Below are 288358 nucleotides of genomic sequence, written 5' to 3'. Positions count from 1 at the left end.
GTGGTTAAGCTTTTCTGTTTGAACCATGGCTGATACAATGTAAAGAGCCAGTTCATTGGCCCAAACTTGCAAAGATAATGTGAATAAACAACAGCTAATAATGTCCAACCCTGATTTCCGCCTTTAGTTTTTGTCCCCTTTCTCAATGGGGACTTTATCATTAAGAGTGTTGTTGACCAGTTGACCAAACCGGCTGCTTTTAGTATTCTGTCCTTTTATTCCCTCTCTTCCCTTCCTCCACAGTAAGCTGTTCCCATGGTTTCCACTGGCCTGATCCCACTCGCAGGAGATGACCTGCTCCCTGGAAAAGATCAGGGCCTGCTGATACAAACTCCCACACCTCAACATGTCCCTACATTTTTGCCCATGCTCGCATCTTCACATCCCTGAGCAATAACTACTTTCCCTTAACCGTGCTGTCCCCTCTTCCTGGCCCTCCCTCATTTCTGTGTGCTTCATCTTTCTTTCTCTCAGTCTTTTACATCATTCTCTCCCTTTCCAGGGAATTCTTCCCTCTACCTCCAGACATATGCAGGTCACCTATTCCATTGCTAATAGCACCTTTCTTTGACGCGGCTGCCTCCTCAGACTAAACTCTGTATGTCTTTGCCTTCCATCAAACTCCCCGGAGGGAAAACTTGTCTCCCCCTCCTAACACCCCTTTTCTTATATGGCCCTTTAAAGTGGACTTGGATCCTCATGTTCTATACCAGTGGTTCTCAGCCTGGGCTGCACGAAGCAATCAGCTGGGGCCTGGGATGCTCTTGAAGTGGAGAGGGAGCAACTCCTAAGCTGATGCAATTTAAGAAAGAAAGAAAGAAAGAGGGACATATTTGCCTTCCTAAAAATTTTAAAGCTTCCAGGTAAATTATTTTGTTATGAAATTAATGAGCAAATTTTACATATTAATACCCACTGCTGGTGAGAACAAGCTTTTCACTCAGTGCTAAATGACTGGGTAGCACGGTATATCTCTTGGATAAACAATCCAGCAAACTGTATCCAGAGGCGTAAAGATGGGCATACTATTTAACTCATTATTCCTACATCTAGAAATCAATCCTAAGGAAGTAATTGAAATGCTGAAATAAGCTAAAGTCCTCAAAATGTTCATTGCAGCGTTATCTATAATAGTGAGGAACTGGAAACGATCTAAGCAAAAAAAGAAAAATTGTTTTCATAGTGCATTCAGTGGTTGGAATATTAATGTATAAAGAATAACTTATGAAGACTATAGCATAGAAGATGCTTATTATGTAATAAGTGGGGGCAAAAAACCCAATATGACGTAGTTAGAATGTAAGGAGAAAGTCAGTAAAGACATTGTACAGTAATGAGGTGGATAGACCTAGAGTCTGTCATACAGAGGGAAGTAAGTCAGAAAGAGAAAGACAAATACCGTATGCTAACACATATATATGGAATTTAAGAAAAAAAAATGTCATGAAGAACCTAGGGGGAAGACAGGAATAAAGACACAGACCTACTAGAGAATGAACTTGAGGATATGGGGAGGGGGAAGGGTGAGCTGTGACAAAGTGAGAGAGAGGCATGGACATATATACACTACCAAACGTAAGGTAGGTAGCTAGTGGGAAGCAGCCGCATAGCACAGGGATATCAGCTCTGTGCTTTGTGACCACCTGGAGGGGTGGGACAGGGAGGGTGGGAGGGAGGGAGACGCAAGAGGGAAGAGATATGGGAACATATGTGTATGTATAACTGATTCACTTTGTTATAAAGCAGAAACTAACACACCATTGTAAAGCAATTATACTCCAATAAAGATGTTTTTAAAAAAAAAGACGTTGTACAAGTCAAGTCTGGTTTAAGCTAATGGCGTGGCTTTTCAAGTGTCAACTTCACATTTTAATAATGAATTCTAATAACTTGGAAATTTGGGCAAATAGGCTTTAAAACCCCCTCTTGTTTTTTAAAAAAATCACTCTTCCACCTTCTGTAAATTTTTAGTTTGCTTTAATTGACTTTTTCAAATACATTTGGACAAGCTGGTTTTGTCCTGTTTTCATTGTGCTCACCCTACACTTGAGTCTTGTAAACATGGCTCAGGATGATAACACAATTCCCTTCAGTCTCATCCCTTTTTAGGGAAGCTGCTCTCATTTCCCCAGCTTGGAGATTTATGGGGGACATTTGACTTTATGCTCTCATCTCAGTTTCATCAGCAACACGATTTCTCCAGTGAATTATTTTTTCTCTTGTGGCAAAAGGAAGAAATATTCAGGCTTGCAGTTAAATGCTGATTCTAGAAAGTGATCCTAAGGGACGTTATTCTCAGCTTTTCCTGAATTCCCTGGGATAATAATTGATGGCAGTTATATTTTGAGGTCCCCATTTGGCCTAGGAAAGCAGGCTTGAGGTAAAAGAGAAAAATTAAAACGAAGCTATGAAACTATCATTTAATGACAGAAATACATCCCAGAGTAAAACAAATGACTGATTGTAAATAAAAGATGGCCTCTGAGATTTTAAAAAATCAAGAGAGAGAGGCTTATAGTACAATAGGGACTGGACACCTCAGATTTCCGGAAGACACACGTAGACAGGTTTCTCCCACCTGGATTTTTGCCAGCTGTGGTCACCCTTCGCCAGCCCCTCCCATCGGGGACTGAGCTGAACGTGAGTCCCCTTGTAAGCACAGTCTTGCTCCAGGTTAGTGTTTCATTTAGAGAAAATGAGGAAGTTGAGTTCTGAGAATAGGGGCCAGATGGTGTCACAGTGAAATACGGCACCGGCTGTACTGCTCCAGGCTTCATTCAGATCAAGGGGGATATTGTATCCTGTTGGGACAACCCTTAGTTCTTGGAGGGAAAATAAAGTGCCTGCCACCTTCCCCCACTCCCACTTCTGCTTTCTGGCCAGGACGTTTTGATGACACTGTCTCCACAAACGGGTTTATACACGCTTTTACGAACCTAACTGAAAATATCTTACTAGTTGATGCTCAAAAGGTACAAACAGATTTCTGTTTTCTATTTTTTTTTTTTTGGAAAAGTCCTAACTTGCCTGAAGCTTGATTCCTTTCAAGCCTGCTGTACTTTTCTTTGGAAGCCTGAGGTTGTGGTAAAAACCATCATTCAGCCCAAAGTCCAGTATGAGTTCAACAACATCTGGTTTCAAAAGCTCAATTTTGTTTACTTCTGTGACTTAGGGGCTGTCACCTGTTTTTTTTTGTTGTTGTTTTTTGGGGTTTTTTGGGTTTTGCTTTCATCAGAAGACTCAAGGGTAGGTGCGTGATATATGGACTAGAAGCAAAGTACTACATAATATTATGGAAAGAGCAAACTATGCAGAAACACACCTCTTTGGCATTGTAGTTTGGAAGCCTTTTGCATAAAGGAGAGTCATGCATATATGTTGCCTTTGGGAATAGCATAAAGTTTGAGATCAATTAGTTAAAGTGATGTACGGTACACAATTTTCTACTCCAAATTACGGAAGCATTTATGTGAAATCCACAGCATATTATAAATGCAGCCTCCTGAACTTCCTTTACACTCGGGTCTTTCCTGTCAGGTGTGCTCTGGAGACAGAGGGCAGTGGGGTGGACCACGAGGCAGCTCTTGCAACTCTGAGCCAATTAGGACAAACTGCTGATATGCTCTCCCAGCTGAGGCCAATGTTCATGGTAAAGGAAGAGGTACACTGGAGACAGTAGAAGAGAAGGCGGTCAACATCCACTTCTCTATTCAGTGTTTGTTTACCCCTCGCATTTCCTAAGGAGGGTTTCTTTTGGGCCTCAGAGCCACACTGGGCTAACAGTCAACTTTGGTACTGTGTTTGCATTTACAATACAGTGAAGGAACTCACTGAGAAACAGTAGCAACGAGAGAATGGGGAAGCAGAAGGAGACTGAGGCAGTGATCTGCAAATGCCTAACTTGGGACTAGGATTCAGAGCCGAGTTTCCAAAGGTTGGGTGTGTTCTTTCTAAAGTGACTTTTTAGAAGGTAAGTGTGAGTGTGGGCGTGTGGGGGCCGCAGGGGGATCTCGTTCGGGCACAATGCTGAGACTCCAGACTGCGTGAAGTCCTCCTGGTTGTGTCAAAACCCACTGCGTGAGTCGGGAAAATAGCCTTGTTTCTCTGAGCCCCGCTTCACATGGTGGGGAGAGGACAAATTAGGGCATTATCAAAGGCTTAAGATAATAAAAGTGTTCCTTAACCTTTTAAAGAGAGCAAATCAAAAATGCATACTTCAAGAAAAACAAAGTCAGTGATTTAGGCTTCCCTTGGAAAATACAATACATTTAAGAAAAAACATTAGCCGATGTTCCCTTCATCTTCTCAAGGAACATATCCTTTACACAGCCATGAAAGGAGTTTCAAAAACACCCGACAAATCATTCTGCTTCTTTGCCTGTAGTTCATCACTGGCTGCCTGTTGCCTACAGATCACAGGTCAGGTTCCTGGGCTCCACAGCCAGGATCCTCTGCGATCCTGCACTGCCCATCTAACCTCTCTGGAGTCAGCTCCCATCCCCCCTTCCATGCACTCCCTCTCCAGGGGCTCTTGAAGGCTGTACCCAAAGACGTCATAGGGGCCCCAGTGCGGTGGTCACGGTGGAGATGCTTCAGAAGACCAAGGTGATAAAAGGCCTCATCAGACCATCCACCCAAGGTCAGCTGCATAGAAACCCAGAAGACGTTGTCCTCGCCCACTCTGTACCATACCTCCACTGATCTTCAGCAGACGTTTGCCTCTTCTCTCTCTTCGCCCTTGTCCTTGACCCCGGTTTGCTGGAAGCACTCTGATAGTGCACATTTTCTGTTGGGTTTGGTGAGAGCTTGAGTCCCAGCAGTAGCAAAGGGCACGGATTTGTCTATATGGAGCCTGAAATGCACAGAAACAGGTAGTGAGCTACCGCAACAGGGCAGAGACCAGGCTGCTGGCAGATAGCCAAGGGCAGAGATGCACAGGGGTTTTGACCCAGCATCCATCGGGCCCTAACTCCCCTCCCCTGGGGCCTTGAAGATGCCACATTGTCTGGTGTTTGCTTTCTGGGATAGGGGTAATTTTGCTCATCTTTCCTCAGGCCTCCCACCAGCTGGGTCTTGCTAGTTGTGCCCTAGAAGTAGCAGGTTCTCTCTGGACAGCCCTGCTGCCTAGTTACCCACAACCTTCAATTGCTTCACAATTCTACCCTGGTTGCACTGAGGGCACACTACTAGGTCGACCAGACTGCAGCCACATCTCCCTCACCCTCAGATCGTTTGGACAAGTGAATTAAGAAACCAGATGATTACAGCCGTCTTACTCTGAGCAGGCACTGCACCGTCCCTTTACATACGTTACTGCTTTTAACCCTCTCCCTATTCTTCAGATGTGGAAGCTGAAACTCAGGCTCAGTACTTTGCTTGAGGTTATAGCTAGAAGGGGAATGGAGGTGAGATTTCAACCCAGGTCTGACTCCAAAGACTGCTTTCTTCCATTATGCTAATTATATTGTGTTTACTATGGGCTCAATACTCTTCTCAGCACTTTGCTTGTAACCACTCATTTACACCTCACAACATCTCTAGGAGAAAGGGACTACTATTTCCATCTTACAGAGGAAAAAAACCAAGGCTCAGAGAGGTTACGTAACTTGCCTAACATCACACAGCTAGTAAGCGGCAGAGACAGGATTCAGCCCGGCAGCCTGGCTCCAGAGTCTGCGCCCCTCACCCCTATGAGCCACAGTCTCTCCGAGCTCCAGCCTCCTAGGTTGTCAACAACCAGCACTCCTTGAGTGCCTGTCAAGGGCCAGCATGGCTTGAAGGCACTGAGAGAGAAACATAAAGAGATAAGTGTCCTTGGGCTCAAGGAGCTTGCAAGGTCCAACTAAGGTCAAGGGGGTACGAGGCCTTTACAAAGACATGTTGAGGGTCATGCTTACCCTGCACCTCCAGGTTTACTTCTAAAAAACTATAACAGTTCCTTTTTGGAAATCTTTACAATGCACAGGCCTCTCTGCTGTCAGGGGAGGCTGAGAAATAGCAAAAGCCTGCCTTTGGCTTTATCTCTTTAGATAGAGGAGAAATCCACAGTTATGTGAGATCTAAGCAGAGCCAGCCTTTGATACTCTCCAGCTCTGCCTGGAGAGAAAGGCGGCGGCCAGAGCCGAGGATGACCATGGAAGCTTGAACAAGCACAGCTCAGCAGCAAATGAGAAAACCAGGTGCCCCCCACCTGTGCCCTAGTCTTCTGCAGGCAGCTAGAAGGCTCGGTCTAGACATCTGTTCAGTGTCTTCAGTCCCTCTGGGCAGAGCAGGGGCTGGGGCACGGGCCGGGAGCTGCTTGGTCCGGGGACTGGTCTCTGCATCTGTTCTCCCTGGGCTTCTTTTGGCCAGCCCCTGGCTCACAGTGCATGGTCAGTTAAGGATGCAAACTTTGAAGCCAGACAGAATGGGAATTGAGCTATGAGTCCTGGGGCAAGTTCCTGCATCCCCTACGCCTATGGTTACTTTATCCATAAAATGGGGCTAATAGCAGTCCCTCCTCATAGGGCTCTTGTGAGGGTTAAACACAACGGTCTTACGAAATACAGGGTCTGGCACATAGCCAGGGCTCCGAAAATGTTAGCTATTAATAATAAAATTCTAAATCCCAAGTCAACTGTTAACTCTTTTCTGAATCCTCCTGCCCTTCTCTCTATCCTCCACCCCAATTAGTCTCTCCTGTCCCTGGGCTCATACAGTACTATATATATATATATATATATATATATATGCTATGACACTTAGCATACTGAACGGCAATTGTGTCTATCTCCTCACCTAGACCATGAACTTTCATCTGAGGGCTGAGCCTCACCTGTGTGCCCACACAGAGGCACTGTCAGTGTTGGCTGGAGTAATTGATTAAACAGACTCCCATCCTGCCTGCCTTACTGACCCAGCAGGCCTCCTCCCTACACTCTGGCCCCACTGGCAGTGACTGAGGGCCTGAACAGATGTGTCTGCTGGCTCAGGAATGGTTTCCTCTGAAGACCCTCTTTGCTACCACATGGGCCTTCATCCAGCAGTGGGACCCAGGCAAGCAAACAGATAGGAACTCAAACCCTGAGCCAGGTTTCCAGATCGGCTCAGCAGGAGATGTGTAGATAGTTATTTCCTTAGCCTTCTCTCTGCTTAGCTTCCCTGAGTCCTCTGTATTACAACAGTTTCCTAAATTAGCCCCTGCATTTGTTTTTCTCTTACAATTTTTCTGTTATATCAGTGCTTCTGGACATTTAACAGGCACACAAACCACCTGGAGACCTTGTTGGGCTGAGGCCAAGGTGCTGCCTTTCTAATAAGCTCCCGGGAGAACAGGTGCTGCTGGTTCTCATTCAACACTTGAGTAAACAGACTGTGCTCTGTTGCCAGGATAATCTTCCTAATGCATAACTCCGATCATGTCACTTGAATGGGTTTGAACAGATCTTTCACCCAAAGACACAGGAGAATGGCAAACGACCACATGGAAAGTGCTCAACAGCGTTAGTCATTAGGGAAATGCAGGTTGAAACCGCAATGAGATTCCACTACACACCTATTACAATGGCTAAAAATAAAAATTACGATACCAAGTGGTGGTGAGGGTGCAGAGAAACTGGAACTTCCATACACTGCTGGGGAGAATGTAAAATCTTACAGCTGCTTTGCAAGAGAGTTTGGCAGTGGTTTTTAAAAATAAAGTTATACATACACTTATAAACATTTATTTGAACTAGCAATCTTACTCTTATATGCTTAGAAATTTGCCCAAGTGAATTGAAAACGTATGTTAATACAAAAAGCTGTACATAAATGTTGTTAGTGGGTTTATTCCTAATCACCCGAAACTGGAAATAACCCAAATGTCCTTCAACTGATGAAAGAATGAACAAACCATGATGTAGTCACACAATGGAATACTACTGAGTGAAAGAAAGAAGAAATTGTTGACATAAAAAAACATGGGACATTCTGGAAAAGGCAAAACTGTAGAGACAGACAGCAGACCAGTGGTTATGAGGGACTAGGGTAGGGGAAGGATTGACTGCAAAGAGACATAACGAATTCTGTGGACGATGGGAATGTTCTACAGCTTGTTTGTGGCTGTGTTTACATCACGACATACATCTGCAAAACTCTAAAAAGGATGAATTTCACTGCATGTAAATTGTATTGATACTTCAAAAACAATGATGACAGCAGCAAAAAACATTTAGTGGCTCCCATTTGTCCAAGGAACTAAAATAAAGTCCAAACACCAGACCCCCTACCCTTTCTAGCCATTTCTACTATTCATTTTGTTTAAATGCAGCTAAACTTTGCTATCACCCAAACTTCCCTTGGGTTTTCTTCTTGTCTCAGTCTGTCTCATCTCCCGGAATATCGTCTTCCTTTATAAAATAGGTAGGTAATAAACACTGAATGGATGAATGAATGAATGAATTTTCCCAGTAATATTCCTTGATTCCCCACTGACCAAAAGTGGTACCATGGAAAGATAAACCTGCAACCCTGCCCCTTTCCGTCAGTGAGGAGCTCAGTCATTTGTAAGCATTTTGTTCTACTCTGGTGGACTCTTTGGACACAGGCGAACCAACTTAAAAGGCCCCAAGAGTGCTCGAGGCAGTTTGCAGCCTTGGAAAGGCCTTGCCCTGGCAAGCATCCCACCCGCTCAGGATGCCGCCAGCCTCCCCACTGCCCGGCATAAGCGAGGAGACAGGCCAGTCCCGCTGCCAGAAAAGAGCTGCGGTGGTGTCACCGGCTGGCGGCGATTGATTCCCCTGTCCTCAGGTGCGGCTTCCCAGGGCCGCCCCTCCCAGGACCTCTCGCCAGTTCATCAGTCTCATCGATCTTCGTCCACAGCCCCGGAGCACCGACAGACAGGAGGAAAAGGCATAGGGATGGATTCTAGGAGCTGATCCCATGGTTGTTAACACTGAGATGATAGTTTGGGGCTCCCAACCAAGAATCCCAGCTCTGACCAAGTCCCTACAATGAAGATAAGTCTTGAAGGAGGTACATATACACATATACATTTACATACGGGCCGGGGCGTGCGGTGGGGCGGCGGTTATGTTCCTGATTGGATTTTTGGCCACAAACCTCCAAATCATCTCCTGGTGAGCTAGCAGAAGCCAAGTGTTTACAGGCTATAGGCAGGTCTGCGGCCTTAGTGAGAATCTGAGCGTGGCCAACACCTTCGCCAGAGCCCTCTAGACTTGAGCATTCTTGAGAAGAGGAAAGATACGTCAAAGAAACAAAGGGTGAGGCTGTATGTCCCATTCAGGCTCCCTCTGACAACACGGCCTCGCTGCATCTTTGCTTGATCCATGGTCCAGGCATCTCTTTCTCAGGAGGGGGAGGTGAGGAGTCTTAAGGCTCCCCTGGGGTCCAGTGACGATGATATGGAAAAAAATTTTAAACCTGTAACGTGTACGTAAACTTCCTGCCAGGGCCAGTTACATAATTGGTGGAGCCCCATGCAAAATAAAAATATGACGTCCCTTGTTAAAAAAGCAGGAAAAAAAGTATCTTAAAGGTACTAAAATATAAAGTTTTTCATTTCATCCATTGTCTCTATTTGCCATGGTTATATATATTTATATATATATATATATATATATTTTTTTTTTTTTGCAGTACGCGGGCCTCTCACTGTTGTGGCCTCTCCCGTTGCAGAGCACAGGCTTCGGACGCACAGGCTCAGTGGCCATGGCTCACGGGCCCAGCCGCTCCACGGCATGTGGGATTTTCCCGGACCGGGGCACGAGCCCGTGTTCCCTGCATCGGCAGGTGGACTCTCAACCACTGCGCCACCAGGGAAGCCCCGGTTTTATATATTTTATATTTTATATAATGTTCTAAGTAAAGAAAAATTAACATTTTAAATTACTATCATGACTTTTACCATTCCTCTCTATATTGTGTAATACCTGTTTTAAGTGCAAATATAAGAGCAATTAATTCATATGTAGAATCACGGAAATTATACAGCTTTATTTCATAGTTTGTATGTGTCTATGTTATTTCATTCTTACCAGAACAGTGGAGACACTGCACAAAACGAATGCAATTTTTATTTCACATCTTTCTATGCACATGTTCTACCAACACACTCTACCTTCAGCTTACTGATGAATAGGAAGAACTGAAAAGAAAAGGAACTATAGTTTGGCCCTTCTTTCTTTTTCCTTCTATGTCTTCCTCTCTGCCTCTTCCCAGCTTGTGGTAAGGTCACCGTCCCAACCCTGCTGCCCTCCTGGCTCCTTAGTATGGCTCTCCTGTGAGAAAGCTGATGTCTGCACAGAGGGCACAGGCCTTGGATCTCCCCCAACCCGTCCAGAGCTCCAGGCCTTCCAGATGCCCTGGAGCCTCAGCACCAAGCCATGTTTGAAAATGAAATGTCCCTCTTCCTAATGGGGTCTCAGATTTTATCATTAAAATAGTGGTAATAATAGTTAGCACGATTGAGCATTTCATATACTGGACACAAACCCACATAACCATACACAATCAGAACTGCTTATGGTTCTCTGCATCTCAGAGTCCTTGGTGACAGAAGTTTCTCTAGCTTTAGTCTGCAGGTCCTCCCTCCAGAAAGCTCAAACAGGAGTTCATCAGGCTGGGGTGGTGGGTGCATAGGAGATAGCAAGCCAGATCCCTACTGTCTTCTCCATCTACATAGGACACTGGTGCTCTTTTGAACTCCTTCCGGTCTCTGAAAGACTCACATGGGCTTCCCTGGTGGCGCAGTGGTTGAGAGTCCGCCTGCCGATGCGGGTGACACGGGTTCGTGCCCCGGTCCGGGAAGATCCCACATGCCGCGGAGCAGCTGGGCCCGTGAGCCATGGCCGCTGAGCCTGCGCGTCCGGAGCCTGTGCTCCGCAACGGGAAAAGCCGCAGCAGTGAGAGGCCCGTGTACCGCAAAAAAAAAAAAAAAAAAAAAAAAAAGACTCACATGAAATCACCCCATGGGTCCTCCTTACCAGTCAGTGAGACAAATCTCAGGAGGAGAAACAATTCAGGCTATAGTGGAGAGCCCAAGTATAAGATCACTCACACACACACACACACACACACACACACACACACACACCGTGGCCTAATTTGAATTTTAACACCCTTGGCAGCGGGGCATCTCCTACTTTACTGAAAATCATGTCCCTCTGTCCTCTCGTGGCCCCTGATGGACATTGGTGGCAATATGCAGGAACCAGCACCCCTGCCCTCAGGTATTCTCTATTACATCATGATGTTATAGCTTCAGTATAATGTTTAGTATAATTTATTATTTGCCTACATATCATCTCTCTCCCATCACCCTGGAATGTCAGCTCCATGAAAGCAGTGTCCTTGTCTGTTGTGTTCCCTGCTATAACCCCAGAGCTCATGGTACTCCCTCAATATGCATTAGGTGAACATATGAATGAATGAATGAATAAGTGGTAGCTTATGTTGCTTTTGTTACCTTTGCTTAGCACCTGCACTGCCCATGTGCCCTCTAGACTCTCAAAAGCCAAATGCTCTACATCACCCTACGGGTAAAATCCCCTCAGAAATGAAGACATCCAAAGGGGATTAGGCCTCATGCTTTGTCTCTTTGGGAGGGCATAGAAAGGGGCTTTTATTATGTTCAGCATCTGGGCAACGATCAGTGGGGCTTTTGGCTGACGTGAGAGATGTCTGGGACCCCGTGAGCGTGGCTGGCAGGAATCCCACGCAGTACCCTCCACCCCATCACCACCAGCCTTTTCAATATCTTTCGGGCTGAGTGCTGCCATCTTGTGACTCCTTTCACCCTTCCAGCTCACCCTTGGGGTTCATTTGTTAAGGTGAGGGTAAACAGGACCCTTTGCCTCTAAGGGTATTAATGTGGGTCAGCAGACCTTGGCCACCAGCAGGTGTTGGAGCTCCCCCGCATGTGCTGCCTGCTGGTCCCTGAATGTGGACCGGCTCCAGGCTAGAGGAGCAGCAAAGCAGAGGCCTGGATAACCCGTGGAGCGGTTAAGAATGTGAGTTATGCTGCCCTGATAACAAAGGGTATTGTTTTACTTTGTTGGCTGATTGAGGGCTAATCAGCTCAGGGCTATGAAGGGAAGATTGCGGCCTTGACCCTGGTGATCCTTGGCCTGTGGTCCCTGGGCCCAAACTATGTCATCAGCACTTAATTTCAGTACACAGTTTGCAGGTGCTGGTGGAAGGTCCAGGGTCTCACCCCAGGAGGTTTCAAAATATACAATTTGTAAGTGTCCTTTTAAAAACACAATAACATTTTAAAAATTATAAAATTAATACATAACCAATGTAGGAAAACATAAGATAATTGCCTAAATATTGGTATATATGACTGAAGCCTTTTTCAATGTAAACACACATACATCTATATAAAACATTGCTTTTTATTGGGTTTGTTGGGGGAGGGGTTCAAAATTCAGTTCATATAGAATTTTTAGTCTGCTTTTTTTTTTTTAAACTCTGTTTTTTTTTGGCCACACAGCACAGCTTGCAGGATCTTAGTTTCCCAACCAAAGATTGAACTCGGGCCCTCGCTGTGAAAGTGGCAAATCCTAACCACTAGACCAGGGAATTCCCATAGAATTTTAGTCTGCTTTCCTTACTTAGCAAAATGTCATAAGCACTTCCCCATGTCATTATTCTGATTTTAATGGCTACAGATTGTCTCATTGCACGGATGCACCATAGCTCACCTTATCATTTCCCTGTAGATGGACATTTACATGAACTCATGAGCTATTAATATAATAAAAATACAGCAATAAACAAATATTGTGAGTAAAAAGTAGGCGCATATATATGAACGATGAGAAGCTACTTAAAAGCTGTGTGCTTGGTTCCAAAACTTGTGCTCTGCAGTATCTGCCTCAGAACGTGCAGAATTTATATGTAAATCATCTATAAATTTATATATAAATGTATAAATAACGATAGCTTTGGAGATCATGGGAAGGCTGGGATCCTGTCGGCACTCAGCACTCTCTCTCCTCTTGAGAAGTTCCTGCGGGGAATGTCTGTGAACATCAGTGTGTGCTCTGAACAGACGGTCTACACTCTTGTTCTCAGTTATACTCAGCCAGGTCTCAGCTGAATCTAAAAGCACATCTTCCAAGATATCCATGGATGAGGCTTGGGGCAGACTTTTGACTCAGGGCTTCAGAAGATACCTTGGTGCTAAATCACCCCCCGAGGGGAGGCTGTGTCACCTGTGGGCTGGAACAGAATTTGCTGTTCAGCTTAAAGATCCAGAGCTCAACTGTATCCGAGCACAAGGTACTGAGATCAGGAAAGATCCCTGGACTTAGGATCAGCCGAGTGCACCCACCTGCAGTGTGTGACTGAGAACCGTGTCCACAGGCTCCCACAGGTAGGCCTCTGGGCTATGTAGATATCCCCCTTTACCCCTAATCCCATGTACACCACCCACGCTTCTTCTCTCTTCTTGGTTAATAAATAAAAAATTGGCTGAGAGGAGAGGGTGGTCAAGGACACCATGACTCCCCACGAAGGAATCTTCACAAATGTGGCAATGTCACTATATTCTGGTTGCAAATAGTAGCAGGATGCCAGTTCCTATTGCAAACCCCAGGTGAAAGCTTGGGTGGAAAGGTCTAGAACATATTTCCAGCTCACAGGTAACACAGCCCTTCATGTGAAACACCCTTTCCTCGGGAGGCGTCAGGGATGAGTTAGCACTGACACTCTTAGTCACTCGGCTCTGGGAATTATGGGTGTGGACCAGACTGGGAACTTGCTGGATACTTTTCAGTGTTACTTGGACTCACCCTAAGCATCTGAGGGACCTGAAGAGGCCCATGTCATCTGGACTAGGCCCCAGTTGCAGGCACACGGTAGACAAGCTTTAGACTTTCTGGATTGCTCCACTTCTGAGCACACAAGGAAACCCCAGAGGCTCAAGAAATGCCAGCACCATCTCGGACTTGCCTCACTTTCTGGCCCTGCCAGATGGCCAAAAAATCAGAATGAATGAAGAGCGCAAGAACAAATATATTGTTGCCTCCCTTCCTCTGCAAAAGCAGAATTGGCAGTGTCCCTCTGCCAGGGCAAGGGGTGGCCTGAGGGACTTAGGGGGAAGGTCAAGATGTCCAGGGAGTCCTGAGGACACCTAGAACAGGGAGACAACGGCCTGCCCTCAGCATCCTGAACCAGCATTCAGGACAGCCCCCAAGCTCTGCCCACGGGAGCCTGGACAGCCACACCTGTGTTCCTCAGTTTCCCTAGCTCAGCAATGGGAAGAAAAGCCACAGCTCCTACACTTCATCTGTGAGACAGTAAAGACCTAAAACATTTTCACTGAAAAACTGTCATGTGTAACCCACAACCTGGGTTCTCCCTACTGACTCTGGGGTTGGTGAGTAGCCTTTCCCAATGTAACTGTGGTTCCAGAACTTGATTTGATCCATGTGATAAGCGAAACCATATAAAAAAAACTAAGTTGAAATCCCATTTTTGTATTTTCGTGCAGGAGCTCAGAAAGAATTCAAGGTGGGAAGTGTGAGAAGTATGTTGATGAGAGGAAAGGAGAGAGCTGAAGTCTTAATGAGTCACTGACCTTGGGTTATTGTAGTAAGAAGGGCAAGTATTTTAGATCAAACATCAAAGGGGTTCTTAACAGAAAAAGTTTGCCTCTGCTGGTAAGTCTTTCATTAATTCACTGGCTCATTCATAAGTGTATTTCATATGCAGACCCTGCTACTCTTGCTTGAGTGGTGGAGAAGAGAAATAGAAAGCTGGATTTTGGAAGACTTGACCATGGCCTTGAAGGCCTTATGTTTAGAGAGGCAGTGTAGCTGGTAAAGGAGACAGGGCACTGAGGCGCCGGACTGCCTGGGTTCAAATCTGCCATTTACCAGCTCTGTGACACTGGGCAGGTTACTTAATCTCCCTGACCTTCAGCTTTCTCCTTTATCAAACGGGAATGATGATAGGAATTCTTTCATTAGGCTGTTGTGGGGCATAAACGATCTAATGCATGAAATGTACTTAGAACAGACTCTGACACATAGTGCTCAAAAGCATTAGCAGTTATTATTTCCTAGAAAGGGAGTATAAGGATGGGTGATGTCATCATCCAATATCAGATTATTCCATGCATCACAAAGTCATATTTAACATTTTCTTATTCTTAATATACCTTATGACATTGTTTGCTCCATTTCTAACATTTGTCATTTTCAGCCTCCATTGTTACCTGCAAACTTGAACCCTGGCTTTCAAGTCTCTGGCCTTAAGATCTTTGCCAACAAACTTTTTAAAAACTTAAAAGAAGATAAAAAGGCAAGACCCTAAAATCTGGTGCTATAGCAACTTCCTCCCAGGCTGTGAATTTAAACGGATTAGGGCAGGAGGTTTTGCATTCCTGTCATGTTTGGGGAAGGTATATGGTGGGAAGTGGCAGCACCTGTTGTGGGATTCCAGCGCCTCAGAAGTCACTGTGCTCTGACTCCCTGGGGCTTTGCAAGTAAGCTGGAGTGGTCCCCTACCTCATGGTCACAGCACATCACAAGGCACCCCCCACCAACCCCACCCAGGGAACCCACAGTCTCTTCCAAACACCATCTTGTTGCCAGATGGTTGGTTGCCTGTCTTGGATCTAAAGAAACAAAGCAGATGGGCTTGGTACAGGGTCCCCCTGCTTCTCCTCAGTGTGCTGTTTTTAGTGACTACATATATGGGGTCACTGGGGGCTGCCTAGATTGGCTCATATACACAGCAGCCCAGGAGCTCATCAGGTGAAGCTGCTCGGAAAGGCATCCTCCCTTATGGACGGGGGCCAGGAGGGAAGAGGGCAATGGGGCCCACAGAACTCCTTCCTTTGGAGATAAATAAGGACTGGCTGTGCCAAGCTTCCTTCCTGCCCTCTTGGCCATGCATCCCCTCCTCAACTCTAACCTCTGTCCTCCCACAATGCAGAAATGAAGACGAAGAAAACAGAGGGAAAGTGAGACATCAGACTCCCTCTGGAGCCCTGAGTAGCTGTTCCACAATGTACACAAAAGGGGCCAAGTTGGGGTTCTTCTGGCTTGATGGGGCTGGTCAGTAGCAACTAAGATATCCCAGCCTTGTGGTCCATGGTCAACGAAGCAGATCATAGGGACAGCCAGGTTGACTTTTCACGGAGCCTAACCCTGTCTGGTGATGGCATCCCAGACCCAGCCTGAAAATGAAGGACCTGGCTGAGTAAGGAGGGGGCTGAGTATTTAACAGAAGCCTAGCATTGTCAGCCAGCCTCAAACCCTCACAAGTAGGGCTCACCTCTGACATGCATGACCACCTGGGGTGTGAGCCCTCTCCAGCAACCTGGCCTGGAGTGACGTCACCAAGATCATCAAGTAAAGCATCCCTCATTTGAAACACTCATATACAAATATCAAGGCCTAGTCTGCTCACTCTCTCATTTTAGAATAATAATAGCTATTGTTTATGGAAGGCTTACTATGCATTAGATAATATCTAGCCATTTTGCATGTATTAGCTCATTTAATCTTCATGAAAACCTCAGTTGATGTTTTTATTCCATTTTTATCCCCCCTTCAGATGACAAAATTGAGGATTCAAGAAATCAATAGGGAGTTCCCTGGCATCCCAGTGGTTAGGATTCTGGGCCTTCACTGCCATGGCCTGGGTTCAATCCCTGGTCAGGGAACTGAGATCCCACAAGCCACACGGTGTGGCCAAAAAAAAAAAAAAAAGAAAAGAAATCAAGTAATTTGTCCAAGTTTATTTATCTAGTAAGCGGCAGAGATAGGATTTTAAACCAGATCCGCTTGGTTCCAAAACTCATGTTCTCTCTCCCCCAGAGCCCCTCACGTGTTGCACAGTGGCCATGTTATTATAGTTCTGATAAGCAGTGAATTCTAGGGACAGAAAGGAGACAATGGAAGGACCTGGATTCCTAAGGTCTTAACTCAAGTGACTCTGGTTCCCTTGTGGAAAGTTAAGGTAGGGATGCCCAGTTACCAAAACCTGGGTCTAAGATCTGTGCTTCCAAATACCACAAAGCCTTCAGCCTGGTGCAGATGAAACCATGGGCCCACCTGAGACATAACTACAGCATAAACTCTAATCCTCTCACACAGTCTGGAGCCACCTGCTGCTCTGTGCCCCCAGGACCAGCCTTCTGAGGTGGGCAGCCACTGTTTAGAATGCGCCCTCTGCCTGGGTGTAGCTCTTTCCCCTAAATCACAGCACAGACAATGGCCACTGAAAGAAAACTTGCCAATTACATCCACAGGGGTTTCAACTCTTACTCTCAGATGTTGGTTTCTCTGCCTTGGAGGATTTGACTAAGCTGAGTGGAAAGAATAACAAATATTTTTAGAGTACTTGATTCGGTTTACAAAAATTGCTGTGTTTCGTAGGTCAAAAGCAGTCAAATATCAACAACTTCATATGGTTCAACTTTATGCAAATCTTGCTGATTGAATCAATCCATTAATCAGCAATTAATCCAAACAGCCAGTTTTTTTTTTTAATTGGAGTATAATTGCTTTACAATGGTGTGTTAGTTTCTGCTGTACAACGAAGTGAATCAGCTATACATATCCCCTCCCTCTTGGACCTCCCTCCCACCCCACCCCCATCCCACCCCTCTAGGTCATCACAGAGCACCGAGCTGAGCTCCCTGTGACATACAGCAGCTTCCCACTAGCTAGCTATTTTACACATAGTAGTGTGTATATGTCAATGCTACTCTCTCAGTTTGTCCCACCCTCCCCTTCCCCGCCCCGTGTCCACATGTCCATTCTCCATGTCTGCGTCTCTATTCCTGCCCTGGAAATAGGTTCATCTGTGTCATTTTTCTAGATTTCCACTGGGGAACAAAACTAACTAGTGAGCAATTATAGGACTAAAGTATGTAGTGAAGGCATTGTACAAAGCAAAAGTTACAGATGTTACTGAGGTCACCGAGCTCCTAAGTGGCCAAACCAGGTGGGTGGCAATGTCCTTCTAAATGCCTCAACTCCTCCAAGGTGGCCCAGTTGGCTCCTGACGGTGCCGGGAGAATGGGTGGGACTTAGATGGGCAGAGGGGAAGGGAAGGGGATTCTGGATGAGGGGAGCAACATGGTGCAGACGCTGGGTCCAGCTACACTCAGCGTACGTGGGGCAATGAGAGAAAACAACCTGATGGAGTAGAGGAAGCATCCAGGACAGTGTGTGGGTTAGACAGGAAGTGGGGTCAAATTTTGGTTAAAACTTAGGCAGGGAGTTTGCATTTTTAACATCTTCAATCCTAGTGCTGGAAGGAACCAAAAGAGATCATCTATCCTAGCCCACAGACAGGAAAGATGCTACCTTCTTAATTTTAAAAAACAAACAACTGAGGCTCTGAGATTTGGGTAGAGATGGAGGGTGAGCTAGAGTTATGATTTCTTGCTTCCTCATCTGTTGCTTGTTATATCTCATCACACTGAACTTGACTTGCCCTTCAGATTAAAAAATAACTATTTTGCCTAACAAGCTGTCTTATTTATAGGCTGTTACTATTTAAAACTCTTACACATTTCTAAAGTGGCAACAAGGAATCATAGGTTCTTAAGGAGAATTTCTTGGCAGTGATATAATAAAAGTGTTTTAGAAAGATTAGCCTGTCAAAAGCATTCTAAATAGATCAGAAGAGAGGGAGAGACTGGAGTTAGGAAAAGGGACAAATCAGTGAGGCCTCAGAGAGGCACTGGCTATGGGGCCTGGGGGAAAGGCAAGAATTATAGATGATGCCAGAAGAATGGTGATCCATTGACAGAACTGGGGAGGACCAGAACGAGAGCCGGCTCTGGATGGGGAAAGATGTTAAGTTTAGGGGAGGGAGGCTGATGTTTAGGAGAAGGTTGGAGATACAAGACTAGATATATATGTGAGGTTGATGGTGGAAACAGAGATCTAGAAGTCACTAATACTGGGATAAAGATGGAAACTATGAAAATGGATGAGTTCACCAAGGGTGAGAGTCTTGTGAGAAAACTCAAGGGTCATGGCAGAGACGGCAATTGTCTTCCAAAATCCATTTCCCCTACCATAGCATAGAGCTGTTGCTGGGGAAGGGGCTTCCCATCCATGAACTGTATTTTCCAACTCCCCTTGCATCTGGAAGTGGCCATATGACTAGTTCTCTCCTACAGAGAATGAGCAGAGGTCACTTCCAGGCCAAAGTCTTAAAGCAGATGTGCGTTCTCCATTCTCTTTTCCCTCTTAGGCTAGCAGGATGCAGGTAATATTGAGGGGGATGGTAGGATCAGAGAATGGAAGGATCCTGGGTCCCTGGGTAGAGGAAACCCACCTGCCAATAGGAAAAGCCACTGTGGACTAAAAAAACGAGTGAGAAATAGACTTCTTTTGTGATTGGGCCATTATAATTTTTGGAACTATTTGTTATCGAAGGTTGGCCTACAAGGGCTCTTAGGGAATGTCAGGTTGAAGGTGAATGGCAGGGCAAAGGAGATAGAGAATCAGAATATTTAGCTAAAGAAAGGAGATGGATGATTAGAGAAACAGGAGAACTCCCAAAGTACAGCCTTACAGAAATCAAGGGAGGCACATCCTTGAGCAGAAAAGAAGTTCTCAGCAGTCTTAAATGTCCAACAACAGGAGAGGAGGATTGATAATGAGGGCAAAAAACACTAGACCTAGCATTAAGAAGACCATTCACAACCTTCCAGAAACAAAATACAGACACGGGCAGGCATATCGGAGAAGACCCAAGACCACATGGCCAGTATTCTCTTTCTTTCCACTTGTTTTGCTGTTGGGCTTTTCTCTCCTGGCTCTGAAAGAGCTTGAACTTCAGAACACCCCCAAAGGACTAGGCAGCACAGTCCAAAACCAATGGAAAAGTGACGTGAACCCTGCCATTATGTAATGCAGTGGAAGAGCCCCTTGGTTGGGCTGCTTTACGAGAACCAACTCCTGACACATCTGGGACAGAAAGCCCAATAGGACAAACAGGGGAGGAATTTTTGTTTGTAAGAGGAAAGGAAAAAAAGGATTCCAGCCTTGACCCAGACTGACTGTAGCATCCCGCCTGGGAAGCAGCAGGTGGGGGTCCTCCCGTGGGCGTTGCAAGCAGGGGCAGCACCTGCAGGTCAGAGGCAGGGGCCAGCATGGAGCTGGAGCCAGAGCGGTGCAGGAGTGAAGACGGGCCAGCCTCCAGCCAGCTTTCTGTATTTGGGGAGTCTTCAGGAAAACAGGCCAAATCATGCAGTCTGCTTTCTCCTGCCTTATTTAGTTATATTAGTTTAAATGAAGTACAAAAACAAAACAAATCCCTAGTAACATTTAAAGAGGTTTTTCTGCTCACCATGAGGTCAGCCTGAGCTTTGGAATCAGACCAGTATTTAAATCTTGACTCGCCCCACATGATGCCAAGGAGTGCGTGAGGGTGGGACGGAGGGACTCTATCCTCATCTCCATCTGCCCCCACAAGCCACCCCAGAGACAAAATAAAAATCGCACCACATATATCAACTCTTTAAAATGTCACTAAACGCATCATTAGAAAATGCAAAAGCAGCTTCATGATAAGTCTCCAGGTGCTCATTCCAACCCAGTTGTCGCCCCTGATCCCCTCTTATATCAAAACTCTGTAGCCTCCACTGGCTCCGTGAATGAATATCTTCTTGCTCTTGGCAAGTTGTCTTGGGTCCTTTGTCCGGGAAGCGACTTCCCTGGGCTGTGGTGAGGACTGCACGAGATGACAGAGAAACCACCTGTTTGCTTCCACTCCCCACTGTTGCTGACAGAAGCTTGGTCCCAGGCTGCTTCTGAAGTAGCCTTTGCTACTGTGTGCGCTGGGAACTGTAGCGCACAGGAGAAAGTGGAACTTGCCTCTCCTGGGTCCTCGTTTGTCTGGATGGAGCCCAGTATTCAGAGCAGCTGAGTTCTCACAGTTCAGTGCTTTCAGTGCTTCAGGAGAAGCAGTCACTCATCCAGCTGAAAAGGCAGAAACCTCAAGGGCAAAACTTCAAAACCAAGATCATTAAAATATGGATCACAGGTTCACCCGACTTCCCACCCAATATCAGAATTGCTTCCACAGCTTCCTCCATTGGGTAATCAGCCAGGATCTTCTAGAAACAGCCAGGTGTTTCACAGCCTTCCTCGTGAGGTGTCCACTCCACCGCCAATCAACCTTATGTTGAACCAAATCCACTTTTTTTGTAACTTCTTCCAACTGACCCTTGTCCTGCATTTTGGAGCAAACCAGAATAAGTAGAATCCCTTTTCCACACGACCACCATTGAAATATTTTACTGCAGTTATCAGGTCTCCCCCATTCCCTATCCACGTCACCTCTTTTTCAAAGTTAAATACCTCCACTCCCTCAACATGATACACAGACTTTTAGCATCCTATTTACTTACTTTTTTTTTTTTTTTGCGGTACACGGGCCTCTACCGTTGTGGCCTCTCCTGTTGCGGAGCACAGGCTCCGCATGTGCAGGCTCAGCGGCCATGGCTCACGGGCCCAGCTGCTCCGCGGCATGTGGGATCCTCCCAGACCGGGACACGAACCCGTGTCCCCTGCATTGGCAGGTGGACTCTCAACCATTGTGCCACCAGGGAAGCCCTATTTATTTACTTTTGAACTTGCTCTTATTCATCAAAGTGTAATAGGGAAGAACATTTTGTATTCTACTAGAAGTTTTTCACTAAAGGGATGCTGCCTATAAGCTTAAATTATACATAATGGCCCATCTCTGGGAACCCTGCCTCCCAGGTAATGAGCATTAAGCTAAAATACCTTTGTTTAGCTCACAGGAAACATCCTGACCAGGCCCACCTATGGATGACCAGGCCCACCTATGGATGACCAGAACCAGGAAATGTTTGACTTTTAGTATAAAAGAAGCCTGAATTCTAACTCGGGCAAGATGGTTCTTTGGGGCACGAGTCCACCATCTTCTCGGTCTGCTGGCTTTCTGAATAAAGTCCCTATTCCTTGCCCCAGCAACTCCTCTCTTGATTTATTGTCTGTCGTGCAGTGAACAATATGCGATCGGACTCAGTGGCAAGAGAACCTTTGGAGATTTTATCAACAATAGGGGCCATAAGTGAACCCAAAGCTCCCAGATGCAACTCAAACAAGGCAGAGTGTAATGAGAGTACTGCCCGTGTTGATCTGTATATTAACATAGCCTTTGTTTTTTTAGCAACCAAGTACATTATTGGCTCACATGTAGTTTGGGTCAACTAAAACTATTGGTTTTTACTTCTGATATTAAACACCTCTAGACTGACTGCCCTGGTAGAAACTTACCTCATTTTCTTCTAAAGTACCTATGAAGCTACAGAAAGATAAAAACCCCATTTACCACCAAAGGCTAAGACCAACAGAAAATCAGTTACCATAGAAGGAATTTACACTTAAAATTTTCAAATGAGCAGGGAAAACAATTGGCTGTCATTCTGGCTTTCCCGCCAAGAAACAGAGGATCTCTGACCGTTTAAAAGAAGGCAGGATGAGGTTTTGTTCCTCCTGCCTGCTCCATTTCCCAATTAGAGACCTGGGGTCTACACCACAAGAAACCTGGCAGCTATCCTTTTACCATGTGGGTGTGACATTTCTAGTTGATATAAACATTTTTTGCCATCCCCATCTCTCAACATTCATTTAGAGACTAATTCTAGGAAATGTACGCGATGGGGAGTGTTGGATTCATTATATTCTTAAAGAAACAATCATGAGAAATAAAATGCTGTATCTGATGTGTAAAGAAGTGTCCCAGTAGCAACACACAGTGAGGAAGGTATCAAAGACCAGACACGGAGGTAGAAACCTAGCTCAACAGAACCATATGATGGGAATGCTAGCTAAATTATCAGAATTGGGCAGACACCCAGTTCTCATCAACTCACAGAGCTGAGAAGATTCCATCATTACCCCAGTGTCCAATAAATAGAATAAACTAAAGCCTACGCACCATGTCTGTGGGTGAATCTGAAACTAGCTCTTTCTCTTTTCATTCAAAAATGAGTAATCAGAAAAAGAAAAACTGTCATTGGAAACATGAAAAACCATTACACAGAAGAAGACCAGATGAAGAACATTCCTCTGAAAATGGCCTCCTGCAGGGGAACCAGAAAACATTTTTAGGAAACTCTGTAATATCCTTAGAAAGATGCAGGAAGACGTGGCTTCCAGGAAAGAGGGGCAGATAGTCACAAAGAGACAAAAGGATGGGATACAAAGACATGAATGAGGTGAACAGCAATGAGAGATAGGAAGCGTAAATAAGAATATTAACAACACCAAAAATATATTGTTTCATGTTAAATACTATAGCATGGAAGTATACATTGGAATGAGTAAAAAGCAGCACTAGCCCTATGGAAAAGTAAGTTAGTATTCTGGAGATCACACTTGAGATATTCTTCTATAATATAGAGGAAAATGAGGAAATAAAAATGGTGGGTGAGAAGATGGTAGACATGGAGGATAGAAAACATGATTCAACCTAATAAGCATGATAAGAACAAGAGCAAGAGAAACTGAGATAAATCAAAGACATAATTGAAAATTGCTTTCTTGTTATGAGAAATATTTGAGTATGCAGACTAACAAGACTCATGATATTCTAGGTAAAACTAAAGAAAATGACCTATATCTAGATGGATCCTGAGCACATTTTTGAATTAAGAGATAAAAGAATCTTTCAGGTACTCAGGTTAAAAAAATAATAATAATTTACTTACAAAGAAGCAGAAACTAGTCTAATCTCTGACTTCTTTGCAATGCTGTCAGAAAACAGTGCAACTGGATGTACAAAGTTTTGATGGAAAAGGATTGTGATGTATGAATTTTGTATCTAACCATGTTGTTATTGATTAATATAGGCAACAGAAAGACGTGCTCAGATAGTCAAGGACTCAGAAAATAGATCAGCCCAGGGTCTTGTCTTTTTTTTTTTTTTTGTGGTACGCGGGCCTCTCACTGCCGCGGCCTCTCCTGCCGCGGAGCACAGGCTCCGGACGCGCAGGCCCAGCGGCCACGGCCCACGGGCCCAGCCGCTCCGCGGCACGCGGGATCCTCCCGGACCGGGGCACGAACCCGCGCTCCCTGCATCGTCAGGCTGACTCTCAACCACTGCGCCACCAGGGAAGCCCCCAGGGTGTTTTCTTGGACGTTATTGGAAGACATACACTGACTGATGAAATAATCAAAATTAACAACACATGCACAAAGGAGCAGGGCTTCCCTTACACAGCTTGGAACCATACTCGGGAATTCAGTAGATTGTATGTGTTGTCTGGCACATTGTATAGCACAGAGACTACTTAGCCTTTGGGAGAGATATTGTTGGTTGCTACCCAACATCTTCCTTCCTTCCTCCTTTCCAACACTACCCCAGTTTTGTTCATATCCACCTCCTTATATAGCCATGAGCTTCAAAGAAAGCTAGCCTCTCCCAGACACAGGGTGTGGACTGTGGTTGGGCCACCTCCAGCCTGTAATTAGTTTAGGTATGGACATACAACATAATCCTGACCAATAAGATATAACGGAAGTCCATAGGTGGAGACTTCTAGGAAAGTCTTCCCACTCTTAAAAAGAGACATCTCATAGAATACAGGCTCATCTTCCCTGGTCATTGCCATTTCTGGACCTGCCATGTCTGGGAACTGCTGCTGTCATCACACAGCCTTGAGAGGAGCTAGCCTGAGGACCATGCCAATATATGTAGGATGGCAAAGTTGGAAGAGGAGAAGAGCCTAGGTCCTTGCTGACATTATTGATTAGGTGAATTAACCAAACCTGGGCCTGCAGTGTAATACTAGGTGCATTTATTATTTAGTCCAAATGAGCCAGATTTTTCTGTCACTTAGAGTCAAAAAAGCATCCCAAGTGACACAGCCCTGAAGTGTTAACTTAGCTATTCCTCTACCGCTCCCACTCCTCTCTTAGTACCAAGAAGCATTTTTCTTGAGCCATATCCTTTAACCTACAGTTCATATGGAATCTCTTGCCTTATTTGATGATCACTTATAACAATAACTGGTGCTGTTCTTGTCCAGATTTTTCTAACAATGGCTCAGCTTATTATATAACGAAGACCCTGTGCCAAGAAAATTACTAAACAAAAGGTCTTTTCTCTCCCTCTTCACAAAAGCAGCATTGCATAGAATGACATAATGAACTTTTTCATTGCTAAAGAACTTGAGAAATGATTTTAATCATTTAATCATTTTTAAGCCTCATGTTAAATGATTTAACTCATTGGAATTTTTTTTTAATGAAGAAAGACAATAAATCATCCATTGATAGACATTATATATTATTAAATGCCTCTTCTTAGATTATATGATTTGTGAATATTCCTGTATTAAATGACACTCAAAATCAGCTTATATTATTATCTCCACCCAGTAAATGCATAAAAACTAAGAAAATAAATTATATTGTTTAGGATGATTCTTTCTGCATGGTGGAGCATGACTGATTATTATTTTCTTCTTTAAACTTACAGGTACTTGTATTCACTTTTGTCATATCTCTTCCTTTTTTTGTGAGTACGTGGCCTTGCTTCACCCAGGAAGTACAAGGCAGCCCCTCACTTTCCTGAGAGGAGCCAAGTGGGCCATTCCCCCTCCTCTCAGCTCTGAAGAACAAATATATTTTCTTTCCCAATTCAGATTTCCCTGAGTTAGATTTACATCTTCTAGCTCTAGCAAGATCCCCCTACACCAAAGCTGCAGAGTTGGCCCCTCTCCCTCTGGTGCCCTTGATGCATTCACGCACACCTCTGAGGACTGTCCTACCATGAACACCAAGTTCTGCATTTCACCTCTGCTCTAACTTCCTCCGATAACTAGTTTCTTGACATTCCCCTTTGGAATTCTTTTTTCTGGCTTCTTTCCTGGATTACCTCCTAGAAAACTAGATGACTAGAAACCTTTTATTGTTTGTGGTAAATTGAAGGGCAAAGAGAGGGGGGTGTTCTCTAAGCCTTTCATCTTTATCCAAATGGGAGATTACCTTGCACTGGTAGCACTCAGAATGTAAAACACCTCAGGCAAGAACACTGGTCTAGCGCACAGCCTGTAGGTCAGCCTGACTGTCCAGTGACCGTATTTACTTCTTTTTTTTTTTTTGCGGTACGTGGGCCTCTCACTGTTGTGGCCTCTCCCGTTGCAGAGCACAGGCTCCGGACACTCAGGCTCAGTAGCCATGGCTCAAGGGCCTAGCCGCTCCATGGCATGTGGGATCTTCCAAGACCGGGGCACGAACCTGTGTCCCCTGCATCAGCAGGCGGACTCTCAACCACTGCGCCACCAGGTAAGCCCCGTATTTACTTCTTAGATCAACGTGGTCCCCAGGAAACTGCCATGGCAAATTACCTATTAGTTCTCTCTGTTCACTGTCTAGACCTCCTAAGAAAATGCTTTTAATTCTCTCCTGGTACATTTGTACCTGGAGGGAAGACGGATTGGCTTTGATCACCTGATATTCTGGTTCCTACAAGGGCATCTCCTAACCCTCCTTCATGAGATGCTGAACACCATTTGACACCAAGATTGGCAGGGCCACTCCACTTGGGCAGATTCTGACTGTAATAGGTACAAATAATCATTTGTTTTGAGGATGCCTATTTTGATGTGGAGGAACAGAGGCTTGACTCAAGCCAGTTCAAAAAAAGGGGAATCAACTTTTAAAGATATACACAAAGCAAAAAGGGATCAGTAATGGCATAGGCATTCAAAGACAGCAGCTATAGTATAGCTGGGCCCCATGGGAAAAGGAACCAGGAACTGGAAATCTACAAGGAGCAGGGGCCACTTTCCTCGGGCAGGGCATCTGTCTCTTTCTGAATGACCACTCCGTTCTCCTCCCTAAGCTGACCAGCTTCCTCTTCTTACCCATACTTTCAAATCCCTCATAACTTTGGAATGCCTATGGCTTATCATGGCCTCCTACGACCCTACCTAATGGCAACTCTTGATATAGATATTTGGCTTTTGTCTTCACTATTCATTAGCTTAGTTTTATAATAGCTATAATTTAAATAGATAAGAATAGAGAGAGGATAGATAATGAAACCCCCAAAACCCATCATCCAGCTTGCAATTATCAACATTTTGTTAAACTTCTGACTTTCTCTTATTAGAATGTTTTAAAGCAAATCCCAGAAATAATTTCATTTCACTTCTAAATACCTTTGTTCAATTTCCATATTTTAATATAATTAGATCTTTTCCATCAAAAAAAGAATCTGATTGGCCTTATCTCATCATTTCAAGCCTAACCATACAACTGGACTGCCCATAGATTGGATGTCTTTGGGTTAGGTGACCAACCCAGTCCAATCAAGACTGACTGACTCTAATGACACTGCTTCTCCACAGTTCAAGAGTGGAACAGTTTTCTGTATAAGGGGATCAGGCATAGTACACACTGTAAAATGTGATTAAGTCAGCTGTGATCACAGGGGCATCCACCAGGGCCAAGATTACGGTGGGGCAGGCACAAAATTTAGAGAGAGCCCAAACACTTAGTAATCAAGATAAATAATATCTTAATGCAATGTTTTAGAGGAGCAAAATAACTTTTAGAAAATCTACAATGAACAAAATATCAAAATGTTAAATAAGGACAGTCTTTGCCTGTAACAAGAGTAATGAACGTCCTACATTGAACGATTGTCTTGTGTCCTTGAGGTACTCTAATTCATTAGAGCATTTACTCCTCATAATGACCTGGGGAGGAAGGTATCATTAAATATCTTATTAAAATTCTTGGTATCAAATTATATTTTCAATCTATTTTTAATAAAAAGCATTTATTGGTAAAACTAAATGTAAGGCAACAGAAATTCAGTCAAGGCAAAAAAGTGACCATAGTTTCTGTTTTTAAACTGTCTTCTTTAATCTTCCCTTTTCCCGGTTTGCCCAGTTAAATGACCTAACTTGCTTAGAAAAATAACAAACCCTTTCCAAAAGAAACAACATTTAAATCAAAGAAAATCCTTACAACAACAGTGTTTTAAAATGTGATTGTTTTAAGGCTCTGATATTTCCGACAGGCTGAGTTTTTGGAACCTTAAATTGGGGTGCTTCATCACTCAGGGGACTAATCCTTCAGGGGATTTGCATAGCTGCATTTGGGAAGTTGCTGGGAGAGGTTATTTTGCCTTTGAACTATGATAACTCTTCAACAAAAAGGAGGTTTCCATTATTATTATTTAAACTAGAACCGTAATGACAGGCAGCTACTATTAATCATTTACTTATTTTACAACTATTCATTGGGTGCCGTCATGGTCCAAAGCACTATGCTTGGGACACAACTATGAAATGAAACAACCAAAATTCCTGCTGTTCTGAGACAAACATTTGATTTTTAGTATTATGGCAGAGCTCAGAGTGGTGTCTGATAAATATGGTAAATATTTTTACCATATTTAAAAGAAATAGATAATTTTCATTTGTATAATTATATGAAAAATAGGAAATGCCTCAACTCGTTATAATTTGAATGTACTGGAATAACCTCCAATCAGTAAAAATCCCTAGACGTATATTATCATTCTCCTAAATATTCTAGCTCATTCCCAAATAATGGCTTATTAATTCTACAGCTAAACATTCAATGATTAGCAGATTTGCTTGTGCTACATGGTTTGTGTGAATTGGGAAGCATGATTTTCCCTTTCTTCTTCTAAACTGCTTTTCTGAAAACAATTCAAAAAAGCAATAAAGAGTTAGTGAATTCTGTCCTTCATGATTTTATCATGTAAATGAATAAGGGTGGTTAATTTTATGACAATTTTAATCTCCTTTTCAAATTATTTCTGCCATAAAATATTCCCATACATTATCAGATAACTCTCAGCTGCTCTATGGGCTGAGACATGACTTTTTGGTAACGCCATGGGGCTCCAATGGTAGCAATCCCAATACAGAGATGTTCCCTCTAATTATCCAGGTCTGTAAGACAATTCTTAAGAATTGTGTTCCAGCACTGCTGGAACAAACCTTCATTAAGATAGATGATCTTATTGGTTCTATAGTTTACATTATTCCTTTTGAAATCTTACAAAGACACTTGTTTTCTTGAATAAAAATGTCTCCAGTTTCCATAGTTATACCCTATCTTTGCATTGAAATGCAATTGCAGCTACAATCAGGAATGAAAGAGATGACATCACTACTGATCTTAGAAAAACAAAAGGATTATAAGGGAATGCTATGAACAACTGTATGTCAACAAATTAGACAACTTAGATGAAATGGACAAAGTCCTAGAAAGACAAAGACTATAGAAACTGACTCAAGAATAAGTACAAAATCTCAGACTTCCCTGGTGGCACAGTGGTTAAGAATCCTCCTGCCAATGCAGAGGACACAGGTTTGAGCCCTGGTCCAGGAAGATCCCACATGCTGCGGAGCAACTAAGCCTGTGAGCCACAACTACTGAGCCTGTGCTCTAGGGCCCGCAAGCCACAACTACTGAGCCTGAATGCACAACTACTGAAGCCTGTGTGCCTAGAGCCTGTGTTCCACAACAAGACAAGCCACTGCACTGAGAAGCCTGTGCACCACAACGAAGAGTAGCCCCCGCTCTCCGCAACTAGAGAAAGGCCTGCACATAGCAACGAAGACCCAATGCAGCCAAAAATAAATAAATTTATTAAAAAGAAAAAGAATAACTACAAAATCTGGATAGACCTATAACAAGTAAAGAGATTAAATTAGTAATTTTAAAACTTCTCTTAAAGAAATGGTCAGGCTTAGAAAAAGAGGGAGAAAGGAATCGAAGCATATCACTACAAAACTTCATCAAATCACAAAGGAAGACAGCAAGAGAGAAAGAAAAGAACACAGGAAAACTTTAAAACAGCCAGAAAATAATGAACAAAATGACAATAGTAAATACTTACCTGTCAATAATTACTTTAAATGTAAATGGATTAAATTCTCCAGTCAAAAGAGATAGAATGGCTGGATGGATTTAAAAAAAAAACAAGATTCAATAATATGCTGCCTACAAAAGATTCACTTTACCTTTAAGGACATACATAGACTGAAAGTGTAGAGCTGATAAAAGATATTCCATGCAAAGGTAACTGAAAGAGAGCAGGCATGGCTATACTTACATCAGACAAATAGACTTTAAGTCAGAAACTGTCATGAGACAAAGTCACTGTATAATGATAAAGGGGTCAATTTATCAAGAGGATACAATTATAAATATATATATGCACCCAACATCAGAATACCTAAATATATAAAGCAAATATTAACAGAACTGAAGGGAGAAATAGATAGCAACACAGTAATAGTAGGGGACTTTAATACCCTATGTTCAACAATGGATAGATCATCCAGACAGAAAATCAACAAGTTGGACTTGAACTATACTTAGACCAAATGAGCTTAATAGACATAAAAGCATATTTCATCAAACACGTTCTTTTTTTTTTTTTTTTTTTTTTTGCGGTATGCAGGCCTCTCGCTGTTGTGGCTTCTCCCGTTGCGGAGCACAGGCTCCATACACGCAGGTTCAGTGGCCATGGCTCATGGGCCCAGCCGCTCCGTGGCATGTGGGATCTTCCCGGACTGGGGCACGAACCCGTGTCCCCTGCATCGGCAGGCAGACTCTCAACCACTGTGCCACCAGGGAAGCCCCAAACACATTCTTTTTAAGCACATATGAAACATTCTCCAGGATAAATCATATGTTAGGTCACAAAACAAGTCTCAGCCAATTTAAGAAGATTGAAATCATACCAAGTATCTTTTCTGACCACAATGGAATGAAATTAGAAATCAATAATAAGAGGAAATGGAAAAGTCATAAGCATGTGCAAATTAAACAATACATCTCTGAACAACCAGTGGTCAAAGAAGAAACCAAAAGAGAAATTTAAAAAATATCTTGAGGGCTTCCCTGGTGGCGCAGTGGTTGAGAGTCTGCCTGCTGATGCAGGGGACATGGGTTCGTGCCCCGGTCCGGGAAGATCCCACATGCCGCGGAGCGGTTAGGCCCGTGAGCGATGGCCGCTGAGCCTGTGGGTTCGGAGCCTGTGCTCCGCAAACGGGAGAGGCCACAACAGTGAGAGGCCTGCGTATGGCAAAAAAAAAAAAAAAAAAAAAAAAAATCTTGAGACAAATGAAAATGAAAACACAACATACCAAAACTTATGGGATGCAGCACAGTTCTAAGTGGGAAGTTTACAGCAATAAATGCCTACATTAAGGGGGAAAAAAGATCTCAAACAGCCTAATTCCACACTTCAAGGAACTAGAAAAAGAAGAGCAAACTAAACCTAAAGTTAGCATATGGAAGGAAATAATAAAGATCAGACCAGAAATAAATGAAATAGGAAAAAACAATAGAAAAGATCAATGAAAATAAGTGTTGGTTTAAAAAAAAATAAAATAGATAAACCTTTAGTTATACTAAGAAAAAAAAAGAAGGCTCAAATGAATAAAATTATAAATGAAAAAAGAGACATTATAACCAACACTACAGAAAAACAAAGGATCATAAGAGACTACTATGAACGTTTATACACCAACAAATTAGACAAATTAAAAGAAATGGATATGTTCCTAGAAACATGCAACCTACCAGTGAGGTTAAGAAGAAACTGAATAACAAAGAAATAGGAAATCTGAACAAGCCTATAATGAGTAAAAAGATTGAATCAGTAATAAAAACCTCCCAGCAAAGGAAAGCCCAGGACCTGATGGCTTCACTGGTGATTTCTGCCAAACTGTTGAACAAGAATTAATACCAATCCTTCTCAAACTTTTCCAAAACATTGAAGAGGAAGAAATACTTCCAAACTAGTTTTTAGTTGGATTGTATCCAACTAAAAAGCTTCTACACAGCAAAGGAAACAATCAACAGTGTGAAGATACAACCTAGAGAATGGGAGAAAATATTTGCAAACCATACATCTGATAAGAAGTTAATATCCAAAACATATAAGGGACTCAAAAAACTCACAGTAAGAAAATAAATAGGGCTTCCCTGGTGGTGCAGTGGTTGAGAATCTGCCTGACAATGCAGGGGACATGGGTTCGATCCCTGGTCCGAGAAGATCCCACATACCGCAGAGCAACTAAGCCCATGAGCTGCAACTACTGAGCCCGCGTGCGACAACTACTGAAGCCCGCACACATAGAGCCTGTGCTCTGCAACAAAGAGAAGCCATCACAATGAGAAGCCTGCACACTGCAACGAAGAGTAGCCCCCGCTAACCACTACTAGAGAAAGCCCACACGCAGAAACGAAGACCCAACACAGCCAAAAGTAAATAAATTTATTTTTAAAAAGAGAAAACAAATAACGCAGTTTTAAAATGGTCAAAGACCCGAATAGATATTTTTCCAAAGAAGACGTACAAGTGGACAACAGGTATATGAAAAAGTGCTCAATATCACTATTTATCAGGCAAATGAAAATCAAAACCGCAATGAGGTGTCACCTCACACCTGTTAGAATGGCTGTTATCAAACAGACAACAAATAACAAGTGTTGGTGAGGATGTGGAGAAAAAGAAACCCTTATACAGTATTGGTAAGGATGTAAATTTGTATGACCATTATGGAAGACAGTTTGCAGGTTTATTTAAAAAATTAAAAATAGAACTACCATGTAATCCAGCAATCCCACTTTTGGGTATATATCCAAAGGAAATGAAACCAGGATCTTGAAGAGGTATCTGCACTCCCATGTTCATTGCAGCCTATTCACAAAGGCAAGATTTGGCAACAACCCAAGCATCCATTGACAAATGAATGGATAAACAAGATGTTATATATGTATATTTTTATATATTATATAAATGAAATTTAACTCTGAGAAAGGAGGAAATGCTGCCATTTGCAGCAACATGGATGAACCTGGAGGACATTATGCTAAGTGACATAAGTCAGACAGATAAAGACAAATGCTGTATGATCTCACTTATATGTGGAATCTAAAAAAAAAAAAAAATGTGGAATTTATAGAAGTAGAGACTAAAAAGGTGGCTACCAGGGACTGAGAGAGTGGGAGGTGGGGTGGGAATTGGGAGATGCTGGTTAAATGGTACAAAGTTGCAATCATGTAGGACGAATAAGTCTAGGGCTCTAATGTATAGGCATAAGGTCTATACTTAATAATATTGTATTGGTCACTGTAAATAAGCTGAGAGAGTAGATTTCAGGTGCACTCATCATACCCACAAAAAATGGCAGCTGTGAGATGATATGTTAATTGCTTGCATGTAGTAATTATTTCACTAGGTATACGAATATCAAATCACCATGTTTTATACACTAAATGTATACAATTTTCATTTTAAACTATATAAATTTTAAAAAGAAAGAAAGCCAGTTTAGCAAAGTTGAGTGATAGAGATGTAGGATAAAACATGAGAGGTCAGAGGGTAAGGTGTTTTAGGGGAGTACAAAGGAAGAGTGGGGCATGTAGAGGCATGTAGAATCTTATAGATTGTTATAAGCCTTTTCTTCTGAGCAGGAAGGGGAACCATAATAAGGTTTTGAGCAGATTAGTAAAATTATCTGACTTACATTTTAACAGGCTGCAGGCGGGCAGCAGCAAGAAGACCAGCTGGGAAGCTGTTGCCGTGGCCCAGACTCAAGAGAGTAATGTGGCTTAGAGTGGCAGTGGAGAAGGTGGTGAGGAACGATTAGCCTCTGTATATGTTGCGAAGGAGGAACTGACAGAATTCGCTGACAGATCCACTGGGATGTGGAGAAAGAGGGAAGTCAGTAAAGGAGAAATAAAAATGGGTTAATATATGTAAACTGTTTACTTACCATAGAGCCTGGTTAATAGAAATCAGTGAATCAATTTCAGGTATTATTACTATTATTACTACTTCCTGTTGTGAGAGTCATGGAAGGTAATGTATGGAACCTGTAAGTATTATCTAGAGTGAGGTGTTTATAAAATGATTAAACTCTGAGAGATAGGTCCCAACAGGAGATTGTGCCTCTCCCCAAAGCTGGCTGATGGGCAGGTGAGAAAGCTTCCAGCCTCAGAGATGAATTAAATGACTTATCCAGGTCCTAGCTAAGACTGTTGAATAAGATCAATAAGTGGCCACAGTCTTTGTTTCCCAGTACTTAGAATCTTCGTTACTTTCTTTTTCTTTTTTTTGGCCACACGGCACATCTTGTGGGATCTTAGTTCCCTAACTAGGGATTTAACCCAGGCTCTCAGTAATGGAAGCACCAAGTCCTAACCACTGGACCACCAGGGAATTCCCCTTAGTTACTTTCTTGAGTACTGTTTTTGCAATATTCATTATGTGTATATTTTTACTAAAAACAAATGCATATTCAATGCAGAGAATTTAGAAAACATAAAGGAAAAAAATTTTAACTACCCAGAAATAATATCACTCAGTTTTCTGAGACACATACATATTTTTTAAATTAAAGCTGGTGTCATACTATACATACTGTCTTGAAGCCTGCCTATTCATTTAAAAATACGTTGTTTCTTTGACAATGTTCTTCCACAACATCATTTTCAATGGCACATAATGAATACATTACAATCATGTATTCTCTATTTGCTCAATATTCAGGCTATTTCTAATTTTTTTGATATTATAAGCAACCCTGTGATGAACATCACGACTATTTCTTTGCACAGCTCTAATTTCATAGAAGAGCCTCCTGGAGGTGGAGCTGCTGGGTCCAAGTACATTCTTAAAGCTTCTGTTACATGTTGCCACCAACTTAATATTGACGGTCTGGGACACACATTTTTACAACTGAAGACTCCTTGAGGAACACAGTAGAAAAGAATTATGAACTTAAAAGAATTTCAAGTCCAGTCTTTATATCCTATTCGAAGATGTGAAATGACTTTACCTCTATTTTTCAATGCCTCTATTTCCCAAATGAAGCTAAGGCGCTTTCTTCAATGCAGTGAAAAAGCCCCTTGAAAACATTGTGACTTCCCAAAGTACGTATTACCTAAAGCAAAAAATCCTCAGAGACCAGGCTCTGTCCTTACAATCATCCTTTATCTGGAGAAGGGGGAACAAATCTCCTTTGTCTTCCAAACCATTATCTCCTGTTTTATTTTTAATCATGTTTGGAACTTTACTGAATTGAGAACTGGGAACAAGGAACCAAAGAGCTCAAGAGCTAATTGTTGGGAAAAGCAACCTTCATCCACTGTCTGGTGTGAGTGGGCATTTCAGCCAGAAGGCCATGGGAGGAGGCCGAGGGCTCTGTTCTCTCAGCCACAAGACCTTGGCCCGGTGTTGAATAAAGTATGTGTTGCACTTGCAAAGGGTAGGCTGGGCTGAGCCAGCTGACCCAGGGAGGATGTCCCTACCCTCACCCCAGGCAGGGGAAGGTGGTGTTGGGCTGCCTCCGAGGGGGTGCTAGGAGACAACGGTGGTAAGGGCAAAGGGGGAAAGCAGGGGCAGTTGTGCCCCCGATAACTGTGGGAACAGCCCTTCCTCAGCTCTCACTCCCCACCCTCCACCTTGGACCTTAGACCTGCGTGAGTCCATATCATTGGGCATCCAAAGTTTCTGCATTGGACTGATGGAGCAGTCCCCACAGAGAAAGCCGAATTTCCTCATCGTGGTTGAATTGAAGCCATTCACTTGGATGACGCAGCACTGGAGTCCGGCACTGGACTTCTTCCTTGTCCAGGTCACAAGACCGCCAAGGATTTGCTGGATAGCAGTGCTTTCCCAATATACAAAGAGTCACCATGAACTTGTACAAAGGCCATGAACGTCAACTTGGGAAGAAGGATCCCCGACCAAAACTCAGAACTCTCTCCAGGAAATCTCAGGGCCCTTGCTCAATAAACTTGGATTCCCCTAGAAAACCTCCAAGCTCCCCCAAGGCTCATGGCTTTCACAGCACCCCAAAAGGACCCACAGTTGCTTTTTTCTATGGAGGCCATGAAGGCACCCACTTGCATGAGGTCACCTAGCCTAAAGGGGTGCAGCAGGATGGCTCCTCTGATGGCAAAGCACCATTCTTCCCTGGAAAGTGCCCACTTTCCTCCCTCCTACGTTCTCACATGGACCACATTCCAGGATGGTGCTCCTCTAAGTGCACCAGTGGCCCTGCATGTGACCCAAAGTCCCGTGGAAACCACAGCAACTGCAGAGACCCGAGGAGCCACAGGCATATGTGTCATCATGATCTCAGAGATCCACCCCTCAGGCAGCTGTCTGAATGTCACAAAAATCAACTAACTACATTAAATTGACTTCTGGGGTGTTAACCCAGAGCAGCCACTGACATCCATCCCTCAGGCTTCGCAGGGCAGTGAGCGCTGATCTGAGTCATTGTACAATGGGCCCCAATGGAATCCAAGCATAAACAGGGAGGTGCAGGTCTGGCCCATCCCCTCTGAGTCAGAGCAGGCCTCCCGCTTGCAGTCCCCCAGACCTGGCTGCCCCTCCTCCCTTGTGTGGGGCACACTCCCCGAAGCAGCTCACCCTCCTGCAGGAGAAGACACAGGGACACCTGCTCAGGAATCCTGGGGCTGACGGGAGGGGACAGCAGGTTGTCCTTGGTTGGTTTTAATCCCACACCTCCATTTCTGAGCAGATGCACTTTTCTTCCTCCTTCTCCTTCTCTCCTTTCTTTTCCTTTGCTTTGCTTTCTATTTTCCCACATCCAACTTGGGAAGTAGGAATTGGCAATACTCAAATGACCCTATACGCAGATAAAGATAGAAAGTCTAGAAAGATAGAACATCCCAAGAATTGTTTGGAAAGCATCTGCTATTATATCATATACGTTATCACATACACAGATATACAGAAAAATCATACCTTTGTTTAACTTGTTGACACTTTCTTTGTGGTTTAGTTTAGTTTAGGTTTTGAATTACAGGTGGGTCTATGGGAACAAACACCATCATCTTTTCTTCTTTTCTGAGCTTAGAGACGCTAAAGTCCTGTGGGCGAGGTGAGTTTTGAGAAGCTGTGGCTGGGGTTAGTATGAATCAGGGGAGACAAGCTTTCAGACCTAAAGTCACGTCCAATAGTGCAATAATATTCGCGATTGTCGGTAGATGTGAGCAGTCTCAGCTACTTTGGGAGGCAGCAGTAGAGCGTAGGGTTAAAAGCACCAAAGTTGTGGTCATGCAGGCTGAGTTCAAAACTCAGTTTACACCCTGAGGGATCTCAGTGAGTTATTCAGCCTCTCTCAAGATCAGTTTTGTCACTCATAAAACAGGTGGTCCTGAGGACTGAACGAGCTAACATGAGTCAACCACTTGAGGCATATTGTAAGTATGCAGTAAGTGATAGCTATTATTCTGTAACATAAATTTTTTAAGTGAATCTGTTGTTTGTATTATTAAGACTTGCAATATGATAAATTATGTTTCCTTTTAAATGTTTTCTAGTAAGTAAACTATTGGGTTTAAAAAAACACTTGTTTTTTTAATATAAAAAACTCTCTATTGAGTACTGTTAAATAAGCTCTTAGATTAAGAATGTAAACCTCAATACAGGTATAATTTATTAATTTTCTCAGTTGATGATATTATTATCATGGAAGACAATTAAATTAATACGTCAAGTTCACCTATAATTTAAAAAAGTAAAAGAGATCTAGAAAGAGTGGAAACACTTTCCTTACCTAGACTCTGGTCATTACCATCTTAAGTTGACTTAGACCCAAATGATGAGAAGTGAAAGGCAGCTGACCCAAAGTGACAGAGGGTAGGAAGCTGGGGGAAGGGCTTCCATCTTGGAAAAGACCAAAACAAGAGCTTCCGCGGAAGTAAAGATTCACACAGGAAAGGCCTGGAAAACCCACAGCTAAGTGGAGGGCTCCTACCGTGGTTCTGATCCCCTGATGGTGACTGATAACTCCCATTGTGTCCAGGCCTGGTGCTTCCGGGCAGGAAATCCCAGCCCCCGAACCAGGATAAGGCCAGCCTGGGAGCAGGTCCTGTGAGGAGCATCTCACTGCCATTCCCACTTTCCTGACAGGGTCAGGTTCAGGCTCCCTTTCCCAGGACCTCAGAAGTCCGAGAGGTCAGGGCTGTTGCAGGCTGGTGTGGAATTCAGCCTCTTCTGCGTGGGGGTCAGTTGTTAAAGCCAGGTCTGGGAGTGGGAGTGGGGTGCTTGCCAAGGGATGGGGTGTGAGGAGGGTGAACGATGAGGAGTGAGAGAGAAGAAGACACGAATTTGAAGGTTCACAAGGTGGCTTATATTTGGGGGACATAGGGAGGTCAAGGGTCATGGTAGAAGGTGATTTGAGGGTTGAGATAGGAAGAATTATCTCTGCCCTGTATTTGAATATTTTTCCCAGTTTTAACTATATTTTGGTTAATCTCGCTAATAAGTGAGGACATAATAAATCTGTGTTTTTGCAAAATCTGCTTATTTTCATGGTGATACTGAGCCCTGGGAGGCCCAGCTGGGCATCTTCCTGGTGTCCTTTTGGCATATCCTAGTCACACATTTGTACCAGAGTCCCAAATAAGTAGGCTTTAAAATGCCTGACCTAGGGCTTCCCTGGTGGCGCAGTGGTTGAGAGTCTGCCTGCCGATGCAGGGGACACGGGTTTGTGCCCTGGTCCGGGAAGATCCCACATGCGGCGGAGCGGCTGGGCCCGTGAGCCATGGCCGCTGAGCCTGCGTGTCCGGAGCCTGTGCTCCACAACGGGAGAGGCCCCAACAGTGAGAGGCCCACGTACCGCAAAAAAAAAAAAACAACAAAAAAACAAAACGAACAAACAAAAAAATGCCTGACCTAGGTGTGCCTCTGCCTGTGCATTTTTAAAGATGGGATAAGAGAATCTGGGAGAATTTCTAATGATAAACTAATAATAAACTCATACAGACTGTTCCAAATGGTTTAGCTATAGTAATTCATTCAATCCTCATAACAACTCTTTGAAGTAGGAAGTAATATCTTCTCCATTTTACACATATAGAAACTGAATCACAGATAAGTAATTTCACCAAGGTCACACAGTTTATAAATGGTACAGCTGGGATTGAACACTGGCAGTCTGGCTCCACTCACCATGTTCTTACCAGCTACACTATGATGTCTTTCATTAAATTATAACTTCGTATCTTAACTTTAAAACAAGAATCAAAATGTGATAATAGCTGTTTTTTAAAAAATCATGTTACTGCTTTTTTTCTGAATATAAAATTTATAGTTATTGTAGAAAATTTGAAAAAAATTTTAAACTTCACAAAGAAGAAAATTAAAACCACCATACTCTCGCCACACAGAAATAACTACAATTTACACTTTATTATATTTTCCTTCAGACTTTTTTCTATGCATAAATATGTGTACATTATTGAGCTAATGCTCTTCATAGTATTTTGTGATCCGTTTTTTTCCCCTGAACGATGTATCGCGAATGTGTTTTATGCCATGCAGTATTCTACAACTTGATTTTTAACAGCTGTTAAATATTCCACCATTGCATTCCATGATTTATTTAACCAACTCCCTGCCATTGGACATTCAGTAATTACCTTTTTTTTCCCACTTTAAAAAATAACTCTGTGATAATCATAATAATTACCACTTTTAAATATGTATTTTCATTCTGCTGAAACAAAGAGGGTTTGTTACTGTGACAATTATCCGAGAAGGTCTCAGTTTGAAAAGAAAGTTCTGAGAAGTTTGAAAGGCCATCTAAATGCAGCATTCAGGTCTCCCTGGCTTGCAGAGCACACCGATCCTCACCCAGGCCAAGGCAGCATGGAGTATTCATACATTCAGCTGGTTAATACTTTGGGGGCACCTACTATTTGCCAAGCACTATTTCAGGAGCAGGGAATATAACCTCCAGGGCAATCATGGAGCTTTTAAAGAGAGAGACTAAGAGCCCAGGGTCCTAGAGTCAGACGGCTTGCTCTGGCCCCGAGAAGTCTAGCTGTGTGACTTTGGGCAAGTAACTTTACTACTCTGAACCTCAGCCTATTCATCTGTGAATAAAAATAACAGTACCCACCTCATGGATTGTTATGAACATTAAATGAGATAATACCTGTGAAGGTTTCCTACAATGTCTGATACATACTAAGTGCTCTACCTATTATTATCATTAACTCTAACTGTGCCCTCCTGCTTTTATCATTGAAGATTTGTCCATCTGAAGCTCTAGTCCCATCTCTCCATAATTCTAAATCTCTCTGTTATCTACTGAAGAAAAGTCATCTATTCTCCCACCAGCAGCCTAACTGAGGCAACTGTCTAACCTATTATCACTTGAGTGGCGCACACTGTCAAGGAAAAAGGAAACACGAAGTTAACAGATAAAAATAGAGTTCAACAGTTAGCCTTCCAAACTGCAGTAGATACTTGATTAGTCTTGAAACTTAGAGTCAACAAAACACAATTGCTTAAAGTTTACTCTGGACAAAGAGATTTCCTCAGTGAGAGAAAATTCTGCCCAATGCCTCATGTTCCTTAGAGTTCAGTTTCCATTTTGAAACACTAAACCCTCCAGTTACTCTTCTACAAATTACATCTGCTGTGGCCCACACAGCAACCGTATCACTAACGCTAAGTGTGGAGCACCGAATGCTTCATTCCAGCCAGCATATTTTCCATCTTTTCTGTGGTCAAGAGCTTCATGAGAATCCAGTACTGCAAAGCAAAAAGGCACTGGGGACAACACTGCGATGGTTGTTCTACCCTTTTTACTCCCTCCCCCTGCAAAAAATCAGCATTTCATTCTCATTCTTTAATAAGTTTACAAGACTAATCTTCTTTTTTTCTCCCTGTAACTTGTATTATTTAAATGGCAAAACACAGTCCAATACAGCGCTAGCAGGAGTGGAGATTTGCGAGGTGAAATGGGAAGGGATGCCCTCATGCATGAAGTCACAAGAAGCCCCAAGTTAGCTTAAAAATCTTCTCAGCTATTTATTCCGTCTTTTTAAAATGCTGCAAACTGTGGGAAAATAAAGGTGGCTCTCTGTCATCCGTGAAAATTGATTGGGCGGGAAATGTGACATTGAGGGGAACCAAATTTAGGAGTAATTGAAGGGGCTGCGTAATCTAACAGGTGGAGGATCAAACTGGGTTTTCTCTTCCTTCAGCCGTTACCAACAGGGTTCTAGAGCTGGCTTCACACTTCGCTTCTCAATCCTTTAGTTTTCTTTTTTGTAAATTGAGAGTCACACTACTAGGTAATCTCTAAAGTCTTGTACAAGTTTCTATGAGATATTTTTTAAAACATGTTTTTGCACATTTATTAGAATTGGGAAGTCCGATAAATGTGTTTATTAATACTGTGGATGGGCAAAGAGCATGAACAGACAATTCATAAGAAAAGAAACAAATAACTAATGAACATTTCCAAAGAAGGTTAAAGGTAATAATAATCACAATTTTCCTCTTACCCGAATAATAACTCTTAAAAAAAATTTTGTATTAAAGAGGTTTAAAAGAGTTCGGTGGAGAGTTGAGATAAACTTGCTTGCTGGAAAGATCATGGAGATAACAGTAAGCTCTAAATCAGCCGGGGTCTAAGCAGAGTGGGGCCTGCTGTCTCACAGCCTGGTCCTCCCACTGTTCCCTCTGTGGACTCGGCTGGTTTTCTTTGCCTGGAATCTGGGCCCCTTCTGCTGTCAGCACTTCTTTGGCAGGCACTCACCCCTGACTCTCAGGCCATTTGTTTGGGGGTTGCTGGCCAATCCCTGGTCACTCCAGTGGAACAGTCCTGGGACTTTTGTCAGAATTGTCAGGAAAGTGAGGTTTCTTTCTGCTGCCACTAATAGCTATAAGAAAATAGCAGAAAGTAGAAGTGTGGTTGCCAGGAGCTGGGGGGAGGGGGAAAGGAAGAGCTGTGTGTAATGGATATAAACTTTCCATTTTTCAAGATGTACAAGTTCTGGAGATCTGTAGCACAACAATGCGAATATACCTAACACTACTAAGGTGTACACTTAAAAATGGTTAAGATGGAACTATGTGCTTTGTAACCACAATTAAATTTTTTTTAATAAGAGAGAAAGAAGGAAGGAAGGAAGGAAGGAAGGAAGAGGGAGGAGGGAAGTAAAACATAGGCGAGGAGGTCCTATGCCCCATGAAAAGGGCCTAACTAAAAATGAAGTCAAAACAGAGAGCAAAGCTGAGAAATCAAGCCCTGATAAATTTGGATGAGTTCCTGGATCCAGTCATGCCTGAAGCTTGTCCTATGCATGGACTTTTTATGTCATTATTATTTTTTTAATTGAAGCGTAGTTGATTTACACATATCGTTATTATTTTTGAGGTAATATATATACAAGGTTTCAAAAGTCAAAGAATATTATAAGGTTTATAAACAACAACCACAGAAGCCCAACTAACTCCTCCCTGTCTCCCTTATCTTCCTCTTAAGTGTTTTCTTCTACTTTGTCTGGTGTTTATGTCTGTATTTTTAACCAATAGGGTTATACAGCTACTTTTCAGGTCAATAGTTTTATGTATTATCTATCGACTCTGTATATACAGAAGATGAGAATTCAGCACTATTGCTTCTCATTATCCCTCACCCTACATCACTCTTCCAAAACAGATACGTTACAATTTTTGGTTAAATCACTACTTAGTGATTACCTTTCTTTCCTTCACTGTTTGTTTTTTCTATAGGGGATAATTTCCTCCCTTTTAGCATCTGTTCATTTTTTACTACCATAATTTCTTCTACACTCACAAGAACATTGTAAAAACCCCTGAATTCAACTTTCATTTTCAGTTGAATGTCTCGTGCTCTTTTAGTTCCAGCTTTTCCTAGAGACACTCCCTCCGGGAGCTTTCCATTGCCTGCTTTAATCTGGACTAGTTAACTTCCAGGCCTGCTATGAGAATCCCCTGACTTGACTTCCAACACTTCTTGTGGCAGACACTACAGTGTGTTCACCCAAACAGATCCTTCTCCCTGAGCACAGAGCTAGGCTGTGTCCCTTTTAGCTGATGGAATGTGAGCAGAAGTGATGCTCTCCACTTGCAGACCTGATCCATAAAATCCCCTAAGAGTGCCTCTTCCTCTCCCCCAGGGTGACAGTAGGAGCTCCGTGGTAAAGATGGCACAGACTTTGTCAGCTGAGGCTTGAATAACTTTGTGGAGTTGGAGTCTCACCTCATTCTGCCATCTTTTTACCACTGATCGGACTCATGAATGAGAAATAATTTTCTTATGCTGTAGTCGTTCCTTTGTATAGCATTCAGTTCTTATTTCAAGAATGCAACATCACGTGTATCACTTTGAGGACATTGAAGGGTTTTCGTTGTTTTGTTTTACTTTTCTTTCGCCTCCTGCATTGTCTGTTTCCTCTGAGTTTCTTTTGCCATCTCTCTGTTTTGCAACTGTCTTTCATGTTGAGTTTTTCCCTAAATATATGAGTATGATCATTGACTCTCTGACCATATTTGAAATTGAAGCATTAAAAAACAGATTAAAAGCTATGCGACCGTGGATCCAAATGAATGAGACAATTTACCAGCTTCATTGCCTGCTGGGGGACATCCCTCCTGGGACTGTACACACACACACACGCACGCACATACACACACACAACACGCACATACATATACGCACTATATCTGGAAGGATAGAGGAGAAAATGATGTTTATCTTTGGGCAAAAGGACCGGGAGACGGTATGGGAGTGAGAATATTTTACTGACTGTACCACTGTTTGAAGATTTCCTATATGTGTATCTATGACCTAGCCCCCTCCCACACACAAAAATATTTAAAAGAATAGCATTAGATCCCCATCTACCGGCTTGTGACAGCAAGTTAAAGAGAAAGGTGAATATATGATCCAATTTTTTTTAAAAAATTTAAGAACATCAGTAAAAAAAAAAGCTATGTGACCATGGGTGAGGTTTAGTGCCTGGTAATCTTCATTAGGGTGATAAGGTGACTGGCTGGCTTTTTATTCAAGAAGCCCCAAATCTCAGTATGGTAGGTCTTTTCTCCTGGGCTGGCCAATCTCTCTAGAGATGAATTTCCTGTCTAGACTCCCCCCTAGTCTCTACAAGCCTGACTGCTCAAGTTCTGTGAGCTAAGTGGGGGAAGCAGCTGGAGGTCTCACATTCAGAATGTGGAATTCCCTGTTTTCCAAAGACTGTCTCCAACTCTTACATTTTCAGGTACCTCCCCTGCACAACCTTGCCATATCTAGTGTCTCGGGGTCTGGAACTTCTCTGGTTAAAGCCTCCCCCCAACAGTAAATCTTCAGTCTCTGCCAGGGTTGGGGAGAGGAGGGGGCCTCCTCATATACCCTTTCAGACACTGTCTCTGTTTTCAGCCTCACACCGCCCCCTCGCCTTCAGAGGCTCCTTCATCATTAGTTCCTCAGCCTTTCCAGGGCTCTGTGGCATGAACGGGCTTGCCTCTCCTTTGAATCTCTTTGTAGAGAGTGTTAGGGTACGCCACCCAGGTGCTCCCTTTTTGATGGAGACTCTCATTTCCCAGCGGCTGGAAGTATTTTCTGATGAAGGCTTACAGCTGAGTTTCCTCCCAGGACTTGGCCCCGGATGAAGGAACCTGCCTCACCCAAGAGTATCTCCCTTCGAGGGGCAGCCACATCCAATGACTAGCCCGTGGAGGGGTACAAAGGCCTGAGTCCCTTGCTTCAATTTGGGACCACTCTGAAGAGCTTCCTGTGAGGTCAGTTAAGACTGCCGTGACTGCATCCCAGTTCCACTTCTCTCTCTGCCCAGCCCTGCATCTTCCACTCCCCCTCAGGTGTGGTTCTCAAGAGCTCTGTCCAATAAACCTCCGGCATCAGATCTCCATCTCAGGGTCTGTTTCACAAGGAGCTCCGTCTAAGACCCCTTGTAGCTCTCTTTCATCTGATTTTCATATTCCAGACATTTATTGACATTTCTCATCTGCTGTTGTCTCCTCTCTTTGGCTTTGTGAGTTTATACCTATTTTTGTGTCCTCTACTCTCATTTCAATGATATTTTTACAAGGTATCTGAGATAAACACATATGTTCAATCCGTTGTGTTTAACCAGAAGCGTGAAAACATATACATAACACATAATGAATCTCCCAGCTTCACATAGGTCAAGCGACAATTATTAAATTTGACGCCATTTTTTGAGCACCATTTGAGATGGAATATTAAGAAATAAGAAAGCATAGGGTAAATACAACAGATTCCGATCGATCATCGGTGGAAAAGCTAGAGAGAAGCCCCCAAGCAATCCTGGCACACCCCTCCCAGTGAATCCACACCAGCTCAGAGCCTGCTCTCTTTTCTCTCTAGGCATTTGCACCAGCTGCTTTCTTGGCCAGAATGCCCTCCCCTTCATTTCACTTGGCCAAATCCTCCTAGGGTCCCAGAACCCAGCACAGAACACCATCAACCCCCCATACCCAGCATAAAGTCACCTCACACTTACCTTTATAATAGCACTTAATACACCAGGATTATAATTGCCTGTGACTTTGAGCTCCTTGAGCACAGAAACTGATTATTTTTCAACTTCTTAGACCTAGTATCTCTCACACTACCTAACAGATAGTAGATACCCAATAGTGTGTGTGGAATAAGCGAGTCATTTGGATTAAATGGATTCATGGATGGATGATTCAAATAGGTTCTCCCTGGGGGTCAGCCGTGGAGGAGGGGAGCCCTCATGCCTGGGGAGAAAAGAATTGTTCACTCATGAATGGATTTCCCCTATCCAGCCCTCACCCAAACCTTGGTGAAGCAGAGCCCAGAGATACTGGAGCAAATAGTCCAACCAAGTGCTATTGATCTGGGTTGACAGAGAATGGAAGAAAACGTGCCAGATTAGCTATTTTGGAGTACTAATCTAGAAAAGGCAGAAAGGGGGAAGCCATACCTAAAAATCATTATTACCAGCCTGAAGTTGTAAAAAATCTATAAAAAGGAACCTCCATAATTGCCTACAATTTCAATAAGAGCACTACTACTCACATATATTTTAGGGATTTTTTAAAGATCTGTACATGTTTTAACTCCTTTTATCTTCACAATAGTCTTACGAGTTGGGTGCTTATTTACATTTTATAGATGAGGAAACTGAGCACAGAAGACTTGCCCAAAGCCATTCAGCTAGGAAGCGACAGTGCCAGGATTTGAATCCTAGCAGTCTCAACCACAAAACAAAAGCTCCGTCTCCTTGCATTTCCCAATTTCACCAACTCGCCTCCTCCTCCAAGTTGCTGAAAAGGAAATTAGCCCTTTTGGATGGAACACCAATATTCCTGCTTTGGCAGCTTTCCCAGCTGCGTTCAGTCTCATAGCCCAGGTGTAAAAAAGTTATAACAAAAGTTAAGTGAAGAAGGGAGCTGGGAGGGAGAGAGACCCAGTGGATGCTTCTTTTAATCCCATCCCTTGAGAAATGAAATCTGAGAAAGAATCAGTGTAGAGGAAAAAAGGGAAAAAAAGAATCCTTGGAGGGCAGAGCCAACTGGCTGTGCCTCATGGCAGAGCTGTCCCCTCCAGGCCTTGTCACAGGGACCTGGGGGTCTGCTTTCAGATGACGAGCTTTGGTTTATGGACCCAGGAAGAAGGGAACCACATGCAGCAGGAATCAAGTCAGAGCCAGTGACTCAACCCACACAGGGGCCCGGAGGTCCAGGAACACATCACAAGATGCTGAGACACGTCTCAAACGCTTGCCAGTTGAGTCCATCTGGAACATGAGTTCTGAGCATGAAAGTGCAAGAGCAGAGAGACGAGGGGAGGAGGCCTGAATGTGCAGGTCAGTGAGAGCTGACTCAGATGACTTTGAAGGTCAGCCGGGACCATCCCGCCATGTCTCGGACCAGTGCCAAAGTGCTGAGGGTGGTCATAAGAGTCATGAGGCTGAACCTGGAGACTAGTTTCCCAAGTAGGGAGGGAAAGCAGCTTCAGTGTCTCCCAGCTTCTGCCCGTGCTCTCCCCTTAGGTCTCCTTATTCATGTCAGGGTCATCTGTTTTCTCAGGACAGCCCAGCCCTAAATATGGGAGGCAGAATAAAGGGACTGCCATCAAAAGTCCCAGGGGCAGTCTCCTTACTGTTCCCCTGAATCCTTTCAAAGGATTCAGAAAGGAGCTTGTAAGCTTGCCCATGAAATTGTTCCCACTTGACTAAGCAGAATGTTCACACTTGTATTTATTGAATTTGTGATGTGGAATTATTTATTCCATGTCTGTCTTTCCCCCTGAGCTGTAAATTTCACCAATATCCATTTAGTCTTGTTCACCAGCACCTACAGGAGTGCCTGGTACACAGTACAGCTGAATATATATTTGATGATTGATATAATCATAATAATAAATAATAATGATGATGATGACAATGAGTGGAATAAGTGCATGGACTTACTCCAGCCCTTAGGGATTAGTACGAACAAAACCCTCCCCTCGCCTCTTTGCAGGGACCAGCCTTCAGAGTCTTCAGATGCTCTTGTGCCCCATCCGCCACCCACCAGGGCCTCCTTTCCCATTTGCAGAGCTGGCAGCTAAAGCTCCCCCCAAGGAACGACCGGCGCTGGAGCCCAGGTCACGTGGTTCGGGCCCCAGTAACATCTCAGGTGTCAGGGCTGGGCAGGGGTAGGGGCTGGACTGGGAAGGCTGGATCTCTGGGAAGCAGATGAACGACTCAGATGAAGAATTTGAGAAGTAGCGGAATCAGCTTTTGAAAGGGAATGTCAGTAACTCTGGGGAAAAACAAAGAAAAACAGGGAGAAGGGCGAGCTCCTTGGCTACCAAGAGCTATACTGGCTCCCTTCCAGGTTTCTATTTCTGGTGTTTGGTGGTTAAATTAAAAAAGCTTATAAACTTAACTCCAGTTAGAAAAGAATACAACTATTTCAAATATTGATCCCGGATAATTGCCTCAAACCTGAGCGGGAGACCACCCGGCGTGAAGGGGCAGTAGGAGTGGGGAGGCCCAGAGTGTGGGAACCAGGGAAGGGGGTGGCAACCGAGGCTGGCGGCTGCTGAATCAGAGCGGCACTTTCCTGACTGCACCCGCCGTTTATGGGTCACCTCCCTCCCTATCGTTGGAGTTTAAGGACCAAGGAAACAAAAAGTCAATTTGCAGGCCTGTAGCCTTTCCAGACTGCTCACATCTTAGTGTTGAAATGTGACATTTGGTTACTCTTCCTCTCTTGGCAGAAGTAATGTAAAAATATTTATTTTTGAAGTGGAAATGGACTTAAAATACTTTTAACAGATCAATAAAAATATGACAAATCCCAAATAGAAAAATTGTCAGGGGATATGAACTGGCAGTTCAGAAAAGGAAAACAAACACCCAATAAACACCTGAAAAGCTGTTCACCCCCGATATTGTCAAAGAAATGCAATCAAAACAATGAGGGACCACGTTGTGTCCCTAAGATTGGAAAGGATTGAAAGAAATAATGTCATTCGCAAATTTTAACTATTGGAAAACTAGAGTCAACTGGAAGATGTGGAACTGAGACCTCAGTCAACTGACTGGTCACAACATTCTCATTAAAAAGTATAAATATACAAGCTTACCTTGGAGATGTTGTGGGTTCAGTTCCAGACCACTGCAATAAAGCAAATATCACAATAATGCGAATCACAGGAATTTTTTGGTTTCCCAGTGCATATTAAAGTTATGTTTACACTATACTGTAGTCTATTAAGTGTGCAATAGCATTATGTCTAAAAAAATAATGTATACATTTTAATGAAAAAATACTTTATTGCTAAAAATGCTAACCGTCATCTGACCCTTCAGTGAGTCATGATCTTTTTGCTGGTGGAGGGTCGTGCCTCGATGTTGATGGCAGCTGACTGATCAAGGCGGTGGTTGCTGAAGGTTGGGGTGTCTGAGGCAATTTCTTCCAATAAGACAACAACGAAGTTTGCCACACAGATTGACTCTTCCTTTCATGAACGATTTCTCTGTAGCATGCAATCCTGTTTGACAGCATTTTACCCACAGAACTTTTTTCAAAATTGGAGTCAAGCCTCTCAAACCCTGCCGCTGCTTTCTCCATTCAGTTTATGTAATATTCTAAATCTTTTGTTGTTATTTCAACAATCTTCACAGCATCTTCACCAGGAGTAGTTTCCATCTCAAGAAACCACTGTCTTTGCTCCTCCATAAGAAGCAACTCCTCATCTGTTAAAGTTTTGCCATGAGATTGCAGCAATTCAGTCCCATCTTCAGGCTCCACTTCTAATTCTGGTTCTCTTGATGTTTTCACCACATCTGCAGTTACTTCCTCCACTGAAGTCTTGAACCCCTCCAAGTCATCCATGAGGGCTGGAATCAACTTCTTTCAAACTCCTATGAATGTTGATATTTTGACCTCTTTCCATGAATTATAAGTGTTCTTAATGGCGTCTAAAATGGTGAATCCTTTCCAGAAGGTTTTCAATTTCCTTGGCCCAACTCCATCACAGGAATCACTATCTATGGCAGCTATAGCTTTACGAAATGTATTTCTTAAAGAATAAGACTTGAAAGTCGAAATTACTCCTTGATTCATGGGCTGCAGAATGGACGTTGTGTTAGCAGCCATGAAAACAACATTAATCTCATTGTACATCTCCATCGGAGCTCTTGGGTGACCAGGTGTGTTGTCAAAGAGCAGTAATATATATATATATATTTTTTTTTTTTTTTCGGTACGCGGGCCTCTCACTGCTGTGGCCTCTCCTGTTGCAGAGCACAGGCTCCGGACGCGCAGGCTCAGCAGCCATGGCTCACAGGCCCAGCCGCTCCGTGGCATGTGGGATCTTCCCGGACTGGGGCACGAACCCGCATCCCCTGCATCGGCAGGCAAACTCTCAACCACTGCGCCACCAGGGAAGGCCAAAGAGCAGTAACATTTTGAAAGGAATCTTTTTTTTTTTCTGAGCAGTAGGTCTCAACAGTGGGATTTGAATATTCAGTAAACCATGTTGTCAACAGATGTGCTTTCATTCAGGCTTTGTTGTCCCATTTACAGAGCATAGGCAGAGTAGATTTAGCCTAATTCTTAAAGACCCTAAGATTTTCAGAATGCTAAAAGAGCATGGGCTTCAATTTCAATTCACCAGCTACATTAGCCCCTAACAAGAGATTCAGGCTGACCTTTGAAGATTTGAAGCCAGGCATTGACTTCTCTTCTTTAGCTATGAAAGTCCTGGATTGCATCTTCTCCTAATAGAAGGCTGTTTCATTTATATTGAAAATCTCGGAATTCTCTGGCAGTCCAGTGGTTATGACTCCATGCTCTCACTCCCAAGGGCCCAGGTTCAATCCTTGGTCAGGGAACTAAGATCCCACAAGCTGCTCAGCATGGCCAAGAAAAAAAAAAAAAGAAAGGCAAGAAAAGAAAATCTGTTGTTTAATGTAGCCACATTCATTAACTATCTTAGCTAAATCTTCTGGATAACTGGCTGCAGCTTCTACTTGCACTTTTATGTTATGGAGATGGCTTCTTTTCTTAAACCTCATGAACCAACCTCTGCTGGCTTCCAACTTTTCTTCTGCAGATTCCTTAACTTTCTTAGCCTTCATGGAATTGAAGAGAGTTGGGGCCTTGCTCTGGATTAGGCTTTGGTTGAAGGAAATGTTGTGACTGGTTTGATCTTCTATCCAGACCACTAAAACTTTTCCCCATTATCAGTAAAAAGGCTGTTTCACCTAATTATCATTCCTGTGTTCACTGAAGTAGCACTTTTAATGTCCTTCAAGAACCTTTTCTTTGTATTCACAACTTGGCTGACTGTTTGACGCAAGAGCTCTAGCTTTCAGCCTGTCTCAGCTTTCCACGTGCCTTCCTCACTGAACTTAATTATTTCTAGCTTTAGATTTAAAGTGAATGATGTGCAACTCTTCCTTTCACTTAAATACTTAGAGGCCATTGTAGGGTTATTTATTAGCCTAATTTCAACATTGTTGTATCTCGAGGAATAGGGAGGCCCAAGGGGGCAGAAAAATGGGGGAAAAGGCCAGTCGGTGGAGCACTTAGAACACACACAACTTTTATCAATTAAGTTCGCCATCTTAAAAGGACATGATTTGTTGCACTTAAAAACAATTACAATAGGAACACCAAAGGTCACTGATCCCAGATCACCAAAACAAATATTATAATAATGAAAAAGTATGAAATATTGCTAGAATTACCAAAATATGACACAGAGACACAAAGTGAGCAAACGCTATTGGAAAAATGACTCCAATAGACTTGCTGGATGCAAGGTTGTCACAAACCCTTCAATTTGTGAAAAATGTAGTATCTGCAAAGCACAATAAAGCGCAATGCAATAAAAAGAGGTATGTCTGTCCTTTCAGTCCTTATGTCCTTCACATTTGCTGTTGTCTCTGCTTAGAAAATAAATATTCCTTCTCTCACCACCATGGGCGGCCATGTCTCCTTCTTCAGGCTTGAGCTGAGAGGCCTACTTTAACCAGTCTAATTCAAGACCTTCCTTACTCTTTATCCCACCAACATGTGCATTTCTTTTATAGCATTTAACAAAACCACATCTTATCATTATAAATGTATTTATTCATTTGTGTTTCCAATAGAGAGTTAGATCATAAGGGCAACACGGGAACATGCCTACCTCGTACACCAGCATAAATCAGTACTTGGCACAGAGGCTGGCATAAGCCAGGAGGCAACGTACAATTGCAGGATGAATAAGCACTCCTCCAGGTGTTGGAGATATGAGAGAAAATGAGATAGAGTCCCTGCCCCCTGGAGCTGACATTATAGGGATTGGTTGGTTGGTTGGTTGGTTGATTGACTGACTGATTGGATGATGTATGGATTGATGAATGAATGAATAGGCTTGGGTAAGTTTTTCATGAGAGTATTCTATAAGAATTGCCTACCAGGTTTTTGCCTCTTCCAGGGACCAGAACCTTGGCTTGAGGTGGGGTCCAAGTATCTTTATTTATCTTAAACCCTACCCTAGCCAGTACCCATAAGCTCAGCCCCAAAGCACTGCTGCATTCAGGGAAGTAGAGTTCCATGAAGAAATTATTGAAAAGGACTTTCATTTGTTTCTCATATCTTGACCTTCAAGGGAGTCCAATTCATAACCCCTGCAGGACTTCTCATACTCTCCTTTTTCTACCCCAATTCTGTCCAGCTCCACAAGAATATAGATCAATCTAGACATTTCTTTACCACCTTCCTCATTTCCCTTCTTTCCTAATCCCACCTGGAGCACATTCCCATGTTCTCTCCCACCCCAGCTATTTATTAGGACTTACCCCCTTTCAAAATCCTTTCCTGGGCTTCCCTGGTGGCGCAGTGGTTGAGAGTCCGCCTGCCAATGCAGGGGACGTGGGTTCGTGCCCCGGTCTGGGAAGATCCCACATGCCGCGGAGCGGCTGGGCCCGTGAGCCATGGCCGCTGAGCCTGCACGTCCGGAGCCTGTGCTCCGCGACGGGAGAGGCCACAACAGTGAGAGGCCCGCATACAGCAAAAAAAAAAAAAAAAAAAAAAAAATTCCTTTCCTTCCTTCAGCCTCCTGGTCTAGTCTCTCGTATCTTCAGAACTTCTGAGCACAACTGCCTCCACCAAAGTCTGACTGAGGCATTCTCTTGGGAAGATGGGGGCAGGGGTAGGAGAACAATGATCTGGAAATTACTGGAAGCTCTTTGGTGGCCTGGGGAGGGGCAGGAGCAGAGAGGAGGAATCTCTCCATCATCAATAAAATCCCTACATCCCCAAACTCTTCTCTGATCTCTCCCTTCATGACTCACAATGTCTGAACCCTGGGGGCACCCTGAGCACTCATCCTCTCCTGGGCTGTCAGTCCTGCCACAGCCCCTTCCACAGAGCATAGGCTCTCACTCTTCTCTAAAAGCTTCAGCGCTGAAGCTCATGACATCAGATGATACTCCCACCTAGCGTTCCTTCTTACATCCTGGTCCCTCCCCTCATTTCTTGCAAATCTCTCTCTCCCTCTCCCTCTCTCTCTCTCCCTTCTCTCCTTCTCTCTCTCCCTCTACCTCTCTCTCTCCCCCTCTCTCCCTCTCTCTCTCCTCTCTCTCTCCCTTCTCTCCCTCTCTCTCTCCCTTCTCTCCCTCTCTCTCTCCCTTCTCTCCCTCTCTCTCTCCCTTCTCTCCCTCTCTCTCCCTCCCCTCTCTCCCTCTCTCTCTCCCCTCTCTCCCTCTCTCTCTCCCCTCTCTCCCTCTCTCTCTCCCTCCCTCCCTCCCTCATTAGTCCTGTGATGAACCCTGGCTTGACCTTCCCAGCCTCCAGAAGTATAAGAAATCACTTTCTGTTATTTATTTAAAAAAAAAAACCAAAAAACCCTGGCTTTCTCATCTTCTTAGTCTCCAAATGTTGGAATGCTCTGGGGCTTAATTTCTCTGACCCCTTCTTTATCTATACTTCCTCCCTAGGTGATGTCATCCAATCCCATGGATGGTCTGTACATCCATAAGCTAATAACTCCCAAATTTATATCTCTTTAGACCTCTCCTGAACTCCAGACTCATATATCCAACGGCTTACTCACATCTCTATCTGAATGTCTAACAGACATCTCACTCTTAACAGAACCCTTGATTTCCCCATGTTAAAAAACAAGACAACAGACTCAAACTGGGGTTACTTATGCTAAGCCCCACATCACCAAACTGAGACTTAATTACAATTTCAGCTCTCCCAGGAGTAGAATTTTAAACCAGTCAATCAGGAATCATCTGATCAGCACTAGTTAGGTAACCTGCCTGCTACCCTGCCATCCCCTAAAGGAAAGTAACCCTACAATGACCAATCTGCTCCCTTTTGCCTGTAATAGTCTTTCATTTCATACAGCTCCTCAGAGTTATTCTATCTGCTGGATTGGATGCTTCTTTGTTCATGAATCACTGAAAAAAGCCAATAAGATCCTTAAAACTTACTCAGTTAAATTTGGTTTTTTGACATCCACAGAGCAATTATCCTTACAGTTTTCTTTAGCTCAGTAAATGTACTTTGCTCGGTCCCAAAACCTTAGAGTCACCCCTTACTCCTTTCCTTTTTTCACACGCCTCATTCGACCTGTCAACAAATCTTGTCCAGCATCCTTCACTCCTCACCACTTCTGCCACTAGTCAAGTCAGGCTCTGTAGCAGACACTCGGCATCCCTGGCCTTCGTGCATTACTTACCAGTTTGGTAAACACAGTGTCCTCTAGGCCCTCCTGATGAACAGAGCTGTTGGGTCTTCCAGTGTCATATGAAGTAGCCCCTCCTGCATGCCCACTGCTCTGAGCGTCCTGGTCCTTTCTTCCACCATCTGCCACAGCAGTGTGGCATTTCTACTTCACTTCATGTGGGACGTTGCTTTTTCTGAGCAGCATCTTAGCACTATTTCCCAGGGTCCATGCCAGGGTGTTCAGTCCTGTATCACAGGAGAATTCTCCCATATCAATAAACTCTCTGTGGCAAGAGACTCACGGTGAACCCCACAATCCTGCTTTCTAGTGTTCACACACTTGTGTAATCCCTCCCCTGGAGTGTGGTCCGGCCATGTGCTGAGATATGTGTGATTACTTTACACAAGATTGTGACATCTGTCTTGCTAGGAGGCTCTCTCCCTTGCTGGCTTTGAATAAGCAAGCTGTCATGTCATGAGCTGTCCCAAGGAGGGGGCCGGAGCAAAGAGCTGAGGCAGACAGCCAGGAAGAAACTGAGGCCCTCAGTCAGACCGTCAGAAAGGACCTGAATCCTGCCAACAACGTGTGAGCTTGGAAGTGGATCGTTCTCCAGTCGAGCTTTTAGATCAAATCTCAGCCCCGGCTGACACATTGATTGCAGCCTTGCAGAGAACCCAGCTCACCTGTGCTAGAACTCCTGACCTATAGAAACTGAGAAAAATAAATGTGTATTGCTTTAAGTCACTAAGCTTGTGGGAGTCTTATCACGCAACAGTAGATAACTAATATACTTTTATCCAGCCTTATGTCCTACCCAGCCCCCTGCTCCCCACCCCACCTTGACCTATAGGAGGCTCAGGACCCAGTCCCATCCACACTCTCCCAGTTTCTACCAGTACATACTGGCCAGGTCCTGAAGCGCCTTTCTTCTCTTAGCAGGCCCAGCACTCCCCCAGCTGGGATTTATTACTTTGACTCTTGTTATTGGTTTTAACAATTGACTGTCAGCTATTGCCAGAGGTTATGAGTACTTCACCTACCACCAGTGATGGGGTCTTCATGGCCAATGTGCCAATGAATGAGTAAGTTCAATATCCCAATTTAGAGCCTGCTTCCTAAGACTACTTTCTGTTCCAACTGTTATAGCTCAGGTACACTGAGAAACAGAGGACAAGACTCTGAGATTTGCAGGCAGGAGGTTAATTAAGGAGCTCTCTCAGGCCAAACTTCTGTGAGGAGTGAGGGAGGCTGGATTGAGCAGGGGGAGAAGTGGAACTGCCATGTAGTTGTAACAGAGCTTTCAGCTGTTCCTCTAGGGAGCCATACCCAGCTGGCCCTCGAGAGTTGTTCTGTCTGGAGACCAGAGGCCGGGACCTTATATGCCACGTCATCCAATCTTTGAGTCCAGGCTGCTCCCAGTGAAGGAGCACGACCTTGGGCTGGCAACTCTTCCCCGAGGGAAACTCTCTCGGAGGAAGTCAGCTGAGAGCACTGTTGCTGACAGGCCCAGCGGCTGGGGGATGGGTGCCTAGATCCGGAGGCACATTCCTGCACCCCTACATTCTCCCTAGTGGTCCTCCTTAACCTATTTCTACCCTACCTCACACTTCTTCTGCCATCCCACACAGATAACAGCCTCTCATACCTTTAGGACAATTCTGTTGCCAGCCCTGTGAATCAGGCTTTGGGTGTCCCTCTGAGCTGGCAACACAACCAGCTCCCAGGGCCACAGACTAATACTCACCATCCCAGAGCAGCTTGAGAAATGATTCCCTCTGGATCCGTGATGTTCAGGGGAGAGAACACAGGGGGAGAAGCCACTGGGAAAAGAAAGAAGCCCTCTTCTCTCCCTCAGCGGGCTGCACACAGCCGGCCCAGTACTTCAGCTCATTTAACCATCACAGCTGAGAGTTATTATCTCTGCTTTACAGAGGAAGAGCCTGGGGATGGGGAAACTCAATAACACAACTGTTAGTCTCTTTGGAGTGACTGCTCTATCTCGGGCTACTTGCTTCATCCTCCTTATCCTGACCCTAAATACTGGAATAACTCAACTTACTAGGGAGTCTCAACCCATTCTATGGCTTTACATACCACCTTTCTGCTGATGATTCTAAATTTGTATCTCCAGCTCAAAATGCTGCCTAGAACTCCATGCCTGGTTGTTTATTTGCCTTCTCAGCATCTCCACTTGGATATGCAGAAATGAACTTGATAGTTCAAAAAGAATGCTTGACCTTCTCTTCCAACTCTCACCACCCCCCATTCCATCCATTCCTACCAAGAAATGGCACTGCCATTCTTGCAATTGCTCGGGTGTCATTCTTGATTTTGCATTTTCTCTCATATCCCACATCCAATCCATTGCACTTATTGTCAGATTTCCCTTTGAGGTGTATGCAGAATCTGACCCCTTCTTGCCAACTTTGCTGCTACCATCCTGGCCTAAACCACTGGCAGCTCTCATCAGTACTACTGCAAGAGCAACTTCACTGGTCTTCTCACCTGTTTCTTCTCTACAGCCAGAGTGATCCTTTAAAAATGTAAGGTCACCTCCTTCTGCAGTTCACTTTCCTGTCTCATCCAGAATAAAACCCAAAGTCCTTGCCATGGCCTACAAGACTACCCGCTCTGGTGCTCTCCAACCTCTATCCTCATCTCTTACCTTCCTCTCCTTAAATCTCACCCTTTCTTTATTTCACTCTAGACGTTATGGCCTCCTTACCTGTTCTCTACACCCCAGTGATGTTGCTCCCACCTCAGGCCTTTGCATTCCTTGTTTCCTCAGATATGTTTAATAGGCTCACTCTCCCCCTTCTTTCCTTTGGTCTCTGCTCAAGTACGCTCCTTTTAGGTGCCACCTCCCAATATCAAAAAGGCATTTCTTACCAGTCTAGCCTATTCCATAACACTCTTACCTTGCTCTGTCTTCTCTGTACATCATCTGTTTATTTGATAGCCTCCTCGCTAAAACTTAAGTTCTCTGAAAGCAGGTCTGTTGTTCACTGATGTGTTGTCAGCACATAGACTAGCACCTGACACACAGTGAGAGCTCAATACATATTAGCTGCATGAATAAATGCATGGATGAGTGAACTGCCATGGATGAGACTTGACCTGGCAAGCTTCTTTCCAGGTTCTTGGAAAATGTTCTGTGAAAACCCAAGGAGCAGCAGGTAGCAACAGAAACTGGTACATCAGCTGCCTCTTTTGTGCAGTCTAGGGATTTCCCACCCGTATTTGTTATTGTCTAATCATCTCATTCAAAATACAGTTCTAAAACCTCATGGCTTCTACCCAAACCAGCAGGGTTTGTGACACAGCACAACAAAACCCCTTCTTTCTTACCCATTTCCCAAACACACATCCACATCCACACCCACGCTTAGCCTTAGCAAGCAAATTCTTCACAGAACACGTTAAGCCAACCAAATATACAAAAATCTGTATTTACAAAAAGATTAGGAGGAGTTTATGCATTTCAGAAAAGGATCCTTTGCTTTGGAAAAGGATTCACCACAGGAATACTTTAAATAACTAGTTCACCAAATGATTTTAAAATAGGACTTGACTTCAAGCATCTCCTGTAGAAAAAAGAAAGAAGACTATATTTATCAAATACCTACCTATGTTCCAGTCACTGGGCTTGTCCCATTGGTCATTATTTTATTTAATCCTGATACTCCATGACTTAGTGATTTACACCAGGTGTATATCTAGTTATTACATCAGTTTGTTTATATCTTCTGAGTTTCTTTGTACTTTATAAACCATCATATTCATTCCCAAGAAAAAAATATAAAAATATATAGCACACTGGGGTCATTTTGTATGGTGGCAAAGAGATCTTACCCACCTTGAATGCGCTGAAGGAGGCAACTTCCATTTCTAGCTGTTGTGATACCAGACCAGCCTCCCATTGTAAACAACTCTTCAACTGGCAAAAATGTAGGAAATAATTGTTCTCAGACACTAGACAGGACTGTGATCCTCAAGAGAAGAAAACAAATGAGGTAAATCCCTCAATTGCCCTACCTTTCTGCCTGGAGGCCCCTTACCCAGTGGGGTACAGGGAGGGGACATTCAAACAGAGTACAGTCCCCTTGCTGAGCTGAGAAGACAGTAATCAGAGGTCAGGGCTACTTAAGTGAACGGAATTCGTGGGGCAAAGCACTGAAGAGGAGGGACTCTGCAGAGAAAGAACTCTAGACATCTGCTTAGGGGTCCCCATGAATCTATGGTTGAATACTAAGCTGTTTTTGTCTGGGGTAGGACTCCACAAGGCTAGGCAAAGAGCTATCAGGGAAAGAACAACCACTGGGGTGCTGTAAACTAAACGACTACTGAAACTCAAACAGGACTGGGAGACATTAAAGTTCTGACCAGCCAGATGGAGAGATCTCACTGAACACTCCAGGCAGTCAATAGAGACCCAGGAAGGCCACATCTTAGGAGAAGGGTTAGTCTAACCTTGAGTAAAGGCTACTTTAGCTCCACCCTAACAAGGCTTAAAAACAACTGTTGAAGAGACCAAGTTGATCCACAAGTAGATTAACTGCCTGCTAGAACAAAACTCAACCCTCTATTAAAGAAGACAACAAAATCCAGAATTCAGCAACATAGCATTCATAATTTACAACAGCCAATCAAAGATTATTAGACATCTGAAGAAGCAGGAAAACGTGAACCATAATGAGAAGAAAAATCAGTCAATAGAAACTGACATTCCCAATATTTTCCTTGCAATATGGTACAATACTTGCTTTTAGGAATGAGAATTTTAGTTAAATAAGAAGGTAAATGATGTTCTGTTTATTTGTTTAAAAACTGAAAAGTATGATAACCTTTAGGATTTATGCCCATCCCAAATGGAAAAAAAATAGGAAAAGAGTTTGTACTGAGAGGGGTAAACTTCATCTCTTTGAGAATCACTCTTGAATCATATGAATAATTTACAGCTTCATAGAATTATCATACTGTAAGTGGCCACAGAGTGTATCTATTTCCTTACTTGAAAGATGAGAAATCCAAAGCCCAGTGATTAGCTGTGATGTAGCAGCTGGGTAATCACTGAGCCAGAATAGTTTCCTAGGCCTATGCTTTTTCCATGCTGCTTCTAGAGCCATCTTGTTAATTTTTAAATTTCACAGTATTTATTATAGTTCTGTTATTCTGGACACTGGACATACAGCCATGAACAAATTGGATAAGGCCCCTTTCTCATGGATCTCACATTCTAGTGTGAAAGGCATACAACAAGCAAGAAAACAAATAACTAAGAGTTCCAGATTGGGAGAAGTACTCAGAAGAATATAAAAGCAGAAAAACACGATAGAGAGTGATTGGGGTGAGAGAGGCGCCTAATTTGGTTTGTGTGGTCAGAAAAGTCTTCTCTAAGGAGCTCATGTGCCCTGAGGCCTGAATGATGACAAAAGAGTTAGCCATGTGAAAATCTAGAAGGAAATAATTCCAGACAGAAGGAATAGCAAGTGCAAAGTCCTTGTGGTGGGAATGAGCTTGGCATAACCATTATAACAGGGAGTAGGGAGGAGGTTAGTGATTCAGGGGTTACAGATTTGCATCCTGGACCTACTGCTGATTTACTGTACCACTTAGTTAAATCTAGGTGACCATTAAGACTCTATCAGGCTCTGACATATTATGATTCTGTGATTTATTGAGAAAGTATGGCATGCCAGTAAAAAGTAGATGCCATGCCGAAATTTAAGGAGTAAGATAATGTCCTAGGTATGGTGTAATTAGAAGAGAACGGACTTTGAAACCAGCTCACCTCACGTGGACGCGCATGTATATAAACCACATGTTCTTGGGCAACTTCTTTGGGGGCTTATTAGAGTCTCAGCTTTATTGATAAAAGTGAACATAATGCTAACTAGCTCAGAGTGACCAGAAGGATGAAATGACATGTATAATAAAACCTAGCCCAGTGTTTGGCACATATTGGTATCAAAACAAACAAACAAACAAACAAGAAAAAAACATGTTATTTTCAATCTTCTTTCTAGGGAATATGTCAGGCGATGCACATTGTAAAGGCATGTGAAGATGCCTGGAGAGAGGATGAAAGGATTCATTCATCACACAATCTGTCTGACGTGCCTACTACGTGCCAGGTCCTATTTTAAGCTCTGGGGATAGTGTGATGGGCAAGACAGACCTGTTTCTCTTGGAGCTTCCATTCTGGATGGGGAGAGACTGACGATAAACAAACCAAAACAAACAAAAATTACTGGTGAAAAATAAGAGCTTCGCAAAGGATTAAGCCTGAATGATGTGATAGAGCAGAACTGGGTGTCTACAGTAGACTGTGGTCCAGGAAAGACTTTCCCATCAATACTTCAGCAGAGCTCTGAGTAATAAGGAGGAGACAACTGTGCAATGACCTGGGGAACAGCATTCCAGGCAGAGGGACAGCAAATTTAAAGGCCTTCAGGCAAGAAAGAGCACAGAACATCGAGGCTGGAGCGTAACAGGTGGGAAGGAGATTTATATTAGCTGAGGTCAGAGGTGAGGTCAGATCCCTAGGGCTTTAAATACCAAGATAATCACAGATAAAGATCTAATCTCCCTAATGTATAAAGAATTCTTAGAAATTGAGAAGGTAAAGGACAACAACCCAATAGAAAAACAGGTAAAGAACAGACAGTTCACAGAAAGAGAAAAATAACTGATCTATATACATATAAAAAAGTTCACAATTTCGTTCATCACAAGAAAAATCCAAATTAAAATTACATTGAAATACCATTTTTTATCCACCAGATTGGCAAAAATACCAAAGTTGGATAATGCGCGCAACTTGTGCAGCTGTAAGAAAATAGGTATTGTTGATAGAAGTGTAAAATGGTGCAACTTCAATAGAATTCAATTTGGTAATATTTATTAGAAATATAAATGCATTTACTCTTTGGCCTGGTAATCCTACTTCTGGGACTTTATCCTTGAGATCTGCCTGCACACAAACCAAAAAACCTGCATATGAAGCTACTCAGTGCAGCTTGTTTGTAACAGCAAGAGATAGAAACAAACCAAGTGTGCACTGAAAGGGGCAGGTTAAATAGATCATGGTATATTCCCATTGTAGAACCCAATATGGCTATTTAAAAAAAAAAAAAAAGAATGAGGAACTCCCTTATGTTCTGATATGGAAACAAAATATATTAGGTGAGAAAAGCAAAATTCAGAGCATGTGTAGTGTGCTACCATTGTGTAATAAAGAAGAAAATAAGAAGCAATTCCTACTTGCTTGCATTTCCTTTAAGAAACAGGACAAACTTGTAAAGGTTTGGTTACCTATGGGGAGAATAGAATATCATTTAGATTTTCAAATCATATAAATTGTATTTTTATTCAAAAATGTAAAAATAAAAAGTTAAAGACAAAAATGAGTAAGTAAGAAAACGTACCGATTGAGCTAAGAAAAAAAATAAAGGAATTTGGAACTTTTTCTAAGTGTGATAGGAAAAATTTGGAATTTAAGTGTGATGGGAAGTCGTAGAGCTTTAAACAGGGGCATATTTTGAAGAGAGTACTCCAGCAGTCAAGTGGGGAACAAACTGTAGTGAGACAAGAAGGATGCAGAAGTCTAAGAGATGTGTTAGTTTATGTTCCAGGACAGGATGACTTAGACCAGGATGAGGTGGTGCAGTTGGGGAGAAGCAGAATATGTTTTGGAAGTAAAGTCAACAAGACTTGCTGCTGATAGATAGGCTGTGAGGGGTGGGAGAAAATAAGAGTTTTGTGCCTTGAGCACGGGTAGCATGGTGATGCTACTAGAGCTCAGAAAGTGATAAAATAACTCACAGATGGGGCAGCTCATAAGGTTCCACGGAGAAGGTTGAGTAACAGCAGAACTATGAAGGACATTAGGATCGGAGGAGATGGTGAGAAGGCCATGCAGATGGATAGGAGGGAATGGAGCAGGCCAGGGGCACAGGACAGGGGGCAAGGGGCACAGGGCAGGGGGATGGATCACTCTCCTAACAGTTGCTTCTGGTTTTTCTCCATTGCAGCTCAGCTCAGACTCAAGGGCATTAAATGACTTGAAACCAAATCCTCCATTTCCATTACATGCTTCTTTTAACTGCTTCCTACTCTTCCTGTGACTGTTTCCTTGCAGTAACTGAAGAGTTCCTATCACACACATTGGCATTCTGAGAAATATACTAAAAGGGGAAAATCAGCCAGTCCAAATGGGGACTCTATGGTTGGGCTTAAGATTTGTCGATTTTTCCTTTGCTGGCACAATAACTGAATTAACTTCTCTTGGAATGTAATTGTAAACTGTTAACTGTAATGAAACAGTGAAGAATGGTGGATTTCCCTGGAGTCCAGGTTAGACACTCCAACAGATGCTTCTACTTTGAAACCTAATTGATAGACTAAGAAGCTTTTTGTTTTCACCTCTCCATTCCATTTAAGAAAAAGATTTAATAACTAGATTCCTCAATGGAGAGACTCCCCTGCAGATTCTGTACTTATCTTGAAAGACTAGTGACCCCAGAAGTTTGTGTTTCTGAAGAATATACTTGAAGCTCTGGTTTCCAGTTTTGGGGGTTGATTGTTATTATCTGGGGTGGGTTTTAACACCAACAATCCAGTTTTCTCTCTTCCTACCCTTCCCCTCCACCAAACAGAATCCATGTGTTTTTCCCCTTTTAAAGTTCAGTATTATTTCAACACTCTCATCAAGTGCACTGTGTTCTTTGCAGGAACTATGTCATACGCAGTTTATGAACCAGGATGAGCAACAGATCGGCAAAAACTGCTCCACCCAAGTTACTTATGAAGACTTTCAACTCTGGATCTTGGGTTGGTCAAGTGGAAGGAACCCAGTTCGTTTTTAAAGCTGAGAAATTCTTGTTCTCCTTGCCCATCCTTCTTGTACAGATGGTGTGCTACGGTCTGTAAAAGAATGATCAGTTCTGGGGCTTCTGAGCAGAAAAAAATATTGAGAATATGTTAATTTTTTTTAAAATGAGGAAAATGTTTGAGATACAAGCGTGTGTGTGTCTGTGTACACACGTGCGTGCTCACGACCCTTATCTCTCTTGAAGTCAAGGTAGAGTTAACTTCAGTCATGTAGTTCTACTTTTGAAAGCTTTTTGTTTCTTTTTAAATGAAATCTCAGAGGCAATAAATGGAGAAGGTCATTAAAAATCAATTCAAGCTGTGATCTTCTGCAGAAGGGGAGGTGATGTCATATGACCTTTAAGGGTGAAATAAAATCTACATAAAGTGCAGTGTTCAGTTCCTCCAAAAGAGCTGAGATTGAAATTTAGACACGAAGGCAGAAAATAGGCAAAAACTCAAACTGTAGATTATTGATGACATCTATAAAGCTTCAAGCAGCCACTTGCCCATTTTCAAACATACTGTGTTAGGGAAGAGCAATGCTATATAGGTTTGGCTTGCTTTGACACAAAAAAAGAGTGTGCATTTTCCTTGAAATTGGCATTTGGTAATATTTCTTCACTTTACAGAATTATTGTAACATTCACAGTGGCTGGAAGAAAGCAACACTTTATAAATGACATTTGATTAGCTAATATTAATTTTTCTATAAACATTTATGTGGAAGGACAAAGAGGAGGAGTAGTAGTAAATCATCATGCAAATCATTGATTTCTATCTTAGCTCAGGCTGCTACAACAACTACCATAGAATAAATGGCTTAAACAGCAGACATTTATTTCTCACAGTTCTGGAAGCTGGAAGCCCAAGATCAAGGCACTGGCAGATCTGGTGTCTGGTGAGAGCCTGCTTCCTGGTTGGTAGATGGCTGTCTTCACATTGTATCCTCACATGACAGAGAGAGGAAGCAAGCTGTCTCCTGTCTCTTCTTATATAGGCACTAATTCCAACATGAGGGCTCCACCCTCATGACCTAATTATCTTCAAAGGCCCCTTTTCCAAATAGCATCACACTGGGGATTAGGGCTTCAACTTATGAATTGTGGGAAGACACAACTGCTCAGTCCCTGGCATTTCACTCAGCACCCCTGCACCCCATCATGTCCTTCTCACATGCCAAATACATTCTACCCATTCCAACAGCCCACAAAGTCTCAACCTCATTCCAGCATTGCCTTTAACATCCAAAGTCTCATCTAAATATCACCTGATAACAGTGAGAATCGAGGTAGGTAAAATTCATCCTCAGGCAACTTCCTCTCCAGCTGTGAACGTGTAAAGCCAAACAAGTTGTGTGCTTCCAAAATACAATAGTGGGACAGGCATAGGATAGACATTTTGAAGGGCTGCAGAACATGCCACCCCAAGATATGACTGTAGGAGTTTAGGAGTCATACTACCCCAAAATATGCAGCTTTGGTATATTGACTATTTTGAGCTGTAGGCACTTGAAAAACAGCAAATATGGGGAAAAGCTTACTCTGCACTCCCCCTTATCTGCCTGAAGACAGATCCTCCAAAAGGACCTCAATTATCATAAATCTTCTCCCCAGGAGTTTTATCAACCAGGGGAGATTGATTGACTCATCACAGTAGAGGAGAATAGAACATCAATCTTAACCATTGTCACAAACTCATCTGTTCATCTATTTATCTTTCCTAAAAATTATTTAATTATTTTGCTCCCCTAAAAGGCCTACTTCCCCCTCTTCTTTCCCTAAGATGCTACCTAATTCTGAATTCTAAGGCCGCCTGCTTGCACTACTCATTTTTCCCTGGTGTCTCCCATGTATATATAAGGCATACATGTTAATAAACTTCTGTTTATTTTTCTTTTGTTAATACATCTTTTATTAGAGGTCTCAGCTAAGAACTTAGAAGGGTAGAGGGAACATTTTTTTTTCCTCCCCCACAATTCTCATTCCAAAGAGGAAAAATAAGAAAAAAGGAAGGCATGACAGGACCCAAGCAAGTCCAAAACCTAACAAAACAAGTTCCATGTGATCTTAAGGACCAACACAATTCTCTTTGGCTTGATTTTCTGTTCCAGACCCAGCGGGGCAGCGACATCATGCCCACAGAAAGTTTAGGGTAGACCTAACATTAATCGACTTTTTCTTTTTCAGACAACTTTTCCTCTAAATGTTTTAAAGGATGGGAGAAAAAATCAGATCTGTTTTTTTACAATGAAAATGGGACAACCTATAGCTCTTATTTTTGGTCTTGAATTTATAACCATTTTGGGGTCATGGAATCCTTTAAGAATCAAGTGAAAACTGTGACTAGTTATCATATGTTAAGGTCCCAATGAATTAGATCTCTTTGTGAATGCTCTATCTGTTTGAGAAATCTATTGAACTATTCCTGTGCTAATATCATACTACTTTTATTTTAAGATTTTGTGCTAAATTCTAGTATCTGCTAAGGCCAAATCACACTGACCATTCTTTTTCAAAATCTTAATTCAGTGAGAAATAGATGAACTTTTAAATAAATGGTTCTGGTAGAATTGAATAATCATCTGGAAGAAAACAAAAATAGACCCCTAACCTCATGCCATCACAAAAATATGGAATAAAGATCTAAATTTGAAAAACAAATTAATAAAACTATTAGTATATGCCTAGAATTAGAGAGACACTAAGCAAGACAGGAAACCCGGAACCCAAGAGGGAAAGGTAGACATATTCAACTACATAAAAATTAAACATTTTATCTTGGCAATATCTGTTATAAACAGAATGAAAGAAAAAAACCATCGTGGATTAGAAAAATATATTTGTCATACATGACATGTGACATATAATGCCACTAATATGAAAAGTATTAAGAAAAATGCAACTCAGTAGAAAAGCAGGCAAAGGAAATAGAAATGTACAGAAGAACCTGGAAAAAGCCAATAATTTATAACAACTTAAAACTCACTGGTTATGAGGATAATATGAAGTCAACTAAGGAGATACAATTTTTCATCCATCAGCCTGGCAAAATTTAAAACGTAATGCTGGTAACAATAATAGTAGATGATATTTATTAAGTGATTAGTATATGCTAAACACTTTATGTGGATTATCTCATTTAATGTTCATGGCAATGCTAAGAAGTAAATTTTTTTAAATTAAGGAAATAGTTCAGCTAGCAAATCGCAGAGCCAAGATTCAAACCTAGACAGTCTGGGAGCCCAAGCTCTGTTTCGACATGCCCCGTTCTGATGGGGAGGCCTGTGGCATTGTGATTTGTTACAACCTTTAGAAAAAGTAATGTGGTAATAGATATTAATATTAAAAAACTCATTCCTTTTGACCTGCCGCCCTCCCCAAAATAAAAGAGCCACTGTGATCCTGGCACTATCCGTTATCAATTCTTTGACTACTTGGTAGAAGTTAGCTGTAAAACCATGTGGGCTTAGCAGCTTTTTTTTTTTTTTTTAATTTTATGTTCTGTTTCGTTGTAAGTAGATTTTAATCCCTGATTTTCTTAATGGTTGAAGATGTATTTTCAATTTCTGTTGCTTCTTGAATTGGTTTTGGAAAATTGTAGTTTTCCAGGAAATCATCTGTGCCATTTACTAAGCTTTTGTCTCCCAGATCCCAATCTTCCCTTCTCTACCTGCCTGATGATGCTGGTGCTGGGACTCTGCAAACCACCCCCAATTATACCTGCTGACAATCACCAGTTCTAGGGATGCAATTCTTCCTACATTTATTAACTCTGTGTTACCTCAGTGTCCTCTCTTCACCTTTTCAGCCATCCAACACCTGCTTAACCAATTCCTGATATTGATTTCTCTCTGCTGAAATACCCAGTGTGACTTCTGTTCATCCAATAGGACCCTAACTGATATATTATCCATGTTGTCTAAGTTTTCAAATTTATTAGAAGAAAATTATTTATGGTGATCCCTTATTTATTAAAATCTCTGTAGTATCTGTTGATTTGTCCTTTTTCATTCCTAATGCATGCATTTATTTTTACTTAATTTTTGTCTATTTCTGGTAGTCTTTTAAAATAATAATTAGTTTTTGGCATTTTTCCTAATTTGCTCTATTGAATACTCTTTCAACCTTTCATTGCTTCCCAATATAAGCATTTTACAGCTATAAATTTCTCATAAATTACTACTTTAACTGCATGTACGAATTTAGTATTTTAATTCTTCAAGTCTATATATTTTCTGATTTCTATTATAAGTACTCCTTTGAACCAGGAATACGTGTTTTAAAATTTCCAAATATATTGAGTGTTTAAAAATTATTTTCTTATTGATCTCTAAATTACTTGCATTATGGATAAAGAACTTGATGAGTATGATTAAGTTCTATGATATTTGTTGAGAATTCCACTATGGTCTATTAATGGTCAATTTTTATAAATATTCTATATGTACAAAATTCTCAAATTTGGGGTCACAGATTCTATGTGTATGCCCAGTAGATCAAGCTTAACTTCATTGTTCAAATCTTCCATATCCAAATTTTTTTTATTTATTCGCTTCTGAGAATGATATATTAGTCTTCTACCGTGACGATGAATCTGTCAGTTTCTCTTTGTGATTCTGTCACTTTTTTTTCTTTAAAGTACTAGAATGCCAGGACATTCAAGGATGTTACAAGGATGTTAACTGCAGTAGAGTATCTTGGCAAAACCCTTCTAAATGTTCATCAGTAGTAAATTGGCTGAATTCATTACATGAAATACTATATAGCCACTAAAAAGCATGAATTTGTTCTATATGTACTAACTAAAGGCAGGTCCATGTTAAGTGAAAAAGGCACATTTTAGAGTATGTATACAGTGTAAACCAAAAGAATTTCCTCTATTTGTGAACATGTATCAATATGTTTGCCTTAGAAAAAAGGCAGTTCCTCCAGGGAAGTGACTAGAGGGGGTGGGAAGAGCATTAACAAATAACTTTGTTTCATTTCACCTCCTTTAATGGCCACCTTTTACTTTGGCAATTTATGGAAAGTCTAGTGCAAAAGTGATGATCAGCGCTCGTGAAGCTTGATAGGAAGATATGCCACAAGAAAGAAGCAAGTCACAAATGTTATAATGTGATCTTATTTATTGTAGTGACATTTACATGTTGATATGAACATTAAGGAAATGTCTGGGAACACATTCACTAAATCAGTATTATTATCTCTATATTTGAGGACTATGGAGGCTTTTTCATTGTTACATGTCTATTGTTTGCATTCATTTTATACATATACATTAACTGTTTGCAAAAAAAAAATAATTTTTTATTCAGTGTAACTACAAAAGGGCTATGGACACTTTCAACAAAGAAACTCAAAACTAGAAAAAAAGTCCAGACACATCAATGCAAAAATTTACATGCAATTTCAGGTAGTTAATAGACACTCTGAAGCTCATTTATGGATCAGCTAGGTTTCTGCTTCAGTAGATACAAAGAGAGCTTAACAGCAGAAAAATTGGTTGACCTGCCAATTTCTCCCTTTTTCCTCTGAGCGAGGAGCTGGCTCCAGGGCACAATTTGGGTACTGGACATTGGCTGGACTCTTATCTGTAACAAGGACTCCACCTTCGCTGGAGTGAGATGCTGCTTAAGCCCCTCACACTGCTCTTGCTGTGTGGACACCTGCCTGTGTGAGGTGTGAGCATGGGCCACTGGCCTTGATACATTTTTGGGTCTGTTTCTAACCATCTAGATCACTAATTCTCAAAAGGGGTGGAGAGGCAGGCATATGAGAGAGCAGTTTGTAAACACATATTCAATGTTATAATTTCATCTCTGATAGTAAAAGCTATTCTTTTCATAACATAAATGTGTCTGGTGGGAGATATGCCACATAGAACTTTAGTTCCAGCGAGGTGAGAGAAGTAGCTGGGAAAGTAAGCAGATTATTCTCTTTGAACCATGCTTAGGAGGCTGAACTTTATTCTGAAGGCAAATAGAGGAATTACTTAAAGGCTTTAAGCTGGAAGGTGACATGACTTGAGGCTGTTCAGGACTCCTTTGGCTGCACGGTGGAGAGAGAGTTGGAGGGGAGCAGGCTGGGAAGTGGGCTTGTGCAGTGATTCAGTTTAAGAGATAACAGGCCTTGGATTCCGGGTAACAGCAGGAGGAGAAGAAATAAGTGCATGGTTTGGAGAAAGAGATACTCGAAAGATAGAATAAACTTGGATTTATTCATTTGGGGGTGTGAGAACCAAAAAGGAGTCCAGAGAGATTCCCAGGTTTCTGGCTTGAGCAGCTGGTAGATGGTGATGGCGTATTGATAGAGAATGCTAGAAGTAGCACTGAGGTGTTTGGAGGGATTGGAAATAGTAGGTCCAAAATACGTATTATTTCTCACTCGGTGCCTCTAGGAGATTGACAGAAAGCCCCTGAGCGGATTCCAGGGCTGATCCCCACTTCCAGGTCTCCTGCCATGTTTTTCTGAGAAGAGTAGCAGCTCCTACACGTCCACTCGGGTCTGTCTACCCCCCCACCTCTGCTCTGTGAGCCTTCGCCCTTCCCCTCCCTCCTCCTCGTCAGCACAGTCGTAGCGGAGGATAAATTTAGGAGAAAGGCACAATGAACAAGGGTTGTATCAGCCTGAGGGTAGAATTTAATGATGACCAAACAAGACGCGTATTAATAATTGATATATATCTTTTTATTATGCACAGATAAAGGACTTAAAACTGTGGTTATCAAAACTATACATCTAAGCATGTTCATAAGATTGACGACATACTGAACAGAGAAAAGAGTACAACAGGGGTGCTCAAACTGGCCACAGGGATTTTCAGGGTACTCTTTTTACCCTCATAGATGATGAAAAACAGCAACAAAATCAGGCTCATTCAGGAAAAACCAGAAGAGAGAAGTATTGTATTTGGAAACTGATAATAGTCCTTTTCAGAAAAACATCTGTCAGTTTCATGAACAACCCCCAGTGAAAACAAACAGGAAAAAAAAAATCACACTCACGAGTCACCCAACAAAATGTGCTCTGTTAACACAATCAGCAGTACAACCATCACTCAAATCATGAGGTAGTTACAGTACAAAAAAACCGGCACGCAGGTGCACACACACTCACAAGCACGCCCACAACAGAACACACACAGGAAACGGGTTTACAATCTCATTACAGACAAGGAAAAGACCTTTTGTTTTGTTTAGAAAATGCTATAGAAACAGCTTACTCAGAAGGAACCTGACTTTCCAAATACAGAGCAACGGGCTGGTACACACCACACGGTGAAAAGCTATAGGGTATTACACAATCTGCCTTCGAGTTTAGGGCATTTCAACAATAGCTTTAGCATCAAATAAATAAAACAAAATGGCCTCTGCAAATGAAGGGTGTAACCTCCAGAAGTAACAGAAGACTTTGCAGATAGAGGAATTTAACTGGAATATAAAAACAGTTTTAAAGAAACCTGTAGGATGTATTATAAAGTAGAGCTTATACTTTGTATTAAAACTGTGAAATATGAAGCAACTGGAAATGCTGTAACAGGAAGCTAGGGAGAAAACACAATTTTTAAAAAATGTTCACTTTTTAGAAACATTTCAGAAATACTTAATGATGTTCACTCTGCAATTAACACAGGATTGGGTTTCATCAACATGAATTTCTTGATCTGAATAATACTTCTGGATAGTAAGACCCAAACAAATAAAAGTTGATTTCTTCTTCTCTTTCTTTTAAAATCTTTTGGTTTGCACCCATAAATTTGTAAATTAATTTTAAATTATTTATAAAATCATCGGCAATGTAGCATCTCTCTCAAAAATATACATTTAAATATATTACAAAAGGTTTTAACCCTGTCCATCTAAGAATTGGACCTTTTAATACCTCTTAATAGTTAATCATCTTTTTAACAGGATGGATAGGGATTTTTAAAAAGCAAAGAACTGATCAAAAGAATTCACAGTAACTGAAATTAAACATTTCATATGGAGTAACTTAAATTTATCTAAAACACTTAAATATATCTTTATACACAGATTTTTGTAGTAAAATATAGCTATAAGTGACTTAAAGACTCTAGTCTTCTTTGAAGACATCTTTAAACTTTTTTATACATAGAATATGCTAAAACAATACATTCTGCTGAAGGTTAGGCAAAGCGCATTATTTTCAAACACAGGTAGCATAATCTAGGTCCTCCACTCATACCTTTATGTTAAAAAAAGTTAACTGAAGGCAAAAGTTTTTCTAATCTCCTATCTTCATTTGTCTGTGAAAATCTGCAAAATTATCAATATAGATAGCCTGGAAATCTTAGCCCACAATCTGTTTTGATTAAAATCATCCTGATTGAATGTCTATAACTATCAAATCAATCAGAGCATGACTCCATGATGGGTTAATGATTGTCAATCTCTACCTATTTGCCTTGTAGACACTGCCCTCAGGTCTCCGGTGACATCAACATTTCCTACTTAAGATTCCATTCACAGAGAACCAGGCACAACTTCCTTATTTTAAGAGCAGTTAGATTTGCTTCTGAATAGTTTGGGGTTAGAATCTAGCCTGTTCTATTTGTAGACTTCTGAGTTGTTTGGGAGAATTCTGGAAAGAGAATAATATTTATTTGCAATGAAGTTACCTTCAGGAGTAAATGATTTGGCATGGACATTTTCCTCCGGCATCTTTTTTTAACATAGAGGTATCAGTTGAGCTTATTTTAGCTGCAAAGTGGTATCATATTATTCCATTTTAATAAAATTCACCTCAAATTCTTTTTGAGTTTTGGGGGTATACTGAAGGCAAGAGAACTAAAGCAATCCAAATGAGTGTCTTTTTCCGTATCTCATCAGTTTCTTGGCAGAACCGGTGACACTGTTCAGATAACCAACAGTCTGCCATACATTTGCATCTTACAAGAGCTTGGCGTTTACAAAAGGGTCTAATGAAAAGGCTGACATGTTTTGCATGGAAACACCAATTCTCTCAAATATATTTAAGAATAAGTTCCAACTCTGAAGGTGTAGGACATTTTTAAAATGGGAATGAATTTTCTCTTCTTAAACTGAAAAAAACGAACGTGCCAAATGACGTATTATATACTTGTACTGGTACATATATCACTGTGCAAATTCCTCCTCAACTTTACCACCGAATTTTGCCCCCATTTACACATTAATGTAATAGAACACATTGTCATAAATGGGCACAAATCTTCCGTCTCGGATTTTGGCCATTTTCAATTTCCATACGCCTATAAAGAAATGCAAAATTTACATTAAGACGTTTTTGCAGTTGGTGTGTGAATGTGGGGAGAAGGAGGAAGCTGATAAGGAAATCAGCACTGGTTTTGGCCCAGGGCACAAGAAAGGAATGTTGCCTTGAGGTGTGTCAGGATGCAGTCCGTGAGGGCAGCACCGATCAAGCCGACACTGCAGTCCCCACGAGTGTGGCAGCAAGGTGAGAAGTGCGCGTCCAGAAGGTGCAAATTAGAAACGGAGGAACACACTGAGAAAGTCTCGAAGCATTTCTGTTGTTTTACATCTTGGTTCAGTTATCAAAGAATCTTTGGCCACATCTACTCACTGGTTCTACCATCTGGCTATCATCCCTTTACCAACCCTTTGCGTCTGGGTAAAACGCAGGGCTCCAAATTACGGATGTTCTTACCTGGACAAAGCAGCATTTTAAAAACTGGCATGTGTTTCACATTGAAAACCCCCAAGCCTGTGAGGGGCTGGTGGAGAAGGCCACCACCTTAGCTTTCTCACATGAATCTAGTGTGTTACAGAAGCCCAGGGGTCACATTTATATTAGCCCTGGGTGGGGGGTGAACACAACAGGTGATCGCTATATTGAAATTCACTCTCTTTACCAGGGACCCACGATCTAGCCTCCCGAGTCTGGAATCTGGGCCCAGGCGTGGGCTCCCAGTCCTGCCCTTGGCAGTGGGTGGGGCAGGCTAGGCTGTGCTGCTGCTGGAGCAGGGCGTGCTCTGCGTGCTACCGATGCTGTGCGCAGCGCTGCTGTTTTCCGAGGCTGGTGGGGAGGTGGGGACCTGCTGCCTTCCTGCAGTCTCTCCTGCAGTTAATGAAAAAAAGGGGTGAGGAGAGATGCATGTTACACATGGGCACTTCTGAAAAGACCTTTTTCTCAGTTTTTGTTTTATCTTAGTTATTTTTTTAACATCTTTTTTGGAGTATAATTGCTTTACAATGGTGTCCTAGTTTCTGCTGTATAACAATGAAAAGCCCATTTTCTCTGATGTTCTTCTCATCCATGGGCAGAAGCAACTAGACCAAAAGGCCTTGTACCATAGGCTGTTCTGCTTGTGGGTATGTTATTTTCCTTTAAAGCCTCTTGCATGGGGAAAAGAGAACTGATTTCAAGCGGACTGACAGTTAATAGGGGCAAAGACCCCTGATAGTTGAGGACGAATGCCCAGGATTTCAGTGCCTGCAACCTTTGAAGACCACCATCATCTGTACTGTGTGATCCAACTGACTAGCACCTGTATTCAGGAAACACCTCCTCTCATAAAGGTATCGTAGGGTTCAGAGAGTGAGACCTTTAAACCGTAATAAGAGAATCTTGGCAATTTGGAGGCCTTTTTCTGAATACCCCTGGTCGAAATAGGGGTAGGGACGGCTAGGTTTCGCCCTAGCTACAGCGGAGAGAGCACCGTGCACGGAGCACATGACCCGCCTGAGAAATGGAGGTATAGGAGGAGCCTGCTCCCAGAAACGCCTTTTGAAGAAGGGGCTTAGCTGTTGCACAAGGGGACTGTGGTTGCCAGGCAACAGCCCCTCCATTGGGAGGTTTACTGCAGGGTGCAGCTGAGCACATCAAGCACCCCACTTTTCATCACACACCCCACTGCATTTCAGCAAAGCCCATACCTCACGCCAAGTGCGCAGGGCTGTGGGGAGGCGGGGGAACCTTGGGTCACACAGATGGTCTGCATTTAGCACTGCAAAAGGCTCTAGAGCTGTCTTTTCTTCAACAAAACTGGCCTCAGGGCAGCCCTCAAACAATGGCTCTAGGTAGGGAAAAGTGATCAAGGCTCTCTGACGACAAACACTGCATTTTCTTCGAAAAGTCAAAGCATCAACTCCGTACGCTTCTGGTCAGCGATCTCCCCACTCCACTGTGGGAAGCCCCAGAGGGCCAGGTCTGTTTATGAACGAGCCTCCTCTTTCCTGTCAGGCAGAAATACACAGCACTCCGCAGTTGATAAGCAACCCTCTGGCCTCTTCCTTAAAACAAAACACACCAGCGAAGGCTCTGCCCTCCAAGCACAAGAACTTAGTCCGTTACTTCCATTCCCCTTTTGGGGCCCCTCAAAAGCCTCTGCCAAAACAGCAGTTCTACAAAATGTAGAAGCAGCTCATGCCTGTGGGTCTGGTTACAGCTTTCCCTGTCACCCACTTATGAACCACACGGCTACAACACACATTCTGGCCTCAACTTCAGGGCTTTGCATATGCCATATGCTTGTTGCATATTTGGCCCTTGCTGTATTTCCTCTGATTATCTATTCTTCTGGGATTGGTGGGATGGAGAGGGGAGAGCAGGTCAATATTCCTCAGAGGCAGAGAAACAATGTATTTTTCACTCTTCTTTTTTTTTGGCAATCTATATTTTGGACCCTTTCCAGCATTACCCTCTACCCTTCATGTGTGCATTTAGTTAAAGGTGGGGAAGTTTGCCTCAATGACAGTGACTTTCTGCCAGAAATCCACTTTCCCCAGAGTGGGAACTTTATTTCTAAAAGGAAATTAAATCTGTTAGCTATTCTGAATTATGTCTACCCCCTCCCACCCCCAAAAAACCCCAAATCCTCCAGAGACTAGAACAACTCGTGATATACTTTAAAAATTCAGCCCCCTTACAACCCACATGTTGAAACATACCCAGCTGGATTCTCAGGTTATCAATTAGCAGGACTAAAGTGGCTGTATGTGAAGCACATTTTAAAAATATCTTTTCCCCATTTCAATAAAGGATCCGTCAGAAAAGCAGGCGGTAAGTCAATATACCCCACCTCCCTGTTTTGGCTCACCTGGGTTTCGTTCGTTCAGCCTGATAGCAGCTAAAGCAAGATGGCTTTGGCTGTTCTATCGACAGTGAACAGGTTTGTCTCATCCCAAATGTGACATGTGCTTGATTATTCACATTCAGGAAAAGTGCCAGTACTACTCCCTGCCCAGGAAGTCTGAATATTTGCTTTCCGATGTTTATTTGCCAAATATAATTTGTTGTCATGTCAGTTTATTTTAATCATTGCCCATTAAAAAGGTCTTTCAACTTCCAGAGTTTTGGAAACTCTTGCGCTGCTAATACAAAACACCGTCCAAAATGAAACCCCAAGCAAAACAAAACAAAGAAGTCCCCTATACTCAAGACTACAGGCTACATTTCACCAGGGTGGACAAGTCAACTTAACCTAATAATCTGCTGGCTTTGAGAAAACAATGTGCCAAGGAGTACCGTTTGGAAATGTTGAAAACAGCTTCTTTAGACTATCCCTTCTAGCTCTGTGTCTATTTTCACATGTGAGATGTGAGATTTCTCAGTATAACCAAGTTGTTAAAAACTTCTACCTTTGGAGAAATCAAGAAAAGTTTTCTCATTGTCAGATGCAAGTGGCACTACAGAAAAATTCACCATGAGAAAGGAAGTTTAACGTGCAGATGTTTCTGCTTAAAAAGCCAGCAGAGTCCCTTAGGTTTTCTAAGATGGGTTCTTTGGTTTTCTGCTCTCTATCACAGTGACCTCTGATTTCTTGGAGCACTGAGTTTCTCTAAAATATCCCTTGGGTGACAAATACAACTGGCCTACTTCTGGAGAAGATGGATGGTCAGGGAGGACTGCAGGGCTATGCAGAGCAGGCGCGCTTAGAGAATGCAAGTTCAAGGAAGGCTCCCTGCTCATAAATATCAAACTTGGCCATCAGAAGAAATGTGTTCAGTCTTCATGCTTTGCTCCTAAAATCTGAAACCACCGAGGAAGAGATATTTGAGAAGGAGAGTGAGTCGGGGAAAGAGGCGTCTGGCACACAGGATACTCAGGAGGAAGGTGTGTTAGGACAAGGATTCATTCCACCCGGCGCAGTGTGAGTTGGTGGTATAATGGTGAGCATGGCTGCCTTCCATTCCACCCGGCTCACATATTAGCCTGTGGCTGAGCTTAGATATTGCCAGAGATGCTTTTAAGAAAAAAAAAAAAAACCCCACATAGGGCTTCCCTGGTGGCGCAGTGGTTGAAAGTCCGCCTGCCCATGCAGGGGACGCGGGTTCGTGCCCCGGTCCGGGAAGATCCCACATGCCACAGAGCGGCTGGGCCCGTGAGCCATGGCCGCTGGGCCTGCGTGTCCGGAGCCTGTGCTCCGCAACGGGAGAGGTCACGACAGTGAGAGGCCCGCGTACCGCAAAAAAAAAACAACCCACATATTTTAAGGGATAACCTATTTCCTTTCTTTAGCTTGGCATGGAGCTGTCCAGATCCGATTTCCTGCCACCTCTTTGGCAGTCTACTTTACAACTGGATTCTTATCTCTTAAATCTTTCACCATGGCAGGTCCTGGGGAAGAAACTTAATCTAAAGATGTGAATAACATGGAGAAGCTCTACGGGGAAACAACAACAGAAGAATTTTAAAGAAAGGTGAGAGGAATCTCAATTATTTAGCCCAAAGCAGACAGTTTGCAAATATTGCCCACAGAGGATTATTACAAAGAGGAGCAGACAGGTGTACTGCTCCCTGGAGAGCAGTACATGAGGAAATGAGTTCAAATGGCAGCGACAGAGATTTAGGTCACATAGCAGGGAACTTGCTGATTATGAGGATTGGTTAGTTATAGCGGGAATTTATGGAATTTCTTTCTTGAGAGATATTTAAGCATTGGATTGAAAACCATATGCCTGGGGGTGACTTAGACCTAATATTACTTGATCCTGCAGAGAAAACAAAGATATTTTCCTCAAGGCCTATGTGTTGGTTGCAATTTTGTACCAATTATTGTCTCTTGATATCCTAATTATAATTATTTCACAAGCTCACTCCAATAAGGAGAGTGAACTAGACCACCTTTAGTTTAGAGATAGTTCAGTCACTATTCATCATTTTCAAAAATTGTCCCTCCTCACTTTTCAAGCTACAGGACTTTCCTGTTGCAGGCAAAACTCTGCAGGAGGGGTGAATTAGATGCTGTTATAAGTTATGGAGAAAGGTTCCAAGGCAGGAAGTAAAATCTTTCAAAATGTTCTGCCTCCCACTTTCTTTCTATATTCCCGCAATATGGCCAACCTGTTCGCACATGCACTTCGGTTTTCTGTAGGCATCTTACTTTAACTTAACCTGAGCACTTGGGTGAAAAGAGTGGATCCTGCCCTCTCTCCAGGCACACCAGGGTTCCCATCTGTCCCACCTGCATCTTTCTGATCCCTGGGAGTTAGTCTCTTGTCTCCTACTCAGTCCCACTTTAGCTGATCTTCTTGCTGTTTCTTTCTTCACCTGGACTAACCTGGGGAGCTTGGAGAAACTTCAGATGTCTGAAAGCATTTGAAGCCTCTAGAGATGCTCCTAATTAAAAGGAGCATCCTAATTACCTGACTCAGGTGGACCTGGGTTTGTGCTTGACTTCTGCTTTAAGAACATACAGTGTGTTCAACTCAGGATCGTTGAACAGAAGCCCGAGGGATTGGGACAGGCACATCTAATTCAACACCTCAGCATTTTACTTTGTTCTGTGAAACACAGTGTTCCTTCCACACTTAGATTTTTTTCTGCCTGCACATATGAGCAACCTTACAGTTTTTGGAGGACTTTGGAGTTCAGAAAACTTTTCACTTGCATTTGTTTAAATACTCTCACCTTCATAACCCTGTGAAGTACAGATCATCTCTATGATTACTAAAGAGAAACATGGTTCATATTCTTGGCTCAGGTAACAAGATTAGCAGTTGAACAAACTAGTGCTTCAAGTCCAATTTCTGACAATAGCCCACACTTAAGGTGGTACAGATACACATAGAAGGTGGCCTCCCTCCCACTTTTCCCCTCTTCTTTCTCTTCTTCCTCTTCTTCTTATCATCAAACTTTGAGTGCATCCGGTTCAGGGACCACAAAGGCAAGTTAAAGTAAAGATAAATTATAACAACATCTAAACCACCCCCTCCTACAGTTTTGCCCGCAAAAGGTAGGTCTCTTTTTTTTGGAGAATGGGGAGTGGTAATTTTTGAAACTGATGAAAAGGGATTGAAAACTTCCCTAAACTAAAGGTAGTCTAGTTTACTCTTCTCACAGGAGGGAGCTTATGAAATTCAAATATGAAGAATCAAGATATTAATTGGTACAAAACTGCAAGTCATAGGCTTAGAGGAAAAACCTTACCAAAATGACAATTTACAGATTTTTAAAAGGCATAAACCTATAAGAAGAAAGAAAACCTACAAGAAGAAGCAAGAAAACAGGAGTGGAGACAATAGCAATAAAATACTGGAAGCTAATGAGGAAATGGGTGAGTAGTAACTGACTTAGCAGATTCAAGTCAAGACTTAGGTGGAACCTAAGCCACCAGTAGGAAGAGCTGAGAAACAGCCAAGTAGGAACACAGAACTCCTCAAAAACTCAGGAAATGGTGGCATCAGGTACCCCTAGACAAGAGGGTGAACATGGGGCTGTAAGAAGTTGGGTTGGCTAAACTTCTGTTTGAGAAGCAATAACATTTCTCTAAATCCCCTTCTTTACTCCATGGTGCTGGGACCCTGCCCTTCCTCATCTGGGAGGAAGACAACAAGTTTACTCTCTAAAGGGGATGAAACTAGGGTTCCGGGAATGACCAACACCAGCAACATTGAGGGTAGAGAACCACAATTACACAGGAGAATTAAATTAATGTCTACATGTTGAATGTTGTGACCCCCAGAATGCTGACAGCCAGAACTACAACCTCCAGGAAGGAAACAGGAAAACCTGTTTCATTGAAAACCTGATAAGCTCAAGAGGAAAGATCCAAAGATGAGATACCAGGAGTTCCTCAGTAAAAGGCTTAGCCAGATCACCCTAAGGGAAGTTCAAAATCAATATGTTCTATCCACAAGCTCAGAAATTCCCTATTCTTAAATAACTCTATATTAATATTCTCAGAGAGATAAGACATTGCACCCATAAGATAAGAGTAGGATATATTTTTTTAATTCATAGGAAATACTTCTTGGAATTAACAAATGTGCAGGCAGTATTAAAAAAGCAATAAGAAACCGAAAGATAAAGATGAAGAAATCTCCTAGAAAATAAAGAAAGGAAAAAGATGGAAAACAGAAAAGGAAAATTAGAGCATGATTCAAGAAGTTCAACTTTCAAATAAAATTATTTCTAGAATGAGAGAACAAAAAAAACAGGGGCAAGAAAAAATAAATAATTCTAAAAAATCTCAACAATGAAGGACATAGTTTCTAGACTGAAAGGGCTCAATTAATGCCCAGCATAATGAATGAAAATATACCTAAATCAAGCACGATTATTGTAAAATTTCTTCCAGAGAGAAAAAACAGCTCAGGAATCTGAATGGCTTTGCATTTCCCCAAAGCAATCTTCAGAGGTAAAACTCAATGAGGAGTGCTTTCAAAATTCTGAAGAAAGTTGTAACCTAAAATTCTATACCTTGCCAAACTATCTACCAAGTGTTTGTATAAAATGAGGATATCTGCAGACATGCATGGTGCAAAAAACATTTACCTCTTATGTTCCCTTTAAACCAAGAACGGGGAAGACAAGATCCATGACACAGGACATCCACAGCTCAAAAGTACTGAGGAAAATGAATCAGTAGAATATCTGATGTCTGAATGTGTAAGTGTAAGAGGAGATTGAGACAACTGGCAGAGTCAACTGATGAATTAGTGATAATTATATACAAAACCAAGGTAATGTGGGGGTGGAGAGAGAGACAATTATTAATTCTAGGGAAAATTAGAAGTCATGCAGGAGAAGCAACACTATTATACTACATGGCTAATGTGTGGTTAGTATTTAGGCTGTCATAATAACGCAAACATTAATTCTGACCTCACCAAAATGTCAGTATAATTCTATTTGTAGGATGGTGGGGACAAGGGGGACAAAAAAGGCATGAATATACAATTGGGACACAGGGCTGAAAGAGAACTAAATTTTCATTTTCCATAGTAAGAGGTCGACAGAAAAGACCTAAAATTTTTGTCAAGAAGTGGCAACATATTCATGTTATTTAGAGATATGGATTGATGTCCAAGAGAATCAGCTAAGAGTCAAAAATGGTGCTCTGAGGAGACAGAAAAGGGAGTGGGGCAGTAGGGGACTCATGTTTTTCATAACAAGAACTATTTACAGAACTTACAGAACTATTTCAGCCTTTAAACTATGTGCATGTTGTGATAAAGCTTAAAAGTTTTATTAAAAATTTAAAGTAAAAGCTTTTGCTCCTCTCCTCAAAAAATTAATAGATATAATATTGCACATGACTTTTGGGATCTTCATGAGTCAGGTTAGGGACCATGACCTAGCTAGGCTCCCAGGAGTATGAAGATTCTATGGTTCCATTCCAGCACCATTTCCACCCTGACTGCCCCTCCTCTCTGCACCATCTTAGTGGAGAATGTAAATATTAGAAATGGAGTTTTCCAAACAGAGTGAATATAGCCCTAAGGAAGTATCCCTTACTGTGCCCAAAGTTGTCATATGATAAAGCAGGGACCCAGCTTTTTTGGACTACCACACATTCCAGGTGTGTAAGTAGATCTCCACAATTGAAACCTGTGACTTGGTTCTGCACTCTGTGCTGCAGATGGAATGGACAGAACAGGAAGTTGTCTAAATTAAGGATCATTTTAGCCATAGAGGCAGATGCTGCCTGAACCCCCCAAATATACCATATAAGGTCTGAGTTCCACAGCTTAGATTATTGTGGAAACTGAATGGACTGAGTCAGTGTTTGTATAGACACCTCTTCCCATTGGCCACTGCATTATGACCTCTTTTTATCTAAATTTGCTGCTAGCTGACCCAGGTAAGAAACTGAGGGGGTTCTGGATAGGAAACTACCATTTGGTCCTAAAGTGAGCCTTTTTCTTCCTTGCATCACACTGGTATTCCTTATGAGCAATCTTTAATATGAACCATAGGCTATAGCTTTTAATAAAAAGTCATTTGGGGACTCCCCTGGTGGTCCAGTGGGTAAGACTCCACACTCCCAATGCAGGGGATCCGGGTTCGATCCCTAGTCAGGGAGCTGGATCCCGCATGCGTGGCACAGCTGGGAGTCCACATGCCGCAACTAAAAAGATCCCGCATGCTGCAACGAAGACCTGGCACAGCCTAAATTAATTAATTATTTTTTAAAAGTCATTTGAAGCTGTATCACATGTGATGCTAACAGGTTTAGAGCCCAAATGACAGTGTCTATAAACCTTTCAGCTTCCAAATCAGCATAATTTATTTTGCTGGAAATCATCACAGGAAGGCCTTTGTGTTTTGTTTTTGTTTTTTAATCTACTTACAAATCTATGACCAAGGCCAGTCATGGCTCAGCAGGTACGTGGTAAGCGTCTGTGGGTGACTACCCCGTAGAAATTCTCAGGGCTACAGAGTCTTCTAGGCGTACTTTCAAGTTCATTCCTAATATATACAGCATAAGCTGCCCAACAGCCCTAAACCTTACAGCCATGCAGGATTGGGGAAAGTTGCAAAGAACTGTGAGTCTGAGATGTGAATGTGTCAGTACTCCTGTGACAAAATTATTAACTCTAAGATGCTCCTCTGCTAAATGCTGTGCCTTCCAGTGCTTGTATACGCTGTTCATGAAGAAGAACATTCCTAAACTGATTCACAGATGTTCATGTATCCTCAGAGCCTTAAACTTAAGAGACTTACTTCCTTTCTCTCACGTGAAATATACACTTGACCCTGAACAACGCAGAGGTTAATCTGCATGTAACTTATAGTCAGCCCTCCGCATCCGCAGGTCCTCTGCATCCGTGGATTCAACCAACCGCAGACCGCGTAGTGCTGTAGTATTTACTATTGAAAACTATCCGCGTATAAGTGAACCCTCACAGTTCAAACCTGTCTAAGGCTAACTGGCTTCACTCAAAGGATGCTGACGAGGAATCTGTGGACTCAAAGCCTACTGTTAAACTCCTAAACTTTTGTTTTGGACTGTGTGACTTTCCCATGCTAGGCACATAGGGTTCATTCTTCTCCTTCTGCCATAATTTAAAGTCAGTCAGTCCGAGAATGCAGTATTTGAAGGGAAGATTCTGATGAAGATTAAGATGTGATTTCTCAAAACGCCCTTCTGTGCTTCTCTTCCCTATAAAGCAGTCATCGTTTCAGCCTGGCTAGTTGGATGGCCCAAGGTAAGGCCAAAGATCGTGGCATGTATTGGTTCAATGGAGAATTAATGAAATTCTAAACAGAAAGTCTGTGCCTGTCTCACCTGAATGATCAATCCAGCAGCTTACCTAGCTTCACAGCGTAAACAAGCATCCAAGAACAGACAATACCAACTAGCTTCCTAGACACGCCTCAAAATGCACGTCTTTCCTTTCCATATTTGCAAGGAATCTAAGAAAGAAGCAATAGAAGGGCAGTCCATTTGTTCCTTCCCCTTGCCCGACAGACTCTCTGAGCCTGGCCTGCATTCTGTCTTGGAGTCAGAACAGGTTCTCTGTTCAGGCCAGAATGTTTCAACCTTGGGACTGGGGGTAAGGGGCAGGAAGAAAGGCACATGAGAATTTTTAGGGGTGGAAGAGCATAACTTGAAAACAAACTGCTTTGTTTCAACCATTTTTATCTGTTTACAATTCATGAAAATATATTTTGAAAATTTAAATAATTTTCAAGCAAGACATGAGAATTCTATGTTTATCAAAAAAGACATGGTATGGATTTAAAAAAGGTTGAGAAATTCTGGTTTATGCCATTGATTAGGGCCTCTGGTGGACAGTGCTCAGCACCTTGGCTTCCTTTTTTACTTCCTGCCCATTTATATGTTTATTCTGAAGTTTTTAGCTTTGGGGGAATGTTTTATGTTTCCAGTTTGTCTGCATTATCTTTCTTTAATTAAACGCTAACCACAAAATAGCTTTATTAGCAGCTAGACTTCAGCAACATCTCAAATGTAATTAACATAAATAGTTTAAACATTCCTTTTCTAAAAGGAATTTAGAGATTTGCTTAAAGCAAATTATATTTTTGCAAAACCCAATTCATGCCAATATGTAAATGTGAAAATGGTGGGAATGAACTTTCTCTCTCTTTCATTCATTATTTCATCCATTCATCCATGCAATGAAACACTGAGTGTCTATAGTGTGCCCGGCACATGGAATGTGCACCAACTGATATGCAACAGTCACACTAACCTGTGTGAGAATAGATGTACCATAAGGCCCCTGTCAGCAGTGCTCCAATCACAAATGCTGCGAACGCAATGCCCATCACGGTTAGGGTGTCCAGACCATGGAATATCGCTATAATGAAGAGAAACCAATGCATACGTTGAGTGACTCTGCATCACATGCTGCAATTTTATATTGTTTCACAAGTATTGTCAGAAAGGCTGAGCACCAGCTAATAAAATCTGAGGATAAAAAGCAGATTCCAACAAAATACACTGTATGTGTAACTTGCAAATATTTTCTCAAGAGAAAAATGAAATTTTCAGATTTCCAAGATAACCCCAGTTTGCAATTTATTTTGAGCAACAAACTTACTAAAAACAATCAGATTTGTCAACTCTGTAAAACCTTAGGTCTATGGTTCATTGTCTCAATCTAAGGACCTACTATTTGAATGGTAAAGTGGCTTGAAAAGTCAAAGGTTAAGATGCTTGGGAAAATAAGGTGAACTTCTATCAAAATCTGACTCATGGCTTCTTATTCACTGAACACTGAGACACTACACAGAAAACAACAAGACACTACATAAAAAACACACTCCAAACACTTTACAAACATACCTTCATGAACATTTAAAAGTATGAAAGATAACAGGAAGAAAGGTGGTGAGAAGGAGAAAACATACAATAAGGATAAACTATTCCTATGGATTATAAAATCTCACTGACCTCCTCACATTAAACCCTCCATCTCAACAATTACCTACTGTGTCATTGAACACAACTTACTTTTTAACACTTTTCCAACCATGATCTTTCTATAAGGTGAACGGAAATACTCCTCAGTGGGGAGTGATGTCAATTTTATGGTCAGCAAAACATATAAATAGAACCAATTGTGCCTCAATTTGGCAAAGATTTTTATATTTGAAATTAACTCTAGGCCACAGAAATAGAACACTTCCTTTCATTTAAGAGAACTACCTCCTTTGAATCACTTATAAAAAGTAAAAATCAGTTTCCAAGGGAGAGAGGTTTTTGGTGGAATAAAATTTCTAGTCTCTCTTTTTTTTTTTTTACTATAAATTGAAGGTACAGGATCTCCCCATTATTTCAATACTGTTTCTATGCTCCTCTCCAGTCAGAAGTGACTCCAGCTGATCTCTATGTAAATTCAATAACTTCAGGGTAGAAGATACAGGTGTAGACAAAGGTGACCCTTGAGCAGCCCCAGCACTTGAAAGGGCTCAGGAAAAGTATAATGTGGTAGAGAAGATTCTGAAGGATCCAAATTCCCAAGTCCTGGTCCCTACTCTTCTAGCCATGTGCCCTATGGTGTTCATTTAACTTCTAAAAAATGGGACAGCACTACCTCACCTGCTGAAGGCAGGGGGTAAACAAAAGGAGTTTGCAAAGGGGCTGGGGATCCCCTAGGAGGAGTAAGAAGTGGGAAGAACGCTATGGAGGTTAAGACGAACCAAGCCGCCATCAACCTAATTTAGTCTGTAGGACAGATATTAAAAGATGACTTGGCTTGGGCTTCCCTGGTGGCGCAGTGGTTGAGAGTCCGCCTGCCGATGCAGGGGACACGGGTTCGTGCCCGGGTCCGGGAAGATCCCACATGCCGCGGAGCGGCTGGGCCCGTGAGCCATGGCCGCCGAGCCTGCGCGTCCGGAGCCTGTGCTCCTCAACAGGAGAGGCCACAACAGTGAGAGGCCCACGTACCGCAAAAAAAAAAGATGACTTGTCTTTTCATGCCCACAGATGCAAAAGTGGGGCATGAGTAAAAGTTTTTAATGAAAATATTCTAAAATTCTAAAGATGAAGGTGTCATTTATGAGAATCAGACTAGGTGAGTACCAGAGAATGTGTCCATATGCATCTCTTTCTGGGTTCATGATACTATTTCATGATATTGTTAAAATAATACACTTAATAGAATGGTTTATAAAGTACTTAGCATAAAGGAACTCTCCAGACTGATTTTTACATGTATGTGATGGGGTCAGCCATGGAGACTAACCTGGAAAGTCTTAAAGAGGAAAAAAGTATAGACTTTCCTCACAAGGCAACATTATCTAGAAGAGCTCTGGGTGCACACCCAGAAAGCCCAGGCTCTTGTCCTGCCTCAGTGACAATTATAACCATGGGGAAGTCACTTAAATACTTCTGGGTCAGAGTTTTCTTCTGTATAAAGCAATGAAATTGGCCCAGATAATTTCCAACGCATCATTTTGCAGCAGTTGGTCTCTCTCCCTTTTTGTCTTACAAGCCTTCTCAACACCCCTTGGACTAGTGATTGTCTTAATGGTATAGCAGCTAGTTCCTTTATCACTACTTCTCTGAGCAGGTAGATACTGCTGATGATACATAAAGCAAACCCCTCCCATAGCTGTATGTTAATGCTTTCAGATCACAATCGATATAAGTATGCAGACGATGAACTTCTCTAAAACTAAGAAAGTTACTACATTCGCATTAAGGTGATACACACCAATGGGTTAACAAATTCATATTTTAAAATGGCAAAGGTAGAGAGGAAAAAAGAAAGGAGAATGAAGGAATGACAGGGGAAGGGAAAAAAGAAAGTTCGAGAAAAATGGGGTGAGGGAGAATGAGAGCAGAAGTCTTCTTATCAAAACTCAAAGTTTGGCAAATGTTCCATAACCAACTCATTCTTATAAAAGCCCAGGAGGCTTTATTTCGCAACAGTTGCATAAAGACTTACGTGGAGAAACTGGAATCGGTTTCTTAATGCTTGGACCTGTTTCTGAAACAAAAACATAAATCACAATGCGTTCTACAGAGAAACCAAGTTCTAAGCGAAAGGTCATCGAAATCTCAGCAGAGGCTGACATTTTTCTATTTGTTAATAAATACTTCCTCTGTAAAAGCTCTGTCAATTATCCTCTTTAGATATCAAGACTATAACATGGATTACTCAGAAATTTTAAACACTGTACTGTGTTAATGATCAATTGTACAGTTTCTCCAATTTGAAGAAAAATTGAAGGCAAACACCTTTAAGGAATCTGAGTCTGATAATTCGTGTGTGTGTGTGTGTGTGTGTGTGTGTGTGTGTGTATACCTTTCTGTTTATTTAAAAAAGGATCCAATATCTTTAAATCCTGTGTTTCTCCAGTGTATTCAATATTTGTTTTTTGGTGGTTCTTTTTGGCCGTACGCGGGCCTCTCACTGCTGTGGCCTCTCCCGTTGCGGAGTACAGGCTCCGGACGTGCAGGCTCAGCAGCCATGGCTCACGGGCCCAGCCACTCCGTGGCATGTGGGATCTTTCCGGACCGGGGCACGAATCCGTGTCCCTTGCATCAGCAGGCGGACTCTCAAACACTGTGCCACCAGGGAAGCCCAGTGTATTCAATATTATTCGACTTTCAAAAAAGTCTCTTAATGTACACAAGTGTTGTAAAGGCATCTTCATTCTTCCATCCTAATACTATCGATCATCCTATAGTTCAGCTCCTCATCACGCATCTGCATTATTACAGAGCTTTTCTAACTGGTCTCCTTGTCACCACTACTGCTCCCACCCCAAATGTTTCTCCCCCCATATGTGCCCCCGGAGTGACTTTTCCAGAGCTCAGAGCTGATTATGCTATTGCCCTGATTAAAACACTCAATGACTTCCCTTCGTTTATGGGAAAAAAAATCCAAACTCTCTAGCACGGCACAGAGAGGTCTGCCTCCCTCTATCCACCTCTCTCCAGCCTCCTTTCCTCATGAGCTCCTCACCCGTGCTGGGCTCCTTGTAGTGAAGTTCCCCCAATTCTCCATGTGGCTCCATGTCATCACAAGTTGCAAGCCATCCCCTCAAGTACCCCCCACTCTCCCAGACCTGCTTTGCTGGCATTTTCACAGGGAGGTCTTCTCTGATTCTCTCATAGTCCATGCCCACCCCAGCAGGACAAGTCTCTCCCACCTCTGCTCGTTCCCTCCCTCTTCTGTTATAAATGTGCCACATCACATCGGAATTCTCTCAATTTTTTTTACCCCCAGAGTCTAGATCTTATTCATCTGTATATCCTCAGGGCTCAGCCTGGCATAGAACGGCCTTAGCAGAAATGCTTGGTGGAGGATGGTTAGAATGTTGACGTACTTTTTGAGAATAAAGGCAATAAAGGAAATTTGGAGTAAGACTATAAGAAAATGCTTATACGCTTTGACATTTCTATACAATGCCTTTGTGTTCAGAAAGTGCTAGAAAGCCTAATCTCATTTGAGGTTCCAACCAACCCCGTAAGGGAGGCAGAAAAAGAATTCTTATCACTATTTTACCAATGAGAAGCCTGAGACTGTTATCATGTGACCAGCCCAAGGCCAGAGCTGGAAAGCATCAGGGTAGGGGCTGACCAAGGATTCCAGATTCTGCCCCGTAAGCAGACTGGTGAGTGTTGCTCTGTCCTTAGCTGGGGAAGCACTGATTAAGAAAGTACTTGTGCATAGTGACATGCTATTCTCAACAGTGAGAATATCATAGACCAGGGGGTAGCATATAACAGCCAACCACTCTAGTTTTGTTTAAGTGAACTGAAGATGAATTTTATATTTTTAAGTCATTGAAAAAAATGAAAATAAGATTTTATGATGTGAAAATTATATGAAAGTCAAATCTCTTCCATAAATAAAGTTTTATTGGAACATAACAAGATTCATTCATTTATATATTGTCCACCGCTGCTTTCACGCTGCAACAGCAGTTAAATAGTCGAGGCAGGGACTCCATAAGCCACACCTGAAAATATTCACCATTTGGCCCTTTATAGAAAAAATGTGTTAAGTCCTCACACAGACTCTGCCCCTGTTCTTGAGAGTTTAAAAGTGATGTGTTTAGGACCTCTCTTCATCTCCATTTTCATTCAATAAAGGAACACACACCTTGTGTTGGAATCCATAGGGAAGCAAAAAAATCAACGTGAAAAACTGACCAAAACAAGCAGCATTTGAGTGGATGTTTATAAAAATAAAAAAAGCTAGATAGGATTGTAAATTCTCGGGATTAACCATCTTAGCTGGTTGATCACATTCTTGCAGCATGGGGTATCATGGTCCAGCTCTAAGGGAAGGAATGCTATGGGATGAATCAAAGCCACTACAACTGAACGATGCCCCCTGGAGTTGTGCAGCATAGTGGCCCTGAGATCAGGATATATGTGAACGTTATACTTAAATAGAATTACTAAGAAAATTAAAATAATTGTGTGTTTTAAAGAAAATCTATCTCAGTGTGCAGAACACACACCAACTACACAATGCACATAAGAGACTGTCTCCTGGGAGTTTCGCTCCACCAGCCTTATTGGCAGCAATAAAGTACAACAGTGATGCCTTACATTTGTACATTTGTATAGTGTTCTACAATTGACAAAAAACCTTCACTTACATTTTCTCATTTTAAACTCTCAAGAGTCCTATGAAGTAGGGGTATCTAACCACAAAATTCTTCAAGAAGTAGTGGTTTGATACGCTGAACTAAGTCCAAAGGCATTTAAAGGTCTCTATAGCGTTCATCATGCGAGAAATATACACACTTCTGGGAAGAGTTCCATTCAACCAACCACCCATGGTTAAACTCTGTCACTCAAAATCCCCAAGAGGTTTCAAATCATCATTCTCCCCTAAGGAGACATCAGATGTGAGAATGTAGGTTTTATAGTAAGGCCTGTGTGATAGATGACATTGTTTTAAAATTCTTAATGGATTTACGTTATGACCTAATCCTCTTACCCCACCCCGAATAGGGGCCTCCTCATAGAGCTAAGCAGAAACAGTTGTTGCTCATTTCCCCAGAGGCGAAGTTCCTCCATGCTTTCTGTGCATAAACAATAATAAGCACAAGCTGCAGATACAAGGTTAGAGGATTTTATCCTCTAACACTTGGGTTCCAAAATTCCCAATAACCCCTGAGTATAACTAAAATAGTTTGATCTCCACCGGAACCCTATGATCGATTTGGCATGCTGAAAGGAAAAGAGTGGACAGAACAATATTTACTTTTGGCTTCAGGGTACGATTGCAAGAAAGGAATCCTAGCTATTACTGTAAAGAGAATTTTAACAGTAAAGATTTCTTTACACACAGAACAAACTATAATCAACATTCTGAATTAAATCTCTTCATATACTCTGAGCAAACTTTGGTCTGCCCCAGAACCAAAATTTCCCTCCTCAGACTGTTAGGCATGGTTTTCATAAAAGGGATATTTCTGGGCTTATGCATGAGTAACTGACCACAGCTTCTGGCCTCAGGCTTTCAATTCAGTTCTCCTAAACATGGCAGGACCAGGCAGGCCCACAGGGAAATGAGGTGTCTATCAGGCACCCACATCTATTAGTATTTGGCACAGAAGGAAGGATGGGGAGACAAAGAAGCTTGTGCAGGTCACTGAAGATATACTTTTTACTAACTTTATTGCACTCTTAACAAATTAATTAATCTCTTCTCTGGGTTCTTTCAATATCAATAGGCACTGCAATTGCCTATTCACTTATCTGCATCCTTCTACTAGATCAGTGGTTCTCAACTGGGGGTGATTTTTGCCTACTTGGCTCCTCAGGGGACATTTGGAAATGTCTAGACACATTTTGGGTTGTCACAACTGCTGGTGGAAGGGTTTGCTAAGGACATCTAGTAGGTAGAGGCCAGGGGTGCTCCTCAACATCCTACAATTCACAGGATAACGCCCACAGCAAAGAGTTATCCAGCCCAAAACATCAGTAGTGCATTAGATTATAAAGCCTTCATTCAAAGATAGGAAAATGTGTTTACCATATGCCAAGCATGTAGTAGGTCCTCAATAAACATTTCCATTATAAATAACCATAAATATCATATATATCTTATTATTGCATACATACCCTAGCAACTCAACTTCCATGCTGCTTTCAGAGTAGCCTTCCTAAATGATCTGACCATCGGTTCTCTACTTGAGATCTTTGATGGGTCTCAACTTTTAAAGGTGCATACTGGATTATTTGTGAATAAAATGAAATGTCTGGGTTTCCTTCAAAACAATCCAGGGACAGGAAGTGATAAAACAAAACTGGCTATGAATTGGTAATTGTTGAAACCAATTGAAGGGTTTATGGGAGTTCATTCTACTATTACCTCTGTTTCTGTTTAGATTTGAACTTTTCTAAAGTAAAAAGTTTTCAAAATGTGAAGCACATTGAATGAAAAAGAAACCCTATGATATCTCTTCCTTACTGGATAGAGACTGAATGTCTTGGTCTGTTAATTAAACATTCATACCATCTTTCTACTCAGCTTCCCCTCATCTCTACCTCAGCCTGAGGACAAAACCTGGCTGGTGCTTTAGACTATTTTTGTTCTGGAAAAATCAAATGTGTTCCAAAAAGTAACGCCTCTCTTGGATTAATTTCCAACTGACGTTCACAACTTTCCCTTCCACTCCCCTCTAATCCCCCGCAAAAACCCTAGTTTGGCTGAGATGTTAAGAGGAAGGAAAGGAAATTAACATTTACTGAGTGCCCATGATATGCCAGGTACTGTCCTGAGCACATTTTAATCTTTAAAAAGTTATGTGTAAAATACATAGCTAGTGGGAAGCAGCCGCACAGCACAGGGAGATCAGCTCGGTGCTTTGTGACCACCTAGAGGGGTGGGATAGGGAGGGTGGGAGGGAGGGAGACACAAGAGGGAAGAGATATGGGGACATATGTATATGTATAACTGATTCACTTTGTTATAAAGCAGAAACTAACACACCATTGTAAAGCAATTATACTCCAACAAAGATGTTTTTTTAAAAAAAAGTTATGTGGTAGAAATATGGAGAAAATTCAGTATTTTAAACAATTAACTTGCTAAGAATTATATATTATATATAAATCATGGCAAATTTGGGGATGTTCTTTTGTGCCCCCCCCAATTTTTTTTTTATATATATGCCCTAAATTGCAGATGATTACTTTTCCCTTTCACGATTAAAAAATAAAATCATCACTGACGTGGTGTAATCATTTTTATTATGTAAGCCCAAGTGTTCTCAGATGCTGTAAAAAGTGGTCACAGCATCCAAAGCAAACAGCACTAACCTGCCTATACTTCAAAATATTTCAGAAAATATGGTAGGAAGGCACCATCTCAACTATTTTAATTGTTTTGCCATAAACCATAATCTGCATAAACTATTCACGTTTCCTGGGCTTTTTTGTGAGTTACAATTCAAAGTCACAGAACTTGTCCTAAACTTTAATACTCTCTTAAACAGTTTACATGTTTCCCAACATCTTAACCCTTTGGGGGAACAGACTTTTTTCCTTAAATTCTTTTTTTTTTTTTTTTTTGAAAATGAAAAGATTCTATTTATTTGTATACGGTTATATGAGCATAGAGAAAGGGATGGAAAGATATACACAGGATACAAAAATTGTTAACTTTCATTAACCAGGTGTGGGTTAAGGACTAGTTATTACCTATTTTATTATACATTTAATATTGCATCAACTGTTAGAATGAATAGGTATTAATTTTATAATTAAAAATCAATAAAAAATTTAAAATGAAAACAAAATAAGTAATAAAATATATTGCTGGAAAACAGAAATTTTCTCAAATTATTGCATTTCTCCTCTTCCTTTAAACCCATTTCTTTTTTTTTTTTTAATTTTTATTGAAGTATAGTTGCTTTACAATATTGTGCTAGTTTATACTGTACAGCAAAGTGAATCAGCTATACGTATACATATATCCCCTCTTTTTTGGATTTCCTTCTCATTTAGGTCACCACAGAGCACTGAGTAGAGTTCTCTGTGCTATACAGTAGGTTCTCATTAGTTATCCATTTTACACATAGTATCAATAGTGGAAATTCTTCAACTTCTTTTCATTTCATAATTATTAGAGTACTTGGGTGCTAACTTGCATACCAGTGTGATGCGGCATGAACAGGGGAAGGGGCCAGGAAGAGGGGGGTATGAAGAGACAGATGCCTATGTTGCTTGCAGTTTTTATTAAAAACTAGAATCAACCTCCCCCTAGGACAAGGCATAGGGTTTAAGAGCACAGGCTCTGGAATCAAAGTTCCTTGATTTGAATCCCAGACCCACCATTTATTTATATGCCTTGGCCATCCTTGCTCTATACTATACTTGCCTCACAGAGGGGCTATGTGGATCATATACTATTATCCACATAAAGCATTTAGCACAGAGCCTTGTACTAAGTAAATGCTCAATAAATGTTAGATCATCATTATCATCATCTCCATCTCCATCATTGCCACTACCATCATCATCTATTATTGAAAATTTAAGAAGCAAAAGAATTCTAATCCAATGTTGGTTCCCAAGGGACTGAGATATCAAAGGTAGCAAAGATGTGCTGCAAGGTTCAGGAAAGTTCCATTAAAAACAGTGGCCCAGAGGAGGGACCCAGAATTATTTACTTAGTCTAGATGGCCTATTCTCCCTGTCCACAGAAGGAAGAAACACCACCTGAAATGTGTCCATGCTACTGGCAGTGGTAGCCACAGAGCAGCCCTGTGGCTGGCTGTGAAGCTGAAAACTTCTATCTGCTGCCCCAGAAAACCCAAGTGTTGAGAAATAAGATGGACCAAATGGCCAGGGAGAGCTAGAACTTTGGCCCAGTCTCCAAAGAGCACCCATATAGTAAAAAGACAGTAAACCATCCCATTGGTTGGGAAATTTTTACCCCCAAAGTTATTCCCAACAAGACATCTGCCCACTTCCAGAGATACTATAGTATGTTATCTTACTACAGTAACACATTAGACTGTCTGGCAGGAAGAACATTCATGATCCTGTTATTTTTCAAAGAGACCAATGTTATCAGGCAAATGGCCACACTCCCCTTATAAATGATTATTCCAAATCACTGAGAGGTAGAAGGAAAGCACAGACCCCAGTGGCCTGCATTGAGGAGAAATGCTTCTAGAGTCAAAGGAAAATAAACATAAAAGGTGAGAGGAGTCACTCATAAAGCTAAAAACTGCCAGAAAACCTACCCCATTCAGTGTAAAGTTAGAAGGAGCATTTGCATACAGCCTCTGCTCTGGGAAGCCAGCCTACAATCTAACCTTCTCAATTTGTTTAACAAACCGAAGCAATAAACTTTCTTCACTGCATGCTTCTCCACTAAAATCTACTCTCAATTAGCAAATCTCATGACATTGCTTTGATATTTGGTAAAACTTTACTCTTGAACTTTTATGTAAAGAAAACACTGACCTTTCAGGATAATTACAAAGTTTAAATAAAAGAGGAATTACTTAGAAAAATACCACCAGAATTAAAAGAATGGATGAATGAATTACTGGAAGTTATACGGATGCCTAATTATTGTCTGGCACAGGAAAAAGCAAGTTGCTGCCTTCAGTCACCAGCAGAATGACCTCTCTCAAAATAGGTAAGAGTAACAGATGGAGTAGAGGTAGCTGTTGCTGTTGTTAAACCACTTTCATAGCACAAAACAGAGCCAGCTGTCGCCCAATTGTCACATATACTTTGCAACACAGTTAATTTATTCTTATTTCTTTCCCTTGGACCCAAAAAACAAGGAACTATTTGGGCAATCCACTTAGAAAGACTGAGGCTGTTATATCTGTTTCAAACTATTGAAAACCAACTAATAACCTAATAACGTAAAACAGACAACAACAACAAAAACATTGATGAGGAACCAATAAACATCTCACATGTACATTTCACACCAACTTTAGGAGGGCTGGGAAGTGAATGAAAAATGGTTTTGCTTCTTCAAACAGTACAGCTGAGTGTTACAGCTGAAAAGGCCTCTGGGGGTCATCTGGTCGAAGCCCCTCTTTTTCCAGATCAAGAAAATGAAACCCCAGGACCTAAGGGGAGAGCTCCAAAGTGCCACAGCCAGCTAGCAGGGAAAGCCAAGAGCTGTGCATAAGATTCTAAAAACTAAATTATAAAAATGCACTTGAACAGTTCTCAGCCTTCTTTCGGCTGTGACACCTAAGATGGATGGTGTTCACATAGATAGTGCCCTCCCCAAAGGCATCTGCAGTCCTGAAAAAGTACTCTAATAGCTTGCAGCCAGTACAACCTTTACCACTAGGTCATGGAAAAATGGGCTATGGACTCCAAGCAATTCCAGCAGGAACTCTAACCCTCTCCTATGCTTCCTCAAGGAAGCATATTGCACGCAAGGGAGAGTGACATCGTGATGTGATGGAGGCAACCTAGACTTTGATCTAATATTTAAAGAGGAAATCATTGGGACTTCCCTGGCAGTACAGTGGTTAAGACCACACTTCCACTGCAGGGGGCACGGGTTCGATCCCTGGTTGGGTAACTAAGATCCCATATGCCGTGCAGCACGGCCAAAAAGGGGAAAATAAATAAGGAAATCATTTGCAAATGTATCACTAACCGCATGCCAGCAGGAGAACCAACAAAATAAAATACTCCTTGGGCAAAGAATTCTATTCTAAAGTTACTAATTGGCTATTAATTTATCTTTTGAATACAAGTGGACTTTGATTTACAGTATTGAAGCTTCTTAATGAGCAGCCCTCAGGCTTCTCTGACCGAGCCTCCTTGAAACGCACCTTTAAATTGTACTTCATGGTGGATCACAGCGAGGGGCTTGGTGAACGTCTTCTTATTCTGCATCATGGCCCAGATCATCGATGCATCCAGCGAGGTGCAGGCTTCATCAGGAAGCACACACTGCAGAGAGGCAGAGCAAAGCAGAGTCGGGAGGTCACTCAAAAGGGCCTGCACAGCTGACCTGTGGCCCCTTATCAGACAGCTCACAGCTGTTTACCCCAGAAAAACAGGACATTGGGATGGTTTCAAAGAGCCACAAATAATCTGGGAGATGTGAGAGCAGGCCCAGTGTATTCTCAGCTGCACTTGAAGATGCAAACATGGCTGGACGGCTTCCCACAAAACAACTGGAGCTTTTAGTGTTATTTAGTCTGAAAAATAAAAAAACTACATGACGAATGTTGGCCCTTCACCAAGCTGGCTTCACATAAATGGTTCATGTTTGTGATTTGTGATTGTGGGAAACTTCATGTATTGCATTATGAGGGTGACAGATTTTACATTTGTTGTCCAAAAAGATAATCATGTTGTCGAGTACGTTTGATTTTTTAACTCTGGTATAGGCTCATGCAAAATGAAGCTTTCCAGGGTCATCTGCTTTTAATGTTCCAAAATGAAGTCCTGGGGAGTTGTGCCCAGGTGTGGAGGCCATGAGATCAGCTGTTTCTAGCTATTTTAAGGCTCCAAACTTAGAACCAGAATGCCCAAGCCTAGTGTATCTGTTTCCATTACCTTTTTCTTTAAAATAACTTTGGTTCCTTATCTATGCCCATCAGTGGGTAAAACGCTAATGTCAATGGCATCCATTCCCTTTTGTTGGAAGAAGAAACGTATCAATTATTTTAGAAGTCTATATACAGCAAGGTACCCAGAAAAGTTAATTAGCTTCCAGTTCTTCCAATCACAAAAGAGCAAAGACTTGTAGCTTTACTGTCATTGCTGCTCTAGGCAACATGAAAGTCAGATACACGTTGTAAGAAGACAACTCTCCCCCTCTCCCCACCCCCCGAAACAAACAAACAAACAAACAAGAAAAGCCTTTACAATAGCCCTCCTGTAAAGGGAAACAATGGATTTTCTGTGGAGAGGAATCATTACTGAAAAGATCTGCATTTTAGGAAAAGTCTTCTTACTTTCCTACTAGTTCTTTGGTTAAGCAAGAGTCTATGATTCTACAACAAACTCACTGCAAGACCCTGGGCAAGACACTGAACTCTCTGGCCTCAATTTCATCAGGAATGGGCAGGGTTGGACTCACCGATCTTTGAGAACTCTTCCTAGAAGATTCTTTGACTCTGTTTATTGTCATAGAAAGCACTCACAGGAATGTGGAAATATTAACCACAGACAGCAAACAGAGGGACAGTGGTAACAGCTCTATAAATGGTCCTCTGTCATCATATCTACCGTCTCATTTGCTCCTCTACCCAGGAGGGAAGCCGGTACTATTACTTCAATGATACAGATGAGGACACGCAGGTTCTGAGAGGTCAGGGACTTGCTAACGTCCTGTTGGTAAGCAGCAGGCCTTCCTTCTCGGTCCTCCATGCCCTTTCCATTCTATCTTGCCTTGGATATAAATAGCAACTTTAGGCTTAGGGTCACAGCCCATGTCATCCCCTGTGACTTAGAACTCTCCTTTGAATGTTCTGGAAGGAAATATTAGGACTAATTTTCACAGATTAACACACTATGAAGCTGGGCTGCCACAGGCCAGGCTCACTGAAAGGTAACAGCCACACAGCCATCAGTATAGACCCCTGGTAACTGCCAGGCCTCTCCTCCTAGATCCTAATCCCTAAAAGTTATCCTCTGGGTCCCAGCCATGCACGAAGCTCCACATGGTTTTCTACCATGGTCCACTACACCCCAACCTTGATGGCCACTGGAAAGTGAAGGCCCACACAGCTAAGGCACCAATGTTTCCAAAGGCAACCTAAAGAACACAGCCTAAATTACCTTATATATATATATACGTCCTCCCGGAGGACTATGAAATCAGATTTGCTATATTTTCAAATGTATTATAAAATTTCCTATGGTCTTATGGAGAAATGGATGCCCAGGGGAATATAACAGTGCAAAGGATTCATGTCAATGGTAATCCATCCAATAATAATAATTTTTCCTTCTCCCTCTACACCCATCTCTTACAACCTGTGTATCAGGTGAGAAAATTCCATCCATACGATACATTATTAATGATAGGACTCGATTATTAGACTTTTAGACATTAATTGATACGTGATTATAAAAGGAATAGAAGTCAGCTTACACTGTGTGAGATATCTAAAAAATAAATGCACATATGAAATGATACATAATTACGGCAGATCACAGAAACAAAACTAAGCAGAAGATACCCTTTGTGCACAAGGCCAAAATGATGAGGTAATTACCCTTGCTGATCCTCCCTACCTTGGCCACGCCAGCAAGGTCAAAGGGTTCTGATTTCTGTTGTGGCAATAGAATGTACTGGTTCAATGTGGGGAGTGACATGAGGCGAACATGACGAACCGATGAGAAACCAAGAAAAATTAAAATATTTGTTAGTTTCCCTTAGAAGTCCTCATGAGACAAGTCAACCTTATAACTCACACAGAGAAGGTCAAAAAACAACTGCAATACAAATCTCAGCGGGACCTGGAAAAATTAATCCTCACACTGAACTTGTCCTTCGGCTCTCTGTACTCTTGGCACTGGATACTATCTGAATAGCAAAGATAAAGCCAGACCTCTCCTTCAGTGGAAAACAGTCTTGATTTATCATTTGTAAGATACTACTGAGTAGCACGCATGGAAAAAAAAAAATCATACTGTCAGGATTTATTCTCTAAGACTCCATAAAACTCAGTTCCCTGCTAACATGAACTTTATGGCTTCAACTGGGCAGTTCCCTAACGCAAACCTCAACCTGCTGTAACTTGTGATTAAACTTCTCTGGTAGGTCACTGCCTCACCTAAAAATGTCAACATAACAGTACAAATGGATGAAGGACCACTAACCTTAGGTAACTTCTGGGGGTCCTTTTCCTTTTTGGTACACAATGTGAGCTCACACTGTAGAAAGAGCAGGGAGGTGTTGAAGATGGGCTTAAAAACAAAGCTGAATCGTTTCTTATCTATCTCGGCTTGCGGGATAGGAAAGTGCACTCTCTTGGGATTGTAGAATTTCACAGATTCATCTTTAGGACAAATGTTCTCAATGATAGTATAATCAGACATCCTATCAGGGTTCGAATATGGAGAGATAAAGCAAGTCTGGATGGCAAATCCCAGTTCTTGGTCAGCCTTGGTGACGGACACCTACAACAGAACAGAAAGATCAATTCAGAAACAAGTTAGCATGCCACTTTCACTCTAGGCACAAGGGTAACATATCAAAGCGGCCCTTCTGATGAGAGACATTGCTTTAATTTCATAACATATCCATATAGTCTTCCTTCTAATTACAAAAGTAACACACACTAATTGAAGAAACATACGTTTTCCTTTAAACTTGGTATAGATGATACAGTGAATTATTTAGTTCAAGTCCCAGCCTGGAAGAGTCTATAATACAAGATATATAAGTCTCTTCAACCTCCCATAAGTCCTCTGGGAAATAAAAACAAAAGTACATCATGCACCTAAGTGGATTTTCCCAAATAAACAAATCACCAGTAGGCAAAGCCCCTAATGTCATTAATAGTGTATCACCTGTAAAGCAACCTCTTTTAAAAAATTACTCAGGGGCTTCCCTGGTGGTGCAGTGGTTGAGAGTCCACCTGCTGATGCAGGGGACGTGGGTTCGTGCCCCGGTCCGGGAAGATCCCACATGCCGTGGAGCGGCTGGGCCCGTGAGCCATGGCCGCTGAGCCTGTGTGTCCGGAGCCTGTGCTCCGCAATGGGAGAGGCCACAACAGTGAGAGGCCCGTGTGCCGCAAAAAAAAAAAAAAAAAAAAAATATTACTCAAAAAATAGAGGACAGAGGTAGAATCTACTTAAACTAGGCACGGAAGACCAAACTTCTAAACTGCAGCAAGTCAGACTGAGCCTAAAACATCGCAGTAAAGCTATAGATTGACCTGAAGTCCTGGTTCATGGTGAGCAGGCAGAGCTGGCCTCTGGGGCTGGATGTCGGGGAGGGTGCAATCTGGTGGCGATCACAGGCCTGGTGAAGTGTCCCAGCTTCTCAGAAGTCCAAACCAGACCTTGCCAAGTACTCTCCCTTCACTCTTTAAGCCCAAGGGTGTTTTAAGGGAAATCTAATCTGGAAACGTTTCCGACTCATTTACACTTCCCTCTTACAAAACATTTGTATGGGCTATGTCCAAACCTTGTTAAGGTTCTTTTCTTTAGAAACAGGAAGTAGTATTTGGCCAAGAGTAAACAGAATTCAATTCTCATCTCAACTACCAATTCAAATCTCAACTATCCTGAACTCAGCTAAAATCCTCAAACCAGACTGGATCCTCCATTTGGTGACACATGCATCACTGCGTGAACTGCCTCTCCCCTCTATTGCCTCATTCCTTGACTAAACACAGGATCAAAATAAACTTAAACACTTTAGAAATAAAGTTGGTCCTCAACCATAGGCCAATAGCCCCAGAGTCCTTTCAAAGGCATGAAGATATAAACACACTTTCCATTCTGAAATACCCAGGGGAAATCCCTGACATTGCATGGGGCTTTTAGGCCACGGCACTATTTTGAAAGATCCCTATGTGGTTAACTGCAAGATGCTAAACAATGAAGATGACTGTGATAATGACATTTTGTTGTGCCTTAAAGCTTAATCCCTGAGAACTAGTCTTATGAGATAAATATTTTCAACTTCATTTTATAAATGGAGGAAAAACTGAACACACAGGATAGCTGACTTGTTCAAAATCATATCTAACAAACACTGGGTGAAACCAAGCCTTGAGCCCAGGTCTTCTGAGCCCGTCTATTTTCTCTTCACTATTTCACTACAGCTACAGGGTCAATTCAAGCCACCCATGACGTGGCCAGGGAGGGTGCTTGGTAAGAAGTCTTTGCAGGAAGTAGTATTTGGTAGTCTGCAAATATTCACACTTCATTATTTTTACAGTATTTCCAAAAATGAGATATTTAATCTTGGGAAAATGGCAAATTACATATACTCTATTTTAAAAAGTGGCCTTTAACATGAACTCAGAACCCACAATGCAAAAACGTGTGACAGAAGAAATGCAAACCTCTTCTCTAATCTCAAAGAAAGTATGCAATGGCAGAATGTCTAAGGTATTCCAAAAAGTTGTTTCGATGAGAGGAAAAAAATCATCAACAAGTCTTTTCCTCTGAAATGGACCGGAAATGAGTAGTGGCAGGACTCTGCTGCTCACGCGCTGTGAGCACTAAACCTTGGTTTCTCCCCCACAGAACGAGGGCACTAACACTGACTAGATACAGTGATTGTGACGATCCGTAAAGTCAAAATTACATGCACACAACACAGTTCCCTTCTAGTTAAGAAATGCCAGCTGTTATTAATAGTATTCGTCTAGATTTAAATTTGGGGGGTTATATATAGAAATATATTCTTTTAATTTCCCAAGACAAATGAACTAAAAGGAAAGCTGCCAACTATGTGACCAACTATCACCCAAGGATGACCAAAGACCAGGTGGCAATGCTGATCATGTCTTGGATTAAAGGAAGAGACTAGGATCTAGAGGAAATAGAAGATTCTGGGAGGGGATGTGATAGGGATGACCACGAGAAGAAACATGGAAATAGTTCTTTAGACCAAGCCAATGATTGGGTAAGTTTTATTTACTTTCCCCAAATAAAAATTTTATTAATAGCAGTGGAGTCCAAACTGGGAAACAAGGACTAGGCATGGCTGCCATCCTATTTAGCAAAATATTTACAGATTCTCTCTCGTATTTCAGGTGGTTTGAAACAACTTTAAAATAAAGCAGTTTATACCATTTTCCCCCTCCCCAGATTCTCTTCAATGTATTATTATGATGTATAATGATATTTAAAATGGTATAGCAAAAGGATTTGGTTCACTTTTTTCCATCACTTGACCATGTCTTTGATTAAATTTAATTATGAAAAATACAGATGATATATAAATGGGAAAATAAGAATGAAAAAGAAAATGAATTTCAAGTAAGCCAACACTGGGGGTGGCAGGGTGGGGGAAAAAACCCAAAACACCCAGGGTAGGATACATGAGGAAGATTTAAGGCAGCAACGCCACAGCCTGGCAAAAGCAGGCACACATCTGGAAAAGAACAAACTGCAATGAAGCAGCACCCCTAAAACCCACAGCATAACAGCGAACCACTGACCAACCACACATGTGGATTGTGCAGCCGGAAAAGCAAGAAGAAAACAACGCATCTTGGATTAGGAGAGAGCTCTGATTAGGGACAGCATGTAGAAAGCAGTATATTTTCCCCAGCTGAGAAAGAAGGTATACCCAAAGAAAGACAAGGTCTCTCAGAACAGGGAATCAAAAAGGAGGAGACGATCCAGGAAAATGTCTAGAGCCAGGGGGCTCCATCCCAGAATCAGTACAAATGTGAGTTATTTGTCTTTCTTAACTAGAAATATGCGCACTGAAGTCACTTTTAATATATGGAAGTATCCCATTTTGGCCCCTTAAGCCTCTCCCTCCTCCCACAGTGAAGGAGAACACCAGCTTGCAGCTCAGCACCCAAATCAGCTCAACAGAGGATGACTTCCACGTAAGACCAGCAGACATTCTGGGGCCATGAGGATATTGATCTTCTCTGGAATCCAATCTGTGAACTTGGATATTTGCACTGCTAAGAGGTTACATTTTCTCCCCCTTTCAAATGGTACTTTGAGGATAAACGATAGCATCCAGTGGATAACAGTGTGGGCTCTGGAGCCAGATGGTCTGAGCATGAACTCTGACTCTGAACTCTAGTAGGTACTAACTGTGTGACCTTAGACAAGTTTGTGCCTCAATTGCCTCATCTACGAAATGGGGATATTAATAGTCCTGTCTCACAGAATTGCTCTGAAGAGTAAAATACTACAATACTTATAACTGAGTTTGGCACAAAATAAATCTGCAATAAATGTTAGCTGTTGTTATTTCATTATTACCATCACTACCTAATATGTTGGAGTCATTCCAAAGATTTATGTTATGTGTGGTTATTACTGTTATATATAGGAAACAGTTTTAATGAATTTATAGATACATTTAGGTGATGATCTAGAAAAAGCAATTTTCATGAGATACAGTAACACACAGTATTTCACTCAAAAGTATCCACAGTTTAAAAGATAGTCTCTGAGGTGGTTTGAAATATTCTTTGGTTAATTCTGATACTGCAGCTACTGAACAACTGTCCTTAGCAAAAATGCTAAAGACAAAGTAAGGACAGGGCTTTATTAGAATTCACAGTGCTGATTTTTTTAAAACATTTATCCATTCATCTACAAATTACTCTCTCCATTTAGGATGAACATAGTGAATCCTGAAATTTCCTGCTTTGGTCAGAAATCGACGTGGGAGCGTTTTTTTCTAAGCCACGCCCTCACGCAGAGCTGGTCAAAGTGGTGAGGAAGAGCAGGAAGACGTCTGCCCCAGCTGCTTTCACTCATGCGCAGAAGCTACTACGAATCTGTGCTAACCTAACAGCCCAAGGCTAACATTTGGGTCTCACCTCAACAAAAACATGTCCGTTCTCTGCCACAGAGAAGACGCCTTGGGAGGGCACCAGAAAGAGGTCAGTGTTGTACAGCTCCATGTTGAAGGTGACATTTCTGTTGGGTGGGTCCTGGAAGCTACTGGGATTCCCCACCTGCCGCAGGCTACAATTAAACTGGAAAAAAAAAAAAAAAAAAAAAAAACAGATGGAGATAAATCACAGTCAAATGAAGCTTGTAGCTTTATGAGCTTTAGCCTTTAACATCTGATTTTATTTTCCAATAGTCCCTGACTAAAGCTGACCAAAAAGACACTGGTCTCTACAAACTACCTACTACAAATAAACACATACCACCACAATTTCAGGTCGGCTGAAGAAGGAAGTATCTCCTTCATCCGTATCTCCCGGAAATCCATTATCACCTGACTCCAAATCTTCATAACCATCTGGCCAGCCGCTACTATCCCCAGGGGGTGGAACCTGTATTACAATCTAAAAGGCAAGGAAAGCACAATGTTATAAAAACACCAAATCACGTGCCTTTGGTTCTACCTCACACAAACACCCATGTAATAATTCAGAGGCAAACTGAAAATCTGACTTAAAAAAAAAAAAAAAACAACTTCAAGTATTTTTAGGACTTCATCCTCAAAGAGATGAAAAAACGAAGAAGCCCAATGCATGTTCAAATTAAGATTTACAGTAAAATATGTATTTTCCCCTGTGACAAAATATAAATTATTTCAAACAGTGGGAAAACACCAGACACTGAAATGGGATTGGATGGGGTTGTCAATAGGCCCCCCTATTCCGTGGGGGTGGGAAGGGGGTCTCCTTAGGAACCTTTATATTGAAAACTCTAAGAAATACTGATTTGGTTAATCCAAGGAGTCCTGTAATTTGTATCTGTCAAGATTTGATCAAGTTTGGTTTGAGTTAGAAGCAAAGGACCTGATGTTTACTACTGAGCCATTCTCTCCTTACTTTTACTCCTGCACTCCTCCATCTCCCCAATATATCTTTTTTTAAAAAATAAATTTATTTATTTATTTTTGGCTGCATTGGGTCTTCATTGCTGCATGTGGGCTTTCTCTAGCTGTGGCAAGCAAGGGCTCTATAGGCATGCAGGCTTCAGCAGTTGTGGCGCGTAGGCTCAGTAGTTGTGGCTCACGGGCTCTAGAGCGCAGGATCAGTAGTTGTGGCGCACGGGCTTAGTTGTTCCGCGGCATGTGGTCTCTTCCCCGACCAGGGCTCGAACCCGTGTCCCCTGCATTGGCAGGTGGATTCTTAACCACTGTGCCACAGGGAAGTCCCCCAATATATCTTTTGTATGGTGTATAGATGCAGGAAAGAACATCATGTTTTATGCCATGACAACCTCTCTTAACACTGGTTGAAATGATTATTCCTAGGTTAGCTCCAGATAAGATGAAAAAATTCACCCAAGGACCAGGACTCCATAAATTAACTCCTAATTTCTTTGCATATATAGGATAGTTATACTTTTTGTTTGATTTTTCACTCCACGTCCTTAGATTTTTAATATATTGCAAAACAAAAATACATATTAAGTCTGAAAATTACTACAAACAATTACAACTGGAAGAAATAGTCAAAGTAGCCACTGAAGAGGTGAATGGGAAGAAAATGAAGGAAAACTGCCTCTCTATCCTTTACCAGGCCCTCAAAAGAAAGTACTGATACAACTGAAGTAAGTTAGGTTATGACTTACCCCATCATAATTTAAAAAAAAAAAAGAAAGGATGAATATACCTTTCTCTCCTGAGGCAGATGGCACGTTTTTTTTACTTAACAGACTGATTACCATGGCCTCTTATTGGCATTAATTTAGATAAAAGTTTAAAATTCCAAAATCAAGTATACCAGTAATATATGACATTCATTACATCTGGAAAAATTGGATAACTGCAAGAAAATTAGTGTTGGAATTGGCAGAAGAGGGTTCATCATAGAAGTCAAAGGTTAATAAATGATTTCAGTAACAAAGGGAGAGTAACTGCCACTACCTAGAGTTGGGGGAAGATTAGTGGACGAGAGGTCCGGAAGCTGGATTCGGTCCTGGCTCTACTGTTAACTAGTCTCTCAAATCCAAGCAAGTCTCTTAACTCCCTGGAGTTCCATTTCCTCACCTGTGAAATGAGGACGTTGAATGAGATCAGCTTAGGGCTCTTTCCAGCTCAAACATTCTAAGATTGTCTGAGGAACGATAACCTTGGCTCACAGGACAGTCAGTCACCACATGAGCCACCCTGACCAGAGAGCCAGTCTCTTCTCTGGCTAGGTTGAGCCTCTCTGTTGACTGGCAGTGGAATAAACAGAGGAGTCGGGGTCTCCCCATGCCAAGCCAAAGCTGGGGTAGGCGCTGAGTGCAGACACACACACCATGTCCAAGCTATTTCTACCATCCAAAGTACAACTCAAATTGCAAAATTATCACTTTAAAGTCCTTTTGAAATTTCATGTTCAAATTCTTTCAACATTCACTGTTAAGTGTCCATCTCTATAAGAACAGATTTAGATGAATCTGTTCTGACAAGATTCTGACAAGAATCATGTCTGGAAAGTGAAGGGTAGCTATTGCAATGGATTATCATTGGGGGAATCTGTGGAATCTCTCTCAGGGTAACTTCAAAAATGGAAGATTTTCTTCAATTTAGGGTCTTTCTTAGAGATGGAGAGAGATTTAACACTTTCTTGAATGACCTTTTCAGACTTCTCTCTTCTGGTTCTTTTGTTCATGAGGGAGGGAGAAGTTCTCCTACTTCTAGACAAGACTCAGATGAGGCCAGAGAGACCACGGCTCTGGTTAGCTCAGTTGTATGGAGGTGCTCACTCATAGCCCAAGGGCTTGGATTTTATCTTTCTGTGGACCAGGCCATCCGAGCCTGCAGCTTAGCCAGAAAAAAGTCATAATCACCTTGCCAGTGAAACTCTGCCAAGAGGAGATGGAAGGAAGGGTGGGAAAGATCACCACAAATGCTCCAGCCGAGAAAACAGGGCCTCCCAACGCCCACAGACTCACCAACAAAACAAATAAAAGAGTTCGGGGTCATACTACATCCCATTTTGTTGAGAACTGACACTTGGCTTTGTTCAGACCCTCCTCATTTTCCTAGAAGTCTTAAGACTAATTTTAAGGTAACACCCAGCAAGTCTCTGACAAAGGGAAAGCTTTGTACTGGAGAACACTCACGGAGTTGTAGTAAACCACACCGTAAGGGACTGATCGCCGGTGCCGAGTCCCACAGCCATTCAGGGGAGACTCCAAAATGAAGTGGGTGCCATTCATCTTGGCCTTGCATGTGGGATCCAACAGGGTGAGCTCCATCCCGGAGTAGCCTCTGGCCTGAAACAACAACGACCGAAGACATAAAGGGGGGCCCACAGGCCATTCTACAGCGTGCAGTTAACACATTTTGCCTGGTCTTCCAAGTTGCAAGTCCAGGCCTTCCAAGTGGCTGGAGGCCTGCACTTCCCCTCCCCCCTTACCTCCTTTCAGCCTACCATCTCTCAACAGCCCCAGAATTGTGTTTGTTGGCCTTGGAAATTCAATAGCAAAATATTGACACACAAGGATCTGGAACCCCCCTCACTGAGAACAACAGGAACCGGGTGAGAATCACAGCCAAGGGGAAGTGAGCCCATCCAACTGAGAAAACAGTGTCAAATCTCTGGAGTTCAAAAGTGAAAGAGCTGGAAATAACCAACACAGGCTGAGGCAAGATGGGGAGGGAGGTAGCCTTCCCTTCTCTCCTTTAAGAAACTGCACCCACCTGAAACGAATCCTTTTCTATAGCCACAGTCATCTTTTCATTGTCACATTTGACTGACAGGGCAACATCCATGCTCCCCTGCACCTCCTCGGCCTCTCTGGGACCAGGAAACAGTCGTATGCTGGGGATGACAGGGTCCTTTGGCCGAGGGATCCCATCTTCTCCCCCTTCCTTCCAGCCTCTCCTGGAGATATCGGGGAAGGGAAAGGGGAAACCTCCGTTTTGGCCTCCCCTTCCCCGGATGCGGGGGTTGTCCAGGGCAGGCAGGTTGCCAGGGTCCAGCAGGATCCGTAGCTCAGGAGGGATGGTATGGACTTCCTCATCTCTCATCTCCTCTGCTGGTAAGAGAAGAAGGCAAAACATCATCAGTGTTTGCTGCCAGGCCACAATCATATCATTAGAGGCAAGAACAGGAGAAATTAGCAAAGAATGGGCATGTGTAAAATTACTCTTAACAAGCAATGTATAAAAGCGATGAGGAGCCTGGAAGCCTGAATTCTAGTGCTGATGTTCTTTCTAACTGGTTGAATGGCTTTGGGTAAGTGGCCTACCTCTCTGTGCCTCAGTTTCCCAATTTTTAAAATTAAGAGGTTGGATTAGATCAGTGGTTCTCAACTTTGGCTGCACATTAAAATCACTGTGGGAGCTTAAAAAAGAAAATCCCTAAGCTCAGGCTGCATCCCAGGCCACTTAAAAACTGAACTCTCTTCAAATCATTATGTTTTAAAGCTCCCCATGTGATTCCAATGTGGAGCCAAGATTAAGAACCACTGGATTAGATGATTTCTAAGGCCCTTCAAGCTATACAAATCTACTATTTGAATAAGTTATGTGGGACAATATTATTCCATCAAATGCCAATGAAATAGTTTCCTTGAATCTAGAGATTCTTTAGAACAGTTTCTCTAAAGATTTCTTGAAACAGTATTGGTATTTTGAAATGATTTTGCTACCTCCTTTTTTTTTTTTTTTTTTTTTGCGGTACGCGGGCCTCTCACTGTTGTGGCCTCTCCCGTTGCGGAGCACAGGCTCCGAATGCGCAGGCTCCGCATGCGCAGGCTCAGCGGCCATGGCTCACGGGCCCAGCCGCTCCGCGGCACGTGGGATCCTCCTGGACCGGGGCACGAACCCGCGTCCCCTGCATCGGCAGGCGGACTCCCAACCACTGCGCCACCAGGGAAGCCCTGCTACCTCCTTTTTGAGCGCTAAATTCTAACACGTATCTGGGTACCCTGGCCTTTTAGAACCTAGTCCCAGAGGAAGAAAGAAAAAGCTGCTTAGGCACAGTTATTCCTTCAAAGGGAGAGACATATTTCCATACAATCCATACTCATTATTCCGTCATATTTTCAACAATTTAAAGAAAAAAATTTTTTCCCAGTATTCTCTACATCTACTATCCAAAGCCAACCGACGTATGCTTGAGGTCAATCCATCTCTGTGGGAGTTGGGAATAAGGATGACAGTGGATGTTGGCTCTCCTTAGATACTATTTTTTTGAAAAGGATGGCACAGTTGTATGGGTCCAAAAGAAGCCAGAGGTTTGGAGGTTTTTAATTTGTACTTTGATTTAAAAAAACCCCTTCACAACCACCCTTCGAGGTGGGCCTATTGTTTCCCTCATATGACTGAGAAGGAATCTGAGGTTCAGAGGTTAAGCAACTTCCAAACAGTGAACAAATGGCAGGGCTGGGACTTGAACCTGTACTCCTAACCTTCATTCTACCGGCACTGCACTCAGTAGTGGTACTGTGTGGTAAGCAAGAGGTCTGGGGATCAGAAAACCTGGGTTTCAAGTCTTATTACCCATCAGATTCTGGAGAACCTTAAGAACTTGTTAAGCCTCTGCTTTCTCCTCCATCAAAGTGGGATAATAACTCCTGCATTCCCTCTGGATGAGTATGAGAAAGCACGAGTACTCATGACTATTTTCCTATAAGATCCAGCCTGAACTAAGACTTCTCTCCTGCAGGCCCAGCCCCTCCGTGTATCAGCCAAAAGTGATCATTAGGTACCTCTGAGAAAAGAACCCAGGATAATTTATCCTTAATATAAGCACAGCGAAAGTGATCTATAACTAAGTTTTCCAACACGCAATCAACTCTGTTACAAAAAAATCTATATTAAAGATAATTTCCCCAAAATAATCTAGCACAATTCTATATAACTTTAAGCTTTATAGTGAAAAGTAGTGAATGAATCATTAAAATTTGCAACAGAAAAACAGCACCATATAAGCTGAAATGAGAGTTCCTCATTGGAAAACTCATTTGGGGGATATTTTTTATACAAAAAAAGAAATCATACTTACCATTGTTTTCAAGCCGAAGATGAAATCTATTAGCCACAGGAGCCACTGTGTATGATGTTACTGGACTACAGCCATTGTCCAAAGCCCACTTGACCAGACTCTCTTGGGTTGAAGGAATGTCATCTCTTATTGATTTGGTCATTATCATGGATCTTTCGCTTTCCTTCCCAAAGCCAATACTGTTAGGAGCCTGAAGACAATAGTAAAATTTCACTCATGAGTGTATGAAATTAAACAGTGCCTTAATATCTGAAACAAATAGATTCTCTATTGTGTATGAAAGAACTATTTACTCTTTTGATCCCTACTCTCCTTGGGCTGAGAATACTGATGTGAAAATCCGTTAACAGCAGATTAAGAAACTCATGCTGACTGGTTATACCATTTGGGTTGCTTATGTTGATACAAATGGCATAATCATTTTTGTCATTGGTTGATAAACTAATTATCATAAGCATACCTAGTATGTCACTACAGAGCTAATGTTTAAATTTTATTAACACACACACCAAATATGATACCAAACTTTTCCTTATTTTTATTTAAAATTATATATAAAGTATACAGGTGTACATGTTATATTTTCCCCAAATCCTATACCCTAGAGTTAAATGAAAGCAGGCACAACTTAGTTACTTCACTGTGGAGACTATCCCACCTTTGTAAACTACTGAATTCCACACGGTCAAACAGTCAATGTTCATACTTCATTTATAATTTATGATCAATTTAGGAAGCCTGTAACTGTATACATCTGCCAATTCTATCAACAGAATATGCTCAGATTTTATGGTTTAAAATATTAATTAATTAAGTTACCATCCCTCTAAGTACATATATATATACATATATATATATACACATATATATTTTAAACATCTTTATTGGAGTATAATTGCTTCACAATGTTGTGTTAGTTTCTGCTTTATAACAAAGTGAATCAGCTATACTTATACATGTATCCCCATATCTCCATCCTCTTGCGTCTCCCTCCCACCCTCCCTATCCCACCCCTCTAGGTGGTCACAAAACACCGAGCTGATCTCCCTGTGCTATGTGGCTGCTTCTCACTAGCTATCTATCTTACATTTGGTAGTGTATATATGTCCATGCCACTCTCTCACTTCATCCCAGCTTACCCATCCCCCCATCCCGTGTCCTCAAGTCAATTCTCTACATCTGTGTCTTTATTCCTGTCCTGTCCCTAGGTTCTTCATAACCTTTTTTAGATTCCATATATATGTGTTAGCATATGATATTTGTTTTTCTCTTTCTGACTTACTTCACTCTGTATGACAGACTCTAGGTCCATCCACCTCACTACAAATAACTCAATTTCATTTCTTTTTATGGCTGAGTAATATTCCATTGTGTATAGTACCAATATTTTTATCCGGCAGTACAAGTAACTGTTAAAATTAACTTTCACTTGGTAATCAGTTACAAACTTAAAACTGAATGACAGAAATCTTTCCAGGAAAGGATATAAAAGGACTCTGAGTAACAAGGACATGGAAGGTAAATTTCACATCACCTTCTGATCCTACAGCAGTGATCTTCTCAGACGGTGAGGGAGCTGAATGCTGCAGGGGGCACCCCAAAGGGAAGTCACCACATTTTCAACAACTGCTCCAACAGGGCTGGAAGGCCCTTCCAGCAGGCAGATTATGCCATCTCATGCCATATAAAAATCACTTTAATTTCCATGCCCAATTATTTTCTTCTGCATACATGCAGCATTTTTCCTAAATTCCCCATTTGTTTCCCATTCTGTTTGCCCCTAACATGACTAAATATTAATCCTTTCCCACTGTAAAACCATAGAAGATTCACAGCCTCTAAGTTCTCTTGGCCTCTCTGGTTGTGAGATATTGGCTGAGGACACACATTTTCAATTCAAAGCTTAAAGGATCTCACCCAGTATATTCTTCTACTACCCAAAGTGCTTATCTGAGGAAAAACTGCCAGACTGGCCAGTCACAGTGATGCATGCAAGGGACCACAGAGAGCTTTAACCAAGTTCTGTAGCCATTTGCAAAAAAACCCCTCAGTTTCACAGGTTTGGATTATTCTATTCTTACTGGGATTCAGAGAAAACTCCTTCAGAGAAAATTCCTTAGGGAAAGGGAAAGAAGAAACGAAGGGAGAGAGGGAGAGAGGGAGGAAGGAAGGAAAGAAGGAAACTAAAATGAAGTAAAGAAGGATCCAATTTGTTCTTAGAACTTCTTATTCACTGAGTCAATAGCATTTTCTTCAGCACAGCTTCTTCCAGCCTTTCAAGGTAGCCTGTTGTTTTGACTGGCTGGAGTTGCAACATTGGCCTAAACAATACCGCTTGGCCTCATCTGCACTAGTCTTTCATGTTGTTGGACAGCTGAGAAAATACTGTATTTCCAGAATACTATCATCATAACTGCCACCTATCCTTTTTGTAACAATATGGAATGACTTGTTTACACCTTTCCACATTAACTCTAGGAGCTGTCAGTACAACTCATACTCATGACACCTCGTGACTTACAAGGCTAGAAATCTACCTACGCATTTGTAAAGCAGCAAGGTTTGGGACAATGGCAGGCAAGTTGGTTCCTGGCAATGAGTGAATTCCTCATCCTGTATTTCTGGGAGTCCCCAGGCTTTTCCAAGGCCTCAGTATAGCTACTTCCTATGGGAGTGTTCAAGGAGGTCTCAAATACCACCGCCATTTCCCACTCGTATCTTCACAAAGGACGATGAGCCAAGTAGAGTCTGAGTGGCTTCCCCTCTCTCCCACCACCCAACACACCTGCATCAAAACTGCTGATGTCTGGGAGGGGGCATCTGGGGGACAGGTTAGGCAGAGAGTTGTGCATATTCCCACTGGGATTAAAAAATGTCTTTTCTAAGAATAAACTCACTATTTCCAAACTTGAAGCCCTGAGGCCATATGAAATAATACAACAGGAAATTTCTAACAAGTTATCTCCATCTATTCTTTTATGTGTTGGAGGTTCTTCCAAAATGTGATTATGCATGGTCCATAAGGGCCCTGAATTAAAAGCCAGAGCTGGGCATGGCGATGTAATGTGGACACTTGTAGTAGTCCCATCTGGCTCCAGCACACAACCCTTTGTGTCTCTTAGGACCATCCTGTCTTTTGGAGGGTGCATTCTACCCAGGTCCCATTCCTGACACACATATACACACACGCGCGCGCCTATGTTTTGTTTTGGTTTGGTTTTTTAATTGGGGTATAGTTGCTTTACGATGTTGTGTTAGTTTCTGCTGTACAACGAAGTGAATCAGCTACATGTATACATATATCCTCTCCCTCTTGGATCTCCCTCCCACCCCCCCATCCCACCCATATAGGTCATCACAGAGCACCGAGCTGAGCACCCTGTGCTGTACAGCAGGTTCCCACTAGCATCTGTTTCACACATGGCAGCGCACATACGTCAGTCCCAATCTCGCAATTCACCCCACCCCACCCCCGCCCGGTGTCCACACATCCGTTCTCTATGTCTGCGCGCTCTTCTTTAAATTTACCCCATCAAGTTCCACACAATTCTTTTAGTGGACATTTGTCCTCGTCTTCACTTTGTTAATTGCTCCTACAGACAAACTTTTAAAGAGTTGTTAATAGAAGGAAGATGAACCCCCCTTTTTATGGCAGGCACTGTGCTAAGAGCTTTACATGTGTTATTTAATTCTCCTCCAAAATATAAGGACTGGGCATTACTATTCCTTTCTAGAGAAGGGGAACCTGAGGCTCACAGACGCTAAGTAGTACATGTAGCTGTGAACTCACCATGTGCAGGCAGTATGCTGAGTGCTTTAGATGAAATACCCAGGACACACTTAACAAATATTTGTTGAATGAATGAATGGACTCTGCTAAACCTCACAAGAACTCTCTAGGTGAGTATTATCATCGTACCCATTTCACAGGAAAGGAAACAGACCCAGAATTTAATGAGACTGCCCAGTATCAACTGGGAGTAATGGCAATTGGAAATGGGATTTGAATCCAGCCCTTTCTGGCCCCAAAGCCAGGATTCTTTCCACTCCACCCTTTTATTAGCAGCCTTTTATTAGCAGGTAACTATTCCTCCCAGCACAGTCAGAATTCACATCTGAGACAGCAGTTAAGAAATCACAAAGCATGAAACTGGTTGGGAGAATAAAAAAGAACACCATGAAACATTACCTAATTGTTTAGCAATGTTGTCATGCATTGTCCAAAATTGGCCTGGAACAGGAGTACGGCCAAGGAGAGCAATATAAACAGATCTTGCACTGGGATGAGCAATCTCATTTCTAGCCTTTCTGATTCATATGAGAAGTGGGGATGTTCAAAGTGAACTCCAGGACGGCCATGGACCAGGCACACATACTCAGGGAGAGAAAGAGCCATTGAAGGGTCAGGGCCAAAAGAACATTTACACAAGAACTCCAGCAGGGAATTAAAATGTACCGTATGTTTTTGCCTTTCAAAGCATGATTCCCTTTCCTGTTTTTGTTATTCTGAAATTAAAAACATTTGGTTGGTGTGCCAGGCAGCAAAGGCCGCAGACACCCCTGGTCACCAACACCCCTCAGGCCATGCCAGGGAAGACAATCAAAACAGCTCTGACTTCAGAAAATCACTGCTGGGCTCTGTGCTCAATACCAAATTAATGTATCACCATTACACATGACGGCTCACTGGGATCCTCTCAAAGTTAAAAAAAAAAACAACAACAACAACAACCCCACAGGAACCAGAAATGATTACTTTAAAATTACGATGTGTGTGCTCATGGCTTTGCCCGATGCCCCTGGCAAATGCTTGTACATGCCGCTGCCCAGGGGACCGTTGGCTCTGTCACTGCATTATCACACGGAAGGTGCCATGAGTGAATAATACCAACGCCAAAGGTATCCCTCTCCCCAAATAGTGAAAACGTAAAACCCACTCCAGTTGATTCAATGCAGGTACTGAAAGAGGAATTGGCCACGGTTTTTATAAAAGAAAATGCACAAAAATTTGAGCCCACGAAAGAGATGCTAAAGAGGTGATTATCTTCTTAAAAATGAGGAGGGGCAATTCTTCTTTAACTTTCAATATAATTTGCTCCAATATTCTGTCAAATAGTTATCTCCCTAAAGACTTGAAAAAGATTTATTTTACCAAATTTCAACATTCATCTTTTCAGGAAACTAGCTACTGTTTGCCTGTCATGCCACCCAGCTAAACTTCTTAAGTATATTTCCTTCATGAAATATAATGCTTAGGGAACAGGCTGGGGGATGCTTTTCCAGCATCATCTCACTAACCTCTCCATGGCTATAATGCTTTTATCAGTGTTTCACCCTTAGAAGCAAGCAAAAAAGACATGCCAATACCAAGTATTTATCTCAAAAAGAAAAATGGGCTGGAGTCAGCTGATTTCCCACAGCTTCCTTCAGTACCCAACCCCAAAGTGAGAGCTGAAATTTAGGACCATGACACTGAGGCCCCTACAGGGCTCTCAGCCATGAAAGGCTTGTGTTCATTATTTTATACTTACTAAGTCTGGGAAGCACACTAATACATTGCAGGAATTTCACAAATGAGGCAAGTGGGGTCCAGAGAGGTTAAGGAGCTTGCCCAAGGTCAGAGTTTGTAAATGGCAGAGTCTGAACTTAAATCTGGGTCTGTACTGACCCCAAAGACCATGTTTTTAACTCCCACCCCGCCCGCCCTTGTCAGGAGAAGCCAAGGAGCAGCCTCTTTTATAAAGTGAAAAATAACAGAGAGAAACTTCACAAAAATACAAACACAGCTTAAATTACCACCATTCATCAAAACAAAGAAACGCTTAACTAACTTACTATAACTTTCAGGTTTCCCTTAATATCAAAAGATTTGATCACCCAGTTGACAGACTTTTTGCACTTCAAGATCAGGATGAGATCTTTGACCACCTCAGGATCCTTCCGAGAAGGTCTTATGTCAATTATGATATCCACCTGGAAAGCACTGTGAATGGAAAACAAAGGCAGAGTTAGGACCCAAATGCCAGAAAGTTGCAACTATCTTCCCCTCTTCCAAGTCTTCATGTTTCCAGCGTCTGGCCAGTTGATTAAAAAGCTGGAGTTGATCCCAGGCAAATGACATGTGCAAAACAGATTGTTAGTGCACACATAACAAAATGGTTTTACATAACAATAGAAAAATATGCCTGTGGACAATTAGCCACTAAACTTTTTCTCTTTGTTGAAAATAGAAAAAAAAGGTGGTTACTTAATGCAGCCACTTTTTTTGTTTTTGTTTTTAACATCTTCATTGGAGTATAATTGCTTTACAGTGGTGTGTTAGTTTCTGCTGTATAACAAAGTGAATCAGCTATACGTATACATAGATCCCCATATCCCCTCCCTCTTGTGTCTCCCTCCCACCCTCCCTATCCACCCCTCCAGGTGGACGCAAAGCAGAGCTGATCTCTCTGTGATCTCCCTGTATGATGCGGCAGCCACTGTTTGAAATGGACGTGAACAAACCCGGAGAGTTTACTTCTGAAGCAGAACTGCTGCTTTTTCAGCCTCCAGCACCTTTGATGTGTAGCATTCTAAACTGCTATATGCTCAAAATCCTTCAGAGCAGTAGTGGGCGGCAGTTTGGTGAGTGGGATGACAGGGTGGATGGAAGAGGGAGGCAGTAAAGCAGTGAGGAAGCTTCAGAATAAAATAAGAGGCAGAAGGCTAGAGAATTTCTTGACTTATATAAGGTGTGCTTAAGCCATTAACATTTGTCACAAAATCATATCTGCATTTACTTTCCCAAACTTCTGGATATACAGTTATTAAAATAAAAAAACAGATGGTCAACCAAGTGATTACTGGAAAATTAATGAATACAATCCAAACTTCTAAGAATCCAGTATAAAAGAGAATTTTTACCAAACAATAACATCTCTGTCATTCTGGATTTAGGGGAAAGTCTTTATTTCCATCTTGGTTTTACACACTTGTAAACCGTAAAATGAATGATATACAGTACTCAAATGAAGCCTCAGGCTTATATCTAAGCACATATGCCAGATCGCTTCTATTCCCATTCCCTTTTAATTTTCCACAAATTCTTTACATGGAACAGAATTCCATTTCCAACCCTACCAAAACCGATTGGTAGTTTAATCACTTTTGAAATCAAAGTTTCATTAGAATTTTAACTGTGAAATCCTTCTATAATATAAATTTACATTTTAACTCACTAGTCCCCATGAAATGCAGGTGAAAGTGGGAGAAAGGCCTACACTCTCCCTTTTCTTTCTTTCTTTCTTAAATTCCACAATCATTCTTGATAGAGTTAAATTTCCAGTCCTGGGGCAGGACGGTGGGGGTGAGAGAGAGAGAGGTAAGTGGTATCTAATGGCTCTTTGGTGTGTCACCATGAAGGGCCACTCCTCTGATACACACACACACACACACACACACACACATTCACACACAGATTTAAACAGTTATGAGTGCAAAAGTGCTCTGAGGACACTATAAACAGGAATCTGTTAAAAAACATAATATTAAAAAAAACCACATAATATTGTCAAAATAATAATTATGTCAACAAGGCACATTTTGTAATTTTCTTAACAGGGATAACCTCAGTCAAAGGAGATAATAATGGAGTAAGAGTGACTATTCTATAACTAGTACAGTCCACCCTCTGTATCTGCAGGTTCCACATCTGAGGATTCAACCAACCACGGATGGAAAATATTGGGAAAAAAAAAAAATTCCAGGAAGTTCCAGAAAGTAAAACTTGAATTTGCCACATGCAGGCAACTATTTACATTGTATTTACAACTATTTACATATTGTATTAGGTATGATAAGTAATCTAGAGACGATTTAAAGTATACAGGAGAATGTGCGCAGGTTATATGCAAATACTATGCCATTTTATATAAAGGACTTGAGCATCTATGGGTTTTGGTATCCGAGGGAGATCTGAAACCAACCTCCCGCAGACACCAATGGACAACTATACCAAGAAGTTCAAATTGGGCTTCAGAACTCATCTGGGATATATGGGATCTAGAGACAGATGCAGAAAATAAAATATGACACTGGTACCTTTACTCCCTTCTTCAAAGCTTCTGTGAATCTCACCCAAAGCATCAGTGGCTTCCTCCCCCTCATACGAGGGAGGGCTAAGCCTCTCCCTGTCTCAAGTCAGAATCATATCAAGTCATATCAGATCTTTGTTTTCATCTCTTAGTTCAGAAAACACACACAACACACACACACTCACACTCACCTGTAGGGGTTAGAGTTGGGGGTGATTAACTCAATGATGTGTACTTCCTTATCTCGGGGCTGGCTGGATATCACACACCCTTCTGCAGCTTTGGGCTGAAGGTACCCGGCAAGGTAATTGAGGGAGAGAAAATTCTTCCCTATGTTGCATGTGGGAGGGAACACTTGATCTGAAAGTAAAAAAACACATTGAACTACATGGTAACCAGACTCAAAGGAGAGAAGATAACAGTGACACTGGGCAAGTGCAGGACACAGGAAATCACAAGCTTGTGTCCTGAAATGCTTCCTCTATGGTCACCAGTGGCCTCCTACTGACCAACTTTAGTGGCTTCTTTTGGTCTAAATTCTCTCCTTTCCTGTTCTCTTTGATTCTGCTTTGTCCTCACCCATTTCCTCTGACCTATCTTTCAGCCTCTCACTAGTTCCTCGTCTGCTCATCCTTTAAACACCAGTGGTCCTCAATCTTTGGTGCATATCAGAATCCACCTGTTTGGACCCCACCCCAGAGAGTCTGATTCAGAAGATCTAGGTGGGACCTAGGAAGCTTTCTTTTTGAAAAGCTCCATAGTTAATCCTGATATAAACCAAGACTAAGAATCTCAGTTCCTTCCTCAACTCTCTTTTTATTTTGTTTTCTTCCTAGATGATCTCAATCACTCCCACGGCTTCAATTTATACCTAGATCATGACTCCTGAGCTGCAGACCTGCATTGTCATCTGCCTACCAAACAGCTTCCACCCAAAAATCCAATAGATATTTTAGTCAGCGTACTCAACACTGAATCCAATGACCTATCCTATCCCCAAACATGCTCCTCTTTGGATATTTGCTACTTCAATTAATAGAAGAACCAGCAACCTAACTAATTCTCTGGCGCACGGTGTAGAATTAATCATTCCTTCATATTTATCCCTCAAAGCAATTTATACTCTAAAAGCTGAAGGTAACAGTTTGAGGGAAACAGTGAGGGCAGACCTCTACTCTTTCCCATAATCCTGACACAGACAGCGAATGTTTACATGGCACTTTACAGTTTATAAGGTGCTTTCATAAACATTATCTGATTGTGCTGAGGGCTGTTCATCACCTCCACCAGGGAAAGTGATGCAATTACTAACAGTCTGAAGATACTCCCCCAACGGCACATGATGCTTACACAGCACCATGGCTGATGGGATTTCCATTTAGTGGTTTAAATGTTTAAACAGCACTTGAAACTGCTGGCAGTGTGACAGCTGGGACCAGTGTCAAGGAAGTTCTAGGTGTAGCAAGCTTTATTCAGAAGGGGTAATTAATCAGAGCCCTGGCACTCTAATGAAACAGACTTCTGCCTTTTTCATTTAATGGACAGCATGCCAGGGTTCAGATTCATATGCAAGTCTCACTTAGGAGTGAGGAATCAGCCCGGGAGTTCCCAAGATTGGGTTGACAGTGCCCTCCCCTGCCTGCCCAACTGTGCAACCTCCCCTCCACTGAAGCTCACAACATACATTGTGGCATCCTGGCTCCGTGCACCATGGCACCCCCAGTGCCACCCCTAGAACAGAGGGGACCAGAGGAGTTCACGAGGCCCCTGCTTGGAGGCTCGCGTCAAGAAAGTGTTGGCTCTGCATTCTGTATTCTTCCCTAAAGACCCCCTCAGAGAGAAGAGGCCAGGGCTCTGCCGACTCGGGCCGCCGGAGCAGCCTCCCCTCCACATCTGCTGAGGGTTTTGCCAGACGAGCAGATGAGGAACGCACACCCTGCAGCTGCAGCCCTGCGGATGCCTCCCCCAGATCACAGGACAGAAGATGATATTGGGGTGGCAAGGCTGAAACTTAATCAAGAATCAGAGGGTGGATGTATGGGCCCGGGACAGGTCAGTCTGGAACTCAAGAGACTAGGACCCTCCTGGGACTCTGGCCCGTATACCCAGTTCATAGGTGTGCCTGGGGTGCATCTGGCACATAATAGAGTAGGCACATGGCATAGGTTTCCTGAATTAACAATGGTGTGAGATTTGAGACAAATAACAAAACACTCACCCACACTGTGACCCTCCAAAGCCACCAGGAAAGCTTTAATTGTTTAAAAGTTGATGTTGTTAAGGGCTTAAGTCCCAGTTGCCATTGTCACTAAGGTGAATAAGCTGATCACTTTTTGTTGTGCGTGCATGCATGTGTGTGGTTTTTTTCTCCCCCCAAATGACCTTCCGCATGCCTGGCATCAAAACTTACACCAACTGCCAAGCAGAAAGGAAACCACAAAGGGGAATCCCCGGGTAGAAACCTGGCAAGTTTGGGGGAGGGGGGAAGTCACATGCTTATTTGTATTTTAGGAAAGGATTGACAAACCACTTTGAGAGCTAGAATAATATACTCTAAGAACCTGGGAGGTAATGTAAACACCTCATGCTGCCGTTATAGAAACTGAGGCTCCGGTGGTAGGTAAATCAGAGCGTTGCTTGAAGCCTCACAGGTAATGAGACCAGCTGGGATAAGAACCGGAAGCCCTCAGTTCTTCCACTCTAAGCATATAGGTTAGAGCAGTAGTTCTCAAACGTTAGCAAGCAACAGAATCACCTAGAGTGCTTGCTAAAACACAGATGGCTGGACCCCAGGGTTTTCAATTCACTTGGTCTGGGGTGGGCCCAAGAACCAGCATTTCTATAAGTTCCCAGGTGATAAGGATGCTGCTGGGGTGGGGACCACACTTTGAGAACCACTGGGGAAAGAACAAGAGGAGGCTCATGGCCTAGGATTCCCGACTCAGTTGAGACAGGTCAGGTTCTGGGAAACCAGTGGATGAGGTTTGTTCAGCAGAGTCCAATCCATGGTGATAGACAACATCGCCTGTGGTCCACCAACCTAACCAAGGACCCTCACTCTCCCAGCTGCTCCTCTCCATGGTATGGGCCAGTGACTTATACCCAACTGGTGGCTGCAGTCAAGTTTCAGGGGCTCCAAAGGTGTCGCCAAGGAGTTAAACAGTTTTTACTGGGTGGGACACCAGGTCCTTAAAGTTCTTCCCTGATCCAGTGTGCAGCCTTGGGGAAGTCATGGAACCCCTCACTCCTGTACACAGAAGCACATGCACCAGAAAGAGAAAGGAGCCCAACATTCCACATGTTACCATAACACGTATTCTTATGCTAACATATTCCAGGGGGGTAATCAATATTCAATCAATATGCACCAGAATTCTGCTTCAGAAATAGAGACTGTTGGTCAGGGCTTAGAACCTTTATTACAAGAGACTTTTTGTTTTGTCCCAATAGGACTTGACCTCTATGCTTAGCTGCCTGAATACCATGAGAGTTTAGTAACAAACTTCAACTTTTTGAACCCAGTTCTCATCTAAAACTCTTCCTCCCTCTACTCAACTAAACAAGTCTGCCCATCCAGGTAACCTACTTTCACGTTTAGGTTACGCTTATTTGGCTAAGACTTAAAATGCAGCATCAGGAAATAAGCATTAGACTCAAAGGTCAGGAAACCTGAGTTTGAGTTCTAGTTTTGTCACTTGCTAGTAATGTGGATATGAGCAAGTTAGGTTGACCCTCTACCAACCCCTCTGCAAAATGGTGGAAATAACGGTTTTCTCCTAGGATTACTGGCAGGGTTAAGTGGGGTGCATGTGAAGGCACCTGATATGGCCTCTGCACAGAGCACACACTCAACTTCAGTGTCCACCTCTTCCTGCATCTATATTAAACATCCCAGATCCAAAAAAGGGCTGGGAACTAGCATTCAATAATTCACTTGTGCTGCCACGCTGCCTGTGGAAGAGGTGACAACTGCTGTAGGTTTCAAAAGAAAGCAGATGGACCCTGAGGACCTGAAATGCCATTTTCACACAATCACCTGACTGTAACAAGGACCCATTCACAAGAGTTGTTATTTCCAGTAACTTATTCGGGAGCTCCTCAACTAAAAATAATGATAAAAAAGTTATTTAAGAAATAATATGCTTTCAAAGCTGAGTCACCAGATATTTATATCCCTCTGCAAGCCAAGGAAATTAAAATGGGCAATTTCTTATCAAGGCTAAACAGTTCCTTTCTCCAATAATTTGTCCTTGTAACAGGCATTAGTATTAAAAAATATTTTCAAACACTTTTCCTCTGCTATTGTCCAAAACTTAACTGATGTCTCGAGGCCATAAAGCTGACATTGGCTTCAAATGTCTACAGAATTATAAGTGGGAGGAAGCTCTAACTGTTGACCCATCCTGCTAACTCTTCGTGCATTCCATCAGGTATTCCCTCCTTTCCCACACCTCAGCTTCTAGGCCTCCACTCACTTCTTCTGACTTCTGTGCATGGGTGTCTTCTAAATTCTGCACAACCACCTTCTCCTCTCTCAACCAGGCTACTCCCCACTTCTCCCCCATTACCGGGTCTGTTTCCTCAGAAGGAAAAAGGGAAGGAGGGGATGTGGTGGTGAGTAGGCCCCAGTGATCCCTCAGGTCCCTGCCAGCTCCAACAATCTGTAATTCTATAATTCCCTGCCCTAACCACCTGGTCTCAGAAAAGAAAAAAACTGACTGTCATAAATCAGTCAGTAATGGATGCCACATAAAATTTACCTTCCCCCACTTTAATATAAATGTTTCTTGCTATCTTGAGTTCAGTGAATGAAGTAACTGCTCCGTATTCCTTTCGGGCCCAATTTAACAGATGCTCATTTCCATGCGGAAAGCTTCTCTCCTCTGTTTCTGCTGACAAGGAGAAGTTTCCTGATGAAAAATGGACCACAGAACCCTCAGACACCTAGAAGAAACAGAATTGCATATTTAATGTGGTGCAGTCACCCAGAGCTGAATCATAATTAGTGAAAGAACTAATCAGACAATTAATGGCTATTTGTCAATCCAACCTCTTCCCTTTGTTAGAGAGGCACATCATCTTTTTTCAGCAGCTGATTCAAGAAACAATCACAGGCCTACCTTCTTCCAGGTAAAGACAAAACTACAAACAAGGCAGGATGTCCTTTTGAATTTTTAAAGAACTTTGTGATGAGAGAGTGCATTGTGAGGAATCATGAGACTTAGCGCTATTTTCCAGATACCTAAATTGAAGGCCAACCTTTCAAGGAATGAGTTTCAAGTTAAATAGGAAGCCTTGGTGAGTGTTTTCATAGGCTTGTAATGGGCTTCTGGATCAGTGCACCCAAAGGCCTGCTAGCACCTGAACTTGACGTCCGAGTCTTCCACAGTTGCAGCCTCTGCCATCAGAGTCACCACCACAGCAAGAGTCCCTTTGGTTTAATGTCTCCTGAGCACTGAGATAAAAAATGGGCAGAGCTGGCCTGTCTTCTACCACTTTGTATACTACTTCCTCGTAGTGAGATGAATGTGTATTACAGTTTATTTTGTAAGACCCCCAAATTCCCATAGATAATGAAGTCAAGGGGCTGTTAGACTGATCCTCATAAAACTTTTGGGATGATTGATGCAAGTCCCACATTTTTTGCTGGATGTATTTAGACCAATGCTGACCTAGCATATCATGGTATATATAATTAACACACACAAAGGGGGAAAATTATCATCTTGTTGCTGTACTATAATTAAATTTAGCTGCTGGTGAAAATATGCATGTCATCTTTATTGGCTAGCATTTATAACTGATTTTATCAGTGTCAGGGTGGAACCTCAAAATGTGAGCAAAAAGGCTCAAAAATTCCCAAGCCACAGAACTCTAAATGTTTTGTATTAAATTTCACATTAACAACAGAACTACCATACGATCCAGCAATTCCACTTCTGAGTATTTATCTGAAGAAAATGAAAACACTAACTTGAAAAGATATATGCACCCTGCAGCATTATTTACAACAGCCAAGATATGGAAACAACCTAAGTGCCCATGGATGAATGAATAAAGATGTGGTATATATACACAATGGAATATTTTCAGCCATAAAAAAGAATAAAATCTTGCCATTTGCAACAACATGGATGGACCTCAAGAGCATTATGCTAAGTGAAGTAAGTCAGACAAAGCCAAATGCCATATGATCTCATTTATACGTGGAGTCTAAAATCAAAACAAAAAACCAAATTCACAGATGCTGCGAAGAGATTGGTGGTTGCCAGAGGTGGGAGGTAGGGGGTGAGTGAAATGGGCGAAGGGGTCAAAAGGTACAAACTTCAACTTATAAACTAAATAAGTCATGGGGATGTAATGTACAGCTTAGTGACTATAGTTAGTAACACGGTATCACATATTTGAAAGTTGCTAAAGACAATAGATCTTAAAAGTTCTCACCACAAGAAAAAAAATTCTGGACATATGGTGACAGATGTTAACTAGACTTATTGTGGTGATCGTTTTACAATATATACAAATATTGAAGACTATGTTGAACACCTGAAACTAATATCATGCTATATGTCAACTATACCTCAATAAAAAATGTTTTCACATTAACTATCATTAACAAAAAGCAAGCAGTTTCTGAAGTGGCTATAGCCAGACTAACAGCAGGTTGAGGGCAGGGATTCTGCTTAGGGCTCTACCCTTGCCAGCAATGTTTTCAGCCTCCACACACGTACAAAACAGTACTTACCCTAACTATTATGCTAGGCATTAATATTTTCTCTCCAACTATATATACATATACTTTTTAAATGCTAGCAAAGAAGCACTTCACCAAATTGATTCCATCACCTACTCATGTTGTAGTTGCCCTCTTGGCTGAAACCTAGAAGCATCTGAAGAGTTTCTAAAAATCCTGAGGCCCAGGCCATAGCCCAGATTAGAACTTGGGGGTGGGACCCAGGCATTAGGATTTTTTAAAGCTCCCTGGGGGGCTTCCCTGGTGGCGCAGTGGTTGAGAGTCCGCCTGCCGATGCAGGGGATGCGGGTTCGTGCCCCGGTCTGGGAGGATCCCACATGCCGCGGAGCGGCTGGGCCCGTGAGCCATGGCCGCTGAGCCTGTGCGTCCGGAGCCTGTGCTCTGCAATGGGAGAGGCCACAGCAGTGAGAGGCCCGCGTACCGCAGAAAAAAAAAGCTCCCTGGGTGATTCCAATGTTCAGCCACAGTTGAGAAGCCTAGCCTTAATGGGTACTGCGTGATCCACAGTTTGAAAAGCCCAACGTGCATCTCACAGTTTCCTCTACACCAGTGGTTCTTAACCAGGGGTGATTCTGCCCCCCAGGGAACATTTGGTAATGCCTGGAAACGTTTTTGATTGTCACAACTGGGAGGGAGGAGCTACTGGCATCTAGTGAATAGAGGCCAGGGGTGCTGCTAAACATCCTACAGTGCACAGGACAGCCCCCATAACAAAGAATTATCTGAAATGTCAATAGCGCCATGACTGAGAAATCCTGGTTTACGCTTTGGACTGACCGAACGTTACTGCCACTCGAACATCTACTGGATCCCCAAATTGGATCCCCAAATTGACAGCTCTTTCTATCCTAGAAATTGGGCTGTTTAGTACTTAATAAAGAATAATAGAAACTTTCTGGTTTGTATTGGCTTGGGAAACCCGGAACTAATCATTAATAAGCTGAGCGTAAACTATGACCACTGACAACAGTCACCATTTACTGTACACTTACTATGTATCAGGCACCATGAAGTGCTACCAAGTGTAGTAATGACACTTGCTACATGTCCCAATGCCAATTATAAGCAAAACCAGTGGGGACCATTTAGATTTGACCTTGTGTTTTTTTTTTTTTTTTTTTTTTTGCGGTACGCAGGCCTCTCACTGTTGTGGCCTCTCCCGTTGCGGAGCACAGGCTCCGGATGTACAGGCTCAGTGGCCATGGCTCATGGGTGCAGCCGCTCCGCGGCATGTGGGATTTTCCCGGACCGGGACACGAACCCGTGTCTCCTGCATCGGCAGGCGGACTCTCAACCACTGAGCCACCAGGGAAGCCCTGACCTTGTTTTGACATCACCTGCATAAGAAAAAGCTCCTGAACCAACTACCTGCCAACGATAACCATGCCAATCTATGCATAAATCCTCTGAAGCTTAGCTACTCATCAACAGTGAACTTCAAACAATGTTTATCTGATTTTCTGACTTAAGCACTGTAGTAAAATCTTCTTTTCACTGAAAAGCACTTGTGCTAAAAAGTCGTTTTTATTAAGCCTGTCACTGAAAAAACCCACAACAGTCCAAAGGCCTTTGTCCCACTGCCAGCACAGTTCTGAATGTTTAGGCAAGCATCCCTGGATGTTCTGCTCTTTTTTTCTCATTCATGTTACAGCCATCAAATAAAACACTTGGGCTATAAATACGTTATGCAGAGAGTACATTTCTTCAGAGTGGAAGGTGGGATAGATCACCCTGGTGCATTCCAGAGGCAAGAATGTGAACAGTGTAAATAAGAGTAGAAATGGGGAGCAACTCGGGAACGTATCCTGAAGTAATTAAAAGGGACGCCACCGTGTAGCTGACTCCTCGAAAGGGGAAGCTCCCTCCATGCGCCATGCACTTCGCGCGTCCGTCTCCCCCAGGGCCAGCAGCAGCACAGATCATACACTCAGGGCTGAGGAATGTGGAAAAGGAGTCAACGGCCACTCCTCAGGCACATTCCAGTGAGAAGAAAGCAAAGCTGTCAGGGGCAGGGAAGCGTCCCTGACTGCGGGTCAGTGGAAATTTTCTGCCGCGACAAGGGGTGCGTCGGTGCCCCTTCTGACCACCAGTTCTCTCACTCTGACCCCAACCCCCAACGAGTTTTACAAGGTGTTGTTATTTCCACCTGATCCTCAGGATGACCTGTGAGGTAGGCTAGTCTGATTTCCACGGTAGAGAGGAGGAAACATCGAGAACCTAAAGGCCTACCCAAGGTCAGAGAAGCAGCACCCAGGGCAGACCAGCACAGGACACTTTGGACTCCCGCTTACAGCTGGCCACTGCCTGAACCCTTCCAGAAAGAAGACCTGGGTAGCTCCCAAGGCAGAAGAGTTCTCTTCCTACTTTCTACCTGTAAGATTTGCCCTCCGTCCACTTGTCTGAGGTAGGCCTTCCAGACCAAAGAATCCCTTCCTCTTTCTTCCACGAGATAAGCCTTCAAATGTTTGAAGTCATCACTCAACCCCAGTCACGACTTCACTTCTTCAGGGCAACAGTCCCAACTCCCCCCATCTCCTCCCCAGACACCAATGTTGTCAGGGCTTCATCAGCATAGTCTCTGGGATGTGGTGCCCAGAACAAAACCTAGGGTTTTGGGTGTGGTCTGATGAGAGTACTGTGAAGGTTAGTTTTAGGTGTCAATGTGACTGGGCTACAGGGTACCAGATACTTGGTCAAACATTATTGTGAGTATTTCTGTGAGGGTGTTTTTGGGTGAGATTAACATTTAGATCAGTAGACTAACTAAAACAGATTGCCCTTCCTAAGGGGTATGGGCCTCACCCAATCAGTCAAAGGCCTAAATAGAACAAAAAGCTGACCCTTCCCCTGAGTAAGAGAGGATTCTCCTGCTGACGGCCTTTGAACTGGGCATCAGCTCTTTCTGGTTCTATAGCAGCCTGCTGCCCTTTGGACTCAAACTGGGACATGGGCTCTGCAGAATTTGAACTTGCTAGCCTCCATAATCACGTGAGCCAATTCTTTACAATAAATATCTTTCTATATCTATGTGAACACTGCATGAGGCCCAAGATCACATCAGCTTTTATATCAGCTGAACCCTACTATTATCTCATAACCATTAATTTATGCTTTAACCATACATCCAACAAATATTTATTGAGTGTCAGGCACCTTTCTAGGTGCTGGGGATATACTGGAGAGGGCAACAGACAAAATTTCCTGTTTTGTGAAGCTTACAGTCTAGTAAGGAAGTCAGAGGAACAAAATATATGTTAATAAGTGTGAAGGAATGATATAAATTGAGAGAAGAGGAGGGGGCACTATAAAGTGTTGTGATGGGACAAGTCTAACTGGGAAAGTCACTGAGCAGGTGAAGACCTGAAAGAGATGAAAGAGCCGGGCACGTGGACCTCAGGGAAAGAGTTCTCGGGTGGAGGCAGCAGTGAGGGTACAGGTCTGGTGTGGGGAAGGGACAGCAAGGAGGCCGGTGTGCCTGGAGCACAGGGGTGAGGGGCAGATGAGTAGGAGGAGAGGTCAGAGATCACAGAGGAGACCAGGAGGTCCAATAGGACCTTACAGACTGTTGCTAAGGACTGTGGTGTTTAGTCTAGGTGAGATGGGCCTAACAGATGTTTTAACAGGATCACTCTGGCTAATAGGGCCAGGCTAGACTGAAGGGAGACAAGGAGCAGGAGACCAGTAGTAGACTTCTGGAATAATCCAGGGGAGAAAGAACAGCAGCTCACACCAGGGAGGTGGAGGTGGAGGTGGGCACGACGATACCTAAAGCCCCAGGTCTTTATTTTATCAGCTTGAGACTCCTTCCCTTACCTTCCCTCACACATTCCCTTACATCCTTCCCTTACACCTTCCCTTACATCCTTCCCTTACACCTTCCCTTACACCTTCCCTTACACCTTGCCTTACACCTTCCCTTACACCTTCCCTTACATCCTTCCCTTACACCTTCCCTTACATCCTTCCCTTACACCTTCCCTTACATCCTTCCCTTACACATTCCCTTACATCCTTCCCTTACACCTTCCCTTACACCTTCCCTTACACCTTCCCTTACATCCTTCCCTTACACCTTCCCTTATACCTTCCCTTACATCCTTCCCTTACACCTTCCCTTACATCCTTCCCTTACACCTTCCCTTACATCCTTCCCTTACACCTTCCCTTACATCCTTCCCTTACACCTTCCCTCACACCCTCCCCTTACACCTTCCCTTACACCTTCCCTTACATCCTTCCCTTACACTTTCCCTTACATCCTTCCCTTACGCCAGCACTTCTGTAATATAAATCAAACTCTTTAGACCCGTATTTCAACTCTGTAGAGACCACATAAAAATCCTCATTCTGTTAGCTGTCAAAAATCTCTAAATTTCGTGTGTGCACCATCTACACATTCATCTAAATCCCTGAGAAGCTGAACCAGACAAGGCTGAGGTCTGTGACTTACAGGCACGCTCCCACGCTGACCCAAGCACATTAAACAGCACTTGCCCTGGTTGTTCGCCAACTACAAAGTAACCCAACGGAATTATCCTCATCTTGTCTGTAAGGACGTCATGCTAGAACCTGTTAAGAGCCCTCTGGAAATAAAGACATGACACGTCAGTATCACCACTCCTATACCAGTCAGCACTCCAGTCCCTGCCTTATCTTCCTGGTGTGGTGTCTGTTCTTACTGGAGTCCGGCTTGGGTTAAAGTTTGTGGAAGAACAGAGATATAAAGAGAATAACAGAAAACAAGAAATAGAAGGAAAAATAGTATTTTTCTAATAGGAGAAGTGGTTACAATCACTATTGCAAGGATAATAACTACATGACTGAATATGGAATTGCTTTAGAAAAGTGTTAAAGAGCAAGGGGTTTTTTTTGTTTTTTTTTTAAAACATCTTTATTGGACTATAATTGCTTTACAATGGTGTGTTAGCTTCTGCTGTATAACAAAGTGGATCAGCTATACGTATACATTTATTCCCATATCCCCGCCCTCTTGCGTCTCCCCCCCACCCTCCCTATCCCACCCCTCTAGGTGGTCACAAAGCACTGAGCTGATCTCCCTGAAGAGCAAGGGTTTTATATTTGGATAAAGTGGCAGAAACTTTCCAAGGCAATTCATTCCCTCCCCCATCTTCCACCTTATTTGTAGGTCCTTGTGCTGCTACCACCACACTTCCAGCCCTTATGTCTCAACCAACCTAGTATCTCAACCATTACAGTAACCTCCTGCTGTCCAAGCTGCCAATCCTGTCTCTCTCCATCCCTCACCCATACTGTCACCAAGGCGATCTTTCTACAAAGTAAACACATGATGAGGCAGGATAGCATCTAAGCATCTGAACTGGCACGGGACCAGAGAGGGCCTCTGCCTGCCGCACTTCCCACCACTCCCCCAAGTACTTGCCATATGGAACCACTCACAACGGCAGAACACATCATGCTGCTTCACATCTCCTGGGTCTTTTTACAGCCTGTTCCCCACCTGGCTTGCTCACCTGGTAACTGCTCCTGTCCTCCACAGGTTTTCACTTTCTCTGTAAAACCTCCCGACTCCCTTTCTTTCCTCAGGATGGAGCTACCCTCCGTGCCCTGTGCACACCACTAGCCCAGCCCTTCTCTCGCATGAACTGCTACTATCTACCAGCAAACCTGCCACCCCACTTGACAAGGCCAAGAGAGTGCCTAGTTCGTTCTGAATCTCCTGGCCTGGAGAGGTGCTGGGCACAAAGCAGGGACTCAGCAATTGCTTGTTGAATGAAAGCTCAATGGTGTTACTTACAGGAAAGGCTATGCCGTAATTTCTTCAGTCTCACAACACTTACTTCCCTCACTGCCCAGAAATGATCTTTCGGCCAGGCCTTAAAGCTAGTATTTGGATAGCTCCACCTAAGAACTAATAGCTCCACCTAAGAACCAATTATCAAATCATTTAGTAGTTCCATGTCTCCCCGCAGAATCCACTAAACTTTCCTCCTGTTTGCTAATTAAAACCCAGTCCTCTGACATTCCCTGACATGACAAACATCTTCCTGTGGGAACACACAGAGCCCTGAGCCCTGAGAACTCTGAGTCTTACTTAGCAAGCGTCCATTGAAGGGGCAAACGTGAAGCACCTGACTGTCCAACAAGCCCCAGGCTTCAAAATGCACTGAGCCACCCCTTCTCCCGACTGCTCTTCCCTACTGAAACCACGCACAGCATTTGTATTTTACATTCTGGTTATGCTACCAGACTTTTTAAAAAAGCAGAACATTACTCTCTCTGCCAGTGCTGGGAGTTTTATTACAAGAACTTACGGCTAGGCAACAAGAGCCAAGTTTATTATTTTTTCTGGATCAGATTCAACAACCTTGTCCAAAAGAGCAAGAAACAAGCAAAAGAGGCAACCAGCCCCTTTGTTTCCACACCTGCGTTTAAGCTTTAACTCTTAAAGTCCTAAGCAGACCCACTGAAGCCTCAAGATTGATCTCCCAAGCCTCAGGGAAGGGAACCAAATGCCGGCTAATGGGTGCAGACACCATTTTCCTGGAACTGAGGCTCTTCGTCTTAGCACTTATCTCAGCACATCAGCTGACTCGGAGGCCTGGCGGTTGCCTCACAGTCACTCTGCGGCCTCCCCCAAGCTGGTGTGGTCTTCAGTGAGGAGGGAGAGGGAATCTTTGCTGAGGATAATGCCATATTGCAAGGCCTCACCTAGTCCTACCCACCTCCTCCCGCCTCGTCCACGCTCCCAGATGAAAATGCAGGCCGCACGTAATTGCACGGGTGGCAACTGAGTTTCCTCTGAAGTTTCCCCTCATCTCCTTCATGTGCACTCGCATGTTACCTTCTCGATAGAGCCTATTTAAAATTACAATCCAACCACCCGGCAGCCCCCACTCTAGCACTCTGACTCCCTCACACCTGCTTTACATGTTCTTATTTCTAGATTAGAGTATAATATAGCCAGCTTCTAAACTACCGTGTAATTTACTTATATATTATGCTTATAGCCCATCTCCTCCCACTAGAATGTAAGCTCCTGCAGAGGCTGGGATTTTAGCCTGCTTTGTTTATGGGCATATCCCAAGCGCAGTGTTGGGTATAGAAAAGACACTCAATAAGTGTTCAATGAATGAATGAATCCTGAGGTCCCATTAACTGGCAGTGGCTACCTAAAGTTCTGTGCTGGGAAGAATTCTGAGGCCATACTCAGGAGCAGTGGAGAAAGGGGAATGAGTGCCATGGTCACTCATGTGCCTGCCAGGGGCTCAGGGCAGGCTCTCCTGGCTCTATGGCTACCCAGTAAAGTAGCCACTGGCCATTGAGAGCTTCACATGTTGCTAGTTAAATTGACCTGTGTCATAACTGTAAAATACACACCAGAGTTTGAAGGCGTAGTAAAACCAGTGTTAAGAAGAAATCTCACTGCTTCCTGAAGTGTGATCCTCAGATCAGTGTATCACAGACAAAAGTATGTTAAAATGCAGGTTCCAGGGTGGGGTGGGAATGTAGCGTCAGGCAACTGCATTATAATCCTCCGCCCACTATCCCATGATTCCCAGGCATACTTGAGGATCACTGCTCTGTGCCATAGATAAAAATATTATGTAAACTCCAATCTTTGTAAAGCGTGAAGAGGATTACTTGGAGAACAAGCAAGAATTTTCTCCCCTGCACTGGTTAAAAAAAAAGCTAAGAGGGTGAGAGTAAAGCCAAGTCATTTTTGGAGTCATCTTCTTCTGTATCTAAAAAGATAGAAACGGGCCCTGTGAAATGAGGAGCCATAGCTCCCCAATGATAAAGAAATGCTTGCTGAAATCTCAGAGGAAAATCTGTTCCAGGAATCAAGCTCTCTCTCTCTCTCCCCCCGCCCCCCCCCCACACACACGCATGCACGCGTGCACACCAAATAGCTGGGCTGTGGTCCATTTAGAGCCTGAGTTATCGCTTGGGTGAGCGCCTGCTATTCAGGTTACAGCTCCGTGAGGCTGCTTTAACTCGCACACGCAACTTCGCACATTTACATGACTTTGGCATTGCTGAAAGTTCAACACTTGCACAGTCAGGATCAGCTCCTCTCCCTCTTCTGTCCTGTCCTACCCCCAACCTTTACTATTCCTATTCCTTTTTCTTGACTCTTTCACTGACACATCTCCTTCTGGAGATGCCTGCTCAGGAGAACAGGAAGAGCAAAACAAGGAAAACAAATAAAGCAAAGAAAAACACATGGGCATTTCAGAAACACCTGCCATGCCAAGAATTTGCTAGTTCAACTCTAGGGGGAAAAAAGACTTATGGTGAAGTAGAATAGGCATTTCTCTAGAGCTTAGGTTTATGTATAAGTAGGATCTATGCAGATTGGCCTGAGAACTCGTAACAGTGCCCACACAGAAAGGCATTGAGGAGATTATGCTTTGATGTATTTTGTGCACCAAGTCCAGCAAAAACAAACTTACATAAAGTGCTGGAACAGTCTTGAAATATTTACCTCCCAAATGAGGATGGGACCCTACATTCTGAAAGAGGAAAATCACACGTTCTCCCTACCCCAATTCCTGGGAGGACTGTGCTTGCCCAGTTCCTCCAAAGTCTCGTGATATGAAATGTGATCTGAAACATGTTTTTCTACTAACCATATATCATGACTCAATGTTTTCTTCAAAGTTTGTTTTAAAGAAATAATAACTTCCATGCCCATGAACCTACAGTCATAATTTGCAAAGCTACATATTCATGAGCCATGTGATTGTGGTCTCTGCCAGTAGTGCACTCAAGAAACACAAATCCATTTAAAAATTCTTGGATGAAAAAAAAAATTCTTTGATGTTTTAATTTTGTATCCACAACCATATTACTCTGTCCAATAAAATGAATTAAAATATATTCAACAATTTTTCTCAAAACATTCATGATGATCAGCCTCTGTTTTTAATTTTTATTCCTGTTGAAATATAAAGAATAAAGGATTGAAAGTACCTTCTGTTCTTAATGCCCTACATGTTTACGCATGTCCAAGAGGAAAGCTCTGAGATGCTACCCTCCAAATAGAAACACGCACAAACTTGAACGTGAGCCAGTACAAAAGCAATACTCTAATCTCCCATGGAGGTGTTACAAGAACGATAGTATATGTGAATACATATATACACAAAGACAAGCAAAATAACTCACTGCATCTGAAAGATGAACTCAGTCCCCACAGGTTACCAAATTAATGAAGCGTACGCTGCTTTATAATATAGAGTTTTCCAAAGTAGAGCCCCAGGCCACACAGGGATCCTCAATGACCTTACAGAATCATCTCTTGAGACTCTTAAATTTATTCTTTCCCATCTTCCAATGCAGCATGATGTTAGAAGGAGTTGACCCAAACTTTAAAGTGTATTTATCATCTAAAGGGTGTTTTTCAGGAAAAAACAATAAAATGTTGGCATCCTTACCAGTACTTGCCATGATCCTCAACCTATTGTGGCCCTCCAAGTGTGCTTCTGGGAAATCCCTCACCAAGAAGGATTCTTTCTTCTATTTTTCTTTTAAGTTACATCCCATCTGCCGACCCAGGTTCAAGGGCACAAACTGGATTTTACAAACAGTTGGCTCCAAATAGGCACCTAGAATTCTCTTTAAGAGTTCCTCTTCATCAAGACTGACAATCTAAGTTCAGTTTTGCAGACAAGGAAATTGAGGCTCAAAGAAGCTAAAGAATCTGCCTGAGGCACAGAGTTGGTAAAAAGCAGGATTGACAACAGAACCAAACACCTCGTTTCTCACTCCAGAGCTCTTTCTACTCCACCTCCATGAAGTAGCTGCTACTAAGCGCAAGAAATCAGTAGAGTAGGGTAGACAGGAGCCCCCTGGACCCTGGATTAATAGAACACTGGGAGAGAAAGTCCCACAGGCGCTACTGATCATTTAGTGCATGTTTCATAGATACTGAATCCTCACATCTGACAACTGAAGAAACTGTTGTCAGAGTTTCTTCTGAGAAGTTAGGTAAAGCCCCAGATTACATAATTTTAGCAAGGTGCACGTTCAAACTGCATCTGCAGGACTCCAAAAGCTATGCAATACAAACCCAGGCTTTTACGAGAGTGACAGGGGAAAGCAGTAAGGCAGAGCAGGGGGTTGTGCCTTCTCTACCTCTTGCACAGTCTCCCCGTCAGGTTGTTTCCTTCTCTCTCTCCCCGCCACCTTCCCCAGAAGCTGGAAGAGCTATGCTGGTGAGAGTGGAGGAGAAAGGGAATGGAAGGTGCAGAAAGAAAATCGTAGTGACTGTTATGGAAGCAAAAAATTGCTTGGCTGGAAGAAGAGAGATCTGCTAAACAACAACAGCAAGAAAAACTGCCAAAGAATCTGAAAATGATCGAATAGAGACTATAGTAGATACAGCATGACGAGAACCTGAGGCTGTAAAAATGTTAAATATAAGTGCTTCTGTGACGTTCAGTTTTATATGTCAATTTGGCTTGGCTATAGTCTCCAATCATCCAATCAAACACTAATCTAGTTGTTGCTGTGAAAGTATTTTGTAGATATAATTAAACTCCACAATCAGGTGGCTCTAGGTAAGGGAGATTATCTTAGATAATCTGTGTGGGTCTGATCCATCGGTTGAAAGGCCTTACGAGCAGAGCTGAGGCTTCCCTGAGGAAGAAGAAATCCCACCTGTAGACAGCAGCTTTGGCTCCTGCCAGAGAGTCCTGGCTGCCCTTCCTGACTACTGGCCCTACAGGTTTCTGACTTACCTTGCCTGTCCCAACAGTGTCATAAGCTGATTTCCTGCAATAAATCTCTCCCCGTATATACCCACAGCTGGTCCCCTTTTTCTGGATAACCCCTGACTGACAGCTTCTGTGAATGGCTGATATAGGCCCCAAGAGAAATGGAGCTGCATATTCTAGCCCAGAAACCACAGATCTAAGAACACTTTGGGGGAAAAGGGTTCTAAAGGACATTTCCTTGTGGGGCAAGATGAAGGTGGGGTCTCCAACCCAAAACGACTGTTTGGAGCCCTCTTGAACTTCCTAAGCGTAGCTTTCAACCAAAGGCAGGCCGTGTATTTGTGCCCACCCCCATTTTCCAGTCTACATTCCACAGTCTCTGAAGACGACTACTGTGATCTATGCCAAAGCCAGAAGGTTGAACTGAACACGTTTAACAGCAATGAAGAAATGATCCCCAGAGGGCTAAGAACAGATGCAGATATTAAAGCAGGGCATCCTGGTAGAGCTGATCCAGAGACAGGACAACCAGAGGAGCCCAGGGACACAATATTGCTGGGAAAGCAGCCAAGAAGCAGTTTTTAAATCCTTACCTGAATGACGTCCCTCAGAAGGGTCACCCAACTACCTTCCTTGCACTATCTGTGACTGAGGGATAGTGGCAAGGGCTCCAAGCAAAGGAGGAAAAGAAACAGGGAAAGAGGGGCTCAAAACACTTGGGGGGTTTAATCACTTTTAGAATGCTTTGCTACTTTTAAGGCAGCAGCCACTATAGCTCACTTCCAGCTATTGGTAGAGCAACTGTAGCACTATTTCAGAAGCTTCACATGGTATCTAGGAATACTGTTGTTATGTACAGTCAGATGTGGTCAGGACCACCTCCCACATCTAGGTCTTGGGGAAAATCATTTATCCTAGGTATCTTCCTCTGCAAAGGAGAGCCCTGGACCAGATGACAGTGGGTAATTAAAATCTAATATCCTGGACTTCCCTGGTGGCACAGTGGTTAAGAATCCACCTGCCAATGCAGGGAACACGGGTTAGATCCCTGGCCTGGGAAGATCCCACATGACCCAGAGCAACTAAGCCTGTGTGCCACAAGTACTGAGCCTGCGCCCTAGAGCCCGTGAGCCACAACTACTGAGCCCGCATGCTGCAACTGCTGAAGCCCGCACGCCTAGAGCCTGTGCTCCGCAAGAAGAGAAGCCACTGCAATGAGAAGCCCGTGCACCACAACGGAGAGTAGCCCCCACCTGCCGCAACTAGAGAAAGCCTGCACGCAGCAACGAAGACCCAATGTAGCCAAAAATAAATAATAAATAAATTTATTTTAAAAATATCTAATATCCCTGCCTCACCTATTACTCCCATTCAAAGTATAACTTCATTCAATCCCAGTGTCAAAATCTGGGATATGTGATGTAAAGGGAGAAAGTAGGGGGAGTCTAGCCCAAACTACTAATCCCCATCATTAAAAAAAGAAAAAGATTTTTTATTATTATTTTTGCTAATTTTTATTGAGCACTTACTTTGTGCCAGGCACTATTCTAAGCACTTTACACAGGTTATAGCCACCACTCACTGTGTGACCGTGCACAAGTTAACTCAACCTCTCACTGTGTCAGTTTCCTCATCTTAAAATGAGGATAATAAGAGTACTTACTTCATAGGCTTGTTATGAAAATTAGAGATCAAATGGGCAGTGGCCACTGTGGGCTTTTGCCAGAGATGGCAGATGGATAAGCCCCTGACTTCCAGGTACAACCTGCTTCCTAGTATCGCAGCTATGTCATTCACCACCCAAAAAGGACAAGGCAGAAGGAAGCAAACCGGTGATGACTCCTTGGTCCAGGGGCATTAAAAGGTTGCAACAGGGCTTCCCTGGTGGCGCAGTGGTTGAGAGTCCGCCTGCCAATGCAGGGGACACGGGTTCGTGCCCCGGTCCGAGAAGATCCCACATGTCACGGAGCGGCTGGGCCCGTGAGCCATGGCTGCTGAGCCTGCGCGTCTGGAGCCTGTGCTCTGCAACAGGAGAGGCCACAACAGTGAGAGGCCCGCGTACCGCAAAAAAAAAAAAAAAAGTTTGCAACACAGACCCTAGGCCATCTGGGGACAGGGTATAAGGATCAAGGGCAAAGGCAGATCCTGAGATATAAATTCCACTCTGGACAAAGAAATAGGAAGACTAAAGGGGCTTCTTCCTCCCCTGAAGAAATCTGCTTCCAAGCCAGAGAGCTGGATGATGGAGACCTGAAATGCCAGAACTGGGTTGCCTCAAATAAACTCAACGACTCTCCCTAGGAAGGAGTCAGGCCATCCTGCAGTCCTTTTCAGAGACAAGGAATGTCAGCTACCTGTGGGGAGCGCTTACCAAGGGCCCCACTGTCTGCAATTTATGAGAAGACCAAGGCAACGCCAATGAGCTTTCAAGTCAGCCTCACTAGAATTTCCCAGGAGACAGATTTCCCCCATCCCATGACCTGAAAAAAATATTCTGCCATCTCCCTTAACAAAACATTTGCTTTTTCTACCAAACAGCTCTCTGGAGGCTGTCCACCATATTAACCAAGGGCACTAGAGACGTTACATTTGATACAATTGCCCAACGCTTGGGAAGGGCAGATTCATCAGATTACCAGATCAGCCTTTAACAGTAAAGCCTTAAAGGGCAGCATGGGACTCTACACAAAAAAACATCAACCTTCCGCCACAGAGCCATGACAAAGCAAGTCCAGCAGAGGCAGGAAAAGTCCATGCTCCCATGAACCCTTCAGGACAGGATGTCTTGATCAGGAAGAATACACCCAGGCAAACCTCCTAAGGCCACTCACTGACAACATTCATCAGCTTTAATATAACGAGTTAGGATAAATCCTAGGAAGTCTTTCAAAAACTCTTTCTGGACCAGGATTACCAGCCCAAACTGGACTCTTTCCAATGCTCTAATTACCTCAGTGACATTTAGGAAGAGCTCTCTCACCACAAAAGGGCCAGAAACTCACTCCTAGGAAATATGGTAGTTGACCGACCCTAGTTCATGAGAGGATCAAGCCCCTTATAATTAAGGCTCTTATGGACAAGCCACAAAACCAAGAGATAAGCAGCCTCTGGGACAAAAATGCCTGGTACACAACCACTTGGAATATCCCACAGGACACAGTGAGTCATTCCACAAGAGATATTTTTAAAAAAGAAAAGGGAAGAACCAATCTTGAAACATTTAGTTATTTAATCTGCCTTTAAGAGAGAATTTGTTTGGGGAAAGACCTCACTGGAAAATCCAAAATGGTATATTCAGACTCCTATATATAGGGGTGACACTTCTGGTTGAGCAAAAGGCCGTGCTTGGGTCTGCAACCCCGAGCCCTCAACCACATGCTGCTCCCCGGTCAGCCTCACAGAAGGAGCGGCCTTAATTGCACTTGGAATAAGAAGATTCTTGTTTGCTCCAGTTTTCAGGATCCACTGGTGGTACTTCCCAGTCTCGTAATCATCCCTCCCACACCACAGGAAGCTCCTTGAGGGCAGGGCAATCCACCCCCTTTCTCTCTGGAGCCTCCACACTTAGGACAGTTCCCAGCAGGCACTGAAAACTAGGTGTTGGATGAATGAACAAGTAGATCCAGAAACCGTCATACCAGGTATGCTAATGTCATGTTTTTCTAAACATGGGGAGAACTGCCAAACAAGAGTAAGGAGGAAGTTCAAAAAGAAAATAAAAAATCATTTCCAGGTTTTTAAATGCAACACGGTAGAGAATACAGAAATTTTTCAAAAGTTCCCTCCTCCACAAGCAAACTTGAATGTCTGAGTTATTCAGAGGGCATTTTTGGACGCTCAGTGTCCAGTTACACATCACTTGGATTCAGAAAAGGAATTTCTGGACATGCGCTGTGGTACAGGCTGTGCATGTCCCTTCCTAGAGCAGCGCTAAGCACACATCTGGGGCTATTTAACAACTGATTGGAAATTTCGCCTTCTGATTTCCAGTTAAATACTGGGCACAGGAAAACAAATAGCACTTGTTTTTCACTGAGCCTTGTTAGTCATCCAAACTGCAATGCAGACCAGAGAACTGCCTGTGGTTTGGTGGCAGAGCCCCAACATATTTGGACCTTCCCCCCCCAAGTTTAAGTGAAAGGAATAAACCGATTTTGGCAACCTCAGCTTCTTCACCCACCCACCCCACTCAAAAACACAAAACAAGGTTTTAAATATTAAGCATGTTCCTGGTATTAATTTACATTTTTCATTAGGGTTAAATTTTTATTTGTTTTTAATCCAAAGCCAAGAGTATAGAGTTTGGTTTCTCTCATTTATTTCAATTGCTCTGCTCTAATATTTACTTGGATTTGCTGAAGAGGCAATGTTCAGATTACCATTTTCTGTTTCCAGTTAAACTGGGATGTAATATGTAGCAGTTGTACTATCAAAGAATGAGAGTTTGAAAGCTGGGAGGAACTTCAGAGATTGACTAGTACCACCTCCTCACTTTAGAGATGAGGAAACTGAGGCTTGAGTAGTTAAGTGATTTTGTCCGGTGATAGATGTATATAACTGGTTAGTGGCAGAACCAAAGACTAATAATTGGGCCTCCTGACACCCAGGCCAGAGCGTTAACTAGAAACAAAAATCTGAGTTACTTTTAGGTAGAACTGCCAGATAAAATCAGGACACCCAGTTAAATCTGAATTTCAGATAAACAATGAATAACTTTTTAGTATAAATATGCCCCAAATATTGGAAACTCTACCTCGAAGACCAATATTCCCTTCAACTCCCCACCTTCATTCAAACACACACACATTTACATGCATTTCTTTCCTGATTTTACTGATAAATGGCTGGGAAAAATAAATCATAGTACTGCAATCCCAACAGTGAATGAGGTTGGAAGAAGTTGCTGCTTATTTCTTGAGACTTTCCTAATCTTAAAATACATTTTTCCCCTCACGAGCAGGCAAAGCAACAAGCCCGATGTCAAAGGGCTGCAAAGGCCCCTGGATTAGACATTTCATGTTATTAGAAGCCAGGCATTAGGGTCTCATCTAGAGAATTTCTGCTTGTCCCAGGGTTCTAAGTCTGTAGACCTTTTAGGAGAGAGTGCTTAGGTTTGTAATACAAATAAAGCAAGATTTTTTCAATAAAAACCATGGAATAAAGTAAAATGATTTTAAAGTTTGGTTCACTGATTTTACAACATCACTTTTGAACAGAATGCTGCCTCAAGTTTTTTTTCTAACAGCTTTATTGAGATATAATTCAACCTTATTATAATTCTATTAAACTACATAAACATGATTATATATTAGAATTCATCCTTATAATTCACTTTATTGAGACATCATAATATTCCTCCTTTTAAACTGTACAATTCAGTGTTTTTAGTGTATTCACAATTGTGGCAAGAATCACCACTACCTAATTTCACAAAATTTTTATCACCCCCCCGCCCCCACCCAAAGAAACTTCATCCCGTTCACAGTCATTCCCCATCTTCCCCTCCCACTATCCTCTGCCAACTACTGATCTACTTTCCATCTCTATGGATTTGCCTGGTTGGGATATTTCATACAAATGGAATCACACACTATGTGGCCTTTTGCACCTGGCTTCTTTCACTTATGTTTCCAAGGTCCGTCCATGTTCAGTATGTATCAGTACTTCATTCCTTTTAACGGCCAAATAATATTCTATTGTATGGATGTACCACTTTTTTTATCCATTCATCAGTTGATGGACATTTAGGTTGTTTGCATTTTTTTATTATTATGAATAATGCTGTTATGAACATTTGTGGACGAGTTTTTCTACGGACATATGTTTTCCAAAGCCCCATTTTACCTTCCCACCAGCAATGTATGAGAGTTCCAATTCCCCTATATCCCCAACACCACTTGTTCTTATCTGCCTTTTTTATTATAGCCATCTAGTGGGTGTGAAGTGGATTCTCATTGTGGTTTTAAATTTGCATTTTCCTAATGACTAATGATTTTGAGCATATTTTCATGTGTTTATTGGCCATTTGTGTTATTTCTTTGGAGAAACGTCTGTTCAAATTGTAGCATGTTTTTAAAGACAATCTGGTACTGTGGCTCTTCCCAATCTTTTTTTAGCAACCTCAAGTTAAAAGTTCAGACATCTATTACACAGTTGAGCTACCATACTTCTTCTTTGATGCAGAAATAACTGCATAAATAAAAATAAGCTTAGATGATCCTTCTAAGAGAGTTTTACTTGTAGTTTCAACATGACAGACTGAGAGAGTAGGATTATTTTTATTTCTGATTGCTCTGAAGCATAACTCTAACCTACCCAATTTTCTCTGGGCTATCCCTACACCCTGCAAAAGAAAACCTATGAGGCTGTGAGAACTCCACTGCGCGCGCACGCGCCTGTGTATGTGTATGTGTGTGACATACTCAAAGATCTACTACTTCACACTCAGCCTGAGATAACCACTCTCATCCATTCCCATTTCCTGGGTAACCAGAACAACCAGATAAAGGAACTGCACTTGCAGAGGAAACTCAGTCCCACTTTCTCCCTACATGACACACTCCCTCTTGCCTGCACTGTGGAATCAAGAGAAGGACTAAAAAGATTGACAGTAGAAAACAGATATTTTTTTAGACGGTATTAAAATATGTTTTCAGTCACCCTTGTGGGTGGCTGAGACATTTTGAGTAACACAAGGTCCTGCTAACTAATTATGAAAGGTTTCCTTTTTCAAATTGGGCAGTTATAATAATGCAGACATGACAACTTAAAAGGTTCACCATGATAGATGAGTAGATGCCATTACTTGAACTTTTCTCACAACCCTACTTAAAAATAATTATAATAACTGTTGGGAATTCCCTGGTGGTCCAGTGGTTAAGACTCCATGCTTTCACTGCTGAAGGTGCGGGTTCAATCCCTGGTTGGGGAACTAAGATCCCACAAGTTGTGCGGCACAGCCAAAAATTTTTTTTTAATTTTTTAAATAACTGTTAAAGTATTGTAACTCTACACAGAAAGTAAAGACAGCTTTACGACAGTAATGCAAATCCTTCAGCAATATATAAAGGAGGGAGCAAGGACATACACATCTTCGACTGAGAGTCAAGGGACCCACCCTCTCTCCTCAGCTCCCTTAAGCTCTCCAGGTAACTTTGGAAAAGACACTGATAGAAATGGCTAAGCCTCAGTTTCCAAAGATTCCATGGGCCTTCCGAAGTGTTTGGATGAAACACTTTATGTAAAATAATTTAGTTATCTTATCCCTAACCTTCAACTCTTAACTACAATAAATGGATAAATGAAACACACCACTGATTTTCTATCCAGATCCCTCTGCTGCAATGGCTGTCAAGTCATTCATTTCAGGTTACAGAGAGCAAGGGAAGAGCTTGCCTTGCCTTCTTTCTTTCAGCACAGTCTGTTAGGGAGAGCTGCCCAGCTTGTGAGAGAACTTGTATCACTCGTCGTCTAACTATCTGTGAAACTGAATGAACAACAGACGCTCCACTATCTCTTCCAGGCCATGAGGAAATGTGCAGATAGAGAAAACCATGTTCCCTAAAGAAGGCCTGCTGGACAGCAAGGCAGAGTTCATGTGTCCCACAATTTAAATCCTCGACTTCTCCCAGTGCTGCCTCCCTTGTGTTGGTAATTTGAGATTTATCACTTGATCTACAATCTCCTTACATGGGATAAACTCCAAATAGGGTTGATGTTCAATTATTTACTAAAACCGTCTCCTGTGGTTCTTTGTTAGTGCATCTTAAGCTGATGGCCAAGAAGCAGTTCTTACAGATATTAAACAAAATTAAAGCAAATAAATAATAACTAGGAGTAAGATACTTTCCCTTAAAAGTCACAGAGAGGCAGTTTGAAGAAAGAATCTAGAAAGTGATCAGTACAACTATGATAGATGTGGTCCACACTTTTCATCTGGACCTACAGCCCAGAGAAATGGGAACTCCTTTCAATCTGGGGCCGGCCAAGCTAGACATTTCATAATTAGAAATGTAAATTCAACGTCCTTCCCAAGTGTTCTTTACTATGACTAATAATAAATAGCAACAAAAATGGTAGGTAATGTTTATGAAATTATCAGTGCCAGGTCCCATACTAAACGTTTTACATGTAATCTCACTTAATGAAGAAAACAACCTCATGATGTAGGGACTATTATCATTCCCATATTACAATTGAGGAAAGTCAGGCTTAGAGAAATTAAATACTTTTCCCAGGTTCCGCCCGGATTCAAACCAGGGTAGGCAAAGCCTTTGCTCATAACCTCTCTATAACCTGCCCAATGTGGTAGCCACTAGCCTCTCATAGCTATCGAGCTCCTGAAATGGCTAGTGTGCTTAAGGAATTGTATTTCTGATTTTAGTTAATTAAAAAATTTTTAAATATTTATTTATTTAGGCTGTGCTGGGTCTTAGTTGTGGCACACGGGATCTTCGTTGCAGCATGTTTAGTGGCAGCATGCAGGATCTTTAGTTGCGGCATGGGGACTCTTAGTTGTGGCATGCATGTGGGATCTAGTACCCCGACCAGGAATGTAACCCGGGCCCCCTGTATTGGGCGTGTGGAGTCTTACCCACTGGACCACCAGGGAAGTCCTCTGATTTTAGTTAATTTAAATTTAAATAGCTACACATAGCTAGTACCTACAGTATTGGACGGTGCAGCTCTGCACGATAAGGGCTAAATGAGCATATGACTTTATAATCACGGCCCTTAGTCTTACTATCACAAATGTCTTTAATTACAGGAGATTGCCAATGCTTATAAGTATGAAGGGAGCCAGTTTAGCATAAGAGCTTGTAGAGTTAAGTCCTATATGGGTTTGAGTCTCAACTCTGCCAGTAATTAGCCAAGTGATTTGGGTCACTACTTAACCTCTCTAAATCTCAGTTCCTCATCTGTGAATGCATCTGTAAAATGGAGTAAATCGTCACAGGGTTATTATGAGAATTAAATAAGATAAAGTACTAGAGCACTTATGCAATACCTGGAATGTACTAAGTGCTAAATAAATGTGCTGATAATAGTAATAACAACTAATTCTGACTTTTGGACTTTTAAATTTAGAAGTAATGAGAGTTTCAATTCTCAGAAAAGGCTATAATTTAAGTTATTAGTAACTCTTATCTTGTAAATGTACTTTTGAGTTTAAAAAAGTTTTATTTTGAAAATAATTCACATTTACAAAGTTGCAAATATAGTACAAAGACTCATGGACACTCTTTAACTAGATTCCCCAGTTTTCAACACCTTGCCATATTTGCTTTATTATTCTATCTACACATTAATTTTTTTTCTGAATTATTTGGCCCTTTAACCCTTAATGCTTAAGTGTATTATGTTTCCTAAGAAGGATATTCTCTTATATAAGAAAAGTACAATTATTAAATCTATGAAATATAACATTGATACAATACTTTAATCTATAGGCTCAATTCCAATTTCTCCTATTGTCCCTCTGACGTCCTTTATAGCAAGGGTGCCACTCCCTACCCAGGGATCACATGTGTCTTTTTAGCCTCCTTCAATCTGGAATGGCTCCCCAGTCTTTCTTTGTTTTTCATGACTAACATTTTTGCAGAGTACGGGCCAAGTTATTTTATTGAATGTCACCCAATTTAGTTTTCTCCAGTGTTTCCTTATGATTAGACTCAGATTATATGCATTTTGGGCTAGAATAATAACTAATTTAAGACCATGTAAATATACTGTTCCTCAAACTCCCTCCACCACCACTAGATCTAGTATCTGTTGATGACTCTTGCCTAATCAACTTTTACTGTGATGGTTACCAACTGATGATTTTCTAACTCCATCATTCCTTCTATATCAGTTGATTGGTATTCTTCTATAAAGAGGAGCTTTCCCTTCTCTCCTTTTTACTCATTTATTTATCTACTTTTAAACTGTATTGACTATGGATTCTTACCTTATTCAATGGGGACCTTTGAGTTAAAAGTACTCTTCAAATACAAGTGACAAGAAACTACAGAACTGAATTAAGAATCATTAATTAGGCAAAATGTATTCACTGTGCAAGACGAAGACTATTAACTGAGGCCTATCCTTGTTTTGATCGCTTGTAGGCAAGAGAGGTTTAAGAGTCCAAGGCTCTGTAGTTTAGGACATCAGCACATAGCTCTAGCAATAGACAATGTGAGTTATCACTGTGAAGTGCAGTGTTGCTCATCATCAGACATGATATCATACCCCAAATATTCTATCCAAACAACCCATCAATTCCTCCACAACTAGCAAACTTGAATGTTCTGGCAAACTCAAAAGGACATGATTTACAAATAGTAGGTAATATTTGGATCCTTCCACAAGAGCTGGGTTCCAGCTTTTTTATAAAATACAAATGTTTTCATTTTGGAGCTCACTGTGTTACTTTCTCAACAAACAGATCCTCATATCAGAAATTAGGCCTGTGTTATACACAAATAAAATGGGTTTGTGCATATTTATTTTGCGGTCAGAGACCACACACCTAATGGCTACTTACGATATTTACATTGCTCCTGGTACTATGGGGAGCGTGGGGAGGCGGTCTCAGAGCTGAGACCAAAGCTCAGTCCACACAAAGAAGGACTGCAGATCCTGCTCTATCGTGCAAGAGAGACCAGACTCTCCATCCACAGAAGAGGGCATGTGAACGGTATCTGTTTTCTGTGAATGCTTATCGATGCCATCCAAATATCACTAACGGCAAAATCCAAATTTAATACACTGTGGACTCTGGTATTATTTCGATGAAATAAGCCTTTTAAAAAGCCTTGCAAAATTTTAGGGTCATTATATCCTTATGCTAAGGATCACTTTGGGAGGGTTTCAAACACTTACCAAGAAAAGTCTGGAGATGCCAATTGCAAGTCTCTCTGTCTTCAGATGCCAAACCAGGGGCTGTGGGGAGTTGAGCAGGAACACGACAGGCTTGTGGTGAATGTAGACTGAGGAGATGGGATTCAGGTGCAGAGTGACCTAGGAAGAAACAAAGAGAAGTCTTAGCACTGGCTTTCCATTAAAATCACTTAGCACAGAATCTGGAATTCTTTTTCACAGCTCACCATTAACAGAAACAAGCTATAAGCTAGTTCAGATTCTGTGGATTCGATATATTAGGTTGAACTAGATGATACTGCCAATATTTGATCATTTTTTAACTACAAAACATAGCTATATCGTGTGGTTCAACCCACATTAATCTCAACCAAAACATGAATCAGCTCCTAGTAATGGCAGAATACAAATAAACAGAACACTTCTTTTTTTCAAAGTTGGCAAAGGCAAAATAAAGGTTACCTTCCCTCAGGACTACCTTATCCTTCAAGTCAAATGACCAAGTTCAACATTGGAGTACAGAATCAATCACCTGGGGGCATGTCATCCCTCTGGATCACCAAAGAAATGACTTTGTTCTCTTCCAGGTAAACTCCAACCTCCCTCTATAAAGTTAAGTGAGTTCTGCCAAAGAAAAGTGCCGAAAGCTAAGGGAAAGGGGCTGCCAAGGGGAGCTGCCAGTGCTTTCATCATCCCAGCTATTAGCTCGAAGGGATTTTCCAAAGAAATGAAGCATAGAGAACACACAGAATAAAAACTGATTGTACACAGTCCCAATCCAAAAAAAGAAAAAAACAGGGAAGAAAACCAGGAGTCTGCATAGGAAAACTGTGGCCAGTTTTGATAGCAGATCAAGGACTACTGTAGGTTACACTGTCATCATTAGCATCATCCAAAAGCACCTGTGAGGATATCTGGAAACAGTGGGTTCAGCAACACCCTCCCAGAGCACATCACCCAAGATCAGTCAACACAAACACAGAAAAGCGATAGGATGAATAAAGAAATACTGAACAGATGCTTTCATATAAGTATGTCTCACACTGGCTTTCTGTACAGAGGGCTGAGGCAAGACCCTAGAATCACGTATTTAAACAAACTGAACTCACCGAAGAGCACCATAGAGTGATAAGAGAGGGAAAGAACAAAAAAGGACTTTAGCTAAAAAGACACAGACTGAGTGATACACTGGGAATAATCGTGCATCTCAGCCATAATCCTTATGAGGATTAAATGGTCTAGATCTATGATCTGAACCTATACAATCATCAGGGGTAGAGCACTCAAAGCTGGAATACCTTACTTGATATCTTCCCAGTGGCTGCCGGCTCACTCTGATCTCAATGTATCTCTGCCTTTCATTGTAGAGACTGCTTATGACACCAGTGTCACTTACTACAGTGTACTCTCAAGTCACTGATGATAAGGCACTAAACTTAACTTTCTATATCCATGCCTTAGTGCACTATAGGCACTCAGTAAATGCCAACCGGATGTTTGTCTCTACTTTTCAAGGCCACAAAAGTACTTTACTCTATGAATAATTAGCACTGTGGTATATAATGGCATCTCATTCATTTGCTACTGAGTGTATGTGTCTTAATTTTCAAAATACACTGCAAATACTCAGTAGGCAAAGATATGTCTTACGTTTAATACTCTGCTTGATATAGAGTAGATAATTTTTTAATGATGGATTTATCATCATTCATAAATTTATGTTACCTAAATTCATAAATTTATGTTACCTAAAAAGCTTTTTTAAAATCTGATTAATAGGCTCAAAGGAATTTAGTCAGCTAATTTACCAAAAAGTGAAAAAACACATGAGTGAGACTCCAACTGTCGTGAGCTAGGAGTCATTTTAATATTGGCATAAGCATAGGATCATTTTAATACTGGCATAAGCATAGCACTAAAGGCAGAGTACTAATGAACAATGATGTCAATTTGATGTCAGCTACAGCAAATTAACATGTTCTTTTATTGTACAGAATCTACCTCACAGCATTTTGGAGATGCTGTCCACATCTAGAAATAATCAGACTGATCGTCACTATAAACAGGAGAGGCTGTAGAAACAGAGCAGGGGCAGAGATTCATACTGCAGCATTAACTAGACAGAGAGAGGCACACTACAGAAAGCACACACTACGGAGAGTGAAGAAAGGAGAGATGAAATCATTACTGGTACAAGAGTACTTGAAAATTGCAAAGAAACACTCTGTCACTTATAGTATGTGAAAAGTTTCCAGATTTATTCATTCCAAAACAGTTTATTGAGCACAAGAAGAGCAATGTATACCCACAGAGGGCACATCAACTCTTTTTTGGATGATTTTCTTTGCAGCCCTCAGGCATATGATTCTTCTTGGAGCTCACAGATAAAATAGTAATAAATATATATCTCAAATGAACAAGAATCTTTTAAAAAAAACCTTAGGAAATGAAAAGAAAAATATGTATGAGACACATATTGGTGCTCAAGTCCAAAATTTTCCAGATGGTCAAAAGTGTTGAGGCCTGGCTCATACCATCAAGGAAAGATTTCTAGGAGCCATGGCTCTCTGAGCTTTCCTGGAATCGGTTCCCTCTTCAATATGTGGCAGTGTCTGGCCAAGATGAATCCCCGACTCTGGCACATGGGGCCCAGGCAAAGCCCCAAAAACCATTTGGCAAAGAAGAATTGACACGACGATTGGGAAATTAAAAGAAAAATACTCAATACTTTTTTAAAAAGATCATTTGGCAGGAACAGAGAGTCCTCCAAGCACCTGCTCACCTAATCCCTCAGCAACCTTCCTCCACTTGAATAAATCTTACTGAAGGGAAACTAGAGGACAACCAAAAACAACCAACAAAAGAACGAAGGTAGAAAAGCTCTCGGAAATGTGGGGAGAACATACGCGTGATAGCTCTTAAAGAATTCCTGGCTAAGGTGCCTAATTTCTCTCAGGCTGAAAAAAAGAAGAAGGGGTGGGGGGGAAGACGAGAAGAAGAAGAAAAAAAAGAAGTAAAAAATAAAGAAAATCCTCTTTAGAACCAATTACAGATCAGGATAGACTATAGTTACAAAGGTAAGAGCGTTCTGCTAAAGTTTTTTTCCCCTGGGTAAACTGTCCAGTCATCATGGTCTGAAGACCAGAGGTGAGACAGACTGTAGCAAAGAAATAGCCCATGGAGAAGTGATACAAATAGTATTCAGTAATTTCCAACTTGGAAATCCAAACAATAGTTTAAAGAGTTGACTCTCAACCCTATGTCAAATTTACACATAAAAATAAGGGTCATCACTTAGTCCATGGACAAAACTGAACCCACATAGCTGATGGCTTCTTTCTTAACCTTTGGGAGTCATAGAGCACTTGAGAACTTAAGGCAAGTTATGAACGCCACACCCCAAACACACCAAAAAACCCCATATGCACATAAAACTTTCTGACCACATCAGGGAAATACATCCATTGCAGGGCCCATAAACCCCAGGTTAAGTAACCATTAACCCAGGTTAAAGAATCCATTATAGAAGAGTAGGAAAATTCTAATGACAGAATCAGAAACAAAACTACTCCCTGTAATTAAACTAGAAATTACACCTCTGGTCTTAAGATAACATCCCCTCAGGGAAAGAACATAATAGATGACAACTCAGAACTAAAAAATTTTCACATGCAGTTTCTGGGGTTCCAGTGACTTCTTGAAACCATACTTTGACCATATAGTGGTCCATAAAGTCCTGTCCAAGAATTCCAGCTTTAATCACATTTGTCTCAAACAGTGCTGAATGTTCAGTCTTCCTAATGTCGTGAGAAAATACAAGTAAATGTGATCTGTCACATCCCAGATGTAGACACTGTTCCTCATGCACTGCTGACCCCTCCCCCAAATAAAGAAAAGCTAATTGGTCTAATCTGTTCCATGACATCTATTTATATTAGGTCTTCTGAGGCTATCTGTGCACTTCAATAAACTACTAGATGCAATTAATGTAGTTCTCCTATTTTACAAAGAAATCCAAAGTAAATCTTTTTTGAGTACTCTTCTGGGGAATCTAAACACAGTTGTAACGAAAGTCAAGGCCAACTCTCAGGTGCATAAAGCCTCTGAGTGGAAAGACAACCTTCCTATCTCCCATTTAGGAAGCATGTCCCTGTCCACGTTATCACCAGAAAACAACAGGGAGAGTTTTCTCTGGACCCTTGTTTGGGTGAAGACTCGCAGCTCTCCAAAGATTATCTTTGATAAGCAAAAACTATACATTGTAGTAAACTCGGTAAATCACTTTATCTAAATGAATTATGTACCTTCTTACAGAAAAGAAAAGAAAAAAACCCCACCCTACTTTCTTGATGGAAAGATGCCATATGAAAATTGTTTTGAATTTCCCAGGATTCGTGGTAGAGATGCAAGATATTTCTACCACAGTGACTTCAAAATTTTCTTATTAGTTAGATCCCCTACTCCTGGGGTTTGTTAAAACAAGCAAAAGAAAAGCGAGTGGAACAACTGATACGAGAGTCTAACCGTTGTCTAATTTTGCTAACGTGTCAGTGAAGTTCCAGCTCAACATTTCTGATTCTTGTAAGAGCCCCTATGGACCCATGAAACGGTGAAGTCATCCAAAACACTACCAGAGGGACTCCTGTTCTCTAAAACCAGACCAAATATTGCTCTGAGATGGATGATCCAATAATCAGTTTACATGAAGACAGATAAGAGAAGCACTCCAGCACTGTGTCTATAAACAAGACCCATAAACTCCCACCCTGGTGTGTGTGTAGTCATATCTATGCCCTCTTCAGAGGTAAGCAGACATCCATGTAGCAACAGTGTTCGCAGTAACTGAAAACATCCTAAATCTGGGTCCCATAGCATAATTTACACAGCCGAACAGTGAGACATGAACCTACTTCAGGACACTAGGGTAACCACAGCAGAACCCAAATTTCACTTACATGTAGGCAAAAGGACTCTTAGGAACTCAAATCTGGCCCAGATGCATCTGAAATACACAACCAATTGCTGGGAGTGGGGAACAGTAGTTAGTTGCTTTGCAGTGTTTTAAAGTATATTCCAGTCTGAGGAACCCCTACAGCTGACATTTTATTTACCACTGCTTGTCTTTTGCCATCTGGGAATTGGTATAAAAAGATTCCCTTAAAATATTCTTAGAGGGGTGGATTCGGAACTTTAAAAAATTTCCTTATGATTTTATTTTTACATTTCTCTGAATTTCTAGAACATCAGTTAGCATCAAATTCAAGGAATCTCAGCCCCCCTAAGTGTCTCTACGCTACCCGGGAAGTCAGCTGACCATTCACCCTGGTCTCAGCAGCATTAAGGTCAAAGACTTCACTGCTATGACAAATGATATCAAGTTCCTGCCCAATGGTTTTTTCTTGAAACACTTAACATGATGAGAGCAACAAAGCCGGTCAATTCCAAAACTAATTCCTCCTCCCCTCAACAAGGACAGGATTCAGGATTCCCTGGGAACCTCTGAAAATAATCTAATAAAACCATAAAATAGGGGGAAAAAGCCCTAAAATGAAAGACTGAAATATAATGCAGAAATAAGTCTGCCCTCTCTGCTCTGTATTTTGAATGTCCTGGAAAAATACTCGGAACTAAATTTGGGTTGGGGGTTGAGGGACAAGAGCTCATATAAACAGAAGAGTATTTCTGAAACTACAGGTCATGACCCTCTAAAGGAGTCCTGGGAGAGTTGCAAGGGGATTCCAGGGACCCTGGCCCTGCCTTCCCAGAGTAGCCCACTGCTCAGTCACTATGGGGAAGGGAGGCTGGGAAAGGGGAGACCCCAGGTGTGGGTATGTTCTGAGGTACAGGTGCTGCTAATGGCAAGTCTGGGAACACCGACAAGCACTTTCCCATCGTCCTGGAGCATTAAGCATCTGCCGTCTGAAAACGGGACTGTGTGTGTCAGTAACACACCACGGCCCTTCAGGACGGTAGCCTGCAGCACCCTCCCGCCAGCCGCAGGACTGACATGTGTGTCCAGCTCAAAATGCAGCCTCCAGGGAAATCTTCCCTGTCCTGCAGGCAGACTTGGGTCCAGCGCCGCTCCCACAGACCACACTCCTGTTTCTACCTTCACACGGCACGGCAACGATCTGGTCAGATGTTTGCCGTTGACTCCCCACCTTACATTGTGAAATCCTCAGGGCATTCTTCAAGGGCAGAAACTAAGTCACACTCATTTCTGCAGCCTTGGGCCTAGCACAGGGCTAGACATCGAGTAAGCAGGCAACAAGTTTTCTGAAAGATGAATAAAAGGAAGCACCAATAACAGTTATTCATGAAATGTGACTCAAGTAATGGTTACAGAGTCATATGGTTGCACTTCCCTGGCCATAAAGTGATGGGGGGATGCATCTAGTAAAGAGAACATTAACTTCACTATCCAGTTCTACTTGGACTTTAAAACACAGTTAAGAAAAGCAAACAGATTCCAGCTCGTGCTTCCAAAACAAATGGTAGGGGCTGCCTGGAACGTGTGTCGGACAGAATTCGAGGCCACGCCCAGGCTTTGTGAGAATAACTGCCCTGATCATCATCCTCTGTTGTGTGTATAGGCCAGGGCAGGGCACCACCTATGCCATTTAGGGGAATCACACAAGGCAAACAAAGAAAACAGAATGTTTTTATTTATTATCTTTTACAGTTATGCAAATACAAATATGTGAAACGTGAAGAAAACTCTGGAGCATGTTTACCTTCTCAGGGGTAGATAACAAAGATAAAATTTTGACCAAATATTCTACTATCTTTTACAGGCACAGAATTTTAAATGATTTTCATTCAGGCAATGAAGTGTGTTAGAAACTGAACTTCTAGACAAATTGAAGGAACTCAATATTGGCAAATTGACCAATGTGAAAAAAAAAAGTTTGCTTTTATTTTTTCATATTCCTTTGTCACACTTAATAAACAGATTGATTCCAAACACTTTATTATTGTTTCGAACACTAACAGAAGCTCCATATAATATGTACCGTGTCAATTTATTTCCTCTCAATGTCTGCTTTTTACAATGGGCTTGAAATTGTTTTTGCTACCTGTTTAGTGAGCCAGTCCTTTGACATGTATATGTCTATAATAATAGGATGTCAGGATGGCCTGCTTGTCAGTACTATGGTAAACAGAACTGTGTAATAAAGAGAATCATGGGGTGACCAGTAGAAGCTAATTTAAAAGGTAGGCATAGCAAGAACCCAATTCCCACATGATCTGAGTACTGGATTAATCATTTCCATCTGCCAGTTGTAGTTACGGATCTCCATAAAGATTGCTGCCTATGCACCATCTTACAGTTAGCAAATACACCAGTGTTCAGGTAGTGATTAAATTTAATTTGATGCTCTAAGCGTCAAAAGATGGCATTTGGATTCCCCTGGGCTAGTACATTAACCTTTAGCTGGTAAGGAATTCTGAATGGGCACACAGTGTTAGCTTTCTAGAATAAAAGAGAAACCTAGAGAGGAGTAATTACTGAGATATGGATGTTCAAAAACACTACACTTGGAATTGTTGTTGTTAGTAGGAATAGTGGTGCCAACGGTAGTGACAGCCATCACCTCCCAAAGAAAGACAATAAGCAGACCCCTGGGTCCATCTACTGGATTAAGACTCGCTACTCTCACCAAGAGACGCTTTGCATAATTATCTAGTTATTCCCATTTTAAAGATGAAGAAATTGGTGCTTAGAGATAAATAATTTATCCAAAGGTATATGGCTAGAAAGTGGCAATGCTAAGAATAGAATGAATGTCTCTCATTCATAAGAATATTCATATTCTATTCCTAAGAACAGAATGAAATGTCTGACTCTTCCTTTCTCCCTACCTTCCCATCCCACTCTTAATCTTGGGTGTTGGCCATAGGGCATAGGGGTTGATGGGGAGCTGCTCTACAGAAGTAAGGGGCAGGAACTATTTTGCTTCCGGAAAAGAGGGAAAGACAAAGAAGAAAGGAAGGGGACTGAGTTGTAGGCAAGAAAACAGGAGGTCAGCACAAGCCGAGAGGTCAGTGAAACTCCACAGGGATGGGTCAACAAGTATTTTTATGAATAGTGATGTCTACAGTGCAGCTAAAGTTGTCTGAATTGCTTTGATGTGAGTTCCCCTCTATCTCCTCTACAAAAACTCTAATAATGCTTACTGTTCTCGTGAACGAAGGCACTATGAAACTCAAGATAGTGTTGGTTGCATTTCAAATCCAAGTGAATCGAGTGTATCTCAGCCATGTAACATATAGAGTTATAAACCCAGGAAGTGGAGAGGGCAACAAGAATGCTAAGGCTCTGGCAACCTGCAGAAATATACCCTCCTCTGGATTTCTTCATGCCACGGAATTAGCAGAGGTGTGAGTCAATCATTCCTTGAGCTCCAGGGCCTCCCAGTTGATGTGTGGGTTAGACCAAGTCACTCTCTAAGGAAACTAAATTCTGATTACAGTAGAATTGGGAATAATGTGAAGTCTGATTTCCTTTGAAAGCTCTAACCAAAACAACTCCTGAAATTCACAGTACCAGTCCCCTAAGAGTATTCTGGTCTCATCCAGCCAGGTTATAATTTTAAGTGGAAATGTTTTTAGAGGAACTATGGTTTCAACATTACATGGCCTATCTGGAGAAAGGGAGAACAAATAATCCAGAGGTCAAAGGTGGGAGAACATGTTATCTGTCTGTGTTTTGGGAACATTTTTCCTGAAAAAGCATTATTTTCTTTGATCAAATGTTCTATTATCTCTTAGAGGCACAGAATTTTAAATGCTTTTAATTCAGGCAATGAACTGTGTCAGAACAGCCTAATGCACAACAGAGCAAATGCAGTTTGCAGTGTTTACATTAGAGTTCAGTACTGTTGCCTGTTTTCCTCCTCAGAATCAGTTCTCCCTAAGCCCTGAAATGAGTTTTCAGGGTAAGAGCTATGATCACAGAAAGCAGAGGGAAAGTTGCCAAAATATGTCTACAGAACTTGGCATGCTGTAAGTGATAAGTGTCTAAGATGGGATCATATCTTCCCAGAGCCAGTACTGAAGGGTTTAAATTTCCTATTTTCTTCAGGCAGCATTAAAAGTAGTTCAATACATTTGTTCTAACTGGAAAGGGACAAAGCTACAGTAAAGAGGTGGACACCTGGTGACAAATTCATTATAGTTACATTATACCCTTAAAAACCTTTCAGCACTTAATTAATAACCTGAACGAAAAAGGAAAATAAAACGTAAAAAAAAAGAAAGAAGCAAAAGACTAAGTTGTAAGAAGTCTGAACAACGTTCCTTATTTAGATCAAGAAGGAACCTCTTGACATCTATGTACAAGTAAATCAGATTTGAGTGTCATTGCAGGGACGAGGAATAGATTTCACCTCAGAATGAAACAAGTGCAAATTCTAACACAAACCAGGACTTTCCTGGTGGTACAGTGGTTAAGAATCCGCCTGCCAATGCAGGGGACACGTGTTCCAGCCCTGGTCCGGGAAGATCTCACATGCCGTGGAGCAACTAAGCCTATGCACCACAACTCCTGAGCCTGTGCTCTAGAGCCCACAAGCCACAACTACAGAGCCCACGTGCCACAACTACTGAAGCCCGCACGCCTAGAGCCCGTGCTCTGCAACAAGAGAAGCCACCGCAATGAGAAGCTTGCACACCACAACGAAGAGTAGCCCCCGCTCGCCACAACTAGAGAAAGCCCGCGCGCAGCAACAAAGACCCAACGCAGGCAATCAATCAATCAATCAATCAATAAAATTCAAACACAAACCATTTGATCTTCAAGTCATATAACTTATACACAGTCGTTCGTTTCCCAATAATGAAGATACTGTAATTCTGTCAACACCATACACATAGTCAGCAAATTTAAACCCTGGTGAATCAAGTCATAATGCTGGGAATTAGTGAACGTGCAGAGCAACAGAAAGGGGAACAATATCAGTTCATTTCTAAGTGCATAATTAAAACTGCTTTCCCTATTTGACATTAGGAAATATGAGGTTCTGCCTTAATATTTGTAAATATTAATTGTCAACTTTTTATACAGTCTCATTTTTTTATATGTAAAATGACATAAAAAAGCTCATAATCTCTGAATTTTACTCAGTATGTTAAACATGGAAGGCACAGCTGGAGCTCTTGTATTTAAACAGAGTTTGAAAGTACTACAAAGGCTTAGTTTCCCATGCAAATAGAGAAAAGTACAAGCTACTCTTCCACAATACATCTCTAAAGAAATGTTCTAATCCTGACCAAAGTCTGGAAGGTCCTAAAAGATATCAAAATCAGATAGCTTAAGCTCTATTTCATAATTCAGGGAAGACCCAAATGCCTATTAAGTCAACAGCCACTAGTCTTCTACTTCTCAATTGCAGCAAAACTACTATAGTCTACCATTCTGTCTTTGACTCGTCCTTTGAAAATACCATTAATAAGAAGTAAATTGAGCCAAAATGGGAAAAGCAGAAGGGGTGGGGGTATTGCATTACAAAACATTCAGGCTTAGATTATAAACTTAAATATTCCAAAATTACCAGGATCTTGTAGATAATAATGAAGATTCTCTGCCATTCATGATATTTGGCCAGAAGTAAGAAATCTGACTCACAATGACAAACCTCTCTATAAATATATGATCTGAATGGGCTTCCCTGGTGGTGCAGTGGTTGAGAGTCCGCCTGCCGATGCAGGGGACATGGGTTCGTGCCCCGGTCTGGAAGGATCCCACGTGCCACGGAGCGGCTGGGCCCGTGAGCCATGACCGCTGAGCCTGTGTGTCCGGAGCCTGTGCTCCGCAATGGGAGAGGCCACGGCAGTGAGAGGCCCGCGTACCGCAAAAAAAAAAAAAAAAAAAAAAATATATATATATATATATATATATATATATGATCTGAAATAAGCAAAATGTGGTATATCCATACAATGGAATATTATTCGACAATAAAAAGAGTACAGCACCGACACACACTACAACATAGATGAACCTTGAAAACGTTATGTGAAGTGAAAAAAGCCAGACACGAAACGCCACATGTTGTATGATTTTACATGTATATGAAATGTCCAGAGCAGGCAAATCCACGGAGACAGAGAGTAGTTTCCAGGGCTGGGACTGACCGCTGTTTGGTATGGAGTTTGTTTTTGGAGGGACGAAAATGTCCTGGAACAAAACAGTGGTGATGGTTGCACTACACTGTGAATCTACAAATGTCACTGAACTGTACGCTTTAAAATGGCTAAAATGGTAAATATTATGTGTTTTTTACCACACATCAAAAAAATGTGATTTGAACTTTCATACAGGATGAACCTGACCAAGTCTTGAGTTTCAAATCTTATCGAGAAAGAGCTTCATGTGACAGTACAAGGAACTCAGAGTATCTTAGAAGTCTGAAGGGTCACATCAATCCTCAGGCTTTCAGATCTAAGGTGATCAAAGCCAAGGCACACACCAAGCTAGCTTAGGACAGTAACTATGTCTCCTGTGCATGTTTTTCATTCAAACAACATATTGTTTCATTCAAACAACATACTCAAACAACATAAATTAAGTCCTATGATGCACCAGGCACCATGTCAATTACCGGCAACAGAAACATGAGTAAGATGCAACCTATCTTTCCCCAGTGTGCTCACCACAGTCCAGAGGAAGACAGACACGTGAAGAGATGGTGAGAACACAACACCAAGACTGAGATATGTCCAGGGTGTGTGGGGAGAGAAGATGTCAAGGATCGGGAGAGGCAATAGAAGCTTGGCTGGGCGGGGCTCCCAAGCAGGACAAATCAGACCTAAACTTCTCTGAAAGAAACAGGCAAAATCTATCAACGTCATCAATTTTCTTGTTTCTTCCAATCCTTCTCAAATTTCTGAATGACTTGGATTGGCTGGACGAGCACTTGCCAGAGATATTTTAGAAACAAAATTCACAAACAAGGAATAAATAAAATAAATAAATAAACTGAACTGGACGACCACAAAGACCCCTTCTGATCCTAGAATCTAGGGATTCCATGACTTCATTACTGAATACTTTTCTTAAGACTTTCAGAATCACTTCACCCACTTCCTATTTCATTTACTCTCTATAGAAGTTTGCTAAATTTGTTTTTTAAAGTCCATATATTTAGTAAGCAATACAGTAAAATACTTGAGAGTACTTCTCAACAGTAATTATTTCAAAAGAAAATGATACTAGGATAAAGCAAACCTATTAGGGAAGTGATGACAGTTCTTTAGTATCTCATAAAGAGTTCAGAATACTTTCCTGGTAGGTTCAGGTCACATCTGTCCATGTCTTGGTATATCTGAGTCTGTGGGAGCTTGTTGCCTCTTGCTTTTAAGCCCAGATTCTAAAATTAGAACTAGCTTTGAACAAGCCATTATTCTTCATAAGATATTAAATTAAATCTCCTCTAACCTTAAAAGAGATTAAGAGCAATCACGTAGGATAGTTGAGAAGGTTAAATAATTTACATTATGACAAATATAATTCTTTGTGAACTCTAACGTGTGAAGGAAATGTTATTATTCTCTGAAAGAAAGATGATGAAAAGTTAAATTTTTCAGACGCATTTTCGAGGGATAATATTCTAAAATAACTGTTTTTAAAATAGAGAAACCTGATAAAGTCACCATCAGATTCCACATTCTTAAGCAAACAAACTTTTCAACCAGAGTTAACAAGTAGCTAAACTCTGCGATTTTTGTTTCTTTTTTCTATTAATTATCCACTTACTATGGAAGGTTCCCAGTCAGCCCTGAGAAATAAAGCATGATGTGCAAAGTAGGTTATCGTCCCTTTTAGAACAGTGGATGACCAGATGTTTCATGGGGAGGGGGTGTCTGACATTAGCCTCAAACTAAACTTAAGAATGCCTTTGCATCTAACAGACTACCTTTATGGCTTAAAATGAGACCCATAAAGTGAAATATGACTAATCAGCAAAGCATAATGATTGAGAGCATTGACACTTGCACCAAACTCCCTGTGTTCAATTCCAGCTCCATTAATTCCTTAGCTGTATGACCTTGGGCAATTTGCTTGACCTCTCTGTGCTGCTATTTCTTCACCTAAAAAACAGAATAGTGCCTACTTTTTAGAGTTATTACGAGGAATAAATAAGTTAATACTTATAAAGCACTAGTAACATGCTTGCCCCATAGTTAAAAATCATGCATTAGTTTCAGACAGGCCTTCAACATATCTCAGGAACTTTGCACAGTCATCACCTGAGGCATCATGGGAACTTCTTCCTATAAAGATGGATCTCCCAGGCCTTCTCAAACCCTTCCCTTCCTGTAAAGTGCCCTCCATTGTTACCCTGGAACCCACTCCTGCCAGTGCTGTTTACAAATTGGATATCCTGCTCTTCTGTGGTTTGGAAATCCTCAAGAGCAAACTATATGCAACTATATGTAAACTCATCAAATGAGACCCCTCAATTCTGTTTAGAAAGAGGTAGAGGTATGTACTAACATACTGAATTTAATTACAGTTTCATATTTTCACCTGGGATCAATTTTGTTCACCTCACAGAAAAATACCACACTCTTTAAGAAGGCTTTGAGTCATCAGTGCCCTAGAAGGCAGAAGGAAGCTCTTCCCAGTGGATGCTCCTGACCTATGTCCAGTTGACCTTCTTATAGCATGTAGCACCTGCTGCCTTGTATTAAGTTAACAAGCACATTATCTGAGGGGAGAGTGGGACTTGTCTTCTTACCATCTGAGAGCCTAGTCTAATACCTGGCACTTAGAAGGCACTACATAATATTTAATGATGAATGAATGAACAAATGAATGAATCAATAAACACATTTTAGAGCATAATTTAATTTCTTCCAAGATCTACATTTTCTTCCAAGTTGGCCAGTATCTCCTGTAATCCAATCCTTTGGGTCATTCTGCCTTCCTTCCTAAATTACAGACAGTTTGACCTACTGGTTAAGAGCTCTGACCTACTGGTCAGAGTCAGTTGGACTCTCAGCTCTCCACTTACCAGCCTTAGGACCTTGAGCATGTTAAGACTCTATGGGCATCAGTTTCATCCATTGTAACATGGGGATAATACTTGTGCTTATTCCATCAAATGTCAAAGGATTAAACACGCCATATGCATAAAACACTTAGAACAGTGACTGGCACTTATAGTAAGTACTCTTTCTTTTTTTTTTTTTTAATTTATTATTTATTTATTTTTGGCTGCGTTGGGTCATTATTGCTGCGGGCTTTCTCTAGTTGTGGTGCACAGGCTTCTCACTGTGGTGGCTTCTCTTGCTGCGGAGCACGGGCTCTAGGCTCGCGGGCTCAGTAGTTGTGGCTTGTGGGCTCCAGAATGCAGGCTCAGTAGTTGGGGCACACGGGCTTAGTTGCTCCGCAGGATGTGGGATCTTCCCGGACCAGGGCTCGAACCCGTGTCCCCTGCATTGGCAGGAGGATTCTTAACCACTCCGCCACCAGGGAAATCCCAGTAAGTGCTCTTTAAGTGTTCACTATTATTACTTCTACCCTCTAAAACCATGGCAATTTTTCTCCATTCCCTTGGTTCCTATGGAAGGAAGGTTTTGTCTTTATTGTTCTCCACTGAAGTTTAAAGTCAAAACATTTTTTCTCACTGTTCCCTAAACATCAAACTGCTGGCATCCTTAGACTCAGCCCGCCTCTCTTCCTAAACCAGCTTCTCCTGTCTGGGCACACACAAGCCCCATTAAGCTTCTCCTTTGCCACCACTTTCTTCCCCACCTGGCAACTCTACAAACTTCATCAGTCATTCTTCCAAAGCTCTTACTCGTATCATTATCGTGACCAACAACATCTCGATGGCTCACTAAACTCTGGCTTCAGCCGGACTTGGAGATACTTCAAAGTCCCCATATGATTTGGGAGAAGGATAGGGGAGCTGTTTGTTTTGAAATACAGCATGTACTGAATGAGATGTCCTGTTTCCACATATTTGTTTACGCTGACACAAATCAACCACTCTCAGGCTTGCTACGGAGCTTGGTGAAGACCTCCACCGGATACAATACCAAAAAGGTTGAGACAGCTGCAAAGGTTTCTGTTTCCCTGGAGACGGAGTTTCATGGAAGACTAAGAATCACCACAGCAACCAGACTACAAAAACAGTCCGTGGGCTTCAGCCCCGTAACTCTGGTAAAGCAATTTGTACTCCGTGAAAGGCTGGGGCACAGAAGTTGAAAAATGATCAAAGTAAACACTGCTCTTCAAGCACCATTTTGTTGTGCTGATTTCAAGGCATCAAGTCACAGCATCAGAGTTCTGTTATGAAAGATGCACATCAAGTGCCAAGGTTTTGCGAGGCTGAACTAACTGCTCTGGTGCGAAGGTCTAGAGATAAATTCATAGCACATTTTCCAAAACAACCATTTCAAATTTGCTCTAAGAGCAGACCAGGGTAAAAATGTATGCCATTATATCAAGTTACCCTGCCCATGCTAGAACAGCTGTTGATCCCAACCCCGGATTTAAAAAAAAAAAAAGAGAGAGAGAGAGAGAGAGAGAAAGAGAGAAGGTGATTTTTCTGATAAAATCTTAAACAGACTTTATTCCATACTGACCTTACCTGGACTAATTCCTGTAAATTTAAGGAAAAATTATCTAAACCTTATTTAACACTAAGGGAGAAAATGACCTGTTCTAGGGTCTCTGATCTACTACCATCAATCTATGCTATAATTTAAATAGCAAATAAGAAACTATATAAGAATAAGAATATACTATATTATATCTGTACCACATAGAAGCAGCAACTACAGAGTATTTCTTCATGGATTTATAAAAGCCTTCAATTTTTATTAACATGATTTAAGTTAATTATTAACTATGTTTATGATAGCTTTAATATACAGAACATTTTTAAGGAACTCAAAGTGATACACCTGTGTAGCCTTACAGCATCCTCAAAAGTTAGGTAAGAAAAATATACCATTATTCCCATTAGCAATAATTTATGGAAGAAATTCTCAGAACCTCAATTATATTGGTAGTACACAATCCATTAATAAAAAAAAAATTATTGGTAGGGAGAAATCTGTAACTCGAATTACCCTGAATAGAACATTTAGAAATTTGTTTAGAACAATGTGATGTGTACACACACATCACATTCCTCTTCTCTAGATGCAGCCCACGTATAGTGCTGCTTCCTGAATCTATCGTGAAGAGGAGGTCCACTTGCATAAGTTCTGGGGTTTGAGCAAGATGCTCAGATGTAAATGTGTCCAGGGGAGCAGAAAGGGGGCGCTGTTGCTAGGCCCTGAGAGTGAACAGGGCGGAACAGGCAGAACTAAGGGGAGAGGGCAGGAAGGAGGGCAGGGAGAGCCTCGAGAGAAATGTCAAGACAGGGAAGGCAGGCAGCTTGGGTAGGTCTGGGGAACATTTAATTCAGATAGAGCTGAGGAAATATACAAAAGAATATAGAGAAATAAAGTTGGAAAGGTAGACTGGGGCCAGATCTCAATGGGCCGTGAAACCCAAGCTTAACTAATCAGTGAAGGCAATTGAAAGAATAGCATGTAATATAATTCACTGAGATGTGACCATGGCTTGCCTCCTGATAAATAATGGGTACGTCAACTTCTGGCATATCAAGTATGACTTAGATAATCACATTAGTACATTAATTTATTAAATCCCCTTCAATCACTTCACTTTTTTGCCCAACAGAATATATGTCAGTAACAGAAATTTTTTTAAATCCCATTTTGTATAGGATCCCATTCCAAGTCTTATACGGTATCATTATTAAGGAATTACCAAGGAGTATCTTGCAAGGGGAGAAAATTAAATCTTAATCCTCAACCCCAAGTCTCGCAGACCTGAGGAGTTTGTTCCCTGGCTTTGTCCCCAGCTCATAGGCCCTCAATAAACACTTGTTGAGTTTGGGATATATTTTAACCACAGAAAATGAATAAACCAGGCAACTACTATGAGTTACTAGCCTTGAGCATTTTTACAAGGAATAACTCACAGGCCTGGTGATTCAGTCCTGATTATAATATTCTATGGAAAAATCTTTAAATCCCACCCTTAGTTCTCTACTGTCTAAGAAATGAACCAGCTCATTTGCTCCCTCTACTTTACTACCCCTAAAGTGAAAACAAGTCTCCATTCTCCACCCTAGGAATGTCTTCCCGAGATGCCCTCCTAAAGCCTGGCAAGACCTAACAATAAGTTTCCAATATTTCCAGTACACACCTGAAACAAATTTGGGTCATAATCTCTCATACAGTATTCTTTTCACAAGAGAAAGCAATTAAACGGTTGGTAAGCAATTTTGGAATGAAGATGAGATTGTCTGATTTACAGAAAACGATTTACTGTCTGCCCTTGGGGGGAAGTTAATTACCCTTGCCTGAGAAACAGAGAAAAGGAACTTTCATTATAAACCACAAACACTGGTGCTTCCCAAACTTGTCTTCTTCCTAGTGTAAGATTCTGGACATATCACTCATTTAAAGAAAAAAAGTTCTGCCTAAGAACTTTTGGAATCCTACTTTGGGATTCAGTTTCCCCATAAATGAAGGGGCTAAACCAAAGCCTACCGTTCTTTGAGCAACTGGTGGAGTCAGTAACAGTCTTCAAGGCAGATCCCTAGGAATAGACGTAGCTGATGAAAAAGAATGGGTTGATGTGACTGAGTCATCAACTCACAAATGCCAGGTCACACTAAATGATTTGTGTACTCAATTAAAAGGAAAGATTGACAAAAGTTTAGTTGAACCTGCCAAAGTGAACGCAAGAGATTAAAATAGAAGATTTTTCTTCTTTTAAGAACTGAAAATATTCCAAAATGAATTTATCAAACTTTTCAGACCAATGTGAGCATTTTTAGAGAATTTCGTTCTTTTCTTTTCTTTTTTTTTTTTTTCACTTTAACTCTGGGTCAATGTATGCCCTATAGTCTTTTACGCTTGGCAGAAGCAAAATAAATCATAAAATTCTCAAGGCTAATCCTAAAGGTAGATCAAGATTTACAGGGTCTTTTAAAATACGTAGCGTTGACAAGATTATAAAACAAGTTAATTTATTTGGTTTTGCTAATTTCTTTTAGATATACTTTTGAATAAGAGAGCTGCATGATTTATTCTGAATTTCAGGAAGACTGGCAGATTTTTCTACTTTCTATCTTTCCAATAAATCAAAATGATTTAAAAATAAAGGCGTCAACACAAACATTATTACATTGTCAGGTTCTAAAAACACTATTTTGATGGGATAATCTCTCTTAATGAGGACAACGGTTGCTCTTGGTTAACCATAAATCATTAGGCTGAGATCAAGCCTTAGTCACTATAACTGACTCATTCAATGACTGTGGCCGGCTCTGAATCCAAGGTGTGAAGTTATGAAGTTCTCTCATTTTCCCCCCACTCTTTACTTCTTCCTGCCACTTTTTGAACCAACAAGACTTGGTTACTGTAAGCAGCACTGATAAAAAATCTGAAAGAAGAGGATAAAACACAAAATGAAATTTGTGTATAATAAAATCATTGACTTTCAGTGATACGGGAGATTTTAGATATAGTCTACTCCAAATATTTATTGTAAATGAAATTGAAGCCCAAAGACGTAATGGCATGCCCAAATTCCACAGCTGGTTATGGCATCATTGGGACTAGAACCCAAATATCCGTTCCAGTGTTCCAGCTTCTACTTATCCTGCTAGTGGAACTTTCCATGTCTCTCCTTACAGAACTAATTCTCTGATACTGGAGAAGAAGGTCTCCCTGAACCTTTAGAGTTCAGGGCCAGCCTTTTTAACCACTGGATAAGAACACAAACATAAGGAACACCAAGAAACAACTTCTCCCTCTGCAAAGGACCATATGATCTGACCCTTGACTAACTAATCCAATCTCCCATGCTTTCCTCCTTGCTCACTAGATTCCAGCCACACCGGCCTTCTCATTCACCTCCAACAAGTCACTTCCAAGCTTTGGGCCTTGACATAAGCAGATCTTTTATTTGCTCTATACTTCCCTTGGATCTGTGCATGGTTCACTCCTCTTCATCATTAATGTCTCTGTTCAAGTGTACCTCCTCAAGGAAGCCTTTCCTAACCACCCGAACGACCACACCTTCATGTCACTTAAATACCTGGGTACCTCACGTTCAAATCAATGTAAGCATTACAAACGCTGAAATTCTGCCTGCCTTCCCACTGTTATCTCCAGTCCTAGAACAATGCCCATACATGGTAAACGCTCACGCATTTTTAGAATGAATAAATGAATGAATGTATGAAAGACAAAGGAAAGATGAACCAACATATGGGGTGACTCCATGACATGGTGCTGGGAAATCCTTCCATTTATGTTTTTATAAAATGAAGGGAAAAGATGGTGGATGTAGATACAGAAAGTTACCAGAAACCCTGTTGGCATCTACCTAAACCATATCTCACAGGCATTTCTTACAAAAGGTCATTGCCAAGAAAACAAAAATAACCAACTTTCAGCCTACTCCAGATATGAGAGGATTCAAGATCAAGCCATAATATATCTCAAAGCTCACCTTATTCTGCCAGCAGGAGCCCCGCAGTGCTGAATTTTTGGGCATGTGAATGATACATTGTTTTACTGAAATATTTTCCAAGATTCCTTTCCAAATTCAACTCCATGGTCTTTTTTTTTTTTCCCCTAAAGGGTAAAACACCAACCTGTTTCCAAGCTATTTGGTAATATTCTGGCACAGATAATCCGGTAAAGAAAGTTGTTTGTATAGAGCAGAGCTATCGGGAGTAACAGGACACCCCAACCTGCCCCTCTTTCTAAGCGCTTAACCTATAGATAACAACCCAGCTAGTCACATGTAATTCTTACCAGATGGCTATTTTACTGCAGCTCAAAGACCTCCAATATGATTAAAGTTAACAAACAACACTGGCAGCAATACTTAAGCCCACAGTTAAGAAGAGCAAGGAGGCTGAGATCATCTAAACGGGAGCAGGGACGGGGGAGAACTTGCTACCCACTCTATCTTTGCTACCTTTGGCAAATTCTCAAGGGGTGTCAGGACTGCCTAGTAACAGGTGCTTAATAAACACTGATTTAATGATCAAACAAATGTCTAAACCTCGGGAGAGCCCACCTTGCCCACAGCCACTCACTGCACATTGACCCATCTATAGGAGATGTATGCTGCACATCCAAGCTTGGGCTCTACCGATTCCTTCCTCGCTCATGACCTTGGGGAGAATATTTAACTTCTCTCAGCCTCAATTTCTATCTCTGTAAACTAGTGCGAACGACTCCCTTGCAAGGGTGTTGATGAGATTGACCAGAATGCCAGTTTTCTTAATCCTCTGAGGAAGCAGTTTACCAATGTTTGTGGCTCCGATCAACGTGGTACCGTTACCTCCTGCCTACAGGTCCCTGGATTTTGAAGCTGGATGACAAACTGATTACAGCCGCACACACGACCCTTAGATTCCCAGTAAATAACTAGCGGCTCTTCTGCCATCCCCCAGCTTTCCCCTCAACCTTTGGGATTTGGGTCTCATCAAAGACCCGGTCCGAATGACAGCTCACAAGCAGCACAAATGTGATCGATCATCTTCACCAGTGATTCCTGTTCAGGTAAGGCTAAGTCTTGCTCAAGTCTTGCTCTCCAAATTTCATTGCAATTTGGGGGAATTGTGTTCAGAATCTAACAAGAAGCAGTCCTGAGAATACCACATTCATTCCACGCTTGACCCCAACACCACATCTGCTCTAAGGAGACCCCAAATTTCTGAACAGAAACTCAATCGCCTGCCTTTCCATCCTGGAGTATGCCTTCCAGAGAAACAGGAACACAGGAAGTGCTAAAGCCATGAACTCCTTCCAAGGCAGCTGAAGTCACTGGATGAGGTAAAGCTAGAGGTTTCTCTCAATCTGTGGCTGGGAAGTTTTATCTTTAGAGGTCTACCTAAATTGCCCCTTCCAGCGTTAAAGACTGAACCAATTCATCTGGCTTTGAAGACCTGCATCAGTACAGCTGGGCACCCATTCTCCCACCGAAAACACCAACGGGCAAGCCCATCAGACACAAGCTTTCACAGATGCCAAGGTACTTGCTGTCCTAACTTGGTTCCTACTCCTCAATCCGTCTGTTTTATTTACCAGCCTCCTCCCCTAGTCTTGGAAAACGTTGCCTCTAGCCCTTAGCCAAACCACATCCCTATTTCAAACCTCTCCAAATTCTCACCTCCAAGTAGCACACCCGGCTCCAATTACTCCAATGCGCCTCCCCAGTCCCAGCCCCTTCCAACACGCCTGATTCCTTAGCACTTGTGTTTATCTCCACCCAGCTGCAGTTGATTAAATCTACTTGGTTCCGTTTCTGTCATGTATGTTTAGGGCAATAATATGTTTCTATGTCTCTGTCCTCTCTGTTCACAGGTGGTGTTCTTTGCCGGGGTCCGCACTGCGGAGCCCGAGCTCTGCGGGTTGCGGCCTTCCTCCCTCCCACCATGCTTCGCATTGGGGCACAGTGCTCGGAGTCGGCGGCCCATGGCTGTGCAGCTGCCTGGTTCTAATTACGTGGGGAGGGGCCTTCGCTGGAGCAAACTGAAATGATTCGTTCCTCTAATCTTCTGTATTTCAATAAATGAAAGAGAGAGGGAGAAAGATTCTTTGCGTGTACTCTGTCTTGATGAAACAGTGAGCTGTTTGGGAAATCATGAAATTTCTACTGTGCAAGGCAGTAATATCTAAGCAGTGAAACCGAAGAGCATTTTTCCCAAGTATTTGGAGGCCAGATTGGCCCCCGGATCTGGAAATCCTACTTAATACAGGTTTTTTTCAAAACACGTAAGAAAACATATCATTCGTTTTTAGGTGGTTCCTAACCCACTGTATGCTGAGGGTTTCTTTGAGGATATTTTCTAGTTTAACAATTCCAGAAACACTTTCAATTCTACTTTTCAATGGGTATTTTTCACTAAATGCAAGTTATGCTGTTTTTTATTTGGAGACCTGGACTAATGTATTAAAAAAAATATGCCTTAAAGTCTCAATGTAGACTCAAAACAACAATAACACTGAAAGAAATATTAGATCTCAATCTTCCCAACCTCTTCATATCGACAAATGAAGAAACTGACTCACATGGGTCTACAGATTTGCTCAGGTTTAAATAGAATCTTGATAAATGAAGAACCAATCATTTATTAAGATGCACAATCCAGTGATCTATTTTCTACTCCTTGAAACCTGGATTAAGAAACATTACTTTAGGGAGTTCCCTCGTGGTCCAGTGGTAAGGACTCAGTGTTTTCACTGCAGTGGCCCGGGTTCAATCCCTGGTTGGGGAAGTAAGATCCCACAAGCCGAGCAGTGACCCCCCAAAACACAAAAAACATTATGACTGAACCATACATACCAATATCAATAACCAAACATTCCAGAAAATATAATTAATATAAGGAATTTCCAAATAAAAAATTTCTAACTCAGTCCATTGAATAAAGCTAAACCGCTACAATCAACATATTCACTGTTCATTCAAGTATTTATTTCACATATATTTATTGAATGCTTACTATGTGCTGGGTATGTTCTAATTACTGGAGATAGTGCACAAAGTAAAACATCTCATGGATATTCTAATGCAAGGGACAGACAATAAACACATCTAAATATAAATATCAGGCGGTGATATGAGTTATTTTTAAAAAGTAAAACAGGGTTTGGAGACAGTGGGAGCAAGGGGATATGGTTATTTTAAATGGGGTGGTCTGTGAAGGCCTCTCTGTAGAGGTAATGGCTGGGCAGGGACCGGAGGAAGGGAAGGAACAAGGCCTGTGAATAAATGGGGGAAGTGCTCCAGGCAAAGGATGAGAGGCAGGAACATGCTCTGCACCTTTGAAAGACATCTGGGCCAACAACTGCAGTATTGTGAAAACGGTGAGTGATGGGAGAAGGGGGTGAGAGTTACACTGGGGATTGGGGATTTTACTCTAAATGTAGTGGGAAGCCACCACAGGACATTTGAGCTGGTGAATTTTGTGATTAGACTTAAGTTTTTAAAGGATTATTCAAGCTGCTATGTGGAGAATAGATTTTTACTAGCTAATAAGGATAGTAGCTGACATTTATTCCAAGCACTGATCTAAGCACTTGTCCCATTTTAACTATTCAATTGTCAGAGCAACTTCTGAAGTAGATACTATTCTTATCCCCATAGAGGGAAAATGAGGCATAGAGAAGTTAAATAACTTGCCCAAATTCAGCTCATAAACAGTGGAACCAGGCTTCCAACACAGGCAGTCTACCTCCAGACCCTGCCCTCTTCAGGGACCTGGGTTAGGGGTCCACTGTGCCTCAAGTAAAGATGTGATGGTGGCTCAGACCAAAGATGGGGGGAGGTGTAGCAAGGGTGGGAGAGTGGGGGGGCCAAAGGTGAGCGGATTCAGAATATATTTCTATGGTAGAATAGATAGGATTGGGCGTGACATCTGAGAAAACATAGGAAGTCATGGATGACGCCAATGATTCTGGCCTTGGCAACGGGGTAGTAGAGTCCTTTACAGAGATGGAGAACACAGGTCGTGAACAACATGGGGACAGGAGGGCTGCATGGAACTCAAGATAATCCCCCAAACTAAGGTGATATGGGGAGTGAGTGTATTCGTTTCCTGTGGCTGCTGTAACACATTACTAAAAGCCTGGTAGCTTAAAACAACAGGAAATTATCCTCCTATAGTTTTGAAGGCCAGACGCCCAAAATCAGCGTTACTGAGCCAAAATCAAGGTGTCAGCAGAGACGTCAGAGTCTCCAGAGGCTCTAAGAGAGAATCCATTCCTTGCTTCTTCCAGCTTCTCATGGCTGTTGGCATTCCTTGGCTTGTGGCCCCGTCACTCCAATCTCCGCCTCCATGGTCACGTGGCCTTCTCCTCTTCTGTCTACATCAAATCTCTGTCTTATAAGGACACATGATTGCATTCAGAGGCCACCTAGATAATCCAGGAGAATCTTCTCACCTCAAAATCCTTCAATTAATCACATCTATAAAGACTTTTTCCACTGAATATTCATATAGTAACATTCACAGGTTTTGGGGATTAGGATGTGAGCATATCTTTAGGAGCCATTATTTAGCCTACCAGAGTCAGGAATACATATAATAAGAAAACTAATAAAATCCACAATGGACAAAGAGTTGGCAAAGTTTATCCCTTTTTCACGTGAGAATTTGATCTTCTGTTAACTCTCTTATCTCTATAACCCTGGTAATCTAGAACAATATGTCAACTATAATAAAAGGCCACTTGCTTATACTAAAAACTAACCCTGGGATTGGTAAATTGTATGGGGATTGGAAAATTTTTAAATATCTGATAAGAAGAGATATTTGGAGGCTTCCCTGAGAGCAGAGACTCTTGTAAACCAGCATGTTTTTCATGGACATCATGGAAAGTATTCCTATAAGCATAGTTGCCTATTAGCTCCTGGGAAGTATGAGTCCTCTAAATCAGAACACACACACACACACACACACACACACACACACACACACACACACACACACACACACACACACACACACACACACACACACACACACACACACACCACGTAGATCTAGCATTTGAGCCATCAGTTGGAGCACTCCAGATGGCTGTATAAACTCATGTGTATGTAGCCGCAAGCATCAAAAAAAAAGAGGAAGGCCATGATGCCCTGCTCCAAGCTGCAGCCCCTACCCTATATCCTTTAGTAGTCTGAAGCCACCTGTGGCCTGTGATAATCTCTTGGGTCTAAGTGTTTATCTGAACCCAAGAAGGCCCCCCCTGGATGTTTGCTGCCACATGTAATACAGATATCATTTCAGTTTAATGATTTCCATTTCTTCCACCACCAAACTCTTTAACATAGTTACCAACAGGGAAAAGGAGTAGCACATTTGTTCCATCTAGTCACCCTCTGGTGGCCTCGCTCATAAGCAGTAAAATGGCTAAAAGGGGCAAAGGGAAAAGAAAACGTGGAAAACACAAATTAATAAATTCACAAAAACTGAGTTGACTGTTTCCTCAGGCAGGAGAAGTGAGTAGAACCTTAGATGAATATGTCATGCTTCCTTCACTATGCCTTCAAGAGGCCTATCCTACAGGATTAAATGCAAAAGTCCCAACTCACATCTCTGCTGGAAATGTGCAAGTGTGCTCATTACTCAGAGCCAAGATAAAGGATAAATCTTTATGAGTACCGTAAGTATGAGTCATCAAAAATAGGAAACACATGTAGGACATATACACAGTAATAGTACCAAGCCAGGGAAAGTGTTTAGGAAATGCGTATAAGAACACATGGCAAAAAGAGGACTGAAAATTACCCTTGTACACTGCTCCAAAAACATCAAAAAAAAAACCTCACAGCAAATCAGAGGTCCATATCATTCCGGTCTCTAATAAACATAGGTCATTTCCCTACTTGGAAATAGGCTTATTTTTAAATGCAAAAAGGAGGAGAACTGAATCAAGAAAAAGTAACTTGGAGTAGGCTTTGAAAGATTTTATGAATTGGGAAATTTGAAGAGCTTCCAACTAAAACACTGGGAATTAGATATTATCGGCATTAAAACTGAACAAAAAAGATCTTTTCAGAGAAACACTTGTGCACAATGGTAAGATTACCATTTCACTGAGATTCTCACTATCTTAACAACCAGGGGTGATAAGGGAAAAAAGGGTGGAATCTTCAACCCATATGAAGGTAGGAAACAAAAGAAACAGCAACACATGCACTAACAACATACAAAGAGCAATAAAGGGCCAGCAGCAAAGCCCCTAAAGGCCTCTCGGCTCAGCAGAGAGAGTTCACACTGGGGAACACGCACCCTCTGGTCAGCTGCACCAGATGGCAAGCTGGGGGGTGTTCAGAGTAGAAGGCAGGGTAATTGGCCCCCAGAAGTCCTCTGGGGCAGATGACGGAGGCAAAATGCCCACGCATGGCTCCACTGGAAATTAAGCTCTTCAGTCGCCTTGGATTTTGGAAGACCCCCAAATCTGAGACTCAGCATGGCAAGCAAAGGAGACATATGTCTCACACCAAAGCCTGCATGTCCGTGTCCAGATGGACCCTGGGCTCCCTTAGACTTCAGCTTTCTCCTTTATCTTCAGAAACTACTCTCTCCCAAGGAAAGCCTTGCCTACACGTCTATCTACTTGAGGCTGAGAGGAGTAAGAGAGAAATGTGTAGGAGTAAGAGAGAAATGTGTAAAGTATTGTTTTTAACTTCATTAAGGTTTAAATTTACCAAAGTCTTCAAGAAAAGTCAAGGTTCTTTAGGAGCTATTCTGAGGTAGGAATCTCATAGAACTTCCACCTCACAAAACATCCAACCGTAGACCAGAAAAGACAACAGGAGCATGACTAGAGCTGAGAAGTGCGACACCTCATTTTCCTCTGCCTCTCACTTCTCAGTCCTCTCAGCAGCTGCCATATCTCTTTATTCCTTTCTCCCAACGCACCTGCATACGCGCTTACATCCCTAGGAGTGAGGCCTTGTGGGGGGCTCACCTCTTAAGATATGAACGCAGCTTCCCTTTAAATCAGTGCATAGGTGCTAGGCACATGAAACCTACAGCCACATCACCAACTCGCTGTGCAAATTCAAAAAGAATCAGATGCATGTACACCTGTATCAACAAATAAAGATTAAACTTTAATGTGCACAGTGTGGTATTTGGGCTCTAGGCAAGAATTAGGCTATTACAGTGATCCTGAATCCTATAGCTTGCTCTCCTTGGCTTATCGTTAGACCCAGTAACACCTAATCTAGTCTCTCTAACTTCAAAAGAAGCCAAATCTTACCTGCAATTTGCCTCTTCCACCAAGGGATGTAAAAATTCTAGATCTAGTCAAAGGACTCTGTAGTTCAGGTGGAAAATGCCGTAAATATAAAGTACTATTGTATATCCAGTGATAAACCATAATGGAAAAGAATATGAGAAAGAATGTATGTATAGGGCTTCCCTGGTGGCACAGTGGTTAAGAATCTGCCTGCCAGTGCAAGGGACACAGGTTCGAGCCCTGGCCGGGGAAGATCCCACATGCCACGGAGCAACTAAGCTCGTGCTCCACAACTACTAAGCCTGAGCTCTAGAGCCCACAAGCCACAACTACTGAGCCCACGTGCCACAGCTACTGAAGCCTGCACGCCTAGCGCCTGTGTTCCTCAACAAGAGAAGCCACCACAATGAGAAGCCCGCGCACTGCAACGAAGAGTAGCCCCCGCTCGCCGCAACTAGAGAAAGCCCTCACACAGCAACAAAGGCCCAGCGCAGCCAAAAGTAAATAAATTAATTAATTAATTTTTAAAAAATGTATGTATATGTATAAACTGAATCACTTTACTGTACAGTAGAAATTTTCACAACATTGTAAGTCAACTATACTTCAATAAAATAAATCTTTAAAAATAAATAAATAAATAAAGCACTATTGTAGGGTGTCCTGGACTAGAACCCAGATAATGCCTGACGATTGTGGGCAAAGAACAGTCCCCAGAAGTCAAAAGTACAGCCATTTCACCTGAGTTTTAGCATTCTAACTCAGCAGTGCACTCAGAGCAAAATCCCATCAGAATACTAGCAAATGGCACTAAACTAACGAAAGACAATTGATTTCTTTAAAATTAACCTCATTCTTATGAGTTTAAAAGGGCTATCTAGTACCTGGGTGTTGATGTTTTAGTATTTCAGACAAGGCCAAGGAGCTTCAGGGAAAGGGCTATTTCACTTAACCACCCGTCTAGCTGAGGTGCCTGGGCAGCCTGGAAAGGAAAGCACAGAGCACACAACTGCAATGGAAGCCAAAGCAGCAGGTCTTCCAAACAGATTCAGATTCCTGTATCTTTAAGACCAGACCCTCATAAATGGATTGCTTCTGCTGGACACCATGCTTTAAATAAACAGACTCTTCTGGCCGACACACAACTTCCTGTAGGGTTCTGGTGGGTAAAGCTTGAAAAGGCTGCCAAATCCAATGACCAGCAACTTTAGAGCTGACTTAGAAAACAAGCTACAAAGACTTGAGTCCAGAGTAAACAAAGGAAAAAGCCACATTAAACAGGGAACAAATTACTATACAGGCAGGGATATTTTAAGTGCTCACTGAGCAAAAAACCAAAATACAAAAATCAAGTTATTAAGAATTTAATGCTACAGCGTAGAGTAAAATGTCCTCTTTCAATTGGAGGAATCAGTTTAATTAATTCCAGCAACATTAAGAATTGGCCAGGAATCGCCGCCTACATCATGAGGACAGATTGTTCTCAATGGCCCAACTTCAAACCAGGCTCAACTCAAATGAGCTACCCAAGGGAGTAGCATGGAGTCAAAAGCCATTTATAGCTTTTACCCATCTGAGGGAAAGGACTAACTAGTGTACTAGCAGAGGACTAAAATCCATAAGAGTAAAGAAAACTGTGGGACTTCCCTGGTGGGCCAGTGGCTAAGACTCCACGCTCCCAGTGCAGGGGGCCCGGGTTCAATCCCTGGGCAGGGAACTAGTTTCCACATGCTGCAACTAAGAGTTCACACGGTGCAACTAAAGATCCCGTGTGCGGCAACTAAGACCCGACACAGCCAAATAAATAAATAAATATTTAAAATAAAGAAAACTGTAACAAAAACTCAGAAACGGGCTGACACAGAGATCTGGAGAATATACAGTAAATTGCAGTAGCATGAGATTTAATTAGAAAAAATAAATCAAAGACATAATACAAAGTGGAGGACACCTGCTCAGCTATAGCAGTCAAGGGGGACTGGGGACAAAACACCAAGTTCACTGATATAATGAAATCAAATAAAAGTACACTGTGGAAAGGGGAGGAGCTTAAGAAGACTTACAGCGATACTTTAACGTCCTCGGCACTATGCAAAAGCCCAATATCACAATGCAAAAGAGCCCAACTTGGCTCCTGGCCTTAAGAAGTCCACTCACCAGCTGACTGCGCAAGATTAACACAGGTGATTCAGCAGCGAATAATACAAGAAAACATATAATCCCATACTGTGCGGAAGTTCAGACTGGAAGGGGCAGGGAGAGGAATTCAGAGCAACATTTAGAAAAGAGGGAAATGGAGGCGGAAAAAGGAATCAGGAAAGGGTGCGCTGAAGAGTTAAGACTTAACGCGTGGGCTTCAAACATGGCCAGGATTGAGAGAGTTAAGAAAGAAGTTCAGGTGGAATTAAGAAAAAGCTGTGGGGCAGCAGATTCAGCTGAAAGGTCAGGGGTGAGGCTCAGGAATCTGCACTTAAGCATTTCCAAGGGATTCAGATGCAGGGGGTTCACGTCCCACACACACTTGGGGAAACACTGATCCACAGGATTAAGTCCAAATCCTTACCTGTTCAGCCTTTCCAGCCTCATCTTCCACTCCCAGGCCCCAGCTCGCCCCCATCACTGTTCCCATCACTGCCCCATCCTCTATTCCAGGGGTTGGCAAGCTTTATCTGCAAGTAGCCAGACTGTAAATATTTTGGGCTTTGTTAGTCTTGTTACCCTACTCAAGTCTTCTACTGTCATGAGGAAGGGGCCACAGACAATACATAAACAAATGGGCATGGCTATGTGCCAATAAAACTTTACTTACACCCCCCCCAAAAAAAACCCTTTATTTACAAAAACAGGCATCAGACTGATGAATGGATAAGCAAGATGTGGTACAGCCATACCACAGAATACTGTTCAGGAATAAAAGGGAATGACATAACTAATACACGCTACAGCATGGATGAATCTCAAATGCATTACGTTAAGTGAGATAGCCAGTCATAAAAGTCACCCATATTGTGTGGTTCCATTTATAAAAAATCTCCAGAATTTCAGATCTATAAAGAAAGTAGATTAATGGTTGCCTAGGGCAGGGGTGGGAGCATCGGGAATGGGGAATGACTGCTAATGGGTACCAAGTTTGGGAGTGCTAAAAATGTTCTAAAGTTAGATTGTGGTGGTAGTTGCACAAGTCTATAAAAATACACTGAAAACCGTTGACTTGTATGCTTTAAACAGGTGAACTTTATGGTAAGTAAATTACATACATACAAAAACGGGCAACAGGCAGGATTTGGCCCAAAGGCCATAGTTTGCCACTCCCTGATCTGCACATCAGGGAGTACAAGGAAGAACTTTCCTCCACACATGGTTTTGCTCTTCCCTCTGTGCATGTTGAAGCCTCCCTTCCCTTCTGCCCAGTAACTTCTACTTGACTGTCAAGCCCCTCATCAAATGCTCTCTTCTGGATCCTTCCCTCCCCTGCAGATAGAGTTACCACTCCCTCTGTTGGGCTCCTGCAAACTTCTGTTAATTTTATAACAAATAATGGTCATATTATTTGTCACACCGTATTAAATTTATTCTCCCTCAACCCCCAATGAGTGCTGAAGATATAAAGATGGGTAGGAGTCCAGCAGAGTGTCTACCTAGCATACAGTAGGTTCTCAATGAATAAGTCATTGAATAAGTCTGTAAAGGAATGGACAAATGAATCAATTATAGGAGTATTATTTAGAGAACATCAGTTTTATGAAGTGGTCCACAAGCTGAACCAAAAGAGCCAGTGCCTAACGCTGGAGGCACCAGTCCCAGGATACTGGTTAAGGAGCTGCAGGTAAGTGGAGAGGAGCGTAGAAATTCGGGAAATTCCAGAGGACTGTCAATAAAACTTGGTGACTGACCAAATATAAGGTTTGAGTGAATGGTTCAAAAGTGCCCAGACAGATGGTAGCAGTGCCATTGATGGGACAGGGAAGCTGGACTGGTAAACCAGCATGGGGGTAAGGAGAAGACTGGCTTAGAAAGGTCCTTAGAGTCAATTTTAGACATAAGAAAAGAGCTAGTGTTTGATTGTTTATTGTATGCCAGGCACACATGCCAGCCCTAAGGGGGCCACAGAGGCGTCTCTCAATCCTCAGTGAACCCCCTAAAAAACTACTATCATCTCCATTTTACAGATGAGGCAACTGGGGCTCAGAGAATTAAGTAACTCCCCCAGAGTCACACGCTTGGGACGTGACAGGGCTGAAGTCAGCCCTCTATCTGACACCAGGTAGAAGCACACTGATAGCCACTCCTCCACAGCACAGCTCAGGCACCTGGGAGCTTGAGGTAAGACATGAGAGGCAGGGAGCTTTGGAGACCCTGGAGAGAGTTTCGGGAGTTGCTGGCATGGAGGTGACAACCCAAATCCTGAGAACAAACAAGCCACCTCAGGGAGAGTAGACAGAAAAACAAGGGCCAAGGACCGCACTTCAGTCAAGACCCCTGAGAAGGAAGAAAGACCAGTTGGGAAAGAAACAGAAAAACTAGGCGGTAGAAAGAACTCTGAGATAGGAGTCAGGGTCTCCAGGGTCCAGTCCAGCACTGGCACCGATTCTTGTTTGACGGTGAATAAGTCATCGCTTCACTCCCTGGCTCTACAAGGTGGTTAGGACTAGGTTGTCTCGAGGGCACCTCTCCAGTCCCAGCATCGTATGAGTTGGGTCAAAAGGGCATCTACAGAGACTAGTTCAGGAGAGCAGAAGTCAGGTTGCAGAGAGGAAAGAAGGGAAAGGCAGGACACACAGACTCACTCCTTCAAGGTGTGGGATAGGCGAGGAAAAGAGAAACAAGAGAGTACAGAGAGGCGATCAGCAGGGCCAAGTTCACACATGGCCTCTTCACTGCGGGAGAAAGGAAAAGTAAAATCATTAAACATGGGTCTAATTTTCACAGAAATATTTAGAAAACACAGTGAGGAGTGGGACTCTTGAAAGTAATAAATTCTTCTGCAGAATTTGGGCATTTAAATCAGAGGTATTAGCAAGTAAATTGACATTCTCAAATAAAATGTCAAGGTAGCAAATCAGCAATAGAAACAAGAAAATACAAGCTGGATATCTGGGAACTCTGCAACACAAACTGGGCCTTTGCCCAATCGGCACATCAGGGTCTCAGATTTGCACACCCGCTCCTTACTTTGGTCTGTTGCTTTCTTAAAATACTCTCCGAAAAGTCACATTTTCAAATGTGGAGGGTGCTCCTAGAAAATGTTAGAAACATTTTCTAATGACAGTTTTGGGAAATTATACAGTCTTTTAAAAGTCAAGAGAAGTTACCATGGCAACAACAGTATGGGTCAGGGTTGTAACCCTAACCTCCATAAAGACAAACACCACACTGGTTGGAAAATGCTGCTGCTGGACAAATTTTAGAAGGAGTCAAGGCAGCCTCTCCTCCAGACTGGGGAAGAGGCAATAACGAGAGAGGCTCTATCAGTGTGTCAGCTCCCAGCCAGCAGAGAACATAACTGGCATTACCTCATGCTAAAATGGCAGAGTCCCACCAGGCCCAGTCCTTCTGTGGGGCAGGGGGCATGCTTTCCCAGGGCAATGTTACTGTGATACATGGCAAAGTTGAAGCCACATGGCTAACCGGCGTATTGGTAGGAACGTTATAACTCCTTCACTTCCTCTTGTGTCCTAATTTGTTTGCTATATCTCGATGTTTACTATTATCGCTCTGATTTCTGCTTTCACTTTTTTCTAAGATTCCAAGACTGTGTTTTTGGAGAGTTCTCATTTGAAAGTTAGCTGTAGCTTCAGATTGAACATCTTGCCCCAACGTGTTAGAAACCATCAATGACTGGCGTGGCCAGTTCTACCCGGCCTGCATTGCCTTCCGTGGAAACAGCAGCCGGAGGTCTAGCGGGCTGGCTAGCCCCACCCCACGGCCTGACTGCTCCCCTGTCCAGTCCGAGCCTGGCATCTTCATACTGCGCAGCAGGTTGCCATCATTTAACCTGCACGGAGTATCTTCAAGTGAAGTGGCAACTCGTTTTAAATCATGTGACTGTCCTATTCATTTAGGGCCTCCAATCCTATGTAAGAGCCAGGTTCAGTGGCCTTTCAAGTTAATGAAATAATTTCCACAACAACGGTCAAACGAATGGGGGAAGGGAGGAGGAGGGGAGAGAGGGAAAGAGGAAGGGAGAGAGGAGAGAAGAAAGGGAGAGGGAGAGGGAAGAGGAGAGAGAGAAAGAAAAAGGGAAAGAGAGAGAAAGAGAGATGAATGCCTTTAGAGAAACGTGACCCTCCTTGTCGGTGTAACTTTCTCATAAATCTGCTGTAGGTCTGTGACAAAACGGCCAGTTCAAAGATAACCTTACCTGTCAGCCTGGGGTGATTTCCAAAACAACTTCCATTTAAACAAACACCAGGCAGTGTTTACACATGGAAGGTGTTTGTTTAGCAACTGAATTTCATCAGTATATAGTGTCTGTGTGTGAGGAGTTTACTGTGACGCTTGCTTATTAGCACACACTGCACACAAGATCTCTGAAATATAAATAGCCTTGAGTTTGTTTGAGGTTTTTTTTCCCCAGCATATACACAGGACTAGCACTGGAAAGTCATTCATGAATAACAGCAGAGGGGAAAATGTCCCGGATAAGAGAAGGAAGGTAACTAGTGTGCTAGTGTTCATTTGGTATTCCTGCTCTCATGTGTATACTCTCCAAAAAACAAGTCTTGAAATTTTTTATCAGTCCTTTTAGTTGTGATGGGTAAAGGTAAGACACACACCCATTCCCCCTACCCCTGCACTGTTCCATTATATTTTTAATAACTGAGGGGAAGGGGAACAAAAAGAGAGAAGTTGTCAACTTACTAATATTGTGGAAACGGGAAAGACGACAGATAGATAGATAGGTAAGTAGGTAGGTAGTAGGGCTCTCCAAAATGTTTAATCCCTGAACTGCAAGATTCCTCAAAGTAAGCAAAAAAGATGTCAGGGGCTTTCCTGGTGGTGCAGTGGTTGAGAGTCCGCCTGCCGATGCAGGGGACGCGGGTTCGTGCCCCAGTCCGGGAGGATCCCACATGCCGCAGAGTGGCTGGGCCCGTGGGCCATGGCCACTGAGCCTGTGCGTCCAGAGCCTGTGCTCCGCAACGGGAGAGGCCGCAACAGTGAGAGGCCCGCGTACCGCAAAAAAAAAAAAGATGTCAAATCAGATGGCAAAGTCCACACACTGAAGGTCCTGCGTTTCACGCATAGCAGGAAGAGTCCCTTAATGTGTTTGTTCTCCCTTGTCACACAATTCAAGCAAGTTTGGTTACAAGTCATGGATTACTAGCAGAAGACAGGTGAGTTACTTTATGTGGAGGCAGCTGAAAGCTTTATTTGGGGTGGCGGTGGGGGGAGGAAAATGATCAACTGTGAAAAACAGATGGGAGGTGACATTTAGCGTAGGATTAACAGCCACATAGAGTGCAAGGGCTCCTGAGCTGAGTCCTGCATTTTATAATTACTGACACTTGGCGTGATAATCTTCTAAGTCAGAAAGGAACAAAGAGACAATGCCACACAAAAAAACACCCTCACTACTGCCCCAAAGCCACAAGGAAGGGAACGAAAAGGAACTCTGAGCATCAGAAAGAGCTATCACAAGCCTATGCAGGAAACCCAAACCTTCGGTGAGAGATCTGCTGCCTCGTGGAACAGGTTGAGCCAAGTGAGACAGGGTGGCAGGTTTCATAGCTGGGAGCAAGGTCAGAGCTAAAGGTGAAAGGGAAGTGGACTGACGTGTGGGAAAACCTTGGACTGTAGAGTCACACACGGGCTCAGAGGTGGGCTGCATGCCCCAGGGTCTGCCGTGAAACCTCCCTAGGCCTCCCTCCCTTTCCAGCCGACAGTGAGGATGGGCGGCGACGGCACAGGTGCCGGGCAGGCGGCTAGCCCACAGCTGGTACTTCACCACCACTGTGGTCACTGTTACTGTTATTTGGGGCCTACGGGAGCTGTTAAGAGGCAAGCAGAACCGTTAGCATTAGGCTGTGTTTTCTTCCTTCTCTTTCTCCCAACTGTGGTCTCTCCCGCCCTCAAACAGAACCAGGGAAGGAACAATTGTACGCCACAGTCCTCTGAGAAGACACCAAGGGAAAGTAACTTGGAGACACACGTGTGATTAACCGCATATCCCACGCGGCCCTGCCTGCCAAGAAGCCTGCCAAATTTCAAACCCAGTCGTACCCACCACAGAACGCTTATGGCTAGCAAACGGCACTTCTCTTTTGTCCTCATTTTGCTTTTCTGCTTACACTCTTGGTATGTCTATTGTTGTAAGCCCATCCCAAATCCCTCTTTGGAATGAAGCAGAGAATAAGTAAATACATACAAGAATGAAGGGTTCTGAGCTTTCTGAAGGGTGAGGATAAAGTTATTAAACCTGGCCCCTTTCCCATGACCATGGATCCTCCCAGATCCTCACTCCACCCCTACAGCCAGTCGCTGGCTTGGCACGCCCATTAACAGTCGCTTCTTCAATGTCAAAACAAATACATAAATTTAAACGTCCATATCTGTTATACACATACGTACTGCTAACTAAGGGCTTTTCATAATAAGCGAGCAGTTAGACAGACGGGAAATAGAAAAGAAGCATCGCCCGGAAAAAGCATGTCACAATAAAAATTAGAGGATCGGAAACAAAATTGTTGCCATTCCAGCAACTAATGAACGTATGTTACTGTAAACAAGCCTCTGGTGGTGCTACAGCCCTTCTCAGGAATCAGGAAACACCCAGAGGGACTGAACTCAGGGGTATGGGCAGGGGATGGAGCGGTAGTCAGAACAGAGTAGGGGCAGGAAGTGAGGGAGGGGCGGGACATTTTACCTTGAAGTTAAAGGGCACAGGCAGCTGGTTTTCATAGGGTGAAGCCGATGACATCTCCCCACTTATTCTAAAAGACAAAGTTGGTCTCTCAGGGCTGTTTACCCTCTTCTGCCCTCCTCTGTCGCCAAAGAGTCTTTTTCCAGTTTCCGGTTCACTTCCAGGACTGTTGTTTCCAAAACCAATGATTACAAATGAGAGGTGTGGTCTCAGATGAAAAATACAACTACAGGTCTGTGCTGTCCTGATGAGAACCCAGCAGGGAAGCCAATGGCAAAGCCATGCTTTGCCACAGGGGGCTTTGTATGCATTATTGTATCAAGTATGTTTCTGATACAAATTCTCTGCTGGCCTATAAAATTGTTTGTCTAATTGAGTATAACTGTTTCCCCAAATCTTGTCAACCTGCTGAGGTTATTACTTCCAGGCGTAGGCTCTGTCACCTCCGCCACACAGGAAAGGCAGCAGCCTCTCCTCAGCTGAGGGAGCTTAAGGCGCCCGGGAGGTAGGAATTCAGTAAAGTGTTAGAGAAGGGATGATTTATAACAGATCTTAATGCTAATCCTGTACCAAAACAAGCCGGTCGGGGCGGGCAGTGGGGATAGGGTTGATTTAGTAATTCCCTCACATTTAAGGAGGACATCATGAAAAACAACGACTTCGGTCATAAGAGTCAAAGTAATTATGGCTTGGAGCCAGTAGGGCATTCTTTTCTAATGTATAAGCAGCAACATTTAGCATTTCATCTTGAAAAATATTTGCCCTTAATATTTCGTAGAGACATGCACAAAGGCTGCCTCTGGTCCTCCCACTATTACCTCCAGAACGGACTGGCTGTGATTTTTAGCACAGACCATATCTAATAGCATATCTATAAAAATCAAGTTATCCATTGAGAATATCAGAAAGAGTTGAATGGGTTTAGGTTGGAAGAGGAAGCAATCCTAGTTTAAAAAAAAAAAAAAGTGGCTATAGTTAAGGTAAATTTTATGGGTAATTAATATACCGACAGGTTGAATTCATTTTTTAACAGCTTTACTGAGATAAAATCCACATGCCATAAAATTCACCCATTAAAAGTACAACTCAATGGGTTTTGGTTAGTCACATGTATTGACATTTATCAATGGTATTTACTAGATTCATATTCAATTGTGGAACCATCATTACAATTTAATTTTAGAACATTTCTGTCCCCCCAAAAGAAACTCTGTACTCATAAAGTCAGCCCCCACGTCTCTCTTTTGCTCTTCAGCCCTAAACAACCACCAGTTTACTTTCTATCTCTATAAATTTGTCTACTCCGGATAGCACGTGGATTCTGCGCCTGACTTCTTTCACTTAGCGTAACGTCTTCAAGGTTCATCCACGTTGCAGCATGTATCAGTACTTCACTCCTTTTTATTGCTGAATAACATTCCATTGTATGGATATATGTACCACATTTCAGTTATCCATTCATCAGCTGATGGGCATTCAGGTTGTTCCCACTTTTTAGCTATCATGAATAATGCTGCTGTGAACAATCGTGGACAAGTTTTTATGTGGACGTATGTTTTCCTTTCTCTTGCATATACACTTAGGTGTGGAACTGCTGGGTCATATAGTTCGAATGATTTTAACAAGCTGTTGGCATGGCTGCAGTCCTGTATCTCCAGAGTCACATGTGAAGAACATGAGAGATACTTAATTGTTCAGGTTTTTAAACAAGTTTTAGAGACTATCCCCCGTAGGCCCACTTTCTTTACTTCTTCACTGAACGTACGACATCCCTTGACGCCAGCTAATTTTCCGTATCTTCAGTAGAGCCACGTCTATTTTGATCTAACATAGTCAATATAAGTGTGGGAGAGCTCTGCTGTCATTCCTTGAGGTATTCTTCTTTTGCTTCAGTCGTCTTATGTGAATCTATTTTCAGAATCAACAACAGTACCGCACAGTTTAGCACGCAGAATTTCTGCCGCTTCTGTAATCGCTCGGACTTGCTTTTCTTTCTTGCTTCTTCTGAGAGAGCATGTATAATATGAGTAATTATTGCCACTAAAGAATTGCTGGAGTCAGCAAGGCTTCATAGGAACTGCACTTCCTCCTCCCTTCCTTTCCCTCCCACCCAAATTCTCCCCCATAAGTTAAGAATTAAAGACGCATTACTGGGATAAAGAAATCCAACCTGAAATATGTGTTGCAGCAACAATGGCAAGCAACCAAGAGTATTAATGATAATTTCCAATGTAGCTGGAAAGGTTAGATGATTTGTCTTTGAAATGAGCCAACTCTGCACACTTTCACAAGATTAAAATCAGTTTGCTTTTCCTTCTGCACACCTCACCTCTCCTATTCCTACCCACCCCCCCCACCCCCAAAAAGAAGAGTGGTTGAGGCACATAGACAAACAGTTCCGGAAATTAACTTTCCTGACCAGAAGAAAGCTCAAAGATAAATTCTGCTCTACATTAGTTTTTCTACACTTCACTGTGATCATGGTTTATTGTGGTTTCTCTCTTCCTGAAGAGCTAATAACTGCGTGATAACATTTCTGACACAGAAGCTTAGAAACAGAAAGAATGACAACTGTGTGTTATCTTAAAAGAAGCAGGGGGACCATTATCCACAACCCAGGTCATTTCTGAGCCACAAGAAAGAGGAGGCCATTTCTCTCTTATGGTAATGACCTTGGGCAAGTGAGTTCCCATTGTGCCTGTCACCTGTAAATTGAGGGTAGTAATAGGACTTCGTGGAATAAGTGTACGAGTGCTTCAAACAGGGCTGAGGATAGAGGAAATACTGAGCCACTATGAGCTTGGGTCATCATCACCACCACCAAGACCACCACGGTCTTCAAGAGGCTGCCTGGATAACATAAGGAGCTACCCACCCCCAGTGCTTTCATGCACATACAAGGTACTGCCATCCTTATTCCAGAGTGCTTCTGTTTCCTCTGACTCATCCTGCCGGAGCAATAGTTCCACAAGACAAAACAAAGAAAGATGAAGGACAGGGCACAGGAGAAGTCGAGGAAGACGTTTTACAATGACAGAGAAATGGCACCTTATTTTGCTTTTTCACAGCCATGTTTTAAAAATGAAATTCTTAAGAACATTCTTTCCACTATGAGGCAGGGAGGGGGACCAGGAAAGTTGAAAAGCTGAAAAATCTCTCTAGAGCGAAGTCTTAGAGTTGCCCAGTCCAGAGAGCAATCCTTCTGGATTAAATGAAATCCTTCTCTGTCTCTTGAGTGTACTTTGTGTCCTCCTCCCCACTTACGTCCATACATGAGCATCCTCGTTAAAGCCAGAAAGGAAGAAAAGGACTCTTCATCCAGGAAAATGTCTTTACAAATTCCTAGGGGCAGTGGGTAGAAAGCTGGCACCTGCGCCTACCTCTCTCTGTGGCTGGCCGGGCCCCTGGTCGGCAGTGCGGAGGTTCAGGACGTGCACCTCCTGGGGCAGCCCCACCGTCCCCCTGCTGGCACATCCCGACAAGACGGTGAAGCTCTCCATCAAGGCCTGGACTGGATGGGAGGCATTGACAGGCGACAGTTCACACTGGGCGCTGGGCTCTGGACCTGCAGAGGGAATCACAAACATGAACCCCTCAGAATCTGCAATTAATTGTGCCATGATTAAATTAATTGTTCTGAATATACAAGTCACTGACAACCCACCAGAGGTGCCTTTCCAGGTAAGTTGTTTCCAGAACTAAATGGCAAAAAAGCTAGTCTATTCTTGTAAAATCCCAATCTCTTAAACTCCTTTTGGATACTTTTGATGTGTATTTGATTAAATTCCCTTTTAGACACACAAGCCACGAATGTATTCCTCTGGATGGAGGAAAGTTCCCATTTGACATGTGTTCAATTCTTCCTTCCCCTCTTAGAAGAAAACCAGAGATAAATAGAATAAGTTGTGGAAAGCCCCAATGATATTACGCATAAATATTAGACACCTAAAATTGCACCCAAAAAGGTATAAGATGCAGATTCTACCTTTCTAAGTGCTTCCCCTTCTTAGGGAAAGCAAAACAATCTTAAGAACATACAAAAGCAAGATGCAATGAGCAGAGGCAACTGGGGCCAGAGCTGTACAGCAAAGTTTGAGAGAGGTCAGAAAGATCCTCCCAAGAGAGGTAGGATACGAGCAGAGCCTCAGACAGAAAAAGTAGAACCCTGCGCATGCCTGGCTCCTACTTCCTCATTCTCCCTTCCTCTAAGCAATCAGAACTTAAATCTGAAATCCATCCTCTCCTCCCCGTCTCTACTTCCTGCAGCACTCACTGTCTCCATCCCTAGACAACTGCAGACCTTCCTGAAAGGAGCCTCTGGTCTCAAGCTCTCCGAGCTTCCTTCCATACAGACGAGGTTCACCTAACCCAGCGTGGTCCTCAACTGAATGGTTATTCCAGATGCAAAGACCTGCCCCGCCCAGCCCTGCAGTTATGTCCCGTCCCTTGAGAACTGCTGGTCTGTGCTCCTTCACCTGGCACACGAAGGCCTTTCTTGATCTAGCCCCTTCCTAGCTCTCCAGCCTAAGCCCTCCGCCTCCAAGAACCCCCACGTGGCTTAAATGTCTCGAAACATACCATGATGTTTCTCACTCTATGTCTTTATTCAAGCTTGTTTCCTTTTCCCAAATTCCTCGTCCGCTCTACTTCCACCCCCAAAACAAACATCCCAAGCTGAGGAAGGTGCACTACCTCTGTGCTCCCATAATTCCTCTGCCTGTCTCGGCTGTTTCATTTTCTACACTGTAACCACCAGTGTATATGTCCGTCTTTGCCAGTCCAGTGGGACCTCCCTGACAGCTGTGGGTTACTCTCTTTGTATCCTCAGCACCCATCACAGTGCCTCACGTGTAGGAAATGCCCAAAACATATTTATTAAATGAATCATTGAGCTTAAAGAAAACGCTGCCCCCTCTCTGATCAGTGATTAGGGCCCCATTCTGGGGACTTGGATTTGGCTATATGCAGCTAATAAGGGCAAACAGATTGCTAGAGTGGTGTGACATACATTAGCTGAACTGATAGGGAAGGACATCCAGAAATCAAAGGGACTCAGCGATACTTAAACCTCACATACCTCTGTAAGCTTGGTGTTGTCCTCAATTAGCTGAGGAGACTGGGACTTGGAACATACAGCATCCTAAACCCCGACCTTCCAAATGGAACCCGATAAAAGACCTGAATGCACTCCAAGTAGTTCTTCCTGACTTCTACATAATAAAAATACTCTCCGGGATTAGCCCCAGTCTAAAATGCAAATACAGTTCAAACCAGACAATCCTGTATCCCCACTTGCTGTGCTATATGCAGATACCCCACCTGGTGTGCAAGTCTATTTCAGAACTCACGGAAAGTATCTAGGTTGATAACAGTTATCAACTGTTATCTGAAATGAAGTATGTACCTTCTCAAATAATCACTGCCACCCTCCGTATTGCTCTCCTGCGCCCGGCTGCTTTCTGAGAAACAGAGGTGGTAAAGGAAGATGTCACGGCAGCAAAGTCAGGAGGTACTGGACACAGGATTCCCTGAATTCCCCAAGCACAGCAAACAGGATGAGCAGGTGCCCCCACCCACTCCTCCTGCCCGCACCAGTCACAGTGAGATATCTCACAGCCCAGAGCTCCAGAAGAAGTCTCCTACTCCTACACCGGGCGCTGGGCTCCGGACCTGCAGAGGGAATTGACCCTGGCGACTTGCTGTGGCTATTGCTACCAACACTGGGAAACCCTTCCGAATTGGTTTCACAGCCTCCTGCCATGAATTTCCCATTATCACAAATTAAGCACAAATAAAAATACTTTTCAGTTCCATTTTCGTATGTATGTACAAAGCTCTGACTGGACTATAGTTCCACCTAAAACACGTCTGCAAAAGGCTTGCAATCTGCTTGACTTGCCCTCCTCCTTACATACCACCATCACCCATTAGGGTCTTAAGTCACCACACTGCTCATCTCCACACTGGGCGAGAGCAAAACTCACTGGCAACAAACCAGAGGATAAGGTCTTACCCAAAGGTGGAGGGAATCAGAGAGGGGATGCCCCCAGCACTGAAAATGGGCACTCTTTGCCTTAAGAGTGTCTGTTCTCTGTCCTGCCAGAGTCTAAGACAGGGCAGACCCCCACTTTATGGGCTGCAGCTCCAGCCATGTGTTATACAAGTCAGTCCAAGGTCGAAAAAAAAAGAGAAAGCAATGTACAAGGCTCACTCTGATCAAGTGACGGAAGAGCTGCACTTTACAGAGACCCACTGGGGTCAATGTTTAAACATGCTCAGTATAGAGTGTCCCTGACCATCAGACACACTAGAGTAGTGTTGGCTGTTGAGGTGCCTTGATGAATTTTTTGTCCTCCAAGTTTAAAAAAGAAAAAAGTTCAACATATGATTAATACATCCTGAAGCCAAAAAGCCCCAGAAAGGAAGGAAAGAAGGAAGGAACCGAGGGAGGGAGGGAGGAAGGAGGGGGGGGGAGAGAGAGAGAGAGAGAAAGAAAGAAAGGAGGAAAGAAAGAAAGAAAGAAAGGAAAGAAAGAAAGAAAGAGAGAAAGAAAGAAAGAAAATGGAAAGAAGGGAGGAAGGGAGGGAGGGGAAGGGAAGGAAAGGAAGGAAAGGAAAAGGAAAAAAACAGGAACTATCTACCCCATCCTCCAAGGGTATATAAGACATGGTGCCTTCAACAGTTCAACACACAATGTCAGTCTGGTCTAGTAAGTAAGTAAAGAAAGTAAGCAAGTAAGTAATAAGTAAGTAAGTAAATAAATAGCTCCCGTTAAGTGCTCACTAGAGGCTGGGCAGTGCTACGTGCTATACATCCTTTCAATACCACCATAAGGAGGTTGTATTATCCTCATTGTAGAGAACAGGAAAGTGAGTTCGATGAACGTAAGTAACCCTTCTAAGCTTGCCCCAGTCGCTCAAGGCCTCAGACTCAGACCTGCCGCCAGGGCTAGTGTCTCTGTAAAGTGAAAGTTTTCATTAAAAAATGTTGGGCCCAGAACAAAATAATGCCATTTGCAGCAACATGGATGGACCTAGAGATTGTCATACTGAGTGAAGTAAGTCAGACAGAGAAAGACAAATATCATATCACTTATATCACTTATATATGGAATCTAAAAAAAAAAAAAAGGCACAAATGAACTTATTTACAAAACAGAAATAAAGTCACAGATGTAGAAAACAAAATTATGGTTACCAGGGAGAAGGGGGGGATAAATTGGGAAATTGGGATTGACATATACATACTACGATATATAAAATAGATAACTAATAAGGACCTACTATAAAGCACAGAGAACTCTACTCAATATTCTGTAATGACGTATATGGGAAAATAATCTAAAGAAGAGTGGATATATGTATATGAATAAACGATTTGCTTTGCTGTACAGCAGAAACTAACACAACACTGTAAAGCAACTATACTCCAAAAAAAAAAAAAAAGAAAATGTTAGGCCCAGATGGGCTCACTGGTGAATTCTACTGAACATTTCAGGAAGAAATTATACCAATTCTCTACAATCTCTTTCAGAAGATAACAGCGGAACAAATACTTCCTAACTCATTCTAACTCATTACCCTAATACCAGAGCTAGACATTGCAAGAAAACTACAGACCAATATCTCTTGCGAACATAGGTGCAAAAATTCTCAACAAAGTATTAGCAAATCGAATCCAACAATGTATACAAGGAATTATACGCCACAATCAACTGGGGTTTATCCTAGGTATGCAACATTTGAAAATCAATTAATATAATCTATCTCGCTAACTGGCTAAAGAAGAAAAATCACATGATCGTATCAATAGAAGCAGAAAAAGCGTTTTACAAAATCTAACAGTCATTCGTGATTTAAAAAACTCAGCAAATTAGAAACAGATGGGAACTTCTATTCTAAAGAACGTGTACAAAAAATCTCACAGCTAATGTACTTAATGGTGAGAAACTAAAAGCTTTCTCACTAAGATCAAGATCACTAAGATCAACAAGACAAGGACATCCCCTCTCTTAACTCCTTTTCAACATTGTACTGGAAGTTCTAGCTAATGCTTGCAGCTAGGTATGGCCATGTGATGAAATTCTGGCTAATAATATGTAACCAGAGGTGATACATGCAATCTCTAAGAAGTTTCTTAAGAAAGGAAGGAGTTGTGTTCTTCTGCCCTTTCCTCCTTCCTGCTGGTTGGAATACAGATGTGATGAACAGAGCTAAAGCAGCCATTTTAGGCCATAAGATGGAAGCAACATGCTGAGTCAGGTAAAGCAATAAGACAGAAGTTGCCTGGGTCATGATGAACATGGAGCTGTTGAATTAGCTCTGAACTGTTTTTTGTTTTTCTTTTTTTTAATATGAAACACACGTAACTTTTCTCTTATTCAAGCCAATATTGTTTTGAGTTTTCTGACACTTACAGCTTGACTTGCCTTCATTAGGCTTTATTTTACTTCAACCTTCTTCCCACCAGGACCTGCACATACAAGGTTTCTTTCAGCAACACTTTCCCTACCATTGCTATCCCTTTCCTCTGCCTTGGTGTGATGAACTCCTACCCAGATCTCTCAAGGAAGCTTCTCTTACCTCTTTTACAACATTAGATATACATTTTTCATACTCTCTATTTCTCTTCACTGCACTTCATGTGGTTATACTTATATAATTATTTGTGCAATTATTTGTTTAACGTCTGCATACACCCAAAGACTACAAATACCACAAAAGAAAGGAACCCAATCGTTCTGTTTTTTGCTGTATCCCTCAGCCCAGCATAATGTCTGGCACACAGTGTGCACTCAAATATTAATGACGGAAGGGAGTAAGAGAGGAAGAGGGAATGAACAATGAGGTGATCCATGTGCAAAGGATTTCATACCAATAGGAGACTCTATCTTAGAGTTCTTCCTTTGACTCTTTACCTAGTAGCCAAAGCTTCAATCTTATGGTAAAGTGAAAAAAATCGATCATGAGCTGAAGCAGGTGACGTTTTTGGTTGCTAAGAATCAAGTCTTCATCAGGGCTTCCCCACCCTCAAATGTCACAGAAGGCAGGAAATGCAAACCTGTTTTTGTCCTCTCATGCCAAACACGGTCTGGCAATATCCTTCTCTCCAGGTGGCATAACAATCCTCCCTCTCCCATAGCACAGCACACCCCCGGCCTCATCCTGCCACCCCCTGGGTCAGCCCCCAGGCCCTCCTGCCCCTCTCCTGCAGCCACGGCCTGCCTCCAGAAACTGGTCTCCCATCCTTCCCTACCGGCCTCACGGTGGTGTCTACAACGGGCTGCCCACACAATGTCAGATCCAACTCCAGTTAGAAGAGCTTCCACCTGGGAAGAGTTGATCCCCTCCCCAGGCTCTACCACACAAGCCTGAAGTAGGCAGGTGGCCGTGATTCTCACATGACCACCACAGGGCCCAAGTACAGTACCTCACAGTCACAAAGGCTCCGAAACCAGGAAAACATGCTCCGAAACCCTACCTGACTCATGTCCTCCTCACTTTTGTGACCTGTGAGCTCTGCTAGTGTAGGCTCTCACTGACAGCCTCAGAGGGCTGGGAGCTTCTCCTGTGGCCACTGCTAGAAACCCACAGCCCTTCCTCCCCTGAGCAATCTCTCCCCCACACTCCAGAGGCAAGTGAGCACATGCTCTGGCGATGATGCTGAGTGGCACAGCAAAAGCTACTTTACCACAGTAAGAATCAACAGGGCACAGATGATGGTGGAAAGAAATGCTGGCTGAGGGACTTCCCTGGTGGTGCAGTGGTTAAGAATCCGCCTGCCAATACATGGGACACGGGTGTGAGCCCTGGTCCGGGAAGATCCCACATGCCGCGGAGCAACTAAGCCCATGCGTCACAACTACTGAGCCTGCGCTCTAGAGCCCGTGCTCTGCAACAAGAGAAGCCACTGCAGTGAGAAGCCCGCGCATCGCAATGAAGAGTAGCCCCCGCTTGCCACAACTAGAGAAAAGCTCACACGCAGCAATGAAGAGCCAACGCAGCCAAAAAAAAAAAAAAAAAAAAGAAATGCTGGCTGAAAGCAACAATATTCATAAGCAACACTCCTGTTAACCTTGCACTGTACTTTATAATTAAAAAGCATTTTATAGAAATTCTGTAAAGTGGGTAGAACAGATATTATTCCCACTATAAGTAAATTGCTGCGAGCCACAGAGCTGGGTGAATATTTCAGTAAAGTGCTTCCTGACAGTAACACACCCCCAGAGATGTTCCTCACTGTTGCCTCCCAATCTAGATATTTCTGTTTATTCCAGACATCTAGTACATGGCCTGTCCAGAATTCTTTGGGGGTAATTCCCAAAAGAATCCAACTTAAGTCAGACTCTGTTTTTCCTGCTCAGTACACCCTCCTTGGCCACCAGGACAGACACACAGCCCCTATTCATCTATAAGATGCTACTTCTATTGAGTAAAAACGTTTACTGCCCTGAAGGCAGCACAAATTCAAGTAAACCCTGTGGTGAGAAACTCACCAGGTGGCCCTGACCAAGTGGCCTCCTTCACCAAGCAGGGCCCTCTGTTCAGCAGCTGGGCCACCCGGAGGAACACTGTGAAGCATATGGTGGGACCCCTGTGATAAGCGAGGGTTTAATTCTTCATGAAAACAGTTATCGTGCACCTTCTCTGAGCCACATGCTGTGTACATACTGTTTCTAATCCTCATAACACCACTGTAAAGATTGTGCTAAAACTCCCACTTTACAGTGGTGGAATCTGGGCCTCAGAGAGGTTAAGCAACTTACCAAAGGTCACAGACCATCAGTAAGTGGCGGGGTGGGATTCGAATCTGGGGTCTCTCAGACTCCAGATCCAAGTTCTTCCCATGACAAGGCACTGCCCGTTTCTACCCTGCATTCTCCACTCCTTCACCTCAGGACTTGATGAACAGGCCAATGCCTTAGCCAAACACAGACATGAATTCATGTCTAATAAAATAAAATATAATAAAATAAACTGCTTGGTTCACACTTGCAACCTTTTGGTTGACTTAAAAGACTTCATAAATTTAATGAGAAAGCACAAGCTCATTTCTCATTTTACCAACTGTCTTCCTCTTTCTCACTAATGCCTGCTTATCTGCACACATGGGAAATGTTCCTAAGGCCTGGCTAGAACATGAATGTCTAACTTCCCAGTTCCACTTAAAGAAAAAAATGTAAACGGACTCACCCTTTCATTATATCCTTTAGCTGCAACATAGCATTCCAGTCTCAGTTACAGAACCCCACATCCCCACTGGCTGTAGGCCAGCCCTCAGACTTGACAAAATGCAGACAAAGCATTTGGGGACAGATGCATTTGCTGCACACACATTAAATTTAATCTGTCCCCAAAGAAATTAATATCACACCTCATGCAACACAGAGAAAAATATTGGGGGTTGGGGAGGGGGAGAGTTATTGTTTAGGGGAAGGTATAGTAAGTCATTTTCACATTTAATAAATGGGATCCTTAAGCATTCTAAACACCAATGCATACCAAGTTGACACAAACATCTGGTACCTATTCCACATAATTTCCAGCACACTGATTCCCCATATCACCCAGAGTACTAATGAGGAGCGTGTGTTCAGCTGTAATAAAAGTGGTAAAGATGCAGAGGGAATCAAGGGGTAACATTATAGCCTGGGACCAAGACACTTCACTGGGGAGATTTTATTCCAACAACACCATTGGTTAATAAGGCTTTCTGTTATTGTCCCACAGGGACTTCCGCAATGCTGTCAGCTGCGAAGAGGGACAAACTTCCACAGACTGTGGGACTGGCACCGCAGGATCTACTCTGCCCCTGAGCTGAAAATCCCTTCTACCTCCACAGGATGCAAGAATCTGTAAGAAAGGACACCCAAGGTGATTTCTCAGCCAATAGCACTGCCTGGCTCTAACTGAGCTTTATGGGAGGGAATGTGACAAGCATCAGGATATGATGCGAAAACAAAGTTCCAGGAAAAAGCACCTGGAAGGCCCCAAGCTCATGCAGTGTATACAACATATGTTCGTGTTTATACCATCTTACATTACAACTCACTGGAGCTACGGCTCCTTGGGGATGGAGCTGTGGAATGCACCACCATTAAAATCCAAAGGGGGACCTTCTACCACAGCTCCCACCTGGGTTTTTCAACAATAAAACCTGGCTTATGGCTGAAGCTTATCCCTGATAAGAAAAAGATAGGCAGAAGAGTGTATATACAACGTTCTAAAACCTGTACTGTGGATTTCTCAGGAAAAAACAGCCAGTTTTTTTTTTTTAAACAGAACAATTCCTTAAGCATATCTTATCATAGTTTCATTCATTCTCCAAGTGAATATCTAAATCCAAACCTTTCTCTTGACAAACCAACCCTCTTCCAAGAAGTCAACCGCCAACTTCTTGGGCCAAAAGCCAGTGCATAGCTGCATATTGTTGTGTTGAAATCATGGTGCAACCATGTTGAAGAACTTCCTGTGTTCAAGTTGTGTCTTTAAATGTTCAAAGGGAAACAGTGGGCAGAGTTTCTTTAAGAATCTAAATTCTCCAAGTGTTGGGAAGTGCCAAGCTATAAAGGCACTCTACTCTTCCATCTAAGCAAGATACCACTATACAACGGAAAAGTATCAGAGGGGATTTACGCAACTCTGTGAGGATGTGGGGTTGTTTTTTGTTTTTGTTTTTGTTTTTGTTGTTGCGGTAAGCGGGCCTCTCACTGCTGTGGCCTCTCCCGTTGCGGAGCACAGGTTCTGGACGCGCAGGCTCAGCGGCCATGGCTCATGGGCACAGCCGCTCCGCGGCATGTGGGATCTTCCCGGACCGGGGCACGTACCCGTGTCCCCTGCATTGGCAGGCGGACGCTCAACCACTGCACCACCACGGAAGCGCTGTGGGGTTGTTTTGTTTCATATTTTTTTATAACCTGAAGAGAAAAGGTAGCAGAAGGAGCACGCCCCAGAAGTCACCACTGGGCATTGCAAGAGAAGAGTCCTTGTATTAGAGACATACTGGTACAGGAGGAGCACTGGACCAGGAGATCCAAGAACTGCATTCTAAATCCAGGTCTGCCAACTATTAGTTGTTTGACCTTGTCTTTAAGATTCCCATAATCTCTCTTTCTCTTACTTTATGACAGGCTCGACTCATAGATCAAATGAAATCCTATACATGCAAATACTTTACAAATTTCATTTACTATTAGAGACATAAAGCCCCCTGGGGGGGAGAAATAAATGAATGAAAATATTTTCTCCAATTGAAAAAATGTTTTCTTTATGAGCCTTCAGAATGATTAATAAAATATCTAAGATGTTCTCATACTACTCCCTAGCCATTACTCCCCAAAAATTATTTCTAAGAATTGCCCTGGGAAGGATTAAAATAAAACTATGTTCAGTATTAGGGTAAAAATTCCTATTCTCTGAGCACAATCTGGAAGTACAACTCCCAAAGGTGAGAATAGACCATGTTTCTGCCTCCAGGGAATTCCTACAATCCAGAAAGACAGTAATCTGGCACCATCTTGGTCAACTTTCTCATCATTTACTTTCCATCAATAAGATGGTGCACTTGTTCCTGTTTTTTTGACAAGTCTAAAGGAAGCTGGGAATGAAGGGAAAACCGGCTACAGAATTCATTTATGAGGAGATTAGAACTTATGGAATGTTATTGCCTAAATGGTTCAGCACAGGGACCAAGAACAAATCTGAAGATTTGGAGGATGGAAGAAAATGAAATCTGTTTTCTCCTACTGTGTTTTTGAGATACACAAAATAGGTTTTTTTAAGTATACTTCTTTATTAAAAGGAAAATAATTGATCTGGAGTCAAAATATTAAATTCAGTTTAGGTACATAACCAATAAAAATTATAATTTAATTCCTACTAATGCCAACATTTTATGGTAAAGTGAAACTTGCAGGGCTGGAAAGTCACTCCTCATTAACCCTGAGGGATAACGTCACCAAATTTGTCTCTCAGACCTCGACTTGTACTTAAGATAGTCGCTAAACTAATTTTCTTTCCTTTTCTTTTCTTTTTTCTTTTTTACCTCTAGTAAACTGGTGTCTGATAAGAAAGAAAAAACTGGGAGAAAACAGAGGTAAGGACATGCACAGAAACACAGAGGTATAACACGCTGCAACAAGCATTCTCGGGGACTGGTGAGCCCTTGGTTAGGGCTGGGGTGCAGTGTCTGGGTAAGTGGCAAGACAAGAAGCTGTAAGTGGGGGAGTGGTCAGAAAGGACGGAAGGGGGAAACCTCAACTGTTCGGGAGTTGAATCAAAGGTTGTAACCACTGGTCCTGATTATAAATAGGAGGCAAGAGATTAAAAAAGGAACATCTACCAACTTTTGGTTTGGCCATGCAAAATATTACTAATTACAGCCATATGTACAAACTGGGCCATGAACTAAAATACATTTACTTTAAGGATTTTATATATAGTCAGGGCACTCAACAACTGGTTGTTAAAGGAACGCAGGAATGCTTACCAGGAATGCCAAATCACCAAGCATCAGTGATACGTCAAATCCAATTACAATACAAAACCATAGTCTTTCCTCAAGCAAGCTAGCTCGCTGCTCAGGTGCTTCTGTTAAGAAAGAAATAGCTGATAGTTTGTAGAGAAATCTATGAAGAACTAATGTGCTCTTGCTCCTTTCACAGTGAAGCTAAAAGCCTCAGGAGTATTGATGGAGCTGAAATTTCCAAGGTTCACAGTAGTTATGGGCCAATCAAACAGCACCATTGATAGGACTTCTCAGTGTAGACCGAGGGACAACAGACCTTCGAAAGACAGAAGGATTGTGCCCAGATAACCAGCCCTGGCCCAGAACCACATTTTCATACCTGATTAAATTTAGCGACTCCATAAGCCTGTCATACCTATTACACTTTTCCTTTACACCCAATATCAACTTTTAGTTATAAACATATTGTTTCATTTATTCTGGCATGTGTTTGTGTGTCTTCTACTTAGCTGGAAACCCCGTGAAGGCAGTGACCATGTTCCTTTTGCTAACTCTCTATCCACCCAGGTGCTTGGCATGGCGCTTGGCATAAGGCAGGTGTTCACAAAGATTTGTTGAGTAATGAATTCTTCAATCAAACAAACAAAACCTGTTCTTAGGATTAACTCATTTTTATTATCATATAACTATAATTATTATTATCATCTCTCCAACTATGGAATATGTTCTGAAAAAAATACTTCTTAACTTATCTCAACCTCCTTTTGCATTAGGAAGCATAGAATATTAGAGTTTAAAGGAACTTTGGTACCATGTAGTTCGATGCCCTCGCTGTCACCCTGAGAGTTTGAGGCCTCTATAAAATCTTTGGTAAAAAGACCTTTGCTTCCAATTCCTCCTAATTTTTAGATAAGTTCTGCCCTGGCATCTGGTCCCAGCGATGCAAAATTAATGTACCAAGACAGGTCTGACCAGAGTCCCCAGTTTTAATGGACTCTATTCCTAGAAAATTACTGATCCAACCAAAATGTCATGCTATATATTCCTTTATTATTTATATACTCAACTACTTCTAGAAAGGAAATTGAGGGGCTGGTAATAAAAAATTTAAAAAAGAAAAAAAAAAAAAAACAGGCCCAGAAAACTTCAGCTGCCAATCAATTAAAAAGTGGATCTGAAAAAAACCAAAACAAAACCAAACCTTATTGAAGAACTTAGGAAACAACTTCATTTGAGCACCAGACCTAGCTCTGAGTTTCCTAGCAGTTGAGGTAGAAAAGAAAATGTGACGTTCCCAAGATCTCATAAAAAGGAAACAAATCAGTTCTTTGGATAAGAAAATATTCTTCCTAAGTCTGAATTTAAGAGGCCCGTTACAAAGCAAGGGTCAGTGATTTCAAGAGTTATTTTACAAAAAGCGTAGGTGCATAACTTTTCTTATACAGCCTCATTAAAAATAGAGGAAATACACTCTGTAGTGAGTTTCAATCAGGGATCTAGGCAATCATCTCCAGTATGCACAAAAACTCCTTTCTAGAATTGGAAGATTTTTTTTTTTTACTTTTTAAACCAGTAATTTACATTACTGTAGGTACGAAGGCAAAAAAACAAAGTGGCATTGGTTTGCTAAAGGTATTTAGGGAAATCTGTGATCTCAATTTTTTAAAACATGCCATGCAATAAATCAAAAGTTTTGGATATTCCTGGGTCAACAAGCAACTTCTTAAAGGATAAAATCTAAACAGAGCTATCAGTTTAATAAAAGGCTAAAAGAGAGGGGTTTGATTCAATCACATTGCATTTAAACTAAAGATAAATATAAAATAAATTAATGTACTGTTGTTTAATAAACTCTCCCCCCAAATTTTAAAACTGGGATAAATGAGATACCTGTTCAGAAAGATATCTACTGAGCATGCTCATGATAAAACTTCACACACAATAAAGTACTGTAAAACACACAGCTGTATCTGACAAAGCAACCTTTCAAAACAGATGTGTCATATGATGTTTCAAAGCTCAACTTTTTTTTTTAGTTTGTCACATTCAATCAAAGCAATTTTTCTTTTCCTGAAATCTGTGTGTTATTTTGGGGAAAACTTTTCTTCGGTGTTTTTCCACTCTGGATCAACTAGCTCCTCTCTTTTCCTGTCAAGTAAACCTTCGGAAACCACTCTGCCAGAAGGAATTCACCTTTTCTCACGTGGAGACAAGTTCTAGTACTTTCAAATGGTCAGTTTGAAAATAAAATCCTTTGCATGCCAGTTCCTAAAACAAAAAGGGCTTTGTTTCAAGATCTGCACAGAAAAATATATCGAAACTACACTAATCCATTATTTACAGTAATAATTAATTCCTTCTTTCAGTATTTTATATCATTCTCCCTCCCTTCTTCCCACCTACTGCAACTGGCCCAAGAAACCACCTGACTGCCACACAATCAATGCCTCATTAATTAGCACTGACTAGCAATGAGATAGCCCACATAAGCAAACCTTCCAAACAACTAAGGCTTCACTCCTTTTCAAGAAAGTGACTTCTGTCATTTCTAAGGTAAGTCTACCTAAAACATACTACATACATAATTACTTCATGGCCATCGTATATATTTTGAGCATCCTAAATATCACTTATTAATTCTTTTCTTTTTGAGGACAGAGGGTCATCATTATGATACTAATTACAGTTTATTAAACTTGGTTTGGTATTTTAGTTTTTATCTCTACATCAAATGGTCCCATATTTCTCTGTTTTATAGTTCTGCTTATACTTTCTATACTTCTATTTTTCTCAACTCTGGCTGCAAGCCTGTGTCTCTGCCTCAAGCCCATGACATGCCTTCTTTTATACTCAATTGTAAGTCAACAAGCTCTGGATGAGGGCCATCCCACCTCCAGTGTAACTTATATGGGCTTTTGACAGCTATCTTCCTTGTAACTCACCAAACATTTTGGCTTCCTTCATGTGCTCCAGACACACAAACCTGGTGTAAAATTGACCATGTATAATAATGTGAGTGACGATATTAGCAACAATATTAGAGACACTGTCCACACTAATCTAATTTGAATGGCAAGCATCAAAGAAAGCGAAGCTTACACACTAAGGGTGAACTGTTGGGAATTTAGTTCACACAACCACTGTGCTAAAAGCCCTATTCTCCTAGTGCTCTAGGGCTTCAAGCATTTTTGAAATTTTATCTTTTCAAGAAGAGGTGAAAGCAAATATACGATTAGGTTTCGTGTATATATGTAAAGTTCTCATGATACCTCCTCCTCTTTTTAGTTTTCAGGATGAAGAGATATTTAAACTGCACATCCCCAATTAATTACAATTTTAGCATCATTTTCACATTCACCGTTCTCAATGGAACGTGTAACTGCTATTCCTTTCATCTTCACTCTCCCCTCAATGCTAGCAGACACCGTCAGGGAGATCAGACACTCCCACCAGTGGTCCCTATTCCCAGTCAGTACAAATGATCCACGGTATGAATACAGCGCAGGGCAGGCTATGTGCTGGCCAGTGCCATTTCACAAAGAAAACACACAACAAAGCCACTCAGAAAGCCCCTGTACAGGACAGTGATACCATCCTGCAGCTTTCTAAAATCAAGTCATGACATGACTCTTCCTCGCCTTCTCATGTTAGTTTGAGTTACGGATCAGAATGAACTCCTTGCAAATCATGATTATGTATGGAAAGGCATATAATGAGGATTACTGCAGTTTCAGACTCAGGGAGGCTCACTTTTTTAAGTTTTTTCCTGAAATGAAATAGAGTTTCTTTGCTCCCAGAGATAACTCATAATTTATCCTCAATTTCAACCTTTTTTACTGTGAAAAGTATAGGAAGTTGCAGGGAAACAATGAATGGAAGTGGCCTTTTTATCAAACAAGAACAGGAAACTTTCAGTAGTTTATGGTAAAACCACATATTTGAGCCAAAGAGAAAAATTAAGCTCTTTTAGCATAACTTTTCATCCTCTCCCATCCAAAACATATAGGAACATGCAAAACTGATACCCATGACACAAATCTCGACACCAAGCAAAACTTAACATTTACAGACTTCAAAAACATATTTCCCCAAAATTACTTAATGAGCCTCTTCAAACAGGCCTACACCTACTTCTTCTATTATTGGATGGCCAAAATGAGTCATAGTAAAACTTTGGAATATTAAAGACAATAAGTGAGGAAATTCCAGAAAATATAAAAACTATTTCAGGGAGCCAAAACAGAACTATATTTATTTTTCTATCCTAATGCATAGAAATGAATAAACCAGCAAATAAAACGGGCACTCACAAAAGTAAACATATATCTGGCTGCAGTTCTATAACATAATGTCTTCCAAATTTACCCCCTCCTCCATACTAGAGAAATGATTTCCTTAAACAAAAGTAACCCCCAGCACCACCCCACAAACTAAAAACCTCTGACATACTGTGACAAATTTTAAAACAGGTATTTTTTTTCTTTTCAATTTTTTTAAATTGAAGTATAGTTGATTTACAATGTTGTGTTAGTTTCAGGTGTATAGCAAAGTTATTCAGTTATATGTATATTCATTCATTCTTTTTCAGATTCTTTTCCCCTTATAGGTTATTACAAAATATTGAGGTTAGTTCCCTGTGCTATACAGTAGGTCCTTGTTGGTTATCTATTTTATATATAGTAGTGTGTATATTGTTACTCCCAAACTGCTAAAAACAGGTATTTTTAAATCCACGACATCTAACATGGCAACTGACACACTATAGATGCTCCATGTATGTTACAGAAAGGAAAGGTTCACGTTTAATTCTCATTCACTTTAGTCTTAGTCCAACCCGGTCTGGGCTATGGCTCCAATTCAACTAATAACATTTCACTTCACTGAGCCTCAGTGTTCTCATCTTCAAAATAAGGATAGGGGACTTCTCTGGTGGTCCAGTGGTTAAGACTTTGCCTTCCAATGCAGGGGTTGTGGGTTCGATTCCTGGTCAGGGAGCTAAGATCCCACATGCCTCATGGCCAAAAGACCAAAACATTAAAAAAATTTTTAAAAAGCAATATTGTAACAAATCAATAAAGATTTAAAAAATGGTCCACATTAAAAAAAAAAACCTTAAAAAAATAAGATAAAATAAGGATATTACTTGTCCTAGTTAATCCCCAGGGTTGTTAGGAAAACAATGAAAAGGTTTTTGGGTTTTTTTAATTAAATCAGGAAATGCTATACAAATATAAAGAAATTACTAATAAACATAAGAAAAATCAACAGGAATGAACCACTTTTTTCCCTACCATCCTACCTTCTCCCATCAGAAAAGAAGCTCATAACATACCACATGGACCACAGAAACACAGAAGAAGGTCGAACTTGGATTTAGAAGACTTGGGTTCTACACCAAGCTCTGCCACTAACGAGTTTCTTGACCTGGGCCACCTCACTTGGTTTCCTCCCTGGGAAACTGGGGCTAATACTACCTGTCTTGCCAAAATGAACTAACATAATGGGTAGCAAAGGATTCTATAAGCTTATAATTCTTTAAGAATTCTATAATTCTTATAAAGTAAGATATCTATATAATAGATTAATGAATTGGATTTGCTTAACAAAGAGTTTGGACTTTAATAGCTTTGTTATAAAATCCACTGACAAGCAAAGAAGCTGGCTGTGATAAGACCCTTCCTAAACACCTGAAGACAGAAGGCTAAGCAAAGACAGAGGAGTGGAGAAGCCTAAACAGTGGTAACTCATGTACTTATTATATAAAGAAATGGGGGCTTTAGAAATTGGAGCTTAGACCAAGGAACTGGATTAGGACCCCACTGAGTCCACTTCAACTTGTGAATTAAAATATTGGGTCAGATTTTCTCCATTACTGGTTAAGACAGAGGTGGGCAAACCCTAATTCTACATATGGATGCCCAGCATTCCAGAATAAACAGCAGCACCTGCAGAAAGCAATAAAAAGAGAGTAAGAGGAGAAAATAGATCAACAAACTACAAAAGGTTGGTCGCTTGGTAATTAAAAAGAAAAAAGAAAAGAAAAGAACGTATCTCAAAGTTCAACTCAAGGCTGAATTCCTATCAAAAAACTACTGGAGGGACTTCCCTGGTGGTGCAGTGGTTAAGAATCTGCCTGCCAATGCAGGGGACACAGGTTCGAGCCCTGGTCCAGGAAGATCCCACATGTCACAGAGCAACTAAGCCTGTGTGCCACAACTACTGAGCCTGCTGAGCCTGCGCTCTAGAGCCCGCGAGCCACAACTACTGAGCCCGCGTGCCTAGAGCCCATGCTCGGCCACAAGAGAAGCCACCATGGTGAGAAGCCCACGCACTGCAATGAAGAGTAGCCCCCGCTCACCACAACTAGAGAAAGCCCGTGCGCTGCAAGGAAGACCCAACACAGCCAAAAATAAAATAAATAAATAAATACATTTATTTAAACAAACAAAAAAAAAAACTACTGGAGGCCAAAGTCTACATGTACATAATACTTTAAATCTGAGGCTGATCTTTGAGAACATATTTAACAAAGATTATCAAACATCAATTTTTCTTTCTTTCTATCCATTTCTCTCAATTATTTTTCATACCTAACCCTTGAGCTTCACTTACCAATCCTGCTTTCTCAACTGCAAAAAGAAAATACATATATATGTGAACTTAACAGTGTATGACATATTCTTTTATATCCTTTTTTTTTTTTTTTTTTTGGCTATTTTGCTTTTGTCATTGAGTGAACAGCAAACATCCATACAACTAACGGCCAACAACATGGGCTGGTGCACAGCGGTGGTGTTGGAATCACTTCTGACAGTGATGAGACAGTGTCGGATTCTTTCCGGACTCCCAAATGTTCACTTAAACTGAGCACACCACCTGTTTCAGTTGTGGGGTCTCTTCATCTTTATGGGATTGTATTTTGAAAATCACTAGAAACCGTGGTTCCCATCTATTGGCTGCAACTGAAACTTTAGACTCACGCTATGAGCGTTAACATTCAAGTATAACTTCACCTGGTGTGAGCACATCAAAAGCAAAATGAAGCATTAAGAAATTTAATTACATGCATTCTTTTATATCCCTTTATATGAGCAGAAAAAAAGTAATTATTTTACTTTTTTCCCCTAAATTTATACCAGATTTCAACTAAATTACAATTATTTTCAATTATGCCCATATAATGGATATTCTTATTAAAGACAATATCTTCATATTGCCACATATGAATCCATCTAATCCCTGATTACCTTATCATTTATCATCTTTGCAACACCACATCTGACAATCGAACTGGCCGTAAGTAGTGGGCATTACTGACCTCACTAAGTACTCAAAAACCCAGTATACAACAATAACTTTAGTTATGTATTTGCTTTAAAATAAGAATAATAAGAGAGGTGGGAGGAGGGGAAATGGGGTGAAGATAAAAGGTACAAACTTCCAGTTATAAGATAAATAAGAACTAGGATGTGATGTATAACGATTAGTATACTGGGTTGGCCAAAAAGTTCGTTCGGTTTTAAGTAAAAATAAAAGATATATTTTTCATTTTCACCAAGAACTTTATTGAACATATTCATTAACTGAATGAACTTTTTGACCAACCCAATAATTAACACTGTTGTATGTTATATGTGAAAGTTGTTAAGAGGGTATATCCTAAGAGTTCTCAACACAAGGAGAAAAATTCTTTTTCTTTTACTTTGTATCTTAGATGATGGATGTTCACTAAACGTATTGTGGTAATCATTTCATGATATATGTAAGTCAAATGATTATGCCATATACCTTATACTTACACAGTGCCGTATGTCAATTATATCTCAATAAAATTGGAAGGGAAGAAAAAGTGCCATCTATTAAAGTGAAAAAATAAACAGAACAATAACTTTTCACTCTTAGGCTTCGGACTCTGCCTCTGGCCTAAGCAGAAAAAGCTACCATGAGGCCTAATTCCAATTAATATTACTATGCTCAGGCAAATCCTAACCATCTGGCAATATTTTTACAAACAAAGCATCACAAAGAACATATTGTTCAAAAGGCATGGAAATTGTGCTCTTTCCATGGTCCATATTTGACAGTCAGAAGAGGATTTCAGATATTAATACAGTGTAATAAATGAGATGCAATCCCCTCTTCATGACAAGGTCATTTGCAAAAGAACACTCTGACCTTGAGAGAGTTCTCAGAGGTTTAGACAAATAGGAACTGCAAGAAGTTTTTTTGTTTGTTTGTTTTCAAATACCGCCTGTTTTAAATCACCCCCTTGATTTTTTAGTCGGAAAGGATGCAAATGTCTGAGTTACTATCGTCACCTTCCTCCCACTGCTTTTAATGGCCTATAAAGCAATCCCTGAAGACACCAAACTTAAACTGCCCTGGCCTTGCCAGGACAAATGTTGGCCCATATATTCCAGCAAGGCCATGAGTATTCTGAAGGTCAAACAAAATATGGATTATTTCCAACCATAAAGGAAGTCTGTGCTTTCTGGAAGGTGGCCCCCAGCTTAGCCTTGACTTAGTGTGCTATGAGGCAAGTAAACCAAGAACTGGAAACGGCCTTCACTTTTAATCAGTACTTTCTGAAGGATGCTACTGATAATAGGGAAAAAATGTGAATGTACTTGATGTTCACATCTTCTTCTGTCCTGGTTTTTCTCCTTTTACAGACGCATATACAGATGTTTGAAATAATACTTCACTAACAAACCTTTCAACTTAAACTACACTATGTAAATTTGGATTTCTGCGCCATTCATGAAAAAGGCTTGACACATCACTTAGGTTTTTTTCCCCTCTTTACCAAATAAGTTTCCACAAGCCCCTCCTATAGTAAATAGTAACCTAGTGATAAAGATGTTAAAATAAGAAAATAATAAAAAGGGGGTGAAAATAATTTTTAAAAAAAGAAAGAGGGGAGAAAGCCTTTTGATGTCTACTTTTTATAAAGGGCTAAAATCCTATTTGTTTTCAAGCACTAAGGTCTAAGACCAGTGGCAGTTGGCATGCCTGGCCACAAACATAATCCTCTCTTTCTTTCTTTGGCACACTGAAACAAAAAGAAATTTCAACCGTCTTTTTTGCAGAGGAGGAAACTGAGGACTAGAGAAATTAAGACAGTTTAACTTGATGGTCAGCACATACCAAAACAGAGCCCCACTTTCTTCTGTGGCCTGGTCATCCAAAAGGCCTCATGCTTCCCCAGCTCTGGCAATCAATCTTCCCTCCCCATCTCTAAACGCCCACCTGGCCTTTAAAGCCCACCTCACTGGTATTCACTGCCTCTAAGAAGCCACTTTCAGCTAGACATAGTCATGCCCTTTCCTCTGAATTCCTGCAGCAGGCTGGTTCTTCCTTCACGGGCATGCACCGTAGCAGCAAGCTTCAACGCTGAGCATTTCTTCATGATTCCCCCAGCATCTAAGCATATTCAAGTCACACAACATGTTTTCTGATTGATCTAACCCTCCACAGCACCTAGATAGGGCCTTGAACATAACCAGCATTCAATAAATATTTGTTCAATGGAATTATTTGGGGCTTCTCTGGTGGCGCAGTGGTTGAGAATCCGCCTGCCAATGCAGGGGACACGGGTTCGAGCCCTGGTCCGGGAAGATCCCACGTGTCGCGGAGCAACTAAGCCCGTGCACCACAACTACTGAGCCTGCGCTCTAGAGCCTGTGAGCCACAACTACTGAGCCCGCATGCCACAACTACTGAAGCTCATGCACCTAAAGCCTGTGCTGCACAACAAGAGAAGCCACCAAAACGAGAAGCCCGCACACCACAACAAAGAGTAGCCCCGCTCGCTGCAACTAGAGAAAGCCTGTGCGCAGCAACGAAGACTGAACGCAGTCAAAAATAAAATTAAAAAAAATTTTAAATGGAATTATTTGATTAATGAATAAAAGTGACATTTCCAAGATTCCACAGCAAGCGGTCAGCAGAAATAAAACTAGTACGTCATGATAACCAAATACAGCTTGTACCATACCACCATGAAAATCCATGACTGCGTGTGTACTTACGTGTGCAGTGAGGTGTTTACTATGTGGTGTGCGCACATACGTGAGTCTTCACAACCAAGCAAAGAACAGTGAGATTTTTCACCATTGGTTCAGTTTTGATTTTTTTTATAAGTGTCCCCACAGTCCTGGCTGCTATCTGATATTTTCACTCTTCACTAGTAGGATTTTTAAAACCGGATCATTTCCTCTTTTTCCTTGGTTTTTTTTTTTGGAAAGTTTAGGACAGTGGGAAAACTGCTGAGCTGAGATACAAAGTAAAGCTGACTCTGCACATGCCTCATTGTTTTCTATTTTCATTCCAGCACAGTTGTGGCTGGAAACCAGTGTTCAGGATTCCCGGTGGACTCACGTCCTTGGTGTTTCAAAACATTACACTTTATACACTACTCAGAGAGGTGTTTCCTCATATATATCATGTCTCTTTAGGGAAGTAACCAAAATATGTGTCTGAGGAAAGGAGGGGGAGAAGTGGACCAAGGGAGTATTCAGAGATGTAATTCCACATACACAAGTGGGAGCTTTGGTGAGTGTGTTTTGGAGGTGGGAGGCTGAATGTAAACATTGACTACATTTGTGCTTTTCGCTTGTATACACATACTGCATCACCACATGCTTGAGTACACTTCCGTTAAAAATGCTGACACATTCATTATAAGAATGTTATTTACTCTGCTATGGGTTTGTGTTCTGTTGTGTTGTGTTTTGTTTTCAGGTTTTCTAAGCTTTCTTCCTCAAACACATGTGATGACTTATTCTCAAATTTTTTTTTTACTGCCAACAGGATCGATGGATGCAAATCATTTTGCCAGAGAGCAGAAGTGATTCCCCTTACCCAAACTGCTCAAATTCCGCCTCTAGGAGAAAAGGCTGCTCACATGTACTTCAGGGGACTTAACAGCGTCCAGGAAGAGCTTGAAACAACCCTTAAATCCTGACCATCACCCCACTCCACGGCGCCTGTAAAAGGGGCCACTTCTCAAAGGGCCAAGCCATCCCACGGGTTGAAAATAACACTTTGATCTATATAGAAATTAAAACTCAAAGGAAGCTGAGACAATTCATCCACTGAGGGCCGTTCTCCTGTTGGGAGAGGGCCTCCAGGAGCCGGCTGCATCTAAGCACGCAGCCTTTCCTGGTGGTGATTTATTTTTCTCAGCATGATATTAAATCCACAGTTTACAATAGCAGGACACTGCTGTCAGGGCACCAAGGCCTCTCACTGTCGCCACTACCACAACCTCCTGAAGTCATGAATCTCACTTCCAAGCCTGATGACAGGAGCAGAGGCTTCCAGGCCACCCTGACCCCCAACCTAGAGGATACCCTCTCTTCCTTTCTCTCCTCATGCTACAACTCCATTATTTCAAAGACGTTTTACCTTCTACAGTTTTTCTTCTTAAAGGCTCGTAGAAGGAAATGGACCTGCTTCAGAACAATGGGGAAAGAGACACTGAATTGGTAATCAGAAGATGAGGTTCAAATTTTGAACCAGCTTCTTAGAAGCCATGTCACATTACACAAGTCACAATCTTTCCAAGTCTTAGTTTCAGAAAATGGTAAATAGTAGCACATTTTTCTTGGGATTATTAAAAGATTTAAATGAGATAATACATAAGAAAGTACCTACCACATATTACATACTTACTAACCTTTTACCTATAAAACAATGATAATGCTCAATTAATACTTTTCAAAGGGTGTGATCATTCAATAATAAAGGCCAATAGGAACATTTTGAACCTGTTACAACCTTCTCAGATAGGATTGGTTAGTGCCCAACATCCCTGTAAAGGTATTACACCATAACTGTAATTACACCTTACCAATTACAATTGGCATAATTGTAAATACACCAACTGTATTACACCATAACTTTACAGCATTAACCGTAAAGGTATTACAGTGTTACATGCATAGGTGTTAACTGCCATAGTATTTACAATAGAGAAATACTAGAAATGCTGTAAACATTCATGCAGGTACATCTGTACCATGAAATACACTTGCTGCAGTTAAAATAGTCTATTAGTACTGACAAAAATATCTTAATGGCATGTTGTTAAGCCTCTATAAAAATTGTAAACAAAATATGTAAAGAATGATAAAATTTATTAACTTCCTAAAACAATGTATATGTCTACATGTGTATAGAAAAAAGATTAAGCACATAATTCTAACTAAAATAGTTCTTACCTAAGGTGGGGATGGTGCTAGAGTGGGGTCGGGGAGACGAATGGGAACTGTGACTTTGCTCTCTGTCTTTCCACATTATTTAACCCCTTTACCACGCAAATGTATTTTAAGCATTACTTGTATAATGAAGATAAACAATTGTATTTGTATAATTAAAAACTAAGAACATATACCATACTTTATCATACAAATAACTCTGATTAAAGCCAATGCTGGTTGATTACTTTTCTGCTCTTGATGTCTCTATTTTGTGACAGCATCATAAGTGGTTCAAAAAAACCACCACCCAATGTCTAAGAAGCAGAGAACCCTAGTCTACTCCATCTGTGTGACAACAGCCTCTCCTCTACTTGAGGACTTTGGCCTGATTTCCTCCTTCTCTGTGGTCAGTGACCCTGCAGACCTAGGGTCTTGCCTGGGCTCAGAAGGATGCTATACTGAAAAGATCTGACTTTGACTCCTAGCTCTGCTGTGTACCATCTGAGACTTTGCCTGAGTTTTCTCATTTGTAAAATGGGGACGTATCTACACTTTGTAGGGCTGTCACAGGGATTATATGACACACACTATGTGCTCAACGAATGGCAGCTTTTATCGTGACTGTTATTAACCAGGTAACTCTATGGGTCTCAAGATCAATTCTCATCTGTTAAACAAGAGCCTGATACCTGATTATTTTGAAAGCTCTAATATTCTATGAACATGTGCTAAAAAAGAAAAGTGGACAAGTACATGCTAAAAAGTGCAGCCAGGTGGCTGGGACCAAAGACAACCTCCCAGGCAGAGCCTTGGCAATGGTGGGACTTGTGTGACCATTACCGCACAGGGTAAGAGGAAAAGAGGATACAAGAAGGCTTTTTTCTCCAGTCTAGAAGACTCAGAATTTGGAAAGGTAATAGACAGACAGACAGACACATTAATATTCTTCTATTGCCAAATGGAAAATATCCCTAGTGTCTGCGGTAGACTGGGAATAGCAAAGCATTACAAAATAGAGGAGAGGATCTTAGTGTGACCTTCCCAAACAGCCTTCATTTTCCAGCCTCTCAATCTTCTGAACAGAAGTTCAAGTCAAATCACTTTAGAACCAATGTATAATAATACCTCTGTACATCTAAACCTATCTTTTGATGCTTAGTGGAAATTCCACTTCCCTTATTAACCTTCCCAAATTCTCCCCATTAAAAGTCATCTCTCAAAAAAAAAAAGTCATCTCTCTCTTTGAATTCACATAGACTTTGTTCTTCAACTTTATCAGTTTCTACTATACATTGCAGTTCTTTGCATGCCTGTTTCAACTCCTATACAGGGCTGTAAACTCCCCTATAAGCCGAATAATGTTTAATTCAGTCACCCATTCACAAACATTTACTGAGCACCTAGCTAGATGATAAGTATCCCCCATCTTGGGGATACAGAAATAATAACACATTCTCCATTTTCAAGGAGCTCACAGTCTAATGAGAAAGATGGACAAGTGAACAATTTCAATAACCAAGGTGCAACAGGAGCACAAAGGAGCAGCCTCTTCAAATCCATCTCAAGGAAGGGGAAATGAAGGGGTCAGAAAAGACTTCCTAGCAGGTGATGTCTGTTAATTCTTGGGCTCTTTTTTTTTTTTTTTCTTGGAGGATCTTAGTTCCCTGACCAGGGATCGAACCTGTGCCCCCTGCAATGGAAGCATGAAGTCTTAACCACTGGACTGCCAGGGAAGCCCCTCCGTTAATTCTTAAGAATTAGTTGAAGTTACCTAAACAAAAAGGATAGGAAAGGACAAATCTGTATTAAAATCAATATAAGTACATCTACTTGGAGAACTAGGTGGTAGTTTCTTATAAAGTTAAGCATACAGTTACCATGCGACCAAGCAATTGCACTCATAGGTATATATCCAAGAACAATGAGAACATATGTGCACCAAAAAGACATGTTTGCAAATGTCCATAACCACTTTTTTCATAGTATTCAAAGGGACCAACGCAAATGTCCGTCAACAGGTGAATGAATAAACAAATTGGGGTATATCCATTCAATGGATATGCTCAGCATCAAAAAAGAACAAACGACTGATATACACAATAACCTGGTTGTTAACTCTCAAAAACATTCCGCTGAGCAAAAGGAGCCAGACTCAAAAGAGTACATGAAATTCAGGAACAGGCAAAAGTAATCCATAGTGACAGAATGCAGGGCTTCCCTGGTGGCGCAGTGGTTGAGAATCTGCCTGCTGATTCAGGGGACGCGGGTTCGTGCCCCGGTCCGGGAGGATCCCACATGCCGCGGAGCGGCTGGGCCCGTGAGCCATGGCCGCTGGGCCTGCGCGTCCGGAGCCTGTGCTCCACAACGGGAGAGGCCACAGCAGTGAGAGGCCCGCGTACCGCAAAAACAAAAACAAAAACAAACATAGTGACAGAATGCAGATCAGTCAGAGCCTGGGACTGGGAATACTGACTACAAAGGGGCATAAGAGAATTGGGATGGTGGGGGACGGGGAATAGGACAATATCTACATCTTTTATATCTTGATAGCAGTGGTAGTTACAAAGATATACACGTTATCAAAATTCATCAAACTGTACCCTTAAAATGTGTGCCTTTTAATCTATGTAAATATACTTCCATAACACTGATTTTAAATATATATTTATATATTTAAGAATACAAACTCTAAAAAAATTAAATTAAATAAATAAAATCAAATTAAAAAGAACACAGACTTGGAGCCAGACTGCTAGCTCTATGACTTACTGGCTGTGTAAGAATTACCCAGTATCAATACTAGTATTAGCATTAGCATTAGTATTCATATTCCAGGCACAAGGAAGAGCACAAGCAAAGGCCTAGAGGTAGGAAACAACACAGTAGTGTGGGGACTGCAAAACAATTTAGTGTGCTTGGAATATGAATTAAGAGAAAAATACATGGACCACCTAGAGGGGTGGGATAGGGAGGGTGGGAGGAAGGGAGACGCAAGAGGGAAGAGATATGGGAACATATGTATATGTATAACTGATTCACTTTGTTATAAAGCAGAGACTAACACACCATTGTAAAGCAATTATACTCCAATAAAGATGTTAAAAAAGAAAAATACATGAAAGAGATGAGGCCAGAAAGATGGAAAGGGTCAAAAATTACTCAATGTCTTTTTACCTAACAGAGAGCTTCTGCCACATCCAATTGTTTATTTTTTTTTTAATCCATGAACATGTAACGAGATACCACTTGACACCCACTGGGATGGTTATAATCAAAAAGCAGATAATAACAACGGTTGGCAAGGATGTGGAGAAACTGGAACCCTCAAATGTTGCTGCTGGGAATGTAAAATAGCACAACACTTTGGAAAACAGTTCGGCAGTTCCTCAAAAGCTTAAACATAGAGTTACCATATGATCCAGCTATTCCTAAGTATATATATATACCCAAGAGAAATAAAAACATATGTCCACACAACTTGTACACGAATGTCCACAGCAGCATTATTCATAACAGCCAACAACTAGAAACAACACAAATGTCCATCATCTGACAATGGATTAATAAAATGTGGTATATACACACAACAGATTATTTGGCCATAGAAAGGAAAAGGTCTGATGGAAGGTGAGAATGGGGAGTGACTGTTAATGAGTATGGAGTTTCTTTTTGGGGTGATGAAAATGTTCTAAAATTGATTGTGTTGGTGATTGCACAACTCTGTCAACATACTAAAAACCACTGAAATGTACACTTTAAATGAATGAATTGCATGGTATGTGAATTATATCTCAATAAAACTGTTATAAAATAAATGAATGAACAACAGGATATCAGTGGTCCACTTATTTCAAGTTTGATAAAAGTTAAACACAAAGGAATTCAGAGCATCCCTTTTCAAGCAATTTGTTTAAACCCCATGTTAAGTTCCTATGATGTGCCAGGTATGCCCACAAATACTGAATAAGACAGAGTGCCTTAGTCTTAAGAAGCTATATTCTAAGAGTGGGGAGACAGGTAGGTCCACAGTGCAGCGCCACATTAGAGGGCCCCATAGAGGGATGTCTAGGGAACTGAGGGAACACAAATAAGGGCCAGGACCTTCTCTCCATTACTTCTTGACCTCTTATCCCTACGTCAGGGTCCTACTGGATTCACATTTCTTCTATTGTAAGGTACACCCGCACTTACTTTGGTAGGAGACCCCTGTGGTCAGCAATGTGATTGAGTTTCCAGCTGATCAGTCTAAGCCAATCACAGCAACTCCATTACTCTTCACCAATGACTGTTCCTGGATGGGCGGGGCTATAATTGCCAGTGAATGCAAAGAGAGGCATGCTTGGAGTTTGGGGGAAAAGGCTGTCACATTCTTAAGAAAGCCAAAGGCAGCATCACACTTCCTTGAACTATAAACAAGCCCAGAGCCCTGATACCCACTGCCAGCCATTCCTACAACCACCAGCAGATCCATCTCCAGTTACAATAACGTTATGGCCAGGAAAGTGGAGACAAAACAACCTAAGAACTGAATGAAATTTTCTCCTGTCCACCTTAAGTTTAAGAAGCTCCTGACAACGCCATCTGATGTTTTTTCTTCCCTCACTGGTCAGGAAACACCTACAGAGCAGAGACTAGAGGTTACATCTCTTGTTTCATTTCCTCCCTCAGAGCCTAGCACGTAGTCAACCATTGCAAGTCACATATTCTGAAAGAACAGAAAACAGCGAACAGAGGTGTTATTCTGTTCTTGTTACACCCAACCCTAGACGCTTTAAAAAGCAGAATTTAACAGAAAAAAAAAATTTACCTCAGTAAAAGCCTTCTCTATTAAAACAGATGAACACAGTTCCCTTTATTGACTCAGGCAAGGACCACATTTCACAAAGGGAAGGTTCCTGTCCCTTCCCCTCAATCACTTCCTGTGGTGCCAATGTGGAAAAAGCCCTGGGCTTCTAGGGCAGGTAAACTGCTTGGAGCAGGGACCATGCAGGTGTGATGTAAAGCGGCGAGCTAATGGCTGACATTTGATGTGGAGCATCATAGCAACAATCACAACAACAGAACCAGTGGGGCATGTATGGACTAGCGATTACAACATGGAATGGTACTAAGTTTCTATTCTCAGCATGTGTCACTGACTTCCTGACAAGACAGTTAAACACAAAAAAAGGTCCATTATCACTGGTAACTGGGACAGAGTTCCTGGGCTAGAAGGAATAAGAAAACTCCAGCAGTAATCCCCAAACCTCCTGTTTCTCAACAGTTTCAATTTCCTTCTCCAAACTTTTGCTAAAACTGCTATTACCAAAGTAAACTAATTTAAGTCAACTTCCGCTTCCTTTCCCCGGTGTGAAGGCACCAAAGGATGGGCAGGAAGAGACACACAAGATCCCAATTATCCTCCTCTTCTTAAGGCTTCTTTGTATGCTTGCCGCATGAGATCATTCATTAACTAATAATAAGTTACTCGTTGTGATAACACAGCCCCTGGCACACAGTAGGCATCTGATAAATGTTTACTGACTAACTAGGAGAACACATCTGAGTGCTGGAAAAAGAGGAACAAAGCCTTGACTCTTCCAGGTTCTTTTTAGCCAACCGGTTAACAACAGTAATAATACATGTCATCAAAAAGCTGAAAAGAGCCGGTTCTGCAGCTAAGGCCGCTGTTACTCACTGCTCACTGAATGAATAAATCTATTCAGTTTCTCTGACCCCCATCCAGAATACAGGTGAGTTATGACCAGCGCAGGCATTGACTCCCAGCTAACTTGTTATTAACCTCACCGGCTAACTGTGAATAGATAATAGAGAAACGTGTTCAGCTTCAGACTGTTCAGAACATCATTTTAGTTCATGGCTTCATCCAGTCCAGGGTACTGGCTTTTCAGCTCACCCTGAGGTCTGCTTTTCAAAGCCTGACAGCACCAGCACAGGATATCCTCTAACAAACCCCTTCCTTATCCTTTCCCCAAGGAACATGAATGTCATGATAGTTACAGAACAAACCTGGAAAAGTTTCCTTCTTCCCCTGATTACAATTACTCAGAGTGAAACACAGGATTTACCTGTGCCAATATTCACGCCCATGAAAAACTCTCAAAAATAACCAATCAACCAGTCTATTTTAGCTTCACTGACCAGCCAGAGGAAACTCACATTTCACACAGGTATCTCAGCCGAGACAGCTCAGAAACATCAACTCCACAGCCCAGTGTACAAATGTTCAGCACTGACATGAATGGAAACGAACAGGATACTTGTGGTTATACTTTAACTTAAATCCTCAGTTAAAGGAAAACTACCACTGACTTGGTTTGATTTATCAACAGGAGAGTCCATAAGGAATTACCATCCGCAAACAGCGGCAGCCGTTCAGTAACTGCACGGGCCTGACTGCGGAAGGAGCAAGGGCTTAGCTTTACTCCCTTCCCCGCAGGCAAGGGTCCCTCTCGACGGGTTGCCTTCATGAGGGGTAGGAGCTGTTCAAACCCCAGGACATGCGGCCGAAGTTAGGGGTAAAGGGCTGCTGGGGCAGAGGCGGACCTGAATTCTTCTGGTTCAAGCCCATGTTCTTCTCACTGCAGTCAAAACCTGTAGCATCCCCTCTGCGGGTCCCTCTCCCCCTTTATCCCCAACTCCTTGACATCTGATCAGATCAAGAAGAGCAGGTACGTCCGACCTCAAGGCCTCCTCAATGCAGCCAACGGGTGTTTCAAAATTTAAAGCTAAAACGGACTTACATGGATGTGGAGGAATCCCTCTTTCTTTGAACGTACATCACGTTTCTAAGCACCTCTGCTCTGTTGGCGAACCATCAATGCCAGCCCTCTCAAGCTCCCCAACTCTCCCTCCTCCACCTCAGCCATGGCCCAAACAGACCCCCACAATGACGAAGCACGGTGTGGGGAAGGGAGCTCTGCCACGGCATCAGAAGACCCACGCACTGGCTCTGGCTTTGCCAACCTAGCCACGTGAACTTTAGCCTTGGCTTACAGATCTTTAAAATAAGGGAGTGTGGTTTGATGATTTCTACAGGCCCTTCTAGCTCCATATCTATCTGTACTTCAGTGAAGTACCCCAGGGAACATCTACGTGAGGCCAAAGGACACATATGCTGGACGGGTCCAGCCATGGAATCATAAAAGCTAAGAAGGCTAGAAGCACCCAGAACATAGCGGTCCTCTCCAAAGAAGCTCCAGTTTCAGAGTTCTCAAAGACATCCATGGGTTCACCATTTCCCAAGGAGAGTTATAACGACTAAGGGTGCTTTGGACACTGTGAAAGCCAGGACTCAAAGATGACAAACTCCAACCTCAGTTTTTCCAGACAAGGGTCCATTCCAAAGGTGCAGACCCAAAAATAGCTTTCCAGTTTACGTAAAGGCAGGATCTAAAATAAGCTTTTCAAAAAGTCAGATCCTTGGTACTAAACACTGCTTCCTTCTAAACCCACAGCTAGAGGCCCGGCCAGGGCAATGCGAGGATGAGCTCAGAAAACTGCCCAGACCAGTTCCAGGGTCTTAGCCTCAGTCTTCCTCTAGCATAACCGAGATAAGCTCACTCTGGCATGGTTCTGCTTGGTAAGGGAGGATAATTAGGCAGTGAAGCCATGGCTCATGTCTCTCCAGGGCAGAACACTTCCCTGGCTACTTTTGTTTGGTTCATCTTTGTTTTGGTTTAGCCCTGGCAATCTGGCAGGCGATGTATTTCCAGGGGGAGCTCTGTCCATGGTGTGGATGCCCCAGGCTTGAGGTCCTCATTCATTTTCATAAACAGAGCCCAGTTGCCACAGTGACTGGTGCTAGGAGCAGCTGCTAAATAAGAGAGGTCACCCAGAGCTTTCTTTGGGTTCTACAGTCTGGGGCTATCTGTTCCTATGCCTCTGTGAACAGAGGGTCAACGGGAGCTGCTGTCACGCCAGCCAGTATTTCAGACAGGAGTCTGGGCCCTGAGCGGGAACGGCCAAGCAGGCTGCTAAATACAAATGTGATTTTGGGTGAGGCCCAGACCCACCTGACAGATCTCAGTGCGGAGGCACACGCAGAGTAAAGGGCATGAAGAATGGCGACTTCCTCCCTGCTGCTCCCACAGTCCCCAGAGCTGTGAAAGGGGGCAGGGCAGGCCTCAGGGCAAAGGGAAGGATCTTGGAAAAGTGAATGTGGAGTTGCGAAGTGATGCTTCTGAATCACACGTGCCAATCAGATGCTTTCTCCCTTCCCCACGAGGGTGGGCCACCGCTCCCCCCACGCCCCGACCCTCACAGCAGGACACACACTCTACTTCCCACCTGGCACACACAGGTCAAAAAACTTGTGGACTGGAGTCCCAAAGGTCTTTCTAAGTTGGAAACCAACACTGTTGTGTTTCCACTTTCCCAAAGCAACCCTGTCCAAAGGCCACAAGATCTGCTTGACCAGTAACACAAGCAGAGCAGGTGCGAGGCACAACCTGTGTCTAGAAACACGTGTGCCCCTGCCCACCTCTCTGGCAGGTGTCCATTTGCTAAGATCAGTCAATAATTGTCTTTTACTCTGCAAAGTAGAGCTCTGTCCTCGAGGTAGATATTTTCAGATTAAAAACAGATATAAAAAATAGTCTACTCTTTAAGCAAGGCCTTCTTGGCCCTTACAAAACCAAGTCACCTTGGCTGGGGCCCAAGGAAGCTATAGAATAGAAATGGACATAAACCTCACTTAACATCTTTCAGATCCATTCCCATGTTAACGACATGGAAGTAATAAACATTCTTTGGTCCCTGTGCCAGTTCGAGAGGCAAGAGATCATTTAAAACTTAAACAAATGAAGGCTTACCTTTCCCAGAAACACATGCTTCTGTCTTTATCAACCATGAGCCAATTAGACTGCTACAAGGAGAGGAAAATGGAATGAAAGTTCCCTAATTCGTCAGTGTAACTCAAAGGGAAACCTGAAAATTTGGATCAAACATTCTTTGCAAACAGACTCCAAATGTTTTACACATAGAATATTTTTGTGTTATTCCCACCCCTGTAGTTTACTACAGGCCAGAGGAAACCTAAACAGTTAAGAAGTTTGTCCTTAGGCAAACAGTTCAATAATTTAGACTTCAAAGACTCGATATTAACCTCTGTTTACACAAAGTAATGTGTTTCCTTTGCCTGCTGAACATCAAAATACTTCACAATTAATTACCTCTATTTTTTTAAAAACCTAGATCCCGTTAAATATAATGCCAATATATTTTAAGGAAAAAAAAAAGCATGTTCAAAATCTGCTCCATTCTCTGCATAAACAAAGTGATAATTAAGATACAAGATCTATGGAATTTGATTAATGTAGACAATTATTTTTTAAAACTTTTCCCTTCAAAACTTTTCTCCTTCGGGACTTCCCTGGCGGTCCAGTGGTTAGGACTCCACACTCACGGCCGAGGGTGCAGGTTCAATCCCTGGCTGGGGAACTAAGATCCCACAGGCTGTGTAACATGGCCAAAACAAATTTCTCCTTGAATTGTCTATTTTTTTTTCCATTTTGCCTATGAACAAATGGAATAGAGTCTTTTTTTTATCCCCTTACTTAGAAATTCTACAAAGTTAAAATTCCAAGTAAAGGTATAGCTTAGAAAATTCAAAGTTATTTCATTTTCTAACTAGTCAGTACTTAAACTTCTTTTCCTCAGAGCATTCCTGACTCATGATTAAGGAAGCACCCTAGGAATTAACTCCATACCCCTGCAGAGAAACATGTAAATGAGAGCACAGTGAGTGGCCCTAAGTGCAAAATAACTTTGCAAATACTAAGGTCACCATGGAAACAAATAATCAATACTCCTTTGAATTTGTATAGAGATTTTAAATCTCCAAAGCTCTTTTATCTATTTTCCACTGAATTTACCTTCAAAATATCCACCTTTGACAACAATGATATTACTATCTTTGGGTTGTTTACAATGTCCCACGCTCTCTTCTAAGCACTTTATATGTGTTTATGTATTTATTCCTTACAACAACCTTGAGATACAGTTCTATTATCTCCATTTTACAGATGAAAAATCTGAGGTAGAATGATGTTAAGTAACTCACTCAAAGTCACAAAAGTTACTGACTTCATAAGTTATAGACTTAGTCAAGTAACTAAGCCAAGACCAGCATACGAGGGAGGGTGGGACCTGGGCTAGAACGCAGGAACCAGCCTTCTGGTTCCAAAATCAAAGGGTGTTTCTTCCCAGAGAAGATGACAAATCAAGATATCCCAAGGAATATGCCAATGAGTTTTGACCTAAATATATATCTTCAAGCTACAGAAAACTCAGCTACTAGCACGTTAAAGAGAGATACACCAAAAAAAAAGAGGCTCAGATTTCAACTAATGTCCTTTTAATTTTACATATATTTTATACAACCTCAGATAGTCTTTGCAAATTACCTAAGAAAAATCTTTAAAGCCTTCAGAAAAAAGGAACCATTTAGACATTATATGTTGGAATTTTCACTGCATTTTTCTTCTACATTGTAATGTTTTGATGGCTTTTTACCATTCATGTGTCTGGCAAACTTGTTTCATTAGCACTCAGAGTACAGCTAAGTTCATATAACATTGCCCAGGCTACAGTCTGAAGCTGCTATCCAGCTGGGCTGATTTAAAAACCCAATTCTCATAGCATGGTATACCTCTGGCTTTGGTAATATCAGAAACCTCTATTTTCTTTCTAGAAAATCCTCACATATCAAAACAGAAAAGATACTTTTTTTCTGAACATATTTGAAAGTTGCAAATAATAATAACAGATACTTTTCTCAATCCTATCCTCTGACAGGTTCTCCTTCAGCTCAAGACCCAAAGAATGGGGCCATGACATAAAAGTGAACGTGACGTTTATTTATTTAAATTGAAAATATATTCACATTTAAGTGTTCAATCTTTGCTTCCATCATTTGAATATTGAGCACCTACTATAGTCCAAGTTCTTGTAGCTGCTAGAGATACAGCAGTGAACAAAGTAAGCAGTTTCTCTTCTGCTTTCGTGAAGCTTCCATTCTACGTAAAAGAAATAGACAAAAAATTTTTAAATATGGAAGATCAGGTTTTTAAAACACAAAGAAGCTCCACCTCCAGGAAAGGACATGCACAACAATGCATGGGGGTGTTTTGGACAAGGGGGGCCCAGAGATCCAGGCACTGCCTTTCCCCTCTCTGGTTTATAGCCCCACCACAGGCTTAATGATACAAATTTCTATGCCAAATGTGTTCCCAACTAGCTCAGGGCAACTCCATCTACAAATAGCAGCCTTACTTCTTTTACCAACAGGCAGCAAAGTCCATTGAGCCCCTCAACTTTGAATTATACTATCTGGTCACTTCTAGACAACCCTGAATTATCCAGAATCCATTTGTTTTACGGTCACTATTCAGATGGGTTATTTGTTAGCCAAATTCTATGCAGCTCTACCGCACAAAGCTTGGTGCTGAGAGTGGAGGTGGATTGCACAACACAAGGAAGAATTTCCCGAGAGTCAGAGATATTTTAAATTCAAGCAAAGGCTGGGGGCCCAGTCAACAGGATATTAGAAAGGTGATTTATGTATCAAGCTGAGTTGGACCAGGTAATCTCTAAGGATCCTTAAAATACCAGCAACATACCACAAATCTAGAGCTGTAGTGTGCCCTATGAATGTAAAATCTTTCCAGATGTAACTTTTCCTAAAACATTACTTGAGGATAATGTCACTAATGAGTTAAAAAATCAGATGTCATGAAGAGATAAGGAACCAAAAACATACCATGTATTAACTAAGCAATAATTTTAGAAGCACACAAATACTAAAAGCTACAGTCTTCTTATTGGTGCTTAATAAATGCCAGCCAGTGTTTTGAGCACTTGAAGCATATTATCTCATTAAATCTTCAAAACAACCCAGTGAGATGGATACTATTATTAGCTCCATTTTACAGATGAACACCGAAGCAAACAAGGCTACACAGCTGCTTAATGGCAGACCTGGGATTTGAACCCAGGCAGCTGGTTCGCAAGTCTGTGCTGTGAAGCACCGTGCTCTGCTAAACTGTCTTGTTGGGAGCTGGGGAGCAATTTTCTCTTAGACTGAGTGACATGAATATCCTAAAATAGTTAACTACTTAAAGAAACCTTTCAAATTTGATAAGTGAAACCTTTTTGATATAAGATAATCATAAATTTCTGTTCTAGATATAATATATACTAAATTTACCTCATCATAATAAGGTAAATTATTATTATTATTACTACTAAATTGTAGAAGTGCTCAGAAAGTTAGTTCAGGTTCCAAGTCTTATTTCCAAGTAGTAGCTTAAACACTAGAAGAATCTGGCTCAAAATCAGTTACAAAATTTTCCTATGACAGTGTAACAAACACACTCTGCATTGGATATTTATATTTCTGTTAAACATCAGAGATGCCCAAATTGGTGATTATGACAGAGCTGGCCCTCAATTGTGGCAGTTTCCATTACAAAATCCACTTTACAGGAATGCAGGATCCTGTTTAAAAACTGATTTAGACTTATTCTTAATATGACAATTTACTATTGGCTTCTCTTTCCCTTTTGTTTCCTCATCTTAAAAAACTATGTCATCAAGTCTCCTTCCATTTAAACTAAAAAAGGAAAAGTGTTAGTTTCAAAGCTTGGGATTCTCTCTTTTTTTTTTTTTTTTAATTTATTTATTTTTGGCTGCATTAGGTCCTTGTTGCTGAACGGGGTCTCTCGCCAGCTGCGGTGCGCGGGCCTCTCACTGTGGCTGCCTCCCCCGCTGCAGAACACGGGCTCTAAGTGAGCACGCTTCAGGAGTTGTGGCACGGGGGCTCAGCAGCCGAGGCTCACGGGCTCCAGAGCACAGGCTCAGCAGTTGTGACGCACGGGCCCAGTTGCTCCTTGGCATGTGGGATCCTCCTGGACCAGGGCTCGAACCTGTGTCCTCTGCATTGGCAGACGGATTCCTAACCACTGTGCCACCAGGGAAGCCCAGCTTGGGATTATTAATACATTCCACCTGGCATTTTTCTACGTCTATATTTATAAATATCAATGATGTCCAAAGAGTCTTAATCATATTTTTTAAAAACCAAAGTACCAAAGTAACTAATTAATTTCATGAAGATGATCAGTAAGTATAAAATGGATATACAACTTGAGCCTGCTTCAATATAGATATCAGTGGTATATTAAGAACCCTAAACAAATAAAAATGATTTATGCAAATACTTATATATATTCACACAAAATAAGCTTACACATACACGGAGAAAGAATATTATAGCAAAAAACTTCTAGGAAATCATGCACTTCTTAATTTGTGATATACATAAACTGACAAAAATATTCAGCAATAACTTAAATCTTTCGTCATTATAGTAAAATTTAGTATAATTAAACTATAATTTTCTGAAGGTGACGATGAAAAAAATAATTTTACAGGCCCAAAAAGTCAGAACAAGGTTCTCACAAATATTACTGTGTCACATCCTCCACATGAGATCTTCATCTTTAACCTTGTGAATATCTAGAAATTACCTGTGTTGCTGCATAATGTCCATGCTACCAGCATGGCTTCTTTGACAGCCACAGTGATTTGGAGTCATAGTTTGGGAGTTGAAAGAAACTTGGAGATCCCTAGGCCAATCTCCCTCATCTGACAGGTGAGGGGATTGATGACAGAGATGCTAAGTAAGTGACTTCCCTCAGGGTCATGTCTCCTTTGAATCTTCATTTGGGCCAGAAGACAAGATCCGCTAGGGACTCTCCACCCCTACACCAAGATAGCTCCTCTTTAGTATTCAGTAAACAGGAATTTTGAAACTTTTTGGTCTTAGGATTCATTTATGCTTTACAATTACTGAGCACTCCAGAGACTTTGTTGATATGAGTTCTATCTATCAAGATTTACCAAAACAGAAATTAAAACAGCAATTTTTAAAATATTTATTAATTCATTTAAAACCAATAATAATAAACCCATTGCATGTGAACACAAATAGTATATTTAGGAAAAAACAACTATTTTCCAAAATAAAACATGATTTAGAGCAGAAGCAAAAAGAACTACAATCCTGCAGCCTGTGGAACAAAAACCACATTCAGAGAAAGACAGACAAGATGAAAAGGCAGAGGGCTATGTACCGGATGAAGAAGCAAGATAAAACCCCAGAAAAACAACTAAATGAAGTGGAGATAAGAAACCTTCCACAAAGAGAATTCAGAATAATGATAGTGAAGATGATCAAGGACCTCAAAAAAAAAAAATGGAGGCAAAGATCTAGAAGATGCAAGAAATGTTTAACAAAGATCTAGAAGAATTAAAGAACAAACAACAGAGATGAACAACACAATAACTGAAATGAAAAATACACTAGAAGGAATAATAGCAGAGTAACTGAGGCAGAAGAATGGATAAGTGACCTGGAAGACAGAATGGTGGAATTCACTGCTGCGGAATAGATTAAAGAAAAGAGAATGAAAAGAAATGAAGACAGCCTAAGAGGCCTCTGGGACAACATTAAACGCAACAACATTCGCATTATAGGGGTCCCAGAAGGATAAGAGAGAGATAAAGGACACGAGAAAATATTTGAAGAGATTATAGTTGAAAACTTCCCTAACGGGGGGAAAGGAAATAACCACCCAAGTCCAGGAAGTGCAGAGAGCCCCATACAGGATAAACCCAAAGAGAAACACGCCAAGACACATAGTAGTCTAACTGGCAAAAATTAAAGACAAAGAAAAATTACTGAAAGCAGCAAGGGAAAAATGACAACATACAAGGGAGCTCCCATAAGGTTAACAGCTGATTTCTCAGCAGAAACCCTACAAGCCAGAGGAAGTGGCATGATATACTTAAAGTGATGAAAAGGAAGAACTTAAAACCAAGATTACTCTACCAAGCAAAGATCACAACCAAGATTACTCTACCAAGCAAAGATCTCATTCAGATTTGATGGAGAAATCAAAAGCTTTACAGACAAGCAAAAGCTAAGAGAATTCAGCACCACCAAACCAGCTCTACAACAAATGCTAAAGGAATTTCTCTAAGTGGGAAACACAAGAGAAGAAAAGGACCTACAAAAACAAACCCAAAACAATTAAGAAAATGGTAATAAGAACATACATATCAATAATTACCTTAAACGTGAATGGATTAAATGCTCCAACCAAAAGACACAGGCTTGATGAATGGATACAAAAACAAGACCCATATATATGCTGTGTACAAGAGACCCACTTCAGACCTAGGGACACATACAGACTGAAAGTGAGGGGATGGAAAAAGATATTCCATGCAAATGGAAATCAAAAGAAAGCTGGAGTAGCAATACTCATATCAGATAAAATAGATTTTAAAATAAAGAATGTTACAAGAGACAAGGAAGGACACTACATAATGATCAAGGGATCAATCCAAGAAGAAGATATAACAATTATAAATATATATGCACCCAACATAGGAGCACCTCAATACATAAGGCAACTGCTATCAGTTATAAAAGAGGAAATTGACAGTAACACAACAATAGTGGGGGACTTTAACACCTCACTTACACCAATGGACAGATCATCCAAACAGCAAATTAATAAGGAAACACAAGCTTTAAATGACACAATACACCAGATAGATTTAATTGATATTTATAGCACATTCCATCCAAAAACAGCAGATAACTTTCTTCTCAAGTGCGCATGGAACATTCTCCAGGGTAGATCACATCTTGCATCACAAATCAAGCCTCAGTAAATTTAAGAAAACTGAAATCATATCAAGCATCTTTTCTGACCACAACACTATGAGATTAGAAATGAATTACAGGGAAAAAAAACGTAAAAAACACAAACACGTGGAGGCTAAACAATACATTACTAAATAACCAACAGATCACTGAAGAAATCAAAGAGGAAATCAAAAAATACCTAGAGGTAAATAATGAAAACATGACAATCCAAAACCTATGGGATGCAGAAAAAGCAGTTCTAAGAGGGAAGTTTATAGCAATACAATCCTACCTCAAGAAACAAGAAAAATCTGAAACAAAAAATCTAACCTTACAACTAAAGGAACTAGAGAAAGAAGAACAAATAAAACCCAAAGTTAGCAGAAGGAAAGAAATCATCAAGATCAGAGCAGAAATAAATGAAATAGAAACAAAGAAAACAATAGCAAAGATCAATAAAACTAAAAGCTGGTTCTTTGGGAAGATAAATAAAATTGATAAACCATTAGTAGACTCATGAAGAAAAAGAGCGAGAGGGCTCAAATCAATAAAATTAGAAATGAAAAAGGAGAAGTTACAACAGACACCACAGAAATACAAAGCATCCCAAGATGCTACATCCCAAGATGTACTACTACAAGCAACTCTATGCCAATAAAATGGACAACCTGGAAGAAATGGACAAACTCTTAGAAAGGTATAACCTTCCAAGACTGAACCAGGAAGAAATAGAAAAGATGAACAGACCAATCACAAGTAATGGAATTGAAACTGTAATTAAAAATCTTCCAACAAACAAAAGTCCAGGACCAGATGGCTTCACAGGCGAATTCTATCAAACATTTAGAGAAGAGCTAACACCCATCCTTCTCAAACTCTTCCAAAAAATTGCAGAGGAAGGAACGCTCGCAAACTCATTCTATGAGGCCACCATCACCCTGATACCAAAACCAGACAAAGATACTACAAAAAAAGAAAATGACAGACCAATATCACTGATGAATATAGACGCAAAAATCCTCAACAAAATACTAGCAAACAAAATCCAACAACACATTAAAAGGATCATACACCATGATCAAGTGGGATTTATCCCAGGGATGCAAGGATTCTTCAGTATATGCAAATCAATCAATGTGATACACCATATTGATAAATTGAAGAATAAAAACCATATGATCATCTCAATAGATGCAGAAAAAGCTTTTGACAAAATTCAACACCCATTTATGATAAAAACTCTCCAGAAAGTGGGCATAGAGGGAACCTACCTCAACATAATAAAGGCCATATACGACAAACCCACAGCAAACATCATTCTCAATGGTGAAAAACTGAAAGCATTTCCTCTAAGATCAGGAACAAGACAAGGATGTCCACTCTAGCCACTATTATTCAACACTAACATAATGTAACCCTGATTTGATACCCTGAGAGGGGACCATTACCTCTGTGGCATTCTTGTCAAGAAAACATAACCTCAACGCAATCATGACCAGATAAACCCCAAATGAGGGACACTTTCCAAAACTGACCGGTACTCTTGAAAAAGTGTCAAGGTCACTGAAAGACAGAGAACTGTCACAGATCGGAGGAGACTAAGAAGACATGACAGGGACTTCCCTGGTGGCACAGTGGTTAGAAATCCACCTGCCAATGCAGGGCACACGGGTTTGATCCCTGGTCCAGGAAGATCCCACGTGCCGTGGAGCAATTGAGCCCCTACGCCACAACTACTGAAGCCTGTGCACCCTAGAGCCTACGCACCACAACTATTGAGCCCACACGCCTCAACTACTGAAGCCCACGTGCCTAGAGCCCGTGCTCTGCAACAAGAGAAGCCACCGTAATGAGCAGTCCGCACACCACAACGAAGAGTAGCCCCTGCCCGCCACAACTAGAGAAAGCCCACTCACAGCAACGAGGACCCAATGCAGCCAAAAATAAAATAAAATTTAAAAAAAAGGAAGACCTGACAATTAAATGAAATGTGAGATTCTGACTTGGGTCCTGAAACAGAAAAAGAACATTAGTGGGAAAATTGTGAAATTCAAATAAATTCTATACTTCAGTTAATAATATTATATCAAATTAATTTCTTAGTTTTGATAATAGCTCTATGGGTATATAAGATGTTGTAAGGTGAAGCTGGGTGAAGGGATTATGGGAACTCTCTGTAGTATATATGCAACTTTACTGTAAGTTTAAAATTATCTTGGGAATTCCCTGGCAGTCCAGCGGTTAGGACTCCGTGCTTTCACTGCCGAGGGCCCGGGTTCAATCCCTGGTTGGGGAACTAAGATCCCGTAAGCTGCACAGTATGGCCAAAATAATAAATAAAATAAAATAATCTCAAAATATGAAGTTTTAAAAAAAATCAATTGCTCTATCTTGTACTATCAAGATGTGGGATCTTTTAACCATACATGATTTTATAACAGCAGGTATTGGTCATCTGGAAAATAATGATTCACTGAGTTATACAAATATGCCAAATGTTGAGGTACTTCTTATATGATATCAAAAAATCACATTTGTTAATATCTCCATTGACCTCATCAGAAAAGCATTTAACTACTGAGAAACTGCCATGGTCACGGTGATGGATATAAATTTTCCAAAATTTTAATTTTTACTTGAAAAATAAAATTGTATCATTAGCAACAAATAGTTGTTTTCCTTGAAATAATATGCTCCCTCTGTTTATTTTTGAATAATACCTGCCAAATAGTGAAGTCTAGATAACCATCATTTGTCTGTCACTCGTTTTTGCAAGCAAAATGGTATTTGATGATAAACAGACTAGTTCAGCTCACAATTCAAGCAACTGCACAAGTGCTTTTCCTCAAGACAACCATTGTACTTTGAAGTATCAAAGTGCTACCTGCATACTTCCCATCTCATCATACAAAATATGAACAAGACATGTATTTGAGGGGTTTTACTGCTTCAACAAGAATATTCTTAAATGAAGCTGGTGTGTGGCAGTGAAGCACTGCCTCAATTCCTGATAAGGCACCAGCAGTATTATCCAGTATTGCTTTTATATATCATCATTGCAATATTAACCCAGGGAAAAAGACATCTTAGAATTATTATAAAAATGGTTCTGACTTCACAGACATCCTGAAAAGGTCTCAGATCTACAATTCACACTTTGAGAATCAATGGTTCAAAGAGTTAACCTTCAGCTCCTGAATGAAATATAGCACCACTACTTTAGCCAACATGTAAAGTACTGTCTTATGCTGTTGTTGTTTTTTTTAAGTCTTTATTGAATTTGTTGCAATATTCCTTCTGTTTTATGTTTTGGTTTTTTGGCCACGAGGCATGTGGGATTTTAGCTCCCCGACCAGGGATTGAACCCGCACCCCCTGCACTGGAAGGCGAAGTCTTAACCACTGGACTGCCAGGGAAGTCCCTATGCTAAGTTTCATAGAATGTGTCCCAAGAAACAACAGCATCTTGGGGCTTCCCTGGTGGCGCAGTGGTTAAGAATCCTCCTGCCAATGCAGGGGACACAGGTTCGAGCCCTTGTCCGGGAAGATCCCACATGACACAGAGCAACTAAGCCCATGTGCCACCAACTACTGAGCCTGCGCTCTAGAGCCCATGAGCCACAACTACTGAAGCCTGGATGCCTAGAGCCCAGGATCCTCAACAAGAGAAGCCACCGCAATGAGAAGCCCGTGCACTGCAACTAAGAGTAGCCCCAGCTCACCGCAACTAGAGAAAGCCCGTGCACAGCAATGACGACCCAATGCAGCCAAAAATAAATAAATAAAACAAATAAATTTATATAAGAAGAAAAGAAAGAACAGCTTCTTGCCGCCAAAGACTCATAACAATCTAGGGACAGATCGAGTATCTGTCTTTAAATAGATGCCCACATGTCACTCAGGCACTGTTTTATCTGAAAAGACAGTGACCCTCACCCGCTCTTCATGGAGTAGCCTTGAGATTTATTATTTTAGCAAAGTTGTTTCACTTTATTGTACTTTATGAACAAGAGTTATAATTAGCGATTTATTCAATAAATATTAAGCACCCACTATGTGCTGGGGACCAGGGATTTATCAGTGAACTGTCCCCATGCTCTACCACAATGGTCACATTCAAGAAGGGTCAAACAAAAACACAGAAACTCCTCTACTTGTGAATTTTCATATAGATGGAAGAGATATACCAGAGCAAAAGCAAACCAACCTGACTTTCGTGGAGCTTACACTTTTGTGGAGGAAGACAAGTAATAAACAAAATAAATCATAAACTTGTTTTAAGGTGATAAGTGCTACGAGGGAAAACATAAAACAAAATTATAAGAATGCGAATACCAGGGGTTGAGAGGGATTACAATTTTAAATAAGGTAGTTAGGGGGACTGAGCCCAAGGGTACCACCACAGATGAGGAAAATTGCTGATAGGTGGTCTCACTCCACTGTTTCCAAGTTCTCCTGTCCTCAGCCAGGCATCATCCTCAGTGCCACGACCACCTTTCTTGAAGTTTCAGGCTTACCCTCCAACTTCCAGCTAAAGGCCAAGCTACTTCCTCAAGAGGAATAAGGTCTTTTCTATCCAGGACCCAGATTTAGTTCTTTTCATTTCAAAGCCACCTGAGCCCTGGTTCAGCCAACAGCAAATCAGCCATCCCCCAGAAAAATACCCTGACCTGCCTTTTCTCTGCTGGGAGCACAGAGCTGAACAGCAAACTCATTCTGCCCTTGCTACGTTTGTTCTAGCTCTCTTTCTTTTTCTAAACACGCAGATTCTCTAAATAAGGAATAACTTTTTGAAGACCTACTATGTGCCATAAACTGCTGGCTGCTTCACATGTTATTTAATTCTCATAAAAATCAACAGAATAAGTATAATTAGCAATAATCTATAGATAAGGCAACAGAAGCTCTGAAAGTCATAAATTTGGGACTCAAATTCAAATCTTCAATACAGAAAACAAAAGAAGAAAGCTTTTTATTCACAACCTCCTCCCAACTTCATCAGTCCCACTGTACTGCTTTGAGCAGAACATATGGAAAATAAAGAAACTGGGCATTGATAGAGTCTGTCTTGTCTGCAACACTGGATTTCAGGATCAGATCTGATTTTCGCACTAAAAATATGCCTAAGCAATAGACTTCCAACTTAAAAGACTGGGTAAATATGTTCAACATGCTCGTATTTTTCAAAGAACACCATTTTCAATAGTTTTGTTTAAATAAACATGACCCTCTGATTTACATGCATTATCTCATTTATATTCCTCACAAGAACACAGTGCAGTGGATATAATCAATATCTCTATTTTATATATGAGGATACTGAGGCTATGCTCATGCAGCCTGCAAATAGCAAAGCCTGGGCCTGAACCTGTGTCTGAATCCAAAGCCCATGGTCACAACTACCGTAAGATCCTGACTCTCTGACTTTAATACATCTCTGTTAAGACTAGACATTGTGGTAGAGAATTACTTTTCCTACATAAAAGTGTAACAGGAATCCTTAGGTATTGCTCACATTTGGAGGGTAAAATCTCTACAAAATCCTTTAGTTACAAGTCCCAAAATAAATTTCTGCTGGGAAAACCCAAGGGCCTGGCAAAAGGGCACAATTTTCAATCTTTGGGTTCTGAGACTGTCCAAAGGAACAAGAGTGCTCACTTTACCATACTGAAGAGATGTGATGGCTTCCCCTGCTCAGCAACACCAGTTTAAGCCTCAGCTAAAGGACATATTTCTTATAGTACACACTGAGCTCTGAGTTCCTACAACTTAGAGCAAAGCCACCAGGCCAATAACTCTCTTTAGCAGAAGGCCTTAGTTATCTGTGACTGAGTTCACTCTCCAGATGGCCAGAGGGAGTATTAATTTTTATCACTGTTAATCAAGGGTAGTTTAAAGAAGATAGAGTTATTGTCTCTAAAACAGAGGTTCTCAAACCTAATTCTAATGAAACAGACATGCATAATGAACATTGTTCACATTTGGACACACTACAGTCTTCAAAATAAATTCCTGAAAACTCCAAGGAGTACTGAAAGAAATTAAAGAAAACTTAAATTGAGGGGTGTACCATGTTCATGGATGGCAAAACAGATATTACATGCTACAGATTCTGTGTTCTTTTCATTCTTTTTTTTTTGAATTTTTGATTTTTATTTATTTTTTATACAGCAGGTTGTTATTAGTTACCTATTTTATACATATTAGTGTATATATGTCAATCCCAATCTCCCAGTTCATCCCACTACCACCACCACCCCCGCCACTTTCCCCCCTTGGTGTCCATACGTTTGTTCTCTACATCTGTGTCTCTGCCCTGCAAACCAGTTCATCTGTACCATTTTTCTAGGTTCCACATATATGTGTTAATATGAAATGTTTGTTTTTCTCCTTCTGACTTACTTCACTCTGTATGACAGTCTCTAGATCCATCCATGTCTCTACAAATGACCCAATTTCATTCCTTTTTATGGCTGAGTAATATTCCATTGTATATATGTACCACTCTTTTCATTCTATCAACGGCAATCCTAACCTCTCTCTCTCTCACTCAGATATATTTAAATGCAAATAACCATGGTTAGGGTAAACCTGAATCTCGTCTTTTTAAAGTAAAACCACTCTTTAAAGTCAGCACTTTAACTATTAGTAGTAACATTACTCATGGTATCTTACAACTTAACTGGGATATACCAGCAAATCTTGACATTGTGGCACAGAATTACTTTCTAAAATAAAAGTGTAATGAGATGGAAAAAAATAAAGCAGCAAAGAAAAATCATAGTGATTTATTCATTCAAAGGCTTCATTCCCAACTTTAAAAATATCTTTCATGATTCCTCACAGCTCTGAGATCAACTCCATCAAGCTGCCTGGGGACCATCTGCAGAAAGGGTTAAAAGTCAAAGTTGCTACTCCATGCTTGCTGGCTGAGGAGGAAGCAGGTTTCCTGGAACCTCAGGATGGCCAGCCTCACACAGAGTAAACAGAGCCGCTGTGCACTCAGGAATAAATTCCTCAACCAGCACATACTCTCCTGAGGTTTGCATGTAAGTTTTTTCCAATAGATTCCAAGTTGAGGAATAAACAGAAATAATAGATGCTCTTGGGCCTTCTTGAGTTCAGGAAGATCTGACATTATCATGAAATAGCTCAGCACAGTCCTCTGAAATTTTTCATTAGAATTCTTTTCTCCTGAATCATGTTAATAAAGTACAATTTGGCCTCGGATTCATATGTAACTACTTACTCACAAGCAGCTCAAGCCCAGAAGGACGGGGAAAAGACACTGAGGCCTGTCAGTAGGAGGCAGGGCCAGGCCCAGCCCCAGGAATTGTCAGATTTCTGGATACATGTTTTCCAACAAAGCTATATATTGCTTAGAAAAGAGCTCCCTTACAGAACACTTGACTGGCTCTGAGATAAGTCTGAAATACTCTTCTCTGCTTTCATTTTCAACTGCCTACACTGCTCTCAGAGTCACCAGAACTGGCACTTGGCTCAACAAGCCTCAAATATCTCTCATCTTTAAGGGGCAAGGACTTCCATTATTTTTCTATAATTCATCAGATTGAGCTAATTCAAGGTATTATTCTATAACATATGTCAAATGTAACAAAATGATGCAAGTCTATTTTTATCCTTCATACATACAGTATACTCTGAACTTACATTGTGTGCACTTGATTTCAAACTGAGATTTTTGAACACCATTTTCCAAACGCAGTAGCAGTTTGCTGCCCTGGGCCGGCCAAACAGAGGAAATGAGGAATCTGATTTGTTTTATTTTAAGAGGAAGAAAAAAAAACTACTTAAGGCCTGATCCTGGTACCTTTTGAACAGTTAACACTTGGAACCTAAACTGTTTCATAATAAACTAGAGCTCCCTTTCCTCCCTCCAAGAAGAGACCCTTGGGAAGTATTTATTTAGTTAATGAATGTTAAGTAATTGTGTTTTACTCACAAAACAAAACAAAAAAAAAACTTCTAGAAGATGCTCTTTGGGCTCCCTAGCTCTGCAAGGTCCATATGAGCTCCATCAGCCACGAGCCTGGAGCAGTAAACTGGGAATTTAGGGAACAATGTGACCACAAGCACTTCTCCAAAAAGAAAAACAACTCCCCTCTTGGCCCAACTCCAAAAGGCAATTGAGCTGGGTAAGGTCCAGGCTAATCTCTGAACAGCCTCTCTGCCAACTTTCTCCTACAGTCATTAGGTTTTTCAGCATGGGCTTTGCAAATGATCTAAAACAATTAATTAGTGCTTTTGAATTCACCCCATACCATTAATGAAACATTGCCAGACAGCCTCTGATAACATATTTCCAGAGCTCATTAAACGTGGCAAACCAGAGGACACAGACTCCCCAGGCACCCGAGAGGGCCAGGCTGAGACCTGGTTGTTGACAGTGAAGCCATCCTGGAAACGATCCTGGGGTGACAAAGTGGGGGGCTGCTGGGGTCAGGCCCTTAGGGTCCTCCACAATATGCCAGACCCTGCTCTCAAATTATATCATTATCAGGCTCTTAAAGTTCAAATTATTCTTTCACCCTAAAGACATTTTTTTCTTCTAATGAGTGGAAATTCTTAATTCGATACTTAAAAGTTTTATATTGCTTTTAATCCACACCTCCACACCTCCATCCCCCAAAAGACTGGTTTTAATTTTTTAAAAGAGGGGGGGATGAATAATAGTTTTAAAAACTAAATATTAGAATAAATCTTGTCCCAAAATTCCCTTCTTTCAATCAAAGAGTCCTGCATAATCCAAGATTTCCCACTCCCATAACCTCAGTCATGTGAGAAATCTTTCGATTTTTTTACTATCTAATGCCACACAGAATTCCAGGCTGCTCTACATGCATGGCCAGCAAGATAAACACATTTTTGGGAGGCCTAGAAAAAAGCTAGCAGGGGGGCAAGAAGTAAAAATGTTGTTGCATTCCTCTGGACTTTTCTGTTCCAGTTTCAAAAACAGAACGACCACCACCTGGGGCTTATAGAGCGCTCCAGGGCCAAACTTAAGCTGCTTATCGCTGCCCCAAAACCCAGCCCCTACCACCCCTACGATGACAGTGATGAGATCTGAGAAAGCAAATCAGAAAATTTTACAAACTACTCAGTGGTAAAATAAATAAACAAGTTATTTTAAAAGACAACTTTTCAGGCACAGAGGTTAAATCTTCGCAGTGTCTTATCCCAATTTTTAATAAATATGATGTTGATGCTTAATAAATATCAATAACAACTTTGGGGAGTTTTTTCCCTTCTGTAAATTGTTAATTTTTTTAAAGTTCTAGCCTAGAATCTGATTACAGGAATAAAATAGGAATCAGTGAGGAAGCCAGAGCTAAAAACTAGAATGGTGGGGCTTCCCTGGTGGCGCAGTGGTTGAGAATCTGCCTGCCAATGCAGCAGACACGGGTTCAAGCCCTGGTCTGGGAGGTTCCCACATGCCACAGAGCAACTGGGCCCGTGAGCCACAATTACTGAGCCTGCGCGTCTGGAGCCTGTGCTCCGCAACAAGAGAGGCCGCAATGGTGAGAGGCCCGCGCACCGCGATGAAGAGTGGCCTCCGCTTGCCACAACTAGAGAAAGCCCTCGCACAGAAACGAAGACCCAACACAGTCATAAATTAATTAATTAATTAATTAATTAAAAAAAAATACTAGAACGGCTCCAGCAGAAATGGGGTGTGCCCCACTTAACATTCCGGATTTTTTTTTAACACCCTTGTTAACCTACCTCAACTCTCCCTGTTATCCAGTCAGCTGGTACCATCCCGCATTACCTAGAGTCTCCTCAGCCACAGCTGCCTGCACCAGTGTCCCCATTACCTACTAAGTCACGAGGCAAGAAATGGGAAAAGGCAAAAGAGGCACATGAAAGGAAGAACTGAGGGAAAATTCCTTCTTCTTATAGCTACAGCCATTATTTCAAGGTGTGGCCCCAGCCAATAAAGATGCACCTGGTATTTGCAGGTGCGCCACACCTACAGCTGGAGAGCTAAAGGTGTCTGTGGAGCTCACTCCTTCAAACCAATCTCCCTTCTAGCACATGGATCCCTCTGACCCAAATGAGTTCACTGAAAGGTTTTCAAGGTAGCTGTTTCAAAAGCACGCTAAAAAACCAAGCTCCCTTTATGACAGTAAGACGTTTTCTAGAAGGTATTTGCAGGTTCTGTGTTACAGTTTGTGCATAGAGAAAACAGATGATCTATGCTGTCAAATGTGGTCCTCAGACCAGCAGCATCAACATCATATGGGCCTGTTAAAAAAAAATATGCATTGAGGGCTTCCCTGGTGGCGCAGTGGTTGAGAGTCTGCCTGCCGATGCAGGGGTCGCGGGTTCGTGTCCCCGTCTGGGAAGATCCCACATGTTGCGAAGCGGCTGGGCCCGTGAGCCGTGGCCGCTAAGCCTGCGCGTCCGGAGCCTGCGCTCTGCAACGGGAGAGGCCACAACAGTGAGAGGCCCGTGTACCACAAAAAAGAAAAAGAAAAATGCATTGAGTAATTAATTAAAAAAAATAACACATACAATTCAACGGTAAAAAAAATATATGCAGTTTGTTACCCCATGAAAACTGAATCTGCATGTTAACAAGATCCCCAGGTGATTCGTACGCACATTAAAGTTTAGAAAGCACTGGTCTAATGTCTGTCTGTTTTTAACTTCCAACTCCAAAAGCGAAATGGGTATACCACTCTCAGGCAAAAGTAATATGAATTCCCATACTATAAAACATATTTTAAAGTAATTATTTGCTCTACAGAATAAAGTTTACTGTAAGTATCCAGCTCCTTGCTCACACCTAACATGTAATTTAATTTATAAAAATGAGTTTACACACAACACGCTTATTTACTATGTAAAGCTGGATGCATCTGTATTTCTCTGAAACGCTAATTTTGCTATGAGAAGCAATTTTGCAAAAGGTGGTAAAACCCTCAAAATCCATAACCCTGAAAAACAGACCACATGGGGAATGAAAAGGATGAGACTTGGAAATCAGGACAGTAGGTAAATTAGGAAGAGAGGGTCCAGGCTTTTAAGACAGTGATTTTTCGAGGACAGTCATTCACAGCGCAAAGAGATTTTCTTTAGACAGTTTGGGGGGTTGTTCTGTGTTTTAAGATACAGTTTTTACTGTTACATAGAAGTAATTATCTTTACTATTAAGTTATGGCATAGTATTCCACTGATATATCTGTCTTTATAATCTCCTCCTCAAAAGGAACAAATTGAAAGAAAACCATAAAATCATTCTTAATTTCATAAGCATTTCACTCCCAAGGGTCTTGCCTCTAAAATCTGATTCTGGCCACCATCATCTCTTGCCTCAATTATTACAATAGCCACCAGCCAGTATCCCTAAATGCATCATAACCCAACAGTCTATTCTCAACACTGCAGCCAGAGTTATCTTGTTACAATATCCTTCAGACCATTCTGCTGCTCAAACTCTCCAATGGCTCTTTCTCACTCAGAGTAAAAATTTAACAATGGCCTACAAGGCTATATGCAGCCCTACACCTGTCCCCCAGGTAACCCTCTGACTCTTCACTCCAGCAGCCACCTGGCCTGTTTACTAGGACTTGGGCACTTCAGACAAGCTCCCACCTCAGGACCTTTGCATGTGCTTTTCCTTCTGCCTGGAGTCCTCGTTTCCCCAGATATCCACTTAGCTCACCTCCTTCAAAATTTCGTTCAAATGTCATCTTCCCAGTGAGGCCCTCCCTGATCACCTTACTTTAAATTGTACTTCGCCAGGAGTAATTCCTAGCCCTGTTGCTTTTTCTCCACTGAACCTGCTAAAATATGCATAATTTTTTGTTTCTGGTCTCTCTCTCTCTTCACTAGAATGTACGCCTCAGGTGCACAAGAATTTTTGTCTGTTTTGTTCATTGCTGTATCTCCAACACCTGGAAGAGTGTCTAGAGTGCTCAGTAGATGCTTGCTGAATAAATCAATCAACACTTTAGGAAACAACCATGTTAGAAGGTGGAAAAAACTCATTATTTGCACTAACTCCGAAGTATCCCCTTTCTGTGCCACAGAAGCTAGCAAACTACCTGAGACCTGGTATGCACTCAAAGCTAATTCACCAGACTACAACCTCCCACCTAAACATAGCAGTATTTAAAAGTTGAAAGAAACGGTGAAATGATAAATGGTTCCTTCGTCTAAAAAAAGAAAGGGGCAGATGGGAGCTATGTGGCATTTTGTTTTACCAAGCAGCAACGAAATGCCAAAATGGGCCACACAGATGCGTCCCGCTGGAACAGCTCATCCCAGGAGCAGCTCTGGCACCACTGGAAGCAACAGAGCAGGAACTGACTCCAGAAGCGGGTGCTCTGCTCTCTCCTGAGGACTTTGCTACCTGAGCATCTTTCCGGATGCGGCAGGAGGGTAGGGAGGAAGGGAGGTGCTACTACTCATGGCTCATCTATCATCCAGACCAGGACTAAGTTATTCAGGCACGTGAGGACAAAGGGAAGCAACACAAAGAACTCAGAGCAGGCTTATTGGAACTTTTTCCTTTTGCCATAACTATACCGCTTATCACTATATGGTTCCCTTCATTGCCCACAGAGAGAATAACTTTTTTTTTTTAATCAATATTTTTCTTTGAAGGCAGTAAGATTTTCCACATTCTACTCTAGTGTTTTTGTTTGTTTGTTTGTTTTTTCCTTAAGATTTCTAAGAGTTGGCAGGATAGGACAGGAGAATAGCTGGGCCTCAGTCCCCAGAGCACCTGCTGCCTAGTCCTTGGAAGGAACATTCTGAGAGCAAGTGCATTTTTAAGCCTTCTAGAATTCTGCCTGATTTACAATGTCCTCTCAGAGAACAAAAATATGATTATATGGGACTTCAGGATAAATCTATTTTAGGCCACTCTGGCAGAGAATGTTTTAAAGAGAATGAAAGTCAGCGGTTCACGTGGACGCAGTGCCGGTCTGGCCAATCTTCCAAGACAGGCAAACTGTTCCACGCCTTGAGGCCCCCATGTGCAGGGCCGGTCCTGAGGGAAGGCACCACAGTGAAACACTTCCTGGAACCCGCCTTGTTCCTACAACACTTCCAAAACCAGCACTCGGAGCTCAGAGTTCCAGCAATGATTCAAGGTGGTCCCAGAGTAGGAAGGTTTAGTTATCAAAGCAAACAAGCTGAGAAAGTCTAATTTCCCAAATCCACAGTGTGTGAGAGTATAAGCCCTGAGCAATTAAACAGCTATGTGGTCACATACAGATAGCTCTGTCCTGATGGAAAAGTTGATCAGTGTTTACAAAAATGCCCCATCATTGGTACCCTAAAATAACCCAAATAAATCAACAATTCAGAAAGCTGGGTGGCAATTATACAGTCTAGGATAAGGATGCAAAGGAGAGAGAAACCTGGGTTCTGTGGACCTGTCTGACATCAAATCTACGTATAATCTTACACACACTCTTGGTAAATATCTTTCTCATACTATATGAACATCTGCTTACCCAACTATCTATTCTCCTTGCAAATGAAAAAGAAAAAGGCCTTTTATTTGATATCATATCATATTCCACCTCTGTGGGTGGAATATGCAGGGCAAGGTAATCTTTGAGAAATGAACTCGTATTTTTCTTGACTACAGCTAACGGCCCCAACTCTGTGTGTGGTGTGTGTGTGTGTGTGTGTGTGTGTGTGTGTGTGTGTGTGTGTGTGTGTGTGTGTGTGTGTGTGTGTGTGTGTGTGTGTGTTGTTTCTGTGCAAAACTAAAGAAAGGGAGGCAGGGACCTCATCGTGCTAGGGTGTGCATGGTCCCCCCCAAAGAGATCACTACCTAAATCACTACCTAAAATCACTACCTAAAATGGTATTCACTCCGGGACTTTTAATAACATTACTTTGCCTTTAAAATAAATAGAAAGTTGGCACCCTGGTGATAGCTGGCATCACAACTGACAAGATCTTTTGCCTATGTATCCAAAAGTGGAATTAAACACAAAAGTGGTTATAATAACCACCTATAAACAATAATAATCACAGACCAAATCAACTAGTTGTGTCCAAAGACTTAGGGGTTAGCAAGAGAAGATCCTTTCGAATTTGCTTTGAACCTTCAAGTCTATTCCTCCTCTACCCTTTACATTTCCTGGTGGCAGCTCCCACCGGCACCTTCCCTCCCTTTCTGCCATTATGAGTTACAGCCTCTGATCCCTCAGTTGGCAGAGCAGGGAAACTATGGCAGAACCACCTCTGCGGTCCTCAGACCACTGATCTCAAATCCAAGAGAGAGAGAGTGCCAGTTCCCTTTGGGCAGCACAACGGAAAGAACATGAACTCTGGGTCTGCTGCCATGCTGCCACTTACTCATCGTATGACTATTATTACCTAAAGGACCGTTTTAACTTTTTTAAAAATTTGTCTCTCACTATATATGACATTTTTCTTCTCTAAGCCTCAGTTTCATCATTTGTAAAATTAGTATAATAATAATGGTAAGGGTGGTGGCAGTAGTAATAATTACAAAAACAGTGAGAATGATGAATACCTACTTCACTGGGTTTCTGGAAGGATTAAATGAACTGATTAGTGCAAAGTACCCAGCAGAGCACCTGGCTACATTGTTTCAAGAGGTGCTGAGGGGCGCACTAAGACTCAACAGTGCAGTTCATCTGCAGAAGTGTGCTGGGTTCGGTTCGATCAAGAGGCAGACCAGCTTTCTAAATTGCTTACTTTCTCTAAAGCCCCTTACTCCCATTCCATAAATGAAGAAAACAACCCTGCCCACCCAGGGACTGCTAGGAGAATCAAATGAAACACTAGACATGAAAGCATTTTGGAAACAATAAAAATAAAATGATATTATTATGTTTAGCCTCCCCTCAAGGCTGCCAGCTTGTTCTATTCCAAACCAAGTATTAACCAGCTAGTGTCTCTGCTTGCTGTCCTACGGACCCGAAGAGTTCAGAGCTTTCTTAGCAGGAAAATAGCTCCAACTAAAAACATCTCTGTTTTCCTGTGGACTGTACCTGGAATTCCAGGTACATCCTGGAATAAAGATAAAAAGAAATGAGTTCGTTCAATAGAAATAAATGTGTGTGCAGGTCATAGGCAAGCATCTAAAAGGATACACCTAGGCACCAAATGGAAACCACAGAATGAGGGAGACAGCCAAGCCATCAACACTGGCCAGCACAGAGGCCAGCAGCGTTTCTGCAGAGTTCCCCTCAGCAGCACCCCTCTGGCCTGACACAAGGGACCAGTAGGGCACAGACAAGTCCATCCCCTCCTACCAAATTGTCTTCCCTGAATTCTCCATACGTGCCTCTTTGTCTCATTATTAAGCCTCCTGGGAACACAGCCCTGCCTAACTCTGGCAAGCCTCAGAGGCAGCAGTTAATATTTTTTAAAGATGTGTAGCAGAACAGTTTTTAAAGTGAAAACTTAGTGAGCCTTAAGCCCACAGGAGCAAGCATTTACCTTTACAGCTTCCCACTTTTCTTAGATACATTACAGGACCTAAGATAAGGCACCACAAACCTAAGGTAATTTCTAATCAGAAGGCATTATGGTCCTTACACAGTTCTTGTTCACCAAGAGCATGGCCCTCTCTCCCCACATGCTGTACAATAACCAAGGAACAAGGGAGGGAAGGAAAAGTATGAGTTTTGTCAAAGCAACCACTAACCCTGGGCTGTGGCTTCTGCCTCCGCCTCCTTCACCCTCAGCCACAAGCAGGGAAGGAAGGCTTTCACTGAAGGCCCACACGCAGGCACCTACTGTTCCAGCTCAGGCTCATTTTAGGTGCTGTGCTCTTCTCCTCCCTGGCCGCGTGTCTAAAGGAGGACTTCACCCCTTCTGCTGCCAAGAACTCTACAGTAGAGCTCCACAGCCCCGTCAGTGAAAGAAGAACGCGAATAAAGAAGGCCCATTACTTGAGGGTCTTTCCATTCTGATGACTTACATACGTCTCTTCTGAGGCCAAAGGGGTTTCATCTGGTTCCAGGATGTCTCACTGGTGGCTACTCATCTGGTATTGAATCAATCAAGGGAAGAGGTTCACTCATTCCCCACGGAGTGTCTCCTACGTAGAGGCTCTAGTGGAGTGGTGGATGGGTTGGAGTCTAGAGCCAAATTGCCTGGGTTCAAGTCCCTGCTCTGCCACTTACTAGATATTTTTTTTATAAAATGTATTTTTTTTAAGATTTATTATTTATTTATTTATTTATTATTGGTTGTGTCAGGTCTTAGTTGGGCACGCGGGATCTTCATTGAGGCATGCGGGATCTTTCGTTGCAGGGCGCAGCCTCTTCATTGTGGTGTCCAGGCTTCTCTCTAGCTGTGGTGTTCGGGTTTTCTCTTCTCTAGCTGCGGTGCGCAGGCTCCAGGGCGCGTGGACTCAGTAGTTGTGGCACGCGGGCCTAGTTGCCCCACGGCATGTGGGATCTTAGTTCCCTGATCAGGGATCAAACCCACACCCACTGCATTGTAAGACGGATTCTTTACCACTGGACCACCAGAGAAGGCCCACTTATTAGTTACTGAGTCCCAGTTTCCTTGTGAGTAAAATGCAGATGATGATAGTAATACTAATACCACCTCACAGGGTTTTCTTATAAAAACAAAATAAATTAGCTGGCAGAGAGCAAGCCCTAGCTGAATGTCAGCCTATGTGCCAGGCACTGTTGCCTTTGTAGCCAAGAAGGCCATATTCTCAGTCTAACTTTGGGAGGCTGCAGTTTGAATTCTAAGATTAAACAGTGCATGCTTTTGGCTACAGGGGGATGGAAGAAGAGAGAATCCAAACCTCAGAATGAAATCCACAGCCTTGTTCTCACATTTGAGGTCCTCCACAATCTACCCCCATCCTTCCTTCCAAACAGACCTCCTCTACATTCCCAACCAGTTCTCTGGGTCATCCGTTCTTTAAAACAACATCAAGCACCTAACTGCCCTGTTCTGTGCTAAGCCCTGTTCTCCCCTCTGCTCACCCCAATGCCTTTCGCTTTCTAGATTCTGCCTGGTCTTCAAAACACAGCTCAACACCTAGGCTTCCACAAAGCCCTCCCCAGCTGCTCTAATCCACCCTCCTGACCCCCCTGAGGTCTTCTGGCTTTTCCTCACCATGCATTGATTATTTGGTTATATTTTATATGCCGAACTAAAGTATAAACAACTCAAAAGAAGGATGAATCTTACATTTCTTTCTATATCCCTAAGTGACTAGTCCTGTGCTTTGCACTCAGTGGAGACTCAGTGAATAAGTGATTTACTTGACGCTTCAAAAGGGCACAGATGACACACAGCAAACCCATTATCATTTTTTTAAAACACCTTTCTGATCAAGACTCCCTCATAGTGTAGAGATTAAAGGCTCAATCTGTAGACCTAGACTCAGTAGGTTCATGGTTAAATCTGCCACTTAGTAGTTGTAGGACCTTGAGGAAGTTACTTAACCTGTCTGTGCTTCAGTTTCCCCATCTATAAACTGAGAATAAACAAAGAACCTACATTTCTTAGGGGAGTTATGAGGATGGAATGAGATAATACATTTAAAGCACTTTGAACAGGGCCTGATACACAGTAATTAATTAATTATTATAAATATTCATTATTATATTATCTTCTACTATCTTCTTGAAATTCAGCTCATGCAGAATGCCCCAAAAAAGTATTTTGCAAAGTATGCTGAGCCTATACAGAAAGCTACTGGATGTCAGTATTATATACAAAACATTTCTCCCTTCTTCTTCATTCATTTGGCCCATCAGCTTGTTCAAAAAAGCATCTCTACCTCTGTACTATTGATCAGTTGCCTCAGTTTGTTATAAAATCTGTAATTCTACTGTACCTTCAATCTTACTGTACACTTCAGCAAAGCTTTCAGTGTGTACACAACTCAAAAAAAATTTTTACCAGTGGCTGGAAAGAGGAAGGAAGGTCTCAAGCAAAACTGATTCACTATCAAATACATCAAGGCTATACAGAACCACCAAACTCACCACATTCCCATGAAGTACCTTCTTAAGTTATGTTTTTTCATCAATGAAAGCAGAAAATTCTGCCTCAAACCCACCAGGTATAATTATACATCTTGTTATCAAAACAGCACATTTTTCCATCAAGCCATTTCTCTCTCTTTTTTTTTCCTACTACTCTTCAGTGAGATTTTAATTAAGATAAGTTTTAATACACAGGCTAAAAGGCAAATAACTTTTCAATCATGAGACAAAATGAAACTGCTGACAGAGAGAATGGGCAGTTCAAATTCACACACCAGCATTCAAAAAAAAAACTAGCAACTTTCTCTCAAGATATTTGCAACAAGGAGGACATTCTGCTTTCCAATCTCATAAACCAGCTTCTGCAAACTGGCTTCCACTCAGTCTGTGCCTGCATATGACTCCTGGTCTGAGTCAACTGGAGCATTAATGGTGGTCCCGCTTCTTCAGTATAACGCAGAGGTGAAGAGCAGACTTGTGACTAAGTGAGCTCATGAACTAAGAATATCCTTGCTCATTGTTAGAGGCTATAATTGTTTAGCACAGTACCTGGCTGCAGTGCACACTCAGTACGTGGTTATTATTATCACTCTCATGTAATCTGTATGTGCAATTCAACAGCTAAAACCAAGAGGCTAATCATTTTTTAAGTCAATGTGTTTCTTCTTGAGGCCAGCCAGTTTCCAGAACTGGCCCAACAAATTAGTTCTATGTAGCTCATTATAGAAGAGACACAAAGCAAATTATAACAAAATAGAGCAAATTAAGTTTCCAAATTTGTCAAGTAACCCTGATTGCCACACTAAGACCTTGCCTAGGGGATCTGACACTCTTATTTAAGCAACAATGTTCCAACCAAATCATTTGCTTCTTCTCATCTCTGAGCTCCCATTCTGATGGCCTCTAGGAAGCACAGTGTATTTCTGTACATTTTTAATTTTTTTATTTTGTTTTGTTTTGTTTTGTTTTTGGTCGCACCACGTGGCTTGTGGGATCCCAGTCCCCCAACCCGGGCCCTCGGCAATGAAAGTACAGAGTCCTAACCACTGGAACGCCAGAGAATTCCCTCTGTACTTTTTTAAAAATTACTTCTTTAAAAATTACCTGAAATAGGCAAAATTAAATATTTCCTAAGTAGCCTATGCTAGGAGTGTCACCTCTATGTAAAAGATCTATTTATTTTGTAACAAAGAACAAAAAGCCTTTCTTGAAATTCTTATTTACGACAAGAAAGTAAATGTAATCAATGCATGTAACAAAATTAAGTGGTATTAAACCGCATATTTGTTCTCTAGCCACCTCAACACTGAAGGTCAGTTAGGTATCTGTGTTACTGACATTAGAATGTCTAGCACTTGTCTAGTAAAATATAACATGGGCAAACATACTATGTATCTGTAGAGTAGTCAAATATTTTATTTCCTTGAAGAACACAAATACTCAAGTTTTATATAAATATCCCATGTCCTAAATGTTTCTAGACTGAAGAGACTGAAGAAAAATATATCCAAAAGAATAAAATGAACATGCAATTTATATTATGCAACTTACCTGCAGTTGCTAAACAGGAACTCATCAGGGCAAACATGGCAATCACACAATGAGAAGCCATTTTTATTTCTCCAAAAGTGTGTCCCGTTCAGTCACCTCAGCCTGCAGTTCTTCAGATTATAAATAATCTTTGCAAATTGGAAGTGGCCTTAAAATCTTTCTTGCCAATTTTCAAATTGCCTATAAAAATAAACATTTTAAGAAGAAAACTTAATGCAGGTATTTCTTTTGATAAATACACATCAAAGTGAAATGAAGAATTTCTAAAAAGTATAAGATAAATTTATCTTGTGTGCCTAGACAGCACTCAAGCAAATGTTGGGGGTGCAGGGGAGGTAATTACCTAATAAAGAATTTTATAGCAAATACTTCTGCAAATACATGCTGTTTTGACATTTTAAATCTTTGGTTTTATATAAAATTTTCAAGAATATAGAAGAAAATCTAGGTACACCTATAATATAACATCATCAGTTATAAAATAATCAGTGACACTTGATACATGAACTCCCTAGTGCCAGCAAAAAAAACACAAACAACTCTGATTAGAACTCAATCTAAGATGCAAACTATCATATATAGGATGGATAAACAACAAGGTCCTACTGTATAGCACAAGGAGCTATATTCAATATCCTGTGATAAACCATGATGGAAAAGAATGTGAAAAAGAATATATATGTGTATAACTGAATCACTTTGCTGTACAGCAGAAATTAATACAACATTGTAAATCAGCTATATTTCAATAATTTTTTTTTAAAAAAAGAACTCAATCTAATGTTATAGTGACAGAGTTATCACAGGGATCAAATTGAAACACATTTAGAGTCAACCAAAAAATAAAGAACCATTAAAAGACAAGATTCTTATTTCAACTGTTTGCCAACATTTTAATAAGCAAAAATGTCTCTCCCTGTCTCTCAACCCCATCTGAGACTATCTGGTTGCATGACTAGAGGATCCAGAAGGTCTTTTCTAAACTTTTCCTATCCAGAGCCTTGAATGGTGAGTTTTGTGAAGGTTTGCTGAACTGGAATATCCTCCTATGGCCCTGAAGATCACCTCATTTAGACACTCCAAAGTATTTCCAGCCTTATCTCGTTGAACCTGGCACAACCCATAGAAGTTGCAATTCAACAAATGTTTACAGAGCACCTACTATGTTCCAGGCATTGTGTGAGGACATGATTCCTGTTAACAGGGAAAAAAATTATCCAACAGCTGGAAAAAAGTATAAAGACCCTGCCTGATCTAAGCCCTGGGCAAGGCAAGATCACAGAGTTTCTAGGACCCACCTCAAAGAGCTAGAGGTTGCAGCCTTGTTACTCTCATCCAGAAAATTGCATCCCCAGAACCAGTTTGCTACCTTTAGAGACAAAGCCAGTTTGGGCACTTGTAGATACAGTAGAAAAATATAAAAACAATGGAAAAATGAGTTTCTAATCAAATGGTCTTAGTTCACTGCATCGACTGTTAAGAGAAAGATATTTAAAATGGTTCCGTGCAGTAGTAACACTAATGGCCCCTGAGAAGGAGAGAAACAGGGTGATTGGGGGACAGTGGTGGGAGGGGGCAGGAACCTTTTCACTGAACTCCCATTTGGGTTTTACAGGTATCACCTACCCAGAAATAACAATAAAGTCCTAATTTCAAAAATAATTTTTAGATATGCTTTAAAACTAAACTATTATATATGCAGGAGGCACTGCAGTTCAATCTTGGTATGACAGTGATTTTAAAAGCCTAGTGTGAGTAAATACAGATTATGATGGCAGTTAAAGGTCTGCCTAAGTGTGGATCCACTCTGCCACCTACCAAATGGGTGATGTTGACCACAATACTCTTCATGCATGAAACTATCCTATGGACTGCCATGAGGATTAAAGGAGTTAATATATATACATTGCTTACAACAGTACCTAGCACATAATAGGCAATGAATAAACGTTAGCTATTATTATCATGCTTGTCCATTCCCTTTGAGGTATATTTATACCAAGAAAGTGGAGAAAGTAGGTGTGATTATTGACATAATTCTTAGCTACTGGAAAACCAGTTTAGTCTTTTGTCTGCTGCTAAATAAACACTACAATGGACACAAAAAGGAGATAAGCTAAAGAGTGGAATCACTAAGGGAAAAAAATTGCCAGTCAAATGGAGGCACAATCCATTGGTGGCACAATGGTCTTATCTCAAAAACTGACTAAATTATAGATACAATTTTGGACACCATAAAATTGACTTCATTCATCCCTTTAAGTCCAAAATTTCTGTCACCATAATTCCACATCACCTCAGATGTAATGGAAGTCTTCTCTGTTAACCTAAAAGTCAAAGACAGCAAAGAGAATTTGTCCCTATTTTTTTCCCTTCAAAGAATTAGATTTCCTGGGTTTCCCTGCTGGCGCAGTGGTTAAGAATCCGCCTGCCAATGCAGGGGACACAGTTTCGAGCCCTGGTCAGGGAAGATCCCACATGCGCAGAGCAACGAAGCCCGTGCATCACAACTACTGAGCCTGCGCACCTAGAGCCCATGCTCCACACCAAGAAAAGCCACCGCAATGAGAAGCCCGCGCACCGCAAAGAAGAGTAGCCCCCGCTCGTCGCAACTAGAGAAAGCCCGCGCACAGCAACGAAGACCCAACACAGCCAAAAATAAATTAATTAATTAAATTAAATTTTTTTTAAATTAGATTTCCTGAATGGATGAATAAGAAAAACTCTAAAAGAATATGCTATTTAAACAAATGCTAAGGGCAACTTTTATAAAGCAAAACCCTGTAAGGAGATTTCAGAAGAAGATGACTTCCCAGAGGATTTTTATGGTGCACACAATCTATATAACCAGCACGAGGCTTGTGGGAATATTTAATGAGCTTGTGTCACCCCCTGCCCGCAGCTGCAGAGGCTCTGTGGAGCTGTGCACGTTAATCTGGGGCTTAAACCAGGTCTGAATGAACCTGTGGAAAAGAAAGGCAAATGGTTCTATTAAAGATATAGACTGCAAATTGCTGACAAGAATATTGGGTAATTATTAAAATGCAGCAATTACAGATACAATAGAGCCAAGCTAAACAGTTTGATGCCCAAAGGCAAACCACAGCAAGTTTACACCGGATCTTAAAACATCTCCAAGGAAGTCCAAGACAAGTTGAAACTTACATACTGCTGCTTCAAACAAAGAGGGAGCTTTTCTTCTTTCAGCTTAAAAGTCCCTCCATAATGTAACTTGTTCAAAAAGAAAATAAACTGCACAGAATTTTTGTCTAATCTTCCCAATGTGGTGACAGGATCCTAAGGCGGAGGAGAATAAAAAAAGGAAGCATGTCGTTCCGTTCAGTGGAACTCCAGTTTTGGCCAAGACTTGCATACATCAGCACCTTAACACACGACTTAGGGATCAGTTCCCCAATTAGAAGAATGCAGGATGATCAAAGGCTTTGGAAAAGTCGCAGATCTTGAATAAAACTAGGGAAATACAAACTCTTCTCCTTCTCTGATGTTATATCACACTCAGTCTGCAAAGACCAGGGACTCGCCACTCTGGTTTTCTGACCTCACTGTATCTCTTTGGACTTTAAGAACTAAACTCTTCCTTTAGAATATAAATAGGGTACTCTGAAATCTTGAATGAACAATTTGGGGTCTACTGTGTAGTAGTCATTTCACCCACATTTCAAAGTAATGTATTCCATTCAAAGGGTACCAGAACTTATAGTATCCGCAAATGAACAGAGTACAATTCTGAGAGGGACTTAAACGGATTTTTTAAAAAAAGGAATGTGATACTAATTCTTCTAATTTCCCCTGTATCTATTTCTAAGGCCATTAAACTGTGTGCTGCCCCACATTCTCTAGTGATCCAACAGAATTCACAGGGAAAGACCAGGATAAGCTGAAAACCCCTACCCAAACAAGTCCCAAAAACCATTACGGGTTAAACTAATGTTCAAAAGGAATTGGTTGGGAACAGTATTCCCTGAGTTGACCAGGATGTCTTTTAAAGAGAAAATCTTGCTCTATCTTAGTGGAAAAATGTGGTGAAATTATGTCTGGCAATAGGCTAAAAGCCAGCAAGAAAAATTGCTAACTTCCCCTTAGATGGCTAACACAGTGGCTATGAACATGAGATTATTCAAAATCAGAACTTAAATTAGCTTCCAGCCAATCAATTTCTCAATTAAAAGAATTAGCATGCTAAAGATAACATGAACAGCTTTTAAAGTTAGAAGAAGTCAACAGGATTCATGGATGAAGAGGAGCCCAAACTCCATGCCCAGCACTTGCCCCAAATAACAGGGCAGAGTCAAGACTAGAAACCAGGTCTTTCCATGACCAGCATCCTACCTTGCAGTTCCAGGTCTGTTGCCACAAACTAGAAACCATTTTCTCTCCCTCCATACTCAATCTCTGGAAACAGAATTTTTTTTCGAAGAGAGGGGGAAGCCTGCCATGGCTGCCACCAGACATTGGTACTTCCATGTTGACATATGTACTCTGCACAAATCATTACTGATCACAAACTATGACTTGACTTCAGGACTGTGGGTGGCGGCTATAATAAATAAACAATCCTTGGTGATGTTGTGTGACTCAAGTTCTGTGAAGATGAAGCACAAATCTTTGCACAATCATATCTTAACACTAAGACTGTTTAGCCCCCAACAAGGAAAATATTCAACAAATGTGAAGATCTTAAAGACAGAGATATATTGAGTGGAATAAAAAATGGCCATTCCCTAAACTCAAATACTAAATAACACCTGATTTTCTGGTACCTTCAATATGAAAAGGTTTTCTAGCAGATCATTAAGTTGTTTCTAGTCTGGTCATTTAAGTGAATTTTTTTGAGAAAGGTATACTGTTAAGTCTGCAAATGGTTAAATAAAAGCTGGTAGAAGAATTGTTCTGATGGATATTCAACATGTTATTCAGGGGATTTAGAAAAGAGGCAGGGTGGAGGACATCAATATCTAGCTTGGCAGCCTGTAAAAAGGGGTGTGCAACATGTAGAACAGATACTGTTGTTTGTCTGATGACATTTGGATGCCCTTTAAGACTTGTACACAGAGAGAGCAAAGCCACCTTACTGAGTCGCAACTCTCAGATTTCTCTACTACACAGAGAAACTAGCTACTTCCAAATCCCCATTTTCAGACAGATTTGGCACAAAGAGGAGAAAAATCCTGGATGTGGATAAGAAATCTTTGGAATTGCATCTAAGTACAATCAATATTCAATAAATATTTACTACTAGGAGCCAGGCACTGTTGAAGATACCAAGGATATAGCAGTAAAAAAAAAAAGGAGCCAAAAATCCTGCCCTCATGGTGCTTATATTCTAGTAAAAGTAACACCATTTAGTACATTAGGCAAGATATTTAATTTCCTGAGCTTCATTTCTCCCTTCAGTAAATCTTTATTTATTGCTTACTCATGCCAGGCAATGGGAATATAATGGCCATGAAAAGAGACATATTCTTCTACCCTCATGGGCTTAAAGTGTGGTGGGATAAACACAAATATGTAATTATACACTATGATAAGGGCCCTAAAGAAAAGGTATCCACAACCTGAAGGATAAGTAGAGATTTAAAAGCTCTGGTGAAGGATGACATTACAGCAGAGGAAACATTACAGGTCACTGATGCTGAAGGGAGCATGGCTGCAAAGCCAAAGGGAAAAGAGAGGAACAGGTTCAAGAAAGAGTTTAAGCAGGAAAGTGGAATGATCCGATTACGTTTTTAAAGTTTCCCTGGTATAGGCACTATGGAAAACAGTATGGAGGTTCCTCAAAAAATTAAAAATAGAACTACCATATCATCCAGCAATTCCACATCTGGGTATATCTCTAAAGGAAGTTAAATCACTGTGCTAAAGAGATATCTGCAAACCCATGTTCACTGCAGCATTGTTTACCATAGCCAAGACATGGAAACAACCTAAATGTCCATTGATGAATGAATGGATAAAGTAAATGTGGTGTGTACACAATGGAATATTACTCAGCCATAAAAAAGAAAGAAATCCTGCCATTTGCGACAACATAGATGGACCTTGTGGGCATTATGCTAAGAGAAATAAGTCAGTCAGAGAAAGGCAAATACTGTAGGACACATATGTAGAATCTAAAACACTGAACTCTTAGAAACAGAGAACAGATTGGTGTTGCCAGAGGTGGGGGTGAGGGGTGGGAGAAACAGGTGAAGGTGGTCAAAAGGTACAAACTTCCAGTTATAAGATAAATAAGTTCTGGGGGTGTAATGTACAACATGACGACTACAGTTAACAATACTGTATTGTATATTTTAAAGTCGCTAAGAGAATAAATCTTAAAAGTTAACACAAGTAGGGAATTCCCTGGTGGTCCAGTGGTTAGGACTCCATACTTCCACTGCAGTGGGCACAGGTTCAATCTCTGGTCGGGGAACTAAGACCCCACATGCTGCATGATGCAGCCAAAAAAAAAAATGTTAACATGAGTAAAAAAAAAATTAACTATGTGAGGTAATGGATGTTAACTAAACTTACTGTGGTGATCATTTTTCAATACATACATACATCAAATCACTGTGTTGTAGTTTATGCAATGTTATGTGTGAATTACATCTCAATAAAACTGAAAAAAAATTTAATTAAAAATAAATAACAATTTCCCTGGGTACCATGTGGAGAAGAGACTGAAGAGAGCCCAGAGTGCTTGGATGTTCAGTTAAGACTCTGACAGCACGTCAGATAAGAAAGGTGGTTTGGATCAGAATGGAGCCTCAGTTTCTTCATTTGTAAGAAAATAAACTAACCTTACCTACATCACAGGGCCGTTACAAGAATCAAATGAAATTGTACACATAACAGCATAAAAGCTATCATTACTTATCATTAGCCGGCTGTCTCTACCAAAGAGAATTATCCTGAAGCCTAAGAAAGTCCCAATATTCTATGGCTGCCAGTGGAAGGGGAAAAAAAAGGATTACTCTTGAACTACCTATACTTGTGGATAGGAATTCCACATGAAGACCCAGTAAAGGCAGGCAGGAAGCACAGAGGGTACAAGATGTGCAGAGAAGCTGGGCTCTGCTCTCCCCTGCCCCTCTAGGGCCTGGCCCACCCTCATTCCTGTTGGTTACACAGAGTATAACCAACACATCTCTGGCCCCATCATCCTTAGTTTTCCTGGGGCTGACCTTCAGTCAGTCCTTAAAAGCCCTCTGTCTATCCCAAGCACAGCAGACCTCACTGCCCAAGGAAAATACAGCAAAGAGGGGAGGGTGGGCATGTACACATCTCACAAGGTTGTGAAGACCAGGTTTTGTTCAAGTTCACAAACTAGGACAGATTTTATTTATTGATTTTGGGGTGACTTAGGTCTTCACTGCTGCGCTCAGGCTTTCTCTAGTTGCAGCGAGTGGGGGCTACTCTTCTTTGCAAGTGCACGGGCTTCTCATTGCGGTAGCTTCTCTTGTTGCAGAGCATGGGCTCTAGGCGTGTGGGCTTCAGTAGCTGTAGCACACGGGCTCAGTAGTTGCAGCTGGTGGGCTCTAGAGCACCGGATCGGTAGTTGTGGCACACGGGCTTAGTTGCTCCGCGGCATGTGGGATCTTCCCATACCAGGGCTCGAACCCGTGTCCCCTGCGTTGGCAGATGGATTCTTAACCACTGCGCCACCAGGGAAGTAGGACAGATTTTTTTTACCCACCCGTGCAGTATTCCAGGAACTACCTTTCACATTTAATATTTCTGCATCCAAAGATTTCCGTTGCTTATAATTTTAAGCTAGAATTAATAGAGAACTATTCTTGGGGTTCCAAACCTGGCTTACCCAGATGTCTTACACTGGACAAGTCATTTAGCCTCCATCACCACCTCATCTGTAAAATATTAATGATATTTTGATGGTAATATATGAGACAGAATATGGGCATGATACCTAAAACAACACCTGGCCCACAAAGTACGTTTTTTAAAAATAACAGTCATTGCAGTTATTATGATTAAAATACATCTAGTCTTTGGAAAAAACCAAGCAAACTACCAGTAACAATATAATATAAATAACAGTTTAGGGGCTTCCCTGGTGGCGCAGTGGTTGAGAGTCCGCCCGCTGATGCAGGGGACGCGGGTTCGTGCCCCGGTCCGGGAAGATCCCACATGCCGCGGAGCGGCTGGGCCCGTGAGCCACGGCCGCTGAGCCTGCACGTCTGGAGCCTGTGCTCCGCAACGGGAGAGGCCACAACAGTGAGAGGCCCGCGTACCGCAAAAAAGAAATCACAGTTTACATCAAAGTTTGTATTAATTTTAGGATTAGACTTTGTCATCTAGAGTTTCAAAAATTCCCTTCATCACCAAAAAATGATTCCAAACCTAACATAAGGTATTAGTCCTAAAGATAGTCCTAATTTTGCAATGCTGTTCCCAAAGGGTAGTAAAGCTGCTGCCTCAACAGCTCTGGTGTTAAGTTACAGGGATCCAGCTGAACGGCCCTCCTCAATTCTACCTTATGATTCCCAAATTAGCTTCAGGGGTTTAGCCTGGGGGTTGCAGAGCTCAGCCTGGCACTGCCACCAAACTAACCCAGCTGCCTAGAGAAGGGAATCCGCTATCACCAGAAGGGCTTATTAAATCACAAAGCTGCAATTATTCCAGCAAAGTCAGCACAGCTGAATATTCTCAGGCCCCAGCAAGTGCCAAGCCATTAAAAAAAGCTTTGGGGAAAAAAATTTAAAAATAAAAATAAAATAAAACAAACAAAAAAAAAGCCTTTGGGGAAGCTACACCTTCTAGACCTCCAATAGACTATTTTGTACAATATGTACTAATTTACTAAAATATTTGATTCACATCTTTATTTATATTTGCAGGGATTCTGCAAATATATGAATTTAGAATAAACACTCCAGCAACAGACTATTTTGCTAATCACAATTAAGCACATTTTTTTAGTCCTCTCATGGACTTCCAATATAAAATTCTTTCTCTTGAGTGGGGCTAATCCCTCAACAGATACATTTCAATCACTTAACTGATATTATTTGGTAAGGAAAGGGCTCAGCAGCCCAGGCATTGTGAAACATTAAGAATTAAAACCCTTAGATGGTTGCCCACTGCGGTCAGGATAAAGACCAAAACACTTTGCATGGTTGCTGGGTGTTGCCAACTTAATCCCACCTCATCTTCTGCATCTTCTCCAGCCATGCTCACCTTAATTCAGTTTTACCAAAGGGCCAACCCCTTGCTTCCAGAAGCGATGTTCACATTTTGCAACTCAATGACCATCCATGGTCCCCCTAATATGGTCAGTTTCAAACATCTTCAAGGCCTCAGGTCTTTGTATAAGCTTTACTTCTTTAAGGAGGCCTCCTCTGATTCTCTCGAAGTAGAACGTAGTGCAATTCAACCCTGTTGGTAAATCTCCATGTAATTATTTCCTTCCAGGTATGGTTTTTGCACTCATCTGTTCACTCCAGAAAGCGGGATGACAGTCTCCCTGGCTCATCTGGCATATAGTAGGCATCCAATGAATGTACCATATGGAGCGCAAGTATAAAATACTATCTTGTACGTTACAATGAGAAACAGTATGAAAAGATGGTGAATTATCAGAACATTTCTCAATAATAAATGATAAGCCAACAAGTAAGAGTTGTATAACAAAGAACCTACACAGCAGGCAGCCTGAAAGGGACAAGAAAGGCAAGAATTCTGGCATCAACATGTGTTACAAGCTCAGACAAGTCACTTCATTTGGAGCTTTAATTGCTTCATCTCTAATATGAAGAGATTAAACAAGAAAATCTTTTATTCTCTACCTTACTTATGATTGCCGTTATAAGGACTAACAACTAATTCTGAATCTCTCCTATAAAATGAAACTTCAAACACACTTGTGGAAATTTGAAATGCATGATCATGTAATGGCTAGCAGGAATGACAACAACACTAGAAAGTATTATCCCAGAAAAACATTCAACTTGACAATGTATGTATAAATAAAATACTAATACTACACTAGCTATTTTTTAACACACAACTTACAAAACAAAAAAAATTTTATAATGAATTATCTTACAAGCAATGCAAGCAAACACAAAACCTGAATTTTGTCAGATCTGCCCATTTCATAAAAACTGCCATTTTTGGGAAGATCTAGGGGAAGATGGCAGAAGAGTAAGACGCGGAGATCACCTTCCTCCCCACAGATACATCAGAAATACATCTACACGTGGAACAACTCCTACAGAACACCTACTGAACGCTGGCAGAAGACCTCAGACCTCCCAAAAGGCAAGAAACTCCCCACGTACCTGGGTTGGGCAAAAGAAAAAATAAACAGCAACAAAAGAATAGGAACGGGACCTGCACCAGTGGGAGGGAGCTGTGAAGGAGGAAAGGTTTCCACACACTAGAAGCCACTTCTCGGGCGGAGACTGCAGGTGGCAGAGGGGGAGGCTTCGGAGCTGCGGAGGAAAGAGCAGCAACAGGGGTGCGGAGGGCAAAGCGGCGAGATTCTCGCACAGAGGATCGGTGCCGACCGGCACTCACCAGCCCGAGAGGCTTGTCTGCTCACCCGCCGGGACGGGCAGGACTGGGAGCTGAGGCTCGGGCTTCGGTCGGATCGCAGGGACAGGACTGGCAGAGTGAACACAGTCTGAAGGGGTTAGTGCACCACGGCTAGCCGGGAGGGAGTCCGGGGAAAAGTCCGGAGCTGCTGAAGAGGCAAGAGACTTTTTCTTCCCTCTTTGTTTCCTGGTGCGCAAGGAGAGGGGATTAAGAGCGCTGCTAAAATGAGCTCCAGAGACGGGCACGAGCCGCGGCTAACAGCGCAGACCCCAGAGACGGGCATGAGACGCTAAGGCTGCTGCTGCCGCCACCAAGAAGCCTGTGTGCGAGCACAGGTCACTCTCCACACCTCCCTTCTGGGGAGCCTGTGCAGCCCACCACTGCCAGGGTCCCGTGATCCAGGGACAACTTCCCCGGGAGAACGCACAGCGCACCTCAGGCTGGTGCAACGTCACGCCGGCCTCTGCTGCTGCAGGCTCACCCAACATCAGTACCCTCCCTCCCCCTGGCCTCAGTGAGCCAGAGCCCCCGAATCAGCGGCTCCTTTAACCCCATCCTGTCTGAGCGAAGAACAGATGCCCTCCGGCGACCTACACGCAGAGGCGGGGCCAAATCCAAAGCTGAGTCCTGGGAGCTGTGCGAACAAAGAAGAGACAGGGAAATCTCTCCCAACAGCCTCAGGAGCAGCGGATTAAATCTCTACAATCAACTTGATGTACCCTGCATCTGTGGAATACATGAATAGACAACGAATCATCCCAAATTGAGGAGGTGGACTTTGAGAGCAAGATTTATTATTTTTTTCCCTTTTCCTCTTTTTGTGAGTATGTGTATGCTTCTGTGTGAGATTCTGTCTGTATAACTTTGCTTTCACCATCTGTCCTAGGGTTCTATCTGTCCGTTTTTTTTGTTTTTTGGTATTTTGCTTTTTAAAAAAAATTTTTCTCTTAAAAATTATTTTTTTATTTTAATAACTTTATTTTATTTTACCTTACTTTATTTTATTTTCTCTAATCTTCTTTCTTTCTTTCTTTCTTTCTACATTTTCTCCCTTTCATTCTGAGCCGTGTGGATGAAAGGCTCTTGGTGCTGCAGCCGGGAGTCAGTGCTGTGCCTCTGAGGTGGCAGAGCCAACTTCAGGACACTGGTCCACAAGAGACCTCCCAGCTCCACGTAATATCAAACGGCGAAAATCTCCCAGAGATCTCCATCTCAACACCAACACCCAGCTTCACTCAATGACCAGCAAGCTACAGTGCTGGACACCCTATGCCAAACAACAAGCAAGACAGGAACACAACCCCACCCATTAGGAGAGAGGCTGCCTAAAATCATAATAAATCCACAGACACCCCAAAACACACCACCAGACGTGGACCTGCCCACCAGAAAGACAAGATACAGCCTCATCCATCAGAACACAGGCACTAGTCCCCTCCACCAGGAAGCCTTCACAACCCACTGAACCAACTTTAGCCACTGGGGACAGACACCAAAAACAACGGGAACTACGAACCTGCAGTCTGCGAAAAGGAGATCCCAAACACAGTAAGATAAGCAACATGAGAAGACAGAAAAACACACAGCAGATGAAGGAGCAAGATAAAAACCCACTGGACCTAACAAATGAAGAGGAAATAGGCAGTCTACCTGAAAAAGAATTCAGAATAATGACAATAAAGGTGATCCAAATTCTTGGAAATAGAATAGAGAAAATGCAAGAAACATTTAACATGGATCTAGAATAACTAAAGATGAAACAAGCAACGATGAAAAACACAATAAATGAAATTAAAAATACTCTAGAAGTGATCAATAGCAGAATAACTGAGGCAGAAAAACGGATAAGTGACCTGGAAGATAAAATAGTGGAAATAACTACTGCAGAGCAGAATAAAGAAAAAAGAATGAAAAGAACTGAGGACAGTCTCAGAGACCTCTGGGACAACATTAAACGCACCAACATTCGAATTATAGGGGTTCCAGAAGAAGAGAAAAAGAAAGGGACTGAGAAAATATTTGATGAGATTATAGTTGAAAACTTCCCTAATATGGGAAAGGAAATAGTTAATCAAGTCCAAGAAGCACAGAGAGTCCCATACAGGATAAATCCAAGGAGAAACATGCCAAGACACATATTAATCAAACTGTCAAAAATTAAATACAAAGAAAAAATATTAAAAGCAGCAAGGGAAAAACAACAAATAACACACAAGGGAATCCCCATAACCATAAGGTTAACAGCTGATCTTTCAGCAGAAACTCTGCAAGCCAGAAGGGACTGGCAGGACATATGTAAAGTGATGAAGGAGAAAAACCTACAACCAAGATTACTCTACCCAGCAAGGATCTCATTCAGATTTGATGGAGAAATTAAAACCTTTACAGACAAGCAAAAGCTGAGAGAGTTCAGCACCACCAAACCAGCTTTACAACAAATGCTAAAGGATCTTCTCTAGGCAAGAAACACAAGAGAAGGAAAACACCTACAATAACAAACCCAAAACAATTAAGAAAACAGGAATAGGAACATACATATCTATAATTACCTTAAATGTAAATGGATTAAATGCTCCCACCAAAAGACACAGACTGGCTGAATGGATACAAAAACTAAGACTTATATATATGCTGTCTACAAGAGACCCACTTCAGACCTAGGGACACATACAGACTGAAAGTGAGGGGATGGAAAAAGATATTCCATGCAAATGTAAACCAAAAGAAAGCTGGAGTAGCAATTCTCATATCAGACAAAATAGACTTTAAAATAAAGACTATTAGAAGAGACAAAGAAGGACACTACATAACGATCAAGGAATCGATCCAAGAAGAAGATATAACAATTGTAAATATTTATGCACCCAACATAGGAGCACCTCAATACATAAGGCAAATACTAACAGCCATAAAAGGGGAAATCGACAGTAAAACATTCATACTAGGGGACTTTAACACCCCACTTTCACCAATGGACAGATCATCCAAAATGAAAATAAATAAGGAAACACAAGCTTTAAATGATACATTAAACAAGATGGACTTAATTGATATTTATAGGACATTCCATCCAAAAACAACAGTGTACACATTTTTCTCAAGTGCTCATGGAACATTCTCCAGGATAGATCACATCTTGGGTCACAAATCAAGCCTTGGTAAATTTAAGAAAACTGAAATTGTATCAAGTATCTTTTCCAACCACAACGCTATGAGACTAGATATCAGTTACAGGAAAAGATCTGTAAAAAATACAAACACATGGAGGCTAAACAATACACTACTTAATAACGAAGTGATCACTGAGGAAATCAAAGAGGAAATCAAAAAATACCTAGAAACAAATGACAATGGAGACATGACGACCCAAAACCTATGGAATGCAGCAAAAGCAGTTCTTAGAGGGAAGTTTATAGCAATACAATCGTACCTTAAGAAACAGGAAACATCTCGAATAAACAACCTAACCTTGCACCTCAAGCAATTAGAGAAAGAAGAACAAAGAAACCCCAAAGTTAGCAGAAGGAAAGAAATCATAAAGATCAGATCAGATATAAATGAAAAAGAAATGAGGGAAATGATAGCAAAGATCAATAAAACTAAAAGCTGGTTCTTTGAGAAGATAAACAAAATTGATAAACCATTAGCCAGACTCATCAAGAAAAAAAGGGAGAAGACTCAAATCAATAGAATTAGAAATCAAAAAGGAGAAGTAACAACTGACACTGCAGAAAAACAAAAGATCATGAGAGATTACTACAAGCAACTCTATACCAATAAAATGGACAACCTGGAAGAAATGGACAAATTCTTAGAAATGCACAACCTGCCAAGACTTAATCAGGAAGAAACAGAAAATATGAACAGACCAATCACAAGTAATGAAATTGAAACTTTGATTAAAAATCTTCCAACAAACAAAAGCTCAGGACCAGGCGGCTTCACAGGCAAATTCTATCAAACATTTAGAGAAGAGCTAACACCTATTCTTCTCACTCTTCCAAAATATAGCAGAGGGAGGAACACTCCCAAACTCATTCTATGAGGCCACCATCACCCTGATACCAAAACCAGACAAGGATGTTACAAAGAAAGAAAACTACAGGCCAATATCACTGATGAACATAGATGCAAAAATCCTCAACAAAATACTAGCAAACAGGGGCTTCCCTGGTGGCGCAGTGGTTGAGAGTCCGCCTGCTGATGCAGGGGACATGGGTTCATGCCCTGGTCTGGGAAGATCCCACATGCCGCGGAGCGGCTGGGCCCATTAGCCATGGCCACTGAGCCTGTGCATCCAGAGCCTCTGATCCGCAATGGGAGAGGCCACGTATCGCAAAAAAAAAAAAAAAATACTAGCCCGCGTATCGCAAAAAAAAAAAAAAAATACTAGCAAACAGAATCCAACAGCACATTAAAAGGATCATACACCATGATCAAGTGGGGTTTATTCCAGGAATGCAAGGATTCTTCAATATACACAAATCAAACAATGTGATACACCATATTAACAAGTTGAAGGAGAAAAACCATATGGTCATCTCAATAGATGCAAAGAAAGCTTTCGACAAAATTCAACACCCATTTATGATAAAAACCCTCCAGAAAGTAGGCATAGAGGGAACTTTCCTCAACATAATAAAGGCCATTATGACAAACCCACAGCCAACATCGTCCTCAATGGTGAAAAACTGAAAGCATTTCCACTAAGATCAGGAACAAGACAAGGTTGCCCACTCTCACCACTCTTATTCAACATAGTTTTGGAAGTTTCAACCACAGCAGTCAGAGAAGAAAAAGAAATAAAAGGAACCCAAATTGGAAAAGAAGAAGTAAAGTTGTCTTGTTTGCAGATGACATGATACTATACATAGAGAATCCTAAAGATGCTACCAGAAAACTACTAGAGCTAATCAATGAATTTGGTAAAGTAGTAGGATACAAAATTAATGCACAGAAATCTCTGGCATTCCTATACACTAATGATGAAAAATCTGAAAGTGAAATCAAGAAAACACTCCCATTTACCATTGCAACAAAAAGAATAAAATATTTAGCAATAAACCTACCTAAGGAGACAAAAGACCTGTATGCAGAAAATTATAAGACACTGATGAAAGAAATTAAAGATGAGACAAATAGATGGAGAGATATACCATGTTCTTGGATTGGAAGAACCAACATTGTGAAAATGACTCTACTACCCAAAGCAATCTACAGGTTCAATGCAATCCCTATCAAACTACCACTGGCATTTTTCACAGAACTAGAACAAAAAATTTCACAATTTGCATGGAAACACAAAAGACCCCAAACAGCCAAAGCAATCTTGAGAACGAAAAACGGAGCTGGAGGAATCAGGCTCCCTGACTTCAGACTATACTACAAAGCTACAGTAATCAAGACAGTATGGTACTGGCACAAAAACAGAAAGATAGATCAATGGAACAGGATAGAAAGCCCAGAGATAAACCCACACACATATGGTCACCTTATCTTTGATAAAGGAGGCAGGAATGTACAGTGGAGAAAGGACAGCCTCTTCAATAAGTGGTGCTGGGAAAACTGGGCAGGTACATGTAAAAGTATGAGATTAGATCACGCCCTAACACCATACACATAAATAAGCTCAAAATGTATTAAAGACCGAAATTTAAGGCCAGAAACTATCAAACTCTTAGAGGAAAACACAGACAGAACACTCTATGACATAAATCACAGCAAGATCCTTTTTGACCCACCTCCTAGAGAAATGGAAATAAAAACAAAAATAAACAAATGGGACCTAATGAAACTGCAACGCTTTTGCACAGCAAAGGAAACCATAAACAAGACGAAAAGACAACCCTCAGAATGGGAGAAAATATTTGCAAATGAAGTAACAGACAAAGGATTAATCTCCAAAATTTACAAGCAGCTCATGCAGTTCAATAACAAAAAAACAACCCAATCCAAAAATGGACAGAAGACCTAAATAGACATTTCTCCAAAGAAGATATACAGACTGCCAACAAACACATGAAAGAATGCTCAACATCATTAATCATTAGAGAAATGCAAATCAAAACTACAATGAGATATCATCTCACACCAGTCAGAATGGCCATCATCAAAAAATCTAGAAGCAATAAATGCTGGAGAGGGTGTGGAGAAAAGGGAACACTCTTGCACTGCTGGTGGGAATGTGAATTGGTACAGCCACTATGGAGAACAGTATGGAGGTTCCTTAAAAAACTACAAATAGAACTACCATATGACCCAGCAATCCCACTACTGGGCATATACCCTGAGAAAACCATAATTCAAAATGAGTCATGTACCAAAATGTTTATTGCAGCTCTATTTACAATAGCCAGGAGATGGAAACAACCTAAGTGTCCATCATCGGATGAATGGATAAAGAAGATGTGGCACATATATACAATGGAATATTACTCAGCCATAAAAAGAAACGAAATTCAGCTATTTGTAATGAGGTGGATGGACCTAGAGTCTGTCATACAGAGTGAAGTAAGTCAGAAAGAGAAAGACAAATACCGTATGCTAACACATATATACGGAATTTAAGAAAATAAAATGTCATGAAGAACCTAGGGGTAAGACAGGAATAAAGACACAGACCTACTAGAGAATGGACTTGAGGATATGGGGAGGGGGAAGGGTAAGCTGTGACAAGGCGAGAGAGAGGCATGGACATACATACACTACCAAACATAAGGTAGATAGCTAGTGGGAAGCAGCCGCATAGCACAGCAAGATCAGCTCGGTGCTTTGTGACCACCTAGAGGGGTGGGATAGGGAGGGTGGGAGGGAGGGAGATGCAAGAGGGAAGAGATATGGGAACATATGTGTATGTATAACTGATTCACTTTGTTATAAAGCAGAAACTAACACACCATTGTGAAGCAATTATACTCCAATAAAGATGTAAAAAAAAATAAAATAAAATAAAATAAAACTGCCATTTTTATTCCACTCCTCCAACTCCACGAAATCTGTTCGTTCCCCTCACCTCATTCCAAAAGCCACTTCTGAACAATCCCAGCCCACTGTAAACACTGTCTCCTTAACATCTTGTGTATGATTTGTTCCATGTTATCTTCTGCTCAGAGCCGAGTCAGAATGTTCGAAAAAGATAAAATGTACTCCAAGCCTTTAATTTTGCAGATTAGCAAACCAAGAATTAGAAAGGCTTGATGATTGGTCCACTGATACACAACTTGTAAGTAGCACAGCCAAGACTTATCCACAGGCCGCTTTGTAATTATTCTGTGGTCATTCCCGTGTTTCTACAACATTCGCCTTCCGATTAGAGGCTAACACCCTGCTTTCTTCTTCTGACCTCACAAAACATCTCAGTTAACATCTACTGAACACCTGCACTGTTTTTCACAATTTCTCATTTCAACCTCTCAACAACTCAAGGAGACAGATGTCCTTAACTCCATTTTATAGTGAGAAAAGTGAGGCTTAAGATGCTAAACCACCCCCAAGGTCACCACCTAATAAATCCTGGCACCAGGATTTGAACCCAGGTCTGTCTGATTCCACAGCCTATGCTCTTAACCACTACACACAGGAGCTCCTCCACTATGGACACCAACCAGGCCCTGCAGAGACATTCACTTTCTGATAGGGCCAGTCTGATTAGATCTGACATATGGGATAAGTTATTTTGTTTTGAAGCCATGGAGGCAAGCCTCAATCAGCAGTTTTCTTTTACTTCATTCATTCATTATTTATTAGCACCTACCATGTGCCAGGCACTGTTCAGAGAGCTGAGGACACAGCTGTGAACTAAACATGACACTGTTTTCATGGAGTTTACCTTCTAATGAGAGACAGACAATATATGATGTGTCAAATGGTGGTAAATCCTGTGAAGGAAAAATAAAGCAGGTTAAAGAGAAAGAATGATGAGAGGAGAAATGTTATTTTAGATAGGGTGGTCAGGGAACGTGTGATATTGTGATTTATAAGAAATATGTAATTGGTCTTCATCTGTTTCTGGCACAAAGCTCTTAAACTTTGGAATTTCCTAAGTGACAAGAGAGAGAAAGGTGTCTTTTGTTATGTTAATGAGGTCAGTTTTAGACCCCACCTAAAGATGGGGGGGTGGCTGTCAGGAGAACTAACCACGTGATTAGAGGATCGGAAATTTCAGTCCCACCCCCTACCCCTACCCATCCTTGGGAGATTACCAGTGGCCAATGATTTGATCAATTGTGCCTACGTGAAGAAGCTTCCATAAGAACCCAAAAGGACAAGGTCCAGAGAGCTTCTGGTTGGTGAACACATGGAGGTGCGGGGAGAGTGGGGCACCTGGAGAGGGCACGGAAACTCTGCGCCCCTTTCCCACATACTTTGCCCTATGCCTCTCTTTCATCTGGCTGTTCCTGACTCACATCCTTCTATAATAAAGTGGTGATCTAATAAGTAAAATGTTTCTCTGAGTTCTGTGAGCTGCTCTTAGCAAACTAATCAAATCCAAGGAGGGGTCATGGGAATCTCTGATTTATAGCCAGCCTGGTCAGAAGTACAGGTAACAATGTGGACCTGTGACTGGGACTGGTGTCTGAAGTCCAAGGAGGAGGTCCTGGGAACCTCCAATCTGCAGCCAGTGGGTCAAAATCCCAGGTAATAACCCGGGCTTTTGACTGGTGAATGAAGTGGACAGTGGTCTTTGAGTCCTTAACCTGTGGAAGATGATGCTGTCTCTGGGTGGACAGTAGATAGTGTCAGAGCTGAGGTGAATTCTTAGACACCCTGCCAGTGTCTGAGAATTGCTTGGTGGTGTGGAGGGAACACATTCCCCCAAAGTGGGATCAGTGACCAAAACCCTTTTTAGAAGGACTCTCAGATGAGGTGACATTTGAGCACAGTGATGAGAGGCAGAGCTATGAATATCTGAAGGAAAAGCATGCAAGGCAGTGGGGATAGCAAATGCAAAGACCCTGCACTGACAGCATGCTTGGTGTGTTCTGGGAGCAGACTACAGTACAATATAGTGGAAAGGGTGGGGACCCAGCCTACCTGGGTTCAAACCTCTGCACTGCCTCTTTCCAGTGGTGTAACTGTGGGCAACTCAATAAACACCTCCATGCCTCGTCTATAAAGTAGAGATAATGATTCTATTTCCCTAATGGGGTTGTTATGAGGATTAAGTAAGTTAATAACATATAAAGCACTTAATACCTCATAGGTTCTTAGGGTTCAGGAAATGGTAGCTTTGATTTTTAACTAGGTCATTGACAACAGCTCCATTCAAGACAATTTACTTTCAATTTGATGGTTTTGAATCCCAGGGTTAAATTATGCTGCAGCTTTGTACATGGCCAATAACATCCTACTAAGCCTTTGACTTCCTTGGCTGGACTTCCTGTCCTGATGAGGAGGGCTCTGTAGGAACCATACTGATGTTCGCACAAAAAGAGAGGGGGGCAAATGCCCCTACCATCGCTGTTACACTAACATAAATGAGTTCTACACCCAACCTAGCCCCCACCCGCAAGAACTGGATGCTTCTTCAGAAGTATAATTTACCACCCCTTGGATTTAAGTCATTGGTTTCAAAGGACCAGATCCCCACCAGCACCATTGAGAGAAGCAAGTGGTAGTTTCTTTTTTTTTTTTCTTTTTGGCCACACCTCACGGCATGTGGAACTTCCCCAACCAGGGATAGAACCCGTGCCCCCTGCAGTGGAAGCGCGGAGGTCTTAGCCACTGGACCGCCAGGGAAGTCCACAAGTGGTAATTTCAACTGCTGTCTTGAAAAGGGTTAAAAACCTCTCTGCAAAATTAAGACAGTAATTTAATTTTTTAAAAATCCTTTCTCCAATGTCCTTTTTGTCTAAACTAAACATTTCTTTTCAAAGAAATAGGAACATCAAAGCAAAACTTAAGAGTCTGGCCTGGCAGTCTCCAGACTGTTCCTTAGAGCACAGCCCCAAAGCAACTCTAAAAGGTCCAGTGAGCAGCCCTGTACATGGGCCCAGAGCCAAGGGAAGATGTCAGGGCCACAAGGAAATTCTGCTCCTCTGCCCCATACCCTCTCCCCCAGCTCTTTTCTTTAATGCTGTGTTTACTTTTCATCTTTGCAGTCCGATGGGTTAAAGGGCAAACCACAGGCAGAGAGAAACCACAGCAAGCCCTAGCCTTTTAGAGGTAAAATGGGAGTCTTCCGAAACCACTTTTAAGGCTGAGGAGAACCCACGGTTGCTGCTTCAAGTCAGACAATTAAAGATCAAGTCAGACAATTAACGAGGTCAGTGTTCTAGTCTGACAGGTCTAGAATGAGGCTTTTTAAAAATCAGATTCTCCTTCTACACATATCTGATGGTTTTCCCTTTTTAATGCCATAAATGTACATTTCACTGGATGTATAAGAAATCCACAAATCTTGCTTCTTCTCATTTATTTATTCATCCAACAATATTTATCTAGTGCCTGCTCAGTCAGTGCAGGACTCTTCTAGGTGCGAGGATTCAACAGGGAATAAAACATATAAAAATCCCTGCCCTTGTGGAGCTTACATTCTAGTCAGGGGAGACCGACTAGAAACAAGATATATAATTCTACATGAGGTAGAGATAAATGCTAAGAAAACAAATAAAGCAGAGAAGAGAGAAAGGAAGTATTTGGGAGTCTTTGTTTTTTTTGTTTGTTTGTTTATTTTGTGTTGAGTAAGGACCTACAAGAAATGAGCTCTGTAGAAAACCATAATTCAAAAAGACACATGCACCCCGATGTTCACTGCAGCACTATTTACAATAGCCAGGACATGGAAGCAACCTACATGCCCATCGACAGACGAATGGATAAAGAAGATGTGGCACATATATACAATGGAATATTACTCAGCCATAAAAAGGAACGAAATTGGGTCACATGTAGAGACATAGATAGACCTAGAGACTGTCATACAGAGTGAAGTAAGTCAGAAAGAGAAAAACAAATATTGCATATTAATGCACATACGTGGAACCTAGAAAAATGGTACAGATGAACCAGTTTTCAGGACAGAAATTGAGACACAGATGTAGAGAACAAACGTATGGACACCAAGGGGGGAAAGCGGCGGGGGGTGGGAGTGGTGGTGGCGTGATGAATTGGGAGATTGGGATTGACATGTATACAATGATGTGTATAAAATGGATGACTAATAAGAACCTGCTGTATAAAAAAATAAATTAAATTAAATTCAAAAAAAATTAAATGAGCTCTGTAGATATTTGGGAGAAAAACATTCCAAGCAAAGAAAACAGCACATGCAAAGGCCCTGAGACAGAGTGTGTCTAGTATGAGGAAGGTAAAGCAGGTCAAGCAGCTGGAGCAGAGTAAACAAGCCAGAAAGCAGAGAAGTGAGGTCAAAGGGGTAACAGGCAAGGGAGTCACCAGCTGGTTGTATAGGGCTTTATGGATCATTATAAGGACTGGGGTTTTTACTCTGAGAAAGGCAGGAACAAGAGAGTGTTTTAATCAGAGGAATAACAGCATCTGACTTAGGTTTTATCAGGGCCATTCTGGCTACTGGGTGGAGAATACTGCAGAGGGGCAGAGGGAAGCAGTACTCCCAGCTGTGCAGTCTTGGGCAGACCACCTAACCTCTCTGTACCTGGTTGTCCTCCTCTTTAGAGGGACCTGAAGAGAATTATTTCTAAGCCCCAATCTAATGCTAAACTCTATGATTCTGAGTTGATTATTTCCTTTGTCTTTTCTACAAAAAGTTATAATTTATATCAGCTGTAAACTTGATCTTTCCCCCAAGCTTTAACAGAAATGGAACCAAGCTGAAGAATTCAATTTGACAACATGGATGTCATGCCCACGCCACACACCTAGGATACAAAGATAGTGAGACTCAATCCTGCTCTAGAAGTCTGCAATCTGGCAGAAGAAGGAAGTAAGTTCTCACGAGGCAGCAGGAGAAACGCTGCAAGAGAAATACAGGGAGGAAGCAACCAACCACCTGCCAGGGAAGAGCCATGTGAAGTTTCACCAGAAAAGCTGACCATGGAGATGGCCTGGATGAGTAAGCAGGGAGCCACAAGGAAGGAGGGAAAGGAGAGGATGCTAGAGAAGAGACCAGTACTAAAGAAACAGGGCATGAGAGCACAGAGCATGCTCTGGAAACCATAAGGAGTCTGGTATGAGCACAGTGAGGTTCACAGAAGAAGTGAAGGAATGATGGCTGAAAAAGTAGGTTGAGCTACATTGTAAATAACCAGATATCCCATGCCAAGGACAATGGAACAGCAGACACTTTTAAAACGTAAGAAAGGAAAACACAGATCTGTATTTTAGAAGGTACCAATCATAATGGATGAACAATTTGAGATAGAGATGATGAAGCCTGGAAAACCAACTGCAATATGTCTGCAATAGTCCAGGTGAGATGATGATTTGTAAATGGAGAAGAAAATGTCAATTGCAGGGTTTGACCTACAGGTCTATTATGCCAATTCCTACTCTAGAGCTAAGATTGGTGTTTACATGTTAAAATGATGGAGAAAAATCAAAGGAATAATAATATGTCATGATAAGAAAATTATATGAAATTCTAATTTCTGTGTCCATAAATAAAGTTTCCTGGAACTTGGGGAAAAAAAGAAAATGCCAGTTGAGATCTGCTAAAGGTAAGACACCATGGGATTTGCGGGATTCAGCTGGGGCAAGTAAGCAAAAGGAAACTGAGCATGCCTGAGGCTCCTAGCTTGATAACTGGTGCCACTTACTGCATGGGAAATAAAGGAGTTGAGACTGGGGACCACAGAGACATTGTATGTCGGGTTTGGGACTTAGTTCTAACAGTAAAACCTACAGAATAGCCAGGTAGCTGCTGGAGATAGGGTATAGCGTATAAAACTGGGAGTTACTGGCATAGGCGTGGCCACTGAAGCATGGAAACATGAACCACTGAACAACCGAGGAGAGGAGGGAAAGGGCAGATGCAAGGTGGAGAACGCCGACCCGCACGGAGCGAGCACTGAGAAGGAAAACTGAAGACAGATCGGGCAGGAAATGGGGAAAACCAGGACAAGTAGTTCCCGGAAACCAAGGTAATAAAACGTGGGGGAGACTAAAGCAGCAGAGGCACCAAAGAGAAGACAATGAAGATGCTGACTGAATACAAGCACGGAATTTTGCACTTCGCACCTTTTCTGGCGCCCGCCCATCATGGGTCACGGTGCAGTGGGCGTGGGAGCCTGCCTGCCGCAGGCCGAGTTGTTAACCTGAGGTGAGAAGAAAAGAGCCAGTAGCTGCACACCACTGGCCCCGACGGACTACGTTGTTATCAAAGATTCTGTACCATCAGGAAAGTTTTATTCAGCACTCTGGAGGTGTAAGGTGTGAGAAACAGGAACTAGGATCTGTTTTGGTGGTGATCTTCTGGCGGTACAAAGGAGATTTCTTAGTTAACACCTGCGTCTCATGGGACCACTAATCCTGAAACTAGCATCAGGCTTTATTTAAGAAAGGCTAGTTGCTTCCGACAAGTGCTGAGGACAATATCTTCACCCACACATCATCCAACTCCCAGTTAGGCTTCTCACCTCTGATTCTTCTCACACTAGCATCGCTAGTCTTTCTCCCAGAGCAGAGTAATGCTAATCCACAGGGACTACATCTCCGTTCAAAGCATAGTATAAAGTATAACAAAAAACCATAGCATCAACTACCTGGCATGATGCTGGAACCATAACCTGGCACCATTCAGACAGGAAAAGGCTTTACCAGTAATACCAGCGGGGTCCCAAAACACTGAGACCAAGCCCCTCAGTCTCAGCAGAAGCTGCCTAACTGCTCTTCTGTTTGCTCTCTGAAAAACAAAAAGGAGCTGAAGGAGGAAGAGCCTTTAATCCTAAAATTATTCTTAATTTCCAATATAGAATGCTTGAAAAGCATTTGAAAACCAACAGAATAACTAGCAGATTTTTTTTAAATGTGCATCTATGGTCCTTTCTCCTTTACCCTCTGAAAAAAAGCAACCCAACCCCCAAATGATCATTTTTCTTGGCCTAATTTCCCTATTTTTGTGATTTATAATTGGAAACAGGCTGTTTTTTCCTGGCTTCAGAGAACAGGATCTTCAGAGCTAAAAGAGTTGCCAACTACAGAACTTCAACCTTGGCAAAAATTCTTTTGCAAATCTCTTACCTGTATAACTACTTGAAATATATATTAATTCCAAAGAAAACATTTAAATGCTTATTATTATGCAAAAGTGAATTTTCTCCTAATAAATTAGACACTCCCCTCTCTCTCCTAGCCTCCCTACTCCGTTAAGCTAAGTGGGACCCTGCTGTGTGTTCAGTTAACTCCCATTTGAACATTACCAAAGCCTTACCCAACAACATATCTATATATGATACTTTCTGGAAGTGGGGGTTTTTTGGGGTTTTTTGTTTGTTTGTTTTTATTTAGTAGAACTGCCTCTACATGAAACCTCCCTGTTTGCCCACACTGAATGAAATTAAAACCTTGAATATCATAGAGAGCAGCCACTCTAATAATGAAATAAAGATGCCTCAAACTGAAAAAGGCATAAGTACCAAAAAAAAAGAAATGTATCAAGTAGGTCATCCTTCCCCTGGCTCCTGTGTCAAAAGCGTGATGCATCCAATGGCTGCACAGTATTGTAATGGGTAAGTATGATGGACTCAAAACAAAATGGCAGGTGCTACATATTTTTTCGTGATTCACATGGTATATTATGAATACACAACAAGTAACTATCTCTATAAAGACACAAAAATAAGAAAACTAAGAGGAATGTCTGCTCAGAAAGGCTCTGACAAAAAGAGATAGACCAGCAATAGTAAACATGCCCATTTAGAAGATCAGAAACTTCTCCCACACACATAGGGAAGACCTTACACTGCAGTGATGCAAAATGTATGTAATGAGTCAATGGTGCTTTCCCTCGAAGTTGAATTTCATGTGCCAGCCAATTGCACAAAGTAGAATATAACAAAATGAGACGTTTTTTCTTTATGGACTCTTAGAAGGAGAGTTTTGTGTTTGAGTATGTTTTGCTTTAAAGAAAAAAAAAACAGAAAAGAGATAAAACAACACAGGGAGTATCACACAAAAGTACTTAGGGCACCACATGAACACAGGGTTTTGAGACTGGAATCTAAGTATTTCACCCCAAATAACCTTCCAAGTATTAAAAAAAAAAAGCAACGTTCTGCTCCAGCAATCATCATGCAGTTAATTATGAAATGAAATTTGCAAACAGCCACCAGTGTATTTTTGCATCCAATGACCAATTTCATATGTCAAAACACATAAATTACTAAAAATGCTAACTGAATTATACTCCCAAAAGGGAATCTTTTCACACACCAAATGAAATTAAGTATTCATCAAGTTTCCATTAATAAAATAGTATAATAAGAATTTTAAAAAAGAACTCCAAAGTTCTGCTAGACCCTCCACCTGGTCCACTTGGTGTTCTTACCCATCACTGGTGGTTAGTCATCATGACTGTAAACTCCAGAGCTTCTCCCAGGGCAATCTGATCACAGGAAAACTCAAGGACTAGGATCTGTAAAGACTATTTTCTAAAGATCATTTTTTTTCAGGGACTAAATCAACTTGAATGTGTTTTTACAAATGGTCCATCTGCAAATTCAAACAAAAACCTGACCTTCAGCATGTACCAGAAAAATGAATTATGTGCTTGGAAGGACATAACAAACAGCACCCAATTCTTCCTTCTTCTGCAAACAGCACCGAATTCTTAAGTCCCTTTTCTCCCAGAGCCCAGTGTCCTAGAGGTAGGGAAAGTATATGCTTCTGGATTACCATCCTTTTCCTTAAAGTGAAGACAGAGCTAACACTTCAGACTTGATTCTAAATTATTACTGTGGCAACAATTTAACATTAAATCCTAAAAATGAACTTTTATATCACTCTGAGTCCTCTTCCCAGACTTGAAGCTTTCAGCATTAAAGGAATTACCAGCACTAACAACAGACTTTAATCTTTTTTTTCTCATAATTATCTTAAACAGGAGATATCAGGATAGCCTAAGGGTGTGCTTCTGGAGCCCACGTTTCAGACCTTCAGGGATAATCTCAATTTTAAATATGGTCTCCATCCCTTATACCCCTACTTGTCAGCCTATTAAGTCTTGCTGTTTGGCCTGGAAAACTGAAGGATAAAACAAGTAAAATAAGGTCCAAATAAGAGGGGCCTCAATGCAGAAATTTTATGAATGTTGCTTCAAACATTAAATACTGCACACATCTTGGTTGAGAAATAAAAATTTCTCCCTAAGAGAAGGAAGAATGCTCAGAAATCTGTGCTAAATCTTAAAACTTTGCAGAGAAAATAAATCTCAATGTCAGTTAACAAACAAATGTGCTATTTCAAAAGATATAAAAGAAATCTAGAAGTGGACAGAGCCCAGGAAATGGACCCAAATCCTTTTTTGTAAGGCACTTCCAAGCTGTGTTGATTTATTTCTGCTTTACTAGAAACCAAACAAATTAGCAAAAGCTTGTGCTTTATGAAACGCTACAAAAAGACAATGCTATCATTCCAAGTGTTACTCTGAAGATGTGGAACCAGAGAAATTACTGCCATGAATCTTGGTGCAGTAATTCTCTTCCAAAGCCACAAATGCCTTAGATTCACTCTTCTATATTCCAAACTATCCATGTTCCTAAAGGCAACATAAGATTGCTTTTAAGCTAAAGACCCTTAAAAACATTATCTAACTTGAGTCATGCAAAGTTCAAAAAGTAGTTAACATTTTTTAAGTTTCAAAATTTCAAAAGACGTTGAAAAACATAAGAAAAACACTCCAGTGGACAGACTGAAACAGTGATAAAATCATTTTCAAAATAACTGTTGAGTAAAAAAAAAAAAAAAATGAAAAAATGAAGACTGTCCTCATTAACTAATGAACCTGACGATTATAATTAGTTTTTGTCCAATAGCAATGAAAGAAGAAAAAAAATACATTTTCAAAATGGATTATCAAGAACAGGGGTAATTTTAAATGACCACAGAGCAAATTCATCCAGGAAAAATATTACAGCAATGTTAACTGTTAGCAGTCATCCTCTAAATTTTAACAGTTCTGTCTGTTAAGCTTAAGATGTAAAGTCAGGAATTTCCACAAATTTATGATCCCAAGAAATTGGTCATCACTTAGGTACTAAAGAAGTCAGCAGAGATCACCTTCTTAGTACTCAAAGGACATTTGAGTTCCCTAGGCACTTAGGCCCAGAGCAGGCCCTCAGAAAAGCAAGAGTCACCTGACTTTTACAAGATACAATCAAGTTTGCATGCAAAAAAGAAAGATTAATTCCTTTGAGTCTTCAAAAGAATGGGACAATAGTTCTCTTTAAGCAAAAAATTTTGTCAATGTGTATAAGCTTTCCTAAACTCTAGGAAGCCTTAAGGCCTCCTGCTATCAGAGGACTGAAAGAGGATAGTTAATTTGCCAAACTCCAACACCAGGAACCTTAAGCCTATTAGGGAGTTGGGGCCTGATAAATGTTTGCTGAATAAGTAAACTAGATGAGACCCTGGAAGACTAAATTAGACTCTAAACAAAATGCTACTCTGAAGTGTAACTGCAATGCTGAGATTTAGAAAGAAAGAACTAAATTTGAAAGGTATTTTAAAACAGGATCCACGTGCTTCCCTGGTGGCGCAATGGTTAGGAATCCTCCTGCCAATGCAGGGGACACGGGTTCGAGCCCTGGTCTGGGAGGATCCCAGATGCTGCGGAGCAACTAAGCCTGTGCACCACAACTACTGAGGCTGCGCTCTAGAGCCCGTGCTCCTCAACAGGAGTAGCCACCGCAGTGAGAAGCCTGCGCACCGCAACAAAGACCCAACGCAGCCATAAATAAATAAATAGATAGATAGATAGATAAATAAATAAATAGGAACGAATTATAAAAAATAAAATAGGGCTTCCCTGGTGGCGCAGTGGTTGAGAGTCCGCCTGCCGATGCAAGGGACACGGGTTTGTGCCCCGGTCCGGGAAGATCCCACATGCCGCGCAGCGGCTGGGCCCGTGAGCCATGGCCGCTGAGCCTGCGCGTCCAGAGCCTGTACTCCGCAACGGGAGAGGCCAACAACAGTGAGAGGCCCGTGTACCGCAAAAAAATAAATAAATAAAAATAAAGTAGGATCCACCTGACCCCTAACTTGGTAAATAAAGTTAAGTCCCTACTACCTGATACTCAAGAAACAAGAAAGGAAACTGGCCTACAAAATTCAGACAAAGATTGAAAACCTTTTTTAAAAGTCAGTTTAACTGTTTTTGCAAGCATGTTAATTCCTAAATATGGTTTATATATTTATCTATAGACACACTGTATCTATACTCAACAAATATGATACTTCTGAACTATTGCCATACTAAAATACAAGCCTCTGAAAAAATGCACTGGAATAGAAATGCTGTTACTCAGCATAACAATCCCTTATTGTCTTGCACTCAGATGTTAATGAAAAATGATAATGACAGGATTGTGAGTACACCAACCTCCCTGAGAACAAATTCACTATATCCAGTTTTCTACAAAAGACAAATGAGCATCATTACAAAAGGATTCACAATGGATCTCTCCAGACTCCCAGTTCTCCTAGATAATCTGAAATATCATTCAAAGTACACAAAATTATTTTACATATGCCTCTTAAGGAAAACAAATGGCAATAAACTGTGTGTGTACTTAATATCTGTCTGGACACCAGAGAGTTCTTGACATATATCCAACATGTAGGCCCTGTCGTCAGTCATTCTTAACAGTAATCAGTTGAAATTAAACCCAGTTCTCCATAGTCAACTCGGAAGGCAACTTGGTTATTTTGCTAGATAAAGCCACACATTGTCCATTCCTGAAATGTATGTTTAATACCCTAAAAACTGGTTTAGGTGCCTAACGGACATCAATACATAGTGTTATGCTCCCCCTATTGGTTAATATTCAACATAACAATGAATTCCCCAGGGGTTGCCTTTGAAGTGCTGGGGTTCAAAAGTAAGTTGATGATTTTTATGTTTAAAAACATGAGCTGGATCAACAGTTGTTAAGCAAAGCTGCCATGTAATGGTCAGATTCCATCAAAACAGGAAAAATTAAAGTTGACAAAGACAAACTGAAGAGCTGAAAACATGCTGAAGCCTTGAAACACTAAACAATGCAGAATTAAAGCCAAAAGCAGAGAACATCAAGAAACAGAGCAACATCCTTTAGCTGACACAATGGCATGAAATCAATTTCATTTTAATAGCCCTTAAGGGGGTAAGAATTATTTCCCTGCCTTCTGTGCCAACCCCAAGCTGTTTCCTAAGGAAGCCATGTAACACTGACCAACGATGTCCGGAGAATTAATAAAAGAAATGAAGATTAAAGATCCGAACTAATTAATACAAATCAGAGTTCTATGTATAATTACTTGGGGTCAGTTTCAGAGGAGTTGTCATTTGGCGCCCCCCTGGGCAGATCACCTAAAGTAATCACAGATACCTGATTTGTGTTTCAGGAGATTTGTGTTCAACTCAAATGGGAAGCTGAAGGATGGGAGAAGACGCCTGGACTCACTGCACACAAATCTGACTGCACTTGCTGCTCTCTGCTGAGTGACTAAGCTAGCCCTGGAGTCAGACAGAACTAACAGTTGTGTAATAGCTTGGTTAAGGAACTAACCTCTAGTGTCTTACCTGTAAAATAGGGCTATTAATAGTGTTTTTTCCAGAGGGCTGGTGTAACGATTAAGTGCCCTAAGTATTAGGAGAGTGTCTGGCACAGAGTTCGAGCCCAATAAACGTGAGCTATTATTATTACCAGAAATTAATAGCTAATTTCACACTGAAGTACCTGTTTGCAATCTAAAGTACCATTTCAGAAAAATTAAAAGGTCTTGACATGTGCTTTGCTACTTGTAGAGACTTCTCTCCTCCCAAACCGCTCGCTTACTTCTCTTGGAAGGGATGCGGAGTTCAGAAAAAGCCTGGTTCCCTATCTCAGTCTGTCATTCCTACCATCCCGTACCCTCCCTGCTCTTCTCGTCCCCACTGGGCTCAGGACAAGCACCGCTAATAGCCATGCAGCGCTTGCCTGGAGCCGGGCACTGCTCTAGTACTTTATATATTTTAAATCATTCAATCCTCACAGTAACCTTATGAGGCCAATACTGTTATTATTCCCATTTCACAGCTAAGAGAAATTCCCATTTCTCTCAGCTCTTTTTGTAGGCACATTAAGTTCTACTCTGTCAAGGTAATTCAAGCTTGACAAGCCGGTTCCCTACACTAAATGATTCTGGAAAGTGAGGCAAACGCCCTAATAAGAACAAGACTGCAAGAAGATTCTCCTAGCAACAGTCCAACTTTCCAGCGTATTCTAACCAAATAAGCTGGCTAAGGTGGCTAGTAAGTTAACGCGGGAAGGAGGATTCTCTGCGGGGCTCCGAGCTGCAGCGCTCGGCGCCTCCAGCACAGCACCCCGAGGGCGCGGCCCGCAGGGAGCGTAGCTCACGTTGGTGCTCGAGTCCCGGGGCCGAAGCCTCTGCAACGGCAACTGCGTGCAAACCCACAACAAATCTCTCCCACCGACGCTGTCACGAGCGCAGTGGGAAGTGGCCAGCGCGCCCCGCGGAGGTCAGAAGAAACCGCGGAAAGGAAGAGTGAGGGGAGGCGCGGAGTAGATGTCTTCGCCAGCACAGTGCAGCGCCCCGAGCGCTGCCCACCCCGGGGCGGCCGCTGCCCACGCACCTCGGAGTGTAAACACTAACAGACCAACGCCGCCCCCACAAGCCCGGGGGTCCGGGCGGCCGGAACGACCCCCGGCCGGGAAACAGGCGCGGACCACCGCGCAACGCCGACAGGCACTGCGCAGCCTGCTGAGCCCTCGGCCGGAACGGGTGCTGGGCTAGCGGTGCGGCCAAGGGCGTCCCGGCGCCGGCGGCAGTGCCGCGGGGCCGAGCCGGCGCGTACCTTGGAGGCGATGTGTCAAGCGGAGATCCACCCGCCACTAGCTGGAGCAAAGCAGAACGAAGTTTCCCCGCCCCGCGCCCGGCGGCGGCGAGCTCCGGCAGCTGCTGCGCCGCGGCACAACTACGCCATCCGGACCCGCCGGGGACTTTCTCCTCCTGCAGGGAGCTCAAGGAATCGCGCAGGGAAAGTGGCCGGGCACGAGAGCCGCCGACTTCCCTCCCTCACTCACTGGGAAGAGGAAAGCGCCGCTCGGCGTCCCCGAAACCCTCGATTACCCCCATCGGGCCGACCCAGCGCACTCGCTCCCCCTCACACACGCGGGCGGGGACGGGCAGGACGCCACAGCAATCAGCGTGCGGGGGGAAGGGCGCTCCTCCTCCGCGGTTCCCCCGGGAGCTCCGGGCCGCGGAGAAACTCCTCCTCCCGCCGCCCGCCTCCTCTCTCTCTCTCTCCTCCTCCTTTTCCTCTCAGGCTGACGGATGAACCCCGAGCGCTGCCACAGCTTGCCTTTCCCTTCGGACCGCGGAGGGAGGGAGAGGAGAGGAGTACCGGGAACTGCTGCTGTGCTGCTGTGCGCCCAGGCTGGGGCGTCGGGTGGGGGGGGGGGGTCCCAGTCGTCGGGGAAGAGCTGGATTGGGGCGGGGGTGCGGGGGGGGTGGAACGTGGGCGCGAGCTGCAGGGATTCCCTCCCTTAAACTAGGTCCTTCCAACTTCTCAGGGCTCTCTGGAAGAGTTAGTTGGGTTATTTGGTTCCCTCCGTCTTGATCTAAAAATTCTAAAACCTCCAGTAATCTGATCACGCCCTCTTGCCCACTCTCTAGCAAAAGTCCCCACGCACACATTCATTCTGCCCCTGGTTGTTTTCCCGCCTCCAGTGCTGTTTGCTCTCTCGAGATGCGCTCCGATGGTGGGTCTTGCCTCCTCATCTTTAACAGCTGAGAGTGCATTACCCAGCCATTGCCCCCGCTCGCTAAATAAATGAATACAAATAAAGGAGTCAGGTCAGCGTTACTGGCATTACCCTAAGGTTGGCGCGATATAAGCGAAGGTGTTGGCGGCGTGCAACTCCCTGCATACATGCGCGGGTAAACTGGTCGCTGCAAGAGTTGACGAATGCTGTCATCAGTACGCCCCTTTGATACTCCTTTTTTACACCTGGTTTGTCTATTAAAAGATATGCTTAAATCAAAGGGCACTGTTTTACCAAGAGGCTGGTGAAATGACTCTGGGCTGAAAGGTTTCAGAGACCAGACTTCCAGTCCTGACTCTGCCCTTCGACGAGCTGTGGAACCTTGGACGATCGGCTTAAACTCTCCAAGTCTGTTTTCTCCTCCGTAAAATCAGGAGCTTGGCCTAGGAGACCTCTTCCAGTCCTAAAATGTTATGGTCCTAGGCCTTCAAAACGTTGGAGAGTAGAATGGGGAGGTTTCTGATATTATTACTTACGCAGTATTATTATTTGGAAAGTTACTGGGTTTCCCTACTTAGAGAGAAGAGGAAGTGTTTCTCCTCCTTTTTCCGCTTGTACCTATACATACAGAACTCACCCAATTGGAGATAGTTTGACAAAAGTCAAATCATTATTGATCAACTGGATTCCTGCAAAAATCTCTAAAATGAACAATTCATTCCTTACCAATATTTATTGAACACCTACTGTGTGAGAGGCTTGAGTGAGGCCTTGGAGAAACCCATAGGCATAATGCCCTGTTGGAGCAACAGACTAGGTAGAGTTAGCCTCAGCTGTGATACAGTCTCTAGATTCAAGGCCTTAGATTTCTCATAGACTCAAATGACATAGTATTCGTGCCTCAAATTGTCAAGTTTTAGTTTCAAGAGCAGACATGAACACGTGAGCTGTGTTTGGATATTTAATCCTACATTTAAACATATCAATCACGTTAAGGCTTTTTAATTTCTAAATAAAATGGCATCGAAAAAAAAATGGCATAGAAGAGAAAAACCAAGTCCTAGATAACTTAACAGTGTCTTGTCTTTAAAGAGTGATGAAGTAACTGTTCACAGTAGTCAGATTCTCAATAGTGTAACCAGTTATGTGTAACTCAACAGTGAACACTTACTCTGTGCCAGGCAGAGTTCTAAACATTCTATACATATGAACACATTTACCTCTCACAGCCCTATAAGGCTGTATAGAAACTGAGGCCCATGTAGAAACCTACCTATATACTGAAGGCCTTACAACTTGCTAAGATAGTACAGCTAATAAGTGGGAAAGTCAGGATTCAAACCCACATCCATCTAGCTCTGAGCCCAAGTCTTCAACCAACAGGACATACCACCTGTCATCAAAAGCTTTACATTATTGGCAAAATGAAAGGTTTGGGGGGTTTGTTTGGTTGGCTGGGATTTTTTTTTTTCTCAAAACATCTTTAAAATTTTGGGTTGGGCTTCCCTGGTGGCGCGGTGGTTGAGAGTCCGCCTGCCGATGCAGGGGACGCGGGTTCATGCCCCGGTCCGGGAGGATCCCACACGCCACGGAGCGGCTGGGCCCGTGAGCCATGGCCGCTCAGCCTGCGCGTCCAGAGCCTGTGCTCTGCGACGGGAGAGGCCACAGCAGTGAGAAGCCCGCGTACCGCAAAAAAAAAAAAAAAAAAAAAAAAAATTTTGGGCTATTTAATTATTTTCTGTAGATGATACGGAAAAACACAAGAAATTATATCAGTATTTGCAAAACCAACAATGTCTACATAGGTGTTTTCTCTAAATATTTACACTAATAATTTGATATTATTTGCAGAAATACAGACTCCTGAAGCATAGAGAAAAGGTTTAAAACAAACTAAAAATTCTGGTTCCCGAGCAAAGCTCTAGAAAAGGGGTTTCCCCTACATTTTAATAATGCAATATTAACTGATTTCTAGGGGGAATGAATCCTCTCCTTTCATTGGTCTCTTACAAATTAGGACTTTGTTCAAGTTACAGTATTTGTTACCATAAGATACAAACTTTCTTTGGTTCAAGGTGGTATCTTGGTCATTCGTTCCAAATTTTTTCAAAAAGAATTGCAAGCAGGGGGGTGAGATATAGAGGTGCACTCTATCTCACTTGCATAAAAATGTTTGACAGCAGAGCATCAAATTTACTGAGGCTGTAATTCTCGCAAGGAACCACCCTTCCTATAGGTGTGGACCCACTTATTTATGACAGTGGCATGTCCCCAGATTCTGTTGATTAGCAGACAGCTGAACAAATTCATAATAACCTGTTTGTGTTCCTTACAGAAGCAAAGACCTCAAAGTTCTAAAAGACTTTATCAGTAGAAAATCATCTGGTTGTTTTTCTTTTTTAACAAGTCCTCATATAGTACTGCGTATGCTTTGCACTTTACAAATCCTAACTCATTAAACCCTGTAACAGCTCTATCATCCTCATTCTACAGATTAGAATGAGGATGTGACTTAGCTGTGACTCCAGGGTCCGCCCTGAACCTCCGCTTCGTGCTCCACAGGTGAGAATGAGCCCCCTTTCCCTCAGAGCAAGAGTCTTATATTTTTAAAGCTCAATTCTTTAAAAGTTTCAAAAGATAAAGTTTGTTGAGGAGAAATATGACCCTCGACCACCACATAAAAATCGATTCCTTTCACCCAAGAAAGAGAGGCGAAGGGACGCTAACTTCAAAGTTTGTCTGAAACAGCCAACATCTTGGAGGCAGTTGCATAACTACTCTTAAGAATGTGTGACAGAACAAGAACCAAATGTTCCAAAATTGTTGTGACAGGATACTGGTCTACAAACTACAGCCTGTGCTCCTATTTTCTGCTCAGTTGACCTATTATTACAGACAGATTTAGTACCTTATTTCTAAAATTTGCCCATAAAGATTCTAATTCATACCTGTAGGTGTTTTATATATCACCATAACTTAAGGCCATAATCTAAAGCCACATTTTCTATATCTATATCCAAGATTAGAATATGGTTTTCACTGATAATATTTGCAGCCAGCAAATTTCAAATTAATGAGGAAAAGATACTGTCAGGTGAACCCGTTTGCAGAGCAGAGCCCCAAACAGACACCTGATTCAGGCTGGTGGATTCCTCAGAGAATTTGGAAATAAAAATCCAAAGCAATTTCCCTTACAGTAAGCCCGAGTTCCTGCACACTTGTCATTTCCTGTGCCTGTGCAGAGCCTCCAATAGCAGTTTCCACAATGCCCCTTTAATTTCCCCCTCAGCGGGTCTACTGACAATGAAGGAAACCTCACACCATTTCAAAGGAACAGCAACCTCCCCTGAGATCCCTGTGGTCTTAGCTCCGTAGGGGATGTGGCAGAGCCTCTGCTCTCCCTGCCTCAGGAGCAGGGGTTCCAGAGGGAAGGCTTCGTCCTGGCCCCCACCTCCATAGCTGCCCCGCAGAGAACTTTTGTTTTGGCCCGGAGAAGAGAAAAAAATGGAAAACGTTGTTTTGTGACAGGGGGACCAAAAAAAGACCAGGAGGACCCAGAACATATATTAGCATCTGTGAATGTTACAAATCTTATTACCTTCATTTAACAAATATAAGAAATGCTGAAACTCCACTTGTAAAAACACCAAAATTTAAAAATTATTATTGCTATTGTTATTGATCTTCTGTTATTACTGTTATTATTATTACCTTTTATTGAGCACTTTCTCTGGGCAAGCCCTTGTTATAAGTTTGGCCCTATAAAATTTATTTCCTAACATATTTTGCAAATGGATAGTTCCACGTATTTGTTAAAATTACCTGCTATAACATTTCTTTAGGTTACTCACCCAATGTTTTTTACCATGTAATCTAAGGAGGAGAGTGCCTCAACTGGGTCCCACAGGCATAGTCTTTAGAATTCGGTAATAATTTCAATAAGAAATTTGTTTTCATTTTGTATTTTTGTTTTAATGGTAATATTAAAAAGCAGCATTTACCCTCTTTTGGGGGGGAGGAGGACAGGGATAATTAAAAACCAATAGACTGGACTTCCCTGGTGGCGCAGTGGTTAAGAATCCACCTGCCAATGCAGGGGACATGGGTTCAAGCCCTGGTCCGGGAAGATCCCACATGCTGTGGAGCAACTAAGCCCGTGTACCACAACTACTGAGCCTGCACTCTAGAGCCAATGAGCCACAACTACTGAGCCCGCGTGCCACAACTACTGAAGCCTGCCCCTGCCTAGAGCCCGTGCTCTGCAACAAAGAGTAGCCCCTGCTCACTGAAACTAGAGAAAGCCCGCGTGCAGCAACGAAGACCCAATGCAGCCAACATAAATAAATAAATTTAAAAAGAAAGAAAAACCAATAGACTTTCCCATAATAAAAGACTTTTTTCTTAAGTTGATGTTTTTCGAAGTGGGAAATTCATTTCCAGAGATGCTTAAGAATTTTTTTTTCTTTTAAAGTGTCCTTACATTGTTAACATTTGAAAAATTTGCTGCAAAAATTTAAATTAAAATTTCCTTTACCATGTCCCCAGCTTACCCATATAATTTCTGGAAGATGTTAGCCTCTTTCATGAAAAATCAACCAATATTCATTGACATTTGCTAAACCATATTAAGAGGTGAAAGATACATATAGAGATGACAGGAAACATGATAAAAGATAACTAAGGAAGAGAAAAGTATTATTTTTTTTGAATTTTATTTTATTTACTTTTTTATACAGCAGGTTGTTACTAGTTATCCATTTTATACATATTAGTGTATACATGTCAATCCCAATCTCCCAATTCATCACACCACCATACCCCCCCACCACTTTCCCCCGTTGGTGTCCATACATTTGTTCTCTACATCTGTGTCTCTATTTCTGCCCTTCAAACCATTTCATCTGTACCACTTTTCCAGGAGGAACAGAACAGTATTATATGTTAAGTATCAAATGTGACTGTAAATGCTAGAAGAACTGAGATGATCCTTGGTCTGGGATGATTGGAGCAAGATAAGAAGGGAGCTGAGGATTCAGCAGATGCAAAAGATGAAAAGAACATTCTGAACAATGGCAAAGGCTATAATGCCAGGAGCACCTGAGAGACTGGTCCCAAGAAAGAAGCTAGAATAATAGAATGAGAACAGCCTATTCATCTTCCCTGAAGAGACTATTAGGACCTCTCAATCCTGTTTCCTTCAGTCTCCATGAGAAATCCAAGCCTTCTTAGTCATTGCTCACACCTGGATTCTTATCACCATACGGCTCTGAATGTTCCCTAACCTGTTCAATCCTTCTCCCTTTCTCAACCTTCCAAACCCTTCCAGTTGCCCTCTAGAACTTATGACAAATTACCAATAAGATCCCTTGTATATTCCACCTCTGGAAAGCTCTGGCCTCTCAGTTCCTTGACTTTCTCCCCTCCAGCAACCTGTTCTTCCATCCCACTTCAGTCGCCTAGAAACATGATTATGTCCAGGTCGTTTTCATCAGAAATAAATGTTCCGCCTCCCAGATCTCAATTTCAAGCACCCCTCTCTGACCATCAATCTCTATTGTTCCAACTCATTGCCTCCAGTATCTTGATTCCAACAATGATTTGACCCCACCAGGATCTCTAATCCATTGTCCCTACTACTTTTTTTTACCATCTGCAACCACGATTGGTCTCACTTAAATTTATGACCACAAGCCTCAATGGGTTCTTAGCACTGCTCAGCAATCCTACTATATTTTCCTTATCAGCTCACTCTCTTATTCTCCAAGAGGTTTATGTTACTTCTCCTCCTCTTTCCTCAAATCTTCAATACCTTCGACCCTTTACCTGAATTCAACTGCTGACCCTGCTTCTTATTTCTTGTTCTATTGATACTAAGAATATCAAAGCCCTCTGAAGAAATACCCTCAGCTTCCCACCACCACATCTGCAAATTTATCTGTGTCTATTCTTCTCTGCTCTGGTTTCTCTCTTGTTGGCCCTTCTCCCTCCACCTGTGCACTGGATTCCATTTCTTCAGCTACTCAAGGACTTTCATACTGTAGTAATTCCTTTTTCACCTGCATCCTCAGATCTCTCTCTCTCTCTCTCTCTCTCCCTCTCTCTCTCTCTCTGATCATTCCCATCAACTTACAAACATACTGTAATGTTTCCCATTTTAGAAAATTTTACTTGACCCCGCATACCCATCTCACTCCCAGTTCTCTACTCCCTTTGTAATAAAACTCCAAAAGGGATATTTACATTTGGTGCCCATGATTCTTCACCCATCATTTTCTCCTCAACCAGATCCAATCAGACCACACTTGTCAAGGTCACCTTGTGGCCAAATCAGTAGCCAATTCTCAGTTTTCATCTTACGTAACCACTCAATAGCTTATGACCCAGGTACTCGCTCTCTCCTCCTTGAGACATTTCCTTTGCCTACAGGGATACAGAGCACTAGTGGTTTCTCTCCTACCTCCTGGCTGGACCTTCTAAGTTACCGATGCTGGCTCTTCTTCCTTCTCCCAGGATCTAAATGTTGGACTGTCCCAGGGCAGTACCTTTGATCCTCTTCTCTATTAAGACTCTCTCTCAAGGTGTTATTATCCAGACCCATCTCTTTAAGTGTATCCACACATTGATAATTCTCAAAATTTTATCTCCAGACTGGACCTCTCCCCTGAATTCCAAACTCGTGTATTTAGTTGACATCTCAACATCTTTACTCAATGTGTTCAGTAGGAAAATCAAATGTTACATGACAAAAACTAAACTCCTGATTCCCATGAATACATCTTCCATCTCCTCATCTCAGTAACTAGCTCAACCATTCATTCAGTGACTCAGGTCAAAAACAAATGGGTCTTCACTGCTGCCTCTATGTCTCTCACACCCCATAACAAACCCAGGCCTGTTTGCTCTATCTTCAAATTATCACTTCTCACTATTTCCATTGCAGTCAAAATACTATCTAACCTATACAATTTTTTCACCTGTACAATTGTGGTAGCTCTAGCCTCCCTACTTCTAATCTTGCTTCCCACCCACTAACATACACACATGTACTTATTCAGTATTTTCTGTGTACAGTTCATGTTAGTGAATAAAAGCTGGCCCCTCCTTGGAGCAGGCTGTCTGTGTAAGTTCACATTAGACGATAAGAACCATGAGAGCAGAAACCATGGCTATCTTAACCAACATTGTATTCCCAGCTCCCAGCAGAGTACAATGCTCCTTGCCTCTAACAAGTATCCAATAAAAATTGTTGAATTTATGGATGGCTTCATTCCACAGATAGATACCCACAGTTAGAGACCGAGAATAGTGAAGTTTTGCAACAACCATTGAGATAGATGCCCCTCTAGAGGCTCAACAAGACACTGACACAAGGGCTTTGGGTGTTAACGCAAGCCAAGACTCAGGAGACAGCAGAATACATCTGACCTGGAAGAACTGGAACCAATTTGCCCAGGCAGGAAGCAAGTATGTGGTATAAACAGCATGAATGAAGCTTGACCTGGAAGCCACAGGTTTAGCATGAGAAAGGGGCTTCCTGATCTCAGCCAGACCCGTTAACAAAGAGTAGATAAACCAAGTCCCTGGGCTGGAGCAAATAAGGCTGCTGACTCAAGTTAGCTTGAGAGAAAGGAGAGAAAGAGAGCCAGGAGCCACTAAGAGTAGAAATAATGTGTAATGTAATGCCTTTGCATATCACTCTTATTTTATACTATGTTGATAGAAAAAATCATATCCACACTACTATTAACATTGCTGGAAAATGCTGGCCATCTTTAAATGCTAAAGGCACAGATACTAAAGGAGAAGGAAGCAGGTCTTTGGTCTCTGGCTACTCCTGAAGTGAGAGAGAAAGGAAGGAAGCATTCATTAACTTAAACAGCCTCCTCCCTTCCCACTCACTTTTCCCTTTGAGAAAGGACAACGTACTTCCTTCTTTGCCTCTGGTCTCTGACACTACACAGTCCCACTAGGATCCCCTTCAGTTTTCTCTATAGAATATTAAAACAACTTCAACTCTGTTTTAAAAATCAAGCAAACCAATTGTTCAGGCCCTGTTTAAAAATCCGAAGCGTCACAGGGTTTTGTGCGTTCTATATGGCTTTTTGTTCCTTACTCTTGTTTCTTCTCTTTTTGCCAAATTTCCTCCTGCTTTTCCTTAAATGTAATTTTACTAAATTTAAATGCATAAGCAAAGCATATACATTTGTAGAGTTTGTGCACATTTGTAAAAATAAACATAGGAATTAGTAAATTTTATAGATTTTTTCCTCATGTAAATTATTTTCCAGTCTTTCATTGTGCCAAATACCTTCAGAATTTCACTGAGTATTCTTTCAACTTTTCTCAAGGCCTGAAATTTTTCAAAATACAAAGTTTAGAAGGAAGAAACCTTTACTGGGAATGCTGAGTTTTAACTTTGCATGTGACCTGAGATTTCAGTCTCAGATTTCATTTTGTTGGTTAGAAACCCCTTTCAACTTTTTTTTTCCAGAGAGCTAAGTGGTATGTACCTTAAAAAAAAAAGACACACTGAGGCTCCCAAACTAGTTCTTCAGATATTTGACTTTTCTTAAATAACTCTAAGTTCAACTCAGCTGGAATTTTGAGTATCGCTTGAGTGCACTTGTATCCTTGCCTTGTTAGTTTTCTCTGTCCTGTATTTTTTATTAACTGGTATTTCAGCTTATGAGATTCTCTTTCAGAGGAGGATATAATGGTCTTTTCTATAGAATTCTGCAGCCCCACTGCTTTTAAAGGTATTGTACTGCCCAGCTGTAACCTGCTAGGGTATGGTGTGACATTTGGGTATTTATGTGATGGACATGCAGCATCAGCATATTTTGGGGAATATACAACTCGGCTTGGAGAAGAGGCATATTCTTTGGAAAGGGTGATATGCCTGAAAAGCAAGTTATTTTTAAAGGCCTTGTTACCTTGAGGAAAACCTCACGTAGAAACACCAGAAAATCTTCGTGTCCCAAGGGCTTTGACGTGGCACAGTTCTGGTTACAGCGTATTTTCCTTGTATATATTGGTTCATCAAGCTCAAACCAACCTCATAATTATGTGATTGTGACAAGATTAACTGACAGACAACCCAAAAGTCCTGAAGGTCAGCTGAGGGGCCCTCTACCCAATCATACTTTTACTTTTCAGTTATTTTTAGGCTGGCTTGGTGAAAATGTGCCAGGCAGCTATGCAGAGAATTACACACACTTTGTTCCAAGACCCCTTCATTACTATTGTGTGAAATGTGCACAACTTATCAAACCTAGGCACAAAGTAGAAGATTGATTTCCAGAAAAAAAAAATCTTGTTTATAAGAAAATTTCAAAATATAGAAAAACAAAAAGAATTTCATAAACACCCATGTGTCAACACCCAGAACTGAACATTGTTAACATTTTGACAAATTCTTTGTCTTTCTATACAAGAAGTAAAACATTACAGATAAAATTCAAGTCCCCTTGATCATTCCCCTCAACTCCAGTCCAAACCGACTACCCTGCCAGTGTCTTCAGAGGAAACCACTTTTATGAATTTAGGTGTATCCTTCCAGTGTGTTTTGTTATACTATTACATATACATATATGTGTTTGTATTTGTATTCTATATTCATATACATATATATATGCATACATATAAAAATAAATCAATTCTTTATAATATGAATGTATTTGTCCATTTAAAAATGTTACATAAGTAGAACATAATCTACAACTTGCCCTTTTTATTCAACTTTATGATTTTTAAATCCATCTTTGTGGTATTTCTCTTAGCTGATAGATAATATTCCACAGTATCACTATACCATTTTGGGGGGGGGGGGTACCAAATTACTTTATTTGAAGGAATGGTACTAAGGAAAGGACTTGTAGACCTTTTGGTACAACTTACAGAAAAGGTAAGGTAACCCAAACATGCATGCACTGCCTTGGTGACCAGGGAAGTCACCCCTGTGGTTACGGGAAGCCAGCCTAAGGCTTAGCTCTCATTATCACTATTTCCCAGGGTGTGCTTGTCAAAAAGATACTGTGCCATGCCAGATTCGGGGGCCCCCATCGTGCGCAAGTTGGTTACGTGGTCACCCAATTCTTTAATGGATTTCACCTGCTCATTCAGATAATGAGTCTCAATGAAGTCACACAAATGAGGGTCATTTTTCTCAGTGGCCAGTTTGTGCAGTTCCAGTAGTGCCTGATTCACACTTTTTTCCAAGTGTAGCGCACATTCCATTGCATTCAGCCCATTCTCCCAATCATCACGGTCTGGTTTCTTGATATCCTGAAGGAAGATTCGGCCACCCCGTTGGTTCTGCAGCTTCATCAGTTTCTCAGCATGTTCCCTCTCCTCACAAGATTGGTGAAGAAAGTATTTAGCAAAGTTCTTCAAAGCCACATCATCGCGGTCGAAATAGTACGACATGGACAGGTGGACGTAGGAGGCGTAGAGCTCCAGGTTGATCTGGCGGTTGATGGCAGCCTCCGAGTCCTGGTGGTAGTTCTGGCGCACCTGCGAGGGGGACGCCGTCGTCATGGCGGGCGGCTGAGGTGAAACGGTGGCGGTGGCTGCTCGGCGCTGTAACGGCGGCGGGGACCTTGGGGCGGTCGGAGGGCGCCGTGAGGTGGTGGCGAGGGCTGGCTCTGAGCGGCCGGCCGGAGCGGGGGACGAGCGCCGGGTTCCGTCCAAGCTCTGTTGAAGCAAGAAACCGCGGCGACTCTACGCGAGGACTGTCACACTATACAATTTTATTTATTTATGTATGTATTTTGCTGTACGCGGGCCTCTCACTGTTGTGGCCTCTCCCGTTGCGGAGCACAGGCTCTGGACGCGCAGGCTCAGCGGCCATGGCTCACGGGCCCAGCCGCTCCGCGGCATGTGGGATCTTCCTGGACCGGGGCACGAACCCGCGTCCCCTGCATCGGCAGGCGGACTCTCAACCATTGTGCCACTAGGGCAGCCCCACTGTACCATTTTAAATTTAAGTTTCAAGTTTCCTTGAGGATGGTCATTGAAAATGTTTCTACTTTCTATTATTACAATGTTTCAACAAACAAGAGATTCTTATACCTATCCCCCACTTCACGCATGAGACAAATTCTCTAGTCTATAGTGTATAACTAGAAGTGTAATTGCTGGGTTGAAGGGTATAAACAATTAAAATTTTATAGGTATTATCAATGTGTACTACATAGGGAGTATATTAATTTAGATTTCTACTGAGGGAATGAGCCATGCTACTTGTCCACATCTTTGCCAATGGTTGATACTTTCCAATTTTTTTAATCTGAAGAGTGATTTGTTTCGCTCTGACTTCTGGTAAAATTGAACATGGTTTCATATGTTTAACCACTCAGTTTTCCTCCGCTGTGATATATGTTCATTTCCTAGACAAAGCAAATCTTAAAAGGAATTTGAAAACCACTTTCTCAAAAAGCAATCATACCAAAATTTTGATATATAGGTTGTTAATGTTTAAACTGGTATCTTAATGTATTTGTTTTCATTTTTGTGCATCATAGGGACTAACCTGTCTTAATTTTTCTTAGTGCAAATAAAAATATGCTTCTTAGGGCTTCCCTGGTGGCACAGTGGTTAAGATCCCGCCTGCCAATGCAGGGGACACGGGTTTGAGCCCTGGTCCGGGAAGATCCCACATGCCACGGAGCAACTAAGCCCGTGCGCCACAACTACTGAGCCTGCGCTCTAGAGCCCGTGAGCTACAACTAGTGAGCCCGAGTGCCACAACTGCTGAAGTCCGCGCTCCTAGAGCCCATGCTCCACAACAAGAGAAGCCACCACAATGAGAAGCCCGCGCACTGCAACGAAGAGTAGCTCCTGCTCGCCACAACTAGACAAAGCTCACGCACAGCAACGAAGACCCAATGCAACCAAAAATTAAAAATAATAAATAAAACAAATTAATTTTTTAAAAATATATTTCTTAAATATGGTAGCAAAACAAATATCTTCGGTGCACCACCCAATGTTTGGCAGATAGTAGGTGCTCAATAAGTACCTGCTAAATTAAAAAATAAAAGGAGTAGGGCAAGAGGTAATTTCAGAAGGAGCATTTCAGAACAAGTGCTCTGGTAAAGATAAAACTATACACTAAAAAAAAAACAAAACACAGTCAATACTTCTTTCTGCTAATCACACTGTCTCTTGTAATGACTTAGATTCATGGTTCCACTTTTCAGGTTCAAAATCAGATGCTTCTAATGTTAATGACTTAACCTAGATGACGTATCAGGGACTCACCATCAAAGTTCTACACACAAGGCTTCCCTGCCCACCCTCTGATGATGTGTCCTGGCTTTGACTACAAATAAAACAAAGAATATTAATTGAGCGTAGTTGTAGCAACCCTGAGTTTTCAGCTGAAAAAGTAACACATATAAGGACTCTCAAACTATCAAGAAACTGCTTTGACTCTCTTCTTGCTCAGTTGATTTGGATTTTGTGGGCAGATACTTGTAGTAGTTGTTTCTTTCTTTAATATTCTAAAATATACTCCCTCTAGAGATTACTCCATTCATATCAAGCTTAATTTTAACTAATCAGTTAGCTGTTAAATGGGCCATTTCTGAGCTATCATCATTTTAGTAACAGTAACATTTAAAATCTCTGGAATGAGAATTCAAAATAAGCCAACTATAATTTCCTAATGCAGTAGCTAGCTTTTTCTTATAAAACAAAAAAGTTATCCCACTGAAGAAACTACACACTTTGACCATTTTCACCTTGCAATATGTATTCGTCTTGACTCACTCTTTTCTATTGACACCCTTGCAAGTTTGTCCAATATTAATGCTCTGTTTGGAAAATAGCTGGAAGTACAGAAAAGCTGCATCCATCATATAGCTTTACAGTATCTCATAACAACGAACACTAAAACTGCAACTGCCCTACTCTCTGGATATTTCCCCAGTGGTGCTCATGGTGAAGGAGATGGGCTTCACAGCAAACCCAGGAGAAATGAAAGAAAGCTACTATCTTAAAGGAAAGCAGGTGACAAAAATATCATGACTTCTATGATATAGGGCAGCATTCTCACACTGGTGTGCTGAGGACTGCTTCCTTGGTTATATGAGATATGGAAAAACATGTTAATATATTAACATGGATATTAATGAATACATTAACATAAATGTCAACCTATCAAATGTTAAATATTAACATCTAATAGTTAATATTGGTATAGTAACATTAATGTTAACATAGTAAAGCCTTTGAGAAGTTATGGAGTAAAAAATCACATTTTTAACTCTTTTTATCCCTATATCTTCCAAACTTTTTGACCCCAAAACCCTTTTTT

At 41.8% G+C, this 288358-nt stretch overlaps 2 protein-coding genes across 9 annotated transcripts; both read right to left on the bottom strand.

Moving 5' to 3' along the window:
* Positions 1-69594: 69594 nt before the first annotated feature.
* TGFBR3 (transforming growth factor beta receptor 3) lies at positions 69595-274414 on the bottom strand. 8 transcript variants are annotated; one of them, XM_082833124.1, is made up of 18 exons: positions 274131-274414; positions 242600-242779; positions 184062-184246; positions 145008-145145; positions 121451-121634; positions 116882-117050; positions 114454-114601; positions 108619-108808; positions 106308-106645; positions 105728-105880; positions 102865-103005; positions 102529-102687; positions 97874-98173; positions 97286-97321; positions 94867-94987; positions 86019-86060; positions 83316-83423; positions 69595-72990 (listed from the first exon to the last, which is right to left on the bottom strand). In XM_082833124.1, the coding sequence occupies exons 2-18, from the start codon at positions 242658-242660 to the stop codon at positions 72872-72874; spliced, it is 2592 nt and encodes an 863-aa protein (XP_082689250.1). In that variant the 5' UTR covers positions 242661-242779; positions 274131-274414; the 3' UTR covers positions 69595-72871. The 8 variants fall into 8 exon arrangements, with proteins under 8 accessions (XP_082689250.1, XP_082689253.1, XP_082689252.1 ...); XM_082833127.1 differs by having other exon boundaries at positions 86019-86054; XM_082833126.1 differs by having other exon boundaries at positions 106308-106642.
* Positions 274415-284866: 10452 nt separating this feature from the next.
* LOC309957310 (ferritin heavy chain-like) lies at positions 284867-285754 on the bottom strand. Its single transcript, XM_082832490.1, has one exon. It carries the CDS (start codon positions 285574-285576, stop codon positions 285025-285027), a length of 552 nt encoding a protein of 183 aa, XP_082688616.1. The 5' UTR covers positions 285577-285754; the 3' UTR covers positions 284867-285024.
* Positions 285755-288358: the final 2604 nt, after the last annotated feature.

The sequence above is a fragment of the Leucopleurus acutus genome, assembly GCF_964270905.1.
Source record: "Leucopleurus acutus genome assembly, chromosome: 2".
In the NCBI taxonomy this organism is placed as follows: domain Eukaryota; kingdom Metazoa; phylum Chordata; class Mammalia; order Artiodactyla; family Delphinidae; genus Leucopleurus; species Leucopleurus acutus.
This window is presented reverse-complemented; position numbering and strand designations above follow the sequence as displayed.

What these genes read in the sequence shown, in the direction of transcription:
- TGFBR3 (XM_082833124.1), bottom strand. Translation starts at nt 242,660, where the DNA reads ATGGCTTCTCATTGTGTGATTGCCATGTTTGCCCTGATGAGTTCCTGT. An exon ending in CCCAACTCTAACCCCTACAG is followed by an intron (nt 114,602 to 116,881) that starts GTGAGTGTGAGT and finishes TTCCATTCACAG; the next exon opens with TGCTTTCCAGGTGGATATCA. An exon ending in TCTTCGGCTTGAAAACAATG is followed by an intron (nt 106,646 to 108,618) that starts GTAAGTATGATT and finishes TTCTCTTACCAG; the next exon opens with CAGAGGAGATGAGAGATGAG.
- LOC309957310 (XM_082832490.1), bottom strand. Translation starts at nt 285,576, where the DNA reads ATGACGACGGCGTCCCCCTCGCAGGTGCGCCAGAACTACCACCAGGAC.